Genomic DNA, 209,133 nt, shown 5'->3' on the forward strand with positions numbered 1-209,133 from the left:
ACCCCAAGAACACCATCCCCACCGTCAAACATGGAGGTGGTTACATTATGCTTTGGGGGTGTTTTTCTGCTAAGGGGACAGGACGACTTCACCGCATCAAAGGGACGATGGACGGGGCCATGTACCGTCAAATCTTGGGTGAAAACCTCCTTCCCTCAGCCAGGGCATTGAAAATGGGTCGTGGATGGGTATTCCAGCATGACAATGACCCAAAACACACGGCCAAGGCAATAAAGGAGTGGCTCAAGAAGAAGCACATTAAGGTCCTGGAGTGGCCTAGCCAGTCTCCAGACCTTAATCCCATAGAACATCTGTGGAGGGAGCTGAAGGTTCGAGTTGCCAAACGTCAGCCTCGAAACCTTAATGACTTGGAGAAGATCTGCAAAGAGGAGTGGGACAAAATCCCTCCTGAGATGTGTGCAAACCTGGTGGCCAACTACAAGAAACGTCTGACCTCTGTGATTGCCAACAAGGGTTTTGCCACCAATTATTAAGTCATGTTTTGCAGAGGGGTCAAATACTTATTTCCCTCATTAAAATGCAAATCAATTCATAACATTTTTGACATGCGTTTTTTCTGGATTTTGTTGTTGTTATTCTGTCTCTCACTGTTCAAATAAACCTACCATTAATATAATAGCCTGATAATTTCTTTGTCAGTGAGCAAACGTACAAAATCAGCAGGGGATCAAATACTTTTTCCCCCCACTGTACAGGGTGCTTTAAAATTTTTTGACACTTCTGAGAATTTGCAACAACACCACGTGACATGTGCTGCCGCCTCCGGGCTCTGGAGACCACCTGGAGAAGATTCCAGGCCACGTGTTGACAACGATGGCGAACACGTGGCCTGGAGAAGGTTCCAGGCCACGTGTTGACAACGATGGCGAACACGTGGCCTGGAGAAGATTCCAGGCCACGTGTTGACAACGATGGCGAACACGTGGCCTGGAGAAGATTCCAGGCCACGTGTTCGCCATCGTTGTCAACACGTGGCCTGGAACCTTCTCCAGGCCACGTGTTCGCCATCGTTGTCAACACGTGGCCTGGAGAAGATTCCAGGCCACGTGTTGACGATGGCGAACACGTGGCCTGGAGAAGATTCCAGGCCACGTGTTGACAACGATGGCGAACACGTGGCCTGGAGAGGATTCCAGGCCACGTGTTGACAACGATGGCGAACACGTGGCCTGGAGAGGATTCCAGGCCACGTGTTGACAACGATGGCGAACACGTGGCCTGGAGAAGATTCCAGGCCACGTGTAGACAACGATGGCGAACACGTGGCCTGGAGAAGATTCCAGGCCACGTGTTGACAACGATGGCGAACACGTGGCCTGGAGAAGATTCCAGGCCACGTGCTGACAACGACGGCGAACAAGCGGAGACTCTTTGACTTTTTGAAGCTATTAACATACACGTGTTATCAGGGGCGGAGCCAGGATTTCAGGCCGGGGTGACATTCAACAAATTTTTATTTCAAGAATGATTAGAGAGTCAGGCTGTTGAACTTGACGCCATCGGTTGGCGGACACACTCTGACAATGCAGTTGCACGGAGTCCGCCAGACCGAGTGTCGTACACTTAAACGCAGAATGTCACCCCTGTCAGCCCCCACCCCCTGGCTCCGCCCCTGCGTGTTATCATGTTACAAGTGCCTATCCGTTGTTTTTCCATTAAAAAAACGATAGTCCCATATAAGTGTTAAAAAATAAATGTAAGCACCCTGTATAAGCGGTACGTTTACAGTAGCTGACACACTTATCAATGGAGGTGACAAATACCACGTGCCACGAACCATGGAATTCGAGAATGCACTGCCCCTGCGTGCCCCTGTGTTTGGTCAACTCAAGTGGGGCTGCCAATTCGGGCTGAGGCTCGAATTTCCAGCGCTGATTTCACTGCATGGGCTGGCCTGAATTACCAACACGACGCGCGTTTCGGATATTTGCCTGCTGTAAATGTCCGTGTGACAAGCCACTTTCATTGAGCTATCGTTTGTGGCCAGATCGCTTCTGAAAAAATGCTATATAGCTCAGTGGAGCCTTACCTGGTAAAATAAAAATGTTTAGTTTATATGATCACCAAACATAAAAAAGGATTAAGTTTTGTATAGCATCGTCATGCAAAGACATTGCATCTCAAAATCGCGGAGAAACCACAGACAAGCTGGGAGGCAGCAGCCAGGCGGTGAGCCAGTGCTACCAACAATTGCCCATGCTCTGCAGTCCTCTATATATATAAAGATTTTTTTTTAAAATCTATTTAATAAGTGTTTACACATATAACAATCAAAAATGTTATAGTCAATGGGAACATGTCATTCAAGATCTTTTGTTGTTGACTAAATGGTGTTCACTTTTTGCTCGCAAAATTTTTTTGGGAAAGGCCTGCATGCCCCACTCAGATGGCATCTCGAGTAACTCGGAAAAATATATATATATTTTTTCGTAACCAATTCAAGCGGTTCGTTAACTTATAGATCAGGTCAACTCAAGATAATATTTTTGCTATGCGAGTACATTTTTCCCAAACGTCGCCACGGCCCTTTGTGTGCTCGTGTGTAACGTTAAGATTACGCATTTCATGGGAATTAAATATATTACGTTAATAACATCCTACGCTACTGAACAGTGTTGCAAACTTTCACCCCTGCATCATCACCCCTGACGATTCGATGAATTGTCACGATTCAGGGTGGTTATGAGATTTCTCCCCCCCCTTCAAAATATACGCTCTGCGATCCTCTCTATATAAAGATGTTATCAGCCAGATGAGTGCTTACATAATGTAACTCCTCTGATTCACGAGGACATGGGTGCCACGGAGGTGAGATGTTAACTACCTCGCCTGGTATGCAGGAGATCGCGGATTCGATCCCTACCCTCAAGCCTGTTGTACATTTGGAGTTTGTGTGTCTCTGTCTTCCCGTTGTCACGTGGATTTTTCTCCGGTATCCTCCGGTTTTCCCCTCCACATTTCGAGGCCACACGCGTTTAGAGTTTTTTGGTTGCTTCAAATTTCCACATGACACACCACTTAGTTGTATTATTATTTGTGGCCAGGTCCCTCCTGAAAGTGCTCCATAGCTCAGTGGACCTTACCTGGTAAAAAAAGATAATGTGGTTTCGTGTTTAGTTTACGTGTGTAGGGGGGGCGGGCGGAGAGTTCCCTCGAGATGATGATATTGGTCTATAAACGATCGCTCAAATGTCCGTGTCAAGTTCGCCTCGAGTGGCCTCTAATCACCGTGCCAAGGACGCGTTTATAAATACCGCGACTAAACACGGGCGCCGCGACAAATCACCGTCATTATCACCCCTCTCTCGCGAAGGGGGGGGGGGGGCACCCGTTTATTAATATCCACCGAGTGATTGCTAATGGCCCATTACTTCCGTTGTCAATGGGCCATTGAATCTTGCGTGAGCGAGGTGCTCTGCATCACTGTACGGAGGAACGGAGGTAGTGGCACGGAAAGGAGATTTAAGTCGATATCTCTCTCTCTCTCACCCACACACGCGGCTAACTATTCCAGGGGAAATGTGGGTGTCCGTCACCACAAACGGAAAATCATTTACTGATTAACGATGTTGAGAGTCGTGTGTGTGTGTATATAGCGGCGTGACCCCGGATTATCCTAGTAGCACAAGTAGCTACGTGTGTAGTAGCTACGGGCCCCGCACTTTCAAGCGCCCCGCGCTAAACGCTTTCAAGCTATCAATTCCGGATCAGTGATTCTGCACTTGCTCTATTACTATAGTACTATACCGCCTTCAACTTGTATGAACGACTGGGTGTTTCAGGTTAGCGATTTGTCGTATTATCTGGCTGTATAGCAAATGGAAAAAAAATGCAATAACTTTACTATGCAAGTAAAAAAATGTGTGTTATAATATTTACGTGTTTTTTAAATTTATTTGGGGCCCCTTTATAACATATGCTACAGGCGCCGCACTCGCTTCATCTGGCACTGGTGGCGTCGTCGTCGTCTTGCCCGCAAGTTGCCTCTCACAATCGCTGAGGAACCACAGACGAGCTGGAAGGCAGCAGGCCATGCCGTGAGCCGGCGCCACCAACAATTGCCCGAGCTCAGAGGTCCTCTGAATAGCAAGATTTTTTCAGACAATTCAATGAAAGGCAGCTAGGCGGTGAGCCGTCACGGCCAACATTTTCCCTAGACATTGCAAGTCCTCTACATGTTCAAATATTTTAATGCTGATTCACGAACAACAAAACCTTTGCCGATCTTGTCAAGGAGCCTAAACCATCATCACGCGACACTCCGGTCATTCCTCGCAGGGGCTTTTGGCGAACCGTCGAACAGAGACGGCGGTCACCACATCGCGCGCGTTCAGATTGCGCTTCTGCGGCCGTCTGGAACGCTCTTCCTTCCGATATTAGGAAGTCACCGGAGCTGTGCACGTCTAAACAATTTAGATTGAAAATTGTATTTATTTATTTAGAACTGCTTTGTGTTCAGTTTGTTGTTCTTACCCCGCACCTCCGATTAGCACGGTTTGCATGTATGTTGAACTTCTTTCACACCGTACGTAGCCAGCCGTGTTAATCGGAGGCATGGCGAGGTGGTTCACATCTGGTCACCGTGGCGCCCTGAGAACCCCAAGTCCAGGCTCAAGACTTTCCCCTTCCGCCTGTGACTCCCTCCCTGTCTCTCTTCCCATGACATGTCATCTCCATCCCCTGTCTGTTCCGTAGAATTCTACTCATATACTCGCTATAATTTTGAAGAGCGGCCGTCCATAAATGACGTCACGCACCTAGAGGGGGGGGGGGAGGGGTCAGACATTTGTGACAATGTGTGACGAGGAGGGGGGGGGGGTTGAGAAATGTGACGTCACATCAAAATGCGCAACTTTAAATAAATATAGACAACACGTTCTACTTAATTAAATAGACTTTTTAATAAATGTTTTCTCCTACAACATCAGAGTGCAGCGCCGCATTAAATACGCACTACAATGACAATAGTTTAAAGCGATTTGAAGCATGTTTTATTTGGGGGGGGCAGAGCTTTGTGACGTCATATTTGAGGGGGGGGCTGACATTTTGTGACGCCGTGTCACGTGGGGGGGGGGGGGTCAAAAATCGTCCAAAATCGCGTGACGTCATTTATGGACGGCCCCAGAGTAGCCTAACAATTTTGGAGCTCCCTACATCAATCGGCACGCTGCTTGGAGTGTGGTTGGGCCCAGGTGCTCTACGTCTCCAACCCGTATTTGTAATGAGATGTGTGAATCGGAAGTTGTTGTTTTTGTTAGGTGTCGTGTGTATGTACGTATGTTGAACTTCTTCCGCGCCGTACGTAAGCCCAACCGTGCTCATCGGATGTGCGGCTGAAAGTGAAACGCGTTAACAATCGATTTTTGTTCATCAACAAGAACGACCGGACGGACGGAGCGGTGGGAGAGACATCGGTTAAGAAATTTCATCCGACAGACCGCAGACTGCATGGGGGGAGGAGAAGAGGGGGGGGGGGGGGGTCAGGAGGTACAAGGAACTGAGTGATGGGGGCTGTTGGTGGGCGAGGAAGGGGGGGGGGGATGTGCGCCGACTGCAGGGTCGACTCAGCCTCAAATGAGTAACCTGGCGCGATGCGTAAAACATCGCCACTGGGGAGACAAAGGCGGCCGGGAGTGGTGCTGGCCACCCACCCCCTCGTGCGCCGTGCCGGCCTTCATAGGTGGTCGCTAACAGCACTTGCCCCAAACAGTCTGTTAAGGCTATACGGGGGATCTTTGTCTTTATTTTGTGTTTGTCAATAGTGGCGAGTGGCAGTGCAGCGGTTAGCGCGCTGCGCTACGAACCTGGCAACCTGAGTTTGAGTCCTGCTCGTGGCAAACCCAAGTGACGATTATCTGAACCGGACCTGGGGCCTCCTCCCCTAGGGCGACTGGGGAGACAAAGGCGGTCGGGCGTGGTGTTGGCTACTCACCCCCCTCGTGTGCCGTGCCGGCCTTCATAGGTGCTACTCGCTCACAGCACTTGCCCCAACAGTCTGTTAAGCCGAAAGGTGGGGGGGGGGGGGTCTTTGTCTTTGTTAATGTATTTGTGGGGAATATTTGAACCGGTCACAGGGCCTAGCCTAGGTCGACTCAGCCTCGAATAAGTACCTGGTGAGATGTGTAAACATGAGTACTGGGGAGACAAAGGCGGCCGGGCGGGGTGTTGTCCACCCACCCCCTTCGTGTGCCCTACCAGCCTTTATAGGTGCTCACTAACAGCACCCGACCCAACAATTTGCTAAAGGCTATACATTACGGTGGATCTTTGTACGTGCATGTTGATCACTTGTAGCAGCGGTACATTGCGTGTTCAAGTGGTGGTCGTGCGTTGTCGCTCAGGACGCAGAAAATCCCTCTGTAGCCATCCATCACTCGCATTTGGATGCGCTTCTGCGGCCGTCTGGAACGCTCTTCCTTCCGATATCAGGGGGCCACCGAGAGCTATGCACTTTTAATTAATCTAGATCGAAAACTCACTTCTTTAAAACATTTTTTGTGTGTTTAATTTGTTGGTTCTTTTTCCGCACCGATTAGCACGGTTGGCTCCATACGGTACAAAAGAAGTTCAACATACACACACGTACATACTGCAGCAACCCCTACGACTATCAATGGGAACATTGATAAATGACATCTCCGTGACCCCGTGGGTCAGGCTTGAGGATTGTAGAAGTTATGAGCGACGTGTTTGAAAAGATTACTGTATAACAGGGACTTTTCTGCTTACGAACGTTCGACTTACAAACTTTCAGAGATACGAACAAACCTGTCCGTATGTCCAGTTCCCTTTACGGAACGAGAGTCGTTAAAGTTCAATCGCTGCGCAATAGATGGTGGTGGTGCCATCTCCACATGCAGAACGTGAAGAACCAGTGGCATCTACAGGATATGATACAACTTTTTAAAAAGTAATTTCCCGTGTTTAGTGTACATGCCTTACAACTTGTCTGAAATCGACAGGAGTAAAATTGGACTTACGAACAAACCTCTGGAACCTAACTCGTTCGTAGAGGAGTCCCTGTAACTATTTGATGACGCTGCCGCTGCAGTGGTGGACAAGCACAGTTCACAAAACACTTTTGTCGGTTATATAATAGGCGACGTTTCGGGCACTGACCCTTCTTCAGTACGCACACACGCACACACATCAGCGGTCTAAAGGTCATCACAACTCACAAACACCACCAAGAGCCTCGAGCTGCAGTGGAGGATCTCTTGAGACCCTGAAAATTTGGTACTTTATATTTTATTGCCATTTGCCAGCGGAAAAATACATTGAATGTGTAATCGTGACGGATACGAGGAATTATACCGATTATGGGAGGCACGTAAAGGATGCATCGATTTGGAGAACCAAACACGCATTGTTGCGCTCGCGAAGACACTGCATCGGAATCACGCACACGCGGGGATCGATTCATTGCAGGTGCGAATTGTCGTAGAATTACACGCGGCTGTTCGTTTTGGGAAATGGCACCAATTGAGGCAACAACTAAAAATAACGAAACAATAACATACAAACGAGTCGCGCTGTGCACATGCCTGTCAACCCAGACGGTTTACCCCGTGTATGCTTGCACAGCAGGGAAATTGAGTTTACGGGACCATGCGTCATACGGCCGTTTCAATACCAGCAAAAAAACAAGCGTCCTTTTGCCAGTACCAAAATATAATAATAGGGGTTTTTTCCCCATTTTTTCTGGCAACAATTGAGACGAGGCTCAAAAGAAAGCCGTCTCTGGTGTGGACCAATCAGTTTCAAGGACAATGCCACAAGTATTGTGGTTAATGCAGACATGATTCCTCTTAAAAAGGTTTCAGTTTTGTTGCGGAAAAAAAGGGGAAAACCCCCCTATTATTGTCTATTTGTCCGGTTCTCCCCTTGTGATGGCACTTTGTAGGATTCTCAGCAATCGCCACCTCGGTGTGGAGCTCTCTAAATCCTTTTGGGGCATCCGCAACATCAAACGCACTCAGACTTTCAAGAACCATCAAAAGGCCTCCATCTGTGTTGGGTCCCAGGGCTTTGGAGCAGACCTGAGCCTGGCTCCGCACCTCCCGAATTGCTGCAAAATCTGTCCAGCTATGAATGTCATCATCATTATTATTAAGTGACGCCACAAATGAGATGCTCGTTACGTAAACAGACTGTACAAAGCAAGACGGGTGAAATTAGGAAGTCAAAATACAAACGTGGCATGGAGTACAAACGATACAAACGAGACAGGGGGTGGGTGGGGTGGGTGGGGGTGGGGTAGCGTGAACGAGACAAAGTTTAAAAAAAAATCATCCAACCAAAAATCGTGAGCCAGAATCGTGACAAGAGATCAGCCGAGGGATGGTGAGAAACCGCGACTCGCCACGTGACCTTAGAGCCGTCACAACTGCTCACCGCCACAGCAACGTCTGTTATGGCTTTCCTGTAAAACTCAACCCCTTCATTGTTAAACATCAAAACATAACGTACACTAAGGCAGCTAGGTTACTATATTTAAAAAAAAACAGTGTTAACAATAGCCACGCTTTGTAACTTACAGCAGGCTAAAATATAAACAGGAGTGCAGTTATTTATAAAACAGTGTCACTCATAAATAAAGCAATACATAAATACAAAACAGTTTTTTTTTAAGTTTCCCGCCGCAAAGGGACAACGTTTTGTTCGGACTTTGCTTCAAAAGTTCACGACCCTGTGGTGTTTTGAGCGCGCGTGCTGTCGTGGACGGAACAGAGAGCGTTTGTCACTGGACGTTACATCCAGCCTCACCTGGGCCCATTGATAACAAAAAAAAACAAATCTCTTGGGATATTTGCCCACGTGGCAGCTTGATTTGATTGGCTCAGTTGGGTGATGGAGGGTTATTAGTAAAAAAAACAAATTACATTATATCGTTTAAAAATGTTGGAAAATGTGTAGAAAAGTGAACCGAACAACGCCAATCACGCACTAAAATATACGGGGCGTTTCAAAAATGATGGAACCAATTTCAAAGCAGTATATTTCACGATGGCAACATGTTACAATTACACGAAAAGTTACAAACGGTTCAATGAGTTATCAAGTTGTACTAACCATTTTATAAATGCTCTACGTGCGCCCTCCACCTGCTGTACGGACAACATCGAGACGATAGTTGAATTCGTCCCAAACGCCTCTCTTCTCACGCTTTGCTCTGAGGTGCCTGGTCACCCTTTGCTCTTCCCCTTACATCAACAGCAGCCCGTGTCCTCAAATCATCGGCACCAACGACGAACGCTCTTTGACAGTGGTGTATCAATGCCAAAACGCCGTTGAAACGCACGCCGCACCGCAATTAGGCATTCAGTCTTGCTGAACTGCAGAACGCAAAACGCCCCTTGTGTTGCGGTGGTCACCGTCTTGCCAATGACCGAGGCTAGGGGCTGTTTGTGCGCTGGGAGAGGCATCTAGCGGTCATCATTTTAAACTCTATGCCCCGCCCTCTCTTATGCCCCGCCCTCTCTTATGCCCCGCCCTCTCTAGGCCCCGCCCTCTCTAGGCCCCGCCCTCTCTGTGCCCTGCCCTCTCTTATGCCCCGCCCTCTCTATGCCCCGCCCTTTAAAGTGGTAAGAGTTTAATTCATGGGCGGTTTGTGGTTGCAGAGATACAGCGATTTAACACCCTGTATATATTGGCAATACAGATGATACAATTAAAGTGAAAATTATATCGCGCTGCATACCACAGCATCACCGAGTGTTTTTCCGTAAACCTCATTGCTCAACTTGTATTAGAAAAGGAATCCACCAGCATGCAGGTCTACCATGGAGAACACGCTTAGTTAACCGGTTGACGTAGCGCCAAAAAAAACGCAGGCGCAACAGCTAAAGGTCATAAAAACTTAACACAGCAGTGGGCCCAACCACAAATTGGATTATATTTCACACAACCACACACGGTCAATGATAAAAATGCGAGGTTTTTATTTTTTGGTCTTTTCCCACTTTTTTTCTTTATGGATAATTGTGCTACCGGCACGACGTTAATCCGCGGGTACGAGGCATCTCATGGAATTCAAGAAACCTCTCCACCGTTGTTTCAAACTGCCCGCGCCGGCGGGATCGTACCAAAGATATGCAGACGGAAAAGCCCAAACCCCCCCAAGGCTTTGACTAAAAACCAGCACTGAGATTTTAACAGCAGGAAGCCCCCCTTATTTATCTCGCGCCAGTGATGTCGGTGCTATTATTACTACTCTGTCATTACGATTACTCTGCGAGCCGGGTGAGCGGACGCATTTAGGCACACGAGCGACACCTTTGAGCGATGAGTTTCGGGGAAAACCGCAGCTGCAGGAGACTGAGACGGCATTTGCCCTGGACAAGGCGAGACCTGGCACACAAGTTGCGTTACACTTGTCACTCCCCCCCTACCTCCCCCACCACAACGCCCCACACGAACCAGTTGTCTTGTTGTGTCGAGTCTCTGTGGCGGTCACGTCAGTGGTATTTGTTGTTGTGAACGCGACACATTTAAAATAACGCGATCGAACCCAAAACCTCTGTTATGAACAATACTACGTGTTAAACTGTTAAACTATGGTTCGCATTGTTCAGCGACTTGAGGTAAGCTACGTCGCTTAGCTTATAATCATTTGTGGCCAGGTCGCTTCTGAAAAAGAAGCTAACGGCTCAGTGGGCTCTACCTGGTCAAAAGAAATTTAAAAAAAGAGTTTCATTTCATTTGGATGTTTTATTAAGTGATTTATTTACCCTACCTATACTTTGCACTCCTATCGTGCTTCTGTGTTGCTTGTTGTTGTCACGTTCTCACCCACCCCTACTGGACACCTGTAAAAAAGAGCTTCATAGCTCATCGGATTCCTCCAGTAGAAATATTCTGATTCTGAGATCCGATTTGCATGATTGGCGCCATATTAAATACAATTATTATTTTTTTTTCAACCAGGGCCGGATTAACGAGAACCCGAGACATGGGATGTTGAGGAACCCCAAATATAAATATAATTTTATACATGTTAAAAGACTGCTTTATAATGGTTGAAACGCAATACTCCAGCATGATAATACATCCCCATACAGTGTAATCTGGTAGGTAATGCCACAGCGTCATTCTGCGTATCACACTGTCGTCTGTGTCCCGAACTGAACCTTGTTTTTTGTTCGTTAAAACTTTTGATTTGGCTTGAAAGTTCACATTTACCAACAGAAAATGCCTCCCTCCCTCCCACCACGCAAACAAACTATAACAGCCATGGACAGGCCCCCCCCTCCGTCCATCAAAACTTAATCCAGTCCCGGTATTAATTTTTTTACAAGGCGTTACCGACCTAACGTTGTCACCGATACGCAACCTCCAATTAGCACGGTTGGCTACGTACGGTGCGAAAGAAGTTCCAACATATATTCCACACACGCAGCAAGCGAAACTCACTTGGACACATCGTGAAACAAATAGCCTTACACTAACAACCGCATTGACTCGTGGTGTGAGGACATGTGATCCCTCTGTGTGCCATTGTGGCCTTGCAAACCTGCGGGAGGGGATCTGCACACCAACAACAAGACGGAGGACTATCGCAGTACAGGTTTCGTTCAAATTGTATCATGTTCACGGGAGTCGGCGTGTCGCCATACTGGAGACAGATGGGCAGAGCTCGAGGCCTGACCACGCGATCCAACCCCACAACAAATCGTGGACAATATCGCTCTCGGAAGCCCACGTGCTACAAACTCGCGCATTCACGCCGTCGACCTTCGTTGGGAAACGTGGATGACGAGGCTGCGATGTCGAGCGTGACCGTCATCTGGGAGCCCGTACATACATGAAGAGATCTGCCAGAATAAACGTTGATTCACGCTTCTTCTTCTCCCTGTGGCCGCGTTGAACGCCTGTAGGATCGCACTGGTGGCGTCTCAACAGAGCGGAATGCAAGCGCGTATGTGTGTATGTCGAACTTCTTTCGCACCGTACGTAGCCGAACCTTGCTAATTGGGAGGTGTGGCGGGGGGGGGGAGGAAGGACAACAAACTAAACACAAAAATCAGTTCTAAAAAGATTCGTTTTAAATCGAGATGATTTAAAAGTGCGCGCACGTGTGGAAGGTGACGTAAGAATTTTGGAAAGACTTGCGAATGCCGTGACTGCTGCCGTCAGTCATAAATTCACAACGCACCGGGGCCTGGTGCCTCGGTCTTTTTTTAAAAAAGGTAAAGGTGCATCCCTGCAATTTCTTGCTCTCGCCACTGCTGGCGGAATGGCCTCTCCATGACCAAGAGCTCCAGAGAGAGCTCCTGTAGCAGTTGCTTAATAAAAAAAACAACAACTTCAATGCATTTCCCGTTTGCTTATGAGAGTGCGAATTACGGCCAGAGCAATACGTTTGATTAAAGAAACTTTGATTGACTTTTTGTCCGTTGTGTTTGATCTTTTCCTCTTTAAGACGCTGCCTATGCGGCTACGGCAAGGGGACGCGAAAGAAGCCGTTCAAGCGCGTCGTTCATCACCGCGCGCCGCACACGGGGATTCACTTCTTCTGCGGCGTGCTCAGCTTGCGAACACTCTTCAGCCTCTGCAGCAACTCACGGATGAAGCCCTGGACGCAACGGAGAAGAAACGCAGCGCAACAACGCCGGCGGTCACTCGCACGGCCCCTCTGGACAACGCCGATAATGCTCCCCCCCCCCCCTCGCCCCGCCGCCCCCAGCCCCCCCAAAGGGGCGACGGGAAAGGTCGGGGAGACACGACGAATACCGAGACTTGGAGCAGTATTCGCGCAAACGGCCGCCCTTACGCTTGCACAATCGAAGGGCACGATGTTAAACGGCAGAGGCGCGGCCCTGCAACTGCCCGCTCACGCCACCGCTGGCGGAAGGGGCCTCCACTACAGAGCTCCTCCTTCCACAATGGCATTTGGGTTTCGAGTCTTCCGCTCTGCGATTTTAAACGGTCATTTTTATTGTTTTACCGATTTATTTGATTCCATTACGGAAACGAAAATTTTGACCCGCTCTTCCGTGCTCGCCAGGCGTCTCGGAAGGGCTGGGAGTCGCCCACGCTTTGCCCCACCACACGCGGCCTGCCGATCGATCGGCTGCGGCGCACCCATTTATTCTGCGAGGCGAAGGGGGATTCAAGAAAACTCGCTCCGCTGTTTCGACCGCCCGTGCCGTTCGCGCGGCTGTCGCGGCCGACACACGAGCATGCAAGCGGCAGCAGTCTGCATAGCGTGGGCTGAACGTCAACCAAGGGTAGTTTCCACACTCGTTGCTGTCCCACGGCCTACGCTGACCACCCCCCCCCCCAAAAAAAAAAAACCAACATGAGCAGCTGTGAATGATAGACCGCAAGCAGGTGACAATAATCGGTGAGCCGGAGGAATTTTAACTGGTTTAGAGGTGGGGGTGGCAGGGTGGTGGGTGATTCGGGTCAGTTCGCCCGAGCCGTTCGCAAAAAAATCCCTCGGATCCCGAGCCTCGCACGTGGTTCGCGCGAGGCTCGTTGTGGAAACTAAAGCGGACAACGCCTCCTTCACGCGTCTGTCTCTAGGGCGTAGGTAGTTCTTACACGACCCATCAACACACAGACAGTCACTGTACATTTGCTACACAATCACGATGCATATACTACACAAGACATTCGCTATACAGTCCCTACACAGACATTTAATACACAGACATTCACTATACATTGACTACTACGCAGGAATTCAATATACATTCACCATGCGGGCATTCACTACACCACAATTACAACAAGCATTCCCATGAGTAAAGATAAACATTCACCTCTGGGTTTTTACTGCAGCCCTGCAGGATCACCTGCAAGTGAGAAAAAGAGAGATGAACATCGATCACCGTTAGAAAGTATAGCACGTTAAGCGCTAGATCGTTATGGGAGAGTGGTGGGGCAGTAGGTTAGCACACTGTGCTATCAACTCGGTCGAGTGATATCTGAATCCAAATTGAACACGTAGGCTTTCGCGAGCAATATCATCCATGAGAGGTTTTTTTTTGGGTCAGATCGCATAAATTGGTCACTAGTACAGCACACCGGTGTGCTGGTGTGCTGTACTAGTGTGCTGTACTAGTGTGCTGTACAAATTGGCATGTTCTGTTTACGTGACAACCCTTACTAGTTGGCTGTGTCGGGTGGTGGCGGGTTTCACGACACATTTATATATTTACGCGATCTAAACCCCCCAAAAAGAACCTTCATTATGGATGAATCCAAATTCTTGGGTTTCCCCTTCATCGACCTGCACTGTCCAAGGTGGTGCGCTTAACCGACACGGCGTGGGGAGGCCTTCATCCTCAAGTGGAATGACAAATAACTTTTTTATTATACCCTTCAGCTTCGTGTGGGAAGTTAATTCTATAGAGTAGAGCGACGCAAGATTTACGGTACTCTTAAAACAAAATACGTGCGCTATGTATATATGTAAGTACGTTGAACTTCTTTCGCACAGTACGTAGCCAACCATGCTCATCGGAGGTGCGGGCGAAGGACACCAAACTAAATACAAAAAGCAGTTCTAAAGAAATTAGTTTTCATTTTTCGATTTAAAGCTTTCGTGACTGCAAGGATTCATCTTCTTGGTTCTTTCGGTAAAGTCACGTAGAATGAGAATAAAACAATAAAACAAAATAAGACAATAAAATTATCACGACGTTTTGGCTACAACACAAGTAGCCTTCTTCAGGTGAAGGAACAGAACTGTCGGAACGACAGTGCTTCAATGAACGCTGCTAAGATTCGTAGCGTCTTTTAAGCTAGGTGGGTGAAGTAAAGCGCCTTGACAAAGGAGTTTACATATCAAACAGGAGAATTTAGCATTCACAGCTATTTCAATGCTAAATTCTCCTGTTTGATATGTAAACTCCTTTGTCGAGGTGCTTTACTTCTCCCACCTAGCTTAAAAGACGCTGCGAATCTTAGCAGCGTTCATTGAAGCGCTGTCATCCCGACAGTTCTGTTCCTTCACCTGAAGAAGGCTACTTGTGTTGTGGCCGAAACGTCGTGAGAATTTCATCGTCTTATTTTGTTTTATTCTCATTCTACGTGACTTTACCGAAAGAACCAAGAAGATAAATTAGTTTTCAATCTAGTTTTAAAAGTGCATAGGTCCAGTGGCCTCCTAATATTGGAGGGAAGAGCGTTCCAGACGGTCGCAGAAGCGCACCTGAAAGCGCGCGATGCGGTGACCGTCTTTGTTCGATGGCCAGCAGCCAAAATCTGCTGCTGCTGTGAGGATGACCGGAGTTCGTGTGATGGTTTATGTCCCTTGGCGAGACCAGCAAGTTATTGTGGTTCTATTCTGGCAAGTAGGTACATCGTGGCGGCTGCTGCTGATGATGCAAGTAGTGGTAAGGCATGCAGAGAGATGTCTCATTTTTCCTGAACATGCCCGCAGTAGTGCGTGGCGAAGGCAATGCTACCCGGGTGAGGCTGGGGAGGGGAGGTGCGCTCCAGGTTAAGAGCAGCTGCGAGAACTTGCGCGTTAAAACGTCTCGCTTTCTGCCAACAAGATGACAACGCAACTTAGAGGCGTTTGTCAATCGGTGGGCCGTCGCGGTCCGCGTCACGCGTTACACACGTGCGTTGTGTACAAGCCGTCTCCTGTTTGGCGACGGCTGGGAGCCACACATCTCCCACCATGGGCTCGTGGACCTAGCTCCCAAAGCTATAGATTCATAACAACGGACCGCATTGTTGAGACTTCCTCAGCTGCTAACTATCAATCATCATTATTCTATTCGTCCCTGTGGCAACGTGGCCAGGTCTGCGAGCCACAAGAGCGCTTCAGGGCAGTCATCCCATAGGACAACCACGGTTAACTTCCCCCACAAAACCGGTGCTCATTTTTTTGTTATCGTTGTTGTTTACCAATGCCAGAGGGACGACGGGCTGCGAGTCGACCCCCTGACCGCGATTGTACCATGTGACCTTTCAGTCGCGAGCCAGGCAATCACATGGCGAGATGTGTCATCCACTTGGCTGCAAGAGACAACCCGTTATCGCTGGTTTCTTAAAACCAAGTTTAGGGCAAACCTTGACTCAATATCTGTTTTTTTTTCTTCTTGCTAAAGTGCAAGTCCCGAACAGCAACGGAACTTAAAAAACTAAAACTTCACTCAATATCATTACTTGAATTACCCTGAACCCTAGCTACAGACGGCTAGACAAATGGATGTCTGACGGTATTATGATCCTAACCCTGCACGGTATCCATGCCGTAGCCTACCCCCAACTTCCCCCTACCCCGCCCCCCAGAAAAGCCCCTCCTGTTAGACGGAAACCGCGCGACCCACCGGGTGAGAACCGCTGCAAGAACGCCTTCGACCTCCGGCCGGAAAGCATCAGAAAACCAAAACACAAAGATGCCATTAACGGCACTTGCCCTTGCAGTCTGTGACCCATTAAAGTGAAAACGGCACGAGCAATTGCCTTCTTAGGGCAAGGCCACAAAAATCTCTGCCCGACGCAATGTCGGGCAGCCGGCTCTAACTGCGACATCACCCCCAACCTCCCCCCTCCCCCTCCCTCTCCCTCGCTTGCTGACCGCAATGTTTAGAATTGGCGATGAGGTACGCCGGCCGTAAATTACGGGCATTCGTGGAGACTCGTGCGGTGCGTTTTCTCTGTTTGGTGGCGAGGGTTGTGCACGCGGCAAGTGCTGGGTTGGTGTGTTATTTCAGGCCGGCTAAGCCTTCTTCCCCGCCTTAATTAATCCGTAATCCAACCGGGGTGCCGCAGCAGCTAGCGTGGAATCTTGCCCTTCTTCTTTCGTACGGCAACACGAAGAGCGGATTTCGGAGGTGAAGTGAAGAGCGGGCGGGGCTTGGGCATGACGCGTCGCTAGAAGGGACGATGGGACTGCAGTTCCCAAGAAGCTGCACTAGAGAGTGGTCCAGATGTCTTGTGACACCCCCCCCCCCCCTTTACTTCCAATGAATTGACGCCGAACATTGCATATTAATTTCAGTTTTAAATAAATAAACCTTACTTAGAGAATCAAATGGGGGGAGGGGGGGGGGTGTCACAAGACATCTGGACCACCTTGTATATCTGGCGGTGGAACGCTCTACAGCAGCGTGACTTACAACCTCCTCCCAACACCAAGAACTAGGACCGTGAGCACTGCCAGGCGTCATTTCTCCACTCCCGTCACCCCTCCTGCACGACAGCTCACGGTGAAACGCTCCACAGCAGAAGCGGCACAACTCACGACCTCCTCTCTACACCGAGGACCGGGTGGGGGGCCCGTTGTCACTGCCCATAGCTTCTCCGTGGCGGCAAAAACACCGTCTGGAAGGCGCCCCCATCATCCCCGTGCAAATTCACAGCGGAGTTCAGTCTGCGTCGATTATCAAGAGCCACCTCTTTAATAAAGGCCTCGCCCCTCCCGCCTGGCTTTCAAGCGACGCTGAACTTGCCTCCGCACCCCGGTCACGGTCATTCATGTCCGCGAATTATTGTGCCCGCTACAAATTGCTTTAACATCACTATCGTTGTCCTCCTATCGCCGAGCAACGTTGGTTTGACCGTGCATCGCGCGTGCGCTGTATCGCTTGGGTCACCCAGGTCTCCCTTGAGTCCCACTCGGAAGAGAGAGAGAGAGGTGTGGTGAGAGCCCTCAAATGGGCTCTGGTCGGCGTTATTAAATAGACGACATTGAATGATTGCTTCACTAATGGAATCTCCTGTGCCCTTGCTAATGCTACGATTCCATGGGGTCTCCCTACACTATTGCAAAGGGCTGTTATTATTGCTCTGCCTATTTACCCTGGAAAGCCTCACCATTCTATTTCAGGACGGTTTCAGTTTATTTATTTCAGTTTAAGTTTATTTATTTATCTTGGTATAGTCCTGTGAGCCATTCGGCTCTTGAATCGGGTGCAACCACAACAAACCAAAAAAACAAAAACATGAACAAGAAAAACATCTTAAAGTGACTATGTGTTGACTGTGCAAATGGAAAATCCAGGAAAAAAAACAGCAAAATATTTCTGAAAAAGCACCGTACACCAACGCTGTATGCAAAAATCCCAGTGGGATGCAATTGAAATAGCAACAACAACCACAAGAAAACTTAGATTAAGGCCATCAGTCTAACTCCGTACTACAACAAAACAAACATGTCCAAACCAAAAAACTTTTCGAAATCACCAAAAAATTAAGCCATAATTGCAATGTAACAGTGATCATAGGGACTGTGACCGAACTTTTTACAATAAACTACATAAATAACATGTAACACCAAACCCTAGAGCCATAGCTGGCTGCATGAGTTACTCCACAACAACAGAAGCATCAGTCGGAGTATCAAATTTTTCAATGCACCTTTAAGATCAGCACGCTAAATCAAAATACAGATAATACTTTGCAGCGTCATCCGGAGCGAAACATTCTATTTTATTTTACGCCAATGAATAGCAGTGGCAGCTAGGGGTGTACAACTCCTCTAGAGCAGTTTTGAGAGAAGATCTCATTGGTAGCGATTGAAGTTGACGGTGCCTGCCGTGTGTTCACAGGAGCGAGCGATGATTGCAGGTAATTATTTTTGATATGTTAGCAAATTGCCTAACCATCGTGTAAAGCTACCTAAAGTACCGCTGTGGACGGAACTGCCCCTGTGGTTTTATAAACAACCTCCAAGTGGACTCCCCCCCCCACCGCCCCTCCAAAGCTTCAATGTGGCCTTTAGCAGGCTGTCGGGGGCAAGTGCTTTGAGCGTGCATGGCACATGACGGACTGGTGTGGCTATCGCGAGAGTCAGCCGCTTTGCCTCCCCCATGGTTATGTTTACACACTGCACCAAGTACTCATTTAAGGCCGTATCGACCTAGGCGAGGTTCAGCTATCACTCGCCGATTACAAAAAAAACGTTTCGTTCCTGGGTAGTGTTATTTTGTAATTGCTTATGCCTCAAAAGTACAGAATATAGCTATAATTCCCCACAAACTTTGCTTTTGTGACCAGGACAGTGATATTTTGAAATTTACTTATTTTCAATGAGAAAACGTGGTGTGCATTTGTGTCATTCCTTCACGTGAAGTGCTGTTCACAAAAGCAAAGTTTGTTGGGAATAATAGCCATTTTCTATACTTTTGAGGCATAAGCAATTAGAAAATAACACCCACGTACAAAAATTGTGTTACATAGTGTTATGTTATCCATGGCCGGCAATCGAACTCAGGTCGCTGGGTTCAGAGTGCAGTTCTCTAACCACTCCACCATGGCATCGCCACAATACACAAAGGTCTCCTGCATATTCCACATGGAATATTGGGGCAAGTACTAATAGCGAGCAACTCTGTGGGGGTCTGTGGCGTAGTGATTAGGGCACTGCGAACCCGGCGACCTGGGTTGTATTCCCGAGCACGGCAAACAATAGTGTCTCCCGCGTCCACGCACGCGGGAGACACGTCGGTAATTTACACGGCCTGTGGTGGCGGTATCATACCCGCAATTTCTTCGCCTTGTCCTCATCTTCGTCCAGTTCCAGGAGCTCCTCCACATCGATCTCCAGATCAGGGACGTCCGCCTCCTGAGCACCACACACACACACACAGATCTCCCATTACCAGCCAGGCGGTGGTGGTGGTGGCGGTGGTGGCTATGCTGCTGCACGTGTCTGCCTGTCATCCGGCACCGTGGAGGCAGCAGCAGCAGCAGCGAGGGTTTGGCGGATCACCGCACAGATGTCGAGAAACTCCCATCCTGTTGGGCGTTAAGGGGGTGCCACACCCTGGATCGCCAGGTGAATGCAGTACAGCTCAAGTGGGAACTGATCTGCATCTGTTCCACCTGCAGGGGCGGAGCCACAGGGAGGGCTGGGGAGGGGGCTTAGCCCCCCCTGAAATTTTTGGAAAGTCGGTAATCGGGATAACCGGATATCCGGCTGCTGCAAAATGCTGCAGGCTGCCACCTCGTGCTGCCCTGCAGGCTGCCACCTTGTGCTGCCACCTTGTGCTGCCCTGCAGGCTGCCACCTCGTGCTGCCCTGCAGGCTGCCACCTTGTGCTGCCCTGCAGGCTGCCACCTCGTGCTGCCCTGCAGGCTGCCACCTTGTGCTGCCCTGCAGGCTGCCACCTCGTGCTGCCCTGCAGGCTGCCACCTCGTGCTGCCCTGCAGGCTGCCACCTTGTGCTGCCCTGCAGGCTGCCACCTTGTGCTGCCCTGCAGGCTGCTTGAGCGGCAACCTTTCGAACTTATCGAACTTATTAGCCACATCAGCGGCTCCGACCTATTAATAAACTCCGCGTTCAAATCCAATAAAATTTGTTTTATACATTTGTGGCGCCCATTGGAAAACATAACCACTGGATATCTCAGAATATTGAAGTCAGCCCCCCCCAAAGTCAAAATCCTGGCTCCGCCCCTGTCCACCTTTATGGGATGGCGTGTTGTCCTCTCGCACGGTTGGGTTTTCTCCTGCTGCTCCGGTTGCCTCTGACTTGTTTAAATTAAGTGCTCGTTATTGAACTCACTACATCTTACTATAGAGAGAATCGCAGAGCTTAGTCAATTTTCTGTGACGCCAGCTCACCGCCTGGCTGCCTTGCCGCTCGTCTGTGGTTCCTCCTCGCTCTTCTGAGTCACCCGCTCTCGAAGACAGCGAGAGAGTGAATACCGTGCGGCGTGTTACAACTTCAAATGATTATTAACACGGTAGGACCAACACCTCGGCCGTGGCAGATCACTGTTATAATTCAGTAGGCTCACATGACATTGACTTCTCCAAGACAGAGGTTCTTTGTAAGCCATCTGGCTACCATGAGAGATTCGTTCATTAGGCTATCCACATATACAAGCACAGAGACAATTTCAACCGAGAAGATGGATTCTGGCTTAGCAATCATTGGAAAGATTTGATAAACCATTTCAGGTCTTAATTGATTGTTCACGCTTACGGTGGCTTTCAGACAGCATGCATTAATTTTTCGTCTCCCCCCTCCTCTTTTCAGAACATAGATGGACCCGTTCTTCTAAATAAACTGCCAAATCGCTGCCCGTTGTGCTAACGTTTTTTTTTATAAATAAGTAAATGCAAACACCGTGTAAAATAAATAAGTAAAAACCACCACTTCTTTCAAATGTTTCTTGCCGTTGGTTTTTTCACACCTGATGATGACCGTTTGTGTTATGGTCGAAACGTCGTGAGAATTTTTATTGTTTTATATATATTTTATTATTTTATTGTTTCCCTTCAATGCGACTTTACCGAAAGACCTAAAAATATGAATTACTGCAGTCACGAAAGCTTATAATCAAAATGATTATTAAGGTTAAGATCTTGCACCCATCTGCGATGAACAGTACATTATAGAGCCATATTATCACCATTTTGGTGATTTCGGAAAGTTTTTTTGGTTTGGCCATGTTTGTTTGTTGTAGTACGGAGTTAGACTGATGGCCTTAATCTAAAGCTCTCTTGTGGTTGTTGTTGTTGTTGTTTCACTTGCATCCCACTGGGATTTTTGCACTCAGCGTTGGTGTACGGTGCTTTTTTCAGGAATATTTTGCTGTTTTTTTCCTGGATTTTCCGTTTGCACAGGCACATAGTCACTTTAAGATGTTTTTCTTGTTGGTGTTTTTTGTTTGTTGTGGTTGCACCCGATTCAAGAGCCAAATGGCTCACGGGGCTATACCAAAATAAATGAAACTGAAAACAATCCATGCCAAGATAACCCATAGATGTCCATTGCGCATTTTGTCATTTGTTATTTCCACTTTCTTCTCTGTCTTGTGCCATTATGATCAAGTCGTGGCCACATCTTTCTGCCACCAATCTCTTATGATGTCGTCAAGTAATCCTATGCTCGGCCTTCCTCTCTTTTACCATTCGTTTCATTTTTCCGAACAACACAATTGGCGTAGATTTCCAGTTTCTTCCATTTTTTCCAGGCACGGCGCAGATTTCCACGTGATTTATGTTATGCGGATCACAAACCCCGATGCAAAGGCAACACAAAAAACACATGCAGCTTTCTGCGTATGTCTATGAATTTAATTAGCTCTTCATGCGGCAATATAATTAGCGGCCTCTCCTAAAGCAATCCTGAACACATTAGAATAAGGCAAATTGACCTTCTAACGAGGACCAATAATGCAATTGAGGGTGAACTCCTGCCATTAGCTTATTAAGAAGGAAAGCAGAACATACGCCAAACCACAGCTGGGCACGGCGTTGTTATCAGCTGCAAGGCAGAGCAGAAATATCGAGGAGTCAAACCGCATGCCCTTCCTGTTCGAGCGCATTCTATTTTCACACGCACAACGCTTATTGCAAGTCACACACATCTGGTGGTCCGGTTCGAATCATCAAATTTAGCACCGCTGACAGTCAGTCATCGCCATCATCAACATCACGGGCAGCCGTGGTCAATCCGCTGCTAGATGATCAAGGCCTCTGCACAAGCCGCCGCTACCGCCACTTCACGCGATCTTGTGATGTCATAATCCACCGTGCACAACAACAAATTTCATTGCTTCATCTCCTCCTGGGCGAACGTATTATTCTCGGACGCCTTCCGTTCCTCGGCTGCCACTCCCATTGTTATTTTTGACCTTTGGCCATCATCCTCCCTCCTAGCCGTGATGTATCCTGCCCAAGGCCCCTTAATTTTTCCTAACAGTCCATAAGACGTCTCTAGCTTGTACCTCCGATTAGCATGGTTGCCTAGGTACGTTGCAAAAGAAGTTCAACATACAATCCATGTGTCCCTCTCTCTGTGTCTCAGCGAAACCTCAATACAGCAACATCTCTCCGTGAATCATATCGGCGCGCTTGAGTTTTTATTCCGCTTTTTTTCGTTTTCACAAAGCGCGATAATCGATTGGTGAGCACATTTCTCAACAGCTACGGCGATCGAAAGCATCACCCCGAGAGCCACTCTCAAGTCGCCCGCGCGAGAACTTGATACTGACCTCCGGCCTCCCACTCTTCGCGGCAGCACGGCTCAGCATGAGTGCGTGCGCGCGCCGGGATTATCCAATTTGCCACCGTCAGCTGGGATCTCTCCCTACTTAAACTCCGTAATGAAATTGCTTGTACGGCATGGTACGCAGTATTGACTTTCATTATTGATCGCGATTATGATTTCCCCCTTAATATGGTAATTAAAGTAACCAGGCTTGGCCAGGAACACGTGGGGTGGATAGAAGGTTGCTAGCTGAAGGTCAAGCATAATGATGGAGTGGCAGGTGAAGGGATGGAACACATCTGAAAGGATGCCCACCGAGGCGTTGGGAGTGATGACGTCAGCTGGAATATATATACACAGTAAAACCTTGGATTGCGAGTAACTTGGTCTGCCAGTGTTTTGCAAGACGAGCAAATTTTTTTAAATATTAGTTTGATAAACGAGCGAGGTCTTGCAATACGAGTAGTACATATACTCTGTCGAGCGTCACGTGATCACAACTAATATACGAGTGCTTTGATATACGAGTGCTTTGGATTACAAACACGTTTCCGGAACGAATTATTCTCGGAATCCAAGGTTTTAACTGTATCTTTTACCCGTTCCTCTTTAAAATGAAACTAAATGGGCTTGGGCAGGACGTGTGGACGGTGAGCTTGTGCGCAGTGGCCGATGGTCAAGAGTAACAATGAAGTGGCAGCCAAGGTTTTGAACGCGTCCGAGACTGACGTTGGAACGGAGGAGATGGAGCGGTGAAGTCATCTCGTGCGCAGCTGCTGGGTGGACTTTAACATCGCGAGATGGTGGAGGCTTGGGGAGGGCCTCCAACCGGCAATGGACTGACGATGACCTAAGATTATCGCACTTTCGTATTTATTTGCACTGTATATCCTGGTACTGTACAGTATTGCTATTTCCCCTTGTTTTTTATATGCCTTAGATGCCCTTTTTGAGCTCGGGTGACGTGGCTATCAGTTCATTTAACACGTGGCAGGCTTTTCGCGACCAAATATTATTCATAATAAAGGTTTTTGGGTTAGATCGCGTTATTTATGAATGTGTCGTAACCCTCCACCACCCGACACGGCCAATTAGTAAAGGGGATTTGTCACGTAAACAAAACGCCAAATAGTTTACTACTTCAGCCCACCGGTGCGTTGGAGAGTAAATCCGCAACATTCACAATCTGAGTAGTACGACGTTTCGCTGGTAATTACATCCAGGGGGTTCATGTTTGGATGTAAACGAAATTCTTTCTTTTAACGTGAAGGTAATTTGACGGAATGTTAAATAAACTGTAAGACATCAATAATGACCTAATACTGGTAGGAACGAAGCTGTAAACTGAGTGTACCAGCCTGCAATAGATTAATGTGTCCGTCCATCCGTCCCCTTTCAATACTTTAACGAAGTGAAATCTCGTGCTGTTGGGTGTAATAAAATTGCGAAAAATTCCAATGTTCCTACCAGCCCACCCTGCAGGGACCTGTTTAACACGCGCAAAACACGACGGCCTTTGAAATAAAATTGACTAGAATGCAACCGATGGCGTCAGCTCGCGGAAGTTTCGCAAGGTGGAGCCTGGATTAGTGCAAGCCAGGGCTGAACGATTTGGGGAAAATGTCAAATTAGCGATTTTTCTGACAGATATTGCGATTTGATTTGCGATAAAAAAACTTTTTTTTAAAGTCAAGCTTCAGTTCAATATTCACCGTGCAATAGATTTAAAACACGTGATGGAGCATGACCACGTGATACCATCAACATATGAACTGCTCTATACGGTAAAACCTTGGATTGCGAGTAACTTGGACTGCGAGTGTTTTGCAAGACGAGTAAAAATTTTAAATAAATATTAATTTGATAAACGAGCGAGGTCTCTTGCAATACGAGTAGTACGTATACGCTGTCTGCCGAGCGTCACGTGATCACAACTGATATACGAGTGCTTTGATATACGAGTGCTTTGGATTACAAACACGTTTCCGGAACGAATTATTCTCGCAATCCAAGGTTTTACTGTATATTCTGATGCAAGGATGAGAAATTAAAAGATATGAATTGCTTCCAACGTGTATTCATAAAAATGTTTAAGTAGAACGAGAACAATCGAACATAGAACAATTGTTAAGTTAAATAAATAAAGTCGTAATAATACAAAAATATATTACGATTCCAATAAGAAAGTAATAGGATTTTTCAAATCTGCAACAAAAAAATCGCAGCCTTTGCGATTCGCTAATCGCATTGTTTCAAATGAGCGATTAATCGATTTGACATCGATTAATCGTTCAGCCCTAGTGCAAGCGGCCTCTTGTGTGCAAACAGGCGGTAATGATAGGCGACACGCAGTGTGGTTCCTGAACCTTTACTCAAAACACGCGACCTCTGCTCGCCCGACGCGTTACAGCGTTGGCGGCACAACAATTAAAGTTGCACTTCCTTTGCCCGTGCTAAATTTGTGTTTTCGATCATTTACCTTGGGGGCCCGTCCATAAATGACGTCACGCGATTTTTGGACGATTTTTGACCCCCCTCCCTCCCACCCTTCGTCACACGGCGTCACAAAAAGTTAGACCCCCCCCCTCTCCTCAAATATGACGTCACAAAGCTCTGCCCCCCCCCACCCCCCCCAAAAATAAAACATGCTTCAAATCGCTTTAAACTATTGTCATTGTAGTGCGTATTTAATGTCGCGCTGCACTCTGATGTTGTAGGAGAAAACATTTATTAAAAAGTCTATTTAATTAAGTAGAACGCGTTGTCTATATTTATTTAAAGTTGCGCATTTTGATGTGACGTCACATATCTCACCCCCCCCCGTCACAAATGTCTGACCCCCCCCGCCCCCCCCCTAGGTGCATGACGTCATTTATGGACGGGCCCTTACAAAAAAAATATCAGGCCACGTCTCGCACCCCCAGAAAGGGCATCTCGCACCCCGTGTGAAGAACCACCCCCGCGTGAAGAACCACCCCCGGGTGAAGAACCACCCCAGGTGAAGAACCATCCCGTGTGAAGAACCACCCCGTGTGAAGAACCACCCCGGGTGAAGAACCACCCCAGGTGAAGAACCACCCCGTGTGAAGAACCACCCCGGGTGAAGAACCACCCCGGGTGAAGAACCACCCCAGGTGAAGAACCACCAAGGTGAAGAACCACCCCAGGTGAAGAACCACCAAGGTGAAGAACCACCCCAGGTGAAGAACCACCCCAGGTGAAGAACCACCCCGTGTGAAGAACCACCCCGTGTGAAGAACCACCCCGAGTGAAGAACCACCCCGGGTAAAGAACCACCCCCGCGTGAAGAACCACCCCCGGGTGAAGAACCACCCCCGGGTAAAGATTCACCCCGTGTGAAGAACCACCCCGGGTGAAGAACCACCCCGGGTGAAGAACCACCTCGGGTGAAGAACCACCCCAGGTAAAGAACCACCCCGTGTGAAGAACCACCCCGGGTGAAGAACCACCCCGGGTGAAGAACCACCCCCAGGTGAAGAACCACCCCCAGGTGAAGAACCACCCCCGGGTAAAGAACTACCCCGAGTGAAGAACCACCCCCGCGTGAAGAACCACCCCGGGTGAAGAACCACCCCAGGTGAAGAACCACCCCAGGTGAAGAACCACCCTGCCGCTACAGTGTAACCACCGTGGTGTGAGGAGGTTGCCATCCAGCAGTGGATCGACCCACGTGCCAACGTAACGATCGAGCGCCGTGCCGCGACCTCTCCCATTGATGAAAACTCAAAACGCTTCGGTCAATAACACCGCGGCCTTAAACATGAAAAGACATAACAGGGCGACGTTTCGGGCAATGGCCCCTTGTTATGTGTGTATGTATATACGCTCAACTTCTATCGCACCGTACGTAGCCAACCGTGCTCTACGTATAGGCGCGCGCGGGGAGATCACAAAATGCAGTTTTTATACAGAATTGAGTTTCTGCAACACCACCAACATTACAGTTTCATCTCCAATGCGATACTGGGGATAGCGTGGCAGGCGGGCGGGGGTGCGTCTCGTAAAACTGCGGAGTTTAAAAACCATCAGGACGCAGGCGCATGTCGCTGACAGGGGAATTGCCCCGGTCGACAAACAAGCGTTGTCTTTGCGACATGTGGTTGCAACTTCCAGCTTCACACGTGGCATGCTCACTGGGTGAGGCTTTAAAGATTACTCTCATTGTAACGGGTGGGATTGACCAGTTGGACCGCCCGTCCTCAACATTGGGGTGAGAAACGGGAGGAGGCGAAGCTCACAACAGCGAGCAGAGCGACGGCCGGATAAAATTCAACAAGAAGAAGAAGAAAAAATCGCCAACAGATGGCACAATCGCCGTCACGATTACCAACGCCGCCATCGGTAGAACGTCAACATCACCATCCGCTCGCCCCATCTCATAAACGCCCCACCATCACCACCACCCCTTCGCCCCCACCATCACCACCCCACGCCCCACCATCACCACCCCCTCGCCCCACCATCACACACCACCACCACCATCACGCACCACCACCCATCACACACCACCACCCATCACACACCACCACCCATCACACACCACACCACCATCACACACCACACCAGCCATCACACACCACCACCCATCACACCACCCATCACACACCACCACCATCACACACCACCACCATCACACACCACCACTATCACACACCACCACCATCACACACCACCACCCATCACACACCACCACCATCACACACCACCACCATCACACACCACACCACCACCATCACACACCACCACCATCACACACCACCACCATCACACACCACCACCATCACACACCACACCACCATCACACACCACCACCATCACACACCACCACCATCACACACCACCACCATCACACACCATCACACACCACCACCCATCACACACCACCACCCATCACACACAACACCACCATCACACACCACCACCAACCATCACACACCACCACCACCCGCTCCCATCATCACTCACCCCGCCGGGGAAGAGTTGTCCGAGCTGCGCCTCCATCCACTCCTCAAGCTCGAGGCGCTTCTGCAGCTCTTTGCGGTCGTATTTGACGGTCACCTTCCACGGCCTCCGCTGCTCGGGGTGAGCTTCCTGCTGGGGTCCCGCCGCCTCGAACAGAACCCGGCCAGGCCCCGTGTCCGTGTCCGTCCCGCCAGAAGCCATTGCCCTCCCTCTTCCCCTGCTCCCTCTTCTTCCTGCCTCTCGGCTCCTTCCCCGTCCGTCTCTGCCGACGTTTTAGAGGCTTTGACTGCGGCCGCTCGGAGCTGCGTGGTGGGTGGGTGGTTGGGGGGGGTCCCCCGTTACACCGATAGATTCACGCGGCTTGAGGCGGGCGAGCGGGCGAACGGGCGGACGCACGTGGGGGATTGCGTCAACTTTGGGTGGATGGGAGGCGAGAGGGATGAGATGGACAACAGAGCGGGTGAACGGATAGGCAGACGGAAGGAGGATGTCCGGATGAGTTGTCGGGCAAGAAGACGCAAGGCAGATATATATGGAGAGAACGACAGACGCAGGGGGATGGGGGATGAATGGGGTTGTTTGGGTGGGTGGGTTTTAGGGATAGGCGGTCAGATATGCAGATAAGAGAGGCAGATGGATGGGTTGACAGAGGGATGGGCGGATGGATGAATGGGAAGTACAGACAGAAGGGCGGCCAGATATTCAGGAAGGCAGGAAAGCAGACAGACGGACAGATACTGGGCTATTAGTTCGGCAGGAAGGCAGGCAGGCAGGCAGACCGACGGACGGACGGATGTAGGGTCGGACGGGCAGACAGCCCAACAAATAGAGAGGCGAAGAGACCGTCAAGGACAGGCAGGCAGACAGATAGACAGGTAGACATAGACCGAGAGAGACAAAAAGAAACTGAGACAAAGAGATAAGCACACACACACAGACCAACAGGCACACACACGAAGAGAGAGAGAGACAGCGTGCGACTGACGGACACAGCCTGCCCTGTGAACAGCTGCTCACACACGTGTTACTACTGCTGCCACGACTCCACCAAGCGTGGGCACAACCATCGTCGCCAGTTCTCACGGGGAGGGAGGGTGTGTTGGTGACGATGTTAAAGCTATTATTTATTCGCTAAACGACTTTCACCAGGGACATTACGTGTCAGCTATTATATAATACTTATTGTAAAATATACTTTAGGCAGAGGCAACCCAAATTTAGCTGCATGAGAAGTGCTTTGGACGTGCGAAGTCAATTTTAATTGCGCCCCCCCTTATGGTTGGTTTCACATGGTAGAGTCCGCCCTACACAACAGCTATGATGTTAAGACTGGACAAAGGACTGTTCATCCCTCTGCATTGCTGGATCGTGCCAGCCCATAGCCGCCTTGGAACACCACGGGGAAACCCATACTGGACCCATTCAGGACCACATCGAGTCACACACACATATAGTTTTTTTCCGCTCCCAAAAAAACAATGTAAAAGAGAATCAGCATCGTCTTTAATATTTAGACTGTGGGAGAAATCCAATGAGCTATGGGGAATATTTCTCCCTGATGCCCAGTATGGGCGAGTGAGAAAGATGTCACGGGTTTGGCAACCGGAGCTCGAGTGAGTAATATTACATGTCAGAAATAATGTGGGCAAAATACATTTACATTGGTGTCATATCGTGCAATGTGTCTCTTAAATTATAGTCGGTGCTGAGAATAAAATAGTTATTATGAATAAAATAGTTATATAACAAACCATTCCCCAGTGGTATTTCCTATTGGGCAGGATTCTGCAATCCTGTGATGGGAGGATATCTCTACCTTTAAGAATTGTAACTTTATCGATTCCACATAACGGTGCAGGATGATGCAATTGGAAACGACTTACGGTGTCATGTGTAAGGGGCCGTCCATAAATGACGTCACGCGATTTTGGACGATTTTTGACCCCCCCCCCCTCCTCGTAACACAGCATGACAAAAAGTCAGACCCCCCCTCCCCCAAAAAAAGAAAACCATATTTCCATTTTGAAAATAAAACATGCTTCAAATCACTTTAAACTATTGTCATTGTAGTGCGTAGTTAATGTGGCGCTGCACTCTGATGTTGTAAGAGAAAACATTTATTTTAAAAAAAGTCTTTAATTAAGTAGAACGTGTTGTCTATATTTATTTAAAGTTGCGCAATTTGATGTGACGTCACATTTCTCACACATCGTCACCAATGTCTGACCCCCCCTAGGTGCGTGACGTCATTTATGGACGGCCCCTAATGAGAAAACACAGTGGGTGGCGGCTGTCCACGTGCGTTTGGTTCTGATTGTGAAACTAAACTACCGATTTTAAAGTTACTTTATAAATCAAACCAAAACACTCGAGTTGTCACGTGTATTTTTTTATGCTGATGCCAGTTGCTCAATGAAGCGAATGGAGTTGTATAATGTTGGATATACAGGCCTTTTTCAAAAAATTGATATTAATAATAAAATTTGCCGATATATTTTTAATAGTAACCGAAATAAATAAATAACAAACCCAGCCTCACAGCAAACAGCAGGTGGAGATCGGAAAAAGGCCATTTAAAAATGTTTTAAATAAATAATAAACTCCGGGGCAAAGAGAGGTTAACGACTATCTGAAAAATCCCCAGATTGCCAAAGAACAGTTCACAACTAAATACCCAGAATGACAGACACGGACACAGAGCACAGGGCAAACGAACATTATAACTGATATTTTTTTTTCTTCACGGAAAATTGAAAGCTTGGCTATAAGAATAAGTCTATATTAGTGGCTTTATTATTACTTATTTTATGTCACCCTTATTCAACTCACGTATTATTTCTTCTTGTATCTCCTATCTACGTGACTTTACCAAGAGAACCCAAGTACATGAGTTCCTGCAATCACGAAAGCTTAAGTCCAAACTAAGCAATATATCCAACCTCCGGATATCGGAAATAACTCGCGAATAAACACCGACCCATGGCGACACGGACTGAGAACAAAGCTTAGCAAAGCCCGGAATCGTGGTGGTAACATCTAAATGGTACATTACAAATCTTGGTTAAACATAAACCAAATAATAATCGCAAGAGATTAGCCCTGGGGTAATTCAGTAGAGGTACAAGAAATAGGTCAAACACGCAAAGACCAGACAAAGTATTCCATGAAATCAGAGCCTCCCGGCCGTCTTTGTCTTCCCGCAGTACGGGAGAGCCAGAATGTAACACCCTTCGAGATCAAAAGGAGGAAGGGTGCGGGAAGGAATTTATCTTGACGAGCAGCGTCCAGGACGGCGAAAAACCGGACAGACAGCATTCGATTATTTTTAATTAACAGAAAGTCCAAGGAAAACTTGACAACAAGAATAAGCTGACATAGGAATAATCTCTTCGGAAACATAAACCAAAAATGATAATGATGCAGGGTTAAACCAAGGGCAGCCAGAGAGAAAGAGAACCTCCCGGCCGCCTTTGTATTCCCGCAGCACGGATAGCAAGGAATGTAACACCTTGAGGAAGGCACGGTGATCACAGGAAGGAAAACAGATGGCTTAACAAACACACACACACGGACACGCCCACACACGGACAAGGACGGCACACCCCCCCACGCGCAGAGGGGAGAGATTTTTTTTCCGGATAAAACAGCAGCACGACACTCACGATAGGCTCTCGACAGTTCAACGAGATAACAGCTCAGCGAGAGCCAGAATAGGGCGGCGAGCGGCTGGCTCCAAGGGGCCCCGCGATCAACTGAGAATGGAGAGGCTCGCCGAGTAGCGATGTATCAACGAGCGTGAGTTCAGAGCTGAAAGACGAAGTATCGCTCAAAGACTTTTATTTCTACATCGAGTGCCAGCTTCCAGCTGCAGCGCGACCAGCGCCGCCAAGCAAGAGCGTCTGCTGCCAGCGGCCAAGCGTGTGCCGACTTGGCTCATCCAGCAGCGGAAAGAGCCTGACGAGCCGTCCGTGAGCAAAAGAGTCAGCGAACCAGCGAAGAGCGTGATCGTTCGCATCCTCCACAGAGAGAGCGCGTGCGTAGCTGCTACAGCAGTGGAAAGAGCCTGCTGCTGCCAGCGAACCAGCGGCGATCGTGATCGCGCGCATCTCCACGGAGAGAGCGTGTGCAGCGCAGCCATCCAGCAGCGGAAAGAGCCTGTATCTGCCAGCACGAGCAGCCAAGCCGACGCCCTGAGCAAGAGAACAAAGCAGTTCGTATCACCCTCCCCCACTCTCACACCCTCACGACGCATCACCCGGCGTCTGCTTCACGAAGACACACAGCACGCATATCGGGACAATCAAGAAGAGTGACATTCCAAGGTGGTGCATTAAATATCAACTGATCGTGAAGAACATTGCTGCCATTGAGTTACGTGGATAAGGTCATTTAGAAGCAAGTCAGTCTTACGTTTTTTTCGTTTTCTTTTTAATGGCATAATCTTGCCAATGAATCCATTGATGTATACTTTTTCCTTTGGGGAATAATAATTGTTTTGACTGGCCTTTCGCATGAATATCGTCGGATGAAATTTTAAGGACTTTTATTCATATTTTCCATATGCTCGTGGTACCCAGAGGAAGTAATCAATTGTTCCTTTATCAAATTAACAACGTGATTATTGAGGGTTGAAGAGATGGATCAATGAAATGAACATCGTTGGTAACACTGTGCTGACGATTTCAAGTACAATAATTTGCATATTAGAGTGTTAAGGTTTTTGTTTAGAATAGCGTGCATGCATGTTTTAATGACTCTCTCTATCACCAATTAAGCTCGCGTTACACGGTGGAATTAATCATATGTGCGGTTGCCAAAGTGAAACAACGCAATCGTTGATGTTTACCGATGGTACTGTATTGAGTTAAGGTTTCGTTAGAAAATAAAATTGATTAACGCAGAAGTGGTTGGGTGTTTCTTTCCTGAATTTCATGCATAATCATCTTATTTACAAGAACTGTATCCTGCATTGAGATCTGAATTAGGAGACCTGACATAAACACACTAATAAACTCAGTAAATGTTAAAGCGAGAATAATTGTATTGCCGAGCGTTAATACGAAGTTAAACAATGAAGCGAGTTACTCTGGCATGCCTGCATCACACTGGCATAACTTCATACGATTAATTGTCTTATTCTGATTGATGATACGCCCTCGTCAGTGAGGCGGGGCCTAATTATTATAATGGTTGAATTAGCATAATCACACCACTCGCATTAATTAATACGATTATATCTCAAATTAGCATAATTAATGCACATTATTACATCAATTAACATAATTTCGGATAATTACGCAATTTTCCAAAATTCATTTACTTTTTATTAGTTACATCAAATTTCCATAACCGACATATACAACAATATCCATCAGGGAGGGGGCAATGGCCGATGTTTCGGGTTGAACAGATAATTTTGCAGGAGAGAGGTGTAAGTGGGAGCCAGGAAGAGAAGCGCGTGGCCCAGAGAACAAATGCAAGAGACCTCGTCTTGACTCGATGCATGGAAGGAGACTGAGAGAATCGACAATGAGTTAATGAACGAAAAGCTGCATGAGACAATACATTGATCAATAAGCTGATTGATTGGATGGATGATTGATTTTCATTGTGTGCGCACTGACACACCTGGGCAACACCTGCAGCAAGTAGCTCGCCGGTGTAAGGTGTTCAGTAACACATTCTCCTGCGGAGGGAGCTGGTAGGAACGTTGGGTTGCTCGGTCAATGGCCAGGGTCAACGGCGGCACCACGTGGTGTATTCCGCAAACATTGCCCGACTGTGAGGGCGGGCACAAGCCGGCGTGAGTAGGTTAAATGTTGAGTTTTATAAGGGCACCACGGGGTGACCAGCCCCTCCCCACCCAGCCTCACCCCTCCCACCCCCTACCCAGCCCCACCCAGCCCCTCCCCACCCAGCCCCTCCCCACACTCCCCTCCCCACCCAGCCCCTCCCTCCCCACCCAGCACCTCCCCACCCTCCCCACCCAGCCCCTCCCCACACTCCCCTCCCCACCCAGCCCCTCTCTCCCCACTCAGCCCCTCCCTCCCCACCCAGCCCCTCCCCAGCCCCACCCTCCCCTCCCCACCCAGCCCCTCCTCACCCTCCTCTCTCCACCCAGCTCCACCCTTCCCATTTTTGGATACACGACGGACACAGGATTGTAAAGATGTCACGTGACCCCAAATTGCCCCGTAACATTGTTTTCCTTTGCATATTCATTTGTTTTAAATTTACCTTATTTGTATCAGATGCCTTATTCGAGTTATTACAATGTTGAAGAACGGCTTGTAGCGAGAGTATGAGATCATGAAAGATCACAAACCAGAGAAACCATGAAAGGCATACGAGATGATTTATGTGAAAGATTTAACAAAGAAGCTCCATCAAAATGGACAATACTGAGATGGAAACAGAAGCTGTTTTACACAGGATAAATTTTGGACGGAAAAACAAGACTGGGAGCCCTCATAAGCGAGAGGAGCAATGCGCAGCGGTTGCTGACTCAATTACGAGACATCTGGACCACCGCTGTAGCTTGGTCGAACTTACTGGCCTCGGGTGAAGGAACTCTACTAGGAGAGAGGGACCGATGGGAAATGTGCCTACAGGGGTTCTAGAGGTTCCTGCTCGGAGGTGGGGACTTGGTGCTGTGGGTCTGATAGAAACGGGCCCTGCTCCTGGTGGTGCTGGGACTGCCCAACGTGAGACACCAATAGTCCCTCTCTGATCGCATTTCTGGTGGGGAAATGTACGCTTAGAGACGCTCCTGCGAGGTGAATAACGAGGCAAGACACCTGCTGTACTGTACTTCTAAATTTGACTCTCCTGTGTAACCCCTAACGATGCAGCACCTGGCTGTCAGAGCCGTCCCTCGGGTACGGCGATTCGGGGCGAATGCCCCTGGCCCCACTTTTGGGCTACCGGCGCTTCCACGTCACTCTGTCAAATGTAATAATTCTGTTTGAGTTTGAAGGTGTCAGGGGTGCCCACACAATGGGATTTGCCCCCGCAACCCCCCGATGGACAACCCTGCTGGCATTATGAAGAAACACAAGATCATGGCTTGTATGTCCAGTACACATGTAGTGACATTGAATGAGTCACTACGGCGCGTAGCGCTGGTTACTGGTTGAGAGCGGGATTGTGGGTGTAATAGCCCAGTCTACCAGCAGGGCAGGTGAAGTGTGCCACTGGAGTGCGTAGAGCCGGTTGCTGGCAGTGAAGGGCATTTAAGAATACAGCGGCCGGTTTGCCAGGTCACGTGATAGGCACAGATGTAGGGTAAAGGTGTCAGAAGGAACACGTGAGGCAGAGCCAGAGCCTTCTGGTGGGTTCCAGAAGGGGGCGTGGCTGAGGGCAGAGCCAGGCCACGCTGGGGAGGATAAAAGGGAGTCCCCGACGCTGGGTCAGGGCTGCTGTGGTTTGGGAATGGAACTCGTCATCTTCACAAGTCTTCGTCCCTGTCTTCATCTCCTCGTCGGTATTGGGTCAGGCAGCGTGCCGGCTGTCCTGACCCATATATAGTTATCCCCTATACTGTGGAACGTGTAGAATAAACTAATGCCTCCTACTATCAGTGTCTCTGAATTGACACACTACACATTTAAACCATTAAACCCTCTACCGTACTTGATCTAAAGTCTAAACATTAAACTATCCAACACCTGAAGCCCCTGCACCCATGGCTCTTGAACACAGCAAAACACAGGATTCCAACCCCATAAATTACGGCTGTTTAGAAGTTACAAGGGCCAAACATTCCCCCCCCCCCCGTGACAGAATGACAATTATAAGAGCTTGAGTACTGTACTGCGCAACTGCGTGTTCGTGAAAAACAAACGTCTAAGATCCAGCTCGTAGCGTGAGTGGTGTAGTAACAAACATGACCAGAGAGACAGGAGTCACTTGAGTTTAGTACAAACTTTTTTTTTTACAATATTTAAACATATGTAAATATAAGCAAAAAAGCAGTCTCTTTCCTCTCCGTAGCAGTCGCACAAAGCGTTTTTTTTTCTGCCACCCTTTGATTCCCAGCTTATTGGTTGAACGGCTGGTCAGGTGGCAGGAAAATGACATCTACAAACTTATATAATTGTAATACATTGGGGAAAAAATAAGCATGCAGGGTACTTTCAGTCCACCCAGGGATAACATTACCATAGGGGAAAATACGGGCGTAAATTCCCAGTCACTTTCTACGGCCTCTTCGGGGGTAGAAGAGTAATTAAAATATCTTGAGTTTTTTTTCATTTCAAAAACATTACACTGCGAAATAGGGAATTTGCACGTTATTCAACATCATACATTTTTTTTTAAACGGCTGAACATGCACCACATAATTCATGTTAACAGACACAATGCTGCGACCAATATATATGTAATGGCAAGTTTTTTTTATTGCCAAAATAAATATTATACTGCGTATAGGCAATTTAGTCATTATTCAGCATCATACATTTTTAATAAATGGCTGAACATTCATGCACCAATATGGGACCTTTCTTGCCAGTACCAAAATATAACAAAAAGGTTTTACCCCTTCAGGCAATAAAATAGGCGTTAGGATCTTAAAACACCAATCAGAATCCTTTTTCAAGGAATCCTGTCTGGATTAGTCTGATGCGGACCAATCAGTTTCAAAGGCAATGCATATATTATCAGAGCATGTTTTTGTTAACATGTTCATCACAAAAATGCAGACAAGATTCCTTGAAAAAAGATTCTTTGGTGTTTTAACACCTGTTTTATTGCCACAAAGGGTAAAACATTGTCATACACATGCACCACATAATTAATCTTAACAGTCACAATGCTGCTGCCAATATCTATATGATGCACTTTTTTATTTAATATTATTGTATGAACCCAATGCCAAAGAGAAAATCCCGACAATGGTTTGAACAGTTGCAGCACTTCTGCAAGAGAATTAAAGTTCGGTAGTAACATCGTCCTTTCATCTCCCACAATCGCCAGTCCGTTCCATTCCCTGCATATCAAATCTTTGCCAATTTCCCTCCTTCTGAGAAAACCCAGACCATTTTTGCTCGCTAGGCAGGCTAGGGGTGAAAAACTCAGCGGAGGGGAATCTGATGCCGGGGCTAACACTCTCAAGTTTCCTAGGTGTTTGCCGAGGCTAGTGCGTGTGTGTGTGTTCAGTGTATGGGATGTGTTTTCCAATTCGGCAGCCGAGCAGCCTTGGTATCGCAGTGCCAACACCGAGGTCTTCCGGCCCCAGGAGAGGGCCCCAGGAGAGGGCCCCAGTAGAGGGCGCCAGGAGAGAGCCCCAGGAGAGAGCCCCAGCAGAGGGCCCCAGGAGAGAGCCCCAGGAGAGAGCCCCAGCAGAGGGCCCCAGGAGAGGGCGCCAGGAGAGAGCCCCAGCAGAGGGCGCCAGGAGAGGGCCCCAGGAGAGGGCCCCAGCAGAGGGCGCCAGGAGACAGCCCGTGCAGCCGCGCCACTCCTCCGCCGAAGAGGAGCAGACCACCGCAGTCCGACGACCTGACGTGGCCGACGGCACGCCAGTCGGCCGAGGAATGCCCGGGTCCCCGAACAAGGCGTTCATCCTGAACGCCCATGCTGCTCCACTCTGTCCATCCGTGCTGCTCCACTCCGCCCATCCGTGCTGCTCCATGTCACCCATCCGTGCTGCTGTGGAGTTTTCTTCACTTCTTGTCAGTTTTACTTTTAGAGTGGTGCTTGGAGCCAGAATCTTTATGTCCACTGCTCTTTTTCTTCTTGGAATGAGTCTTAACTGATTTCACGTCCTCCCTGTGAGGTAAGACCTCCGTCAGTTTTCCACCCTGTGGATCTTTCCCATCCTTCTCATATGAAGTCACTGCAATGCACACACACGTACCACATCACGTGCAGTGTCACCACTTGCACCTCTGCATAGTTCAAGGCATCATTACACACATCGCGTCACTAAAACATCACTTGCATCGTGTTTCCTATGGCATTATATTAGCAAAAAATGAGATAATAACTGCGTGTTGAGTTAAGAAAGTCATTTGATGGCACCTGAAGTAGCCAATGGATTACATTTGTACGTCTTGAAAAAAAGTGTGCATTGGGCAAGCAGTGATGTAGAAATGGACTGCACATCACCACAAAAATCACAATTAGATTTGCATGGATTCATATAGAGGGCATTGTAAAGTCAAATTGATTTTGTTTGACCAGGTGAGAACTCAACAGACCAGCATAAGTCTCATTATTCCACAAAGTTGCATTTGCAAGTGACCTGGGTCACCAACATGTTAAAAAAAAAGTAAAACAGTACAGTACGTAAAAATCGGAATAAAAACAACTATCACGTGAGAATTCGATTACAATAAAACCTTGGATTGCGAGTAACTTGGTCTGCGAGTGTTTTGCAAGACGAGCAAATTTTTAAAATAGTACGTATACGCTTTGTCTGCCGAGCGTCACGTGATCACAACTGAGCCGATGGTTCTTCTCTCTCTCTCGCTGTGGGATTGTAGGTAATCGTCTCCCATGCCCGGTCTCAGTCGGCGTGCCTCACTCGTATAGTCAACATCCGTGCGAGCGTATAATGTTTACTACAGTACTATAGTGTTGTGACCACGTGTATACTGTTTACTATAGTGTTGTGACCACGTGTATACAGTTTACTACAGTACTATAGTGTTGTGACCACGTGTATACTGTTTACTATAGTGTTGTGACCACGTGTATACTGTTTACTATAGTGTTGTGACCACGTGTATACTGTTTACTACAGTACTATAGTGTTGTGACCACGTGTATACTGTTTACTATAGTGTTGTGACCACGTGTATACTGTTTACTATAGTGTTGTGACCACGTGTATACTGTTTACTACAGTACTACAGTGTTGTGACCACGTGTATACTGTTTACTATAGTGTTGTGATCACGTGTATACTGTTTACTACAGTATAGTGTTGTGACCATGTGTATACTGTTTACTACAGTACTATAGTGTTGTGACCACGTGTATACTGTTTACTACAGTACTATAGTGTTGTGACCACGTTTATACTGTTTACTACAGTGTTGTGACCACGAGTATACTGCTTACTACAGTATAGTGTTGTGACCACGTGTATACTGTTTACTACAGTATAGTGTTGTGACCACGTGTATACTGTTTACTACAGTACTATAGTGTTGTGACGACGTGTATACTGTTTGCTATAGTGTTGTGACCACGTGTATACTGTTTACTACAGTATAGTGTTGTGACCACGTGTATACTGTTTGCTACAGTACAGTGTTGTGACCACGAGTATACTGTTTACTATAGGATAGTGTTGTGACCACGTGTATACTGTTTAGTACAGTACTACAGTGTTGTGACCACGTATGTGTGCGTAAAGCATTTTTTTATTTTGTGTCCAAGTGTAGTGACTCTTCTTTAGTAACTGTACTGCAACAATGGCCCCCATGAAATCCTCAAAAGGAGGCAAAAGCAAGTGTCATTGGATAGGTTTCTTGTTAAAGTCGCACAAAAATAAAAAAAAAAGATTCCAGTGAGCCAACAGATGGCAGTGATGCCGTTAGTGACAGACAAAGTCGTCCTACACAATAACCCTCCTCCTCCTCTCCTCTCTCTCTCGTCTCCCTCATTATTTCTTATGGGGAAATTCGCTTTGATATGCGAGTGCTTTGGATTACAAGCACGTTTCCGGAACGAATTATGCTGCGCAATCCAAGGTTTTACTGCATATTGTACAACGACGAAGCAATGTCACGATAATTCCTTGCAGCATAAGTGATCTCGGGCAGATTATTTGCTTAGAGATGCATATTCTAACATTGGGACCGACTCATTGGGGCATTACCAGCTTTGGGAGTTTTGTGTTGCGAGTGGTGAATGGAGCCAGATTTGTCACTCCTCTTTTTCTTTGTCTTGTCACAATGAACAGCCGGTTTCAGCTCCTCCTTGTGCGACACGACCTCCGTCGGCATACCATCCTGAGGATCTTTCTCCTCGTCCTTCTTGTATGATGTTACTGTCACACACACACACACCACATCGTCATGCACTCCATGTCACAACTTGTACCTCTCCACAGCACGAGACATCATTACACACATCGTGTCACAAAAGCACCACATGCATCGTCTTTCCTATGGCATTCTACGAGTAGAGAAAGCGAGTTCATAACTGCGCGTGTTGAGTTTGTAATGCCATTTAATGGCACATGGGGTAGCCAATGGGTTACATGTGTACCTCCTGAAGGAAGCGTGCATTGGACAATGAGCGGCGATGTTATGGACTGCACTTCACCAGTCACCATCAGACTCGCATGGATCCATATAGATGCCAGAGCAAAGTCAAGTTGATTTTGTTTAACCAGGTCAGAATTCAAGAGACCAGCATAACTCTCATTTGCAAGTGACCTGGATCGCCAACATGATAAAAGCAAAATAAATTTGAAAAAGTACGGTAATGAAGTGAATAAAAATCTGAATAAAAACAATGTGTAACATAGGAAATCGAAAATATTGCACAAATATAAAAAGCGACGTTAAATAATAACTTAATTGTAACGCTAGTCAGCTCTGGGAGATTATTCGTTTAGAGATGTAAATTACTAACATTGGGACCAACTGACTCCCACAAAGACCCATAAGCTCACATGGAGAGGCTTAGACTCAGACACCCACAGACTTGCATAGAGACCCGCAGACTCACACAGATAATTATAGACTCACATAGAGACCCATAGACTCACACAGAGAAGCATAGACTCGCATAAAATCCCATACTCACACAGACAAGTATAGACTCACATAAAATCCCATACACAGACAAGTATAGATTTGCAGAGAGACCCACAGACTTGCATAGAGACCCGCAGACTCACACAGATAATTATAGGGCTCACATAGAGACCCATAGACTCACACAGAGAAGCATAGACTCGCATAAAATCCCATACTCACACAGACAAGTATAGACTTGCATACAGACCCACAGACTCACACAGAGAATTAGAGACTCACATAGAGACCCGCAGACTCACACAGAGAAGCATAGACTCACGTAAAATGACCCTTGGGCTACACCCATTTCAAACCTTTTAAAACAGACTGCCTCAGCAGGCCATGCTTTCCCACCTGATGACGGACGCTTGTGTTGCGCCCAAAACGTCGTACATTTATTTTATTTTATACCTACGTGACTTTACCGAAAGTACCAAAGAGTATGGATTTCTGCACTCACGAGAACTTCAAATCAAGATTGAGAAGTATAGACTTGCATAGAGAGGCCCATGCAGTGTCGTGTGTTTTCAGGATAATCATTCTGGAAGTTCCTATGTTGGATGCTCTTACAAGTGTCTTGTTTGGGACACCGCAGGCTGACCAAATAACTCAGTACCCGGACAGCGAAATGAAACAAATTCAACAAAGCGTTGAAATGTATTCTTGGTTCTTTCGGTAAAGTCGCGTAGAAGGGAAACAATAAAATTATACAAATATAAAACAATACAATTCTCACGACGTTTCGACTGCAACACAAGCAATCATCATCAGGTGTGAAAACCACGGCAAGAAAATTTGAAAAAAGTGGCATTTTTTTTAGAAGATGGATTCTGGCTTAGCAATCATTGGAAGGATTTGATAAATCATTTCGGGTCTTAATTGATTGTTCACGCTTACGGTGGCTTTCAGACCGCATCCATTATTTTCGTCTCCCCCCTCCTCTTTTCCGAACATAGATGGACTCGTCAATCTGAATAACTGCCAAATCGCTTTCCGTGGTGCTAACATTAAAAAAAACGCCACTTTTTTCAAAATTTCTTGCTGTGGTTTTTACACCTGATGATGATTGCTTGTGTTGCAGTCGAAACGTCGTGAGAATTGTATTGTTTTATATTTTTATTATTTTATTGTTTCCCTTCTACGTGACTTTACCGAAAGAACCAAGAATATGAATCCCTGCAGTCACGAAAGCTTTAAATACAAAAATAAAGAGTGTTGAAATTTCGATTTAAAGCTTTCGTGACTGCAGGGATTCATATTCTCGGTTCTTTCGGTAAAGTCACGTAGTGTTCGTTAGGACGCTGTCTTTCCGACAGCTCTGTTCTTCGCCTGAGGACGGCTGCTTGTGTTGTGGCCGAAACGTCGTGAGAAATGTATTTGATTGTGTAAAATTTATTATTTTATTATTTCCCTTCTACGTGACTTTACCGAAAGAACCAATAATATAAAGCGTTGAAAAACATGAAGGTTCCGAAGCATTAGGCAGGGTCCATGTCTGGGTCCCATGGCCCAGTGACCCACACCTCCGATTAGTACGGTTGGCTACGTACGGTGGGAAAGAAGCTCAACATTCATACAAATGTGTAACCCTACAGCCCTCCCTCTTACCTAGAATGCCGATGATCAAAAGGAAGATGCATGACAACATAATTCCTCCTCCTATCCGCATGATGTCGGGGTTGGTAAGCGTCTTCTTGATTGAAACTAAAAACACACCGCACCACGTCATTTCATGCTATACCACACTGCATCATAGTAAGACAACTCATGTCATAGCATGCCACACTATGCATATGACGCTTGTACAGTGAATTAAAATGTATATCCTGTATTTTGTGACAACAGGCTATTCTGTGCTCGGCTGAATCACGACATTTTAACGTGCATTATATGTAAAGAAATGTTCATGTTATTATTATTTATGACACTTTTTTTTACCAAAATGAACCTCACTGAGTCTCGTGACTAATTTTAAGGAAGGTCCTGCCAAGTTTTTTTCGCAGGAGTGGGTGATGGTTGCTACGTCTAATTACAATTGGGTCGCTTGCAGGGTAATTGGTTTTAATTGGGCAAATTTGTGCCATAGAACTGTATATGCACTGGTCTTTCACGTCTATAATGTGTATAGAGTCTGTTAAATGCATTTGCCCATTGTTCGACTGCTTAATGTCCAGAAAAAAACTAAAATTGCCATTGAAAAACAACATGGCCACCAGTGTTTGTGTGGAAATATGTGAAGGGAGTTAATGTGGCGATGCAGTGTTTGTGATGAAGTGTGTGGTGTTGTTTGCGTGTAATATGTGGTTTGCGTGTTACATAGAATGTGTGCGTGTGGTGTGGCTGCCTGTGGTATTATACGTGGAGAAGGGTGGTATGTACAATGCAGTGTGAGCAGTTGGTGCACAAACGCATGATGGGATGTGGTGTGCATGGTGGTAGTGTGTGAGTGTGGTGGGGGCATATATAGGGTGTGTCAGTGCAGTGTAGTTTGGTAGTGCGATGTATTCTTACCACATGAGGAGCAAGTGATGACCACCCGTTCACATGAGCCACATTTCATTGCCGGCACTGATTCCCTAGCTGCATCAACAAAAACAACATCACCATGAGCATCATTAGCAGAGGGGCATGTATGTGTGCTTACCTATACGAGCGGTAGTGAAATGTTATCGCACTGCTATACAAACCCGGTGACCCGAGTTAGATTCCTGCTCGCAGCTAACACCGGTAATAAATATATTTACTGGTCCTGTTCCCCCCCTAGGTCGGCTTGGCATTAAATGAGCACCTGGTGCAGGATGTAAACATTAGCATCGGGGAGACAAAGGCCGGGCGTGGTGTTGGCCAGTCACCCTCTAAGCGTGCTGTGCCGGCCTTCATAGGTGCTCGCTAACAGAACTTGCTACAACAGTCTGTTAAAGGCTATTCGGGGGTCCTTGTGGGTGGTGTGGTGATTTGTTTACCTTTCCTATACAGTAAAACCCTTGGATTGCGAGGAGCATAATTCGTTCCGGAAACGTGTTTCTAATCCAAAGCACTCGTATATCAAAGCACTCGTATATCAGTTGTGATCACGTGACGCTCGGCAGACAAAGCGTATACGTACTACTACTCGTATTGCAAGACCCTCGCTCGTTTATCAAATAAATATTTATTTACATTTTTTAGCTCGTCTTGCAAAACACTCGCAGACCAAGTTACTCGCAATCCAAGGTTTTACTGTACTTTGCACTCCTATTGTATTTTGTATTGTCTGTTGTTGTCATGTTCTGATCCACCCTTATTGGACGTCTGCATAAAATGGCTTTATAGCTAACGGGATTCCTCCAGTATGAATAAACATTCAGATTCTCTGATATGTCGCCATTGTAGTTACATGTTTGGCATTGTGAGTTTTTATTAAAATAATTTGTACTTCTTGTAGTCGGAAATAAAGTTAATGTAGCACCAGAAATGGTAACTGTTGAGTGAGAGAATGAAGGAATCCACTCGTGGGAGGGAGATGATTACAGAAGGCAAGGCCATTACCTAGCAGTCAACCGAGTGGCTGTCCGTGACGAACATGATGACAACATGCAATGTGTGAAGGTGTTGACTCTCGCAGAAGAGTCTCTTGGTGATGGGCAAGATGAGTAACAGTTTGTAACTTATTTTTTTACCCAGCATGTGACAATGTAGCATCACCAGCTCTAATTCTTATTCTTGGTTCTTTCGGTAAAGTCACGTTGAAGGGAAACAATAAAATAATAAAATATATATTAAACAATAAAATTCTCACGACGTTTCGACTGTAACACAAACAGTCATCATCACACCTGATGATGACTGATGACTGTTTGTGTTACAGTCGAAACGTCGTGAGAATTTTATTGTTCAATATATATTTTATTATTTTATTGTTTCCCTTCAACGTGACTTTACCGAAAGAACCAAGAATGTGAATCACTGCAGTCACGAAAGCTTTAAATAAAAAAATCACCAGCTCTGCTAAGAGTTTGTTCACAACAAATCGGGTGTAGAATGAATGAACGTGCTGTGGGTGTGTGTGTGTGTGCATAGTCGATTGGGATGTGATCACTTACCACAGGTTTCGCACGGCGCCTGTGTAATCTCTGTAGAGAAAAGAACAAGAGCGATGATCGCAATCACAAATGAACAATCATGCAATGATCCGTACTCTTTGGTTCTTTCGGTAAAGTCACGTAGGTAAAAATAAAATAAAGTTAATCAAATCACGACGTTTCGGAGGCAACACAAGCTTCCGTCATCAGGTGTAGTAATTTTGCTGGCCAACTATAAGCTCGGTGACTTTACCGAAAGAACCAGAGAGGACAATCATGCAATGGCCATGGCACCTGATCAATTGAACTCATCTGCAGGCACTAGGTTGGATTGTTATATCGCAGGACTGTGACATACGGTAACTGCTTGAGGAAGCCTTCAGCAGTGGATTGAACATGGTGACTGCTGCTGCTGCTGATGATGATGATGAATGTCTAACCTGAGATTTTTCTTCATTAAATCTTTGGCTGCTCAATACCCATTCGTGGAGCACTCAGCAGGATTCATCATTGAATTCACTGGCCGGAATCAAACCCAGTGTCTCAACCGTGCCCACTCAGGCCTCTGCTGCGGTATTAGACACCTGAATTACCCACGGAGCTTATAGTTGGCCATCTTTTGTTGTGATACACCATAGTCCAAGTTTGAAAATGCTTTTTAATTTAAGGTTTTAACGTTGAAACTTCTATTGTGTCTCATTGCCCTGATTTCCCGTCTTGATCAATCGCAGTCCCAGTGAACTTGTTTCGGAAAGCACAGGTGGGCGAAGGATTGGGGAGAATGTTGTTTGGGTCACGCTGACCAAGTCTCCAGTTTCAAGTTGATTTTGTGCCACCGGGTGGGAACTCCAGAGACCGAGATGAGTCTTGTTTGCACGAGTGACCTGGGTCACCCAACATGCCAAAAGCAAAACAAAATAAAGCGCGGCTACGATTCCGATCTAGAGCCAGCCCTACGGCTAAACACTGGACATGGGAAGCACGCGTTTGGCCTCAGCCTCTCAATTCCAGTTTCACTCTCACCTTCAATCTTTTTTTCGTATTCTCCTTCGACGCCCATTAATCTTGACAGAACATCTGTAGAAACAAGAACACCGTCAATATCTGTACCATCTACACCATCACCACAATCGCGATCACTAAAAACATCAGCACACATTCACCAGTATTACCATGAAAAATTATGTAATGGTGAGTTATTCTGGACCACTTCCTGAATAGTTTCTCATTTTACAATTCTTACAATTTCTCTAGTTATCAACCACATTCGGTGCCACATGTCTACAAACCAGAATTTCGGTTGGTGGATCACGTAGACTTTTCATCCAAACTGGCTGGCGGTACATCAAGTGGATTCTTGAATCTGTCTGTGTTGGCCTTTGGGTGCTATCCCCCTCAGACGTACGGGGTTTCTCTGGGTACGGATTCCTTCCCGCTCCCAGCGAAACACGCCTTTACATGAAACTGGCCAAACCCCCCTGATGTCGCTGTGAATAATGTTTGTAAAAGCGTGCCACCTTGTCTGACTCCCCCTTTTCGTTGGCACTCTGGAACTTTCTTCACACAACCCAAGTGTGCTTGATGTTTTTGTTAAATCGTTTTTACTGTTTCTAAATTATGTTTTATTTAGGCCTCGGTTTGCGGCAGCTCAGATGTCTGCATCAAGTTTCCACCGATGAGACAAATTCACTTTCATCATCTACAGTGGGGGGGCGCAATGGTGATTGGAATTCATCCGTTACTTCCAGCAACTGACTGCATGGACAAATATGCAACAGTATTCCTGTCAACGCTACTTAAACATAATAAAGGTTTTTTGGGTAGGATCGCGTTATTTATAAATGTGTCGTAACCCTCCACCACCCGACACAGCCAATCAGCAAAGAAGTGTCACGTTGACAAAGGACAAATAGTTCACTACTTTAGCCCATCATCGGGCAATTCGCTCGATGATGCTGGATGTAATTACCAGCTAAAGTAGTGAACTATTTTGTATTCTTGGTTCTTTCGTAAGAACCAAGAATATGAATCACTGCAGTCACGAAAGCTTTAAATCAAAATTTAACTATTTTGTCTTTCGTCAATGTGACACTTTTTTTGCTGATTGGCCGTGTCGGGTGGTGGAGGGTTACGATACATTTATAAATAACGCGATCTAACCCAAAAACCTTTATTATGAATAATATTGGTCGCGAAAGCCTACGTGCTACTTAAACAAGCTCAAGTGTTACCTGGAACATCGACGGTCTTCGGACCCGATTTTTCTGCACAGAGAGAGAGACAATTGATGAGTCAATGTACACCGGCTCCAATGCTACTTAGAGCACGCAATGCGTGAGTTCTCCCAGTGATGTGGCGTGAGATTGACTAGCAGTCGCGTGAAAACCAGGAGGGGAGAGAGGTTGAAAGGGTTAACTGGTGGAGGTGCAACCCTGTAGCGTGATCTTATTTAAAGGTGGCACACACCAAACTCGACGCTGAGCAAACTTTAAACGAATAATTAAGCAGGTAAACACAATGTCAAAGCACATTTTTGGGCATCAAGAAAATGTTCCTTCAGCCGTGCCAGCCCACACGCCGGACTCCTCGAGTCAACTGCTCAGGGGTTTCCAGCTGTACACATGCTGTCCCCTTCTGCAGAGAGAACTAGCCTGGTTGCCACTCCGCCTTCATATTGGCACAGGGACTAAACCCACCACATTATCAATAATGCTACTAATTAAAAATGAAAGTGTTACCTGGATTTTTGGCCATTCGGATGCCACCTAATAGTACTGTAGAGATAGAGACAGACACCACAACGACGGATTAGGCAATGTGCACCGACTCCGATGATACTTCCATTCGCAGCGCGACTCTCAGACCGTGCACTGCGCGAGTTCGCCCAGTGGTGTGGCGTGAGATTGACTAGCAGTGGCATGAGACAGGAGGGGAGGGAGGTGAAAGGGGTGAGGGGCAACCCTGCAGCGTCACCTCATTTAAAAGTAGGGGCGGGGGTGGGTCACGACACAGTTACCACTTCACAAACTTTAAATTGATGTGAAACGATAAACACAATGTGTATGACACGACCAGCGGTCGTTTGTCGTCCATTCTGCCATTGCACGAAACAACACCTATTTATTTCATTTTCTTGTTAAGGCCACAGTCTTACTGACAAATGTGTTGAGTTTATGATTGATTACGTGTGCACCACTGCCAACACACCAGCGTCAGAAAGTAATTTGTGTTAATGAGGAAAGACCACGACGCCCATTGCTTAATTTAACTCATGTTTGCTTATTGCGGCGGTGAGCATGGTGTGTGGTGGTGAGCGTAGTTGTGTGGTGGCAAGTGTGATGGTTTCTTGGGGTGTTGGTGAGTGCGGGGCTACGTGTGTTGGTGTGATCCTGAGTTTGGTGAGCGTGGTTATGTGTGATGATTTGTTGATGTGGTGTTGAGTGTTGCTGTGGATGGTTTGTTGGTGGTGTTGAGTGTGGTGGTGAGTGTGTGAAGTACGTAATGCTCACCCGCTGGCCTCATTGAGTCAATAATGTCTAGGATCTTCTTCAGGAAGACGGGAGCCACGTCCTCATAATCAACTGTGAAGACATGAACATCATCGATAGCATCACCAATGTCAACCTTCCCTGACAGTACCATTAAAGCATCAGCAACACGACCTTTAACTTCTGACCAATATTAGCTTATAATTAATTCTACGTGTTATTGATTTCAGTTAATTGTTTTGGCTTGGGTTTGTTAAATTCAACGTGTTTTATGCGTTACAAAATAGGTGTTGTTAGGGTTAAGTGTTAGGACCTAGGGTATGTAAGATTCTATTAATAATACATAACGATCAACAGCAATGGCAATAAGGGTCATTATATATTTTTTTTATAAGCGACAGGGCTGCACAGTGGAAACACTTGTGCCTCACAAAAAATAAGTTGTTGGGTTTGATTCTCGACTTGAGTGCCTTTCTGCGTGAGGTTTGCGTGTTTTGTCGCTGTTCTGCGATTCCTCCAGGTTGCCCGGTTTCCTCCCAAAGTCAAACTACACGATGCAATTGTAGTGGAATTGGGCAAACATCCCAATGCTGAAAACGTACCCGCAAATAACTCGTTTGGAATTACACACAGCCGCATTGTCCATGAATGCGAAATTTGTCAGGACCCTCCTGATATTTACAAGAAAAAAACTGAAAAAAAGTAATTTTTCAACGATACTTCAACTTTTGATCATTGTTTTGTTTAACCCGGTGAGAGCTTAAAGAGACCAAGGATCACTGTCATTTGCAAGAGTGACATAGGGTGGCATTAATCTGCCAGCAGAGGGACAATAATGTGTATAATCCAAATGTAGTCATTTGTGGCACACTTTCCAACATGACACATTTGGACCCTGATGTAAGCACACAACGGCCTACTCTTCGAATGACATCGGGTGATCTTTAATGTCCACTCTAAGCGAAGCAGACAGTGCGTAGTTTATTACGGTTATTGCACAGCGCAGCAATAGCCAGGGCGGCCGCTGGACTCGAACCGTGAAACCCTCTGCAACAAGCGGCGAACATGCAACCACAAATGCCATACCACCGCCCTAAAACAGGAGCAGAATAACATCAAAGGGAGTGTCGAAAGAGAGCTGGGAAAAGAGGGGTTTGAGAACTGGGACTGAGAGTGGGGGATTGACAGAGGGGTTTTCAGAACTGGGATTGAGAGCAGAGATTGCGAGCTGGGATTAAAATATGTGAATAGAGGACAGGATTTTGATAGCGCCACTTACATAGAATGGGGGCCTCCATATTGCCAATCTCTGTGATGACCTTGTATATCTCCTTCTTGTGGTCCATGCTCAGCCCTGGTATGGACTCCTTAAGCTGATTCCGCACGTTATTGAAGAGCGGAGAGCAACGCAGGCAACAGAGCGCAGGGCTCACGGGCCCCAGTAGCAGCAGCAGAAGCACCAGTGGCAGGGTCCGGAGAGACATCGTGGCGCGAGAAGCATCCATCTGCTACTAAACAAGACCTCCAATTAGCACGGTTGGCTATGTACGGTGCGAAATAAGTTCAATATACATACATACGAGGCCAATACAAAAATCCCCCGCATAGCCTAAACAGATTGTAGAAGCAAGTGCTGTTAGCAAGGACCTATGAAGGCCGACACGGCATACGAGGGAGTGGGTGGCCAGCACCACGTCCAGCCGCCTTTGTCTCCCTAGTGGGAATATATCCATACCGCATCAAGTACTGCACAGACACACACGGGGGGGGGGGGGGGTCAGACATTTGTGACGATGTGTGACGAGGGGGGGGGGGGGTTTGAGAAATGTGACGTCACATCAAATTGCGCAACTTTAAATAAATATAGACAACACGTTCTACTGAATTAAATCGTCCAAAATCGCGTGACGTCATTTATGGACGCTCCCTAAGCGTGTAGGCAAAAATAGGCGCTCACTAACAGCCCTTAGCCCAGCCTTCCGTAGGCCATTTAGGTGGGACATTTGTCTCTGTGTGTCTTTGTTTTCAAGCTGACACGGGGGGGGGGGGGGGTCTGCGTCTCGTGCGGACCGAATCGCCACCAAATACAGGCGTAGGGGCACTGTACTCACGTTTCTACGTTTGATTAAAAAAAAAAGTTGTAAATGTTAACGACGAATTACTGTCGATGTTTACGACCGCTGTTAACTTCGTCTATGTTAGTCTACTATATTATAAGAAGTTTAAACCAAATTTGGTCGAAGATCCGAAGCTCGGAACGCAACCAACGCGTGCTATACACCACTGCATTGTGGGCTGACGTCACGACTTCCTGAGATGACGTGCAGTGACGTGACTATCCTTTCTACACGTCACGTGACTCCACACGATGTGTGCGTGTGCTACGTACACATAATGCCTACTACGTACAGGTTAGTGGTGACACTGTGTGTATGTCCAGTACACAGACACAGTGTCTACCATGTACAGGTTAGTGGTAGACATTGTGTGTGTTTGTACAGTACATAGACAGTGTCTACCACCTACAGGTTATTGGTAGACATTGTGTGTGTTTGTACAGTACATAGACACAGTGTCTACCATGTACAGGTTAGTGGTAGACACTGTGTATGTGCAGTACATAGACACAGTGTCTACCATGTACAGGTTAGTGGTAGGCACTGTGTGTATGTGTCCAGTACATAGACACCGTGTCTACCATGTACAGGTTAGTGGTAGACATTGTGTGTGTTTGTACAGTACATAGACACCGTGTCTACCACGTACAGGTTAGTGGTAGACATTGTGTGTATGTACAGCACATAGACACTGTCTACCATGTACAGGTTAGTGGTAGACACTGTGTGTGTATGTGCCATACATAGACACAGTGTCTACCATGTACAGGTTAGTGGTAGGCACTGTGTGTGTCCAGTACACAGACACAGTGTCTACCATGTACAGGTTAGTGGTAGACATTGTGTATGTGCCGTACATAGACACAGTGTCTACCATGTACAGGTTAGTGGTAGACACTGTGTGTGTTTGTACAGTACATAGACACAGTGTCTACCATGTACAGGTTAGTGGTAGACACTGTGTATGTGCAGTACATAGACACAGTGTCTACCATGTACAGGTTAGTGGTAGACACTGTGTATGTGCAGTACATAGACACCGTGTCTACCATGTACAGGTTAGTGGTAGGCACTGTGTGTATGTGTCCAGTACATAGACACCGTGTCTACCATGTACAGGTTAGTGGTAGACATTGTGTGTGTTTGTACAGTACATAGACACCGTGTCTACCACGTACAGGTTAGTGGTAGACATTGTGTGTGTATGTACAGCACATAGACACTGTCTACCATGTACAGGTTAGTGGTAGACACTGTGTGTGTATGTGCCGTACATAGACACAGTGTCTACCATGTACAGGTTAGTGGTAGGCACTGTGTGTGTCCAGTACACAGACACAGTGTCTACCATGTACAGGTTAGTGGTAGACATTGTGTATGTGCCGTACATAGACACAGTGTCTACCATGTACAGGTTAGTGGTAGACATTGTGTGTGTATGTGCAGTACATAGACAGTGTCTACCATGTACAGGTTAGTGGTAGACACTGTGTGTGTGCAGTACATAGACACAGTGTCTACCATGTACAGGTTAGTGGTAGACATTGTGTGTTTGTACAGTACATAGACACCGTGTCTACCACGTACAGGTTAGTGGTAGACATTGTGTGTATGTACAGCACATAGACACTGTCTACCATGTACAGGTTAGTGGTAGACACTGTGTGTGTATGTGCCGTACATAGACACAGTGTCTACCATGTACAGGTTAGTGGTAGGCACTGTGTGTGTCCAGTACACAGACACAGTGTCTACCATGTACAGGTTAGTGGTAGACATTGTGTATGTGCCGTACATAGACACAGTGTCTACCATGTACAGGTTAGTGGTAGGCACTGTGTGTATGTGTCCAGTACATAGACACCGTGTCTACCATGTACAGGTTAGTGGTAGACATTGTGTGTGTTTGTACAGTACATAGACACCGTGTCTACCACGTACAGGTTAGTGGTAGACATTGTGTGTGTATGTACAGCACATAGACACTGTCTACCATGTACAGGTTAGTGGTAGACACTGTGTATGTGCAGTACATAGACAGTGTCTACCATGTACAGGTTAGTGGTAGGCACTGTGTGTATGTGTCCAGTACATAGACACCGTGTCTACCATGTACAGGTTAGTGGTAGACATTGTGTGTGTTTGTACAGTACATAGACACCGTGTCTACCACGTACAGGTTAGTGGTAGACATTGTGTGTGTATGTACAGCACATAGACACTGTCTACCATGTACAGGTTAGTGGTAGACACTGTGTGTGTATGTGCCGTACATAGACACAGTGTCTACCATGTACAGGTTAGTGGTAGGCACTGTGTGTGTCCAGTACACAGACACAGTGTCTACCATGTACAGGTTAGTGGTAGACATTGTGTATGTGCCGTACATAGACACAGTGTCTACCATGTACAGGTTAGTGGTAGACATTGTGTGTGTATGTGCAGTACATAGACAGTGTCTACCATGTACAGGTTAGTGGTAGACACTGTGTGTGTGCAGTACATAGACACAGTGTCTACCATGTACAGGTTAGTGGTAGACATTGTGTGTTTGTACAGTACATAGACACCGTGTCTACCACGTACAGGTTAGTGGTAGACATTGTGTGTATGTACAGCACATAGACACTGTCTACCATGTACAGGTTAGTGGTAGACACTGTGTGTGTATGTGCCGTACATAGACACAGTGTCTACCATGTACAGGTTAGTGGTAGGCACTGTGTGTGTCCAGTACACAGACACAGTGTCTACCATGTACAGGTTAGTGGTAGACATTGTGTATGTGCCGTACATAGACACAGTGTCTACCATGTACAGGTTAGTGGTAGACATTGTGTGTGTATGTGTCCAGTACATAGACACCGTGTCTACCATGTACAGGTTAGTGGTAGACACTGTGTGTGTGCAGTACATAGACACAGTGTCTACCATGTACAGGTTAGTGGTAGACATTGTGTGTTTGTACAGTACATAGACACCGTGTCTACCACGTACAGGTTAGTGGTAGACATTGTGTGTATGTACAGCACATAGACACTGTCTACCATGTACAGGTTAGTGGTAGACACTGTGTGTGTATGTGCCGTACATAGACACAGTGTCTACCATGTACAGGTTAGTGGTAGGCACTGTGTGTGTCCAGTACACAGACACAGTGTCTACCATGTACAGGTTAGTGGTAGACATTGTGTATGTGCCGTACATAGACACAGTGTCTACCATGTACAGGTTAGTGGTAGGCACTGTGTGTATGTGTCCAGTACATAGACACCGTGTCTACCATGTACAGGTTAGTGGTAGACATTGTGTGTGTTTGTACAGTACATAGACACCGTGTCTACCACGTACAGGTTAGTGGTAGACATTGTGTGTGTATGTACAGCACATAGACACTGTCTACCATGTACAGGTTAGTGGTAGACACTGTGTATGTGCAGTACATAGACAGTGTCTACCATGTACAGGTTAGTGGTAGGCACTGTGTGTATGTGTCCAGTACATAGACACCGTGTCTACCATGTACAGGTTAGTGGTAGACATTGTGTGTGTTTGTACAGTACATAGACACCGTGTCTACCACGTACAGGTTAGTGGTAGACATTGTGTGTGTATGTACAGCACATAGACACTGTCTACCATGTACAGGTTAGTGGTAGACACTGTGTGTGTATGTGCCGTACATAGACACAGTGTCTACCATGTACAGGTTAGTGGTAGGCACTGTGTGTGTCCAGTACACAGACACAGTGTCTACCATGTACAGGTTAGTGGTAGACATTGTGTATGTGCCGTACATAGACACAGTGTCTACCATGTACAGGTTAGTGGTAGACATTGTGTGTATGTGCAGTACATAGACAGTGTCTACCATGTACAGGTTAGTGGTAGACACTGTGTGTGTGCAGTACATAGACACAGTGTCTACCATGTACAGGTTAGTGGTAGACATTGTGTATGTATGTACAGCACAAAGACAGTGTCTACCATGTACAGGTTAGTGGTAGACACTGTGTATCCAGCACATAGAGACCGTGTCTACCATGTACAGGTTAATGGTAGACACTGTGTGTATGTACAGCACATAGACACAGTGTCTACCATGTACAGGTTAGTGGTAGACACTGTGTATGTACAGTACATAGACACTGTGTCTACCATGTACAGGTAGTGGTTGACACTGTGTGTGTATGTACAGCACATAGACACCGTGTCTACCACGTACAGGTTATTGGTAGACATTGTGTGTATATGTGCAGTACATAGACACTGTGTCTACCACGTACAGGTTATTGGTAGACACTGTGTGTGTATGTGCAGTACATAGACACCGTGTCTACCATGTACAGGTTAGCGGTAGACACTGTGTGTGTATGTACAGTACATAGACACCGTGTCTACCATGTACAGGTTAGCGGTAGACACTGTGTGTATGTACAGTACATAGACACCGTGTCTACCATGTACAGGTTAGCGGTAGACACTGTGTGTGTGCAGTACATAGACACAGTGTTTACCATGTACAGGTTAGTGGTAGACACTGTGTATGTACAGCACATAGAGACCGTGTCTACCATGTACAGGTTAGTGGTAGACACTGTGTGTGTCCAGTACATAGACACCGTGTCTAGCATGTACAGGTTAGCGGTAGACATTGTGTGTATATGTGCAGTACATAGACACCGTGTCTACCATGTACAGGTTAGTGGTAGACATTGTGTGTATATGTCCAGTACATAGACACCGTGTCTACCATGTACAGGTTAGCTGTAGACACGGTGTGTGTGTATGTACAGCACATAGAGACCGTGTCTATCACGTGGAGTCTATCTCGTGTCGACCGAGTGGGGATGTAACGTGTACTCACGTTTTGACGTTGACGATAAAAACAAGTTGTAGATGTTCACAAAGGAATTGCTAACGATGTTAACGATGTTAACGACTGTAGTCAACGGAGTCTACGCGAGTCGACGATGTTTGTAGAAGTTTAACGAAGCGTGGTCAAGGAGCGCAACCGCCGCGTGCCAAATACCAGTGCATTGTGGGCCGACCGTACCACTTCCGGTGATTACGTATGCCGTGACGTCACCACTGTGGCCACACGTGGCACGTGACTCCGCGCTGTGTCAATGCGTGTGCTGCATTACGCAGTGCACACAGAGACACAGTGTCTATGTCATGTACGGGGTTAGTGGTAGACACAGACACAGTGTCTGTGTCATGTACGGGTTCGTGGTAGACACAGAGACACAGTGTCTATGTCATGTACGGGTTCGTGGTAGACACAGAGACACAGTGTCTATGTCATGTACGGGTTCGTGGTAGACACAGAGACACAGTGTCTATGTCATGTACGGGTTCGTGGTAGACACAGAGACACAGTGTCTATGTCATGTACGGGTTCGTGGTAGACACAGAGACACAGTGTCTATGTCATGTACGGGTTCGTGGTAGACACAGAGACACAGTGTCTATGTCATGTACGGGTTCGTGGTAGACACAGAGACACAGTGTCTATGTCATGTACGGGTTAGTGGTAGACACAGAGACAGAGTCTACGTCATGTACGGGTTCGTGGTAGACACAGAGACACAGTGTCTATGTCATGTACGGGGTTCGTGGTAGACACAGAGACACAGTGTCTATGTCATGTACGGGTTAGTGGTAGACACAGAGACAGAGTCTACGTCATGTACGGGTTAGTGGTAGATACAGACACAGTGTCTATGTCATGTACGGGTTAGTGGTAGACACATAGACACAGTGTCTATGTCATGTACGGGGTTAGTGGTAGACACAGAGACACAGTGTCTATGTCATGTACGGGTTCGTGGTAGACACAGAGACAGAGTCTACGTCATGTACGGGTTAGTGGTAGACACAGAGACAGAGTCTACGTCATGTACGGGTTCGTGGTAGACACAGAGACACAGTGTCTATGTCATGTACGGGTTAGTGGTAGACACAGAGACACAGTGTCTGTCATGTACGGGTTCGTGGTAGACACAGAGACAGAGTCTACGTCATGTACGGGTTAGTGGTAGATACAGACACAGTGTCTATGTCATGTACGGGTTAGTGGTAGACACATAGACACAGTGTCTATGTCATGTACGGGGTTAGTGGTAGACACAGAGACACAGTGTCTATGTCATGTACGGGTTCGTGGTAGACACAGAGACAGAGTCTACGTCATGTACGGGTTAGTGGTAGACACAGAGACAGAGTCTACGTCATGTACGGGTTCGTGGTAGACACAGAGACACAGTGTCTATGTCATGTACGGGTTAGTGGTAGACACAGAGACACAGTGTCTGTCATGTACGGGTTCGTGGTAGACACAGAGACAGAGTCTACGTCATGTACGGGTTAGTGGTAGACACAGAGACAGAGTCTACGTCATGTACAGGTTCGTGGTAGACACAGTGTCTATGTCATGTACGGGTTAGTGGTAGACACAGAGACACAGTGTCTATGTCATGTACGGGTTCGTGGTAGACACAGAGACACAGTGTCTATGTCATGTACGGGTTAGTGGTAGACACAGAGACAGAGTCTACGTCATGTACGGGTTAGTGGTAGACACAGAGACACAGTGTCTATGTCATGTACGGGTTAGTGGTAGACACAGAGACACAGTGTCTATGTCATGTACGGGTTAGTGGTAGACACAGAGACACAGTGTCTATGTCATGTACGGGTTCGTGGTAGACACAGAGACACAGTGTCTATGTCATGTACGGGTTCGTGGTAGACACAGAGACACAGTGTCTATGTCATGTACGGGTTAGTGGTAGACACAGAGACAGAGTCTACGTCATGTACGGGTTCGTGGTAGACACAGAGACACAGTGTCTATGTCATGTACGGGGTTCGTGGTAGACACAGAGACACAGTGTCTATGTCATGTACGGGTTAGTGGTAGACACAGAGACAGAGTCTACGTCATGTACGGGTTAGTGGTAGATACAGACACAGTGTCTATGTCATGTACGGGTTAGTGGTAGACACATAGACACAGTGTCTATGTCATGTACGGGGTTAGTGGTAGACACAGAGACACAGTGTCTATGTCATGTACGGGTTCGTGGTAGACACAGAGACAGAGTCTACGTCATGTACGGGTTAGTGGTAGACACAGAGACAGAGTCTACGTCATGTACGGGTTCGTGGTAGACACAGAGACACAGTGTCTATGTCATGTACGGGTTAGTGGTAGACACAGAGACACAGTGTCTGTCATGTACGGGTTCGTGGTAGACACAGAGACAGAGTCTACGTCATGTACGGGTTCGTGGTAGACACAGAGACAGAGTCTACGTCATGTACGGGTTAGTGGTAGATACAGACACAGTGTCTATGTCATGTACGGGTTAGTGGTAGACACATAGACACAGTGTCTATGTCATGTACGGGGTTAGTGGTAGACACAGAGACACAGTGTCTATGTCATGTACGGGTTCGTGGTAGACACAGAGACAGAGTCTACGTCATGTACGGGTTAGTGGTAGACACAGAGACAGAGTCTACGTCATGTACGGGTTCGTGGTAGACACAGAGACACAGTGTCTATGTCATGTACGGGTTAGTGGTAGACACAGAGACACAGTGTCTGTCATGTACGGGTTCGTGGTAGACACAGAGACAGAGTCTACGTCATGTACGGGTTAGTGGTAGATACAGACACAGTGTCTATGTCATGTACGGGTTAGTGGTAGACACATAGACACAGTGTCTATGTCATGTACGGGGTTAGTGGTAGACACAGAGACACAGTGTCTATGTCATGTACGGGTTCGTGGTAGACACAGAGACAGAGTCTACGTCATGTACGGGTTAGTGGTAGACACAGAGACAGAGTCTACGTCATGTACGGGTTCGTGGTAGACACAGAGACACAGTGTCTATGTCATGTACGGGTTAGTGGTAGACACAGAGACACAGTGTCTGTCATGTACGGGTTCGTGGTAGACACAGAGACAGAGTCTACGTCATGTACGGGTTAGTGGTAGACACAGAGACAGAGTCTACGTCATGTACAGGTTCGTGGTAGACACAGAGACACAGTGTCTATGTCATGTACGGGTTAGTGGTAGACACAGAGACACAGTGTCTATGTCATGTACGGGTTCGTGATAGACACAGAGACACAGTGTCTATGTCATGTACGGGTTAGTGGTAGACACAGAGACAGAGTCTACGTCATGTACGGGTTAGTGGTAGACACAGAGACACAGTGTCTAAGTCATGTACGGGTTAGTGGTAGACACAGAGACAGTGTCTGTCATGTACGGGTTCGTGGTAGACACAGAGACACAGTGTCTATGTCATGTACGGGTTAGTGGTAGACACAGAGACACAGTATCTATGTCATGTACGGGTTCGTGGTAGAAACAGAGATACAGTGTCTATGTCATGTACGGGTTCGTGGTAGACACAGAGACACAGTGTCTATGTCATGTACGGGTTAGTGGTAGACACAGAGACACAGTGTCTATGTAATGTACGGGTTCGTGGTAGACACAGACACAGTGTCTATGTCATGTACGGGTTAGTGGTAGACACAGAGACACAGTGTCTATGTCATGTACGGGTTCGTGGTAGACAGAGATACAGTGTCTGTCATGTACGGGTTCGTGGTAGACACAGAGACACAGTGTCTGTGTCATGTACGGGTTCGTGGTAGACACAGAGACACAGTGTCTATGTCATGTACGGGTTCGTGGTAGACACAGAGACACAGTGTCTATGTCATGTACGGGTTCGTGGTAGACACAGAGATACAGTGTCTATGTCATGTACGGGTTCGTGGTAGACACAGAGACACAGTGTCTATGTCATGTACGGGTTAGTGGTAGACACAGAGACACAGTGTCTATGTAATGTACGGGTTCGTGGTAGACACAGACACAGTGTCTATGTCATGTACGGGTTAGTGGTAGACACAGAGACACAGTGTCTATGTCATGTACGGGTTCGTGGTAGACACAGAGGCACAGTGTCTACGTCATGTACGGGTTAGTGGTAGACACAGAGACAGTGTCTGTCATGTACGGGTTCGTGGTAGACACAGAGACACAGTGTCTATGTCATGTACGGGTTAGTGGTAGACACAGAGACACAGTGTCTATGTCATGTACGGGTTCGTGGTAGACACAGAGACACAGTGTCTGTGTCATGTACGGGTTCGTGGTAGACACAGAGACACAGTGTCTATGTCATGTACGGGTTCGTGGTAGACACAGAGACACAGTGTCTATGTCATGTACGGGTTAGTGGTAGACACAGAGACACACTGTCTATGTCATGTACGGGTTAGTGGTAGACACAGAGGCACAGTGTCTACGTCATGTACGGGTTAGTGGTAGACACAGAGACAGTGTCTGTCATGTACGGGTTCGTGGTAGACACAGAGACACAGTGTCTATGTCATGTACGGGTTAGTGGTAGACACAGAGACACAGTATCTATGTCATGTACGGGTTCGTGGTAGACACAGAGATACAGTGTCTATGTCATGTACGGGTTCGTGGTAGACACAGAGACACAGTGTCTATGTCATGTAGGGGTTAGTGGTAGACACAGAGACACAGTGTCTATGTCATGTACGGGTTCGTGGTAGACACAGACAGTGTCTATGTCATGTACGGGTTAGTGGTAGACACAGAGACACAGTGTCTATGTCATGTACGGGCTCGTGGTAGACAGAGATACAGTGTCTGTCATGTACGGGTTCGTGGTAGACACAGAGACAGTGTCTGTGTCATGTACGGGTTCGTGGTAGACACAGAGACACAGTGTCTATGTCATGTACGGGTTAGTGGTAGGCACTCCGTGTGTTGCATTCATACACAGGCCGTGTGTATACGGGTCATTGGTAGATACATGCACTGTGTGTATTCAGTATACACACTGCCATGTACGGGTTAGTGGTAGACACTGTGTGTGCAGCACATAGACAGTGTCTCTCATGTTACGGAACATCGATAGACGCCGTGTGTATAGTACATAGTGTCTACCAAGCACTGTGCAGGTCACCACTCATTGTGTGTGTGCAGTACACACATTGTTGTGGAGGGATAGATATGAGTGAGCTGCGTGTTGTCTAAGTATTGTAGTCATATTTTTAATCTCGGTTCTTTCGGTAAAGCCACGTAGAAGGGAAATAATAAAATAATATTGATTTGAATAAAATAATAAAAATTATATTAAATTTTGATTTAAAGCTCTCGTGACTGCAGTAATTCATATTCTTAGTTTTTTCGGTAAAGTCACGTTGAAGAGAAACAACAAAATAATAAAATATATATAAAACAATAAAAAATTCTCACGACGTTTCGACCATAACTCAAACGGTCATCTTCAGGTATTTTATTATTTTGTTGTTTCTCTTCAACGTGACTTTACCGAAAAAACTAAGAATAAAAATAATATTATTAATGTTCTTATTTCCCTTCTACGTGACTTCACCGAAAGAACCGAGAATATGAATCCCTGCAGTCACGAAAGCTTTAAAACGAGAGCAGTCATATTTGTTGGAGCTTTTGCCTTCCCTATAACCGTTGAGATATCAACTCAAACAGGAACAGGCACACTCCGTCATCGACGAGTGACCGGTGCTGTGTGTAAACATCAGCACTGGGGGAGACAAAGGCGGCCGGGCGTGGTGCCGAGCAAGCCAACCCCTTGCCGGCTTTTAATCGATGTTGGGTATCGGCACTTGCAACTCCGATTAGCACGGTCGGCAACGTACAGAAGGAAACGAAGTTCAACGCACAAAGATCCCCTCTGTGGCCTGAACAGACTGGTGGGGCATTGTAAAGCGATGATCACTCTGCGTGAGTGCGAGGCACAGCTCGGAGTAAGCATGGCACAAGAGACGTTCTTGCTGCCGAGTAGGGACGTGCTCCCGATTTTCAAATTATTCTTGAAAAAAATCCCAAACATCGTGCCCCCTGAAGGCAGGAAACCCCATAAAAGCCACGTGACGTGGCTCATCAAGTCCTGCCCATCACCTCTCAGCCAGCGTCACAGGTGATCGTAGCAAATATTTTTTATTTTCCTCCCCGACCCCCCCCCCCCCCCCCCAAGTGTTTCCGTGTTATCCGATTAATCGTTTGTTCGACCCGATAACCGGCAGAATAATCGGATAGCCCAGCTGTATAAAATGACCATGGTTGATAAGGGCAAGGTAAACATGGGCTTCGAGGATGCAATCGAAAGGAAAAAATACATATATTTACACAAACAGAAAAAAACATTAAAGTTGACTTTAAATTGTATTTAATGTACTATATTTAATGTACAATATATAATTTACATGGATCAAATCACTTCGTTTTCTCATAAAATATTAAAATCAAATAGTTACGTAGTATATTTTCTGAACCGACCTTGGATTAAATTTGCTACGCGTCTAATTCAACCTACATGGAACCCCCGACAGAAATAGCATTGAGCCTTCCAACGACGGTAATCACACTAACACTTCATCACTCCGTGTTGATTTCCTCTTTTGATCACCTGTAAGGCGCTAAAGTGACTAATTTATTGGTTTACTGCAACAAAAATATAGATCAATACTGATATTAATGTACGTGAAATTACGAGTGCCAAAACTGTACAGCTTTTTTTTTTACAAAATACTTTTTTTTCCCTTCTCCGCATGAAAACTTGAGTTCGAACAATTCATAAACACGGTCATCAAACAGGCAAGATTCCAATGTTAAGCTAAGTGAAAGAGACGTCAAGTTAATCAGCAATACAAAGACACTAAGGCGATAGCTATGTTGCTTAGTAGTTTCAACTCGCGAGCTGGAAAGTTGTCTCAAAGCACACACAAAATTGACAACACCCTATTACCGAAAGCTTCATCGTTGAGATTTGCAAGATTGGCGGCTGTTGGATCACATTTGGTGGGGTGGTGTCGTTCAAACGAAATCGTTGGAGCGAAAGGCCATCATCAAGGTTCTCACAAAGTATGCAGTAGTTTTGTAGTTAAGTGGCGACGATTGCTCTTGTAATCTCCAAATTGAGTTAGTTTGCAGCAAATTGGTCAAATGTGGACCGTGACGCTGGAATCCATGCCCGACTCTTTTCGAAGTCCCCGGGATGTTTAATGTCCACGGCGAAGCAGACGATGTATACCATTTATGGTTAATACACCTACGATATTAGCTTGGGCTGATATGGTTTTAATGGTTAACCAACCATTGCGAAGCCACAATGTGGATCTCACTGGGGTGGTGGAATCTGGCGCCCCGTTTTTCAATTCTTGTCCGGATGGTTTCAACTCCGAAACAAAATAAATTATTTAAATTCGCCCCTTTTTAACTTTTAAATGGAGCTTTGAACTTTTTTTTACTTAAAAATGTAAGATATATTTTAAACGCGTTCTCTTTAAAAGTAGCATTTTAAGTGGGATGCTGCTCCAGTAGCACATACCGACCAAGCACCACTGGATTTTAAACATAACAAATGTACAACGCTTAGGTTAGGCAAAGTTATTTCCCGGCCAATCGTGAGGAGCCATGAACGTGTCTCTCCGCTAAACCAGACTCACAATTTATTTACGCATATTTATTTATGCTTGCGTTAACGCGCACAAAACACGTGTTTTTTCTTGTTTCATATCGTGACGATTTAAAAAAAAACATCTGCCACAAAGCCAAAAACAAGACGACCGACGATATCTGACACACAACAGGCAGTGGACCAAAGTAGTGGGTACTCTAATTTCTGGAAGCCAAGTTCACTGCCAGCTTCACAATAATGGCACTTTCATTTTGATGTAAACATCTTAACCGGGCCGACTGTCGTTCCTCGATCGCAGCAACCGACTTGACCTACTCCTGCTATAGTGGCGTGCACTTCGTCCACGAGCCCTACCCCCCCCCCATCAGAGTACAAAAGGCAGAATATTAAGATTGGATTACACGTTACCCGGTAACGCATCTCACGACCGCAGATATTTACAATGAGAAGTCTTTTTTTAAGACAGTTAAGATGTATATAAGCACAGTTGTATTATACACAACACGTCCTTACATTTTACACGTGATGGGGGGGAAGGAAATGGGCATTTTTTTAGATACAAGAACACTACTTCTGACATAAGCTCACGTGGTCTTGCTCCCAAGGGGTGTGCTTAAATCCAAATGATTTTGCAACCTAATGCACTCTAACAAAACCACGTTAGCCTTTCCCTATTTCTGCCACCGAGATATCGACCGAAACTCCGTTCTTCCCGGTGTTTAAGCGTGGGCAGAATGACCGGGTTGCAGGCGGAACCCAAAGATTGGGTACCTAAATCTATACCAGCATTTAAAAATGATTCCAGGTGGTACGTCACATATCCCGAACGTCGTCACATCGTAAATCTTGCCCTGGCCGGCTAACCGCCCACACCCAATGCAGCACTTGAGCTCGGTGCAAATGTGGTTTTTACAGATGTTCAATTACACAATCTTTTGACAAACATAAATGTATTCTAAATCTTGTGTACATTCGCTCACTTCTAGAGCACAGTGAAGCTTTTGACCCATGTTAAAGCAGTTTGCGCTTTATCTTTGCCTATTTAGCATTTCTGCATATACCGCAGTCCCGAGCGAGTCAGATGTGCAACGTTGTACCGTGCGTAAATCTCGGAATGGTTGAATAGATCTTGCACAGCAGACTGGGTGCCCGGTCATAATGCTATACGTAGTGTGTACATGCAGCTGCAATTTCATCATACTATTCATGCGGCCACATCAATTACATTTAAAATATCGACAGCATTGTTATTGTAAACAAATTTTCACAATTTAAAAAAAATGTACATCATTTTTTGTTTTTATTTCCTGCGTTAATGTTTTGCATGGTTTTTTGAAGAATCCATTGCATTCTTATACAACGTATTTACATTATTATACATTTTTTTAAGGATAAGGATTTGCGCATTTCCAGGCCGCTTAATTGCCTCCGTCACTCAAAGCACCACGTAGCAACCATTCCGATGACCTGCTTCAGGTCTAGCCAAGGAGATCCCCCCCAGTGGCAGCTGTCCCTGTGTGCGAAAAGACATATGCAGCACTTGTCTACAAATGGGCATTAGTCTGCCAGCAGATGTTCTATGCACTAACCTCCCCCCGTCTGATGAATATTGACATTCCACAACAAACCTGGGGTTGCAATGCGGACGATTTCCCTCAAATGCGAACTTTAAAGATGTATCAACTCTCTTATAGAAATTTACATATTGTAAAAAAAAAATTAGCTAAAAAAATGTTTCCATAAAAAAATTCTCAGATGCCGTCTGGAACGCTCTTCCTTCCGATATCATGAAGCCACTGGCGCTATGCACTTTTAAATATAGATTGAAAACTTGTTCCTTTAGAACTACCGTTTGTGTTTCGTTTGCTGTCCTTCCGCCGCACATCAGATTAGCACCGTTGGCTACGTACTGTGCGAAATAAGTTCAACATACATACATACATAGTGACCAGACGTACTGGTAGGTGGACTGTGGTGAACCCATTTAACACTGCTGGGTGGGACAGAGGCTGGGGGATTTAAGAAATCTGCAGCGTTGTTTCAACTTCCGTGCTAGAAGATCGACCCGACGTTCACTAGATGGCAAGTCCAGTGTGCTAACCATTACATATCGGCAGCATCCCACAGCTGCTGTTAGTCTTGGCTTAATGTGCGCGTCAACTTTCACGTACGTAAATTGTGTTGCTCACACACTGCATTTATCCCAAAGATAACTGTTGTTTTTTAAGGCTGTTCTTTTGCAGCTGACCTACGTAATGATGTATATGCACTGTCCTTGAATTTGATTGGCTCTAAGAAAAGCTGTCTCGGGTGTGGACCAATCAAATTCAAGGACAGTGCATATTATTATCAGAGTTGTCTTTTTTGTTTGCATTTTGACTGCTTGTGTTGTGGTTATTGCAAACATGATGCCTTGAATAAAGGTGTCAGTTTTTGTGCCAGTTAAAAGGGTAAAACCTATTCTTATTTCGTCTATGTTAGTCTACTATATTATGAGAAGTTTAAAGCAAATGTCGTCGAAGATCCGAAGCTCGGAACGCAACCAACGCGTGCTAAACACCACTGCATTGTGGGCTGACGTTACGACTTCCTGAGATGACGCTGCAGTGACGTGACTATCCTTTCTACACGTCACGTGACTCCACACGATGTGTGCGTGTACTACGTACACATTATGCCTACCATGTACAGGTTAGTGGTAGACACCGTGTGTGTATGTCCAGTACATAGACACCGTGTCTACCATGTACAGGTTAGTGGTAGACATTGTGTGTATATGTGCAGTACATAGACACAGTGTCTACCATGTACAGGTTAGTGGTAGACATTGTGTGTGTATGTCCAGTACATAGACACCGTGTCTACCATGTACAGGTTAGTGGTAGACACTGTGTGTGTATGTACAGCACATAGACACAGAGTGTCTACCATGTACAGGTTAGTGGTAGACACTGTGTGTATGTGCAGTACATAGACACCGTGTGTGTATGTGCAGTACATAGACACAGTGTCTACCATGTACAGGTTAGTGGTAGACACTGTGTGTGTGCAGTACATAGACACCGTGTCTGCCATGTACAGGTTAGTGGTAGACACTGTGTGTGTGTCCAGTACATAGACACTGTCTACAATGTACAGGTTAGTGGTAGACACTGTGTGTGTGTGTCCAGTACATAGACACTGTCTACAATCTACAATGTACAAAAATAAAAAGAGATCCCACCAACAGCCTGGTCACCAAAACGAACAAAATAATCTCTGATTCAACAGCATTAATTGATGAGATCAAACAGTTCTCGTTGAAGCCCTCTGCTGCCAGACCACCAAGATTATATGGCCTTCCAAAGATACACAAAGAAGATACACCCCTTCGTCCCATCGTCTCTACTATCAGCTCCCCCACCTACAAACTGGCACGTTTTCTTGCTGATATACTGCGACCTTTCACTGGAAAAAACACCTCTGCGGTACTAAATTCTACTCACCTGGTATCGACAATCAAAGGCATTTCCCTGTCCCCAAACGACCTGCTTGTCAGTTTTGATGTGGTGTCCTTGTTCACCAAAGTCCCGGTACCTGACACCATCGCTATCATTGAAGACCTGGTTCATCAAGGACTGCATACTGATGTACCCCCCCTGGTGAGACATTGCTTAACCAACACTTACTTCACCTGGAATGGAACTTTCTACAAACAAACTGAGGGCACCCCAATGGGCTCCCCCCTATCTCCGGTTGTAGCCAACGTATTCATGGAAAAATTTGAAACTGACGCCATCCAGACTGCCACTCTACGCCCGACCTTATGGAAGAGGTACGTTGATGACACCTTTGTCATCTGGCCACATGGCCAGCCTGCTCTAGACCAATTCCGCGACCACATCAATTCCATACACCCAGCCATCAGATTTACCATGGAGGTCGAAAAAGATGGCAAACTACCCTTTTTGGATGTCTTAATTAAAAGAAGACATGATGGTTCAATGAGCCACTCTGTCTACAGGAAAGCTACCCATACAGATGCTTACTTGAAACCGGATTCCCACCACCATCCATCCCAGAAGAACTCCCTCATCAAGACTCTATACCATAGAGCCCAATGCATTTCCGACCAGGAACACATTACCAGTGAACTCAAGCACGTACACCAGGCTCTCAGGGCTAATGGCTACTCCGACTACACAATCCGCAAAGCCATCACTCCAGTCATGAAGAAGGATCCTCTTGTGGAGCCACTCAAAACCATCACCTTACCCTACATTGCAGGGGTCACTAAAAAGATCTCCAAAATCCTGAACAAACACAAGATCCAGGTCCGATTCAACACAGTACATAAAATCCGTGATTTAGTTCCATCTGTAAAAGATGCTGTTCCAGACATACAGTACCCGGGCGTTTACAAACTAAAGTGCCTCTGTGGTAGTAGCTACATTGGAGAAACCAAAAGACATATCTCGGACCGCATCCGCGAACACAAAGCAGACTTGAAACACGGTAGGACGAACTCCTCTGCCGTGGCAGATCACTGTTATAATTCAGTGGGCTCACATGACATTGACTTCTCCAAGACGGAGGTTCTTTGCAAACCAACCGGCTACCATGAGAGATTCGTTCATGAGGCCATTCACATATACAAGCACAGAGACAATTTCAACCGAGAAGATGGATTCAGGCTTAGTAACCACTGGAAAGATGTTTTAAATCATTTCTGTTCTTAATTAATTGTATTTTTACGATGACCTTCAGACCGCAGCTCTTTCGCCAGCATTGCCTCTTAATACCTCTCACACCACGGTTAATGGTATATTTTTACAATATGGAGCATACTAGGGCCTCGCAGCTGTCTCTCTCCCCCTCCTCTGTTCCGACCATGGACGAACTCGTCCGTCTGAACGGGGCCCGTAGCTATCCGTGGTGCTGAAATTTGAGGGTAAGAATCCACCCATTTTTTCGCCATATAGCATTGTGATATATAACGACTTATTGTTGGTAGCTTAGCTGATTGGAGAATATAGAGTTTATTGATAACATGAAGGTAATTTATATTTTAGTTTTTATTGGTTCACTATATTGTACTGTGAATAGCTCAGATGTGTAGTCATTTCTGTGACCAGTCACTAGCTAATCACTCAGTTGTTTCAATGCTGGATTCGCCTAGTTATTTCAATGCTAAATTCTCCTGTTTGATTTGTACTAAGGGCCTCGGTGAATGTGTATGCTCTGACTTTAACGTAGCTATTTCTGCAGCAGGTACAAGCTCTATTTCTGCAGCAGGTACAAGCTAATCACTCAGCTTTCTCAATGCTAAATTCTATGCTAATTCCATTGTCAAGATGTGTATGCCTTAACTTAGCTATTTCAATGCTAAATTCTATGCTAATCCCTTTAACAATGGGTGCCTCTGCGGGTGCGTATGCTTTAACTTTTAACATAGCTATTTCTGTGACCAGTCACAAGCTAATCATTCAGCCATTTCAATGCTAAATTATATGCTAATTCCTTTGTCAAGGCGCTTTGTTCCTCTCACACAGCTTAAAGGCCGTATCTGAACGTGGCTCTTTCACTCCAGCGCTGTCCTACCAGACAGTCTCGCCCCCCTTCACCTGATGAAGGCCGCTTGTGTTGTGGCCGAAACGTCGTGAGAATATTATTGTGTTATTTTATTTTATCAATTTATTATTTTATTATCATTCTACGTGACTTTACCGAAAGAACCAAAGAAAATGTACAGGTTAGTGGTAGACACTGTGTGTGTATGTGCAGTACATAGACACACAGTGTCTACCATGTACTGGTTAGTGGTAGACACTGTGTGTGCATGTCCAGTACATAGACACAATGTCTACCATGTACAGGTTAGTGGTAGACATTGTGTGCATGTACAGTACACAGACACACTGTCTACCATGTACAGGTTAGTGGTAGACACTGTGTATGTACAGTACATAGACACTGTCTACCATGTACAGGTTAGTGGTAGACACTGTGTGTGTATGTGCAGTACATAGACACCGTGTCTACCATGTACAGGTTAGTGGGAAACACTGTGTGTATGTGCAGTACATAGACAGTGTCTACCATGTACAGGTTAGTGGTAGACACTGTGTGTGTATGTGCAGTACATAGACACAGTGTCTACCATGTACAGTGTCTACCATGCACAGGTTAGTGGTAGATACTGTGTGTGTATGTGCAGTACATAGACACAGTTTCTACCATGTACAGGTTAGTGGGAGACACTGTGTGTATGTGCAGTACATAGACACCGTATCTACCATGTACAGGTTAGTGGTAGACACTGTGTGTGTATGTACAGCACATAGACACAGTGTCTACAATGTACAGGTTAGTGGTAGGCACTGTGTGTATGTGCAGTACATAGACACCGTGTCTACCATGTACAGGTTAGTGGTAGACACTGTGTGTGTATGTACAGCACATAGACACAGTGTCTACATGTACAGGCTAGTGGTAGACACTGTGTATGTGCAGTACATAGACACCGTGTCTACCATGTACAGGTTAGCGGTAGACACTGTGTGTGTATGTACAGTACATAGACACCGTGTCTACCATGTACAGGTTAGCGGTAGACATTGTGTATATGTGCAGTACATAGACACCGTGTCTAGCATGTACAGGTTAGTGGTAGACACTGTGTGTGTATGTGCAGTACATAGACACAGTGTCTACCATGTATAGTGTCTACCATGCACAGGTTAGTGGTAGATACTGTGTGTATGTGCAGTACATAGACACCGTGTCTACCATGTACAGGTTAGTGGTTGACAGTGTGTATGTACAGCACATAGACACCGTGTCTACCATGTACAGGTTAGTGGTAGACACTGTGTGTGTGTATGTACAGCACATAGACACAGTGTCTACCATGTACAGGTTAGCGGTAGACACTGTGTGTGTATGTACAGCACATAGAGACCCGTGTCTACCATGTACAGGTTAGTGGTAGACACTGTGTGTGCATGTACAGCACATAGACACCGTGTCTACCATGTACAGGTTAGCTGTAGACACTGTGTGTGTGTATGTACAGTACATAGAGACCGTGTCTATCACGCGGAGTCTATCTCGTGTCGACCGAGTGGGGATGTAACGTGTACTCACGTTTTGACGTTGACGATAAAACAAGTTGTAGATGTTCACAAAGGAATTGCTAACGATGTTAACGATGTTAACGACTGTAGTCAACGGAGTCTACGCGAGTCGACGATGTTTGTAGAAGTTTAACGAAGCGTGGTCAAGGAACGCAACCGCCGCGTGCCAAATACCAGTGCATTGTGGGCCGACCGTACCACTTCCGGCGATTACGTAGGCCGTGACGTCACCACTGTGACCACACGTGGCACGTGACTCCGCGCAGTGTCAATGCGTGTGCTGCATTACGCAGTGCACACAGAGACACAGTGTCTATGTCATGTACGGGTTAGTGGTAGACACAGAGACACAGTGTCTATGTCATGTACGGGTTCGTGTTAGACACAGAGACACAGTGTCTATGCCATGTACGGGTTAGTGGTAGACACAGAGACAGAGTCTACGTCATGTACGGGTTAGTGGTAGACACAGAGACACAGTGTCTATGTCATGTACGGGGTTCGTGGTAGACACAGAGACACAGTGTCTATGTCATGTACGGGGTTAGTGGTAGACACAGAGACACAGTGTCTATGTCATGTACGGGTTAGTGGTAGACACAGAGACAGAGTCTACGTCATGTACGGGTTAGTGGTAGACACAGAGACACAGTGTCTATGTCATGTACGGGGTTCGTGGTAGACACAGAGACACAGTGTCTATGTCATGTACGGGGTTAGTGGTAGACACAGAGACACAGTGTCTATGTCATGTACGGGGTTCGTGGTAGACACAGAGACACAGTGTCTACGTCATGTACGGGGTTAGTGGTAGACACAGAGACAGTGTCTATGTCATGTACGGGTTAGTGGTAGACACAAGAGACACTGTCTGTCATGTACGGGTTCGTGGTAGACACAGAGACACAGTGTCTATGTCATGTACGGGTTAGTGGTAGACACAGAGACAGTGTCTATGTCATGTACGGGTTAGTGGTAGACACAGAGACAGTGTCTGTCATGTACGGGTTAGTGGTAGACACAGAGACACAGAGTCTATGTCATGTACGGGTTAGTGGTAGACACAGAGACACAGTGTCTATGTCATGTACGGGTTAGTGGTAGACACAGAGACACAGTGTCTATGTCATGTACGGGTTAGTGGTAGACACAGAGACACAGTGTCTGTCATGTACGGGTTAGTGGTAGACACAGAGACACAGAGTCTATGTCATGTACGGGTTAGTGGTAGACATAGAGACACAGTGTCTATGTCATGTACGGGTTAGTGGTAGACACAGAGACACAGTGTCTATGTCATGTACGGGTTAGTGGTAGACACAGAGACACAGTGTCGATGTCATGTACGGGTTCGTGGTAGACACAGAGACACAGTGTCTATGTCATGTACGGGTTCGTGGTAGACACAGAGACACAGTGTCTATGTCATGTACGGGTTCGTGGTAGACAGAGAGACACAGAGTCTATGTCATGTACGGGTTAGTGGCAGACACAGAGATAGTGTCTATGTCATGTACGGGTTAGTGGTAGGCACTCCGTGTGTTGCATTCATACACAGGCCGTGTGTATACGGGTCATTGGTAGATACGTGCACTGTGTGTATTCAGTATACACACTGCCATGTACGGGTTAGTGGTAGACACTGTGTGTGCAGCACATAGACAGTGTCTCTCATGTTACGGAACATCGATAGACGCCGTGTGTATAGTACATAGTGTCTACCAAGCACTGTGCAGGTCACCACTCATTGTGTGTGTGCAGTACACACATTGTTATGTGGAGGGATAGATATGAGTGAGATGCGTGTTGTCTACGTATTGTAGTCATATTTTTAATCTCGGTTCTTTCGGTAAAGCCACGTAGAAGGGAAATAATAAAGTAATATTTATTTTATTATCGTTCGGTAAAGCCACGTAGAAGGGAAATAATAAAATAATATTGATTTGAACAAAATAATAAAAATAATATTATTAATGTTCTTATTTCCCTTCTACGTGACTTCACCGAAAGAACCGAGAATATGAATCCCTGCAGTCACGAAAGCTTTAAAACGAGAGCAGTCATATTTGTTGGAGCTTTTGCCTTCCCTATAACCGTTGAGAAATCAACTCAAACAGGAACAGGCACACTCCGTCATCGACGAGTGACCGGTGCTGTGTGTAAACATCAGCACTGGGGGAGACAAAGGTGGCCGGGCGTGGTGCCGAGCAAGCCAACCCCTTGCCGGCTTTTAATCGATGTTGGGTATCGGCACTTGCACCTCCGATTAGCACGGTCGGCAACGTACAGAAGGAAACGAAGTTCAACGCACAAAGATCCCCTCGCTAGCCTGAACAGACTGGTGGGGCATTTTTTGGTGGGGCATTGTAAAGCGATGATCACTCTGCGTGAGTGCGAGGCACAGCGCGGCGCAAGCATGGCACAAGAGACGTTCTTGCTGCCGAGTAGGGACGTGCTCCCGATTTTCAAATTATTCTTGAAAAAAAAATCCCAAACATCGTGCCCCCTGAAGGCCGGAAACCCCATAAAAGCCACGTGACGTGGCTCATCAAGTCCTGCCCATCATCTCTCAGCCAGCGTCACAGGTGATCGTAGCAAATATTTTTTATTTTCCTCCCCGACCCCCCCCCCCCCCCCCCAAGTGTTTCCGTGTTATCCGATTAATCGTTTGTTCGACCCGATAACCGGCAGAATAATCGGATAGCCCAGCTGTATAAAATGACCATGGTTGATAAGGGCAAGGTAAACATGGGCTTCTAGGATGCAATCGAAAGGAAAAAATACATATATTTACACAAACAGAAAAAAACATTAAAGTTGACTTTAAATTGTATTTAATGTACAATATATAATTTACAGGTAGAAAGGTACATGGATCAAATCACTTCGTTTTCTCATAAAATATTAAAATCAAATAGTTACGTAGTATATTTTCTGAACCGACCTTGGATTAAATTTGCTACGCGTCTAATTCAACCTACATGGAACCCCCGACAGAAATAGTATTGAGCCTTCCAACGACGGTAATCACACTAACACTTCATCACTCCGTGTTGATTTCCTCTTTTGATCACCTGTAAGGCGCTAAAGTGACTAATTTATTGGTTTACTGCAACAAAAATATAGATCAATACTGATATTAATGTACGTGAAATTACGAGTGCCAAAACTGTACAGCTTTTTTTTTTACAAAATACTTTTTTTTTCCCTTCTCCGCATGAAAACTTGAGTTCGAACAATTCATAAACACGGTCATCAAACAGGCAAGATTCCAATGTTAAGCTAAGTGAAAGAGATGTCAAGTTAATCAGCAATACAAAGACACTAAGGCGATAGCTATGTTGCTTAGTAGTTTCAACTCGCGAGCTGGAAAGTTGTCTCAAAGCACACACAAAATTGACAACACCCTATTACCGAAAGCTTCATCGTTGAGATTTGCAAGATTGGCGGCTGTTGGATCACATTTGGTGGGGTGGTGTCGTTCAAACGAAATCGTTGGAGCGAAAGGCCATCATGAAGGTTCTCACAAAGTATGCAGTAGTTTTGTAGTTAAGTGGCGACGATTACTCTTGTAATCTCCAAATTGAGTTAGTTTGCAGCAAATTGGTCAAATGTGGACCGTGACGCTGGAATCCATGCCCGACTCTTTTCGAAGTCCCAGGGATGTTTAATGTCCACGGCGAAGCAGACGATGTATACCATTTATGGTTAATACACCTACGATATTAGCTTGGGCTGATATGGTTTTAATGGTTAACCAACCATTGCGAAGCCACAATGTGGATCTCACTGGGGTGGTGGAATCTGGCGCTCCGTTTTTCAATTCTTGTCCGGATGGTTTCAACTCCGAAACAAAATAAATTATTCAAATTCGCCCCTTTTTAACTTTTAAATGGAGCTTTGAACTTTTTTTTACTTAAAAATGTAAGATATATTTTAAACGCGTTCTCTTTAAAAGTAGCATTTTAAGTGGGATGCTGCTCCAGTAGCACATACCGACCAACCACCACTGGATTTTAAACATAACAAATGTACAACGCTTAGGTTAGGCAAAGTTATTTCCCGGCCAATCGTGAGGAGCCATGAACGTGTCTCTCCGCTAAACCAGACTCACAATTTATTTACGCATATGTATTTATGCTTGCGTTAACGCGCACAAAACACGTGTTTTTTCTTGTTTCATATCGTGACGATTTAAAAAAAAAACATCTGCCACAAAGCCAAAAACAAGACGACCGACGATATCTGACACACAACAGGCAGTGGACCAAAGTAGTGGGTACTCTAATTTCTGGAAGCCAAGTTCACTGCCAGCTTCACAATAATGGCACTTTCATTTTGATGTAAACATCTTAACCGGGCCGACTGTCGTTCCTCGATCGCAGCAACCGACTTGACCTACTCCTGCTATAGTGGCGTGCACTTCGTCCACGAGCCCTACCCCCCCCCATCAGAGTACAAAAGGCAGAATATTAAGATTGGATTACACGTTACCCGGTAACGCATCTCACGACCGCAGATATTTACAATGAGGTCTTTTTTCTTTTAAGACAGTTAAGATGTATATAAGCACAGTTGTATTATACACAACACGTCCTTACATTTTACACGTGATGGGGGGGAAGGAAATGGGCAGTTTTTTAGATACAAGAACACTACTTCTGATATAAGCTCACGTGGTCTTGCTCCCAAGGGGTGTGCTTAAATCCAAATGATTTTGCAACCTAATGCACTCTAACAAAACCACGTTAGCCTTTCCCTATTTCTGCCACCGAGATATCGACCGAAACTCCGTTCTTCCCGGTGTTTAAGCGTGGGCAGAATGACCGGGTTGCAGGCGGAACCCAAAGATTGGGTACCTAAATCTATACCAGCATTTAAAAATGATTCCAGGTGGTACGTTACATATCCCGAACGTTGTCACATCGTAAATCTTGCCCTGGCCGGCTAACCGCCCACACCCAATGCAGCACTTGAGCTCGGTGCAAATGTCGTTTTTACAGATGTTCAATTACACAATCTTTTGACAAACAGAAATGCATTATTAATCTTGCGTACATTCGCTCACTTCTAGAGCACAGTGAAGCTTTTGACCCATGTTAAAGCAGTTTGCGCTTTATCTTTGCCTATTTAGCATTTCTGCATATACTGCAGTCCCGAGCGAGTCAGATGTGCAACGTTGTACCGTGCGTAAATCTCGGAATGGTTGAATAGATCTTGCACAGCAGACTGGGTGCCCGGTCATAATGCTATACGTAGTGTGTACATGCAGCTGCAATTTCATCATACTATTCATGCGGCCACATCAATTACATTTAAAATATCGACAGCATTGTTATTGTAAACAAATTTTCACAATTAAAAAAAAATGTACATCATTTTTTGTTTTTATTTCCTGCGTTAATGTTTTGCATGGTTTTTTGAAGAATCCATTGCATTCTTATACAACGTATTTACATTATTATACATTTTTTTAAGGATAAGGATTTGCGCATTTCCAGGCCGCTTAATTGCCTCCGTCACTCAAAGCACCACGTAGCAACCATTCCGATGACCTGCTTCAGGTCTAGCCAAGGAGATCCTCCCCCCCAGTGGCAGCTGTCCCTGTGTGCGAAAAGACATGCAGCACTTGTCTACAAATGGGCATTAGTCTGCCAGCAGATGTTCTATGCACAAACCTCCCCCCGTCTGATGAATATTGACATTCCACAACAAACCTGGGGTTGCAATGTGGACGATTTCCCTCAAATGCGAACTTTAAAGATGTATCATCTCTCTTATATAAATTTACATATTGTAAAAAAAAATTAGCTAAAAAAATGTTTCCATAAAAAAATTCTCAGATGCCGTCTGGAACGCTCTTCCTTCCGATATCATGAAGCCACTGGCGCTATGCACTTTTAAATATAGATTGAAAACTTGTTCCTTTAGAACTACCGTTTGTGTTTCGTTTGCTGTCCTTCCGCCGCACATCAGATTAGCACCGTTGGCTACGTACTGTGCGAAATAAGTTCAACATACATACATAGTGACCAGACGTACTGGAAGGTGGACTGTGGTGAACCCATTTAACACTGCTGGGTGGGACAGAGGCTGGGGGATTTAAGAAATCTGCAGCGTTGTTTCAACTGCCGCGCTAGAAGATCGACCCGACGTTCACTAGATGGCAAGTCCAGTGTGCTAACCATTACATATCGGCAGCATCCCACAGCTGCTGTTAGTCTTGGCTTAATGTGCGCGTCAACTTTCACGTACGTAAATTGTGTTGCTCACACACTGCATTTATCCCAAAGATAACTGTTGTTTTTTTAAGGCTGTTCTTTTGCAGCTGACCTACGCAATGATGTATTCATTTACAAGATTTCCATGCAAATTCAACGGCATGTAAGGCCAACGTTTGAAAACATATACACTACCCCTTTTCCATTGGCACATACGAGCTGAGCCAGCGCAGGGCCCTCACAGGACACATTCATTGCGCGAGACGTCAGCGGCATGGCTCAACTTCTGCCGTGGAAAAAAATGCGGCGCCTCCTCTTGAGCCGCGCCGGGCTGGCTCGGCATAGGCACGGCACGGGTTTAGTACGGTGGAAAAGAGGTACTGTACGCACGTAACATTAAGTCCAATTGCTTTTTTCAAGTCCAGAGTAAAAACGCTACCTTTGGACACGGCGCCAGTCGCTCAAAACTGTCGCTTGAATAATATATATAATTATTCAGAATTCATGCGGAAATGCCATACATTAGAATTATCTGGAATGTAGACCCATTTCCTTTTAAAAACGTTATCAAATACAGCTATTGGAAGCAATAAGAAACGTTTGGAATCAGTTAAAATTACATGAGCAGCAAACAAATTATTATTATGCTATAGTCTATTTACAAATATTGTTGTTTTTTTACCTGCAATGTTGGCCATTTAACATAAAATATGGCAACAATAATAATCTCACTTTAAAACTGGGAGGAATAATAATTATGTAAAAATCTGGATGAAAAAAAAAATAGCACAATTGGACACACAGAGAGAAAATAAAAATTGCACCTTTTATAAGAACACGAGAAACCAGAAATAATGAAAAATGGTCACGTCGCTAATCACACAGCGCTGGGGACGTTGGGTCAGTGTCTCGCACGAGCGTCACTAGCGCCGTTCTGCGGTGGCCGCGTGGTGTGCTGGTTCCCCGCCTCCGCCTGGCTCAGCGACACCTTCATGTCCTTCTCTCCTGCAGCTGCCGACAGAAAACAGGCCCTTGAGAGACATACGCAAAGCACGCTATTGAACGTACATGTTTGCTGAACGTCTTTCGCACCGGTGACGAGCGCAGCCTGTCGGCAGCGGTCGTCGGAAGACGAACGACAGCCGCAGCCACAATCGACGCCGGCCCTCGTCTTTGGTTCCTTCGGCGAAGTCACGTACAGTGAGAATAAAGTAATAAAATGAAGCCATTAAATTCTCATGGCGTTTCATTTATTATTTTATTCTCATTCTACGCGGTGACTTTAACCGAAAGAACCAAAGAAGATGAATCCTTGCAGTCACGAAAGCTTTAAATCGAAACGCCAGCCCTGCTGACCAAACGCGGCCCCCATCTCTCCACGCACGCCAAATATTTGTTCATCGTTACCGAGCTATCGATTGATGGCGATTAACGGAGGAAACTACGCGGCTGTGCTGTGTAGCTCTTCCACGCAGCCTTCGGGTCGTACCACGCGATGTCCGACGTTTCTCCCCCCATGTGCTGGGAGCTTCTGAAGGAAATGAAGTGTGCAGCTCGCTCTCTGCCTCAAATACCGTCCTTGTTCTATACCTTCGGCTCTCACGTAAACCTAACCACTCGCGGGACTCGAGTGAACCTAAGCGGAGACCAATGGATAAATAAATCGAAGCCACCGACAATTCCTCACTGCCAATTTAGGAAAAACAAAAATTCCCTCTCCAGGTAAAAATCACACCCTCTAGTGCAGGGGCCGGCAACTTGAGGCTCCAGAGCCGCATGCAGCTTAATTAAAGGACTGCAGTGGTGGCTCTTGAGACAAAAACAAAAAAATGGATCTTCTTGTTATTTTGGTTGCCAACCCCTAGTCCAGTTTCACGATGGGCAGGGGTCAGCAACCTGCGGCGCCGGAGCCACACGCGGCTCATCAAGGACGGTTTCGTGACGTTTCTTAAAAGACCACACCGTCTCGTATTCACATCCATAGCAGCTCTTGAAATATTGAGGTTTTTGTTTTTACCGAATTCGAAAAGAAAGCGGCTCTTGTTTTTGTTTTGCCGACCCCTGCTCGAGTAGATATGCGTCGATAAACATGAAAACTCTTATTGTTGGTTCTTTCGGTAAAATTACGTAGAAGGGAAACAATAAAATAATAAAAATATAAAAAATAACATTCTCACGACGTTTCGACTGCAACACAAGCAATCATCATCAGGTGTGAAAACCACAGCAAGATGATTGCTTGTGTTGCAGTCGAAACGTCGTGAGAATTTTATTGTTTTATATTTTTGTTATTTTATTGTTTCCCTTCTACGTGACTTTTCCCGAAAGAACCAAGAATATGAATCCCTGCAGTCACGAAAGCTTTAAATCAAAATGAAAACTCTTACCTACTACGACTTCTTTGTTGCCGACTGCTTGATGTTTTGGGTCTTTGGGCCTGTGCTCAGTGCCCGTAATTTAAAAAAAAAAACCTCTCTCAAAACATAAATTTACATTTTGTATACGGGAATTTATTAAAGCATTTAAAAAAAAATGATGTTGCTCATGATTGCAGTAATAGTGCTGGTACTCCAGATAAGCATAATAACAAACGCGCTTCAACGCATGAACGGGTTATTGTGTTTGTGAGCAAATGTAGAATGTTGGCGAACGCAGGATGGATTGCGGCCAACTTACGGCAGTCACCCAGCTGTGAAATACATCATGGAAAAATCCCACACTATTCTTAAACCGCAGCAGCAACACCGCCACCACCATCACTATTTTTTATTTTACGTTAATCACCATTCGATAATCCACGACTCAATGAAGGCCTCTCCACGCCGTGAAGGTCGTGTGGGTTGTTTGAACATACTTCACCACGACGGTCAGTGCTGGTTAAGTCAACGAAGGGGGAATGATTAAAAAAATGACCCACCGGTGATTATAGCTGTGGACGAGGCTCTAATCTCATGCAGGCCGCAAACCGCTGTACGGCTGCTAATTCCCATCAACGCCATCGCCATCAACGCCATCAAGTTCAGTAATAATAACAAGCAGCAACACGCCTAATTAACTTAGCACGGAGCTTTAAATCTCAGTTAACATGATTGATGACTATTATTTTTTTGGGGAGGCCTCGTAATGTGTCGAAATACCCTTCAACGCCTGGCATAGGCAAAACAAATTGGTTGCAAATTGGTCCTTCAACTTAGCGGTGGGCTGAAAATATAATTAGTGGCGTTCCAACGCTTGGGACACCACCAACCATTTTGATTTGTTTGGCTACGTGGGGTGGTGGAGGGTCATTCAACACAAACTTGGCCAGATAATTGCGTGGCCTAACTCAACTGTTAATTGTGAAACGGTAACCTCATTCATAATATTATTATTTTGCATATTTACCCAGGAAAGCCTCACCGAGTCTCAAGGCTCAGTGAGCAGGGTGCCGCGGGGGCGAGATGTTAACTACCCCGCCTGGTATGCAGGAGGTCTTGGCTTCCATCCTGACCTGCCGCCTGCTGTATATTTGGAGTTTGCGATGTCTCTCTCCCTGTGGTCGCGTGGATTTTTCACCAGCTCCGGGTTTGCCCTCCACATTCAGACACGTGATTTTAGGGCATTTGGCTGCAATAAATTTACACCTGAGTCACTTCCTATGAGCTGTCCTCCAGTATAAATACATATTCAGATTCTGAAAAAGAACTATATAGCTCAGTGGGCCTTACCTGGTAAAATTGAAAAATGTAATTTGCAGGAGGGTCCTGCCAGGTTTTTCACGTAGATGTTACTGCTGTTAGATTGTGTGGTTTTTTTTTTATCTATGGGAGGAAACCAGACAACCTGGAGGAAACCCATGCAGAACAGCGGGAGCAACAAACAAACTCCGCACGGAAAGGTGTCCGAGTTGAGAATCGAATGCAGACCGTTCTTTCTGCAAGGCACGAGCGTTACCACCGTGCCACCTACTCATAATTAGTTAATAAAACTCATAGCAACAACTGTATCGATTCTGCACAGCAGGAATCATGCATTTGTTGCAGCAGCAGCAGCAGCAGCAACAGCGTTCAACACTGTCCCAGGGTGGCGAGGGTTCACACACTCACCCAATGAGTGTCTCTTGATGGCTTGAGCGCGTTCCTCCTTGTCGAAGTACCATACCGTAATCGCATACCTGCGGAGAGAGCCACAGCTTTGTAAGAGAGAGGGCCGGTGTTCATTTTGTTAACAAAACGAGTGTTGGCATATTCATAAACATCCCCCCCCCCGCCCCCGCGGGTCACGTGACTCTGTTCTGAAAACACCAGGAGGCTGCAAGAATCGAACCGTCAACTGCGTACAGATCGATCCTCGTGGCGATGGCGCCCGACTGCCAAGCCCGACCGTCCGTTGTACTCTGGGTCCGCAGTGTGATGGTAAGCACACTGGACGTGCGACCCAGAGTTCGCCGGTTTGAACTCCTGCCGCGGGAGTTTAGGCGTTGGACAATTCTATTAATGTCTTCTCCACCCCTGTCCACCCAGCAGTATAAATAGGAAACAACCACGGTCAATCGGCAGGTCGCATGTGGTTGGATAAAGCGTGGGTACTCCTATCTTGCCATGGTGGGGCACCACGGTGGCTATGAGATGTTAACTACCTCGCCCAGTATACAGGAGGTTGTGGGTTCGATCCCGACCCTGACACCTGTATATTTGGAGTTTGCATGTTCTCCCCGTGGTTGTATGGAAATTTATCCGGGTCCTCTGGGTTTTCCCTCCAGATTAAGAAACATGCATATAGAGTATTTGGCTGCTATCAATGTCCACATTGATAAGCAACTTCGTTGAGCTTTCATTTGTGGCCAGGTCACTTCTGAAAAAAAGCTATATAGTTCAGTTATGGTTTTACCTGGTAGAATAAAAATAGTTTACAGTTTAATAATAGGGTTTTCCTCCGTTTTTCTGGCAACAAAACTGAAACCTTTTTACAAGGATTCATGTCTGCATTAACCACAATACCTGCTGTCAAAATGCAAACAAAAAACATACTATGATAATATATGCATTGTCCTTGAAACTGATTGGTCCACACCAAGGGACGGTTTTCTTTTGAGCCTCAAACCAATTGGTGCTCGACCAAATGATGCCAAAAGGCGTACAGCTCAAAGACAATGCACAATCAAAGTAATGAGGGCTCGGGGTGAGCATCTACATCATTAGATCTCCTTTGCCAGTACCAAAATATAAGAATAGGGTTTTTCCTCTTTTTTCTGGCAAAACTAAAACCTTTTTACAAGGATTCATGTCTGCATTAACCACAATACCTGCAGTCAAAATGCAAACAAAAAACACTCATTACTTTGATAGTGCATTGTCTTTGAGCTGTACGCCTTTTGGCATCATCTGGTTGAGCACCAATTGGGTCGAGGCTCAAAAGAAAGCCGTCCCTTGGTGTGGACCAATCAGTTTCAAGGACAATGCATCATATACTATCATAGTATGTCTTTTGTTTGCATTTTGACTGCAGGCATTGTGGTTAATGCAGACATGAATCCTTGTAAAAAGGTTTCAGTTTTGTTGCCAGAAAAAAGAGGAAAAACCCTATTCTTATATTTTGGTACTGGCAAAAGAGGTCTAATGATGTTTACAGTTTAGTTTTTTTTTCCAAGACAAGAGTAGGATTTACCCTTTCTGACAATACAGCAGGGATTAAGATGTTTAAACGGCAAAGAAATACCTTTTGCAAGAAATCAAGTCTGCATTAAATCACTTTTTGTGAACATGCAAGCATGCTCTGATGATACATGCATTGTCTTTGCTACTGGCAAAAAGGTTCCCGTGATGTCGCTGCTCACCCCGAGCAATAAATGCTCTGCTATGTGTGGCGTTGTCTTTGTGCCGTTCGCCTTTTGGTGTTCTCTGATCAGACACTGGTGAGACTAGGCCACAGAGAGGGCTGTCTCTGGTCTCGGCCAATCAGTTTTAAAGGGTAAAACCTATTCTTATTTTTCATGCTCTTCCAAGACATCTGATCAGTGTGGAAGAGTAGGCCAATATACCCTCTAGAGGGCGCTTCTCTTGAGCTCCCTCAAGTGGAGTCCTTTCGGGGTTTTTTTTTTTTCCTCCCCCAGATGCAACGCTCCAGCACCGCCTTTGCACTTTGCAAACGCACACTCACCGCGTCGAGTATGAAGCCTGCACCTCGTGTGGGTTCCTACGGTCCGACCAGAACAGGAGTAGACGGTCAAATATGGGCTCGATGTCCGCAAACTGTGGCTTTCCCTCGGGGAAAATCCGCAGCACACCACCGTGGACCTGCCAACGTTCCCAAACACACACAAGGACAAAGACACCCCCGTATAGCCTTAACGGGCTGTCGGAGCAAGTGCCGTTAAGCGAGCACCTATGAAGGCCGGCACGGCACACGAGGGTGCGAGTGGCCAGCACCACTCGCCGGCCGCCTTTGTCTCCCTCGTGTTGATGTTTACACACTGCACCAGGTACTCATTTGAGTTAACAGACGTAATACACACACAGACAAACAAAATTGCCACCGCTTGTCACTGGCCATTTTTGTTTAACCACTGCTGGATGAACGTCCGTCTCGTGCGACCGCACGGGCGCAACTACAGCTCCCCGGCGCGTTTTCGTGTTGTACCGCGCGGTGTTCGTCAAGATGCCCGACGTTTCGCTCTGTGTTCTGGGAGCTTCTTCACTCATTCATTCATTCCCTCCTGGAACGCGGAGTGAAGTGTGGGCACACACACACACACACTGCAAGGCTATCCAGCAGGAGCTACCAATACCCACGCAGTGCCAACGATATCGCTCGCTCCAGACGCTGAGACGTATGTACGCATGTTAAACTTCGCTCGCACCATACATCGCCAACCGCGCTAATCGGAGGTGCGGGGGATGGACAACAAACTGAACACAAAAAGCAGTTCTAAAGAATTATTATCGTCAGGGACACTCGGATTTTTCGCTATTACACCAATTAGTCGCTAATTGGTGTAATAGCTCCTATCGCCGGGACAGGAAGACAATGCGGAGTGGGCAGCGGCACGGGGCCCTGGGAGGTGGGAGGGGGGGGCGTGGGAGCGGGGATCCATGTCCTCGCTGACCTTAGGATCCCATCTCTCGGTCGCGCAATCTTTCCATCGGTGACGTGGGTACGAGCCGGTCCCGCACGTAAGCCAGGCACACGCGCAGCTCCCGCTCAGAGCCTCCTCGCACCCAATTATTTGTTTTGCTTGGACATTCTTTTTCGCATTAGCAGTTCCCCTCCCCCACCTCTCTCTCTCTCTTCCTCTTTTTGTGCGAGGCCGGACGTCGTGACGGCGCACGAGTGGTTCAACCTACAGTGGGGGAAAAAAGTATTTGATCCCCTGCTGATTTTGTACGTTTGCCCACTGACAAAGAAATGATCAGTCTATAATTTTAATGGTAGGTTTATTTGAAGTGAGAGACAGAATAACAACAACAAAAATCCAGAAAAACGCATGTCAAAAATGTTATAAATTGATTTGCATTTTAACGAGGGAAATAAGTATTTGACCCCTCTGCAAAACATGACTTAGTACTTGGTGGCAAAACCCTTGTTGGCAATCACAGAGGTCAGACGTTTCTTGTAGTTGGCCACCAGGTTTGCACACATTTCAGGAGGGATTTTGTCTCACTCCTCTTTGCAGATCTTCTCGAAGTCATTAAGGTTTCGAGGCTGACGTTTGGCAACTCGAACCTTCAGCTCCCTCCACAGATTTTCTATGGGATTAAGGTCTGGAGACTGGCTAGGCCACTCCAGGACCTTAATGTGCTTCTTCTTGAGCCACTCCTTTGTTGCCTTGGCCGTGTGTTTTGGGTCATTGTCATGCTGGAATACCCATCCACGACCCATTTTCAATGCCCTGGCTGAGGGAAGGAGGTTCTCACCCAAGATTTGACGGTACATGGCCCCGTCCATCGTCCCTTTCATGCGTTGAAGTTGTCCTGTCCCCTTAGCAGAAAAACACCCCCAAAGCATAATGTTTCCACCTCCATGTTTGACGGTGGGGATGGTGTTCTTGGGGTCATAGGCAGCATTCCTCCTCCTCCAAACACGGCGAGTTGAGTTGATGCCAAAGAGCTCCATTTTGGTCTCATCTGACCACAACACTTTCACCCAGTTGTCCTCTGAATCATTCAGATATTCATTGGCAAACTTCAGACGGGCATGTATATGTGCTTTCTTGAGCAGGGGGACCTTGCGGGCACTGCAGGATTTCAGTCCTTCACGGCGTAGTGTGTTACCAATTGTTTTCTTGGTGACTATGGTCCCAGCTGCCTTGAGATCACTGACAAGATCCTCCCGTGTAGTTCTGGGCTGATTCCTCACCGTTCTCATGATCATTGCAACTCCACGAGGTGATATCTTGCATGGAGCCCCAGGCCGAGGGAGATTGACAGTTCTTTTGTGTTTCTTCCATTTGAGAATAATCGCACCAACTGTTGTCACCTTCTCACCAAGCTGCTTGGCAATGATCTTGTAGCCCATTGCAGCCTTGTGTAGGTCTACAATCTTGTCCCTGACATCCTTGGAGAGCTCTTTGGTCTTGGCCATGGTGGAGAGTTTGGAATCTGATTGATTGCTTCTGTGGACAGGTGTCTTTTATACAGGTAACAAGCTGAGAATAGGAGCACTCCCTTTAAGAGTGTGCGCCTAATCTCAGCTCGCTACCTGTATAAAGACACCTGGGAGCCAGAAATGTTTCTGATTGAGAGGGCGTCAAATACTTATTTCCCTCATTAAAATGCAAATCAATTTCTAACATTTTTGGCATGCGTTTTTCTGGATTTTCTTGTTGTTATTCTGTCTCTCACTGTTCAAATAAACCTACCATTAAAATTATAGACTGCTCATTTCTTTGTCAGTGGGCAAACGTACAAAATCAGCAGGCGATCAAATACTTTTTTCCCTCACTGTATGCCTCGTGCTTGTGTGTGCGCGTGTACCCTAGGGAGTTTTAAGTGCCGCGCAGCTCTCCGCTGTATTTTCGGGTCGTACAGCGCGTTCTTCAGCACGGGGACCGACGTTTTGTACGCATTTCAGTCAGTCATCTTAGATCGGTCAACCGATGGCACCTGGTTCTGTCCCATGCCCTCCTGCCAGTGGGCGTTCCGACACTTCACGTGGCCTTAAAGTGGTCTTACATAGCCTGGCACAAGCCCCGTGGTGACATCTCCACCACTTAGTGGCGAATGGCAGTTGCTGTTATGTTGAACTTCTTTCGCACAGTACATAGCCAACCATACTAATCGAAGGTGCGTGCTCCACTTGCATGTGCTCAATAATTGACTTTAAAAAAATCTACACACGTAGAGAACCGCAGAGCTTGGGCAATTGTTGGCATCGGCTCACCGTGTGGCTGCCTTCCCGCTTGGCTGCGATTCCTCCTCACGCCTCCGAGCAAATGCTGTGTGGCGTGTTACACGATGAAATTTTTCTTTCTACTTCTTCTTCGCCTTCTTCAGGAATTTAATTCAGACGTTTCGCTCCATGTGCTGGGAGCTTATTCAGGGGACTTTCATTCAGACATGGAGTGGAATTCAGTTCCTGACAAGAGTTCCAGCACGAAGAGGGAAATGAAGTGGTTGATCTCGCTCGCCGATGTTTTCGGGGCGCACCGCGCAAGTTCAGAACGTTTTCGGACGTTGCGATCCACCTTCTTTCGAGCCTTTGCTTTATTGTAATTTTGTTGCTACCAATTGCAATCCCCTTGCTCCATTCAAGTCATGCAATGAGACGTACGCATTTCCGTTTGAGATGTGCGTAGCTTAGCAGTGCATCGTGCCGTGCCAGAGAAGGCTCTGCGAAGATGAGATTACAGAACGGAGATCTAAAGTCCCTTCAAGAGGCCCCTTTAAGCCACGCTCTGGCCGCTCTTTTAATATTCCCTGCAACAAGTGTTCGGCGCATCGAAATCAAACCAACATTGTCAATTGTTGTAGATAATGTAAACTGATTTTGGTGACAACGGGCATTTAATTATTTGTGTTGTACAGTCATCATTGGTAACCAGGCTAAGACCATCAACTCGTTACACTTCAGATACCGGTTTAACCATGGGCAGATGAAACTTGGATATGAAAGCGAGGGGATCTCAACGACGCCAACTTGACGCTCTGACCCCTCTGGCATTTGAATTTTAACACGAAACCTGGGTCTTGAATCTTCATGAACTCTGACCTGATTCTGTTTAAATAACCAGGGCGGCAACTGTCGACGGATTCCAAACGCGAACCTCGGCAACAAGTTGGTGAACTCGCTTCCGCTGGACCACGGTCACCGCCCATCATTTCCTCACCGTCACGGTGAATCCTACAAGCATGCATTACGGCATCACCGTAGTTTGGGTCGATTCATATTACCAAGTGACAAAAAAAATGCATCGATTCACTTATTCAAATTGCTTCTTGCGCTCACGATCCCAATGCTTCAAATCGTCACAACCCCAATCGCCGGGTTTGGGCTGTGACGGTAGACTCGTTAAGACGGCCTTTACTTTGCGCACGCGGGGTGGAGGGGGGGGTGGAGGGGGTGCGGAGGAGAGGCTGGGCAAGTGCAGCTAACGTCGTCACTTCCACGTTCCCAATGGGGGCACCCCACCCACGGCTGCCAGAGGCACGGGAGGAAATGTGCCATCAATCATCTCCCGCTGCCGTGACGGCTTATTGGACGGCCCCAAACTCGAGAGAAAACTTTCGCGCACGTCCGTCCCAAAATTCCCCGCACGGTTACTCAAGGCTGCTGCCGTGCAGGGCGGAGATGCGACCAAAACAGCGGAGGTTTGTGGTTAGATACCTGGCAGTCGCACCTCCCCGTCCCCCCTCCCCACCCCCCGCCGATCAATATTGCGGGCATGTTAGCGGTAAATACGTGGTAATGTGCAATTTATAGTGGACGTTAAAGATCCGGTGATGTTTTTTGAAGAAAAAAATAAGTAGGTGCCGTGTGTGCCGGCGATACGGTCCAAATTTGCGCTAATTAAAAAAATGTACTCAACTTCCTTGAATAAGGCCAGATAGCATCAATGGCACCTACGGGCAGACTATACCCATCTGTCAAACATGGCACCTTCGCGATAGCATTGCACTACAAGAATGGCAAGAATGTATCAAATAGTAATTATTATTCAATTCGTATTCCTCAAGACGCTCCCAGCACATGGGGCGAAATTACACATCATGCGGAACAAAACAAAAAAGACTTTGGAGGATCGTACGCATTTTAAAAACCAGGGTGACTGCAAGGTGAGCCCTTGCTCATAAGTTCTTGGCTGGCATTGAAAAATAAAATGTTTTGCAATTCTTACAACCGATGCGACGGTTTACAGTCGGCGGTTTCTGCACCGTGCACGCAAATTCCCAGCGTTTTTCGTACACTACGCGAGACGCGATCAACATCGCAGCTGATGGCGGAACAGATAACGTAAACAGCGCACGACCTTCCTGTTTCTTAATGGATAAGGAGCTAAATTCATTGTTTTTGCTTTAATCGCTCGCAGATAAGGGGTGGCACAGATTGGCTTTTCACCGGGGGGGGGGGGGGGGGGTGGCAAAACAACTCGCGAAATCCATACTTGCGGCGATGAGTTTGCGAAAAATTTGCGTGCGATATTTTCCCGGGCTCTGTGACCCAAATCACCGAGAATGCATCCGTTCCGATTGCGTCACATCTCGGAAATCCAATCAAGTTTGAGCCTGGACCGTGCTTGGATGGGTGCTGTAGGCTGCTGCGGGTCTACGTTGTTGTCAGCAGAGGGAGGTGCAGCAAAACTAACAGTTGTATGTATGTATGATGTAGCCAACCGTGCTAATTGGAGGTGCGGGAGAAAAAGGGTGTGCTGTACTATGCTCGAATGTAGATATTCCCCGCCTCACTCAAACCCTGCATTGACCAGCGTGGTAAAAGTACGGTATCATAACCCCCACGAGCCGCACAGCGTTTGGGAGTCCCTCATTCAGCAGTGGACAAATAACCCCTCGGACCTGCTAATGCACGTTTGTGTTAGCTGGAATTTTTAGATGGTTGGTGCATTTGGCAAACGTAGAGATTTGGCGCTCAACACTGGGACCCCCTCAGCGGGAGTTTTTTCCAGAAATGAAGGAATTTTTTTCGTGCTATTGAGCATCAAACAACGTTTTGGTGGTGGTGGCGGCGTGAAAATGCTCCACACGTTACCGAATGCACGTGTCGAACCCTTTTGTCAAGCCACCGTTGGATGAGGGCCTCCCCACGCCAGTGATGGGTCGTGGGGGTTGTTTGACCATGCTTCACCATGCTTGTCAGTGTGCGTGGTGTGTGCTCGCAGAGGCATTATAGATAGGCGGAGCTATTAACGTTCCGAACAATGCCAACCAGTTGCAATTGTTTGACATTTGTGCAATACCAAAAATTATAATAATTTACGGCCCTTTGTTGAATCCACTTCTGAAGGAAGTCCTCTCCCAAAGTGAATTTCCAAAGATGTGAAATATAGGGCTGGCATTGAAAACACGAACACAATTTACATCGAGGCTGATTCCATTCACAGATACCCCACTGCCCACTGATATTTAATGACTCTCTTACTTTTCTTCTCAACAGCTGATTGAATATTCTGTGATCGACAGCTCCATATCTTTACAGAGGATGGTGCTAAAATATTGAACATGTGTATTGAAATTGCATACCTGCCAACCCCTATTAACAGTGTCCTACCTTATTACAGACCAATTCAGAGCTTATTGGTCACCCCGTGCCCCTTATAAAATCTCAACGTTCATCCTACAAAGTCCCATCGCAAGGGAGAAACACAAACAAATTGACCTTTTTTTGTGCCCGTATTGAAACGGCTGTATGCCGTATGGACCTTAAAATTTAATTTCCCTGTACAAGAATACGGGTAACCCGTATGAGTTGACAGGTATGAGATTGATGGAGGCGATTATTTTAGTCAACAAATTATTAGTTTTTTTCTGCTGTTGCTTTGGGTAGTGGTGTACAAATGTACAAACAACGACAAACAACAGCAACAAGAACTCACTCAACACATTTGTCAATAATGCTGCAGGCCTTCAATGGAAAAAAATGGGTAGCAGGCGACGTTTCAGGTAATGGACCTTCTTCAAGCACAAGGGCCATTTCCTGAAAAGTCACCTGTGATGTCTTTTTGCATTTAAGGCCGCAGCATTATAGACAAATGTATTGAGTTGTTGTTAAAATTATTATTGTTGTTATTCTTCGAGTGGGCTATTTATAAATGGATTACCATGTGTTTTTTTTTGTTGTAACAGATGAATGCAGCAAACTGAAAATTGCACCGAATCCCTTTGACGTTTGTGGTGGTTACGGCTTGCCAATGTATATTTACATTCTCACCAAATTGTTGTTTTCCTTTGGCAGAATATGGCAGACCCCCCCCCCCAACCCCTCATTTAAAAATAAATAAATGTTTAAAGAAATAAAGGGAAAAAATCCGGGTATAAGATTTTCCCCACTCGCCCCTCCCCCCTAACTCCCACCAACTATATTAATTGCGGCGACTTGCACGCACAACTGTGCGAGTCAGCCTCCGCCACATCCTTGCACAGAGGCTCTTAAACCGTGGGTGGGGTGCATGCCCCCCCCCACCCATCCCCGAGCGCCACGGATACCGTGCAGGATACATTTAGAGTGTGCGCAAAGAACGTCAACGGGAATCGGGTAGGGTAAGGGGAGGGTGTTGAGGATCGGTGATCTTGATGGGGGTCTGGCACACCAGGTCTGCCACGCCAAGAATTGGGCTGGTGTTCGGGTCAATCCATATCCACCCAAAACTCATATGACATCATGACATCTCAGCCGTCAAGCAGGGTTAGGGGTCTGGCCAGTGCTTAGGGGAATACCACGCATTACAGGTGCTACAGGCAGTGGGGCTAATCGCGTGCAGCCGAGGACAGTGCCACGAAATACATTTCTGCACTATGCTAAGCTCCACTGACCAGAGCGGTAAAGTACGGTAAAATAACCACCATGAGCCGCATAGCGTTGCGAGGCCATCATCCAGCAGTGGATAGACAAAGGGGGCTACGTATGCACATGTGCTCAGGTTTATGAGCACGTGCCAAACACGAGTTAATGCAATTGACCATGCATCCCTATGGCCAGGTCTGCTAGAAAGGAGTCTCGGGCTCTCAGCGAGGCGTTTTTCCTGGACGAATCAAGGACACGGCCGTTGTTATTATTGTTATTTGTCATTGTTGTTGATGTTGTTGTTATTACGCATGCGACCGACCCTCACTTGGAGAGTGGAGATAACAGGTGCGGGACGACCCACCTTGCTGTCCCAGTTCTTGTTGAGGTAGTAGATGCACGTGACGCAGCGGCCGTCCCCGTTGGGGTTGTCTACGTGGCGAACGTAGCCGGCACCTTTCCCTGGGTAACAGGCCACCATGGCCTGGCGACAAGGGGACACACACACACACACGGCAACTGCAGCATTCCATCACTGACCGCCAACGTTTACGGTCACGGAAACAACCGCGCGACTTGCGTGCAAGTGTTACGATTGTTACGGAAGAGGGCATTCAAACACGCCGTCTTTAACTGTCCTACGTTTAATCTTGGAACGCCGAAAGGTCACGGTGTCAACGTATGTGCGTACGTATGTTGAACTTATTTCGCACCGTACGTAGCCAACCGTACTCATTGGAGGTGCGGTCAACGCATCATGTCTACAGGATCTCGGCTAGTTCATTGGGAGTTACGTCCGTCGGCACGTGACTACACACGTCTCTACTCCTTCACAGCGTGTGACGTACACAAGCGTCAACGCGTACACCCGTCTCGACTAGATCAACGCGTGTGACGTAGGCAGCACAGCTTGGCTTCTGCAGTTGAAAAAAAACCAAGCTGGGTCCGAGGCTGGGTAACGGCCTCGGCGTGATTCGGTTGCAGTGGAAAAAGAGGCGGCAACTGGCCTAGCAAAGAGCTACTACGCTGTGGCCTACATCAGGGCCACTCTGGTGTTTTTGCAGGAGGCCATATCAGGTGAAAATGCCAAAGAGTCAGTGTGTCGTGAAGCTCCCCCGCACGCTCTGCCTATTGGGCAGAGCGTGCGGGCGATATTCAGCCGGCTAAATGAGGCGTGCACCCTCAGCGCTACGAAAAGAAAACAACGGGCAGAAAAATAAAAAAATCAACAACGATGTGCCAGTATCATCGTGGTCTGCGTCAAAGCCTAAAGCCTAATGCCTCATGCGACATCCTGCTGGGCATGAGTGAAATGCATAGAGGATAATCATATTTCAGTCTCTTGTTCGGTTCAAACATGTTTCCCTCCCGTTTTATTCCACTTGTAATATTCGGTGTCATGAGGTGACGCGGCTATTCGGAACTCTCCCAGAGCAGTGGCATCATCAGCCTGTGGGCCGGAGAACAGCCCATGGAAGGAAATATCACAGAACTACTGCTGAACCTCCAATGACCCACTGAGTTTGGCGCATATTCCCACCCACACCTGCAGAAGATGTGCCATTATGTGACCATCAGGGCAATATTTTTTTTAATTCTCACAACTTCATTGAGTAAAAAAACCGAATGAAATGCGATGGCTTTTTCAACAGCTTTTTTTTACCAATCTCATCCACTCAATTGGCATCACATAACGGTTTACATATTACGATCCTATAACCTACGCAAGTTGACCGTAAATAGTTTGAATGCACACGATGCGGTGCATGTGTCTACAGTGAGTGAAATAAAAGATTACGAATCAATTGTTTATTGACATTGTTACCGAGCCGCGTGAGTTTTTGTTTACAAATGTCCAGCCCTCCCTTGAAAAAGAACGCTTTACGAGTTTTACAAGTTGGCCATGCAGAGAACTGGAGATTAGAATGTACTATTTCTTTATCCTCCAGGCTGCAGAGTGAGTGCCAGAGGTTGGTTAAGAGACCATGTCATTGCTTATGAACATGGTAAATGTAAGGCCCTTTAAAAATAGACCTTTTTTCAAGGCACGTAAATATTTACATGTTATTGTTTTTGATCTTGACCAAGCGGCTCAGCCGTTAAAGTTAGCCGCTTTTGCAATCGGAAGGTCCGTGAGTTCAATTCTCAGTTGGGGTCTATAAAAATAAGTCAACAGTGGTTGCCCTTTAGGTAGACTCTGCCCCGTCCTAGAAATGTGGAATTACCACCAATGGTTTAGGGCTGTAAACGTACGAGCACCGTGTCAACGCTCAATTGAGCGTGCGATCGCTCCGACGTTAACTTTTGTTTTTTTTACGTACAAGGCCCGTCCGTCAGTCCACTGCTGGAAATTGACCTCTCCACACTGTGAGGGTCGCGGGGGTTGTTTGACCGTACAAGGACTCCTCTACTTACGAACGAGTTAGGTTCCAGAGGTCCGTTCGTAAGTCGATTTGTTCCTAAGTCCAACTTTACTCCTGTCGATTCCAAACGTGTTGTACGGCATGTACAGTACTACTATACTACATTATACACTACTGTACTATATTATATACTACTACACTACAGTACAGAGACTCCTCTACTTATGAACGAGTTAAGTTCCCAAGGTCTGTTAGCAAGTCGATTTGTTCCCAAGTCCAACTTTACCCCTGTCCATTCCAAACATGTTGTACGGCACGTACACTAAACACAGGGAATGGCTCTAAAAGTTACGTCATCTCCTGTAGATGCCACTGGTTCTTCACGTTCTGCAGATGTAGATGAACTTACGACTCTCGGTCCAAACAAGCAACTGGACATACGGACGGGTTTGTCCTTATCTTTGAAAGTTCGTAAGTAGAGAAGTCCCTGTACTTGACTATGCTGGTCAATACAAGCAGGTGCAGGTGGAGAGCACAGAAAACACAGCACAATTATGGACTTTGCTGCTCGCTAAGTTCGCCCTGGCAGCCAATGACAACCTGGCATGCAAGGTGGTCACCAATAGAACCACTATCCAGGCTCAACTATGCTTAGCTTTATAGCTCTGATGAGATAAGGTACATTCGGGGTGATTTGGTAAGGAATGTTAATGTTATAAACGGGGCAGAATACACGTCCTTCCATTAGCACGTAGGTGATTTATGCTATTATGCAATATGTAAAAATTCCGTTGACGACCGAATGTACCACGCACTTGCCATGGATTCATCCCCAGATAATACATTACAGCACTGTTGCAATTATGTTGGATTAAAAAATCTCTTTCTGACAAACTAATCATTTTCAACTGTGCAGTCGGTCAACCACACACTCGATCACGATAAAATAACTGTCAATTTGGGGGAACGTCATCAGTGGTTTTCCTATAGATATTCTCACCCTCGACATAGGAATGTGGAGTTTTTACACCACTGGTTCTGGGTTGTAAACAGGAGATGCGCACTGCCTCGAGCTTGTTTTGAGCGGAAACTGCTCTTTTTTTTGGTGACGCTGATGTTGTTTTAAGGTACCACACATCCCGAAGACTCCGAGCTCACTGTGGCATCCGCCCTGCCCCCTCATCTCTGACTCCACCTCTAGCCCTGCCCGCCCTGCCCCTCCCCAAGATATTTCATATCTTGATGTCCTTAATAACCTCCAATTAAGTGAAAAATGGGCGACTCTCAATTGAGTCCCTCTTTGCTGTGTAGGGTTTCGTGGTAGTGCCAAGAAGCTCTTCGATGTATGTTCGGCACGGCGTCTGATAGGATGGGGATGGTTTAGTTTTATTTGTATGTGCTTATGTGATTGTTTACCTTTTTTGTACTTTGTACTCCTACCATGTTTTTGTATTGTTTGTTGTCATAATTTTTTTCAAATCTGTGAAAAAGAGCTTCATAGTTCATCGGATTCCTCCAGTATAAATATTATTCCGATTCTGTTTTGCTCCACGTGCTCAGAGAGCTTCTTAAATTTTCCTGACGTTTTCGCTCCACGTATGTAGTGTGTAGAAAGCTTTTTTCCGCAGTGCACGTAGCCAACCGTGCTAATCGGAGGTGTGGGAGAAGGACAACTACACCATGAAAAGCACTTTCAAAGAAATGAGTTATCAATCTAAATAATTTAAAAGTGCACAGTTCCAGTCGCTTAGCAATATCGGAAGGAAGAGCGTTCCAGATGGCCACAGAAGCGCATCTGAAAGCGCGCGATTGCTGTACATATAAGCAATTCCAAATTGCTCGTCTCCCTAGGACAGGCCAAGAGTGCAACAGGAGTCGTCTCAAAGTGGAAGCCAAAGAGAGGCTCTGCTTTACGTTTGTGGGACCCCCATCGTGGTAGCAGAGTTGGTGACGGTAAAGGTGCAGGCCTGCAATTGCTGCTGCCGGAAGGGCGTCCGCCAACGAGTGCGAGCACTAGAGGGCCACTCATGCGGTTACTGGGCAGACGTCTCGGAATCAAACCCAGGCTGCTCGACCTTTATAAGGCAATGAAATAACTTAACCAGCGTGAGCCAGCACACTCCCAACCTGCCCTCCCTCCCTCGCTCGCACCTCCCCCATCACACGAGTATTCACACGAGTATTCACACGCGTGCAATCGTCATGCCAAATTCCGTCACCCGAAAATAGTACACGGCGAATCGCATGGCCTGAAAGTGCCTACGTGAACGCGAGCACCTCTCCTCGGGCTAAGGGTACTGCTTATCTCTCTCCTCCCAGTGACAGAAATTCCTCGGCGCTGAGATCTCATCAGCGAACGCTGATAAGTCCGATGGCCGGTTGCATACAAAAATATAACAGCTGAAGTGGAATGTCTCCGTAGTTTGCCAGTGATGATGTCTTATGGCGAGATGTTAACTCCTTCGCCTGGTATACGGGAAGTCGTGGGTTCAATCCCAACTGACGATGCCTGTATATTTGGAGTTTGCATGTTCTCCCCGTGGTTGCTTGGATTTTTCTCCGAGTCCTCCAGTTTTTCCCTCCATATTTTGAGGCATCCCTTTACAGTATGTAACTTGTTTGAATTTCCACATAAAGTCAACATGTTGAGCTTTCATTTGTGGCCAGGTTGCTTGTGAAAAAGAGCTAGACAGCTTAGTGGGCCTTACCTGGTAAAACTATTTTCAATAGATATAACTACAAAAAAACTCCTTAAGATTCCATCAACGTATTACTGGCATCCAGGTACCCAATGCAAATGACAATATTTTTGATTTCTCAAAGTGACTGGTGTTTTTGCTCCTATTGCTATTTTCTTTCGTTGCTGGGGTTTATTTTCTTTGTTTTGCTTTCGTCATTCCGATGACCCAGGTCACTCTTGCAAATGAGACCATTCCTGATCTGAATGCATGTTGAACTTCTTTCGCACCGTACGTAGCCAACCGTGCAGGGGAAGGACAATCGGAATTGCATGGGAAGGACAAACTGAACACATAAAGCAGTTCTAAATAAATTCGTTTTCTATCTAAATTAAAAAAAGTGCATAGCTGCAGTGGCATCCTAATATCGGAAAGAGCATTCCAGACGGCCGCAGAAGCGCATCTGAAAGCGCGCGATGCGGTGACAATCTTTGTTTGATGATTAGCCAAAAGCCGCTGCTGCGAGGATCGAAGTTTTGCTTGATCTCACCTGGTTAAACAAGATAAACTTGTACATCATGGGACCTCCTTTGCCAGTACCAACATATAAGAATAGGTTTTTGCCTTTTTTCTGGCAACAAAACTGAAACCTTTTTACGAGGAATCATGTCTGCAAAGGGCGTCCTCTGGTCAAACACCGTTTGAGACGAGGCTCAAAAGAAAGCTGTCTCTCTGGTGTGGACCAAGCAGTTTCAAGGACAATGAACATATTATCAGAGTGTGTTTTTTGTTTGCATTCTGACCACAAGTATTGTGGTTACTACAGACGTGATTCCTCGTAAAAAGGTGCCAGAAAAAAGGGGGAAAAGCCTATTCTTGTAAGATAAACTTGACTTGATACTCTTTGGTTCTTTCAAGATTATTTCAACATTGACTTGATACTCTGGCACCGTGTCAGCCACGCCAGCGGGGCCGGTTAACGCCACGACATCGCACCAGCCTATTGCTCGACAAACTCCACAGAGTAAAGGGAAAACAGAGAGGACGATTCTGACCAATCGCCCAGGATGCACCCGATCTTGCCGGACCTACGAAGCAAAGCAGGGCGGAGCCTGGACACTGCTTACAAGATTAACCACCCCACAAGTCAGGGCACTATAAAGCTGCTGCCGTGCAACGTGGTGGGCAGCAGAGTGCGGTGCAGAAAAATCCGCTGTTGTACTGTACTCCTGTGCTGCCACGACTATCATTGCCTGCCAACCATTCACCAAACCACACTGACAAACGTGGCGAATTACGGTGAAATTACCCCCACGGCTTGTATGACCGTCAGGAGGCCATCACCGAGCAGCACATTTACAAAAGCGGTTGTACAAATACAGTGAGGGAAAAAAGTATTTGATCGCCTACTGATTTTGTACGTTTGCCCACTGACAAAGAAATGATCAGTCTATAATTTTAATGGTAGGTTTATTTGAACAGTGAGAGACAGAATAACAAGAAAATCCAGAAAAACGCATGTCAAAAATGTTATAAATTGATTTGCATTTTAATGAGGGAAATAAGTATTTGACCCCCTCTCAATCAGAAAGATTTCTGGCTCCCAGGTGTCTTTTATACAGGTAACGAGCTGAGATTAGGAGCACACTCTTAAAGGGAGTGCTCCTAATCTCAGCTTGTTACCTGTAAAAAAGACACCTGTCCACAGAAGCAATAAATCAATCAGATTCCAAACTCTCCACCACGGCCAAGACCAAAGAGCTCTCCAAGATGTCAGGGACAAGATAGTAGACCTACACAAGGCTGGAATGGGCTACAAGACCATTGCCAAGCAGCTTGGTGAGAAGGTGACAACAGTTGGTGCGATTATTCGCAAATGGAAGAAACACAAAAGAACTGTCAATCTCCCTCGGCCTGGCGCTCCATGCAAGATGTCACCTCGTGGAGTTGCAATGATCATGAGAACGGTGAGGAATCAGCCCAGAACTACACGGGAGGATCTTGTCAATGATCTCAAGGCAGCTGGGATCATAGTCACCAAGAAACACACTTCGCCGTGAAGGACTGAAATCCTGTAGCGCCCGCAAGGTCCCCCTGCTCAAGAAAGCACATATACATGCCCGTCTGAAGTTTGCCAATGAACATCTGAATGATTCAGAGGACAACTGGGTGAAAGTGTTGTGGTCAGATGAGACCAAAATGGAGCTCTTTAACATCAACTCAACTCGCCGTGTTTGGAGGAGGAGGAATGCTGCCTATGACCTCAAGAATACCATCCCCACCGTCAAACATGGAGGTGGAAACATTATGCTTTGGGGGTGTTTTTCTCCTAAGGGGACAGGACAACTTCACCGCATCAAAGGGACGATGGACGGGGCCATGCACCGTCAAATCTTTGGTGAGAACCTCCTTCCCTCAACCAGGACATTGAAAATGGGTCGTGGATGGGTATTCCAGCATGACAATGACCCAAAACACACGGCCAAGGCAACAAAGGAGTGGCTCAAGAAGAAGCACATTAACGTCCTGGAGTGGCCTAGCCAGTCTCCAGACCTTAATCCCATAGAAAATATGTGGAGGGAGCTGAAGGTTCGAGTTGACAAACATCAGCCTCGAAACCTTAATGACGTGGAGAAGATCTGCAAAGAGGAGTGGGACAAAATCCCTCCTGAGATGTGTGCAAAGCTGGTGGCCAACTACAAGAAACGTCTGACCTCTGTGATTGCCAACAAGGGTTTTGCCACCAAGTACTAAGTCATGTTTTGCAGAGGGGTCAAGTACTTATTTCCCTCATTAAAATGCAAATCAATTCATAACATTTTTGACATGCGTTTTTCTGGATTTTTGTTGTTGTTATTCTGTCTCTCACTGTTCAAATAGACCTACCATTAAAATTATAGACCGATAATTTCTTTGTTAGTGGGCAAACGTACAAAATCAGCAGGGGATCAAATACTTTTTTCCCTCACTGTATGCACACGGTGTATCCTGACCACAGTGGGATAAAGTGCCAAACTGCTCTTGAACAGCATGGAATGTGCTATCATTTAAAACTGCCATACATGCGAGCAGAAATTCCACTCACCTAAAATGTTGGTCCCAGAATGGGCGGCTTACTTAACCTAAAATCGAGAGTTAGTTAACCCTCTCATGCATCATCATCATCATCAGCCACAGTCAATCCAATGCTGATTGAAGGCCTCCTAAACCACCGCTACACCTCTCAATTTTCTGTGATGTTAAAAATCCACCCAAGCACAAATGTATTTCCTCACTCCATCTCTTCGCTGGACGCCCGCACGAATGCGTCCCATTGGCTGCCACTTAATTCTTATTCAAACTGCTCTTGAACGGCATCCCTCCTGTGCTGCGTAGGGTTTTAATAATCAATTGTCACATCACAATATCTGAACCTCCATCCTCACGACCCAAATCATGTTCTAATCCACTGGCATGAAACCTACAATCTTTACAACCAATGAGGATCGTCGCTAGGCGCTCGGTGCTTGCCCAACCTTTCGCCCACTCCACCAAACGGTGCGAACGTCTATCATAAAGCCCATCCAAAAAAAAAGTTTCGTCATGTTTCCCTGAAGCCCGGAATTTCAGTGCCCTATCTTTGTTTGGCCCTCACTGTTTAATTTAGTAACTTCCTTTCATATCTCCTTCTCTTGATTTTCCTTGAGATGGGCAATCTTACCATTGCTCAACCCCTGAATCCGTAGCTGGGGAGATTGGGTCCATTAGGCCATTGCTTTAAAGCCACCACAAGCCGTATTTACTGGAGTGGTTGGCACAAGAACTTGTTGATACTGGCGCTGTCTGTGCTAGCAAGATAAAAAAAAAATCTTCATCAACAGAGTTAGTGTCGTGGTGCGCTGGTTGGTGGCTCGTAGGACACTCCGTGGAAGCTACGTATTTCCCTCCGCGGATATCATCGGCTAACTAGAAGATCATATTGCTTTTCTCATGCCACAATTACCAGCATCATAATCAAGTTTAAAAAAAAATGTTTGTTTAACTTGGCCGATAGCTCAAAATAGGAGGACAATGTCTCATTTGCAGGGGTAGCCTGGGTTAACAAAATGACAAAAAGCAAAGCTAATAAACTACAGCAATTAAGCAAATATAAATCAGGACAAAAACAAATTGCGTCATGTGAGAAATCGCAAATATCGCAGAAACGAAGCAAGTCGGCCCAGGCATATTCATTTTAGACTGATCATAAAACAATTCCTAAATATGTGAAAGAAATAATAAACAGATATAGGGTGACTCTTGTATTAATATGTAAACAGACAGGAAATAAATCAATAGCAATTGCAAGTGAATCGTAACTATATTACCAGGATCACTGCAATATTATCCAGACAATAAGATGCTGCGGAAAGTAAGATGCACCCAAATTCGTTTTACGAACTTTGTCTCACACGCAACTGCTCGGTTGTAATACGCACCATACTTTATCACGCTGGCGAGTTGGGGATGGTGAATGGCCAGGACCGGTTCAGATATCGGTCACCACCCATGTAAGCCATGGCTGGGATTCAAACTCAGGTTGCCAGATTCGTAGCGCAGTGCGCTTACCACTGCCGCCATTGCTGCTCCCCCTACACCACAAAATATGAATTGAAAACATCAATCCTCAAACTACATGTTCAACGCATGTATTGTAGTTTAACACGTAGGCTTTCACGACCAATATTATCCATTAGAGGATTTTTTTTGTGAATTTCTCTACAACTCTGGTTGTCGCCTGGTGATGCTGGTTGTAATTACTGGCGAAACGTCGTACTCAAATAGTAAATGTTGTGTATTTACTCTCCAACACACCGGTGTGCTGAACTTGTAACAAATTGGCATGCTTTGATTATGTGACAAACATTACTAATTGGCTGTGTCGGGTGGTGGCGGGTTTAACAACGCATTTATATTTATGTGGTCTCACCCAATAAACCTCCATTATACATGCATTGTAAGCTTAATTATCCATATAACCCAAAGGATGTACACATTGTCACATTTCTAATACGCAGCAGTTAAGGACATAAAGACCCCACGAAATAACATGGATCAGTGCAGTAAAGCACAACTAGGATACAATACATGTGCTGGATCTAACAGTGGGATTAAGTGTGTGCTTGCAAAGTAAATATCTTGTAGCACTTGTTCCAGTTCTATAATAAGCAGAGCTCCTCACTCCTCGAGGGTCACCGGCTCAGTGGCCCACATTACCGCGGACGGAATAATTAAAGTGATAAAAACAGACATCGCAAGTCTCCGATCTGCTTTTTGTGGAGGTCAACTATAAACAGTAAAATTTGCATAGCCTAATTTACAAATGTGTTGGATTGTAGCGCTCCAGTGTGTTCTCGGGTTGTGCCCACGCGCTGTTCGGCATGACGTCCACACGCTCAATGAGCTCCAAGCAACACGGGAGTAAAACGTCGGACGTAGGGCCGAACAAACACGCGCTCGCTGCCAGACAACGTACCAGAGGGCCGTACAGGCCACGACCGCGAGAACCTTCGTGGTGGCACGTTCTGCGTCGCGCGCATTCACATTTCATCCGGGCCGACAATACCCCGGACAATCTAGCGTGGACCCGACTTTACACAGGAGAATTTCACAACGCTGCAAATAACCGTCGCACAGCGCCCCCCCCCCACCCCCCCCGCCCCCCCCGCCTGGCATTTTCTCTCGAGCCAAAAGAAAAAGCGGCAGTGGCCCCCCCCCGTATACCAGCCACGCCGTCTCTCCTCCTGCTCCTCGTGCGCGCGCGCGCTGGGATGAAACGCGCCGCTTTCCGCAGGAAACTCCCGCGAGTTTACAACGCGGACCGAGTTTCCCCCCGCGACCCCATTCCCCCGGCGCACCAAGGTCAGCAACACAAAAGGGGGGCGTCACGAGCGTGGCTGCCATCGCCGTGATAAACGGCCGCCACCTCCAGGTGGTGGTGGTGGTGGTGGTGTGGGCTCGAGCTTTCGGGTTGTTATTTTTTTTTTCCTTCCACCCATTTTTAGCCAAACGCGAAACGACAAAATCGTAGCATGCGCGCGCGCATGCACGCACGCATGCACGCGCGCGCGCCACGCTCTCCCGGCCATTGTTCGCTTGTCACCCAGATCTGCGCCAGTATCCGACACGAGCCGTAAGGAGCGCGTGTGCTGCTGCTGCTGCTGCTGGTGGTGGTGGCCGTTCCACCAGCAGCTTTCATCCGCTCCGCTCGTGACGCCATTGTTTCTGACGGTGTTGCTGACAATGTTAGCGCACGTAAGAGGAGCGCAAAGATGATTACAAACGAAGCGAGCACTTTAGTGGTTTGTGTAGTTAGCGCACTGCGTCGCAAATCCTGCAAAGCTGAGTTTGACTTCTGCCAATGGCCAGAGAGAATTGGTAGCTGAACCGGTCCTGGGGTAGCCTTCTTCACCAACCCACACTGGCCAGTGTGGTTAACTATGGTCACAGAACCTCCATGACTGGGCACGGCAAGCTGAGGCCTCCACAACTCATGGTTTTAGCCTGATGAGGCCGGTTGTAATTACCGGCGAAACTGCACGGTACGCGAATGGGAAAAAAATTTGTGGGTTTACTCTCTAACACACCGATGTGCCGAACTAGAAACGAATTGACTGTGAAGGGTGCCGGGTTTAACAACACATTTATATTTACGTGATCTAAACCAAAAACCTCGAATACAGACGATGTATTATGATGTATTATTATCCATGAATGTGTGAGTAATTCGGCCTATATTCCAGGAAGGTTCAAATTGGGATAATTGGCCAATTCCATATTCACAAGTGCTTGGCCTTACGTAACAGGAAACTGGAGGAGTACCCGGATAATACCCACGGGTACGAAGGAATAAAGCGCTCAAAACTCCACACAAATGCATTCAAGAATCCATTGCTGTCCTGCCATCTCCTGGCCACTTCACTTCCCAAACACTAGAATACACCTTTCTAGATTTAAAGCTTTCGTGACTGCTAGGATCCTAGAATACACCTGACATTCCCAGGCAGTCCCCCATCCACGTACCAACCAGACTCGACGCTGCTTCGCTATCAAAAGCTGCGATGTGATCGGGTGCGACCAGGGCGACATGGTCACACGCTTGATGGCCCATACTTCATCACACCACTCTGCAGCACAAACCAATGTAGAGATCTGGGCAGTTCCATTGCACGGCGTTCGCTTTCATTGCACTCATGCAGCCGGGGCAGTTAACCATCGACACAGACGGCCCTAAATGCATTAGTAAAAATTGACCGCGTGACTTAGTGGAAAATACAGATGTGATTTATGTTTGGTGTCATTATGGGGTTGGCGCGGGCTGTGTGGGTGGTGCAGTGGCTGTTGTAATATCCTCGCTTGGGTTCAAATTAGCGGAATATGCATGTGTGTGCGCACACACACACACGCCCTGCCTCATCGCGTTGTGTTTATTCATAACAGAGTTATATATTTTTAATTATTTCCAACTAAGGATGAGAGATATATCCATGGAACCTTTTTTTGCCAGTATCAAAATGATGGAAAAAAAAAGAATAGGCTTTATCTGGCAATAAAACAGGTGTGAACATGTTCAAACACCAAACAGACACCCATTGTAAGGCATCGGGACTGCATTAACCGCACGTACTTGTGGCAAAACATGTAAACAAACGTGTTCCAATAATATATGCATTGCGTGTGAAACCGATTGGCCTACACCGGAGAGAATTCTTCACGGCTTTGGTCTCACCTGTGTGATTTTTGTTTTTATCGCCAGACAAGGGTAAAACCATATTCTTATTTTTTCATCAAGGATGAAAGCACTTATGCGTTAACTTCATCCGTCCGCCATCAAACTGTGACGGTGCGCACAATACCCCACACGTACCCGATGGGTTGGTGTGACGAGGCCACCAAAACACGACGGAGAGAAGCCTGGGCAAACGCCAAATCCGAAACAAATACACACGGCTATTCCTGAAGCAGTCGAATGGGATTATCAAATCTCGACATCAATTTGTAATCTGTTGCAATCCCCAAAAATGCCGTACGAATGAGGAAGAAGATGGTCCAATGTGAAACGTAGAGTGTCGCATTGCTATTCGGGAGTCACCCTACCAATAACAAACCAAAGCGGTGCCCCACAACATGGAGACAAAAACGAGAGCACAGGGCAAGATTTGCAAAATGCGGAGATGCATTTTGCCTCAACGGCTTTCCGCTGGCCCTGATAATCTGCAGGCTTCCAACCTTCGAATCCAATACCTCCGAAGTCACGCACAAGCTGGGAAAGCGTGACAGAATCATTCAGTCTGCATAGTTTTTCCCGATGTGTCCTTATCTTTTTTTTATATCTATAAATGAATGTAATAGACAGGTGTTTTACAAAATTCAAGTCTTTGTTGTGAGTTTTCTTCACGATTCGATATTCAAAGAAACGAATTTTACACAGGCAAAACATCATGACCCACCCATCCACCTGCTTTGAGAAATATACAGTAACACAAATAAATGACAGAACTTTGTCAATACATTGCTGGATGAATATTTCACTATGCTGGTCATGATGGTTGGTAAAGGAGGATTACAGTCAGGATTTTGGGGGGGGTGGAAGGCACCCAGGGCCAGTTCAGATATCACTAGCCACTGATGTGAGCCGTGAATGGGAATCGATCTCAGGTCGCTGGGTTCATAGCGCAGTGCACGACGCAACTATGCCAATACACACAGAGCCCCTTACTCCCTGCTCTTTGAGAAACATGATTAATATCAGGCGTTCTTTAACACCCGCTTCACAAAAAAACAGCACACTTTACCAGCTCCATGCAATATACCAGGCCACAACAGAAAACGAAATGGCTCAGTTACTCACATACCGAACTTTCGTTGTTTTGAACTCTTCCCCCCCCCGCCCCCCCCGTCAGGAATGCTGCCATGGTGTCATGGTTAGCGCACTGAGACTCCAATCCAGAGAGTGCCAGTTAGCTTCCATCTCCCAGATTGGTTTCTTAAATCTCTCCACCTCTGTCAAACTCATCATCAGTACGAGTAGACCATGGTCGGTCAATTGGCAGGTCGCGTGTAGTTGAGTAAAGCGCGGTCGCTCCGACCTCTTCCAAGACGCCTGAAAAGCATGGAAGAGAAGGCCAAATTGATCCCCAAGAGGGGCTCTCTAGAGCTCCCTATCGTGGAAGCCCTTCTGCCGGCAGCGGCATGAACAAGAAATCGCAGGGGCTGCACCTTTATCCGACATCAGCGTGTGCAGACGCGATGTAAGGGGCGCTGTTGTGAAGGTGCCCGATGCCCCCCAGGGAGGCGCGAATGTTTGTGTTTTGCGGAGATCTCTGGCGTTGAGTGGGGGATGCTGGGCACACGTTCCAAGAGTTGAGGGACGCGTCGATTAAAGATAAACACGTTACACCATGCGCCTGTAATCACAAGAGGCAGAGTGATCCACACAGTTGAGCAGAGCTGAAGTGAATCAGCGACAGGGGCCACACAGAGAGATGGAATGCGTTCTCGTTTAAAAGCGCCACACGTGCAAGCAGAAATCCCATTCCCCTAAAATGTTGGAGCCCAGAATTGGCGGCTTATTTAACCTAACATCGAAGTTAACCCTCTCGTGTATCATCATCAGAAGCCACGGTCAATCCAATGCTGATCAAAGGCCTCCCAAAAACCAGCGCTACACCTCTAAAGTACCTGCGATGTAATAATCCACCGAGCACCCGCACAAAAATGTATTTGGTCACTCCATCTCCCTCGCTGGACGGCCTCTCAGCTGCTACCTCATTGTTATTCTTGACCACTGGCTATCGTCCCTTCGAGTGATGTCCTCTCATGCATACATTATATATATAAACTGGTGTAATGCTTATTCTTAGCTCTTTCGGCAAAGTCACGTTGAAGGGAAACAATAAAATATATATAAAACAATAAAAATTCTCACGACGTTTCGACCATAACACAGACGGTCATCATCAGGCGTGAAAAACCAACGGCAAGAAACATTTGTCGAAACGTCGTGAGAATTTTTTATTGTTTTATATATAATTAATTATTTACTTGTTTCCCTTCAACGTGACTTTACCGAAAGAGCTAAGAATATGAATTACTGCAGTCACGAAAGCTTTAAATCAATTTTTGGTGAAATGCTATTTTAGTATTCAAAAGAACCTTTATACGTATTGAAAAGTTTCATACAATTTTACAGCAGTCCACCACAGTGCACATGATTCACTTTATAAATTAACTCCATAATTCCTCTAAAGTGTCCTTTCCAGTTGCTTTTCCCCAACAAGTCCGTTTGTCCCCCGCATGCTACGCAGAGTCATCTATTTATTTCTAAATAACTAAAAAAATACAAGGGTTGAGAAGAGAATTTCACAATTCTTGCAACCTAGTACAATTAGCGTGGTGAACTATAGCCATGTTTTTTTTACCAAGGTCAAAAGTCAAAGGTTCAACGTAGTCCATCATTAACACAACAGGGCTATGGTTCCGTCCTGTGAGAATGAGCCATTACTGGACTCCTGGACGATGAAATTTACTCAAGTGCTGTGACTCGTGCGACTGACTTTTTAGGGTGCCAAAGGTGGTAAGCTGTTAACTCCCTCGCTTGGTATACAAGAGGTTGTGGGTTCAATCTCGACCCTGACGCTTGTATGTTTGGAGTTTGCATGTTCTCCCCGTGGTCGCGTGCATTTTTCTCTGGATCCTCCAGTTTTTCCCTCCACATTTGGAAACGCGTTTCCAGTTTTTGGCTGCGAGAAATTTCCACCACGTGATAAGCCACTTCGTTGAGCTATCAATTGTGGCCAGATCGCTTCTGGAAAAGAGCTTTATAAGTCAGTGGGTTTTGGTGAAATAAAAAATAGTTTATAGACTTACAGAGGGACAAATTAGGTTAATTGTAATGTAGATGATGGCAAGGAAATTGTAGCGTTGAACTAGTTAATATTCTTTCACATGAAAGGGGGTATCAAAACATAGTACTTAAGATCCTTCCAAAAACCCTACAATTCATTATAAATTCCTAATATTCCAGCAACCACTAGACACCACGAATGGAGAAGGAGATGTAAATATACCTTTGCTTTTAATACATTCATTGCCAAAGCATTTAAATATACACCAGCTATGTATTTCATAATTAGAGCTAAATTCATAAGTAGAGGTAAATTGTGTGACAATAAGCTGTACTCATCTTTTCCATTATCCTCGGCTTAGAAAAATCAAATTAACCACGTGCCATTTCACTTATTTTTGTGGTACTGCTCGATTTTTCAAATTCCCTCCCATCAGTCTCTACCCCCAAGTTCTTATATCCTTATTCAATTCTAGAAACATCTCAACTACTATCTATTGCACCATCGCTCGTGATGTTTGTTGCTGGCTACTTGGGCCTTTGGCCTGCCGTAACCATCCGTGAACATGACAAAGGGACGGGAATTCACAGTTCTTTCCCTTTATCCAGCCAAGCCAAAGACTTTCCAACATGTTTTGATGACTGTTAAAATAAGTGAATAACACGCTCATTTGTGGCCACACCAAAAACAAATTGCCTTAAATGGACGATTCACACTGCAGTTAAATGTTATAAACAGAAAATGGGATTTTAGGGCCATGGGCCAAATGCACTTTTCAACATACCATTAATGCACAGCAATATTCAGAAAAAAATACTTAAAGCAGGTGACACCCTCTAAATTATACGCGGGTGCCACTTATTCCTCTTGCATCTCCCCAAAGACAAAGACGAGGAAGAGCGGCGATTGCTCTCCCTTCCAACACCAGCACATTCACCGTGGTCACTAAGTGCCCAATTAAGTTATGCGTTTACTATGTGGTGGCTTTGTTAAGCACCCATCAATGCAGGCTAAGGTTCTTCTACCAAGTGTGAGCCACTGTGTCCCAGCATTTCACGGCCAGTGCGTCACCTCGCCCGTGTTCACCCTTGATGTAGATTAAGCACAATTATAAATAATTCCGTCTGACTGCCTAAGCGCAACCAGATGCAATGCGTGTGTATCCTAACATTTAAGTGTTCACCATCATCATCGTGGTCAGCCACGATCAAATCGACTTCTGGATGATCATCCCTAAGTCCCGTGGAGCTGCGATGCATAGCAAACCATCTGGAGCCTGCACAGGAGTTGATCTCATTGCTGCACGTCAGCAACGAATGTCCTCTCGGCAGCATTCTCTCCTTTGGCTGCCACATAGACGTTAGTCTTGACTACCAGCTATCACTTCTTCTTGCAATGTGTGCCCAAGGCCACCTATTTTTCCTAGTAGTCAGAATGTTTTTAACTTTTAAATAAATATTCTCTAACGCACGTGTACCTCCTATTATGGTTCAGATGTAATTCTGAAGCTTCTTTGCACACTTACAAGATTTCCTTATCTTTTTCGTCAACGTCCAAGATTACAATCCAATTTTCCCCAACAGTGGTGCAGCATTAACGTGATAGTAACCCAAATGATTATGTTTTACACTTAAGTGTATTTTTTTAATGTCCCACACCAAGGTAGATTTGATGTGACAAAGAGAATCCCTGAGACGTCACAGTTAAAGTTAGATGCCTCGAAAATCACAGGACTTTTTGCCAACGAGTATTACTTTTTTGCCCAAATGTATCTGGAGGAAGAAATGTTGATTCTCGGAGCTGCAATTTATGAAATTTGAGCGCAAAACCAAATTTTAAAGTTACGTGTTTCTTTGCCCAGTCACTGGATGCCGGAACACATCAATTTCCTGAGCTCAACAACCCCGTTTGGTCACAGGCGGCTGTAAATTGTATTTCAAAACGCAGGATTCTCAGCGATGTCGGCTCAGCGAATCTCTCAGGGCCGCGAGCGACCCCTCAGTTGAAACTTTGCTCGCAGCAACCGCCGTCTCACCTTGGTGCGTCCGTTGATGTTGTAGATCCCCAGGCGTCCGGCACAATGTCTGATCAGCTCGTCCATCTGCGACATCAGGTAGGCGATCTTCTCGCAGCCCGGCTCGCTCCCGCTGATCCACGCGATCTTATCGCCGCGGATCGCAGACGGCGGCGAAAGTGTCGCCCCGGCGATGACCGACGAGGAGGACGACGAGCTGGAGGACGAAGAGGACGAGGAGGCGGCAGAAGCGGGCGACGTTTCTGAGCCGCCCTTGGCCCGCGGCTGACCCACGAGCTGCCCGTCGCAGAACTTGCCGCTGCCGTGGAGCCGCTTGACCTCGGCGAGTATGGCGCTGCCCGTCTCCTCGCCCAGGAAGTCCTCCACCATGCAGATGCCGAGTTTCTCCATGCACGGCACCACGTAGGAGGCGGCGCGCTGAGCCATGCTGGGCCGCGCCGGCTGCCCGTTGGGGCCACGTCCGTTGCTCTTGCTCAGAGGTTCTGGTGTCGCACCCTTATCCGTCGCCGACGCCAGTGTCAGTGGCGCCGTTGCCTGGGCAGATGACACAAGACGGTGGCAAGCACAGCGGGTTAATGAGGCATGCGGCAACGCATCAAATCACTCATTAATATCGATTGTAAAGTTGATGACTAAACCCAGACACCCGGGTTATGTTCCTGGCCACGGCTAACATCAGTGGCAAGTGATATCAGAACCGGACCTGTCCTTCCCCCGTCCCCATTACCAACCCTGACCAACCAAAGCGGTGAAGTATGGTAAAAAAAAACACCATTACCAACCCGAATTAAAAATGGGCAAAATTAATATTCCTTAGAATTATTGTAAATTTGTATGCAAATGATTATTCACTTGAATTCCCACCCAGCTATCCGTGGTGTCAACTCCCCAACCATGCTCATATCCGGGTTCAAGACCTTAATTTTCCTACTACTGACCGCCTCCCTGTACAAAGTACATAGCATTTCCCTCGCTGAATGGGGTAGATGTGCTCCAAAAAAGAAAAGATGCACAAAGTAAAATAGCACGAGACAGATGCCTGCCGAGTAGTGCACACAGTATACACACAATGTTGTTGCATGTCCGAATGCACAGCAGCGTATGAGTGAATTCAAACCACGCGGAGCGAATTTTGGGTAGAAATATGTTCGCCGCAACTACGGCAAATTTCACAAACCCGAACCCACGCAAAGCTAGCTAAACCTCTATGCTCATTATATCTGGATCATATGGCATTGTATTACATTTGTATCATTAGGAGGCTTAATGGAGTGAAAAAAAACTGAACACACGGAACAAAAACAAGCGGCAATATAAATAAACCAAAAAAAATGCATTATTAAATGAAACCGCAATCGCCAAAGCGTAACAATTCATCAACCCACTGGTGTGTGCGGTGGCACGGGGGAGGGGTGGACTGTTATTGTTACATGTCCGATGGTTTGCAATGGTCACTGGGGCCCAAGTGTTTATTTAGCTAAACGTGGCATTTAAATTTGAAATGTATCTACTTTCCCAATATTTCTGTTCTTTCAAGAACGTTGGCACCGCAATAAACCAACCAGTTAAAGTAATGAAATGAGGCTCGACTTTTACACAGTATAATATAATATTACACAGTATATGCAATTTTAACAAAATGTGAGCGATAAATGGTTATCACAAACTATTGTTTTTAATAATTATTTCATAATATCCGGCCAGATGGCTCAGCAGTAGTGCGAGTGGCTTGCAAATGGAAGGTCAACAGTTCAAACCCTGGCTGGGGGATGACTCAGCCCATCATCCCTGGGTAGTTGATAAAAATGAGTTGCACTTTGTGGGGAAATCAACAGAGGTTGTCCTATGGATAGACTCGCCACAAACCATCGAAATGTAAAATTTCCATCACTGGCTCGGCTATAAACAATAGATGAGCACAACTTCAGTGCACATTTCAGAAAAAAATATCACCTTATATATTTTGACAAATAATTCGCCAAAACACAGCGGAGTGAACTCTCTCTGGCTCCGAGCGAGGTCACATCAGGTGAGCGTGGAAGGCGTTTTTTTTTAAAGCTGTCTGTAACTCAATCAGCGCTGCTGGACAAGGCAGACGTGGGTTATCTGGCATCGGTGGGCTTTCATTTTAACCACATCTGGTTTCGTTCACATGCACCCCCGCCGAGGCCACCCGTCCAAAGGTTAGATTTAGCACAGCGCTCAAAGTCATGGCCTGCTGTGCACAAATCACCCCGTATTAAGGTTCTAGCGGCAAGAATGGACACTATTGCATCATCGGCCATGATCAATCCACTGCTGGAGGAAGACCGCCCAAAGCTGCCACTGTTTCTCACGGTCCTGCGATTAAATAATCCACAAAGCATTCCTCACATGGACCCAGTTTCATCGCTCCATCTCCTTCGGTGGACGACCAGTCTGTCGTGTTCTATTGCTTGGCTGCCACTCCTTGATTAGTCCCTGACCCATCCGGCCATGCCCTCTTCTCAGGACACACCCCTGCCGGAGCTCACTCACTTTTTTTCTTCACAGTTTCAATTGTCGCGCAACGTTAACACTTTTGCAGACCTTTGCCATTCCACTGCTGGATGAAGACCACCCCACGGCGCGTTGGTCATGGGGGTTGTTTCACCCTACTTCACCCACGCTCGTCCCGTAAGAGTTAGTGAAGGAGAGAGACGACCCCAGGGCCGGTTCAGATATCACTCGCCTCCCGTGTTAGCCATGGCCTGGAATTGAACTCAGGTTTTAAGGTTCATTGTCCAGCAATCTAACCATTGCACCATTGCAACGACAGTTACAATACTAGTGCATAATAACATCAACAATAGCTAGTGTCACCAAAGCTTTGCATGCATGCCATTATCTTAATTACGTTTGGACTGTACAGGCAAATTATCAGAAAGGGTTGTAATTAAGGCTAAATGCCAACCACTCCTTGATGCAATTGGCCAAACATCTCAATGCATGACCGTCCTGATGAATTGTTTTTTACAATCACTGACACTTCCCTGGGTTAACTAACAGGCATTAAAATATTATTATTACAGTATTGTTATATACAAGTCTCTACATATTCAGTCTCGCCAAAATGCAGAGGCAACAACTAAAGACACTTGAGCTAACAGTCGTATAACATATTATGGACGATGTCATCGACCTTTTTGGACCGGAATGCATCCAAGGGAGCGTCCACCGAGGAGATGGGAGTGATCAAATGAGTTTGTGCGCAGGTGCCAGACGGGGATACGCGAAGAGAGCTCGAGACAGTGTTCCTTAAACTTTTGACCACTCAAGCAGATAAAACACTCTCTCTCTAAATACCACTGGTAGAAAATGATTGATATTACCAGAACATAATTTTTGCAGCTTTTTGTGATTTTTTTCAAGGGGGGTGGGTGTGTGGGGGCATTTAGATATGACGATGAGGGTAGTTTCAGTTGGGTAGTTTACCTAACTTAATATCAAGAGTAAAACACAGTAGAACCCCTGTTAACGACGGCAATTGGTTCCACGAACCGGTCGTTAAGTGATTTGGTCGTTAAGCGAGTATAGGAAATGCACGTTAACATTTAAACATACATTTAAACAATGTATATCAATGTATATTAATACATTCACTTACTAACATTATAAACAATATGAAAAGAAACATGGTTAGCCAATGTGTAGTGAGTCCAACTGAGTCGCAGATGTTGTCTTGGGAGCAATACTTTTATTAACGGCAACACAACATAATGTAACCTACACTCGGGTGTTGAACGCCCATCTAACCACGCCACGGCAGAACTGGACACGGTCCCGCTATCCCGGTCCGGACCACAAGCTGTGTCCCGGACCGCGTGGCTAGAGGCTTCTTCAACCCAACGTGGATCTTCTCTCACCAACAGACAAGAACCCCGGGCCCCCCCCCTGTTATATCGGCCCGGGCTGGGGCTGGCTCCACCTCTCGCCCCGCCCACCTTCTCGATCTCTCTGGCTCTTTCCCAAAGGCTCCCGAGAGCTCTTCTATACCACGTGACCACCCCGCGGCCCCCTTCCACCAGTGGCCCCCCTCCAATATCAACCGGTCACGTGTTGGCAGGTTAACCAGCGTATCATGCCCCAACGTAATCGTGGCTGGCTGACACTCCCTTTCTTGCTCCCTCACAGAGAGCCCGCACCGCACACTGTACGTGGTGTCCCCGCGCTAACCAGCGCTCACCCAAGCCCCGCTAGGGCTGGTACTATGCCCAGTAACCAGGCTGCACAAAATGACAACATAATATCCGCCGTGGCCTCGCAGGCCCGGCACCACACAGTGACATTCCCAGTCACTACAAATGTATCAACTCATATTTACAGTACCTCCAACAGCCCGTCGTTAAAAGATTGGTCGGTTAGCGAACACATTGGGCTCTATGGAGGCACTACACTACTATACACTACACATTGGGCTCTATGGAGGCCCGTTGTTACGCGATCAGTCGTTAACAGGGGTGGTCGTTAAGAGGGGTTCTGCTGTAATTAAATATTATAAGTAAAATGTATGTATTTTTTCGTCTGAAACAAAAGGAATAAACGTCAACATTATTGTCCGGATCAACCTGCATTTGCATCACAACCCCGCGGACCACCTAGAGGAACGTCACGAACCACCTGGTGGTCTGAGGATAGCACTTTGATAAACACCGGCGTAAGAGGTGCATATGGATCGCAAAACATACAGATTAATGACATTATTAAAACTGTTAAGAAGAGTTATGTAGCCTTGGGCAGGGCACATTGCTCGAAGAAACGTTGGCCGATGATCATTCCTGAATGAACGAGGATATGAACCTCAATAGAGCACGTCTCCCTTGAAGATGGAGTGATGAAATCAGCTCGTGTGCCGGTTGCTTTTATGCATTGCAGAATCATGATATAGTGACCGCTTGGGGAGGTCTTCACCTAGCAGCAGATTGATCATGGATGATGATGATGATTACCCTGCAGTATTTGTTTAAATGAGCAAACTCTGGTGGATTGGTTTTGTACTCATGGCTTTGATGGCGGTCAGGCATATTAAACAAATACTGCTAGGTTGACAGACCCACAAAAATAGAACAGCTACACGGAGATTTCATTAAAAGTAGCAAAACACACATTAGGAGAGGAGTTAGGCAAAGAGGCACAGTTTGGGGGGTAGGCATCGCATATTTAAAGGGACAAAAGCGAATCAACCACAAATTAACTATTCGACTACATCGACCACCGTCACGGTTTTACATTTCTCTGTTTGGCCTTGAAGTAAAACTCTTCAGGCTTTGGTGTGAAGAAGTCCAGCAACAACAACTTAAATTCAAGTGCAAACAGGCTTGGGGCAGGACGTATCGCGAGAAAGGATCATGGCCGATGGTCATGAATAATAAAAAAAATCAAACAATGTTTAATTTTACCAGGTAAGGCCCACTGAGCTATATAGCTATTTTTTCAGAAGCAACCTGGCTATCACAAATGACAGCTCAACGAATTGGCTTGAAATGTGTAATTTTACAGCAGCCAAATACTCTAAATGCATTTTGTTTATAAATGTGGAGAGAAAAACCCGGGCAAAAAATCCACGAGACCACGGGGAGAACATGCAAACTACAAATATACAGGTGTCAGGCGTGGGATCGAACCCACGACCTCCTGTACACCAGGCGAGGTAGTTAACATCTTGCTGAGTGGCAGCTGAGGAATGGAACTCATCCGAGAGGATGTCCACCGAGCAGATGCAGCGATGAGGTTAGTTCGTGTGCAGAACAAGTGCTGGGTGGATCGTTGCATCAGCAGCATTGGGAAGCCTTCATCCAGCAGTGGATTGACCATGGCTTATGACAGTAATGATGCAAGCAGCTAAATGCAATGGAATCTCAAAATGCTTCAGATAAGGGGATTATCAATCTGGAAGAAACAAGTTAGAATGGATGGGTGCAACGCATGTAAAAAATGCTCAATAACGAATATAATCACAATTCAATACAGGGACTCCTCTACTTATGAACAATTCGGCCACCGAACTTTCAGAGATACAAACAAACCGGTCCGTTACATCCATTTGCCTGTTCGGACAGAGAGTCGAAAGTTCAACCGCCGCGCAATAGATAGTGGTGGTGGCATCTACATCTGCAGAACACGAAAAATCAGTAGCATCCACATTTGCAGAACATGAAAAACTAGTGGCATCTACATCTGTAGAACATTAAGAACCGGTGGCATCTATATCTGAAAAACATTATACAAATTTTCAAGCCATTCCCTGTCTTTAGTATACATGCCGTACAACATGTTTGGAATCGACAGGAGAAAAGTTGGACTTGCGAACAAATCGACTTACGAACAGGCCAGAGCAATGAAGATGCAAAAGTTATTTTCTTTCGTGTATATACGTAAAAAAAACCCCTACAATGCAGTACCGTGCAGCTATTTACCAGCAAGTCTCCATCCAGCAAAAGCTGCCATGACTTGGATCGATGTCAGCCGGGCGAGTGCTGCCAAAAGCGAATTTGGCAGCGAAACATTGTGTAAGTAACCTTGCCGAGTCCCCTACGGTGTGGTGCGATGGGTGCGATAGGCTGAACTGCCGCGTGGCAAGACAACCAAATTTGTTAACTGCAGACACCGCAGAAACTCAAGACAACGGAGAAACTAAAGACACCATAGATACTGCCAATGGGGCAAGTCCAAGTTGACTGAATTGAGAGACAAAGCAAAAACATCAGCAAAACTCTACGGTGCATCTCCACATGTTAAATATATGTCTTAGTCCATCAGCAAATACTGGCTTTCCACTACAATATCATAAAGCAGCATTTGTTTAAGCAGGCAAAATTATAGATCGGTTTTGACCTTCAGGGTCCATCAGCAGATGCAGACCCATTACGCAAATGCTGTTGGATTACTAGATACTTTTGGCAAGAGCACTTCGTATAAATGTATGGGGCCCCATGCAATGCAAAAAGCAATACCGAACTCATCATGAATGCTGTGGGACATTCCCAGGAACCATTGAACGTTGGACCACCAATGTTGGTCCAACAATTCCAACCACACATATCAACATAGGCCTCACATTGCATGTTGACAGGGTTACTGCTCAAGGCAAATAAGCAGAGCTCTTTACTCTTTGGTTCTTTCGGTAAAGCCACGTAGATATAATATAAAATAAATCACGACGTTTCGGGCGCAACACAAGCATCCGTCATCAGGTGGGAAGCATGGCCTACTGCTGAGGCAGACTGTTTTAAAAGGTTTGAAATGGGTGTTGCCCAAGGATCATAAAGAAGTGGCCGGGGCTAGTGATGTTAATGTGAGAAATTAGCATGTAACTGTAAGATAGGAGAGCAGCCTCCTGGACGAGGACACAGAAGTGGCTATGTTAATGTGAGAGATTAGCATGAAATAACAGCAGACATAGGGAGGTAGGATGGAAACATCACAGTCAGTTAAGACTTTACCTGGTTAATAACGTCCTTCCAATGATTGCTCAGTTTGTACCCATCCTCTCGGTTGAAGTTGTGTCTGTGTTTATCTATCTGGATGGCTTCATGAACAAATCTCTGAAGGTAGCCGGTAGGTTTGCAGAGTACATCCGTCTTGGAAAAATCAATTTCGTGCGAGCCCACAGCGTTAAAACAATGATCAGCAACGGCAGAGGTATTGGTCCTACCGTATTTTAGATCTGCCTTGTGTTCACGAACACAGTCCGAGACATGTCGTTTCGTTTCCACAATGAGACTCCACACGTAATAATGTTTTTTTGTCTTTTGTCAGTGTGTTGGCTATTCCACTCCAATATTATCACGCAGCAATTAAGCAGGTCAAACTCTGGACAGGTTAAAACCTTCAGGGTCTTATCAGCAGTCAGGCTAGATAAAATAAAAGTTCAGGGAACATTTGACAACAGTTAAACATTGGACAAGGTAGATATGAAAAGGTACAGGATAGAGTTACAACAACTGATTTCAAGTGACATTTAATATTTTGAGGTGTATTCGAATGAGACAGGAAATTAGGGTTCATATACGAAACATTAAGGAAGAAGTTGACAGAGGTTAACCCTATTCATAAAATATATGCAGGAGATTCATTAATTTGCGATAACAGATATATTTAGTCATAATAGATGAGACAGAAGAGATGTACTGTATTAATAAGAGATACATAGACGTGATAGGAGATGCACAAGAGAAACGGGTATTCAGAAGACAGATAATAGATAGTAGATGCATCCAGATGATGACCAGAGACGTTTATACATAAGGCAATGGAAATACATATATACATGTACTGTGTTCAGAAGTGACAGGACACAGAAGACACACCAACAGGGCACAGCCGTGCCTTGTATTTAAAGACAATAACAGGCAAGAGATTAATTCAAAAGTGACAACATAGATATTCTTGGTTCTTTCGGTGAAGTCACGTAGAAGGGAAACAATCAAATAATAAAGTAATAAAACAATAAAATTCTCACGACGTTTCGACTGCAACACAAGCAATCATCATCAGGTGTGAAAAAAAAACAGAGTGAAGAGATAAGAGGTGTGTAACTCATGAGATATTGAAGCACGTGGCAGGATGAATTATCAGGAGGTTGAATGGTATGTAGAAGCTATATAACGTAAAAGATGTATTCAGAATAGTTATATGATTTGATGTATTCAGACGGGGTTAAAGAGGTTGAACAAAAAATGTATTGGCAAGCGACAAAAGAGCCATTGGACAGGACAGATACAAGTAAAGTAATCTTGAAGCTGTGATAGTCTTCAGCAAACCTCCACTATCTCTAAAAAAAAGGCGACATTCTGGGCAAAATAGTTCACCACTTCACACCCTGCCCGCTCAGTAACCACGCGAAGATCAACACGAATCTTATCTTCAAAAGCAGCCGAGGGTCAATTTTAATAGCAAGATGCGTAGATGTCATCACTGTACACCGTTCGGAGCGATCTGGGAATAAGGACAACTCTGAAATGGCACACCGGGACGAGGGGGCACACCGGGGCGAGGCGGCAAGGATGCCCGCCGATCAATGAAGAGGCAGAGAGAGACGAGCAACACCGCGCTCACAGAGGCCACCGACATCACCCGGACGACCCCGCCGATCGCAAAGGTGTGAGGCCACCCCGTTGAGGCAACGTACACACACACACACACGCAACCCCCACACCCCCACAATTAATCGTTTGAACATCAAGAGATAGAAATCCTCACCACCACCAGTTGTGTCTCTCCGTGGTGGCCGCCGTGTGACTGCGAATGATGCCGTCCAGTCTGCGTCAGATCGTCTCCTTTCGCTCCTCCTCCTCCACCACCACCAGCAGCAGCACCACCTCTTCCGCCACCTCCTTTCCTCCTCGTCTTGCCCCTGCCGCGTCCTCTGGCCTCCACCTCGTCAGTCCTGCTCACTTTGTCCGCCGCCACCACCACAACGTCAACGTCGTCGTCGTCATCATCATCGTCGTCGTCTTGCTTGAGCCTGCCATTCAGCCGCGCTGTGTCCGACACAACCGCTGATACAACCGAGGCTGACACAGCAACAGCAGCAGCAACAGCAGCAACAGCTGTAGCCGGTGGTGACACAGCAGCAGCGGCGGCGGCGGCAGCCGTGGCTGACACAGCCGAGGCGGCGGCGGCGGTGGCTGTGGCCGACGCCGCCGAGACTGCAGAGTCTGACGGTGACGCCGCTACGGGCGGCAGCCTGCCCGCCGAGGCGGTCGTCGAGTCGGTCGTCGGCAGGCGGCAGCGGCGTCGGTGAGACTTCCAGTGCGAGACCTGGTGCTCCCTGGAGCAGTAGAAGGAGCTCTTGCACCTACCGCAACGCAGCAGGTTTTCCATTGCGCCGCACAATTCGCAGCTCGACTGCTGCTGCTGCTGCCCGAGTTCCAAGTTACTCTCCATCCGCGCGCGAGTCTTAATTCGCGTCGTCGTCGAGTTCTTGCCGTTGTTGTTGTTGTTTTTATTGTTGTTGTTAAAGAACGCGAAGAGCGTGCCCGCTACTGCGCGTGTCCCGCCACCACCACCACCTCCTCCTCCTACCGCCTCACTCCTCTGCAAGGCGGACGCTGATCCAGATCGCGCGCGGCGCAGATTCGTCAAAAAGAAAAACACAGCCGTGCCTCGGACGGGGGAATCGATTCCCGACGCCGCGTTATGCGTGTCGATTCTGATTGACGCGATTCGCACGCCTTTGCTTGTACAATTTATATGCATATTAATAATCGGGGGGGGGGGGGGTTCTTGCCCCCCCCCACCCGCTTTTTTATGGCAACAAAACTTAAACTTTTTTTTACAAGGAATCATGTGTGCATAGCTGTGGTCAAAATGCAAACAAATAAAACACTCTGAAAAACCCTATTATTATAATTATTATAATTTTGGTACTGGCAAAGGAGGTATTTCGGTAAAGTCACGTAGGTAGAAAATAAAATAAGTCACGACGTTTCGGGCGCAACACCGAACGAAACAAAGGGTATGGATTCCTGCAGTCACGAAAGATTCTAATCAATATATTCATATGATTGATAAAACCGCCCCCAAGTTCTTAACATACGCATTATCAACATTGAACAAAGTATTTTATTACAAATCTCATCGGCCACATGGCCTTCAGGGAGTTCATCTTGTCAGCAGTATTGATGTAATGCAAACAAATACTTTGTACTGGGGGTTGATATTCAGTTTCTCACCTTAATGTCACTGATTTTGTTGTCCCATTGTCTCTGAAACCCAGTCCCTCCATCTCTGGCTATTTAAGGCCTCGGTACAGAGCTGCTTTACCTCTTAACTGTGTGCATGTCTCCCCCCATAGATCTCTCTACGGTATGTATTCTATCACTATCTTAAATTTCACACTCAACTTACAATTGAACAATCTTTGAAATAGTGTATTCAACCAGACCATGCGTTAATTGTGTTTTTAACCGACCGTCTGTGTTGCTTTATACAGTTTCCAAATTTTGCTAAACCCTGTTTGATTTAGTGTGATGTTCCGTCTCTCTGTATCCCCTGGTGTATCTGTGTTAATTCCCTCTAATTAAGGTCTGTATATATCTCTGCGGTTATGTGTTTCCTCTACCTGATGATGATTGCTTGTGTTGCAATCGAAACGTCGTATATTATGCAATTTAATTTTTTTCTTATTTCTCCGTGACTTTACCGAAAAAAAAACAAAGATTAATCCTAATCTTTATTTATCCTGGAGGAATCCGATGAGCTATGAAGCTCTTTTTCACGGACGTCCAGTAGGGCATTTGGGTGACCCAGGTTTACTCAACTCTTGAAAATGAGACTCCATCCTGGTCTCGATTGGACATCCGTGACATCAAGAGCTTCACAGCTCATCGGATTTCTCCTGCAGTCTAAATAAAGATTCTGATCCGTGAGTTAAACAGCATCAACCTTGAACAGAGAAAATTATTTGGTGATGCGCAAACACGAACGAAGACAAATAAACCGCGGAACGTAACACTCGCAACGTATCGCGTGATTATATTATTACGGGAATCCGTTGCTTTGATGGCATTAGCGTGAGCACTGTCATTGATCGATTCATCCTTCTTGCCGAATAAACCTGCATCACCAAAGTAAAATAATCGATTATTGAATCAAGTCCATAATCGGAATATGTAGTCACACTGCAGTGAACCCGATGGGCCGTGAAGCTGTTTTTGCTTCCACAGATGTCCCAAACAGCATTCCCGTGGTCTCCGTTTGCATTGCATGGGGCCGTCCATAAATGACTTCACGCGATTTTGGACGATTTTTGACCTCCCCCCCCCTTCGTCACACGACGTCACAGACCCCCCCTCAAATATTACGTCACAAAGCTCTGCCCCCCCACCCTCCCCCGCCCAAAAAAATAAAACATGCTTCAAATCGCTTTAAACTAATGCCATTGTAGTGCGTATTTAATGTGGCGCTGCACTCTGATGTTGTAGGTAGAAAACATTTATTAAAAAAAAAGTACAAAGTGTTGTCTATATTTATTTAAAGTTGCGCATTTTGATGTGACGTCACATTTCTCACCCCCCCTCCTCCTCGTCACACATCGTCACAAATGTCTGACCCCCCCCCACCCCCTAGGTGCCTGACGTCATTTATGGACGGCCCCTTAGCCCAGGGTGCAGCAACACCCCAACCAAACGCCGTGTTCTCTCTCTCTCTCCTTCTGTGCGTTGAATGTTCCACTCCAATAGACACATTAACATTTTTATTCTTAGCTCTTTCGGTAAAGTCACGTTGAAGGGAAACAATAAAATAATAATATATAAAACAATAAATATAAAAATATATAAATATATATGTTATAGATTTTTTATTATTTTATTGTTTCCCTTTTATTGTTTCCCTTCAACGTGACTTTACCGAAAGAGCTAAGAATATTAATTACTGCAGTCACGAAAGCTTTAAATCAAAACATTAAATCAAAACATTTTTTTTTACCAATCTTGATTTGAAGCTTTCGTGGCTGCAGGAATCCACACTCTTTGGTTCTTTCGGTAAAGTCACGTGGGTATTTTATTTTATTTTATACCTACGCGACTTTACCAAAATAAACCAAAGAGTATGGCTTATCATAATTCAGGCGGAAATGTATAACAGCAGCCAAATTACAGTACACGAACGTTGATCCTAAATGTGGAGGATCCCGAGGAAAAAAATCCACGCGACCACGGGGAGAGAGACATCACCAACTCCGAATATACAGCAGCAGGAGACGGGGTAAGGGTCGAACCCACGACCTCCTGTGTACCAGGCGAGGTGGTTAACATCTCCTAGCCACTGTGATGATGGTAAGAGAGAGAGAGACACCGCAAACTCCAAATATACAGCAGCAGGCGTCAGGGTCGGGATCGAACCCACGACCTCCTGTGTACCGGGCGAAGGAGTTAACATCTCATAGCCACCGCGGCGCCCACTACCGCGGTGTCTTCACTGTGCACACAAATCATCCGCATCTGAACCACAGGCCGGTTGGTTTTTGTCAATCCGCTGCTCGATGAGGGCCACCCACACGCCGTTGAGGGGTCACTGCCGCGGTTATTGGCGCCACGGTGGCTAGGAGATGTTAACTTCCTCGCCTGGTATACAGGAGGCCGTGGGTTCGATCCCTGACCCTGACGTCTGCTGTGTATTTGAAGTTGGCGTGTCTCTCTCTCATCATCATCACGGTGGCTAGGAGATGTTAAATACCTAGCCTGGTATACAGAAGGTCGTGGGTTCGATCCCTGACCCTGACGTCTGCTGCTGTATATTTGAAGTTGGCGTGTCTCTCTCTCATCATCATCATCATCACGGTGGCTAGGAGATGTTAAATACCTCGCATGGTATACAGGAGGTCATGGTTCGATCCCTGACCCTGACGTCTGCTGTGTATTTGGAGTTTGCGGTGTCTTTCTCTCTCATCATCATCACGGTGTCTAGGAGATGTTAACTACCTCGCCTGGTATACAGGAGGTCGTGGGTTCGATCATGACACCGACTCTTGCTGCTGTATATTTGGGGTATGCGGTGTCTCTCTCTCATCACCATCATCACCACGGTGGTTAGGAGATGTTAACTACCTCGCCTAGTTCACAGGAGGTAGTGGGTTCGATCCCGACCCTGACGTCTGATGTATATTTGGAGTTTGCGTCTCTCTCTCTCTCATCATCATCATCATCACGGTGGCTAGGAGATGTTAACTACCTCGCCTGGTGTACAGGAGGTCGTGGGTTCGATCCTGACACCGACTCCTGCAGCTGTATATTTGGAGTTTGCGGTGTCTCTCTCTCGCCGTGGTCGCGTGGATTTTTCTCCGGGTCCTCCGGTGTTTTTTCTCCACATTTATAATCAACATCACAGCGTTTAAAGTATGTGGCTGCTATACATTTGCACATGATGATAAGCCGCTTCGTTCAGTTATAATTTGTGATAAATAATTAAAGGAAATAAATACTATTTCTTTATTTGCATTTCCGATACTTTGCACTCCTGTGGTGTTTTGTATTGTTTGTTATAACGTTCTGACCCCGTACCACTTACTGGAAATCTATGGAAACATATCTTTATAGCTCATCGGATTCCTCCAATATAAACATTCTTACCGATTCATCTGTGAAAATGAGCTTCATGGCTTATCGGATTCCTCCAGTATAAATATTATTGTTCGATTAATCTGTGGATAGAGAGCTTTGTGGCTCATCGGATTTCTCCAATGTAAATAAATATTCTGCTTCAACGATTCGACTCCATGGCACGTGAATCGATCAATCGATTCATGGAGACAACCCCCCCTCCTCCTCTCCCACCAAACACATGGGGAGCCTCGGTGAGCAAACCCAGACGGTCGTTTCGCGAACTCGCCGATTCAACGCCGTGGTTTAAAAAAAAATGAAGTTTTTAATTAATAAATAAGCGCCCATTTGAACCTTACTCGGGCGGCCCGCGTGCGAATTATCATTCGCCCCCGTTGACAACTTTTCACGAGTCATGTTCTGTTGTATCCGCTGTTTTGGTACAACGTAAAAACAGGGGTTCATATTCTAGAGATTTGTTCACGAGGCAATTCAGATTTACAAACACAGACACAATTTTTAACCGAGAGGATGGTTTCAAATTAAGCAACCATTGGAAAGATGTTCTGAATCAAACCAAACATTAAACTAATTTTCAATGGTACAGTATATTTTTTCAACTAGTGGTACCCCAAACTTTCGCAGCTCTTATAAATTCCCTTTTCACACCATAAATATGTAAACTCCCCCTCCCCCCCTCGCCGACCTGCACATGTTCACCCCCTCTACACCGTTCATCATGCTAAGTCCGCCAATTAAATGCTAAATTTTTAATGCTAATTCCTTTGTCAAGGCACCTTAATTCCTCTCACACAGCCTAAATGTCGCGGTCTGAGCTTGGCTGTGTTCACTCCAGCGCTGTCCTCTAGACAGTCTGGTCCCTTCACCTGATGAAGGCCACTTGTGTTGTGGCCGAAACGTCGTGATTTTTGTTGTTTTATTTTTTACCTACGTGACTTTACCGAATAGAACCAAAGAGTAGGGGTTCATATTCTTGGTTCTTTCGGTAAAGTCACGTGGCTTTCAGACCGCATCCATTATTTTCGTCTCCCCCCTCCTCTTTTCCGAACATAGATGGACTCGTCCATCTAAACAAACTGTCAAATCGCTCTCCGTGGTGCTAACGCTTTAAAAAAAACCCGCCACTTTTTTCAAATTTTCTTGCTGTGGTTTTCACACCTGATGATGATTGCTTGTGTTGCAGTCGAAACGTCGTGAGAATTTTATTGTTTTATATTTCTATTATGTTATTGTTTCCCTTCTACATGGTGACTTTACCGAAAGAACCAAGAATATGAATCCCTGCAGTCACGAAAGCTTTAAATCAAAACAGGGGTTGTGGGTGGGTGGGTGGGGGTGAGCGTCCGGGCAAACTATTTTAAAATCGCGTTTTTCCCCGCACCGCAAACCGCCGCCCTTTCACTTTAGCCCCGCCCCCCCCCCCCAGAGAACGGACTTGGTCCCGCGCGAGCTCCCGTAGTGGGCAAGAGAGGGTGGGGGCGGGGCGGGGCGGAGCGCGCGCGCGCGCACGTGACATAAACAAGGCGCGCGATGGCGGCGCGACAAACGATTCCGACGATTGTAGAATCGACGAAGATTTAACTATTTTAACGATTCCGAGGAATCTGTGACCGCGATCGATTCCCACGACGTTCGTCAAAACGTAGTGGTTGCAGTTGAGGCGACTTTGGGGCGATGATGGCGATGGCCGAGTTTGCAACAAGGCGCGGTTTATACAAACAGTAGCTGTCAACCCATGCGGTTTACCTCGTGGTCATGTACGGGGGAAGTTTAGTTTTCAGGTCCATGCGGCGTACGGACGTTTCAATTCGGGCAAAAAAAAAGTGTGTTTATCGCTTGGGATGGGACTTTGGGGCTGTCCATAAATGACGTCACGCGATATTTGAACTTCCCCCCCCACCCCTAGTCACACGGCGTCACAAAAAGTCAGACCCCTCCCCCCTCAAATATGACGTCACAAAGCTCTGCCCCCGCCAAAAAAAATAAAACATGCTTCAAATCGCTTTAAACTATTGTCATTGTAGTGCGTATTTAATGTGTCGCTGCACTCTGATGTTGTAGGTGGAAAACATTTATTAAAAAAAAGTAGAAAGTGTTATCTATATTTATTTAAAGTTTCGAATTTTGATGTGACGTCACATTTCTCAAACCTCCCCCCCTTCGTCACACATCGTCACAAATGTCTGACCCTCCCCCCTAGGTACGTGACGTCATTTATGGACGGCCCCTAAGGTAGGCACTGATAAGGGGTTGACAGGTATGCTATACACCGCACTACTATACACTACACTACTATACACTACACTATACACTACACTATACACTACACTATGCACTACACTATACACTACTATACACTACTATACACTACACTATACACTGCACCATACACTACACTACTATACACTACACTACTATACACTACACTATGCACTACACTATACACTACACTACTATACACTACACTACTATACACTACACTATGCACTACACTATACACTACACTATACACCACACTACTATACACTACACTATTATACACCACACTACTATACACTACACGACAATACACTACACTATACACCACACTACTATGCACTACACTGCTATACACTACACTACTACACTACACTTTACACTACACTATACACTACACTAAACACTACACTACTATACACTACACTACTATACACTACACTACTATACACTACACTATACACTACACTACTACACACTACACTATTATACACCACACTACTATACACTACACGACTATACACTACACTATACACCACACTACTATACACTACACTGCTATACACTACACTACTACACTATACACTACACTATACACCACACTACTATACACCACACTACTATACACTTCACTATACACTACACTACTATACACTACATTACTATACACTACACTACTATACACTACACTATACACTACACTATACACTACACTACTATACACTACACTACTAAACACTACACTATTATACACCACACTACACTATACACCACACTACTATACACTACACTACTATACACTACACTACTATACACTACACTATGCACTACACTATACACTACACTATACACCACACTACTATACACTACACTGCTATACACTACACTACTACACTACACTTTACACTACACTATACACTACACTAAACACTACACTACTATACACTACACTACTATACACTACACTACTATACACTACACTACTATACACTACACTACTATACACTACACTATACACTACACTACTACACACTACACTATTATACACCACACTACTATACACTACACGACTATACACTACACTATACACCACACTACTATACACTACACTGCTATACACTACACTACTACACTATACACTACACTATACACCACACTACTATACACCACACTACTATACACTTCACTATACACTACACTACTATACACTACATTACTATACACTATACTACTATACACTACACTATACACTACACTATACACTACACTACTATACACTACACTACTAAACACTACACTATTATACACCACACTACACTATACACCACACTACTATACACTACACTATACACTACACTATTATACACTGCACTACCATACCATCCCTGTCAACCCATACGGTTTACCCCGTATTCTTGTACAGGGAAATTGAGTTTCTAGATCCATTCATAAACTCGGCGAGAAAAAAAGTACAAGAAGACGAAAATTGACAAAAGCAAAAGGCAATTAAAATATAATGCAACACTGAAGCAAGTAGAAATCTAAACAAAAAGCAAAGAAAATATTGCACACACACGAATGAACGTTAAGTAACGAATTCCCTGTCGCGTAAAGTTGGCTCCGGCAGATTACGTTGTTTTTTTTTTAGACCGATCGTAATACAATTACAAAGTTAAGTGACAGAAACATGCAACAGATATTGGGTGACTATTGTTCTAGCAAGTAAACAAGCAAACAGTTGCCAAGTACAGTTTCGGGAAGTGTATACAATGAGGGAAAAAAGTATTTGATCTGCTGATTTTGGTCGTTTGCCCACTGACAAAGAAATGATCAGTCTATAATTTTTATGGTAGGTTTATTTGAACAGTGAGAGAGAATAACAACCAAAAAAATCCAGAAAAACGCACGTCAAAAATGTTATAAATTGATTTGAATGAGGGAAATAAGTATTTGACCCCTCTGCAAAACATGACTTAGTACTTGGTGGCAAAATCCTTGTTGGCAATCTTAGAGGTCAGACGTTTCTTGTAGTTGGCCACCAGGTTTGCACACATCTCAGGAGGGATTTTGTCCCACTCCTCTTTGCACATCTTCTCCAAGTCATTAAGGTTTCGAGGCTGACGTTTGTCAACTCGAACCTTCAGCTCCCTCCACAGATTTTCTATGGGATTAAGGTCTGGAGACTGGTTAGGCCACTCCAGGACCTTAATGTGCTTCTTCTTGAGCCACTCCTTTGTTGCCTTGGCCGTGTGTTTTGGGTCATTGTCATGCTAGAATACCCATCCACGACCCATTTTCAATGCCCTTGCTGAGGGAAGGATGTTCTCACCCAAGATTTGACCGTACATGGCCCCGTCCATCGTCCCTGATGCGGTGAAGTTGTCCTGTCCCCTTAGCAGAAAAACACCCCCAAAGCATGATGTTTCCACATCCATGTTTGACGGTGGGGATGGTGTTCTTGGGGTCATAGGCAGCATTCCTCCTCCTCCAAACACGGCGAGTTGAGTTGATGCCAAAGAGCTCCATTTTGGTCTCATTTGACCACAACACTTTCACCCAGTTGCCTACTGAATCATTCAGATGTTCATTGGTAAACTTCAGACGGGCATGTATATGTGCTTTCTTGAGCAGGGGGACCTTGCAGGTGCTGCAGGATTTCAGTCCTTCACGGCGTAGTGTGTTACCAATTGTTTTCTTGGTGACTATGGTCCCAGCTGCCTTGAGATCATTGACAAGATCCTCCTGTGTAGTTATGGGCTGATTCTTCACCGTTCTCATGATCATTGCAACTCCACGAGGTGAGATCTTGCATGAAGACCCAGGCCGAGGGAGATTGACAGTTCTTTTGTGTTTCTTCCATTTGCGAATAATCGGACCAACTGTTGTCACCTTCTCACCAAGCTGCTTGGCAATGATCTTGTAGCCCATTTCAGCCTTGTGTAGGTCTACAATCTTGTCCCTGACATCCTTGGAGAGCTCTTTGGTCTTGGCCATGGTGGAGAGTTTGGAATCTGATTGATTGCTTCTGTGGACAGGTGTCTTTTATACAGGTAACAAGCTGAGATTAGGAGCACTCCCTTTAAGAGTGTGCTCCTAATCTCAGCTCGTTACCTGTATAAAAGACACCTGGGAGCCAGAAATCTTTCTGATTGAGAGGGGGTCAAATACTTATTTCCCTCATTAAAATGCAAATCAATTTATAACATTTTTGACATGCGTTTTTCTGGATTTTGTTGTTGTTATTCTGTCTCTCACTGTTCAAATGAACCTACCATTAAAATTATAGACTGATCATTTCTTCGTCAGTGTGCAAACGTACAAAATCAGCAGGGGATCAAATACTTTTTTTCCCTCACTGTATGGGGTAGCAGTCAAACCCTTAAAAAATACGTATAAATAAACGTGATGGGATCCATATTTTTCTTCTTTGGTTCTTTCGGTAAAGTCACGTAGAATGAGAATAAAATAATAAAATAAAATAAGACAACATTCTCACGACGTTTCGATGAAGGCGGCTTGTGTTGTGGCCGAAACGTCGTGAGAATTTCATTGTCTTATTTTATTTTGTTATTTTATTCTCATTCTACGTGACTTTACCGAAAGAACCAAAGAAGATGAATCCTTGCAGTCACGAAAGCTTTAAATCGGGATTCATATTCTTGGTTCTTTCGGTAAAGTCACGTAGAAGGGAAACAATAAAATAATAAAAATATAAAACAATAAAGTTATCACGACGTTTCGACTGCAGCAAGCAATAACCATCAGGTGTGAAAACCACAGCAAGAAAAAATTCTTCTTTCACAGCAAGAACATTTTCTTGTTGTGGTTTTCACACCTAACGATGATTGCTTGTGTTGCAGTCGAAACGTCGTGCGAATTTAATTGTTTTATGTTTTTATTATTTTATTGTTTCCCTTCTACGTGGTGACTTTACCGAAAGAACCAAGAATATGAATTCCTGCAGTCACGAAAGCTTTAAATCAAAATGTGATGGGATCCATTGATTCTACTCTATCATCATCATCATCAGCCATGACCTCTCCACTGCTGGATGAGGCCCTCTACCATGTCGTTGCTATCGCTCACGGACATGTGATTTCATAATCCATCTAAAACTAAAGCAATTTTTATAAAATAAATGTTTTACCAGGTGAAGTCCCACTGAGCAATACTGCTCTTTTACACCAACGACCGAGCCACAAATGTCAGCGCAACGAAGTGGCCCATCATCGCGTGGACATTTAAAGCATACAATGTCGTGAGAATTGTTTTGTTTTGTATTTTTATTATTTTATTGTTTCCCTTCTACGTGACTTTACCGAAAGAACCAAGAATATACATACAAACACTCTAAACGCGTGATGTTCATTCTAAATGTGGAGGGAAAAACTGGAGGACTCGGATAAAAATTCACGTGACCACGGGGAGAGAGACATGCAAACTCCAAATATACAGCAGGCTTAAGAGGAGGAATTGAACCCATGACCTCCTTGCATACCAGGCGAGGTAGTTAACATCTCACCACCGTGGCCCCATCTAACTCCAAGATGCCCATTCGCGTACTTAATTTTGCAGACATTACAAAGCAATAATTGGCATCCAATTAATAGCTTACAATGTAACTAATCTACACATGTAACGGTATAAGATCACAGATAAAGTACTGTATTATTGCATTCATTCCAAATGAGTACTTCTGAATAATTTGCCAGGCCTTCATCCAGCATTGGATTGGCAAAAGGGCCATAAAATATAATTTAAAGTGTAATACACATCCATCAACGTAGATATATGTAGTTAATAATAATGCATTTTATTTGTGAGCGCTTTTCTGAATACGTTGCTTTCAGAATCAGAATCAAATCTGTATTTACTTTATGAAATGTGCAATCACTTCACCACAGTAATGCAATTCCGCCCCCTGTAGGAGTATTTGCATGACTTAAATCAAGCCGTGTCGTCCAATGTGATCACGTATATGTGTGGATGTGTGGTATGGCGTACAGGTTTCCCTCGCTCTATGCGGTTGTAGTTTATGCGTTTCCCGAAAAAATAGGTCGCACAAAGCGAAACCCGCACAAGGAGACAGCTGCCTGCCGAGCAGCACACATAGTGCAGTACACACACAAATTATCTCTGTATTTATCTTTACGTATTTCTATCTGTATGTATATGTATCTCTATGTGTGTATGTGTATCTATGTATCTCTTTGTGTAATGCTCAGGAGGATGTGGAGCTGAGTAGACTTGCCTACGAACTGGTACCAGTGGTGTCAAGATCGACCTCTGTGGAGGAGGCTCCTGAAGGACGCTGCTGCTGCTGCTGCTACTGGGCAGTTTGGAGGCAGTCGCCCTCCAGGAACAACATCGGAGGGCAGAGGAGCGACGCTCACAACAACGTGCGGAACGCCTGGCGGATAAAATGGAGCAATTTGGCGCAGTAAGGGGGTTTACAGGTGGTGCATCTACCGGTCATCTCAGTCAGCCAACCCGTGGCACCACCTGGGTCTGTCCCGACGCCTTATGCCAGCGAGCCTTCGACACTTCACGTGGCCTCAAAGTGCACCTAGCCTGGCACAGGCGCCGTGGTGAATTCATCGTGGTATTGGTGTATCTCTCTGTGTGTATTGTATCTCCGTGTGCGAGACAGCTCGCTGCCTGCCGAGTAGCGCAACACAGTTACACACAAACAACGCTGTCCATAACCGCATATGAGTGAGTTAATTCAAACGGTGCAATACAGCAAAGTTTGTTTAGAAATATGCTGCATGTATATTGTAGCGCACAACTTTATCTATCTGTGATGAACGCCGCACTTTCTGTCGTTTTCATACAAGGGACGCTACAAACCCACGCGCCACCCTGCATGAACGATGGAGGCACAGGGACAGACGTTCGATTACGTTGGCATCGATCTGTAGACGGCGGTCTTCTCGCACGGCCAGCAGCTCTTTGTCGCATTATCTCGATCCCGCAATCCCAAACAGGTGAAAGTCCGCATCGAACCGAACCCCCAGCAAGGCCATCTACTTAACGACGAGAGAAAATTCACACGAAATTTCGTTTTCAAATGAAGTCTTCCAGATGTAAAATGATATAAGCTTTTAATGAAGAAATACAATTATCTACTTCAAAAACAATACAATTCAAAGATCTTTAATTTTAAAACTTCAAAACGGAGCATCGGGTGCTTGCGTGAATGCGTTGTTCGTGTGCAATTTTTTTCGTGACATTCCTGGCCGAAGGCCGTAAATGGTTGTGAGGGGCACCACAAACGCCCCCGAACAACCCCTGGTGTATATTATATATGCAGTCATATCTATAGGGCCCTTTTTGCCAGTATCAAGGTGAAAAGAAAATGGTCCCACAGATTATGGCTCTTTAGTCTGAACGTTTCGCGACCAGGAGCCACGACGGGGACACTAACGCACTGCGTCACTGCAGCTGCAGGGAAAATGCTACATTCTTCACGAGCATTTATTTAATTTGATGGGGAACGCTCATCAGGATGGGAATATGATCATAATCTTTATTCGCACTGGAGGAATCCGATGTGCTACGATGCCCTTTTTTCACAGATGTCCAGAAAGTGATGGGTAATTAAGGCCATCTTCTACACGAGCTGCCAAGCATCTCTGCGACCGAGCACACACACACACAGGCACAGGGAGACCACGTATAGGTTGCCACCATCTCCCCTTCGTATACAACTTAAGGGCCCGCAGAGTTGCGGTGAGGTTCTCATCCAGCAGTGGATACGTGTAGTCTCCTTCAGACTCCTTGCAGAAACGCCGATCTCTTTGTCAGGCATGGCTGGCAACCTCAGAATAGTCACTGGCGTCGTTTGCGGAGAAGGTAAAAAACAAAATATGAAGCAGACTGCGATGTCTGCACCGTATGTTGAACTTCCTTCGCGCCGTACGTAGCCAACCGTGCTAATGTATCCCTCGCATATCCATCCTTCCACGTAAACAACAGACGCGTTGTCCACACAAACCCGTATCAGCCGCACGGCCTTCAGGGTGAGTTGCATCATTTCAGCAGCATTGTCTCAAGGCAAGCAACACTGACACGATCTCGAAACCGCTCACACACAGTGGTTGTTATTGCCCTCCACACACGGCAGAGGGCAGCACTTTCACACTCGCTCTCCATGTGCACCACGGTAGCGAGATGTTATCTCCCTCGCCTGGTGTGGAGGAGGCCGTGGGTTCCATCCCGACCCTGACGCCTGCATATTTGGAGTTTGCGGTGTCTCTCTCTCCGTGGTCGCGTGGATTTTTCTCCGGGTCCTCTGGGTTTTGCCTCCACATTTAGAAACATGCGTTTAGAGTATTTGGCTGCTTTAAATTTCCATTTGATAATCCACTTGGTCGTATTATCATTTGTGATAGCCAGGTCGCTTCTGGGCAAAAAGGGCGATATAGCTCAGTGGGTCTTACCTGGTAAAATAAAATAATAAAAATAGTTTAGTTTAGTTACAATTCACTACACTTGATAATTTAATTAAGCCATGGGTGGCTGAAATCTGTATTCGATCTCAGGTTCTCAGCATTGTTGGGCCCAATTCCCTGATCCCCGCGTCACTCAGCCGTCTCATCGCGTCTGGGAATTGTTAGAGTTGGATTCACTGTGGCTCTGGAGTGGAGTAAATGAAAACAAATTCAAGTAAAATATTTAAAATCGTGACAGGAATAAGTCAGATGCGTTAATCACCCTTACCGCCTTTGTCATGGGTTTTCTCTGTGCACTGTGCAATCTGTCAATAACTCCTTGTAACAAAAAAATACTCACCTAAAAAAATTACCTGCTTCTCTTGGTTTCAAATATCTCTCGTGGTAATTTCCTCAATGCGTATTTCTGTTTTTGTTGATGTTGTTATCAAGTCGTGGTGGAGACATTTCTGATATGATGCTATCTGAATGCCTTTCATGAACACACAATAAGCATCGTGTCACCTTTGAGCTCGCTTTGTACTCTCGCAGTGACGTCACACATCGCTGTGTCTCTGCTGAATATATCGAGTAAGTTCTGAAAACTCAGAAAGCTCCTGTAAATAAATATTAATATATCATCAAATGTTTTCGCCAATTGGTATTTTTGCCGAACATCAAAACATTTTTAGAAGTGGTTGTTCGTACATCTCTATTTACATAAAACATGAAAGTGTTTTTTGTTTTGTTACAATTCTGGAATTTTTTTACATGAAGGAAGGCAGCTATAGAGTTGTCAGGTGACTCTAGGGTCACAGAGACAATAACCCAGCAGTGGTGCTGAGGACCTGGGATCGAATCGAGGTTCCCGCTACCGAATGGTTAAACCGGGGTCTCAGGTATAGACAGTTGATTATCTCAGCCCGGTCACCAATGGCTAGACACACACACACACACATGAAACATATGATGTTTGTTTTTCACTTTATTTGGCGAAATTCCAGCTCTGACAATGAAAAAAAAAGACACATCAGTGCGATCGCCACGTGATGGACATTTTCTGTGGAGTCGGGCGTGCGTGAGAATACTGTCCCGTAGTGTGTGTGGATAGACGAGGGTCAACTTGAAGGGATTTCAGAAATAAGTTTAGTAATATCTCCTTCTGCGGGATGTTCTCTAACCATCTGCACTCGAAATTGAATCTTCACCTCACAACATGACACGGGAAGCAGAATTGTAAAAACATTGGTGGGGGGGGGGCGGGGGGGGGGGGAAGGAATAACAAAGAGAGAAACCCAAGGCATCTATAGCCCATCGTATCTAGGAAACCAAAGAGAACTTAAATTTTGATTTAAAGCTTTCGTGACTGCAGGGATTCATTTTCTTGGTTCTTTCGGTAAAGTCACGTAGAAGGGAATTTTATTGTTTTATATTTTTATTATTTTATTGTTTCCCTTCGACGTGACTTTACCTAAAGAACCAAGAATACAAACAGAACTTTACACGTTAATTCGGTGGGAGGGAAAGCTTCATGCTTGTTGGAAATAGAGCAGTTCATCTGAAGTGCAGGCGAACTACACCTCCCATTTTACAGCCCCGAGCTGGTGGTGGAAATTCCACATTCCGATGACGTGTCAATTCATGAGAGGCACTTTTGACTTCCGCCAAAAAGCGATTCTCATTTTTGTTTTAATCTACCCCAGAGGAATGATGGACTGAGTCAACTCCCAACCTGGAGTTGAACTCGCAACTTTCCGATTGCTAGACGCTGTCTCTCTCTCTGGTTACCTAAAAATCAAATGCCAGCTTATGTGGTGACGGCATATTTATAAAACGTTTTACCCGAGGAAATGATGCGTGTTATCACCCTAATTAACCCAGGGTGCTTGCCGTGAGCACGTGACAACACGATACTGCAATCATTAAGTGAACACTGTGGAGAATATAAGTAACATAATTAATATAAGTAACAATTAATATAAGTAACACAATTAATATAAGTAACACTATTAATATAAATTTAGATTTAAAGCTTTCGTGACTGCAGGGATTCATATTCTTGGTTCTTTCAGTGAAGTCACGTAGAAGGGAAACAATAAAATAATAAAAATATAAAACAATAAAATTCTCACGACGTTTCGACTGCAACACAAGCAATCATCATCAGGTGTGAAAACCACAACAAGAAAATGTTCTTGTTGTGGTTATTGTTTCATATTTTTATTATTTTATTGTTTCCCTTCTACGTGATTTTACCGAAAGAACCAAGAATAATATTAATATAAGTAACACAATAAATATGCAGCAAATATATTCCCTTAACGTATTTGTCTCTCTATATAGTGGTTTGAAGAAGGGCCATTGTCCCAAAACGTCAAATAATTTATTTACTTTTTATTTTAAGGCCACATAGTTGTTTTGTTGTTGTTATTTTTACCTTTGTACCACTGCCAACGCAGCAGCACGATATCGTTTATTGGCTCAGATTCAAACCATCAAATCAGGCCGCCTTCTTTCGCACCGTACGTAGCCAACCGTGCTAATTGCTTACTGACACGCATATGCAGCACTTACTTTTTGGTTTTAAGATAAACCCCGCGCAAGTTTCATTTGATTTCTCTTTACGCTCCATCATCTCCCCACGGATGGGCGCACTATGAACCTCGATCACTAACTCGTTTGGTCCACTTGGTCTGCATGCCGTCAACAGAAGCCGGCTAAAGTGGACGATCAAAATGTTGCATGGGTGATCACAATCTCTGCAGGGTAACTCACGAACAAAACTCATTTTTTCAAAAGTATTTTATGAACAAGACGATTCAGCGACGCAACACAGAGGATATGAAGGGAGGTTGACACCAGCACAACATACATTACGGATTACGGTGCAATGGAGACCTTGTCTAAACCGCATGTTTTAATAAACTCTATAACCAAGGTGTATTCCTAAGCTCTGATACCCTTGTAAAAGGAAAAAAAAGGGGGGAGGGTCCATCTTTTTTTGTTTTAATGTGCGGTTAAATATGTCGAACTGTCGCGTAAAATAAAAGAGAGAAAAAAAATACACATCGAATTTGCGGTAAAATAAATCGCGAATATTTCTCCATTCATCGTTATTATAATACCGTGTAAAATACATTGCTGTGTTTCCAACAGTTACTTACTCGCCTTCGCTTTGATAAGCTGATCGGGCTCGTCCAAAAAGTTGGCAATCGAAGCCATGGACAACGCTTTTTAAACTTCGCCGTTTCATGCCCAAAATATAACGAGGCCGCCAAATTTCACCGTCGAAACACACAAAATAAAAACAGCCACGCGAGCACCACCCCCCCCCCCCCTTTCCTCCACTCAGTTCACACGCAAAGGCCATCTTCACGGCACACGAGCGCGCTTTGGCAGAGAGGGAAGAACGGAGATTCGCAGAAAGAGATTTTGTTGTTTTTGCCTTTGAAGCTTCCGATGCACCCACGAAGCCAGCATTCTTATCTCCGACTTATCTCCAAAGTGCAGGGTTTTTTTTTTTTAGCGGAGGGCGGCGTCAGCAAAGCGATGGCAATTAGTGTCCCCTTTGGAAAATCTCACGAAACGAGTCACGCTCGCTCCCTGCCCGCTATCGCTTCTGCTCTTTGGCGCCTGTCAAGCGCTCGGCTGCCGTCACTAACCTCCCTCCTCTCCCTCCACGCTTAGGGCCTCCATGGTGGCCGCCCCTTTGAGGTGGGCCCGACACTCCACGATGGTGTTACGGCAGGAAGGCCCTCAGTGCTGTTTGCTCATCGTGCCACGTGGCAGTCGCGTCTATCGGGCTGAAGCGACGAAGCCGAGGTGCCACATAGGTACTACCAGGTGCATTCTCTCCTTCCCCAGTAGTCTGTGCTGTCCAATCCCCGTATTCTATTTTATCAGGTAAGACCCACTGAGCTATAATACTCTTTGTAAGAAGCGGCCTGGCCACAAATCATAGCTCAACGAAGTAGCTTATGTGGAGATGTATAGCAGCCATATACTCTAAACGCATGTTTCTCAATGTAGAGTGAAAACCCCGGAGGACCCGGAGAGAAATCCACACGACCACGGAGAAATCATGCAAACTCCAAACATACAGGTGTCATCAGGGTCGGGATCGAGCCCACAACCTCCTTCATAGCAGGCGAGGTAATTAAGATTCAAGTTTGGTCTCAAGAACTTGCCCATCTCCTCTGCCCATGACTAACTGTCCCTCTCTCCATAATAAAGGTTTTTTTGGGGGTTAGATCGGGTAAATATAAATGTGTCGTTAACTCGCCATCACCTGGCCCAGCCAATAAGTAAGGTTTGTCACGTAAACAAAACTTGTCAATTAGTTACGAGTAATCACCGTGATGTCGGAGAGTTAACCCACGTAATTTGCAATTTGAGTACGACGTTTCGCTAGTAATTACAACCAGCTTCATCAGGCGATTTGCCCCTCTCTCTCTCCATAAAATAAATTTGCCCACTGTTTGTGTTCAGTGTATTGAGATGCGATTGTATCTACCATTAAGTGGCTGATCAGGACTCAATCCCAGATTCTCCTTCGCAATGGAACTGAATAGTAATGGGTGTATTATCACCCAAATCCTAAGACAGTACGTCACATATCTGACCATCATATACGCTCCTTGACCAATTAGCCACCTACACCCAATACAGAATTTGTGCATGAGGTACCTGCCGCTGGGTATAGACGTTCACAGATCCGTCCTCATTCTATATACGTGCACAAATATGACCTTTTCACACATCATTGTCCTCTTAGTATCACGTACATTCGCTGACATCTAAAGCAGAGTGCAATATGTCCCCACGTTTAAAGACGTGTACGCTCTATCTAGTCACCTAGTTATTGTATGTGGTGCAAGCTGTCGCTTTAAATACATGCTTCACATGTGCAAACTTTTAATAAAATACCAGCTCATACCTCAATCCCCATCGGGTCGGATATGCGACGTTATGCTGTGGTCACCTCATTCCGGGATGTTTATGGGTCTCGACGCTTGCCCGTGTTTGGCAAACGAGGCGGGGCACACGGAGAGAGAAGGATATAGAGAGGTGGGAGACAGTCTCAGGAAGAGGATGCAAGAGCAGATGATCGGTGGAGCCACGTTCGAGTAAGTTTCCAAAACGCGATCGCGTGTAAAGTGCTTTGCTATTGAGTGGCTATGGGAAAGGATAAACTCAATTAAGACTTGCACGCAAGTTACCGCGTGTTTTGGACAATAGAAGGGGGCTTTGGAACGGCGTGGCCCACGCTCTCGTCGGAGAGGGAAATCCGTGGTAGTCACAACGCCTGATATCGTTCATCCTGTTTCGGAATAAATAAATCAAAACAGTTAAAGTTAAACGCTCAAATTAAAGCGCGAGGAATTGTTTCCAGTTAGTCAAAGCTGGGCAAATGTGAAATATTTATAATTATTATTATAATTCAGAAGCCCGTTGTGAATCCACTGTAGGATGGTCTCGACATTCCGTGTCTGATGAGGGTGATCACGATGATTATGTTTCCATTGTTTCTCTGGCAGTTCCATGGGGACCTCTCTGTTGAGGTTTGTGACGAAGAACTTTGTGTTGTACGAACCAACGAGTGTTATTTTTGTTGTTGTTTTGGCGGCCGAGGGTTTTTTTTCCTTCGGTGTGTTCGACCCAAACCTATTTTGGGTTCAAAACAACATTAGCCGTCGCGATGACGTCAGACCTCCCCCCCCCCCTCCCGCGACCCCATCACCACCTCGGCCGCACCAAGGATGCCGCGGGTCAACGCGTGACCTCGTGGCGCGTGACCTCGTGGCGCGTGACCTCGTGGCGCGTGACCTCGTGGCGCGAGGCCGGTGGCAGGGAGAAAGCTGTCACGGCTGCTCGCGCATAACGACAACAGCCCACGGTCGAGCCCGATTTTTGAGCCGAAATAAATAAACAAATAAATGATTAATCTCGACGCACAGCGTTGATGTTATAAAGAGAGTATTTACAAAAAAAACGTAACAGCGGTGAGGTGGCGGTGGTGGGGAGTGGGGGTCACTTTTCAAAATGCAAGGTGGTCATGAATTAGCACGATAGCAATGGATCCTTGGAGTGTCTAAAGGGTTAATCCCCTTTCGTGTGCGTGCTGGGTGTTATCATGAAGTGGGCCAAACGCCCCCCCCCCCCCCCATCCGAGAGGACGATCACTCGTGGAGATGGAGTAACTAGATCAGCCCATGTGCAGGAGTGGAACTGAGATGGCTTGTGGCATTCGCAGGATGGTGGAGGCGTTGGGAGGCCTTCATCCGGCAGCGGATGGAACATGGCTGTCGCCGATAATAACGATGGGTGTATGTAAAACAGAATCAGAATATTTATTTGTACTGGGGGAATCCGATGAGCTAAAACGTTTTTTTTCACAGATGTCCAGCAGGGGCGGGTAAGAACGTTACAACTACAAACACTACAAAACACATGATAGTGGTGCAAAGTACAAGGTAAACAAATCACTCAAACATATACAAATTAATCTGAACCATCCACATCCTACCAGGCAAAGCCCATTGAGGTATTAATTTATTTTTCAGACGCGACCTGGCCACAAAGCAGCCCATAATTTGGAAATTTATAGCATCAAAATTATCAAAACAATCTCAATGCACGTATCTAAATGTGGAGGGGGGGTGGAAACTAGAGGACCCGGAGGAAAAAAAAATATCGACGCCACCACCGGAGGAGAGGCACGAAAATTACAAATATACAGCAGGCGTCAGGGTCGGGATCGAACCCCCGATCCTTCTGACCGTCGGTCAACACCGTCGCTGCTACCACAACCCCAACATTTCCTCTCCCGTGGCCGTGAGAACATCTGAGACACTCGCGCTGCCGCTGACTTCCTCTCTCTCTCTCTCTCGCTCCCTCCCTCTCTCCACGAAGCGTCGTCTCAATTAGGGCTGTAGAATTATGGCCCTCATTTCCGTCTGCAATATATATGGGCGCCACGGTGGCGAGATGTTAACTACCCCGCCTGCTATACAGGAGCACGTGGGTTCAATCCCGACACTATATTTGGAGTGTGCATGTTTTCCCTGTTCTCCCTGTGGTTCGCACAGGGAGAACAGGTCCTGGAGAACATTTCACATTCAGAATGAACATCACGCGTTTATGGTACAGTATTTGGCTACTGCTGCTGATGATGAGCCAATTCGTTGAGCTATAATTTGTGATGGCCAGGTCGCTTCTGAAAACGAGCTGCATAGCACAGCGGGGCCTTACCTGGTAAAATAAAAAATTGAGTTTCGTTTATTATATGGAAACGTCTGTAAAAAAAATAATAACCCTTCTCCCAACTGTATTCATTTAAATCAGACGGTTATATCGCGTTGTCGTGGTCGAGTGGCGGTGCGGTGATTCCCGACGCGCTGCGCGATCAACTCAGTGGACCCGAGTTCGACTCCCGGACCACGGCTAACATCAAAGCGGTAAAAGCGACAGCCCCCCCCTCGTTTTCACGAGCGACACAAAAAAAAACATAATCGGCGCTTTACGCGAAATGGGCAACGGCTCATGTCCTTCTGGAGCCTGGTGGCCACTTGCTGTACGGGAATCTGACGTCCACAGGCGAGCCCCAGTCACTGCGTCCGAAACCCGAACGAAAAGCCACGGGAAACTGAGCTGGGAGTTGTTCGTGAGTGCCGAGCGGAAACATCCCTCTCGGCAGCGCCGTCATTAACGGCGAAACTTTTGTGTTGGAAAACGCGAGAGTGGGTTGATGCTTCTGGTGATAGTAATGAGGTGTGTTCTTTCCTGTTCGCTTTTCCCGCAACCTTCTTCTCTCCCCCTCCCCCCCCCACCGCAAAACCGCGCCACGCCTTCTCGCGCCGTCTCCGCGTCGCTCGACGCGTCCTCCTGGCTGAGCTGCAGTGCGTTGGTGAAGTATGGTCAACGACGACAACAAGAACTACACCCGCAGCCGCCATTCGCCACTAGAGTGGCGGTGATGATGTCGCCGCAGCGCTCTCGTGCGAGGCTCGGTGCACTTTCATCTCTTTCCCACCGTATAAACAGAGCCGTAGACGCTGGCACCGTGCTGATTTAGCCCGGGAGTAGCACGGGAGCGCGGCTCCAATGTGCTTTTTTTTCCACTGCGGAAGCCGAGCCGTGCCACTGACGTCGCCCGCAATGAGCGCGTTGTGTTGATGATGAAAGTGAATGGATGGATGTTGAACTTCTTACGCACCGCACGCAGTTGGCCGCGATAATCGGAGGTGCGGGGAATAACCACGACCCTCAACCCTGTTTGGCTCAGAGACGGATTGAGGCAAACGCATCATAATTTGGTTCTGGCTCGGCACGGCAAGTAGCCAGTGGAAAACTACTGGTATCGTGAGAGCTCCGTGCTGGCTCAGCTTGTATGTGCTAGTGGAAAAAATATATTATTTGAGACCACTTAAAAGTGTCAAAGGCTCTCTGGCTGGTGGTTACTAGATGGATGGAGGTGCTGTGGGTTAACATCTTAGTTTATATTACAGAGTGCCTTGGTTAAAGGCGCTGAACATCGTTTAACAAAGAGTATAATACAAAAAAAACATCTATTTGGCAGGGGCGTGCAATGGCTGAGGAATTGGGTGACCACGTTAGAGGGGTACCTGATGGGTTTACGAAAGGGTACGGGAGGAACGGGAAGACGTGGAGGGGCCGAGGGGGAGGGAAGAGGAAGAGAATTGGCAACGAAAAAAGTCCGAGGTGACTGGCAGAAGGTACCAACGGCGCTCCACACTTGTGCCACCCCGCTGCGTTTTATTCGTCGCAGGCTCTGCTCCTTCTTGCGTCATCCTCCGCGGCCGCCTCCAACTGCCCGGCAGGATCCTTCGCGAGCCTCCTCCGCAGAAGGGCACGGGAGAGATGTGACGAGGATTGCGCGATATGCCCACCGTGCCACCTGGCACATTCGCCCTGTCGCAAAACGGCCCAAATCCAACGTCGTCACCGCCTTCGCACGTCGTCAACCCGCTCATTACGCACACAAGGTGCTTGCCACACATTAACCACAGTACCTCGCTGATCTCGTCAACGAGCGTAAACCATCACGTGGACTCCGGTCATCCTCGCAGCAGCGGCTTTTGGCTAACTGTCGAACAAAGACGGTCACTTGCATCGCGCGCTTTCAGACGCACTTTTGCGGCCGGCTGGAATGCTTTTGCTTCCGGTATTAGGACGCCACTGGTAATGCACTTTTAAATCTAGATTGTAAACGAATTTCTTTAGAACTGCGTTTTGCGTTTTGTGTGATGTCCTTCCCCCGCATCAACGATTAGCACGGTTGGCTACGTATGGCTCGAAAGAAGTCCAACATACGTGCATGTTATCATGCCACACTTATCCTAAGTTTTACTCTTTTGAGAGAGAAAAAAACCAGATCCACCCAGCACACCACTCACTACCCTCTTACGTCACTCACAAAAGTTTTCCCGAGTCAAAGACGACTTACATATTCACTTTCCCATGATGCACTGACATTGCGTTGAAGGTCTGTGTCCAAGACCCCTCCATAAGCTTGCCATCATCCACGAACCGGGCGATGTAATAATTCAGCCAGCACATTGCACCTGAGATGATTTCATCACTCCATCTCCCGTCGGGTCGGCGTCCTCTTGGATGCCGTTCCATTCCTTGAATGCCACTCCATCACTTATCTTGTCCATCGGCCCATCACCCATTCTCAAACGAGCTCTCGCCTGCTTTAAATTAAGGATGCATGCACATTGCTATGGGGATTTATTTCAAGTCATGGGCAGGAACGCTGGCGCGCCCGAATCTCTTAAATCTGATTTAAGAACTTATGTTCTTCGAATCGACCTATTTTGAACTGGTTTCATTGACCAACGCTGTTATATGTTTTAATTAATTATTTGTAAAAGTTAATGCAACTAAACTGTGCTCTAATGTATGCACTGCGGGGCTTAATAGATTTAACGCAAACAAATTAGATGTCACTTGGTAGACTGTGGATAAGGTGGTAAGGTGATTATTCGCCAGAGCCACAGTCAGAGGTAGACTTGATGTGGTGTGCCGGTTGTGGAGGTATTTTCTGGGGTGCCGACCCTGACTGACCCGGTTGAAATGAGACCCTGATGTCTTAATTTATTTCATCTATAGTGGTGCAGAATATCTGTGTATGAATGTGTATATACAGTATGTAATGAGAAGCGGTAGTATGACGGTTAGCTCTACGAACCCGGCGAACCGAGTTCGATTCCCGCTCACAGCCAACACCAGCGACGATTATCTGAACCGGTCCCGGGCCTCCCCGAGGTCGACTCAGCCTAAAATGAGTACCTGGGTGCAGTGTGTAAACATCGCCACTGGGGAGACAAAGGCGGCCGGGTGTGGTGCTGGCCACCCACCCCCTCGTGTGCCGTGCCGGCCTTCACAGGTGCTCGCTAATAGCACTTGCTTCTACAGTTTGTTAAGGCTATACGGGGGATCTTTATATTTAAGTACATATTTAAGTACAGATATGTGTACTAGCATGCTAAGCATACAGCCATGATTTGAGGACACAATGAAATCCAAGAATCGATTCCTTTTTGGTCAAAAACATTCCTGGCTTATTTGGGATTTAATTTGCGACTGTATATGTATGTGCGTTGATTGACCGACCCATGGCACCTGCTGGGTCTGTCCCGTGACCTCCTGCCATCGGGCGTTCGACACTTCACGTGGCCTCAACCTGCACGTAGCCTTGCACAAGCGCCGTGGTGACGTCACCGCCACTTATTGACGAATGGCGGTTGTTGTTGTTGTATGCACGTTGAACTTCTTTCGCGCCGTACGTAGGCAATCGCACGGTGCGATGCACAACGCCGTTCGCCCAATTGGCCTCGATGCAAAACATTTGCACCCCACGGTGACCCTCCCCACGTCGTGTCACGTCGTTTCTGTGGCCATACCTCACCGTGATGGGCACTGCTGGGTCGGTGAAGGGTTGGGTGGGCGTGTGGGATGTGGGTCTAGCGACACAGTAATTTGTCACTACCGTAACACCGTGGCTGGGATTCGAACCCAGGTGGCCGAGCGCGCGAACCGCTCCGCAACTTCTCCACTCTAAACACTTGAATGCAATACGTAGTATATAATTTGCGTGTATAAATTAACATAACAGCAAGAACAACAACTTACAGCTCTTTTTTTTCTTCTTTGGTTCTTTCGGTAAAGTCACGTAGAATGAGAATAAAATAATAAAATGAAATAACACAATAAAATTCTCACGACGTTTCGGCCACAACACAAGTGGCCTTCTTCAGGTGAAAGGAACAGACCTGTCGGGACGACAGAGCTTCAATGAACGCTGCTATGATTCGCAGCGTCTTTTAAGCTGGTTGAGAGAAGTGAGGCACCTTGACAAAGGGGTTTACATATCAAACAAGAGAATTTAGCATTGAAACAGTTGAGGGATTAGCTTGTGACTGGTCACAGAAATAGCTATGTTAAAGTCAAAGCCTACACATCCACAGAGGCACCTAGTGCATGGACGCCAAAGGGGCTGCAACAACTCAACTATCATACAGTAAACCGATGTGAAAAAAACCTAAGTCTAAATTACATCAATATAATAAATGTACTCAATATATTCTTTAATAAGCAGAGCTATTAACAGCAACTGGGTATACACTACACTATATAATGAATACCATATAGTAAACAGATAAAAAAAACTAAAATATAAACTACCTCAATGGTATCAATAAACTCTATATATTCTCCAATCAGCTGAGCTACCAACAATAAGTCGTTATATATCACGATGCTATATGGCGAAAAAAATGGGTGGATTCTTACCCTCCACATCAGCACCACGGACCGCTACGGGCCCCGTTCAGACGGACGAGTCCATCGTGGTCGGAACAGAGGAGAGAAACAGCTGCGAGGCGCTGTTATAATCATGTTATAAACCATACCATTAACCGTGGTGTGAGAAGTATTAAGAGTCAATGCCAGCGAAAGAGCTGCGGTCTGAAAGTCACCATAAAATAATTAATTAAGAACCGAAATGGTTTAAAACATCTTTCCAATGGTTACTAAGCCAGAATCCATCTTCTCAGTCGAAATTGTCTCTGTGCTTGTATATGTGGATAGCCTCATGAACGAATCTCACATGGTAGCCGGTTGGCTTGCAAAGAACCTCCGTCTTGGAGAAGTCAATTTTACAGTTCTTTGTCAGTCCAAATGCTGGAAGAAGGCCACCCTACACCTCGTCAGTCAAGGAGGTTATTTGACCGGTGGCTCGTTGCACCAATGGTAAATACTGCAAACGATCCTTACACCACGCGGGAATGGTGACCGTAAGAGTACATTTACATTTATGGAATCCTGAGAAGTTGAAGTAACGCTGCAATGATCGGAAACCAACTTGGTCTGCCCACGACTAATGAGCTCCCGTGCAGCTGAAAACTCTGAACGCCGGTGGCCCGGCATGGTTGGCATGGGCCCTGTCCAGTCTCACCCACGTCCCATTCATACTGTAGCTCGTAACGATGTCCCCATCTAGCAGGTTTCTAGATTCGTCACTAGTCGACATCACTGCAGTTTGCAACGCTCGCGTGACTACGGCCAGCGACAGAGGCGTAGAATTATTGGCAGTCCCTCCCCCCTCCACCGTCCACTTCATAGCCGGGTGGCTAGGCTGCACTGTGGCCCACGGGCCTCGGTGCAGTTGCACCGCCTGCTCACTCGATTAGCTAGGAGGGGGGGGGGGTAGGAACCCCGCGCCTGGCAGGGCCACACTTAAGATTTTTTTTCTCGATATGGCACTGGGCCTCCTCCTCCGCCCGTCACTCACCGCTGCCAGAGATCTAAGGCCTCTTGAGCCGGGGAAAGGGAGGAGGAGTGCCAGTGGGGTACGGCATGGACGTGGCAACATGAAAGGGCATCGCGCGCCCAGCAGTAGACAACGTACCGTGACCAATTAATTGGATGCAGAGCACGCCTTGTGGGCCGGGTGCCTCTTGGGATGAATTCAAGCGGTTTTCTGCGGCTAATGAGAGAAGAAGGGGGAAAAAAACCACGACACAAAACGAACCGGGGCAATTGTGTGCAGGCTCGAAATGAATGTATTGTAAGAATGGTATGGGCGCAGATGTGTTTCTGAGACCAAGAGTGCTCTGAGAAATCACAGCATGCTTTGCATGTCCAGATGACAGAGGCAGGTGGGTATATTTTACACAGCCCATGGAAGGTGGAGGGTTGCTTCGAAGATGATGAACGATTCACTCCCATAGATTTCCATTTAAGGTTGTTATTTTATTTAAAATGCACATTTCAATATAATGTGCTGCATGTAGGGGCCTCTTATGGCTGCAAGGGTCACATGAACCCATCAATTCCAAGATATATGAATACAAAACATACGTAGATTCCTCTAACACCCTTTGATCAAATTGGGCAGATGTATGCAGGGTAAGTCGATAAGAGTGACACAACTTAATAACTAAAGTTTCGTTCAGACTGGGTAAACTTCACGAGAGTTATCATGCTCCCCCCCCCCCTTTGTTACAAACAGACGGACGGAGTAAATGCATCAGCACTTTTGATCTTCATTGAAAAGCTTTAACAAGGTGGGGGGTGGGGGGGGGCATCTTCCTATAATTCGCAAAAGCAGTCGCGCGACATCACTTAATATAGGCCGTGACCATGTGGCAGAGGATCGTGGTTCGCGCCGCGTGGCTGCCCTGGTGAATACCGCAGGCTTTCTCTCTTTAGTTATTTCCAAATATCTTTCTCACTTATTTTTTCCTTGGTCGACGTTAAACTATTTTCCGCCTTGCCATGCATAGCGCCCTGAGAACGATTGTTTAAGGGCGCCTTATACATTAAAATAATTATTAAATTACTATAAACAGCGGACGTTGAAGATCCCGTGACGTTAATTCACAGAACAGTCGGGTGCGTGTGCCGGTGACACGGTGCAAATTTTGCCGAATTTTAAAACGACCTGCGACTTTACCGTCCCCCGCCGCACTTAATTTGATAAACTCTATTTTTAATTAATAAAGTCTTTATTTCTATAGCACTATTTCGTGCAGAAGATGCAATTGAAAGTGCTGTACAGATCAAATAAAATATCGGCCAAAGGCAAATCGCAAGAACAATAAAAGCAACTTACAAAACATACAAAACCATACAAAACAAATTTGCATTAAAATAATTTGCTATCGAAGGCATATTAAAAAAAAAATAACACTATAAAAGAATCTTAAGTAAAATCAAGTTTAAAAAGGTAAGTTTTTGGACTTATCTTAAAATTGCCTAATAACCCTCTCCCAAATCTATTCATTAAAATAAAGTTTAGTTCTTAGTTTAGTTTAAGATCACAATGGATGAAATGTGTTTTCTTATACGACGCTAGGCCCTGTAACCGCGGCGCGGTGAGCGCGGCTAATTCACAACTTCTGGAATCGTTCTCCCGAGCATTCCTGAGGCCGCTGGAACGTCAAAAGGCGTCAGGACGCACACAAAGCGTAATAAAAACATCACACGTCATTAAACCAAGGTGAGAGATAATTCGAGCTGCATGGGTGGAGAGATATTAATCTTCCAGTTAAGTGCATTGAACACACCTGAGGGAAGCTTTATGGATCAACACTCTCGGATAATTTAATTCAGGTGTCGGCCTATATACTGCTTAGCGTTGCACACTACTCCTATTGCATATTAGACACATGTATGTTGAACTTCTTTCGCACCGTACATAGCCAACCGTGCTAATCGGAGGTGCGGGGGAATGACAAACAACTAAACACGTAAAGCAGCTCTGAATAAATGAGTTTTCAATCTAGATGGTTTAAAAGCGCATAGCTCCAGTCGCTTCCTGACATCGCAAGGAAGAGCGTTCCAGACGGCCGCAGAAGCGCATCTGAAAGCGCGCGATGCAGTGACCGTCGATGCAGTGTCTACACAGCGTCTATTCTGCTGCTCATGAAAAGCAAAGCCTAATAATAGTCTTTGGGTCTTTCGGTAAAGTCGCGTAGAACACATTTTTTTAAACAAAAAAACTGATGACGATTGCTTGTGTTGCGATCGAAACGTCGTAGTTTTTCGTGATTTGTTTTCTTCACGAAAGCTTTAAGTCAAGGTTGCAACGCCTATTGTCTGTAATTATGATGTTAAATGAAAAGCTGTTGGGGGGGAGGGGGGGTGCGTCATATTATTTAGCATGTGGTGGCTTCAAACGTGGCACCTATCCGTCATCCCAATCGAGTGTTTTGGAGATGTGTGTGTGTGTGTTAGCTATGGAAGAAAACCGCTTGAACGTGGAGTTACCCATGCAGAACAGGAGGAGAATAAACTAGACATTATCCACAGAAACAGGCGCCCGGGTTGGGATTTGAACTGAGGCCCTTCTTACTGCGCCCTCACAAGTGTCACCACTGCGGCGCCACCCTGGGTCGCTGTGATTTACAGGAATGACGTAACATTATATGAACTACGTTCTGTTGAAAATGATTTCCCCGCTGAAAAAAGATGAGCCCTACATTTGGCCAGTTCTTTTGGCCCTTAAAAATCACCATAAACCAAGACAAATAGTTTTTTTTCCCCCTATTAACCATTCATTGCACGAGAGCGTTGAAGAGAGAAATAATACATATTTTTTGGAAAACAACAACAATGGCCCGAAACTTCCTTGTGTGAAGACGGGGCAAATTCTGATTTGCATGAACGATTCCTACGCGGAAGCCCAGCTATACACAGCACCGCACCGTACCACGGACAATTCTATGGGTAACGAAATTACAGCGCGGAAGACAGAGCCTGGTGTAATGAGGCCCCACTTGGGAATTGTGAAGGTCACATTCCGTGCGGTGCGGGGAGAACCCCGTTTTGCTGCCGTTACTAAATAACCCCGAGTTGCCCTTGAAATCCCGTTTCCACCGCATCACCCATTACATGGACGTGCCTGGTACGAGTTCAGAACTTGGTTCAGTCCACTGCTTGATGAGGGCCTGGTCCACGCCGCGCTAGTCATGGGTGTCGCTTGACCGTACTTCGCCAGTCTGTGGCATTCAAGCGTTAGCCGTGGATTTGAAAAAAGGGGCCGCACGCTTACCGTGCTATATGTCCATAATATAGGTTTTTGGGTTAGATCACGTAAATATAAATGTGTCGTTTAACCAGCCACCACCCTACACAGCCAATTAGTAAGGTTTGTCACGTAAACAAAACGTGCCATTTCGTTGCTACCACCACGACTGGCACGGCAAGGTGAGGCCTCCGTAACTCTGGCTGTCACCTGATGATGCTGGTTGTAATTACCGGCGAAACGTCAGGGTACTCTGCTTGTAAATGTTGTCGTGGGTTTACTCTACAGCGCACCGGTGTGTGTGCTGAACCAGTAACGAATTGGCACGTGTTGTTTACGTGACAAACCTTGCTAATTGTCGGGTGGTGGCGGGTTTAATGACACATTTATATTTACACGATCTAAAACAAAAACCTCTGTTATGGATAATATTGGTCGCGAAAGCCTACTACACGTTAAACTGTGCAATATATATAGGCTACGTTCTCCTCCCCTGCCTCGTATGTGGGAGCCGCGGTGGCGAGATGTTAACTACCTCGCCTTATATACAGGAGGTTGTGGGTTCAATCTCAACCCTGACACCTGCTGTATATGTGGAGTTTGCCATGTCTCTCTCCCCCCGTGGTCGCGTGGATTTTTTTTATAAATCTCCGAGTCCTACGGTTTTTCCCCTCCACATTTACAATCAAAGCGCATTTCAAGTATTTGGCTGCCTAAAATGTTCCGCGTGATGAGGGGCCACTTCGTTGAGCCATCATTTGCGATAGCCAGGTGGCTTCTGAAAAAGAAGCTCAGTGGGCCTTACCTGGTAAAATAATCACAGTTAAATGTTTTTTTCTTTTCTTTTGTTTATGTACACCACTCATCAAAGGCTCGACCCCAGGGCACCATAACATTCGCTCGGCCCCCACTGTAACAAAACAAAACCTTGCGTCACCGGACGCTGGTTTGCCACACGTTTTCGAAATGAAGTCGTCCAAACCCGGTCTCTCTGTCACTCGAACGAGCAACACACGCAACTGGATTATAAGACGCACCCGCAACGTTTTTTTCTTTTAACAAGCACATTTATAGGGGGCAAGGTGGGAGGAAAGGGTTTCTCACAATTCGGAGAATATAGCAACCGGCGAATTTGCTCTACTCCCGAGACATTCACCTATTATGTACGTATCTATTTATTGCGGCACGTGCTATTAACGAATGTATTGAGCCTTGTATTATTTATACGCACGCGAAAAAAAAATCAACCACCACCGCGAGTTTAAAGAGTTGAAATCCTCGAGTAATCAGGACCCGGCTCGTCCGCTCTCGCACGCAACTCAAGCGTCGGCGCCGCCTCTTATGTGCTCGGTGAGCCGCGCAGAAAGACGGGGATGATGAGATTTGAACCCAGCTTTCATCCGTTGCATAGCCTACCCCCTTCAGCTGACCGTTCACACGACTGTTCATGTAACAAACAAACAAAAAATGGTAATCAGAAGACGTTGAAAAGAACAATTGTCATCATGGTGTAAAGTTATTCACTCCATCTTTCTGGCATCTCTATCCGTGTGCTATAGAGAAGGGCCACTGGCCGAAACGCCGCCTATCATACATTTGTCATATTCTTGGTTCTTTCGGTAAAGTCACGTTGATAGAAAATGAAAATAAAATCAAATACATTTTAATTTTATTCAAAAAAAATTAACTTAAAACTTTCATGGCTGCAGGAATTCACATTTTAAATGTATTTGTATTTTCGATCTACGTGACTTTACCGAAAGAACCAAGAAAATGAATTCCTGCAGTCACGAAAGTTTTAAGTCAAAATATCCAACATTCGTACTCTTTCGGTCTTTTGGTAAAGCCACATAGATAGAAAAATAATTATACAAAATAATAAACATTCGTTTTTCTCTCAAGGCCGCACACACACACGCACACACACAGTGTCATTGGCGAATCCGTTGAGGGGGGTCATCCGTGTATAGACAGTGTGGGTGGTATCCGTACACACTTCAGCCCACCTCATCATTAAACGCCCGTGTCTATTGTACAACATTTTAAACCCGCACCTCTCCGCGAACAACACCGGAGGAAGAGCGTCTCGCTGCCCGGTTGCCCCTCCAGATAAGAGGCCATTGAAGGGGCCTTTAGATAAATAAATATAAAATAACCCAAACAGTAAAACAGTCTCATTCTCTCTCTCTCTCCATCTTCCCCCTCCCCTTCTCTCTGTCTCCCTCTGTCCGGGGTATCTCTGTCACATGCCGGGTGGCTTAGCGTGGCGCTGACAGGATGCCCGCGTGGCCCCTGGGGGTGATGAGGGCTGTGGGGGGGGGGGTGCTTTGGGGTGGCCCCCCCCATGCCCCCCCATGCCCCCCCCCCCCCACTCTCTGGCTGGGTGGCACGAGTCGCGTTTTCAACGCCACGGTGCGGGCGTTCGTGCGTCTAATTGAGCCGTTTCCCAGAGCCGATGATGCGCAGTGGAAACTCTAAACCGGCGCTCACTCAACCACGCGTCCCTCCACGCCCAGCACGCCTCCTCCTCCTCAGCCTCCTACCAAGCTCGTTTGGTAGATGAAGAAGAAGAGGAAGAAAAGGAAGAGGAAGAAGAGGAGGAGGGAGAATAAGAGGTAGAAGAATAAGAGGAAGAAGAAGAGGAAGAAGAAGATGAAGAAGAAATAGAGGAAGGGGAAGAAGAAGAGGAAGAAGTAGAAGAAGAAGCAGTAGAGGAAGAGGAAACCCCCTGCTACTTTGTTTCCCATCATCTCTCTGATACTGTGACTTTACGTGAGTTATGGCGACGGCTTTAGGAGGGGATGCCTTCATTTATCAGTGGATGAATCGTGGCTGGTGATGATGAGAACACTGAGCGAAAGACAATACAAGCGGAGCTCAATTCTTGTGCATCCACATAAAACTAAAATAAGTTTGAGTCTATCGTCAGCTTTCGAGACCAATACTCCCACGAGACATTCGTTTCGGCAACCAACGTCTTGGGCTTTGCTTTTGACCTTCTGTGTCTCATCAGCAGAGGCAGGATCGTTAAACAAATGCTGCTGGATTAGCAGGTGTCCATTGGCAAGAGCATGCCATATAAACAAAGGGGACCCTTGAACACCGCGGATAGAAACTCATCACGCGTCGCCGTGGGGAGTTCTGCTTTTAATTTATTTGACCCATAATTCTCCATGACAATGCAGAATGAGTGTAAGTCTGGTAAAGTCGGGATTGTGTTTGTACAATGCAAAACTCAACAATAGTAATGGAATATGGATAGGGCATTCCGAGCTGTGGAATTATATGTAAGTCAGTTACTCACTAACTTGTTTTGTTGTTGGAAGTATTTTTTTTGTATATTCACGTTTCCTTTCAGAAAGAGATTTCTGTTCTCAGCAGGCTCTCACCTGCTTTAATTAAAGACAATCAAGTGATATAGCACTACTGCTACTACTAATAATATGAATGCTATATCAATATAAAAATACCAGTCGTGTGACCATGGGCACACACGTGGGATATATATATGCCAACCGGTGTTGTAGAGCATTTGGTACAAGTCTTCCCGAGAGCACACAGGCACCAAACTTGACTTCTTGACAAGATACGTCGACGACTGTCTGGGCATTGCCTCTTGCTCCAAATATGACCTTAATGCCTTTCATTCAACTTATTCAAAATTTTCATCCGGCAAAAAATACGTATAAAACCCCACTTGTTTAATAACAAAAGAAAGCCTGTCCTTTCTGGACATCAAACTGTCCATTCAAGGTGACAGACAACACTCGCCACAATTGTGTCGAACAAACCAAGACCCTCACCCCTACCTGCTGTATGCATCATTGCACCGTGCCCACACCGAGAGGGGGTCATTCCATTCTCACAGTTTCTTCACCTCCGATGAGCACGGTTGGCTACGTACGGTGCGAAAGAAGTTCAACACACACACATTCGTCCCGCCTGGCTTGTTGAAGAGATGGTGGATACCAGGGGTCAGAAACCAAAACAAGTAGATAATTTTTTTTTCCAGACTTGCTCAATATTTTTCAAAAGCCGCCATGCACGTGAAGAACGTCATGAAACGGTTCTAAATACGTGGCCTCATTCCACGCCCATAGCTGCCAACCCATACGGTTTACCCCGTATTCGTGTACAGGGAAATTGAGTGTTCAGGTCCATACGGCGTACCGCTGTTTGGAAACGGGCAAACATTTTTTTGTCAATTTGTTTGCGTTTCTGCCTTGTGATGGGACTTTGTAGGATCAACGTTGAGATTTGTAAGGGCACGTGGTTGACCAATAAGGTCTGAATTGGTCTGTAATAAGGTAGGTGTACTGATAAGGCGCTGACAGGTACGCACGCCACAAATACAAATGGAAGCGCGAGATTGAAGAGAGAGTCTGGACTGCGGCCGACGTCAAAAACAAACCTCTCATACAGCGACCCTACCATCGAACCTCCTCGGTTTCCACCTTCCACGCCGCCCATGGTGGACCATCAACCGAACCAGGACCAGGCCGTGTGGCCGATGCGACCACCTGATGCCACAAATTTCAGTTTCATTTCATGTATTAGGTATAACCCTGTGAGCCATGCGGCTCTTGACTCGGGTGCAACCGCAACAGACAAAAACATGAAAAGCAACATCTTAAAGTGACAACACGCAACAGAAAAATCCTGGAGAAAAACAGCAAATTCTTCTAGAAAAAACACTGCATTTGAACGCTGTGTGCAAAAATCCCAGTGGGATGCAAGTCAAACAATAACAACCATAAGTCAATTTAGATTAAAGTTATCGGGCTAACTCTGTACTACAACAAACAAACATGGCTAAACCAAAACGTTTTCAAAATCACCAAAATGAAGCTATAAAAACAATGTAACAGTGATCATAGGAACTGTGATTCAAACGGCACCCATCAAAGATTCGGCGGCTTGCGCGAGGTGGCACGGCCACGAATCCCAAAACCATCGACACTGCTGCGGTCCACTCACTCCTTTAAATGAGTGAATGGACGAGATCCACTCCGCTTCGAGAACAGACAATTGAGTGGATAACAACATCTAAAATTACATCTGTAATCTGCTGCTATGAATCCATACGAAAGATTAATAAGACGGTCCTTAAAGGGCCGAACGCGACCCTTAAGTCGCAGGTTACCGACCCCCCCTTGCCTACACCTGGGTGGTCCGTGAATCAACCGCAGAGCAGATCAACCGAGAGACACGGGACAGCGTTCCGGTCGTCCTGACAAACGCACCCTTGACACCTGCCAATCAAAGAGATCGTGGTTAACAATCTGACGCCCAACGGAGCCAAACGAGTGCTGCCAACATATTTAAGGGACCATCTCAATGTGTGTGTGTGTGTGTTTTCTCACGGAAGGACAAACCTCAGGGATACGCTGGTGCACAGCTCCGTGTGAAACACGGTCAATAAAAGTCGGACAGCAGGCACCTTCCCCATCAGCTATAACAATAGCATAGCCAGGCACCTTCCCCAACAGCTATAACAATAGCATAGCCAGGCACCTTCCCCAACAGCTATAACAATAGCATAGCCAGGCACCTTCCCCATCAGCTATAACAATAGCATAGCCAGGCACCTTCCCCAACAGCTATAACAATAGCATAGCCAGGCACCTGCCCCAACAGCTATAACAATAGCATAGCCAGGCACCTTCCCCATCAGCTATAACAATAGCATAGCCAGGCACCTTCCCCAACAGCTATAACAATAGCATAGCCAGGCACCTTCACCATCAGCTATAACAATAGCATAGCCAGGCACCTTCCCCAACAGCTATAACAATAGCATAACTAGGCACCTTCCCCAACAGCTATAACAATAGCATAGCCACGCACCTTCCCCAACAGCGATTACAATAGCATAGCAAGGCACCTTCCCCATCAGCTATAACAATAGCATAGCCAGGCACCTTCCCCAACAGCTATAACAATAGCATAGCCAGGCACCTTCCCCAACAGCTATAACAATAGCATAACCAGGCACCTTCCACAACAGCGATAACAATAGCATAGCCAAGCACCTTCCCCAACAGCTATAACAATAGCATAGCCAGGCACCTTCCCCATCAGCTATAACAATAGCATAGCCAGGCACCTTCCCCATCAGCTATAACAATAGCATAGCAAGGCACCGTCCCCATCAGCTATAACAATAGCATAGCCAGGAACCTGTCCCAAAAGCTATAACAATAGCATAGCCAGGCACCTGCCCCAACAGCGATAACAATAGCATAACCAGGCACCTTCCCAACAGCTATAACAATAGCATAGCCAGGCACCTGCCCCAACAGCGATAACAATAGCATAGCCAGGCACCTTCCCCAACAGCTATAACAATAGCATAGCCAGGCACCTTCCCCATCAGCTATAACAATAGCATAGCCAGGCACCTTCCCCAACAGCTATAACAATAGCATAGCCAGGCACCTTCCCCAACAGCTATAACAATAGCATAGCCAGGCACCTTCCCCAACAGCGATAACAATAGCACAACCAGGCACCTGCCCCATCAGCTATAACAATAGCATAGCAGGCACCTGTCCCAACAGCGATGACAATAGCATAACCAGGCACCTGCCCCAACAGCTATAACAATAGCATAACCAGGCACCTTCCCCATCAGCTATAACAATAGCATAACCAGGCACCTCCCCCAACAGCTATAACAATAGCATAGCTGGGAACCTGTCCCAACAGCTATAACAATAGCATAGCCAGGCACCTTCCCCAACAGCGATAACAATAACATAGCCAGGCACCTTCCCCAACAGCTATAACAATAGCATAGCCAGGCACCTTCCCAACAGCTATAACAATAGCATAGCCAGGCACCTTCCCCATCAGCTATAACAATAGCATAGACAGGCACCTGTCCCAACAGCTACAACAATAGCATAGCCAAGCACACTTCCCATGCAATCGGAGAAGCTATCAACACTCGCGCCTACACGTCAACCAACACGCGGGGATCAACAACGACCCAGGGCGTCATCTGTGACGCACCACCGCGGGGCAGGCGAACCACAACCGACCGAGTTCGTCGCATCGCGTGCGCACGCGACGCTGCATTGGAGGATCCGGCGGGCACCTTGGCTATGGATTTGCTCAACGTCTGCCGAGCAGACCAGGTCAAAGCCCACGCTTCATCACTTTTAACAGTGGAGACCGAAGCCCCAGTGACAAGTTGGTATGCGGCCTTGTTGCTCCTCGCCGGGTTCATATATGGCGTTGCCTCCGATCGGAGCGCGCATTTGTTGATATAGCACGTTTGATTGATCAGTGACGTTGAACATCAAGGGCTGAAAAGACACTCAAATAAAACTGTTTTTTTTATGTCTCCAATAATTCCTCTACCCCGCTTGCACAGTTCAGGAATGTAAACTATTTTAAAAGTCCCTTTTGATGCAAACATTTCTTGAGAGGCCCTTTCATCCAAATGAAATTATCATTTGTCCCAGGCATAAGTCACTCAGTGGATTATGCTAATGTTGATTTTATTGATGACACTGCTGAACTAAACTAAACAATTTTTTTTTTTAATTTTGCCAGGTAAGGCCCACTGAGCCGTATAGCTCTTTGTCAGAAGCGACCTGGCTATCACAAACGATAGCTCAACGAAGTTGGTTTATGGCGTGGAAATTTATAGCAGCAGCCAATACTCTAAGCACACGTTGATTCAAACCGTGGAGGAAAAACAACCGAAGGACGTGACCACGGGGAGAACACGCACACTCTAAATATACAGCAGGCGTCAGGGTCGGGATCGAACCCACGATCCTCCTGTATACCGGCCAAGGTAGTTAGCATCTCCTAGCCACCGTGATGCCCCTGCAACAGGGTTACCCATAATGCAACGTGCTAGCATCATATTATAATTAACTTTGAACACAAATCTGTGGGTGTGATTAATTTTTGATCATTGAATGGTTTGTCTGTTACTTTGTCTACGAATAGCTACCCTCCAATTTACGGTTGATGCGCATGAAACAATACACTTGCACGTAAGAAATAGACCTGAAGTTAGTCAAATACAATCGGTGTGCTACTGGACCAGTGGTTGTTGCACTGTTGAACGTCTTTCGCACCGTACGTAGCCAACCGTGCTGATCGGAGGTGAACCTGGCGACCAGAATTCGATTTCTGGCCACGGCTAACATCAGTGGCGAGTGACATCCCAACCTGTTACGGGTCCCGTGTCACTAACTGATACAATGACCAGGATGGCAAAGGATGGTCAAACATGCCGCATGGAAGATTCGGCTTGGGTAGGCGTTCATCCAGTAGTGACTTGACAAAGGTGCTGTAAGCTATTATTATTATTATCGTCATCATCATAATCTGAGGATTACAGAAACATCTTGGTTTATAAAACAGTGGATTTTAGGGGGATTTGATTTGTAATCAAAGAAAACATTCCACCATAGTTTTTTTTTAATACCCAGCGACGAACGAGGGAAGGGGCTTTTGCAAGAGAGAAATGTTTGTTTAACTTGGCGACAAAAAAAAAGAATTACTGTTACGTGGTCTTGGGTCTCGCTCCTGTATTAGAGTGTGTGGAGTGAGGAGATCTTTCAGAGAATACGATCCGCAGCTGTGGGTCCCGAGATCTGAGATTTTTAATCTGATAATGGATGGTGGTGGATGGGGTTTGGCGGAGGGTGTGTGTGTGGGGGGGGGGGGGGGGGGCTGGGGGGAGGAGCGGTGGCGCAGCGGTTAGCACGCTTTGCTGTAAAGCCCACAAACCGAGATTGATTTCTGGCGAGGGCTCACATCAGTGGCGAGCGATAATATAACCCTCCCCCCCCCCCCCCTGCATAAACGACGTGGCGTAAAGAGACCATTCATCCAGCAGTGGATCGACAAAGGAGATATACAGAGCGGTCTAGATGTCTTGTGACCCCCCCCGCCCCCCATTTAATTATCTAATACTTAACACATTTTTTTGAGGCATGAGTGGAAGTTGCCGTACAAATAAATGTAAAGTATTATTAAAGTAAAGTTAATTTGAAACAGAAATTAATATGCAAAGGCAAAAAAAATCAGGGGTCAATTAATTGGGGGTCACGAGACATCTGGACCACCCTATACAACGAACCTGACTTCGAGTACTGATGAGACGTTTAAGGTGGTAACCGGTGCAGATGTTGGGTGCGCAAATGAATGCTCCTGGTTACCATTCGCCGCTGACAATCTAACACAGTTCGCGAGGTTCGTAAGCGCAGTGCGTAAAACACTGCGACCGCCCCTTCCACCGCGTTAAATATTCCTGCAATTCAGTTAATCGGTGTCGAGGAAACGCTCTTACCAACGACGCTTTAGCAAACCACCAGAGTCTTTGATGACAATCGGACGCCGCTGATGAGTCCCGAAAATAAGTTAGGAGGGTGCTATTTGGTCGATATAGCCCCCGTTTCACGTATTCTTTCCTCCGAATAACCAAAAACATTAAGAGTATTTCTTACACAAGCGGTCAGGCTTGCTTAAGTCAACGCTGCACGGTGAACTGCCACACTCTGTCGGCAAAGACGCCTCCCTTTAAGACACGGGCCCTCGTTCCGACGCAAAGTTGCGTCCAATGCAGGAATCGCACTGCGCATAACGACGACGCTGAGCGGTTCGTGCCGTGCTGCGGGTATTGTGATTGGGTCACGTGGGGGCTCCGGGGCCACGTGGGGGCTCCGGGGACCACGTGGGGGCTCCGGGGACCACGTGGGGGCTCCGGGGACCACGTGGGGGCTCCGGGGACCACGTGGGGGCTCCGGGGCCACGTGGGGGCTCCGGGCCCACGTGACGTAATTCGTAATAAAGGTTTATGTGGGTCAGTTCGCGTCAGTATAAATGCGTCGTAACCCTCCACCACCCGACAACAGCCAATTAGTAAGGGATTTGTCACGTAAACAAAACGCCAAATATTTACTACTTCAGCCCACCGGTGTGTTGGAGAGTAAATCCACAATATTTATAATTTGAGTAGTACGACGTTTCGCTGGTGATTACATCAACCAGCATCATCTGTGTGTATATATTCACCACGTGCATTGCGGCTCTTGAAATATCTTATCTTAAAATAATTTATATTAGCGCCTAATGCAAGGCGCGTCACACAGAATTACCGTAACTACTGTGCAGCGTGTGGATGTAATGAGGGATAAAATAACAAAAATCACGACGTTTCGGCCACAACACAAGCGGCCTTCATCAGGTGAAGGGACGAGACTGTCTGGAGGACAGCGCTGGAGTGAAAAAAGCCACGCTCAGATCACGACCTTTAAGCTGTGTGAGAAGAAAACAAAGCGCCTTGACAAAGGAATTAGCATATAATTTAGCATTGAAATGGCTCATTGAAATAGCTAAGTTAAAGTATACACATCCGCAGAGGCACCCCTTGACAAAGGAATTAGCATAGAATTTAGCATTGAAATAGCTGAGTGATTACCTTGCAACTGGTCACAGAAATAGCTATGTTAAAGTCAGAGCATATACATTCACCGAGGCACCTAGTACAAATCAAACAGGAGAATTTAGCGAAACACAACCACGCTCAGACCGCGAACCTTTAAACTGTGTGCGAGCAAACAAGGTGTCCTGACAAAGAAATTTTTTCAAGTAGTGGTACCCCAAACTTTCGCAGCTCTTATAAATTCCCTTTTCACACCATCAATATGTAAACTCCCCCCCCCCCCGCGCCAAACGGCAAGTCCACCGGCACGTACACCACCTCTTTTCTAAAATCGGCCAATCAAATGATAATTTTTATGCTGATTTCTTTGTCAGGACACCTTGTTTGCTCGCACACAGTTTAAAGGTCCGCGGTCTGAGCGTGGTTGTGTTTCGCTAAATTCTCCTGTTTGATTTGTACTAGGTGCCTCGGTGAATGTATATGCTCTGACTTTAACATAGCTATTTCTGTGACCAGTTACAAGCTAATCACTCAGCTATTTCAATACTAAATTCTATGCTAATTCCTTTGTCAAGGGGTGCCTCTGCGAATGTGTATACTTTAACTTAGCTATTTCAATGAGCCATTTCAATGCTAAATTATATGCTAATTCCTTTGTCAAGGCGCTTTGTTTTCTTCTCACACAGCTTAAAGGTCGTGATCTGAGCGTGGCTTTTTTCACTCCAGCGGTGTCCTCCAGACAGTCTCGTCCCTTCACCTGATGAAGGCCGCTTGTGTTGTGGCCGAAACGTCGTGATTTTTGTTATTTTATTTTTTACCTACGTGACTTTACCCAATAGAACCAAAGAGTATGGATCCTAGCAGTCACGAAAGCTTTAAATCTAGAATTGTAATGAGGGAGTTGCGGTGAATGCAATGGATGAGAGGAAGCAATGGGGGCGAATCTATTGTGCGTGACTTCGGTGAGAGAGAAATTGATGACAGTAAATGATGCTGCTGATGATGATGAATGGATTGAATAAATGGGGAATGAGTGAGAGCCGTATAATGAGAATATGAAGAGGGAACAGTAACGGAGGTGGTAATGAGGGGGAGATTAAAGGGTCGTGGGGTGAGCTAGGGAACAATGAGTGTGAGTTTCGAGTACGGAGCATAAACTCGTGAGCGATGGTGACTGTTTAATGTTTTGTGCCCAAAAAGTAATATTTAAAAATACTTTTTTTTAAACACGCTTTAATTAAATGCACCGTACTCGTAATGGCAAAAACTCCACGACTCCAGGAAGTGTCCCCCGAAGCTTGCCACAACGTAAAGGAACGTGGTGATTTACAGCCAACGTCAGTTGAGCGTGGACAGTTAGACCCAAGCCGAAACATAACATATAAAAAATATGGTTTTAAAATATATCTTTTTTATTTTTAATGATAGAATATATTATTGTCATCAGTAATACATAAGTATACAAAGTTTGCAGTCGATAGCAGATTGGGAAGCGGGTTAAAATTGAGTTACAAGATTTGAGGATACAACAACGACAACAACAACAGAGTGAGTTAATAGGAAGCATGTAATAATAATAATAAAAAAGGATGGCTCTTCGTGTTATTTTTCTTGCCCATCCCCTGGTTTAAACCATTCTACGGGGTGGTCGGGATGTCTTGTGATCCCCAATTAATTGACCCCTAACGGTTTAACATGTCGTCTTTCGCGACCCAATATTATTCATAATAAAGGTTCGTGGATTAGATCGCGTTAGATCGTGATCTAACCCAAACACTCTTTATTATGAATTTACGTCTTCATTTGCATATTCATTTCTGTTTTAAATCAAAAAGTTTTAAAAAAAGTTGTATATTTAAGTTTTAGATAATGAAATGGCGGTTTTCGAGACATCTGGACCACCCCGTGTAGCGTACAGCACTGGTGAACGTTACTCTGGGAGACCAATAAACGCGGTGGACTAAAGCCACGTGAACTCACGTGGCAACAAGGAACTGAGGTGGATCCTGCTGGACATGTGTGAAAAAAACCCCTTCATAGCTCATCGGATTCCTCCAGTATAAATCAATATATTCTGATTTTATCCAATAAACGATATCACCCATCGGATTCCTCCAGCATAAACTAATATTCTGAGTATGATTAAATTCAATAAACTAAATCACCCATCTGATTCCTCCAGCATAAACTAATATTCTGAGTATGATTAAATTCAATAAACTAAATCACCCATCTGATTCCTCCAGCATAAACCAATATTCTGAGTATGATTAAATTCAATAAACTAAATCACCCATCTGATTCCTCCAGCATAAACCAATATTCTGAGTATGATTAAATTCAATAAACTAAATCACCCATCTCATTCCTCCAGCATAAACCAATATTCTGAGTATGATTAAATTCAATAAACTAAATCACCCACCTGATTCCTCCAGCATAAATAAACTAAATCACCCATCTGATTCCTCCAGCATAAACCAATATTCTGAGTATGATTAAATTCAATAAACTAAATCACCCATCGGATCCCTCCAGCATAAATAAATATTCTGATTCTGATTAAATTCAATAAACAAAATCAACCAACTGATTCCTCCAGCATAAATAAACTAAATCTCCCATATGATTCCTCCAGCATAAAAAATATTCTGATTCTGATTAAATTCAATAAACAAAATCACCCAACTGATTCCTCCAGCATAAATAAACTAAATCACCCATCTGATTCCTCCAGCATAAATAAATATTCTGATTCTGATTAAATTCAATAAACAAAATCACCCAACTGATTCCTCCAGCATAAATAAACTAAATCTCCCATATGATTCCTCCAGCATAAAAAAAATATTCTGATTAAATTCAATAAACAAAATCAACCAACTGATTCCTCCAGCATAAATAAACTAAATCTCCCATATGATTCCTCCAGCATAAAAAATATTCTGATTCTGATTAAATTCAATAAACAAAATCACCCAACTGATTCCTCCAGCATAAATAAACTAAATCACCCATCTGATTCCTCCAGCATAAATAAATATTCTGATTCTGATTAAATTCAATAAACAAAATCACACGTCGGATGCCACCGAGGCGGCGCGCGCGGTGGCATCGCGACCGATTACAAAAGGCGTGCAGGCGACAAAGCAATTAATTACGGGGTGATTGCTGAGACGCTCTTTGTGGGGCTTTGTTTAAGTTGCAAAGCGGCGCTCCAATTGCCCGTTGCCCCCCCCCCCCCCAGTTGCGAGTTCTGACGCCTGCCCGCGAGCCGGTATCGCGATTAACGAGAGGCCCCTCGTGGTGACTGGGAAGAGGGCGCGAGGTCAGACGCGATAAGTCGCAGTTTGTCGTGAGGGTCCAAGGCAATATAGCATCCACACACACCACCACCACCACCACCACCCCTTACCGCTCACCCCCGCAGCCCCCCACAACTCCCACCGCTCACTTCCCCGCTCCTCACCTCCCTCACCACTCCCACTGCTCACTCCTCACCTCCCTCACCACTCCCACCGCTCACTCCTCACCTCCCTCACCACTCCCACCGCTCACTCCTCACCTCCCTCACCACTCCCACCGCTCACTCCTCACCTCCCTCACCACTCCCACCGCTCACTCCTCACCTCCCCCACCACTCCCACCGCTCACTCCTCACCTCCCCCACCACTCCCACCGCTCACTCCTCACCTCCCTCACCACTCCCACCGCTCACTCCTCACCTCCCCCACCACTCCCACCGCTCACTCCTCACCTCCCTCACCACTCCCACCGCTCACTCCTCACCTCCCTCACCACTCCCACCGCTCACTCCTCACCTCCCCCACCACTCCCACCGCTCACTTCTCACCTCCCCCACCACTCCCACTGCTCACTCCTCACCTCCCTCACCACTCCCACCGCTCACTCCTCACCTCCCCCACCACTCCCACCGCTCACTCCTCACCTCCCTCACCACTCCCACCGCTCACTCCTCACCTCCCCCACCACTCCAACCGCTCACTCCTCACCTCCCTCACCACTCCCACCGCTCACTCCTCACCTCCCTCACCACTCCCACCGCTCACTTCCGCGCTCCTCACCTCCCACACGGCTCGCCTACCAACTCCTCACCCTCCCCCCAACTCCCACCACTCACCGTACTCCCCACCCTTGCCTCCCACAGCTTCCACCCTCCACGCTACCTCCCCCTCCTCCTCTCCTCCCACGCCCTCACCACTCGCCCCCAAATCTGCATCCCCCCCCTCCTCCCCATCCCTCACTCCACCCACCTCACCACCCCCTCCCCGCTTCCCCCATAGTTTGATGAATGCCTCGTTCGTGAATCCGGAGCGGTTGGTTTGTGTTTGCATGCACGGAGCAAATGCGCTGATAACTACAATTAATATATTTAATGTCATGCTAAGTATATGTTAATGTATTGAATGAATGTCGTTGTGGACTCAATATTATTGTAGCCATTCTTAAGAATTGTTCGTTAAATACCCTACAACGTAACTTTATACGTATTCATTCAGATATATACTGGATATACAAGATTGTATATGGTGGAGTGGTAGGTGCAGTGGTTGGCGCACCGGACCTTGAGCCGAGCTACCCGAGATCGATTCCCAAGGAAGTGTAATCCGAACCAGAAATAGGGGACTCCCTTTCATGAAACCCACATTGACCAGCGTGGTGAAGTATAGCCTATTCGTGGGAGACCACCCAGAAGTGCATAAACATGCTGTGCCTTTGTATATATATAAAAAGACCCATATCTAGCAGAGAGGGTCCTTGCCTACACCATCTGCCAGTTTATGCAAGCCTGCTGATGAGACACTCAATGTCGAAACCGGTCTAGGGTCTTGGCTGCGTTTGAGCCAATGCTGCTGAAAAGATGCATTCACAAAAGGCCCGTGCGTCTGATAGGATGTTTGAAATATACCATTGTTATAAAACATAGATGTATTATCTTCTTTGGTTCTTTCGGTAAAGTCACGTAGAATGAGAATAAAATAATAAATTGATAAAATAAAATAACACAATAATATTATGTGAGAGTAATATTACGTGAGAATATTATTGTGTTATTTTATTTTATCAATTTATTATTTTATTCTCATTCTACGTGACTTTACCGAAAGAACCAAAGAAGATGAATCCTTGCAGTCACGAAAGCTTTAAATCGATATAGATGTATTACTTGCAGTGACAGTTATGGAGAGGAGGCGGAGTGATTCATCCAGAAGTGGATTTCTCCAGACGTGGATTCATACGGGTGCTGTGCTATATATATGTGTATATAGATCTGTTTAAGTGTTTGAATACACAGAAGGAGGAGGAGGAGGTGAGACCCAAGTTGAAAGGGTGGTGGTAGTGGTGGGGTTGAGGCGGGGGGGGGGGGGTGTGAGTTGTTTGCTATTCACGCGATCCCGGCAGGGCTGTTGATGATTGGAAATTGTTTCTTTGGGAATTCTCAAAAGTCTGTTGACGCACAGTTGGAAATCCAAGTCCTATCATCAGTCCATCACCCACTGACCTAAACACAGACTCGCTCACTCACACGTGCACACAAAGACGAAGATCACCCCCCCCCATCAACTCCCCCCATCAGCACCCCCCCCCCCAATTTTTTGTTTTGCTAAGCAGATGAAGTGACATCCGTACACAAACCCCTACGATGTCTCGTGCATTTATAAAAATGCATTGACATTATTTTGATTTTGATTTAAAGCTTTCGTGACTGCAGGGATTCATATTCTTGGTTCTTTCGGTAAAATCACGTAGAAGGGAAACAATAAAATAATAAAAATATAAAACAATAAAATCCTCACGACGTTTCGACTGCAACACAAGCAATCATCATCAGGTGTGAAAACCACAGCAAGAAAATTTGAAACAAATTTTTGAAACAAATTTTCTTGTTGTTTTGTATTTTTATTATTTTATTGTTTCCCCTTCTACGTGACTTTACCGAAAGAACCAAGAATATTATTTCGATTATATTGCTACTGCTAATTTCCACACGATAAGCCACTTTGTTGAGCTCTCAATTTGCGGCCAGGTCGCTTCAGAAACATAAGTTAATACCCGAGTGGGCTTTACCTGGTAAGATGAAAAAATATGGTTCAGTTTTATCTGTGTATTTTTAAGTGATTTGTTTACATCTCCCATATTTTACACTCCGATCGTGTTTTTGTGCTGTTTTATTGTTGCGGATTCATCCTGCAGTCTAAATAAATATTCTGATTCTGATACTGATCATCAATGGCGATCACCTGCTCTGACATGGATTCATAAACACGAACGCTCACCAAGTGGACCGCGAACAAGGGGAACACAGGCGCGTTAAGGGAGCATCGAGCGTAGCATGCTGGGGATGGCAACGTGAGACGCAAAGAGAAAGACGGCATCCGCAGGTTAAGGACGACACGCAAATGTTGATCGTTAAGCAAAGTTAAGTGGACTCGGGCACAGGAGATGTCATTGCTAGCCAGGGGTGATAGGCGGCGGTTGAGCATAGGGCCGGAGTGGCAGTCCAAGCAGGGAAAACCCAACCTTTATAATATTATCCATCAGAGGTTTTATTTTTTTGGGGAGGGGTGGGCGGGGGGGGGGTTAGACCGTGTAAAAATATACATGTGTCGTTAAACTCGCCACCACCCGACAGCCAACGAGTATGCCCATTCGTTACTAGTACAGCGCACTGGCGTATTGCAGAGTACACCCACAACATTTACAATTCGATTACGACGTTTCCGCGATAATTACAAACAGCCTCGTCAGGCGACAGACAGAATCGTGGGGGGAACCCCCCCCCCCCCTCTATTATGGATAATATTTGTCGCGAAAGCCTACGTGTTAAACTTCATATTATTAGTATTACTTTATACTTACTTTGGATAAATTCTGGTTCCGAGAACAACAAAAAAGCATTCGATTAACCGCGTGGGAGACTTCCAGCACCCCTAGTGTGGACAAAAGCGATTACTTTGAAGGGATCTCAAAAGTAGTTCTGTGATCTTTACTTCCGCGGGACGTTCTCTAACACACACGGGGTAATAACGTGCAGCTCTGCGGGAGTTTCGAAAGGGTTCTTCATCTTATGACAACGCCGATAGCACAATTGTATACACGTGTATATATTTAATCAACATTAAAGACCACAGATAAAGTTCAAACCCAGGTGGCTGAGATTATCCCGCAGCTCGCACCGCTAATCACATCAGCCAACGCTGCCACACACGTCCGACTGTGTACAAAATGCACAAATGCAAAGGTCCCCCGTGTAGCCTGCACATTACTGGTGTGGCAAGTGCTGTTAGCGAGCAGCGCCTTTGAAGTTCGGCAGGGGGGTGGCCAGCACCACGCCCGGCCGCCTTTGTCTCCCGAGTGGCGATGTTTACACACCGCACCAGGTACTCATTTGAGGCTGAGTCGACCTAGAGGAGGACCCAGCACCGGTTCAGATAATCGCCATCGGTGTTGGTGGCCGTGAACGGGAATCAAACTCGGATCGCCGGGTTCGTAGCGCTGCCCGCTAACCACTACACTACCGCACCACTGTCTATAAAACACACGAACACACACACAGTGGTAGTTCATATACAACAACAACAGCAACAACAAGGACCACCAACCACCCACACAACAACCTCATCTCTTCTCCGCTACTCTCAACAACAACAACAAAACACTCCTGCTGCGATCAGAGCCAGAGGATGGCCGGGGTGGCGTGGTGAGAGAGAGACAAATTGATGTAATTTGGCCCGGCCACGAATATGTTTACGAGGTGGCGGTGGTGGTGGGTGGTGGTGGGTGGTGGGTGGTGGTGGGTGGTGGTGGGTGGTGGGGGGGTGATTTTCTCACACGAACACCGCTTCCTTTAAGATGCCCTCATCCTTCCCTCCCACCCCTACGACCTCTTTAATTTGTCTTTGCACCCAAAGTCGATTTTCCGGGGATCTCCGGGACGTCTCCCCGACCCCCGCCTCGCTCAACTTTGAAGTGGGCAGCCCACTTAAGACATTAACTGCTTTGATAATCGTGGGAAGTTTAAATATATTTAACCCTGCCCCCCCCCCTTGCCCGCCACCCCTAATTTTGGTTTATTATGCCCCGTTGGTTTTAACGTAGCTAAAGGCGCAGGCCTGCAGTTGCCTCTGCGGGCAGGAGGGGCTTCCACTAGAGCAGTGGTTCTTCTTCTTCTTACCCTGGAGGTACATCTCGCACCTCCTGGGGGTGCGAGGTGTTCTTTCTGGGGGTGCGCGACGTGGCCAGATTCTTTTTTAGAAGGTAGATAATCGAAAACCCAAATTGAGCACGGGCACGTAAGCACAACGAGTTAGTTTCATAAAAACCCTACGTGTTTATTAACATTATTGAGAACCAAAGGGTTAAAGTCTACAGTTAAAGGTTAGGAACCACTGCACTAGAGGGAGTTCTGTAGAGCACCCCATCTAGAGGTTTTGTTTCGTAAGTTTTTGGGTGACTGCATCAATTTTCCCACCGGCAAAATGGATGTCTTTAATGGCCTGCAGAGGCTAGGAGTGATGATTATTAATATATTGGGGGGGGGGTCTGTTCTAGAATCTCACTGCCCTCTTGAAGGAGTATTAGAGTGTATTTTGGGAGAGGTGGGAGTACCCACACTTTACCCCACCACGCGCGACATTGCCGATCGACTAACTGCTGGGCGGACAGAGGAACTGGAGGTGATTTAGCCACGTTGTACCATCGTTTCAACTGAACGCGCCTTGAGATCGAATCGAGCCCGCGATCTCTGGATCGCAAGTCCAGTGTGCTAACAATTATACCACGCGAGTAACGCTCCCGATTATAAACGTCTCATGTACATTGCTTTGGCAAAATCGTTCTCAAGTCCGGGTTTAGGAAAGGTTTAATCTTTTCGTCGACATCATCACAGCTTCATTTACAGAATATTAGTTATTCTTGGTTCTTTCGGTAAAGTCACGTAGAAGGGAAACCAAAAAATAATAAAAATAAAAACCAATAAAATTCTCACGACGTTTCGACTGCAACACAAGCAATCATCATCAGGTGTGAAACCCACAGCAAGACAATTTGAAATTTTCTTGCTGTGGTTTTCACACCTGATGATGATTGCTTGTTTTGCAGTCGAAACGTCGTGAGAATTGTATTGTTTTATATTTTTATCATTTTATTGTTTCCCTTCTACGTGACTTTACCGAAAGAAACAAGAATATGAATCCCTGCAGTCACGAAAGCTTTAAATCAGAATATTAGTTGCCTGATCGCTGGTAGACTGGAGTTTGCACGTAATGAGAAGCTACGCCCAAAGCGAGACGTATACTTGATGTTGTGTAGCGGGAGCAAAGCGACATTTGTTGATCGGTCACCGCCCGGACAGACACGTTTGAAATGACGAGCTGGATCGCAACCTATACAATCTGGGCGGTTGTGGCTATGAACGTGGCCATTAATCCATCACTGTGGAGGCAGACAGGGTTTGGTGGAGCACTCCCTTCCCGTATTGGCGTCGAGGATGAGCCATTAGAAGCTGGCTCGCCTGAAGAAGGCGGTACAGCAAACATGTGGACCCCACCAGTTCCGTCTGTACGGGATAGAGTGTTTCCCCCTCGCACGCGCTGGTTTTATCCCGGTGCTCTGGATTCCTTTAACCTGTGCAGGGTGGTCCAGATGTCTTGCGACGCCCAATTAATTGACCCCTAGCATTTTTTTCTCTGAATATTAATTTATGTTTTCAATAAACCTTTCTTGCAAATTTTTTTACGTATTAAATGGGGGTCACAACACATCTGGACCACGGTATATTAACACTCAGTACTTGGCTGAAAAAATCCCATCTATAAATATATAGAGAGGATCGTAGAGCTTGGGCAATTGTTGATGCGTGGCTGCCACCTTCCTGCATGTCTGTGGTTTCTCCTCGCGCCGTTTCCTCCATCCCTCTCCTTCTCTCTTCGTGAGTGAGCGAATACTGAGTTACAAGTTGAAATTACGATAAAAAATATTATCCATCAGATTCTGGAAGCGATGAATCTGTCATTGCGTTCAAACTTTATAGACAATGATGGATACTCGACTCGGTAAAAACGTGATACGGTCCGACAAGATCTCACACAGCAACAGCGAAATTATAAAAAAATAGACATTTCACAAATTCTACTTAAAATATATTAGAAAATAAAAGGCTGGTAACCCACCCACCCCCTCCCTCCCTCTATTTTCTTCCTTTTTGGAACAGCTACACTGAGATGGAATGAAGAAAGTAGCAGGGTACGTGCTATAAGAGGGAAACATACACGTGTGTGTGTGTGTGTTTATATATTACGTAGGAGGCTTTCGCGACCAATATCATCCATAATAGAGGGTTTCATTTAATATTTGGGTGAGATCGCGTAAATATAAATGTGTCGTTAAACCCGCCACCACCCGACACAGCCAACCAGCAAGGTTTGTCGCGTAAAACAAAACGTGCCAGATCGTTCCTAGTACAGCACGCCGGTGTGTCGGAGAGCAAAACCCCACTGCAACGTTTACGAGTCGAGTTCGACGTTTCGCCGGGTGATTACAACATCCAGCATCGTCGGGTCTGTCGCCGCGATGCGCGTTTGGGACATTGCCCACAGGTGAAGCAGAGGCGTGCGCGGCATTGCGCACGGAGATCATCATAACGAGCTATCAATTAACATGCCGTGCTATGCTGACAGACAAAGCCGTTGTAACGTCCGACGGAAGGAAACAACTGCAGGACATTTCTCTTTTTCTTCTTCATAAGAAGCGTTCGCACAGAAGACGGCCGGCGAAGTTGAGACTCACGATGATGAAAAAAAAACCCCAACAAATCTATATATAACCAACAACGCAGATTCGCGTTGTGAGATTGTTGATTGAAGATACATTTTGAAGGTGATATACGGACCACAAAAGGGAGCCCTTTTAAACTTCGCTTTAATCTTCGCATCTTACTCGCGAATCAAAGCGTGCCTCTAAGGCGGGGGGGGGGGGGGGGGGTAGAGGGTGCGCGTGATGTCAGGTATGACTGCTGGTGCTGGAATGCGTGAATTGTGGATAGCAGAGACGCCTTGAGCTTACAACTAAGCCTGGGTCGGTGCACGCACACGCGCGTGTGTGTGTGTGTTTTTTTGTCACATCTCAGAAGGAACATGCTTCACGGTGACGAGATGTTAACTACCTCGCCTGGTGTGCCGGAGGTCGTAGGTTCAATCCCGACCCTGACGTCTGCTGTATATTTGAAGTTTGCGGCTCTCTCATCATCATCACGGTGGCTAGGAGATGTTAACTACCTCGCCTGCTATACAGGAGGTCGTGGGTTCGATCTCGATCCCGACCCTGACGCCTGCTGTATTAATAGGGGTTTCCCTCTTTTATCTGGCAACAAAACTGAAACCTTTTGCAAGGAATCATGTGTGCATTAACCACAATAGTTGTGGTGAAAATGCAAACAAAAAACATACTATGATAATATATGCATTGTCCTTGAAACTAATTGGTCCACACCAAGGGACGGTTTTCTTTTGAGCCTCGTCTCAATTGGTGCTCGACCAGATGACGCCAAAAGGCGTACAGCTCAAATACAATGCACTATCAAAGTAATGAGGGCTCGGGGTGAGTATCTACATCATTAGACCTCCTTTGTCAGTACCAAAACATAATAATAGGGTTTTTCCCCTTTTTTGTAGATGCTTGCCCCGAGCCCTCATTACTTTGATAGTGCATTGTCTTTTAGCTGTACGCCTTTTGGCGTCATCTGGTCGAGCACCAATTGGGTCGAGGCTCAAAAGAAAGCCGTCCCTTGGTGTGGACCAATCAGTTTCAAGGACAATGCATATATTATCATAGTATGTTTTTTGTTTGCATTTTGACCGCAAGCATTGTGGTTAATGCAGACATGAATCCTTGTAAAAGGTTTAAGTTTTGTTGCCAGAAAAAGGGGAAATACCCTATTATTATATTTTGGTCCTGGCAAACGAAGTCTAATGATGTAGCCTGTTGTATTTTTTGGAGTTTGCGTGTTCACTCTTCCCCGTGGTCGCGTAGATTTTTTTTTGGGCTCTTCCAGTTTTTTCCCCTCCACGTTTAGAATCAACATCACGCGTTGAGAGTATTTGCCCGCGATACATTTCCACACGATATGTCGCTTCGTTGAGCTATCATTTGTGGCTAGGTCGCTTCTGAAAACTATACAGCTCAGTGTACCTTACCTGGTAAGTTTAAAATAAAACATAGTTTAACACGTAGGCTTTCGCGACCAATATTATCCATAAGATGTTTTTTTTTGTAATCGTACAACAGGTACTCGAATTTACAATTCTCGAATTCGAGTACGGTACATGTTGTTGGTTTACTCTCCCAACACAACGGCCGTGCTGAAATAGTAACCAATGTGTACGTTTTGTTTTCGTGACAAACCTTACTAATCGTCTGTGTCGAGTGGTGGCGGGTTTCACGACACATTTACGCGATGTAACTGAAACAAAACCTCTATTATGGATTTAAAAAAAAATAGTTTAATTGACTTGGAGGCAATAATGACGACATCACCGATGGCTGAGCTGGGCAACTGATTAACCTTTGCTCGGTGGCGACTCACCTCCAACGAGCACGGCAGGCTCCTGTACGGCGCGAAAGAGATCTGACGTGCGTTTCACACAGACGGCAGAGCCTCGACTCTGGGTTGTGGGGAGGGTGGCTAGGGGCTCGTCTTCACGCTGTGAGCCGCGTACTGACAGGTGGCACGCGTGCGCGCGCGTGTAATGTTGAACTTCTTTCTCACCGCACGTCGCCAACTGTGCTAATTTGAGGTGCGGGGCGGGGGGGGAGACAACAAACTGAACAAAAAAAATAGTTTTCCATCTAGATGATGATTTAAAATTTGCATAGCCTTCAGCGGCTTTCTTAATATCGGAAGGAAGAGCGTTCCAGACGGCCGCAGAAGCGCATCTGAAAGCGTGCGATGCGGTGACCACCGTCTTTGTTCGATGGCTTAGCCAAAAGCCGCCGCCGCTGCTGCTGCTGCGATGATGACCGGAGTGTCGTGTGGTGGTTTATTCCCCTTAACGAGATCAGCAAAGGTGTTGTGGCTCACTTGTGGCAAGCACTTTGTGTGCGTCACGAGTGCGACGTGACCACTCGTACATTGCCACCCCTCGGAGGCAATTGAACACGTTCCACATTTCTCCGGATTATAGGGCGCATAACCCCTCCCCCTTCTCTCTGGTTTTTTTTTGTTGTTGTTATAATCCACTCGACCTCTTTGGCTTCTCGATGTGCTGTGAAGAAGGGCTATTGCCCGAAACGTCGTTTATTTTATCATGGGTTCTTCGTGGTGGGGGGGGGGGGCGTGGGGAGGAGTTTGGGGGTGGGGGTCACAGTGTTATATGTGAATGCAGTGATTTTTGTTGTTGTAACAACTTCTGTTCTAACGAAGACTCTTTGGTCGACGGGAAGATACGGAGGGGGACGGCTGCGGTTGGTCGGGTTGTGTGATGCACTGGGTAGCGTGTTGAACTTATCCGGCGCCGTACGTGGTCAACCGTGGCTAATCGGAGGTGCGGAGGAGGGAAACTAAACACAAAGCAGTTCTTAAGAAATTCGTTTTCAATCTAGTAGAGTGATGTAGTCTATAGTAGTGTCGTGTATAGCGTAGTGTGTGCAGTGTGTAGAATATGGTAATGTATAGCGTAGTGAGGGTGTAGTATGTGTTGAACTTTTTTCGTACCGTACGTTGCTAACCGTCATTATTCGGAGGTGCGAAGCAAGGCCAACAAACGAGACGCAAAAAAAAGCCAGTTCTAACTTTCGGTATTCTCGAGTATTTTTGAAACTCATCTCGTGATAATTTTTACACAAATCGGCGCAACGGAGCAAACAAATTTTTAAAGCAAACACAATTTTTATTTATCGATACCGACTGTTTACAAGTAACATAATGCAACGGATACACACCAGGGTAACAACAACAACAACGTGTTTAGGATATGACGCAGATCTACGAGCCAGTCGACACGAATTACGATTATTATTATAATCATATGAAGAGAGAAAACACAATATTGGCTATTTACAATAAAGTTATAAACGAGTACGCGCCGCGTTATGAACTCATACGGGAGGGATTAATGCCAGCCGGAGTTGTCTGGGGGCTGAACTCTGGAAAATATTCATGCTTCGATAAAATTAATTACGCAAAGTCGTGAGACGACACGTATCTGGTGAAAACAAATTCAACTATTTCCGTTCGAGGAGTGTTCCACTGTGGATAGGTCATTGTCGAGTGAGCGCACTGCCCAATACACGTCTGCCAAAGCCGGGCTTCGGCAGTGACGGTGTTGGTTTGGCAAGGACGAGTCTGCTGATGAGACCCAGAAGGTCGAAACTCGCCCCAGGGTGTGCGTGCTTTAAGCACAATTCTGCTCGTGAACACAATTAGAGAAAGACCGACGTGGAATGCATTGGTATATATGTGTGTGTATATATATATAAAAAACATCACAATCTATAGTTTTAACTCTCGATCCAAGGGGCCTTGCCATGATAACCTTCCTTGGTATCGGTCGTGGAGGGTGGCCTGCCCCTCCCCACCCCCCTCTTCCACCCCACCCCTGCAAGGTATCACTTAGGAGCCCCCGTCTCAAAGTCCACCCCGTGCAGTTGCACCGCCTGCACGCGACTGCACGGCTACGCCACTGTTAGCACATTTACACGGTACAGTAATTGCTTGTGCGGCATTCCCACCCTCCACGTCCCCCACACACCCGACCACTGAAATCGCGTTTCGTGTACGTCAAGGCGGATGCCTTGGCTTAGCGTGGTAGGTACGGTCGCTGGGAAGAAAGGAATTAAATCTGTCGCTCCCCCCACCCCCCACCCCCACCTCGTCCAAAACCATCCGTCCTTATTTAGTAGCCCTGTGCTCGGGGCTCTCCTGTCCGTGTACTCCACGCAGTTGCACCGCCTGCACACATTCCAGAGCTACGCCCGCTGATCCTGGGACTAATGAGTGCTGGGTCCGTGTTCACGAGCCAGTGGCGGTGGTGATGGTGGTGGCGATGGTGGTGGTGATGGTGGTGATGATGGTGGTGATGGTGATGATGGTGGTGGTGATGATGGTGGTGGTGATGGTAGTGGTGATGGTGGTGATGGTGGTGATGATGGTGGTGGTGATGATGGTGGTGGTGATGTGGGTAATGATGGTGGTGATGGTGGTGGTGATGGTGGTGGTGGTGATGGTGGTGATGACGGTGGTGGTGATGATGGTGGTGGGATTTCAAATGTCTCATTACGGGTCTCAAGGACAAACTCACGCCGCCCTCTCACGAAGCGACCGCCGGGGACACGTGGCCCCCTGGCGCTTTGGCTCCAGGTTTTTTTTTTTGGAAGACGCAGAAATTCTGGCCTCGCGTTTTTTGTTATTTTTGTTTTAAAACGCAACCCACCACCGCTACCCCACCCACCCGCCCGCCCGCCTGCCTGCCACCAACGCGAGGCGCTTTGCACGGTCCACGCCATTCTATCCTTTGCCGTACGATGGCAACGTGCTCAGCTGAGGAGGTTTCAGCCAGATTCGTACTTGTACGGAGGACTTCTGGGGAATAGCACACGTTTGTAGGCTCGGACTGCAAGGTTTTACCTCGGATTAAACTGCATGCCACAAATGAGCCGTGATACCTCGCCGATCTCGTCAAGGAACATCACACCATCACACCATCACGCGACACTCCGTTCATCCTCGCAAGCACACGGCTTTTGGTTGCTTCCATCGAACGAGGAGGGTCACCGCCAACGCGCGCTTTCAGGTGCGCTTCTGCGGCCGTCTGGAACGCTCTTCCTTCCGATATTAAGAAAGTCGCTGAAGGCTATGCACTTTTACATCTAGATTAAAAAACGTATTTTTTTAGAACATATTCTTGGTTCTTTCGGTAAAGTCACGTAGAAGGGAAATAATAAAATGTTCTTGCTGTGGGTTTCACACCTGATGATGATTGCTTGTGTTGCAATCGAAACGTCGTGAGAATTTTATTGTTTTATTTTTATTATTTCCCTTCTACGTGACTTTACCGAAAGAACCAATAATATGAATCCCTGCAGTCACGAAAGCTTTAGATCGAAATTCTTTAGAACACCTCTTCTTGTGTGTTCAGTTTGTTGTCTTTCCCCCGGGCACGTATAATTAGCGCGGTTGGCTACGTACGGCGCGAAAGAAGTTCAACAAACATACGTTCAAGGTGTCCACGAGATGGCAGGAAAACATTGGATTCTGGAATGTATCCGTGCAGAGCTTGGAGTATGTTCTTCCCTTCTAGGCGTGGATTTGTTTTTTCTTTGGGAGCTATATCATTTGTGGCCAGGTCGCTTCTGAAAAATAAGCAAATAGCTCAGTAGGCTTTGCCTGGCTAACAACAAAAAAGTTTACTTTTCTTTGTATATTTTTAAGTGATTTGTTTTACTTTTCCTATGTCTTGAACTCCTGTTGTGTTTTTTTGTATTGTTGGTTGCTATTTTCTGACCTGCCCCGACTGGACACCTGTGGAAAAGAGCTTTATAGCTCATTGGATTCCTCCTGTATGAATAAATATTCTGATTCTGAGCAAGGGCTCTCCTAAAAATAAAATATTGACACCCAGTGAAGCTTTCATGGACAAATATAAGGTAGATTATAAGCGAGTTCGATTCCCTGCCACAGCCAACATCAGCTGTGAGTGAGATCTGAACCGGTCCAGGACCGCGCACACCATCGCCGACCCGTAGCGACAAGCGTGGTGAAGTATGACAGGGCCTGGGGAGACCTGTCATTGTATTGTAAATATAGTCACGTATAGGAGGTCATGTAATATAGAACAAAATATAACAAGAAAATTCCACACGGTGGAATTATATAAGACATGCACAACAAATATGAACACAAGCCTGTATATATACAGGCCTAAGGACATATATATGATGAATGAATATGACAACAGGGTGGATAAAATATCTGATGTACCAGCCTTAAATATTACGAATTAGCGATAATCATTATCGTCACCACCACCACTTAATATTCTTACCTTGGCCTCCCATGCAATTTATCCCTGACAGAGGGCACCACCAGTGGCAGCTGTCCCTGGGCGGCACAAAGCGAACGCAGCACGTGGCCTGCGAGTCGACGTGAAGTCCGCTCTGGTGGCTTCCATATAAAGTAGTGCCCCACCCATTCCCACCCCCCCCACTCTCTTACCCCACTGTTCACGTCCACATCCCAACCCACACACACACACTTCACCAATAAGCAAACTAATCATCGTGGTGAAGTATGGTCAAACAACTCCCACGAGCGACACTGCGAGTGGAAGCCCTTTATGCGGCAGTGGATTGACAGAGGGGGCTGTAAATAAAATAAAATGAAACCCATACGGAGCAGAGGTGACACGCCGGTTCCCGTGACAATTAGAATCGTTTGCTGCTATTAATTCTGACGAAGGCGATGATGGAGTTGCTGCTGCTGCTGCTGCTGTTATGATTGTTATCATCGCCGCCGATGACGGCGATGATGTTGCCGATGTTATTACGCCAGCTGCTGAAGTTTATTCCGTTATGACTGCTGCTGGTGGTTGCTGCTGCAGCTGCCGAATAAGAAGAAGTCACTGATGATTACAGCTACCGCCGCGAACTGATGATGTTCCAGCTACGATTGCTGCTGCTGCTGCTGCTTCCGCTAGCGAAGTTAACCGTGACGAGACAGGATTTCATCTGCTGCTCAAGTTAACCTCGTGAGTGACCGCCAAAAGCAAGGTTACTGCTGTAACGACCTCCGCTGCTGCTGCTGCTGCTACTGCTGTGGGCTACCCCTGTGGCCCAGTCGTCGTTGTTGTTGTTGTTATCGGTGAAGTTCGTACCCCCTGCCCCATTGCCACGAATATTACCACCGCTACCACCACCACCAGCACCACCACCGCCTCTCTCAGTCGTTCACCTGCACCGAGATGCACCTACACTGCTTCACGCGCTGCACCCTCTTGCGTCGCACGGGCGGCTGCTGCTCGGGGCAGGTGAGCGTCACGGTGAGGGTGGTGTAGCGGTGGGGCTTGCAGAACGAGCACGACTTGAACGACAGCGACGACGAGGATGATGATGATGATGAAGACGCAGCGGCGGCGGCGGACGGATCCCTGCGCACGTGCCTCGGTATGTAGAACGAGTTGCACTGGCCGTAGCAGAAGCGGTTGATGATGGTGCGTCCGAGGCAGCCCTCCTCGCCGATCGTCTGCTTGAGCGGGTGCGTCTTGCACCAGTCCCTCTTCAGGTACTTCTTCTCGGTCACGATGAGCGCCTCCTGGCTGGACGCGAGCGCGTCCTTGGTCGACGCGAGGCCGGCCCGCCTGCCCGCCGAGTCGTTCGGCCTCGCCTTGGCCGGCGACGGAGGCTCGCCGCCGCGAGGGCGGACGCGGCGAGCGGTCTCGGGCAGCGCCTCGCGAGCGTCCGACGCGAGGAGCGAGGCGGTGGCGGCGGCGGCGGCGAGCAACAGCGGGAGCAGCATCAGGGCGGCGGGGAAGGGCACCCTGGACGGCATCGCTTGCTTTGAGGCGCCGCCTGTCGTCTGTGGCGGGGTTGGCGTGCGGGGAGACAATCGGGGTCAAGGTGGTGGTGGTGGTCGTGGTTGGTGGTCGTGGTTGGTGGTGATCGTGGTCGTGATGGTCCTGGTGGTGGTGGTGAACGTGGTCGTGGTGGTGATCGTGGTCGTGGTGATCGTGGTGGTAGTGGTGATGGTGGTCGTGGTGGTGGTCGTGGTAGTCGTGGTGGTGGTCGTGGTGGTGGTGATCGTGGTGATGGTCGTGGTGGTTGTGGCGATCGTGGTCGTGGTGGTGGTCGTGGTGGTTGTAGTGGTGATCGTGGTCGTGGTGGTGGTGGTGATGGTGGTGATGATGATCGTGGTGGTGGTGGTGGTGATCGTGGTCGTGATGGTGTTGATGGTGGTGATGGTGGGGACCCATTGAGAGGGCCTTGAACGGAATGTATATTTTTGTACCCCCTACCTCCCCACCACTTTCAATTTATAAACAGCGAGTGAGAAGGATGGAAGAGATACAGGCCTGAGAGATAGCGTTGTGGCGAGATGATAGGGAGAGATATATGTGTGTAGTGAATCGAGAGAGAGAGAGAGAGATTATGGTCACGCGATAGAGATGCAGTGAGATGAGAGAAAGAGAGACAGCAGGGCGAGGCGGCGATGTCGCGAGATGGGAAGAGACGAATGTGGAGTTCGACGAGAAGAGAGATACAGACACGATAAGCGTGCCAGAAAGAGGGCTGGCTTAGCTCGCTTATGTTTACTTGGATTTGACTGCGGGCATGTGTTTGGTTCTCTCCTATCACCTTCACGAAATCTGGGGCCCCTTCAGCTACTTGGCAGGCCCCGGGTTACTTCGCGCTGCCGAACAAACACGCAGCGCAACCCAGAATACGCATCGGGAGGGGTCCACTGCAGCGTTTGAACTCTGCTCCATTCGATAGACCGACCCTCTGTCCGCCTCTATGGGCATTCCCTATGCAGGGACGCAGATGCCCCCCGTATAGCCTCCTGTGACAGACTGCTGGGGCGAGTGCCGCTACCGAGTAGCACCTATGAAGGCGTTGCACGGCACACGAGGAGGGCGGGAGGCCATGCACCACGCCCAGACGCCTTTGTCTCCCCTACAGCGAACGTTTACACATTGCAGCGGGTACTCATTTGAGGTTGAGTCGACCTAGGGGAGGCCCAGGACATATTCAGATACTCGCCACTGGTGGGCCGTGAGCGGGAATCGAACTCGGATGGCCGGGTTCGTAGCACAGAGCGTCGACCCTTGCACTACCGCATTCCATGTGCGAGTTGAGTTTACGTGCAGAAGATCGGGACACAGGTGGATCCGGATGCCGATCTCAAACAAAGTCCACGTGAGAGCTATGTTTGTGCATGTATCCTGGCGATTTGAAGGGTTGCCCATGTTGAGAGCCAATTTCAGTCTCCGGACGAATTGAAAACGTCCCGGAATGAGCTCAATTCGGCTGAAATGTCGAGTGGTTCCTTTGTCTCGGCGAGAATATAAACGTTTGTAAGCTTCACCTTGACGTGCCCGATTACTTACGCACAATGTAGCGTGTCTTAAAAAAAACAATACAAAAACTTAAGTAAAACGCACTATGGCAATAGTTAACAAAATAGATTCATATTCGTCTGCCCCATCGTTAAACAAAATACTTCAACAATATTTTAGCCCTTCCTTGACGAATACGAGCAGCAGCAGCGGATCAGCATCTTGTTTAAGCGGGGAGAATCTCTGAACCGGTTTCGACATTCTGGGGTTTGATCAGCAGAGTCAGCCTGATTAACCGAGGACCGAAATACTTGCGACTTGACAGATATTATTGTCAAGAGCGCTCCCGATAAACAACGGGGCCCTGAATGCAAACAACAACAACCAATAAAGCAGCTGCCACTGATGTCAGCCGTGGCCAGGTATGGAATTAATGTCCACGTAGCCCAGCGCAGTGCGCTATCCACTGCGCCATCACTCACTCCCCATCCCATGACTCCAATACGCAATTCCATTTTTTTACATGTGTATATATAAAATATTGCGCGGACGTACCTTGTTTCGGAGCAACGAAATCTTGTGATGTGGCCGAGCTTTGAACCCCGTGTAATGATCGGAGTATTCTCCAGGAACAATACAAATGCGTATTACACAAACTCTGAACACACAGCTGCGTGCTGTTTCTTTTTGACCTGTGTTTGCTTCCAAAAGCCCTCTGTGCTCCGTGCTTATAAGTTGACGCTCACTTGCCAACCGATGTTACTGGCTTGGGCTTAGCAATCGTGAGCTGTTTCGCTACCTGGTTGCTCTCTCCGTGTGTCTCGCTCTCGCTATCTCTGGCTCTCTCTGGCTCTCTCTGGCTCTCTCTGGCTCTCGTGTCTCTGCGATGGCTCCGTGAGGATGTGTGTGTGTATATATATACACCACGGCGGAGCATTCAGGAGGAGCGTTTTGATTGGTCCGCGACTCCCAAAATAATCCCCGCATCGCGCACGAGACGGAACGTAGCGGAGTTGTGACCCCCCCCCCCAGCCCCCACTACCCCCCCCCCTACAGCCCCCACCATCTCCCCCTACTCACCCCCTCCACCGGTTTATGTCGCGAAAAGGGGGCGACTCCTGCAAGACACGAATACACACACACACCCTTTAAATACATATATTCACTCAGTTCAGGGTTTTTATTTATTTATTTTCCACTGCTGGATGAAGGAGCCTGTCGACCATGGGGGTTTGCTTGGCCCTTTCTGGAGCGAACTTTTTGAAGAAAGGACCAGTGTGGCGAAAGGGCCATTGTCCGAAACGTCGCCTATTATAGTTCTCCTTTTAAGGCCACACACACGCGCGCGCGCGCACAGCGGTGTTTGACGAATGCGTTTTTTTTAATACCTACGTGACTTTACCGAACGAACCAAAGAGTATGGATTCCTGCAGTCACGAAAACTTCAAGTCAAGATTGAATGCGTTGTGTCTTATGTTTGGTACTCAATTGGTAAATTGTGCGGTGACATGGCTCCAGGGTCTGAGCCGCGTGTGGTCTCTCTCATGGAACGTCGGAAATTCGTGGCCTTTTCCCCCCATTCAAACCTCTTCTGCCCACGATGTTTACTCAAGAACGTCCCTATAGACACCCCCCCCCCCACTCCAGATTCGCTTACCACTTATTCACAACGCCCATTGTATTTTAACTCGCCGCCTTCCACTGGCTGCTCGTTATGACACGTATAATTTACTACCGGCAACCGAAACCGCATTCATAGCCAGCGACCGGTTCTTCTTGCCGTCTCATTGCGCGTCCACATGTACGCTCGCATGTCGAACTTCGTTCGCACCGTACCCGTTGCCGACGTCGTGTGTAAACCGTACTACGCTCATTCTCAACGACCATCAGAGGGGCCCGTTCTGGCAAAACACCGAGCGAGCCCTCTCGTGCTCAGAGGTTCGTAGCGGTAGCTTCACGCGCCGCGTCGAAGGGGACGAGGTTGCGTTGACGCGCGCGCTCTCTCCCTCGCCCTTGTCACGCGATGACGTCCGTCCGCGGAAGGTTTCGCTTCGTGGCATCGCTAAGCAAACAGATTTCACGTCCCCGCTGCGTCGAATTAACGCCCCGTTAAGTAGCCCGCTCATCATCAGCACCGGCACGCACCTGGTGGGACGAGTTTTTAACCCCCCCCCTCCTCTCCGACACCTCCATCCCCCACCCTCCACCTCCACCCCCCCCCACCGCCCTTAACGCTATTAACCTCGTGGCACATCCGTGCTGCAGGGGAGGGGGGGGGGCATAACCCATGGGCCAGGCACGGATTAATTTGGCGCTCGATAAACTTGCGCAACGCTGCCGCTGGCGTAGCCTGGAGAGGAGAAATCATCGGCGTACGGCACTACCACGAGGCTACACGACGCGCTAAGTCCAAACGACACGCAAAAACACGCTATGTAACCGTCTTGTGAATTGCTATAATCCTCGAACCTGTGATCACCATCTCAGGAGTATATCCATCGTGGATTGGGGAAGTGCCAAGCTAATCCTTAGAGCAGCGTTGTAGACTCTTCCGGCTGAAACTCGGCGCTGGGTATATGACCTGTGGCTCCTTCTCGTCCTCCTCCTCCTCCTCTGCCGCCTCCGCTGCTGCTTTGCGCCCCGTGCTTTGCACAAAGGGGTTTTGTTTGATCACCGTGGCCACTGTTGCTGGTTCAAGTACACGGTGATGTGCGTGTGCCTTGTGCAATAGCGAGAGCGGTGGCGCAGCGGTTAGCGCGCTGCGCTTACAAACCTGTAGACCCCCCCCCCCCACCGAGTTCGATTCCGCGCTCACGGCCATCAACACCAGTGATAGATTATCTGAACCGATCCTGGGCATCCCCTAGGTCAACTCAGTCTCAAATGAGTACGCGGTGCGGTGTGTAAACATCGCCGCTGGGGGGGGGGGGGAGACAAAGGCGGCCGGGCACGTGGTGCTGGCCACCCGCCCCCTTCGTGTGCCACAGTGCCGGCCTTCGTGAGTTGCTGCTCGCTAGAGGCACTTGTCCCAAAAGTGCGATGAGGCTATGCGGGGCATCTTTGTCTTTGTACAATCAAGGGAGCGGTGGCGCAGCGGTTGTTCAAACACGTCATCCGCCGGGCGTGGTTGATATCTTCGAGCGGGTAGACACACAGCTTTATCGGCCACGGAAGGCGAGATGATGATGCGATTGTTCTTTTGTTGTTAACGCGCGCGCTCTCTCTCTGTCTACGTCATGCGGCGAGACACATCAACTAGGCGATAAAAAAACTTTTTTTAAATGTTACTCGGTAAGGCCCCACTGAGCTATGTAGCAATTTCTTTTTATGAAGCCACCTGGCTGTCACAAATGATAGCTCAACAAAGTGGGCTCATCATCATCACGTGGAAATCTACAGCGGCTGCCAAAAACTCTAAACGAGTGACGACGTTGATTCTACATGTGGAGGGGCGGGGGGTGACACCGGAGGACCCGGAGAAAAATCCACGCGACCACGGGGAGAGAGACACGCAAACGCCACACAAAGACAAAGATCCCCCGTCTAGCCTTAACAGACTGTTGGGGCAAGTGCTGTTAGCGAGCACGTATGAAGGCCGGCAGTGTGGCACACGAGGGAGGTGGGTGGCCAACAGCACGCCCGCCGCCTTTGTCCTCCTAGTGGAGATGCTCACACATCGCACCAGGTACTCATTTGAGGCTGAGTCGACCTAGGGGAAGACCGGTTCAGATAATCGTCACCGGTGTTGGCCGCGAGCAGGAATCGAATTCGGGTCGCCAGGTTCGTAGCGCAGCATAGCACAAACCGCTACACCACCGCTCGTAGTTTATAATTGATCAAAGCTCTCCAGCGCCACGCGAATTGTGTTTATCAATCATCAGGCGCGTGCAGCGCCTCTCAAAGTGCCAGGGGTGTGTCGTGGGGGGAAACGTTGGTTGAGTGAAATTGCACACTCTATGACAAGAAGGTCGTTGACCACAATAACGGGAACATTTTTCCCCGTCGAATTCGGTATAGAAACAACAAAATTTATACTTCACGAGCGCGCAATGCGTGTGGTGAACACACACACAGTCGTACGTAAATTATGGCACGAAGGAGTCTGTAAAGAGAGCCGCAGGTTTGCCGACCCTTGCTCTATGGGATGGGAAATGGGTTAAGTCAGTGCTCTGTAGAACTGCCGTTAGTGTTATGCCTGTAATATTATGATTTGAGCTGTTGTACTATATTATAGTTCTATCCGTATAAATATTACCCCTGTAGTCATCACCCCTGTCTATATATTATACATCCTTGTATGTGTACGTATTAGTATAATCGTCAGCCGATATCTCTTTCACGTTTCTTGAACTTATTTTTGCTTTAATATATAATTTCACACTAATCCGTCGAAACATAAGCTGCCCGAGCCTAATTATTTTACACCGATTTTTATTTTATTTCTCACGTGACGCAATACAATCTTCGTTGCGAATTCTATTTAGCTTCATTGCCTTGTGTACTTTCATTTTAGGTTTTTTTTGTCAATTTTTTTTTGGTGAGCCCGGGTCATTCTTCCCATGGAGACTTCACATCGAGTATCTCGACATCGAAACTGGTTATAACCACACACACAAACACACACACACAAGCACAACCTTCTGAAGTCACAATACACATCGGTGGGGGCAAATTGTTGGGCCCACTACAGATGGACGCGTTGAACTCGGGGATTAAAGCGCCCGGTAGTGTATTGACCCCGTGCGCTAAGCGGAGGTTTGCTCAGCGCTTTAAGCTCCGCTACTTATGCTAAGAGTTTAACTACTTCCAAATCGTGGTATCGATGATGTCCGGGGCAAGAGATGGCGATGCTGGCCTCTAGTCCAGTGTTCTTCACTAATTTTTCAGAGGAGTGGTGGGCCGATACGACATCATCAGTGTGTGTGAGAGGGCCGCCACACATTTGAAACCAATGGCGATGAGACAGCAGCACGATGGTGATGATGATTGGGGGTGTCACCATCTGTGTACTGTCGGCGGGGGGTGGGGGGGCACGTCAGGGGCCGCATTAAAGACCACCAGATGTCGCCAGTGGCCCGGCGGGCCTTAAAATGAAGAACGCCGCTGTAGGCTGGCGTCGTGTGGGACATTTCTGAGCGAAATGTATCAGCGTGACCTTGCTTAAATGATGTTTGTAATAAAGCGGGTGTGTGGTGGGGGGGGTATCCTAAAACTTGGTGGGGGTGCGGGAGGAGAGATGGACACGACAAAATCAACAAACACAAACGTGAACCGGTGAACAACAGAGTCGTGTAACGATGCCATCATCTCTGGCTCTCACTTGACGCTACGTCTACGAGACGGGAGGGGGCACCCCCAGCTGTTTCAGAGGAGCCGAACATGGTGCCACGATGATTGCGAAACCCATCACTGCCTCCGATTCGTTCAGTCTCTAACAACATGGGTCGTATCATAGCACCTCACTTTCCAATATCAAAATGCGGGGTGCTTTAAAAAAAATGTTAACACTTCTGAGAATTTGCAACAACACCACGAGGAATGTGCTGCCACGAGGAATGGAGCCCAGCTGGAGAAGATTCAAGGCCACGTGTTGGCAACGATGTCGAACAAGTGGGAGGCTCTGACTTTTTGAAGCTATTAACATTACATTTGTTATCATGTCACAGTGTTATTATCCGTTTTTTTTTCCATTAAAAACGATAGTCCCATGTAAGCGTTGACATTTTTTTGAAGCAACCCGTATAAGAATAGGCTTTATCCTATTCTTAGGGGTAAAAGCTATTCTCCTAACTCGGGTTGATTCACAGAGCAGCCCCCCACTGCACGCTCAGTGGGACCTCGGGGAAGTCTTCTTCGTGTCTCCTGTCCAACCTAATATCAGTCTCTGGCCAATATTCTGCACAGGCGCACCGCTTCTGATGTTGCCACTGCCAAATGTTGCGGAGTGGCATTGTGGGTGCAGTGCTGCAGGGCACCTCAGGAGATGATCCACGGTTCGCTTCTCTCTGACAAGTGCTCGTTACGCAAGAAGCACCACCCCCCCCCCCCTCCCATGATGGCGTCTGCCGAAAACCACTCTCATCAATACCTCCTCGTGGTGCGTCCTGGTAAGGGGCCGTCCATAAATGACGTCACGCACCTGGGGAGGGGGGGGGGTTTGAGAAATGTGACGTCACATCAAAATGCGCAACTTTAAATAAATATAGAATTTTGTTATAACCACGCTAACTGTCTTCTTTGGTTCTTTCGGTAAAGTCAGGTAGAATGAGAATAAAATAATAAATTAATTAAAAAATTACACAATTTAATTCTCACGACGTTTCGGCCACAACACAAGTGGCCTTCATCAGGTGAAAGGACGAGACTGTCCTGTTATTTTATTTTATTAATTTATTATTTTATTCTCATTCTACGTGACTTTACCGAAAGAACCAAAGAAGATGAATCCTTGCAGTCACTAAAAAGCTTTAAATCGAAATTTAACGCTAACTGTTATAACAACACTCCTACAACATCAGAGTGCAGCGCCACATTAAATACGCACTACAATGACAATAGTTTAAAGCGATTTGAAGCATGTTTTATTTTAAAAATATGGTTTTGGGGGGAGGGGGGGGGCAGAGCTTTGTGACGTCATATTTGAGGGGGGGGGGGTCTGACTTTTGACGAGGGAGGGGGCGGGGGGTCAAAAATCGTCCAAAATCGCGTGTCGTCATTTATGGACGGCCACTAACATCTGAAAGAGTTAGTCCCCAAGCAGGGCCAAATCCGTTAACCGCTCCTAAACCCACCACGTCCACCGAAGAAACGCGTGGAACCCCAGGGTAGTGCGAAGTCGCGGCGTCCCGTGAACAAACGAACCCGATAACGCAAAACGCCTGAACAACTTTTGCACGGTATAGGAATAGGTTTTACCCTTTTAACTGGCACAAAAAAAAACTGACACCTTTATTCAAGGCATCATGTTTGCAATAACCACAACACAAGCAGTCAAAATGCAAACAAAAAAAGACAACTGATAATAATATTGGCACTGTCCTTGAATTTGATTGGTCCACACCCGAGACGGCTTTTCTTAGAGCCTAGTCTCCATTGTCTTTTTTGTTTGCATTTTGACTGCTTGTGTTGTGGTTATTGCAAACACGATGCCTTGAATAAAGGTGTCAGTTTTTTGTTCCAGTTAAAAGGGTAAAACCCATTCCTATATCTTGTTACTGGCAAAGGAGATCTCATAATGTAAAAAAAAAACTTTTGCACGGTCTCATTGTCGCAGACTCCTTCAACTCAGCCGCTCTGTTGCTACCTCTGGCGGCCATGGGCAGGTACTACAACCAGCACCTGCAGATTGTCAACGCGAACGAGAACCGGACCCGGGAGCTGCTGTCATTGCACGTGCCACGAAGAAGGCGGGGCCTGTTCCGAAACGTCACCTACTGCAAGATGTCTTTGATGTCCTTTCTTTTGAAGGCCACGCACGGTGTTATTGACGAATGCGTTGCGTTGTTGTTGTTGACTGAGTTGTGGCGGTTACGGTAAAAGGCAAAGGCGCAGCCCTGCAAGTGCTTGCTCATGGCCACTGTTGGTGGCAGGGCCCCCACTAGAAAGCCCCCTCCCGCCCTCAAGAGAGTGTTTAGGCCTACTCTTCCAGACGTGGGGAGTAGCCACACTTGGCACCAACACACGCGATCTGCTGATCGACTTGACTGTGGTTGGAAGCAATTTATACTGGTAGCAACCTCCTGGTTACAACACCAGCCCACAGGGGATTATTGTGTCCGTCCGTCCGTCGTGCATCCAAAAATGGGAGGGGTGGGGCTGGGTGGAGAGGGGAGGGTGGGGAGGGGCTGAGTGGGGAGGGAGGGGCTGGGTGGGGAGGGGATGGTGGGGAGGGGCTGGGTGGGGAGGGGATGGTGGGGAGGGGCTGCGTGGGGAGGGGATAGTGAGGAGGGAGGGGCTGGGTGGGGATGGAGGGGCTGGGTGGGGAGGGAGGGGCTGGGTGGGGAGGGAGGGGCTAGGTGGGGAGGGAGGGGCTGGGTGGGGAGGGGCTGGGTGGGGAGGGAGGAAGGGGCTGGGTGGGGAGGGAGGGAGGGGCTGGGTGGGGAGGGAGGGGCTGGGTGGGGAGGGAGGGAGGGGTGGGGGGGGAGGGGCTGGGTGGGGAGGGAGGGAGGGGCTGGGTGGGGAGGGAGGGGCTGGGTGGGGAGGGAGGGGCTGGGTGGGGAGGGAGGGGCTGGGGGGGGAGGGAGGGGCTGGGTGGGGAGGGAGGGGCTGGGTGGGGAGGGAGGGAGGGGCTGGGTGGGGAGGGAGGGGCTTGGTGGGGAGGGTGGGAGGGGTGGGGAGGGGCTGGGTGGGGAAGGCGGGCACGTCACACACGTGGGGGTGGGTGGCCACCAACCACGTCCGACCATCTTCACGACATTTTTCCCTCCACGTGGAGAATCAACAACATGCGTTTGGGGTGTGTGGCTGCTCTCAATGTCTACTTTACAAGCCGACAATTCGTGGGTATTGTATTTTTTTTTAGGAACAGCTTTTTTTTCTCTCCACCATCCCAGGTCCCCACTCGGTCCCCACCCTTCACGCCGGCTTGTCCCCGCCCTCACAGTCGGGCAATATTTGCGGAATGCACCACGTGGTGCCGCCGTTAACCCTGGCCATTGACCGAGCAACCCAACGTTCCTACCAGCTCCCTCCGCAGGAGAATGTGTTTCTGCTGAGCAGGGGAGATTGAACCGGCGACTTCTGCATCTCAAATGCAGCGTGCTGACCACGACACCACGGCAGCATCATCATGATATTTATGTCACGTGTTCATGAGAAAATGAGAAAAAATGCACACTTCCAAAAAATACTATTTATTAGTAACTTTGTTTCTCATAAATATCAAATCCGTTACATGTTAGTAAGGAAATTATACAAGGTAATTTACGTCACAATGTGCCATATTCAGAGTGATTCTTAGACTTCTGGAAGTTCAGAAACTGATTCGAGTCTGGGGTTTCCATGCCAGCCTGTGATTATCACGCGCTTTCCAGGTGCAAAATCAAACACATTATTTGGTGATACTGCAGTGGCGATGGCACACAAGCACAAATAAACAACTCCTTACTCTTTGGTTCTTTCGGTAAAGTCACGTAGGTATAAAAATTAAATAAAAATGTATACCTACGTGACTTTACCGAAAGAACCAAAGAGTATGGATCTCTGCAGTCACAAAAACTTCAAATCTAGATTAAACAACTCCTTAACACATTAGTCAATAACAAATTTTCGAATGTGTTTTCATAGCACCACATGGCCATGGACCATTGCCCGAAACGTCGCCTGTTTCATATATTAAAAAAAAAGTTTTAAGGAAGCTTTATTGATGAATGTGTTGAGTTTTTGTTACGCTGAGGCATTACATCAGTGGCAGCTGGCCAATCATCTTTACAATTTGAGTAACGACGTTTCGCTGGTGGTTACAGCCAGCTCCATCAGGCGAATTGCCAGAATTGTGAACGAATCTTCCTGTTTCCGGTCTTAAATAGTCAGGTGATGTCATCGACTGCGAGCCTATCAGGTGCGAAGCACACACAAATTGGCACGTTTTGTTTACGCGACAAACATTTCTGATTGGCCGAGACGGGTTGTGGCAGTTTTAACGACGCATCGATATTTACGCGATATAACCCCAAAAAAACCTACTTTATTAGGAATAATATCGGTCGCAAAAGCCCCACGTGTTAAACCGGTCAAATTTGTCCAGTGGCGGAATTTCTTTGCGCCCTCTCACTTCATTGGTGGTTGCACTCGGTGGGAGGGGTTTGAACCAGCCAATGAGATGCCGAGATGGGCATCTCACCGGTGCGGCGAGTCATACCGCCCCATACTTGAATCACGTCCGAATAATGAATTCTCTCTCGATGAACGTGGTGGAAATTCATTCGCAGTTTGCATTCTCTAAAAGCTTACGATGCAATTTGGATAAATGACAGTGCAAAATAACAACCCATAAAACTGAGAAATGGAATCGATTTGACATGGCAATATTTACGAAATCACTTTCAAAGTTTGGAGAAAAAAAGTGTATATATATTTTTAAAAAAAGTTTTTTTTAATAATCATAATTTACATTGATCTGTAAGGCGCCTAAATATATATAAAAACTTGGAATTTTGTTAGATATTTTGCGGTGAATGTTTAAGTGGCATCCTGCCCGAAAGGCTTTTTTAGACCAGCTGCCAATGCTATCACGTGCTAGATTTTTAATTAGCAATACCCAGACTGCTTCAAGCGACCAGGGCCATAACATAACAGGTCACCCAGGGCAGCGTTAATTAAGAGGTACTGATTGCGTCACGAAATCCAGATGCCACCTTATTAAAAAAAAAAATTGGGCTTTTTGTATTTTAAAATTAACCCCAAGAATGATGTTTCCCTTGCCATAATTATCGCTCAAATGACATTATACGCTTATTTTTTTTTTACCTCGCAAAGAATGAATGCATCGCATAGGAAAGTTTTGGCGCCACATTTCCCCACATTCCTCGTGATTTCTGCAAAAAAGTGTTGATCGACATACCAAAAAAAAAACACATTTTGGCAGGTCAAATATCTTTTTTTTTTCAAAATTGAACATCGTTGCGAGTCCATATTCCAAAGAAATTAAATGCAAAGCAAGAGATACAACGACATCTCCACCATGGGCTTTTCGCTCGGTTAAATAGGATATTGACAGTTAACGTGTTAATAAAAACAAATTCTTTGTAGCACCCAAAGATTGAGGAGCGCGGGCTCAGGGGACGGCGTGTGAAATTATAGCGTCGACGATAAATATGAGATCGCAAAGTACGCACTACTGTGTTTTCTTCACGCAGTTGCGCAACAAACTAAAATTGTCTTCAGTTAAATTTTTATTTAAAGCTTTCGTGAATGCAGGGATTCATATTCTTGGTTCTTTCTGTAAAGTCACGTAGAAGGGAAACAATAAAATAATAAAAAATTAAAACAATACATTTCTCACGTTTTCTTGCCGTGGTTTTCACACCTGATGATGATTGCTTGTGTTGCAGTCGAAACGTCGTGAGAATTTTATTGTTTTATATTTTTATTTTATTGCTTCCCTTCTACGTGACTTTACCGAAAGAACCAAGCATTTGTCTTCAGTTGTTAATGGCAGAAAGAACGGGAAAGAAAAACGGCCACGTTTTGAAAGTGCGCTCTATTATCTATTATCCAGTCTCTCTCGTTGCATGCACTACCGCAGATCATCATATCATTGGCACTGTACACAGAAGCAGTTCATAATTACCACATTTACCAACGAAAAAAAACCCCTATTGTCACGATTCACAACCAAAAGTTTGAGATATTTTTTTTATCTTCAAGGAGATTTAGAAATTACAAATGTTTTGTCGTTGTTTAAAAGATACAACTTTTAATTTTTAACGTCACAGGGGGAGTCAGTTTCCACCGAGGCAAGGCCTCGTTTCTCCATGGCAGCTCTCAGGCCGTCTGGAACGCGGCCCCCACCTCTTTCTTAAGAGTTTCCCACCTCTTTGTTCGAGCCCACCTCTTTGTACGCGTATGTTTGTTGATCTTCTTTCGCCACCGGAGGTGCGGGCGAAGGACGACAAACTAAACACAAAAAGCAGTTCTAAAGAAATTCGTTTTCAATCTAGATTTAAAAGTGCACAGCTCCCAGTTACTTCCTAATATCGGAAAGAAGAGCGTTCCAGACGGCTCTTTCTTAAAACTCACCTCTGCCTTCAAGGCCCGACCTCTTTATTAAAGGCCCCACACCTCTTTCCGAAAGGTCCCACCTCCTTCTCCTGGCTTTCAAACGAACCCTGAGCATGATTCGGTAGCAATTGCGTGGAATCGCAATTGCTACCGAACGGCACACCAAATTATAATAGGACAGATTGAACTGCGCGAAAATATTCGCTGAACCGAAAATGGTTTGAGCAATGTAATTATCACGAAGCGTCACACGTACCACTTCGTGACCATTTCAACTTTGTAACGCGCCACCGCACACTAATCGTTCACTCGCGAAGACGGGGGCGACCAGGAGGCGCTAGGAACCTCGAACAAGCGGAAAAGATCATTAGAATCAGAATATTTACTTATACTGGAGGAATTCGACGAGCGATGAAGCTCTCTTTCACAGATGTCCAGTAGGAAAGGCAGAGAAGCCACACGGTGAGCCGATGTCAAATTCCTCACCAGGCTCTGCGGTCCTCCGTATATGGCGGAGGTTATCGGACAATCAACGAGCGTTTACACGTGGGAGAAAACCCGGAGCGCCCGGAGAAAATCCGCGCATGCGAGGGGGCAACACTCTATCCCAGACAGACGGAGCAGGTGCAGTCCACTTTTCGCTGTGCCGCATTCTGCTCCTCCCACGGCAAGGGAGTTTCAAAACATCTGTGTGCGGTGGTCCACCAACCCTCGCTGCTGCCTGCACAGTGCAGCCACCGCCACCGGCCACCGCCTCCTAGCCAATGCATTTGACGCATGGAGATGCGGGCGTTTGGGGGAAGAAAACAAAAACATTGTAGCCGAGAAGCCAGCGAACGGAGGGGGGGTGGGGGGGGGCTGTCGAGTCTCGACGGGGGACGTGGGGCGGGCACCGGCGGGCGTCGATGGATGAGGCCCACGCGATGTAAGATCTTCACACTCTCACGTGCACGCTGCCCACGGTGAGGACGCGTTTGCTCCCCGAGTACCAGGTCGATGCGACGAAATGAAAAAGAAAAAATAGCCATGGGAAAATCGCGCCTGGACGCGGACAAATCCTTGGAAAGTGCGATGGCCCCATCGCCGTCGCCCACGCCGTGCCTCCGACTCACTCGGCACCGCGCGCTCCGCTCGCCGTTCTCTACTTATTCACCCTTTCCCGTTCCGAGGCGACTGCAAGTTGTACGGTCGGTGGGGTCCCCCGTTCACCGCTGAATCTCGGGAACGTGCAAGCGGTTCAGCGTTAATTTAATTTAGACAGGCGTAGCAGTGCCGCTAGTTTTAAAGACGTTGTGCTCACCGCAGAGAACTGTAGCGACACTACCGCACTCTATGATACCTGGTGCCAAAACCGACCCACACGCCCTCCCGCATGGCCTTGTGGGAGCCTCAGTACCGGAAGAAAAACTGATGACGCACACATACGTGCATGCACGTCATTGGAACGGGAAAGGGTTTAGAGCCGGTTTGAGGTTGATCCCAGAAGCGCAAAGTGAGGGGACGAGGTGATACAATTACGCAGCTTCAGCGTTCAGCGTGGGGTTTCCCGTCAAAAGCGGCGTCACCGGGTGACGACGTCGCCGTTGTGAGCACGAGGACGCGTTCCATTATTACATCGTGCAAAGAGTTCCAAAGGACTAAAGGGTTTGAAAAAATATTTAAAAAAATTGGTCCTTAAAAACCCATAATCCTAACGTTTAAATCTGAAACGTATCACCCGTGTGTGTCGCTTCTGACCGGAGCTCAAATTTGCGGTGAAATTAGAACGTTTAAATAAAGGATGACACCGTTATGATCACCCTGCACAATCACCCGTAGGGTGCGAATTCTGAGGGGAAAATCAAACAAACAAAAGAAACACACTGAGGCCGGTAAAAAAAAAATGTATGCGCTTGAAAAGTTGCAAGTTTGCACTTCTCACTATTTCTCACGAGGTGAATTTGGCTTTTGTGAAAGCTTTTAGACTCCGCAGCCTTGTCGGCCGCACGCCCCCTCACCAAGCCCGCCCCTCGCCCCAAGTGAACGGGCTGCACCTCCCGCTGGTCGATTTAGCACCAAGAAGTACATTCTGTGCGAGGAGCACGAATGTTTGTACGTATTTCTTTTGTTTTAGCGGCACACAAAATGCCCAGAAATTTTGGTGATAGCAGCTCAAAAGAAAAAAAGGCTCACGTTATCCGAACGACTCGTTCATGGAATTGGCCAAAACAAAAAAAACAAATCCCAATGCAGGGTGACAAGGGTAACGGTGTAGCCCTGCAATCACTTGCTCGGCGCCACTGCTAGCGGAAAGCTCTCCACCACAATGAGGCCTAGAGAGCGCCTCCCCCTCCAGAGGGTAATTTGGCCTACTCTCCCACTTTGTGGCCAAACGTCTTGGAAGAGGTTGGGGGGGGGGGAGGTACCCACACTTTAGCCCACCGCACGCGACCCTGCCAACTGCTGTGAACCCATTTTTTGTTGCTGGGTGGACAGCAGTGGCAGCAGTGGGGGCGGGGATTTAAGAATCTTGAATTGTCGTTTCGACTGCCACCGCCGCCAGGAGATCGAACCGGAGACCTCTGGAATCGCAGGTCCAGTGCACCGACCGTTACCCCCAGCGGGGGATGCAGCACAGACATACGGGCCTCCTGGACCCTCCTGGACCCTCCTGGACCCTCCTGAACGAAGGGCACCTCCTCAAAAAAGAGACGGTCTCGAGACTCGCCGAGGCTAAAGGGCACCCTCACCGTCACGGTCAATTGTTGACGTTGCCACGATATCGCGCGAGGCCACCGACGACACTTCGGCGGAGCAATCCCTTCCGGCTTGCTCGCGACGAAGCACGCACAACGTGCGGTTTGGGAAAAAAAAAATCTCATGAAAGAATGCGTTTCGCGCAAACTTTTCCGGGCAATTGCACCACCGCGATGGGGTTGGGCAGCCAGAATGTTTATCGTGGGAGCCGTCCGTGCGGGGAAAGTGCCGACCAAGCGTGCACTCAATGACCGGGCCTCTCGCTCGGTCGCTTCAACGTACGTGGCACGTGCGCGCGCTGGAAATCTCTTTCGCACCGCACGTAGCCAACCGTAACCATCGGAGGTGCGGGGGCGAAAGACAACGAGCTGAACGCAAAAAAGAGTTTTCAATTTGCAGAAATGTCTTGCACTTATTTGCCCGAATCGTCAGACGCTCGAATCGTAAGAATCGTAAGGGGCACTCCAAACTTGTGCCCAGTGTCATTAAAGTTACAGAGATATGGGGGTCTCTCTCTCTCTCAACAGCACCAGCAGCCACTCACCACTAAGGGGCGGTGACGTGACCACGCCGCTTGTGCCAGGCTAGGTGTACTTTGAGGCCATGCCGCTGGCAACACAATCATCGTCGCTCCGACTTTTCCCGCGGCTTTTTACATGGAGGTAATTTTCGTGCGTTACCAGAGGATTTGACATTCATCAACTAGCATCATCGTCATTGTCGTTGGCCTTGGTCAATCCACTGCTGGATGAAGGCGTACCCAAGCCCCTGCCATCTCTCACGATGCTGCAAAGTTAACTGTAGTGTTTTATTACATTCAACAATTTAGGTGTTCTCAAAGTGTGTGCCTGTCTGTGTGTTAGCGCGTTGCGCTATGAACCTGGCGACCTGAGTTCGATTCCCACTCACGGCCAACACCAGTGCCGATTATCTGAACCGGTTCTGGGCCTCCCCTAGGTCGGCTCGGCCTCAATTGCTTACCTAGTGCGATGTGTAAAAAAACATTGCCACTAGAGAGACAAAGGCGGCCGGGCGTGGTGCTGGCCACCCACCCCCTCGTGTGCGATTCCGGCCTTCACAGGTGCTGCTCGCTAACAGCACTTGCCCCTACAGTCTGTTAAGGCTACACGGGGGGGGGGGGATCTTTGTCCTTGAGCCTAGATCTCAAACGAGGCTCCACATCGTAAAACCACTGTCTGCTTCAGTCAATCACTGACAGGGTTTCATTTTCTAGATTTGAAGCTTTCGTGACTGCAAGGATCCATACTCTTTGGTTCTATTCGGTAAAGTCACGTAGGTAATTCCTTTGTCAAAGCGTTTTACTTCCTCCCACACAGCTTAAAGGACGCGACCTGAGCTGGACTTTCTTCATTTCAACGCTGTCCTCGTGACAGTACGGTCCCCTTCACCTGATGAAGGTCACTTGTGTTGTGGCCGAAACGTCGTGATTTTTGTTGTTTTATTTTTTACCTACGTGACTTTACCGAATAGAACCAAAGAGTAGGGTTTCATATATTCACCAGGTGAGTGTGTGAGTCTATGGGTCTCTATATGAGCCATTCGCTGGCAGAATTTCGGATATTCACCATGGGCATGTGTGTGCCTGTCTGTGTGAGTCTATGGATGTCTATGCGAGTCTACGGGTCAATGGATCCTCAAACGAGTATCTCGTTCGCTGGCTCACTCACCAACGTCGATGTGAATCAACTCCCCCCCCCCCCCCCCGCCATACAAACGAACGACAAGAAGACCGAATCGCTGCTCAATCGATTGTGAAATCATAGCAAACGCAAGAATAGAAAGTGCCACGGACGGCAAAGCAACATAGTCCATTTCCAGACTACCATCGCTGCTACGTCGCCACGACCGACAATCACTTAGAGCTGTACATTTCCATCGTTTACAAAAAAAACAACGCGAATAGCTTCACATCGTTTTTTTTTTAAACCATGGCCACGTAGGTTTGACGACGCGCAAAGGGGGTGCTCACAAACAGCACGAAGGCGCGACGTTCCCATCATGCTTTGCGTGCACGTTGTGTGACCACCACGTTGCGTGTTCGATGCCCTCAGCCTTGTCTAAGTCGCCGGCTCGCCAGAACTGTGACGGCACAACCGGCTTGGTCCTCGCCAGGACTCATCGGTACAGCACGGTCAGCGGTGTTCACCGCCGCCCCACGTAGCAACGGCCGCTTCGGAGCGGTCCATCTTGTGCGTGGCTCGTGGGAAGGGGCGGCTGGGAATTGCGTGGCGACGATCTGGGGAGGGTGGAGGATTGTGGGGGGGGGGGGGGGCGGCAGTGGCGTCCGTGTCTTGCTGGGAAGACCGTCGCTGGCCCCGGGGACGCCGTTTGTCCGTCAGGCCTGAGCCACTTTGCTGCCGCAGCCAAGCTCCGGGATGTCGAGGCCCGAAAACAGGGTGACCTGCGACACGGGTGGGCAACGGGTCAGCATTGACACCACGTCGACACATGTCAACATACACACGAAATTAACTAAACTTCACCACGCTGGTCAGTGTGGGTTCTATGCACAACCGCCATCCCTTCCCCTGTGGACTTTAGCCGTGCACCTGTGACCAGGCAATATAAACTACCAAACTGTAAAATTTAATTTTATTTTACCAGGTAAGGCCCACTGAGCTACGTAGCTCTTTTTTAGAAGTGACCTGGCTATCACAAATGATAGCTCAACGAAGTGGCTTATCTTCACGTGGAAATGCAGAGCAGCCAAATACTCTGAACGCACGTTGATTCGGTGGATCCGGAGACGTTCCCATCATGCTTTGCGTGCACGTTGTGTGACCACCGCGAAAAAAAATTGACGGGAAAGTGCGAGCGCCGACCTGCACGCCACGGTTAAGGCTCAGCGCCGGGTAGAACGGCCCCTCGGCTGAGCCCAGGGACAGGGATCCAACTTGTTCCCTCTCCAGGAAGAAGGACAGCGTCCGGCCCTCCAGATCGAGCAGCAGTCCCACATGGCTGCCCTTCCCGATGCCGCCTTCCGTCCTGCGGCACGGAGAGCGACAAACGGCACACACCGCCCCGCGTGAGATTTTGTAAAATGTTGTTGTCCTTCCCCCGCACCTCCGATTAGCAAGGTTGGCTGTGTAAAGTGCAAAACAAGTTCTATATACACATGTACATAGACTCACAGAGAGTCCCAAAGTTTGTTGTCCTTCCCCCGCAGCTCCGATTAGCAAGGTTGGATACGTACAGCGCGAAAGAAGTTCAACATACATATGTAGTGACATAGAATCGGTGACGTAGCAGCATAGCGCTGGCTGCTGGCAGGGAAGGGGATCTGCAGCTTGTAGCAGCCCTGACTGACAGCAGGTCACGTGATAGACCAGAGAGGGATCTAGGGGATGGGTCACGGAAGGGGCACATCGAGAACCCGCTGGTAGGTTTCAGAAGGGGGGCGTGGCCGGGGGCGGAGCCAGGCCACGCTGACAGTGTAAGAGGGGCCCCGGGAGGGAACCTCGGGGCTGTCGTGTGGAGTGGGATCTCCGTCGTGCTGCTGCTGGAGTCTTCACCATCTCGGCGTCGCCAGCCAGGCAGTCTACCAGCCGTCCTGACCGGGAACCGTAGTTACTAAGTGTTACTGTCAGGCCGTGTTAATAAACAGAGTGCCTCCTACTCCGAGTCAGTCACTACACATACATAAAATACTGATAATAATTAAAACATTAGTTAACATTTGCAATGCGCGTTTCATCCACAGATGCCAACGCACTACGGTAATTACTTGTATGACGCGCAGGAGGTTGTGTTCCCGAAGAGTTCCACGGTCCTCACCTGCCCGTGCCCTCACCTGCCAATCCTCACCTGGGCACACACCCCACCCACCCGTGCACCTCACCCGCCCGTCCCATCCTCACCTGCGCGTGTGCGTGTTGTTGTGGAGTATCCAGCTGCGGTTGCTGTCCACGTACATGGCCCAGCCGTGGGGGTCGCGGCCCAGCATGGCGTCCATCCGCACGGCGCGCCGGGCAACGCCGAACGCTGGGTCCGGCCGGCCCTCGTAGCGGTCCAGCCGCACCTGACGAGGAGCACGCGTGAGCCGGAAGCGTCATCGGCGAGGCTCGCACCGCTCTCCGGGAGGCTCGACCCGGCCGGAGCATCACGATTCGACGCTCCCGTCTCCTCTCTCTCTCTCTCTCCGGCCTCCGAGTTTTCGGGTTCCGAGTTTATTTTACTTAAACCAGGCGGGGAACTCGAAGGGGCGGCTCGCGCATCGCCAAGACGACGGAGGCGTTCAAAAAAATAATCGAAGTACTCTGCAGCGATGAAGCGAACAGCAAGCAGCAAGCGGGACAAAAAAACAACACGCACGGCGATTCGATGAACCGTCACGACGCGCGGTCGAGATTCGATGCAGGAATTGATTATGAATCGTCTCTTCTATATTTTCGTCTTCTCATCCGCAGAGAAGTAATGAACTGTAATGGAGTGTTGCCTTCGTAGTGACCGGTAGCTCGGGGCACCCATTGACAGGCGGCATAAATATGTATATTTTTTAATAATCGTACCGCTATTGACGTGTTGAAAGACGTTTGCGTTGTTGATACGATTCGAAGACCCCGGTAGAACCACCAGTAGGATAACGGTGAGCTGTTGTGCGTGCGGTGGTGCTGCAAACGGTGCCAACATACTTCTGGTGCTACAGATAAGAGCGTTACGATTTTGGTTGGTTAATATCGACGTGAGAGATGAAGGCAATGATGACAGAGAGTGACGGTATTTGCAGCAGCAGCAGTAGATAGGCCATGGATGATGATGATGATGATCATGATTAATTGATCCATGTTAATATTAATGCCTACCCACCCCCCGCCCCCGATAGCGGATAGATCGTGACTAACGACGACGATGATGATGACGACGACGATGACGATGATCCATTGGTTGATGCTTATTGCAATGCTGACGATGCCGGAAAAGATGGCACGTGATGGGGACACCTTGGGTAAGTCTTCATCCAGCATTGGATCAGCAATGGCTGACGACGACAACGACAATGACAACGACGATCGTTGCTGATGATGATGATGATGACTAACTGTCTGATGATGATGATGATGATGCCGCACCTCCCAGTAGTGGACGCCGCGGGAGAACCCAGTGGTGCCGAGCACCACGCGGTCCTCGCAGCTCCGGCACGTGGCCACGCGGCCCTCGCTCGACACCGCCACGTCCACGTGCACCGCCGTCGGGTCCCACGCGAACCACGCCACTGCACGGCACGGCACGCCTCGTTCACCCCCTTTCTCCACTGGCACATCCAAGCCAAGCCAGTAATGGATTCTTTCTTTCTGTCTTTCCCCCGCTGGCTATTTGCCGTGCCAAGCCGAGGACCGAGAGGAGGCAGGGACGCCAGGACCGGACCACCCGCAGCGGCGAGTTGTTCACTCCCTCGCCTGGTACACAGGAGGTCGTGGGTTCGATCCCGAACCTGACGTCTGCTGCTGTATATTCGGAGTTTGCGGTGTCTCTCTCTCTCGTCATGAGCACGGTGGCTAGGAGATGTTCACTCCCTCACCTGATATACAGGAGGTCGTGGGTTCGATCCCGAACCTGACGTCTGCTGTATATTCGGAGTTTGCATGTTCTCTCTCTCTCCCCGTGGTCGTGTGGATTTTTCTCCGTTTTTTCCCTCCACATTTAGAATCAACATCACGCGTTTAGAGTATTTTACTGCTGCTATAAATTTCCACGTCATGATAAGCCAGTTGGTTGAGCCATCATTTATCATAGTCAGGTGGCTTCTGAAAAAGAGCTAAATAGCAGGTCATACTCACCCTACCCCTACCCACACGTCACCTGCTCTAGCAGAACCTACTTTAACTTTTTCCTCAATCTTCAGACATCATCGCAATGATTTGCCATTCACGGTAAATTAAAGTGCCTCTCTCCCCGTGGTCACGTGGATTTTTCTCCGAGTCTTCCGGTTTTTCCCCTCCACGTTAAGAATATTTTTGCCTGCTGCTAAAACATTTCCACGTGATGATAAGCCACTGAGTTGAGCCATCATTTGTGAATGCCAGGTTCGCTTCTGAAAAGGAGCCACACGTAGCAGCACAAGTGGGCCCTTACCCGGTAAAATAAAAAAAAAAAGTTAAAACAGTTTCACCGCCGGCTCACCGGGCGAGGTCTGCAGCAGCACGGTCTTGCTGTAGGGCCCGGCGCCCGCGTGGTTGTAGGCCTTGACACGCGCCCGGTACGTGCTGCTGAAGTGCAGCCCGTCGAGCGTGCACATGACCTCCGTGCCCTCGTACACCTCCTGCGCGCGGCCACGCACGCACGCACGCACGCGCGCGCGCAGGGACACGCAAAACCGTCAAGACGGCACGTTCATGCGTGAGCACAGGTGAGCACAGGTGAGGCTGCCCCTTCCGCCGTGTAGCCTTTAACGGACCATTGGGGCAAGTGCGGCTCGCGAGCAGCACCTACGGTGGCCAGCACGTCCACACTGCCTCTCTCTCCCGAGTGGTGATGTTTCACACACTGCACCGGGGTACTCATTTGAGGCTGAGTCGACTTAGGGGAGGTCCAGGGTCGGGGGTCGGCAACCTGCGACTCCGGAGCCGCACGCGGCTCTTTAAGGGCTGCTTCCTCGTGGCCGTTATTTATCAAGGACCGCCGTCTCGAATTTTTTGCCGAGCCACATTCGGGGTTGTAGATGATCGTCGGCGGCGTCGGTGACCCGCGGGCGGGAAATCGATGTCGGCACCTTTTGCCTGGCCACGGCTCCACCCGCGAGGCCCCCCCCCCCCGCCTCGGCGACCCCCTCCACTGACCCGGAAGGCCCCCCCGCTGCCGTCGTCGAGCTCCAGGATGAAGCCGTCGACGCGGACGGGCGTGCGCGGCGCCGGTGCCCAGCACAGCGTCGCGGCGCTGCCCTCCGTGCGGCACTCGGAGGACAGCTCCAGCACGGGGGCCGGCGGCGCTGTGCACAAAAGGCAAATGTTCCCCACCCATATAGTCTCAGTGTTAATAATATTACGTCGAGATATTTATTTGCTTATTTTAAAAACTATAACTCCAACGCGAGCCCCGGTACAAGACGACAATCGCTGAAACGGGGGGGGGGGGGGGGGGGGGGGGGGGCGAGGGGCTACAGAAACTCCGCAAACAGCGGCCCCGATGGAGGGGGTCAATTGGGCCAGCTGCCCCACCCACGTGGTTGGCCACGTGCGAGCGGGAGCGGGGGGGGGGGGGGGCATGAAGGTTTATATGGGGAGGGGAAAGGAGCTTGAAGGGGAAGGTAACCAAGAGTGGGGGGGAAAGAAAGGGACAGGCGATGGGAGGAAGGGAAAGGGGGGAACCGGGGGGGTATGGGGGGGGGGGACTCCCCCGCATAGCCTCGAACAGACTGCAGGGGCAAGTGCTGTTATCTTATTCAGTTGACATTGACCAAAGCTTTCAAAAACCGCTCGTGATAATTGATTTCCACACGTGACGCAATTGTTTTTGTGCCGATCTCTGTTTTGCCTCATTGCCAGCGCATCACCCTTACCCGCTACGCTGTTGTCATTTCGGTGACGCGGTGAACGCGCGCCAGCGAGAGTTCTCTCCGGCTCCCACGGAGCGCTCGCGCACTCTCTCTCTCTCTCGCCCGGGTCAACGAAACCGACTCGAGAGCTTTTGGAATGCCGATGCATGTCCGCGGCGCGGCACGGCGGCACGGCGGCACGGCGGCACGGTGGCGCGGCAACCGTCACCTTTCATCTGCACGAAGTCGAGCTGGTGGATGGCCGCGTGCAGCGGCTCCATGTCGAGGTCCAGGCCGAGCTCGGCCGGCGGCCGCGGCTGCTCGCAGACGCGGGCCCACTCGTCGCCGCTCGACGCCACGCGCACGATCAGCCCCTCCGAGATCTGCGCAGCGGCGGTGGTAGCGGCGGCGGTAGCGGTGGCAGCGGGGGCAGCAGCAGTAGCAAAGACAAAAACAAAACAAAGATCTCCCGTGTAGCCTGAACAGACTGTTGGGGCAAGTGCCGTTAGCGAGCAGCACCTGTGGAGGCCCGGCACGGCGCGCGAAGGGGTGGGGTGGCCGCACGGTGGTGGTTTGGCCCAACGGCTCCAACTACCATTGCAACGTTGGCCCAACATTGGCCCAGCATCGGTTCTCACGGCTCCAACCACATTCCAACGCTGGGCCAACGTTTACTGGGTGGATGACGCTGGTGCCCGGGCCGGTGCAGTGCGGGCACCTGCAGGAAGCCGCTGGGGTCAGCCTCGTGCATCACCTCCCGGCAGAACTCGAGGAGCCCCACAGTCTTGTGGAGCCTCGCGTCGTAGCGCACCACCTCCTCGTGCACCGCCTACAAAGACAAAGATCACCCCCCCCCGTGTAGCCTCAACAGACCGTTGGGGCAAGTGGCGCTGGCGAGCGGCGCCCGTGAAGGCCGGGGGCTGTGGCACACGAGGGGTCGGTGGTCAACACCCCGCCCGCCTTTGTCTCCCCGGTGGAGATATTGTTACACACCGCACAAGGTCCTCAATTTTGGGGCTGAGACGACCTAGGGGAGGCCCATGACCGGTTCGGATAATAGTCACTGGTGTTGGGCATCGAACTCGGACCGCCAGGTTAGTAGCACAGCGCCCAACCGCTACCACCACCTACCACCACCACCACCACCACCACGACAACACACCATCGCTCGTGTCATCATCATTAACGTCGTCATCATCACTAATACAGCTCGCATCATCACCACGGTCGTTACCGCCTACACAGGATCAATATTCTGGTCATCGTTATCATCATCACCATCAACACTACCAGCATCATCGCCACCATTATCACTACCACCAGCTGCATCACCATAATCACGTCTGCCAGCATCTGGTTGGTGTTGAGGTCAGGGTCCGGACTGTGTTCGGTGGTTCGGGGTTGAGCTCTGGGTTCGTGCTGAGGTCAGCGTTTAGGCTAGGCCAGGCCGTTGGTCTCAGCGACGAGTCACGGGTCGAGGTCGTACGCGACGCGGCTCCCTGGGTGCCACCTGAAGTTGGTGGTCCCTCTCCTGCGCCACCCGCGCCAGCAGCTGGGTCTTGCGGTGCTGCAGCGCGTCCATCAGGGCGTCCACCTGCGCCACCAGGCAAGCCTCCAGCTCCACGCTGTTCTCCTGCACACGGTCACAGCGCAGCGTCAAGTTAAGGTTGGTGCTGCTGTTGTTACTCTACTGTTGTTATTGTTGTCGTTGTCAACTCGTGACTTCTCAAAGGCCTCTCCCCCATTTGCCTCCATTTGATTCCATTCCTTCCGGAATCAGAGAGACCCACAGAATCACACAGACACCCATAGACTGACACAGAGACCCATAGCCTCCAGCGATAACCTTAGACTCACACAGACACCCACAGACTCACACAAAGACCCATCGATTGGCACAGAGATCCACAGAATCACACAGAGATCCACGGACTCGTACAAAGACCCACAGAATTATACAGAGACTCACAGGCTCACACGGTGATCCATAGACTCAGAGACCCATAGACTCACAAGATACCTTTAGATTCACACTGAGACCCATCAACTCACACAGACACCCAGATTGACTAATATCGTTGCCAGCCAATAACTTCCCACTCCTGGGCAAAGACCTCTCCCATTTCCTTCCATTCCTTCCTATTCCCCAGCCACTCCTGTCCAGTCGTGTCCTCCAATCTCTGTGATGCCATCTCGCATTCCTTAACCTACCTATTTGACGACATTAAGGTACGAACATTTTTACTTTTTTTGTCTTCGTTTAGCCCTTCTCAATGTTTTGCCACTCGTGTGCGAACACGAAGAGCCGATTTGAGGATCTCACTCAGAGCAGGAGCTTCACTCCCACACGTTAGAGAACGGCCCGTGGAAGAGGATATCACAGAACCGCTACTAAGGATAAGGCATTTTGCCTTTAGGAAGCGCTTATGTGCGAGAAGTATCCGAAAGCGATTTAACAGCACATGTGAACAACAACCAAAAAAATCACTCATGGTATCATCCCGGTCTTGAATGTATGTACGTTGAACTTCTTTCACACCGCACGTAGCCAACCGTGCTAATCGGAGGTGCGGGGGTGGGGGAAAGACAACAAACTAAACACAAAAAGCAGTTCCAAAGAAATTAGTTTGTTAACCTAGACGATTTAAACAATGCATAGTATCTGAAAGTGCGCGATGCGGTGAGCATCCTCCTTCAATGGCCAGCCAGAGCCGCTGCTGCGAGGTTGACCGGAGTTCGCATAGTGGTTTACGCTCCTTGACGAGATCAGCGATGACTGCGCACATAAAATCGGAGCACATCATTTGGCTGAATTCCAGCTGTGAGAATATCAAACATCAGTTTGACCGTCACCCGACGAACATGCCTCTGCAGCGGAGCGCGTGGCGATGTGCCGCCCCCCCTGTTGCGAACCGATCCAGGGGTCTTAGGAGTGGCTCTGCAATACCTGCTTCTGCGGGCTGTTCTCTGACTAAGCAGGAAGGGCCTCACTTCCCGCACGAGAGATCTGGGAGGATTTGACGTCTCATGAGGCTGACACCGAGAGCGCAACTGGCAACCGGCTGATAGAGGCGCAGTCCTGCAACTGCTCGCTCACACCTCTGCCGGCAGAAGGGCCTCCCCGCTAGAGGGAGCTATTGAGAGAGAAGATGAACTGAAACAAAACTTTGTTAACTATTTAATATTTTCACTCCAGCGCTGTCCTCCAGACAGTCTCGTGCCTTCACCTGATGAAAGCCGCTTGTGTTGTGGCCGAAACGTCGTGATTTTTGTTATTTTATTTTTTACCTACGTAACTTTACCCAATAGAACCAAAGAGTATTTAATATTTTACCAGGTAAAGGCCCCCACTGAGCTGTATATAGCTCTTTTTCAGAAGCGACCTGGCTATCACAAATGATAGCTCAACGAAGTGGCTTGTCATCGTGTGGAAATTTATAGCAGCCAAATACTCTGAACGCGTGATGTCGTTTTTTTCTAAACGTAGAGGGGAAAAACCGGAGGACCCGGAGAAAAAATCCACGCGATCAGCGGGAGAGAGAGAGACACCGCAAACTCCAAATATACAGGCGTTAGGGTCGAGATCGAGCAAACGACCTCCTGTATACCAGGCAAGGTAGTTAACATCTCCTAGCCACCGTGATGATTAGAGAGAGAGAGAGACACCGCAAACTCCAAATATACAGCAGCAGGCGTCAGGGTCGGGATCGAGCCCACGACCTCCTGCATACCAGGCGAGGTGGTTAACATCTCCCAGCCACCACGGCGACCTACTTCTTCCGTGCCTCGAAAGATACTCGAGTGATCACACTTCACCCCACCACACGCCACGTGCCAATCGCACATCTGTGACGCATGGACTGAGACAGCGGGGGCGGCGGTGGGGGGGGGGTTAGATTTAAGAAACGTGCACGATTGTTTAAACTGCCGCGCCGGGAGATAGACTCAAATTCCGGACGGCAGGTCCAGTGGTGCTCATCGGCACAGCGTCAAGGCAGCAGCAGCGGCGACAAACATCAACAGAGCTGCCGAACAGAGAGCACCGCGCATGCTAACAGCTGCACGGCGAGCCAGTTAATCGTAACGACAACAGCGTTGGGTTCGCACAGCGGAGCAAGAAATGAACCCAGTGCACCTCCCCTCGCAACCCCCTCCCTGGCGCGGTGACTAAAGTTTCATGGCGTGTTGGTTGTTGGTGGGGGTGGGGGCCCACACACCGCCGGCTCTCCTCGCAGACAGAGCCAGGCTTGGAGTCGGCTGCACTTGCCGCAGGAATACAAATGAGCCCGCGAGCACGCGGTGGACGTGTCGGGGACACGCGCCGTAAATCCACACCGTCGCCACCGCCAGCCCAGCCACACGGCTAGCCAGAGACCGCCAGCCCAGCCACACGGCCAGCCAGACACGGCCAGCCAGTAAGCCACCACCAGCGACGCACCGCAATCCAACCACCGCCAGGCAGTGGGCGCATGGGTCTGCCGTGATACAGTCACTCGTTTGCTTGCTGGGGGGAAAACCGATTTGCGCATAAATTACGTTTCCCCATCACATCACGTGAGATGTGCCCAAAATGAGAGATTCGTTCAATCACGCGCCGATAATTCCTCGGTTGGTCGTTTGGGCAAATTTACATCCACACTCTCACAGCCGTGATCGATCCACTGCTGGACGAGGGCCTACCCCAAGTCGTATGTTGTGGATGTAACCGACAAATGTGCTAATTTGCTTCGACGAAATATCTCAAAAATGGTTGAAATCTCTATGACACACATCAGGTGTCTAAACACTTTTGGGGGGGGGGGGCAGCGGGGGGCGGTGGGGGGGGGCGCTACTGCCCCCTGTGCCCCGTGTGTGTCTGAGAGTGAGCAGAGAGCGGCAGTGTAGCGGTTAGCGTGCTGCGCCTCGAACCCGGCTACCCCGAGATCGATTCCCGCTGGCGGCCAACAGCAGCGGCGATTATATCTAAACCGGTCCTGGGTCCTCCCTTAGGTCGACCCAGCCTCAAATGAGGACCTGGTTTGCCGCGTGTAAAATCATCGCCACCGGGGGAGACAAAGGCGGTCGGGCGTGGTGACGGCCACCCACCCCCTCGTGTGCAACAGTCCCGGCCTTCCGAGATGCTACTCGTCAACAGCACTTGCCCCAACGGTCTGTTGAGGCTACACACGGTGGAGGGTAGCGGAGTGGATCTTTATCTTTTGAGTGGGTAGAGCGAGCGTGGGCGGGGGGGGGGGTGATTTAACATCTGTCGATTAGAAAGAGAGGGACGTAGGGAGGTAGGTGAGAGTTCAAGATGAACCGCGGGCAGCGAGGAACGCGCAGTCCCATTTCGAGTTCATGCCCCCCTCTCCTCCAGCTCAAAAGCGGCGCTGGAATGAGCAGCAAGGGAGCACGCGCGGTTCTCATCCAACGGTCCGATGTTGCGTCTGGACGGTGCGCGTGGTGGAGCAACCACGGGCGGGGAGCGGTGGCGCAGCGATTAGCGCGCTACGCCGCGCTACGAACCCCGGCCGCCCGAGTTCGATTCCCGCTCGCGGCCAAAACACCGGTCACGATTATCTCCGAACCGGTTCTGGGCCTCCCCTAGGTCGACTCGGCCTCAAATGAGCACCTGGTGCGGTGTGTAAAAAGATTGCCACGGGGGGAGACAAAGGCGGCCGGGCGTGGTTGTTGGCCACCCACCACCTCGTGTGCCGTGCCGGCCTGCACAGGTGCTGCTCGCTAAACGGCACTTGCGCCAACAGTCTGGTCAGGCTACACGGGGGACCTTTGTCTTTGTGTGCATGGACCGCCTGTGAGTGACGCGTGGTTCAGAAATCATGTTCGCTGCGAGTAAGAACATGGGGCCAAGGCTAAATCGTTGTACGGTAAGTCCCCCGGGTTGCGGAAGAGCTCGACTTACGGAGACCCGACGTTACGGAAACGCTCCCGTAAAATCGTGTTTTTAAAAAAAAAAACACACATTTAAATATGAACATTTAAACATGCGCAAAGGTTTGCGCTAGTCACGTGAGCGCGAGCAACGCAGCGCGGTGATGTTGCGGGTGAATACCGGCGGAGCGAGGCGTAAGGCGGCCCTTGCCTTATGCCTCGCTCCGCCAAATCGCCGGTATTGAGAGAAAGCGAAGCAGCAATCGGGCAGGCGAGGCGCAACCCGTTCCAGCAGTTTCCCTGCTGTGATTGTCTCACCTGATGACGGTCGCTTGTGTCGCGATCGAAACGTCGTGATTTATTTTGACTTTCCACCTACGTGACTTTACCGAAAGAAGCAAAGAGTATGGATTCCTGCGGGCAACGAAAGCTTTCAAATCAAGATTGAGGCACAACTATTTCCGGCAATGCGATTTTATCTTCTTTTTTTTGGGGGGGGGGGGGAAGGATTTAGTTCCGTTTCCGAACATCGCGGAAAAACCCGGGTTACGGATCGTTCTGGGGAACCTAACCCGTCCGTAACTCGGGGACTGCCTGTACGTAGAAACGTGCAGACCCGACCTCGTGGTTGGAACGATGTTGAGAAGCAGAGGAGAGGGGCGAGAGAAGCACGTGGGGGTTAACGACATCGTCCGAGCTGCTGGGCGAGGTGAGCGGTGCTTGGGCGCAGTGGGGGGGGGGGGGGCGATGTCCGGCAGGTGAAGAAGAAAAACAACAACGACAGAGTGCCCAGTCGAGGAGTGGAACGCGTCCGATGGGACGTGAAAAACCGCGGAGACGGAGCGATGGAATCATCGTCCCGCTCCGCCGGCGGCTGGCTGGATTATCGCGTCGCAGGATCGTGAGCGGCTTTGGCAGGGCCTTGATCCAGCAGTAGACGGAGCAAGGCTGCTGATGCTGGTGAAGGCATTCTATTGTTGCTACTGACGTTGAAGGTATGATAATGAATGTATACAATGACCTTCGCCAGCAAGGCTGTTGATGATGAATGACCTTCACCCAGCAGTGGATGGAGCAAGGCTGCAACTGCTGATGATAACAATGAAGGTATTCTATTGTTGCTACTTGACGTCGAAGGTATGATAATGAATGTATACAATGACCTTCGCCCAGCATGGAGCAAGGCTGTTGATGATGATGAATGACCTTCACCCAGCAGTGGATGGAGCAAGGCTGCAGCTGCTGCTGATAACAATGAAGGTATTCTATTGTTGCTACTGACGTTGAAGGTATGATAATGAATGTATACAATGACCTTCGCCCAGCAGTGGATGGAGCAAGGCTGCAGCTGCTGCTGATAACAATGAAGGTATTCTATTGTTGCTACTGACGTTGAAGGTCGCTGTCTACCGCCGTAACGAACAACAAAAAAGATCGCCAACAAAATGGGCCTCGACGTTCGAGGCGATGGCTCTGCCGCAAGCCCACGGGAGATTTTTGTTGTCGTGACGGCGCTTAAACCACCCCCGGGGGGGGGGCGGGGGGGGCGGGCGGGCGAGCGGACACGGGGGGGGGTCACAATTTACACTCCGCCGCCTCGCTCCCCCCCCCCCCCCCACGGGTTACAGCTCCCGATCGAAATCCTCCTCTCTCTCCTGTTTTTTTTTACAGTTCCACCGTAAAAGATAAATATATTCCCTGCTCGCCCGCCACCCACCCACACACACACCTACCCCCCTCCCCCACACACACACAAGCCCCCCCCCCCACTACAGCCCCCCCAACGTGCCCCCCCCCCCCCACCCACTCACACAATCCGTACGCATGCGCGCGTGGGGATCTGCCGAAAATATCCGTGGGTGAGTCACGCGCCTCCGCGCATTATTACGACAAAATTCGCCATCTGCGCGGTGGCCAATTGCGTCAATAAACCGGTGGTGGGCGGGGGGGGTGGTGGTGGTGGGGGGGGGGCGGGGAGGTGGGGGGGGCCCTCCGGCCCATCCGTCACGCAGCCCCCCCCCGCCCACTCCGTTCGCTCGATTTGTGCTAATGTGAAGCTGCGGTGAAACTCTGAAAGTGGTTGTGCGGTGGTGAGCGAGCAGGCCGGCACGACGCGGCCAGGCGATGAGGTGCGCGACCGCGTGGGCCCGAGACGTTTTGCGGGGAAGGTTTCAGAAACTTGCTCGGCTGTTTCGACTGCCGCGCCAGGAGATCGAATCGACCTCCGGGTGGCAGGTCGAGCGTGCTCATCGGCACGCTCGACCTGCGGCGGAATCCCCTTCTTCGATCGGACGAATCGGTATAACGTTAAAACATGACGGTCAATTTCTCGTGATGCGTATTTATTTACGTAATTCATCTTGTAGTTTATTTATTTATTTCATATGGGGGGGGTGGGGGTGTTTGCGCTTGCGCCCTCTGCGTAAGGGACCGGCTTAATCGATTGCGGCAGCGTTGTGGGATGCAATCGCACGAACGGAGCGCCGCCCTCTCGCCTGCACACTCTGCAGTGCGTCCTTGAGCCCCTGGACGAAGGCGTGGGCTTGCGTGGCCCTGTCCGCCAGGCCGGCCAGCGCAAGCGACAGCTGACTCTGCAAGACAAAGCGGGAGGGGGCGGGGCACAGTGACTCATAAGGGGCCGTCCATAAATGACGTCACGCGATTTTGGACGATTTTTTACCACCCCCCCCCCCCTATCGTCACACGGCGTCACAAAAAGTCAGACACCCCCCCTCAAATATGACGTCACAAAGCTCTGCCCCCCCCCCCCCAATAAAATAAAACATGCTTCAAATCGCTTTAAGCTATTGTCATTGAAGTGCGTATTTAATGTGGCGCTGCACTCTGATGCTGTAGAATAAAAATTTATTAAACAGTCTATTTAATTTAGAACGTGTTGGTCTATATTTAAGTAAGGTTGCGCATTTGATGTGACG

At 47.3% G+C, this 209,133-nt stretch overlaps 5 protein-coding genes and 1 long non-coding RNA gene across 10 annotated transcripts in view; all 6 read right to left on the minus strand.

Moving 5' to 3' along the window:
• Window positions 1–1,057: 1,057 nt before the first annotated feature.
• Window positions 1,058–28,958, minus strand: LOC116953842 (protein phosphatase 1 regulatory subunit 14C-like). Of its 2 annotated transcripts, XM_032974100.2 has the most exons (4): window positions 27,913–28,956; window positions 19,466–19,549; window positions 13,788–13,820; window positions 7,223–12,595 (listed from the first exon to the last, which is right to left on the minus strand). In XM_032974100.2, the coding sequence occupies exons 1-4, from the start codon at window positions 28,108–28,110 to the stop codon at window positions 12,527–12,529; spliced, it is 384 nt and encodes a 127-aa protein (XP_032829991.1). In that variant the 5' UTR covers window positions 28,111–28,956; the 3' UTR covers window positions 7,223–12,526. The 2 variants fall into 2 exon arrangements, with proteins under 2 accessions (XP_032829992.2, XP_032829991.1); XM_032974101.2 differs by lacking the exons at window positions 7,223–12,595; window positions 13,788–13,820 and adding an exon at window positions 1,058–4,778 and having other exon boundaries at window positions 27,913–28,958.
• Window positions 28,959–36,627: 7,669 nt separating this feature from the next.
• Window positions 36,628–72,605, minus strand: LOC116953949 (uncharacterized). 4 transcript variants are annotated; one of them, XM_076051983.1, is made up of 11 exons: window positions 69,990–72,605; window positions 49,493–49,724; window positions 48,235–48,306; window positions 47,464–47,499; window positions 46,957–46,989; window positions 45,749–45,802; window positions 44,747–44,776; window positions 43,176–43,244; window positions 42,273–42,368; window positions 39,737–39,907; window positions 36,628–37,744 (listed from the first exon to the last, which is right to left on the minus strand). In XM_076051983.1, exons 2-11 carry the CDS (start codon window positions 49,716–49,718, stop codon window positions 37,572–37,574), a joined length of 960 nt encoding a protein of 319 aa, XP_075908098.1. In that variant the 5' UTR covers window positions 49,719–49,724; window positions 69,990–72,605; the 3' UTR covers window positions 36,628–37,571. The 4 variants fall into 4 exon arrangements, with proteins under 4 accessions (XP_075908098.1, XP_075908096.1, XP_075908097.1 ...); XM_076051981.1 differs by having other exon boundaries at window positions 49,493–49,721; window positions 69,990–72,604; XM_076051982.1 differs by lacking the exon at window positions 69,990–72,605 and adding an exon at window positions 55,198–55,614 and having other exon boundaries at window positions 49,493–49,721.
• Window positions 72,606–72,796: 191 nt separating this feature from the next.
• On the minus strand, window positions 72,797–118,142 carry LOC116953961 (egl nine homolog 1-like). The gene is made up of 6 exons (XM_032974304.2): window positions 117,293–118,142; window positions 108,074–108,607; window positions 90,497–90,616; window positions 82,339–82,475; window positions 80,286–80,353; window positions 72,797–77,211 (listed from the first exon to the last, which is right to left on the minus strand). The coding sequence occupies exons 1-6, from the start codon at window positions 117,977–117,979 to the stop codon at window positions 77,102–77,104; spliced, it is 1,656 nt and encodes a 551-aa protein (XP_032830195.2). The 5' UTR covers window positions 117,980–118,142; the 3' UTR covers window positions 72,797–77,101.
• Window positions 118,143–173,787: 55,645 nt separating this feature from the next.
• Window positions 173,788–179,372, minus strand: LOC116953948 (gremlin-1-like). The gene is made up of 2 exons (XM_032974284.2): window positions 178,933–179,372; window positions 173,788–176,900 (listed from the first exon to the last, which is right to left on the minus strand). The coding sequence occupies exon 2, from the start codon at window positions 176,871–176,873 to the stop codon at window positions 176,265–176,267; it is 609 nt and encodes a 202-aa protein (XP_032830175.2). The 5' UTR covers window positions 176,874–176,900; window positions 178,933–179,372; the 3' UTR covers window positions 173,788–176,264.
• A 7,841-nt stretch (window positions 179,373–187,213) lies between these two features.
• The window catches only part of LOC116953880 (E3 ubiquitin-protein ligase TRIM9-like), a 44,410-nt gene continuing 22,490 nt past the window's right edge, over window positions 187,214–209,133 (minus strand). Inside the window, exons 3-12 of the mRNA XM_076051985.1 lie at window positions 208,693–208,788; window positions 201,837–201,959; window positions 201,045–201,155; window positions 200,556–200,709; window positions 199,632–199,780; window positions 198,976–199,114; window positions 197,925–198,067; window positions 196,713–196,873; window positions 195,678–195,840; window positions 187,214–195,256 (exon numbers count right to left, since the gene is read on the minus strand). Of these exons, the coding sequence (XP_075908100.1) occupies window positions 195,191–195,256; window positions 195,678–195,840; window positions 196,713–196,873; window positions 197,925–198,067; window positions 198,976–199,114; window positions 199,632–199,780; window positions 200,556–200,709; window positions 201,045–201,155; window positions 201,837–201,959; window positions 208,693–208,788 (1,305 nt within the window). The 3' untranslated portion in view covers window positions 187,214–195,190. The remainder of the gene's footprint in view (window positions 195,257–195,677; window positions 195,841–196,712; window positions 196,874–197,924; window positions 198,068–198,975; window positions 199,115–199,631; window positions 199,781–200,555; window positions 200,710–201,044; window positions 201,156–201,836; window positions 201,960–208,692; window positions 208,789–209,133) is intronic.
• Window positions 206,277–207,734, minus strand: LOC116953845 (uncharacterized). The gene is made up of 2 exons (XR_004404622.2): window positions 207,251–207,734; window positions 206,277–207,218 (listed from the first exon to the last, which is right to left on the minus strand). It is a non-coding gene; the product is annotated as an uncharacterized LOC116953845 (long non-coding RNA).

The sequence above is a fragment of the Petromyzon marinus genome, chromosome 53 (assembly GCF_048934315.1).
Source record: "Petromyzon marinus isolate PM22_M1 ecotype Great Lakes invasive population chromosome 53, UKy_Petmar_22M1.pri1.0, whole genome shotgun sequence".
In the NCBI taxonomy this organism is placed as follows: Eukaryota; Metazoa; Chordata; class Hyperoartia; order Petromyzontiformes; family Petromyzontidae; genus Petromyzon; species Petromyzon marinus.

Excerpts from the sequence above, each read along its gene's own strand:
- LOC116953842 (XM_032974100.2), bottom strand. The coding sequence starts at position 28,110 with ATGGCTTCTGGCGGGACGGACACGGACACGGGGCCTGGCCGGGTTCTG. Across the intron at positions 19,550-27,912 it reads GACAACTCTTCCCCGGCGGG|GAGGCGGACGTCCCTGATCT; the intron begins GTGAGTGATGAT and ends TGTGGTGCTCAG. Across the intron at positions 13,821-19,465 it reads ACAAGGCGAAGAAATTGCGG|GTGATCCTGCAGGGCTGCAG; the intron begins GTATGATACCGC and ends TCTCACTTGCAG.
- LOC116953949 (XM_076051983.1), bottom strand. The coding sequence starts at position 49,718 with ATGGATGCTTCTCGCGCCACGATGTCTCTCCGGACCCTGCCACTGGTG. Across the intron at positions 42,369-43,175 it reads CATCACTTGCTCCTCATGTG|TTTCAATCAAGAAGACGCTT; the intron begins GTAAGAATACAT and ends GTGTGTTTTTAG. Across the intron at positions 37,745-39,736 it reads ACACAAAACTCCCAAAGCTG|TGACTTCATATGAGAAGGAT; the intron begins GTAATGCCCCAA and ends TGTGCATTGCAG.
- LOC116953961 (XM_032974304.2), bottom strand. The coding sequence starts at position 117,979 with ATGGAGAGTAACTTGGAACTCGGGCAGCAGCAGCAGCAGTCGAGCTGC. Across the intron at positions 82,476-90,496 it reads ACAAGAACTGGGACAGCAAG|GTCCACGGTGGTGTGCTGCG; the intron begins GTGGGTCGTCCC and ends GAACGTTGGCAG. Across the intron at positions 77,212-80,285 it reads CATCAAGAGACACTCATTGG|CTGCAGGAGAGAAGGACATG; the intron begins GTGAGTGTGTGA and ends TTCTGTCGGCAG.
- LOC116953948 (XM_032974284.2), bottom strand. The coding sequence starts at position 176,873 with ATGCCGTCCAGGGTGCCCTTCCCCGCCGCCCTGATGCTGCTCCCGCTG.